The sequence below is a fragment of the Channa argus genome, chromosome 19 (assembly GCF_033026475.1).
Source record: "Channa argus isolate prfri chromosome 19, Channa argus male v1.0, whole genome shotgun sequence".
In the NCBI taxonomy this organism is placed as follows: Eukaryota; Metazoa; Chordata; class Actinopteri; order Anabantiformes; family Channidae; genus Channa; species Channa argus.
The window spans coordinates 5,482,719-5,771,076 of NC_090215.1; positions in this window are offsets into that span (position 1 = coordinate 5,482,719).

The following is a 288,358-nucleotide window of genomic DNA, read 5'->3' on the forward strand; positions in this document are numbered from 1 at the left end:
TATTTCCGTGCTGAACTGAGTTGTTCTGGGTCAATTATGAAGGCAAACCCACTTTCCCTTCAGTATTTTGCTGCAATTGGCAGAAACAAGCATATTTGCTCATTCGTCCTGAAAATGCTTTTAAGCGCATAAAAACTTACATTCTTGATTTCTGGCTAAATAAAAGCTGTTGCAATGATATTTCCGTGCTGAACTGAGTTGTTCTGGGTCAAGTATGAAGGCAAACCCACTTTCCCTTCAGTATTTTGCTGCAATTGGCAGAAACAAGCATATTTGCTCATTCGTCCTGAAAATGCTTTTAAGCGCATAAAAACTTACACTCTTGATTTCTGGCTAAATAAAAGCTGTTGCAATGATATTTCCATGCTGAACTGAGTTGTTCTGGGTCAAATATGAAGGCAAACCCACTTTCCCTTCAGTATTTTGCTGCACTTGGCAGAAACAAGCATATTTGTTCATTCGGCCTGAAAATGCTTTTAAGCGCATAAAAACTTACACTCTTGATTTCTGGCTAAATAAAAGCTGTTGCATTGATATTTCCATGCTGAACTGAGTTGTTCTGGGTCAAATATGAAGGCAAACCCACTTTCCCTTCAGTATATTGCTGCACTTGGCAGAAACAAGCATCTTTGTTCATTCGGCCTGAAAATGCTTTTAAGCGCATAAAATCTTACACTCTTGATTTCTGGCTAAATAAAAGCTGTTGCAATGATATTTCCATGCTGAACTGAGTTGTTCTGGGTCAAATATGAAGGCAAACCCACTTTCCCTTCAGTATTTTGCTGCAATTGGCAGAAACAAGCATATTTGCTCATTCGGCCTGAAAATGCTTTTAAGCGCATAAAAACTTAAACTCTTGATTTCTGGCTAAATAAAAGCTGTTGCAATGATATTTCCATGCTGAACTGAGTTCTTCTGGGTCAAATATGAAGGCAAACCCACTTTCCCTTCAGTATTTTGTTGCAATTGGCAGAAACAAGCATATTTGCTCATTCGGCCTGAAAATGCTTTTAAGCGCATAAAAACTTACACTCTTGATTTCTGGCTAAATAAAAGCTGTTGCAATGATATTTCCATGCTGAACTGAGTTGTTCTGGGTCAAATATGAAGGCAAACCCACTTTCCCTTCAGTATTTTGCTGCAATTGGCAGAAACAAGCATATTTGCTCATTCTGCCTGAAAATGCTTTTAAGCGCATAAAAACTTACACTCTTGATTTCTGGCTAAATAAAAGCTGTTGCAATAATATTTCCATGCTGAACTGAGTTGTTCTGGGTCAAATATGAAGGCAAACCCACTTTCCCTTCAGTATTTTGCTGCAATTGGCAGAAACAAGCATATTTGTTCATTCGGCCTGAAAATGCTTTTAAGCGCATAAAAACTTACATTCTTGATTTCTGGCTAAATAAAAGCTGTTGCAATGATATTTCCATGCTGAACTGAGTTGTTCTGAGTCAAATATGAAGGCAAACCCACTTTCCCTTCAGTATTTTGCTGCAATTGGCAGAAACAATCATATTTGCTCATTCGGCCTGAAAATGCTTTTAAGCGCATAAAAACTTACATTCTTGATTTCTGGCTAAATAAAAGCTGTTGCAATGATATTTCCATGCTGAACTGAGTTGTTCTGGGTCAAATATGAAGGCAAACCCACTTTCCCTTCAGTATTTTGCTGCAATTGGCAGAAACAAGCATATTTGCTCATTCGGCCTGAAAATGCTTTTAAGCGCATAAAAACTTACACTCTTGATTTCTGGCTAAATAAAAGCTGTTGCAATGATATTTCCATGCTGAACTGAGTTGTTCTGGGTCAAATATGAAGGCAAACCCACTTTCCCTTCAGTATTTTGCTGCAATTGGCAGAAACAAGCATATTTGCTCATTCGGCCTGAAAATGCTTTTAAGCGCATAAAAACTTACACTCTTGATTTCTGGCTAAATAAAAGCTGTTGCAATGATATTTCCATGCTGAACTGAGTTGTTCTGGGTCAAATGTGAAGGCGAACCCACTTTCCCTTCAGTATTTTGCTGCAATTGGCAGAAACAAGCATATTTGCTCATTCGGCCTGAAAATGCTTTTAAGCGCATAAAAACTTACACTCTTGATTTCTGGCTAAATAAAAGCTGTTGCAATGATATTTCCATGCTGAACTGAGTTGTTCTGGGTCAAATGTGAAGGCGAACCCACTTTCCCTTCAGTATTTTGCTGCAATTGGCAGAAACAAGCATATTTGCTCATTCGGCCTGAAAATGCTTTTAAGCGCATAAAAACTTACACTCTTGATTTCTGGCTAAATAAAAGCTGTTGCAATGATATTTCCATGCTGAACTGAGTTGTTCTGGGTCAAATATGAAGGCAAACCCACTTTCCCTTCAGTATTTTGCTGCAATTGGCAGAAACAAGCATATTTGCTCATTCGGCCTGAAAATGCTTTTAAGCGCATAAAAACTTACACTCTTGATTTCTGGCTAAATAAAAGCTGTTGCAATGATATTTCCATGCTGAACTGAGTTGTTCTGGGTCAAATATGAAGGCAAACCCACTTTCCCTTCAGTATTTTGCTGCAATTGGCAGAAACAAGCATATTTGCTCATTCGGCCTGAAAATGCTTTTAAGCGCATAAAAACTTACACTCTTGATTTCTGGCTAAATAAAAGCTGTTGCAATGATATTTCCATGCTGAACTGAGTTGTTCTGGGTCAAATATGAAGGCAAACCCACTTTCCCTTCAGTATTTTGCTGCAATTGGCAGAAACAAGCATATTTGCTCATTCGGCCTGAAAATGCTTTTAAGCGCATAAAAACTTACACTCTTGATTTCTGGCTAAATAAAAGCTGTTCCAATGATATTTCCATGCTGAACTGAGTTGTTCTGGGTCAAATGTGAAGGCAAACCCACTTTCCCTTCAGTATTTTGCTGCAATTGGCAGAAACAAGCATATTTGCTCATTCGGCCTGAAAATGCTTTTAAGCGCATAAAAACTTACACTCTTGATTTCTGGCTAAATAAAAGCTGTTGCAATGATATTTCCATGCTGAACTGAGTTGTTCTGGGTCAAATATGAAGGCAAACCCACTTTCCCTTCAGTATTTTGCTGCAATTGGCAGAAACAAGCATATTTGCTCATTCGGCCTGAAAATGCTTTTAAGCGCATAAAAACTTACACTCTTGATTTCTGGCTAAATAAAAGCTGTTGCAATGATATTTCCATGCTGAACTGAGTTGTTCTGGGTCAAATATGAAGGCAAACCCACTTTCCCTTCAGTATTTTGCTGCAATTGGGAGAAACAAGCATATTTGCTCATTCGGCCTGAAAATACTTTTAAGCGCATAAAAACTTACACTCTTGATTTCTGGCTAAATAAAAGCTGTTGCAATGATATTTCCATGCTGAACTGAGTTGTTCTGGGTCAAATATGAAGGCAAACCCACTTTCCCTTCAGTATTTTGCTGCAATTGGCAGAAATCAGCTCATTTGGCCTGAAAATGCTTTTAAGCGCATAAAAACTTACATTCTTGATTTCTGGCTAAATAAAAGCTGTTGCAATGATATTTCCATGCTGAACTGAGTTGTTCTGGGTCAATTATGAAGGCAAACCCACTTTCCCTTCAGTATTTTGCTGCAATTGGCAGAAACAAGCATATTTGCTCATTCGGCCTGAAAATGCTTTTAAGCGCAAAAAAACTTACATTCTTGATTTCTGGCTAAATAAAAGCTGTTGCAATGATATTTCCGTGCTGAACTGAGTTGTTCTGGGTCAATTATGAAGGCAAACCCACTTTCCCTTCAGTATTTTGCTGCAATTGGCAGAAACAAGCATATTTGCTCATTTGGCCTGAAAATGCTTTTAAGCGCATAAAAACTTACATTCTTGATTTCTGGCTAAATAAAAGCTGTTGCAATGATATTTCCGTGCTGAACTGAGTTGTTCTGGGTCAAGTATGAAGGCAAACCCACTTTCCCTTCAGTATTTTGCTGCAATTGGCAGAAACAAGCATATTTGCTCATTCGACCTGAAAATGCTTTTAAGCGCATAAAAACTTACACTCTTGATTTCTGGCTAAATAAAAGCTGTTGCAATGATATTTCCATGCTGAACTGAGTTGTTCTGGGTCAAATATGAAGGCAAACCCACTTTCCCTTCAGTATTTTGCTGCACTTGGCAGAAACAAGCATATTTGTTCATTCGGCCTGAAAATGCTTTTAGGCGCATAAAAACTTACACTCTTGATTTCTGGCTAAATAAAAGCTGTTGCAATAATATTTCCATGCTGAACTGAGTTGTTCTGGGTCAAATATGAAGGCAAACCCACTTTCCCTTCAGTATTTTGCTGCAATTGGCAGAAACAAGCATATTTGTTCATTCGGCCTGAAAATGCTTTTAAGCGCATAAAAACTTACATTCTTGATTTCTGGCTAAATAAAAGCTGTTGCAATGATATTTCCATGCTGAACTGAGTTGTTCTGAGTCAAATATGAAGGCAAACCCACTTTCCCTTCAGTATTTTGCTGCAATTGGCAGAAACAATCATATTTGCTCATTCGGCCTGAAAATGCTTTTAAGCGCATAAAAACTTACATTCTTGATTTCTGGCTAAATAAAAGCTGTTGCAATGATATTTCCATGCTGAACTGAGTTGTTCTGGGTCAAATATGAAGGCAAACCCACTTTCCCTTCAGTATTTTGCTGCAATTGGCAGAAACAAGCATATTTGCTCATTCGGCCTGAAAATGCTTTTAAGCGCATACAAACTTACACTCTTGATTTCTGGCTAAATAAAAGCTGTTGCAATGATATTTCCATGCTGAACTGAGTTGTTCTGGGTCAAATATGAAGGCAAACCCACTTTCCCTTCAGTATTTTGCTGCAATTGGCAGAAACAAGCATATTTGCTCATTCGGCCTGAAAATGCTTTTAAGCGCATAAAAACTTACACTCTTGATTTCTGGCTAAATAAAAGCTGTTGCAATGATATTTCCATGCTGAACTGAGTTGTTCTGGGTCAAATGTGAAGGCGAACCCACTTTCCCTTCAGTATTTTGCTGCAATTGGCAGAAACAAGCATATTTGCTCATTCGGCCTGAAAATGCTTTTAAGCGCATAAAAACTTACACTCTTGATTTCTGGCTAAATAAAAGCTGTTGCAATGATATTTCCATGCTGAACTGAGTTGTTCTGGGTCAAATGTGAAGGCGAACCCACTTTCCCTTCAGTATTTTGCTGCAATTGGCAGAAACAAGCATATTTGCTCATTCGGCCTGAAAATGCTTTTAAGCGCATAAAAACTTACACTCTTGATTTCTGGCTAAATAAAAGCTGTTGCAATGATATTTCCATGCTGAACTGAGTTGTTCTGGGTCAAATATGAAGGCAAACCCACTTTCCCTTCAGTATTTTGCTGCAATTGGCAGAAACAAGCATATTTGCTCATTCGGCCTGAAAATGCTTTTAAGCGCATAAAAACTTACACTCTGGATTTCTGGCTAAATAAAAGCTGTTGCAATGATATTTCCATGCTGAACTGAGTTGTTCTGGGTCAAATATGAAGGCAAACCCACTTTCCCTTCAGTATTTTGCTGCAATTGGCAGAAACAAGCATATTTGCTCATTCGGCCTGAAAATGCTTTTAAGCGCATAAAAACTTACACTCTTGATTTCTGGCTAAATAAAAGCTGTTGCAATGATATTTCCATGCTGAACTGAGTTGTTCTGGGTCAAATATGAAGGCAAACCCACTTTCCCTTCAGTATTTTGCTGCAATTGGCAGAAACAAGCATATTTGCTCATTCGGCCTGAAAATGCTTTTAAGCGCATAAAAACTTACACTCTTGATTTCTGGCTAAATAAAAGCTGTTGCAATGATATTTCCATGCTGAACTGAGTTGTTCTGGGTCAAATGTGAAGGCAAACCCACTTTCCCTTCAGTATTTTGCTGCAATTGGCAGAAACAAGCATATTTGCTCATTCGGCCTGAAAATGCTTTTAAGCGCATAAAAACTTACACTCTTGATTTCTGGCTAAATAAAAGCTGTTGCAATGATATTTCCATGCTGAACTGAGTTGTTCTGGGTCAAATATGAAGGCAAACCCACTTTCCCTTCAGTATTTTGCTGCAATTGGCAGAAACAAGCATATTTGCTCATTCGGCCTGAAAATGCTTTTAAGCGCATAAAAACTTACACTCTTGATTTCTGGCTAAATAAAAGCTGTTGCAATGATATTTCCATGCTGAACTGAGTTGTTCTGGGTCAAATATGAAGGCAAACCCACTTTCCCTTCAGTATTTTGCTGCAATTGGCAGAAACAAGCATATTTGCTCATTCGGCCTGAAAATGCTTTTAAGCGCATAAAAACTTACACTCTTGATTTCTGGCTAAATAAAAGCTGTTGCAATGATATTTCCATGCTGAACTGAGTTGTTCTGGGTCAAATATGAAGGCAAACCCACTTTCCCTTCAGTATTTTGCTGCAATTGGCAGAAACAAGCATATTTGCTCATTCGGCCTGAAAATGCTTTTAAGCGCATAAAAACTTACACTCTTGATTTCTGGCTAAATAAAAGCTGTTGCAATGATATTTCCATGCTGAACTGAGTTGTTCTGGGTCAAATGTGAAGGCAAACCCACTTTCCCTTCAGTATTTTGCTGCAATTGGCAGAAACAAGCATATTTGCTCATTCGGCCTGAAAATGCTTTTAAGCGCATAAAAACTTACACTCTTGATTTCTGGCTAAATAAAAGCTGTTGCAATGATATTTCCATGCTGAACTGAGTTGTTCTGGGTCAAATATGAAGGCAAACCCACTTTCCCTTCAGTATTTTGCTGCAATTGGCAGAAACAAGCATATTTGCTCATTCGGCCTGAAAATGCTTTTAAGCGCATAAAAACTTACACTCTTGATTTCTGGCTAAATAAAAGCTGTTGCAATGATATTTCCATGCTGAACTGAGTTGTTCTGGGTCAAATATGAAGGCAAACCCACTTTCCCTTCAGTATTTTGCTGCAATTGGGAGAAACAAGCATATTTGCTCATTCGGCCTGAAAATACTTTTAAGCGCATAAAAACTTACACTCTTGATTTCTGGCTAAATAAAAGCTGTTGCAATGATATTTCCATGCTGAACTGAGTTGTTCTGGGTCAAATATGAAGGCAAACCCACTTTCCCTTCAGTATTTTGCTGCAATTGGCAGAAATCAGCTCATTTGGCCTGAAAATGCTTTTAAGCGCATAAAAACTTACATTCTTGATTTCTGGCTAAATAAAAGCTGTTGCAATGATATTTCCATGCTGAACTGAGTTGTTCTGGGTCAATTATGAAGGCAAACCCACTTTCCCTTCAGTATTTTGCTGCAATTGGCAGAAACAAGCATATTTGCTCATTCGGCCTGAAAATGCTTTTAAGCGCATAAAAACTTACATTCTTGATTTCTGGCTAAATAAAAGCTGTTGCAATGATATTTCCGTGCTGAACTGAGTTGTTCTGGGTCAATTATGAAGGCAAACCCACTTTCCCTTCAGTATTTTGCTGCAATTGGCAGAAACAAGCATATTTGCTCATTCGTCCTGAAAATGCTTTTAAGCGCATAAAAACTTACATTCTTGATTTCTGGCTAAATAAAAGCTGTTGCAATGATATTTCCGTGCTGAACTGAGTTGTTCTGGGTCAAGTATGAAGGCAAACCCACTTTCCCTTCAGTATTTTGCTGCAATTGGCAGAAACAAGCATATTTGCTCATTCGTCCTGAAAATGCTTTTAAGCGCATAAAAACTTACACTCTTGATTTCTGGCTAAATAAAAGCTGTTGCAATGATATTTCCATGCTGAACTGAGTTGTTCTGGGTCAAATATGAAGGCAAACCCACTTTCCCTTCAGTATTTTGCTGCACTTGGCAGAAACAAGCATATTTGTTCATTCGGCCTGAAAATGCTTTTAAGCGCATAAAAACTTACACTCTTGATTTCTGGCTAAATAAAAGCTGTTGCATTGATATTTCCATGCTGAACTGAGTTGTTCTGGGTCAAATATGAAGGCAAACCCACTTTCCCTTCAGTATATTGCTGCACTTGGCAGAAACAAGCATCTTTGTTCATTCGGCCTGAAAATGCTTTTAAGCGCATAAAATCTTACACTCTTGATTTCTGGCTAAATAAAAGCTGTTGCAATGATATTTCCATGCTGAACTGAGTTGTTCTGGGTCAAATATGAAGGCAAACCCACTTTCCCTTCAGTATTTTGCTGCAATTGGCAGAAACAAGCATATTTGCTCATTCGGCCTGAAAATGCTTTTAAGCGCATAAAAACTTAAACTCTTGATTTCTGGCTAAATAAAAGCTGTTGCAATGATATTTCCATGCTGAACTGAGTTCTTCTGGGTCAAATATGAAGGCAAACCCACTTTCCCTTCAGTATTTTGTTGCAATTGGCAGAAACAAGCATATTTGCTCATTCGGCCTGAAAATGCTTTTAAGCGCATAAAAACTTACACTCTTGATTTCTGGCTAAATAAAAGCTGTTGCAATGATATTTCCATGCTGAACTGAGTTGTTCTGGGTCAAATATGAAGGCAAACCCACTTTCCCTTCAGTATTTTGCTGCAATTGGCAGAAACAAGCATATTTGCTCATTCTGCCTGAAAATGCTTTTAAGCGCATAAAAACTTACACTCTTGATTTCTGGCTAAATAAAAGCTGTTGCAATAATATTTCCATGCTGAACTGAGTTGTTCTGGGTCAAATATGAAGGCAAACCCACTTTCCCTTCAGTATTTTGCTGCAATTGGCAGAAACAAGCATATTTGTTCATTCGGCCTGAAAATGCTTTTAAGCGCATAAAAACTTACATTCTTGATTTCTGGCTAAATAAAAGCTGTTGCAATGATATTTCCATGCTGAACTGAGTTGTTCTGAGTCAAATATGAAGGCAAACCCACTTTCCCTTCAGTATTTTGCTGCAATTGGCAGAAACAATCATATTTGCTCATTCGGCCTGAAAATGCTTTTAAGCGCATAAAAACTTACATTCTTGATTTCTGGCTAAATAAAAGCTGTTGCAATGATATTTCCATGCTGAACTGAGTTGTTCTGGGTCAAATATGAAGGCAAACCCACTTTCCCTTCAGTATTTTGCTGCAATTGGCAGAAACAAGCATATTTGCTCATTCGGCCTGAAAATGCTTTTAAGCGCATAAAAACTTACACTCTTGATTTCTGGCTAAATAAAAGCTGTTGCAATGATATTTCCATGCTGAACTGAGTTGTTCTGGGTCAAATATGAAGGCAAACCCACTTTCCCTTCAGTATTTTGCTGCAATTGGCAGAAACAAGCATATTTGCTCATTCGGCCTGAAAATGCTTTTAAGCGCATAAAAACTTACACTCTTGATTTCTGGCTAAATAAAAGCTGTTGCAATGATATTTCCATGCTGAACTGAGTTGTTCTGGGTCAAATGTGAAGGCGAACCCACTTTCCCTTCAGTATTTTGCTGCAATTGGCAGAAACAAGCATATTTGCTCATTCGGCCTGAAAATGCTTTTAAGCGCATAAAAACTTACACTCTTGATTTCTGGCTAAATAAAAGCTGTTGCAATGATATTTCCATGCTGAACTGAGTTGTTCTGGGTCAAATGTGAAGGCGAACCCACTTTCCCTTCAGTATTTTGCTGCAATTGGCAGAAACAAGCATATTTGCTCATTCGGCCTGAAAATGCTTTTAAGCGCATAAAAACTTACACTCTTGATTTCTGGCTAAATAAAAGCTGTTGCAATGATATTTCCATGCTGAACTGAGTTGTTCTGGGTCAAATATGAAGGCAAACCCACTTTCCCTTCAGTATTTTGCTGCAATTGGCAGAAACAAGCATATTTGCTCATTCGGCCTGAAAATGCTTTTAAGCGCATAAAAACTTACACTCTTGATTTCTGGCTAAATAAAAGCTGTTGCAATGATATTTCCATGCTGAACTGAGTTGTTCTGGGTCAAATATGAAGGCAAACCCACTTTCCCTTCAGTATTTTGCTGCAATTGGCAGAAACAAGCATATTTGCTCATTCGGCCTGAAAATGCTTTTAAGCGCATAAAAACTTACACTCTTGATTTCTGGCTAAATAAAAGCTGTTGCAATGATATTTCCATGCTGAACTGAGTTGTTCTGGGTCAAATATGAAGGCAAACCCACTTTCCCTTCAGTATTTTGCTGCAATTGGCAGAAACAAGCATATTTGCTCATTCGGCCTGAAAATGCTTTTAAGCGCATAAAAACTTACACTCTTGATTTCTGGCTAAATAAAAGCTGTTCCAATGATATTTCCATGCTGAACTGAGTTGTTCTGGGTCAAATGTGAAGGCAAACCCACTTTCCCTTCAGTATTTTGCTGCAATTGGCAGAAACAAGCATATTTGCTCATTCGGCCTGAAAATGCTTTTAAGCGCATAAAAACTTACACTCTTGATTTCTGGCTAAATAAAAGCTGTTGCAATGATATTTCCATGCTGAACTGAGTTGTTCTGGGTCAAATATGAAGGCAAACCCACTTTCCCTTCAGTATTTTGCTGCAATTGGCAGAAACAAGCATATTTGCTCATTCGGCCTGAAAATGCTTTTAAGCGCATAAAAACTTACACTCTTGATTTCTGGCTAAATAAAAGCTGTTGCAATGATATTTCCATGCTGAACTGAGTTGTTCTGGGTCAAATATGAAGGCAAACCCACTTTCCCTTCAGTATTTTGCTGCAATTGGGAGAAACAAGCATATTTGCTCATTCGGCCTGAAAATACTTTTAAGCGCATAAAAACTTACACTCTTGATTTCTGGCTAAATAAAAGCTGTTGCAATGATATTTCCATGCTGAACTGAGTTGTTCTGGGTCAAATATGAAGGCAAACCCACTTTCCCTTCAGTATTTTGCTGCAATTGGCAGAAATCAGCTCATTTGGCCTGAAAATGCTTTTAAGCGCATAAAAACTTACATTCTTGATTTCTGGCTAAATAAAAGCTGTTGCAATGATATTTCCATGCTGAACTGAGTTGTTCTGGGTCAATTATGAAGGCAAACCCACTTTCCCTTCAGTATTTTGCTGCAATTGGCAGAAACAAGCATATTTGCTCATTCGGCCTGAAAATGCTTTTAAGCGCAAAAAAACTTACATTCTTGATTTCTGGCTAAATAAAAGCTGTTGCAATGATATTTCCGTGCTGAACTGAGTTGTTCTGGGTCAATTATGAAGGCAAACCCACTTTCCCTTCAGTATTTTGCTGCAATTGGCAGAAACAAGCATATTTGCTCATTTGGCCTGAAAATGCTTTTAAGCGCATAAAAACTTACATTCTTGATTTCTGGCTAAATAAAAGCTGTTGCAATGATATTTCCGTGCTGAACTGAGTTGTTCTGGGTCAAGTATGAAGGCAAACCCACTTTCCCTTCAGTATTTTGCTGCAATTGGCAGAAACAAGCATATTTGCTCATTCGACCTGAAAATGCTTTTAAGCGCATAAAAACTTACACTCTTGATTTCTGGCTAAATAAAAGCTGTTGCAATGATATTTCCATGCTGAACTGAGTTGTTCTGGGTCAAATATGAAGGCAAACCCACTTTCCCTTCAGTATTTTGCTGCACTTGGCAGAAACAAGCATATTTGTTCATTCGGCCTGAAAATGCTTTTAGGCGCATAAAAACTTACACTCTTGATTTCTGGCTAAATAAAAGCTGTTGCATTGATATTTCCATGCTGAACTGAGTTGTTCTGGGTCAAATATGAAGGCAAACCCACTTTCCCTTCAGTATTTTGCTGCACTTGGCAGAAACAAGCATCTTTGTTCATTCGGCCTGAAAATGCTTTTAAGCGCATAAAATCTTACACTCTTGATTTCTGGCTAAATAAAAGCTGTTGCAATGATATTTCCATGCTGAACTGAGTTGTTCTGGGTCAAATATGAAGGCAAACCCACTTTCCCTTCAGTATTTTGCTGCAATTGGCAGAAACAAGCATATTTGCTCATTCGGCCTGAAAATGCTTTTAAGCGCATAAAAACTTACACTCTTGATTTCTGGCTAAATAAAAGCTGTTGCAATGATATTTCCATGCTGAACTGAGTTGTTCTGGGTCAAATATGAAGGCAAACCCACTTTCCCTTCAGTATTTTGCTGCAATTGGCAGAAACAAGCATATTTGCTCATTCGGCCTGAAAATGCTTTTAAGCGCATAAAAACTTACACTCTTGATTTCTGGCTAAATAAAAGCTGTTGCAATGATATTTCCATGCTGAACTGAGTTGTTCTGGGTCAAATATGAAGGCAAACCAACTTTCCCTTCAGTATTTTGCTGCAATTGGCAGAAACAAGCATATTTGCTCATTCGGCCTGAAAATGCTTTTAAGCGCATAAAAACTTACACTCTTTATTTCTGGCTAAATAAAAGCTGTTGCAATGATATTTCCATGCTGAACTGAGTTGTTCTGGGTCAAATATGAAGGCAAACCCACTTTCCCTTCAGTATTTTGCTGCAATTGGCAGAAACAAGCATATTTGCTCATTCGGCCTGAAAATGCTTTTAAGCGCATAAAAACTTACACTCTTGATTTCTGGCTAAATAAAAGCTGTTGCAATGATATTTCCATGCTGAACTGAGTTGTTCTGGGTCAAATATGAAGGCAAACCCACTTTCCCTTCAGTATTTTGCTGCAATTGGCAGAAACCAGCTCATTTGGCCTGAAAATGCTTTTAAGCGCATAAAAACTTACATTCTTGATTTCTGGCTAAATAAAAGCTGTTGCAATGATATTTCCATGCTGAACTGAGTTGTTCTGGGTCAAATTTGAAGGCAAACCCACTTTCCCTTCAGTATTTTGCTGCACTTGGCAGAAACAAGCATATTTGCTCATTCGGCCTGAAAATGCTTTTAAGCGCATAAAAACTTACACTCTTGATTTCCGGCTTAATAAAAGCTGTTGCAATGATATTTCCATGCTGAACTGAGTTGTTCTGGGTCAAATATGAAGGCAAACCCACTTTCCCTTCAGTATTTTGCTGCAATTGGCAGAAACAAGCATATTTGCTCATTCGGCCTGAAAATGCTTTTAAGCGCATAAAAACTTACACTCTTGATTTCTGGCTAAATAAAAGCTGTTACAATGATATTTCCATGCTGAACTGAGTTGTTCTGGGTCAAATATGAAGGCAAACCCACTTTCCCTTCAGTATTTTGCTGCAATTGGCAGAAACAAGCATATTTGCTCATTCGGCCTGAAAATGCTTTTAAGCGCATAAAAACTTACACTCTTGATTTCTGGCTAAATAAAAGCTGTTGCAATGATATTTCCATGCTGAACTGAGTTGTTCTGGGTCAAATATGAAGGCAAACCCACTTTCCCTTCAGTATTTTGCTGCAATTGGCAGAAACAAGCATATTTGCTCATTCGGCCTGAAAATGCTTTTAAGCGCATAAAAACTTACACTCTTGATTTCTGGCTAAATAAAAGCTGTTGCAATGATATTTACATGCTGAACTGAGTTGTTCTGGGTCAAATGTGAAGGCGAACCCACTTTCCCTTCAGTATTTTGCTGCAATTGGCAGAAACAAGCATATTTGCTCATTCGGCCTGAAAATGCTTTTAAGCGCATAAAAACTTACACTCTTGATTTCTGGCTAAATAAAAGCTGTTGCAATGATATTTCCATGCTGAACTGAGTTGTTCTGGGTCAAATATGAAGGCGAACCCACTTTCCCTTCAGTATTTTGCTGCAATTGGCAGAAACAAGCATATTTGCTCATTCGGCCTGAAAATGCTTTTAAGCGCATAAAAACTTACACTCTTGATTTCTGGCTAAATAAAAGCTGTTGCAATGATATTTCCATGCTGAACTGAGTTGTTCTGGGTCAAATATGAAGGCAAACCCACTTTCCCTTCAGTATTTTGCTGCAATTGGCAAAAACAAGCATATTTGCTCATTCGGCCTGAAAATGCTTTTAAGCGCATAAAAACTTACACTCTTGATTTCTGGCTAAATAAAAGCTGTTGCAATGATATTTCCATGCTGAACTGAGTTCTTCTGGGTCAAATATGAAGGCAAACCCACTTTCCCTTCAGTATTTTGTTGCAATTGGCAGAAACAAGCATATTTGCTCATTCGGCCTGAAAATGCTTTTAAGCGCATAAAAACTTACACTCTTGATTTCTGGCTAAAAAAAAGCTGTTGCAATGATATTTCCATGCTGAACTGAGTTGTTCTGGGTCAAATATGAAGGCAAACCCACTTTCCCTTCAGTATTTTGCTGCAATTGGCAGAAACAAGCACATTTGCTCATTCGGCCTGAAAATGCTTTTAAGCGCATAAAAACTTACACTCTTGATTTCTGGCTAAATAAAAGCTGTTGCAATGATATTTCCATGCTGAACTGAGTTGTTCTGGGTCAAATATGAAGGCAAACCCACTTTCCCTTCAGTATTTTGCTGCAATTGGCAGAAACAAGCATATTTGCTCATTCGGCCTGAAAATGCTTTTAAGCGCATAAAAACTTACACTCTTGATTTCTGGCTAAATAAAAGCTGTTGCAATGTTATTTCTATGCTGAACTGAGTTGTTCTGGGTCAAATATGAAGGCAAACCCACTTTCCCTTCAGTATTTTGCTGCAATTGGCAGAAACAAGCATATTTGCTCATTCGGCCTGAAAATGCTTTTAAGCGCATAAAAACTTACACTCTTGATTTCTGGCTAAATAAAAGCTGTTGCAATGATATTTCCATGCTGAACTGAGTTGTTCTGGGTCAAATATGAAGGCAAACCCACTTTCCCTTCAGTATTTTGCTGCAATTGGCAGAAATCAGCTCATTTGGCCTGAAAATGCTTTTAAGCGCATAAAAACTTACACTCTTGATTTCTGGCTAAATAAAAGCTGTTGCAATGATATTTCCATGCTGAACTGAGTTGTTCTGGGTCAAATATGAAGGCAAACCAACTTTCCCTTCAGTATTTTGCTGCAATTGGCAGAAACAAGCATATTTGCTCATTCGGCCTGAAAATGCTTTTAAGCGCATAAAAACTTACACTCTTGATTTCTGGCTAAATAAAAGCTGTTGCAATGATATTTCCATGCTGAACTGAGTTTTTCTGGGTCAAATATGAAGGCAAACCAACTTTCCCTTCAGTATTTTGCTGCAATTGGCAGAAATCAGCTCATTTGGCCTGAAAATGCTTTTAAGCGCATAAAAACTTACACTCTTGATTTCTGGCTAAATAAAAGCTGTTGCAATGATATTTCCATGCTGAACTGAGTTATTCTGGGTCAAATATGAAGGCAAACCCACTTTCCCTTCAGTATTTTGCTGCAATTGGCAGAAATCAGCTCATTTGGCCTGAAAATGCTTTTAAGCGCATAAAAACTTACATTCTTGATTTCTGGCTAAATAAAAGCTGTTGCAATGATATTTCCATGCTGAACTGAGTTGTTCTGGGTCAAATATGAAGGCAAACCCACTTTCCCTTCAGTATTTTGCTGCAATTGGCAGAAACAAGCATATTTGCTCATTCGGCCTGAAAATGCTTTTAAGCGCATAAAAACTTACACTCTTGATTTCTGGCTAAATAAAAGCTGTTGCAATGATATTTCCATGCTGAACTGAGTTGTTCTGGGTCAAATATGAAGGCAAACCCACTTTCCCTTCAGTATTTTGCTGCAATTGGCAGAAACAAGCATATTTGCTCATTCGGCCTGAAAATGCTTTTAAGCGCATAAAAACTTACACTCTTGATTTCTGGCTAAATAAAAGCTGTTGCAATGATATTTCCATGCTGAACTGAGTTGTTCTGGGTCAAATATGAAGGCAAACCCACTTTCCCTTCAGTATTTTGCTGCAATTGGCAGAAACAAGCATATTTGCTCATTCGGCCTGAAAATGCTTTTAAGCGCATAAAAACGTACACTCTTGATTTCTGGCTAAATAAAAGCTGTTGCAATGATATTTCCATGCTGAACTGAGTTGTTCTGGGTCAAATATGAAGGCAAACCCACTTTCCCTTCAGTATTTTGCTGCACTTGGCAGAAACAAGCATATTTGCTCATTCGGCCTGAAAATGCTTTTAAACGCATAAAAACTTAAATTCTTGATTTCTGGCTAAATAAAAGCTGTTGCAATGATATTTCCATGCTGAACTGAGTTGTTCTGGGTCAAATATGAAGGCAAACCCACTTTCCCTTCAGTATTTTGCTGCAATTGGCAGAAATCAGCTCATTTGGCCTGAAAATGCTTTTAAGCGCATACAAACTTAAATTCTTGATTTCTGGCTAAATAAAAGCTGTTGCAATGATATTTCCATGCTGAACTGAGTTGTTCTGGGTCAACTATGAAGGCAAACCCACTTTCCCTTCAGTATTTTGCTGCAATTGGCAGAAATCAGCTCATTTGGCCTGAAAATGCTTTTAAGCGCATACAAACTTAAATTCTTGATTTCTGGCTAAATAAAAGCTGTTGCAATGATATTTCCATGCTGAACTGAGTTGTTCTGGGTCAACTATGAAGGCAAACCCACTTTCCCTTCAGTATTTTGCTGCAATTGGCAGAAACAAGCATATTTGCTCATTCGGCCTGAAAATGCTTTTAAGCGCATAAAAACTTACACTCTTGATTTCTGGCTAAATAAAAGCTGTTGCAATGATATTTCCATGCTGAACTGAGTTGTTCTGGGTCAAATATGAAGGCAAACCCACTTTCCCTTCAGTATTTTGCTGCACTTGGCAGAAACAAGCATATTTGCTCATTCGGCCTGAAAATGCTTTTAAGCGCATAAAAACTTACACTCTTGATTTCTGGCTAAATAAAAGCTGTTGCAATGATATTTCCATGCTGAACTGAGTTGTTCTGGGTCAAATATGAAGGCAAACCCACTTTCCCTTCAGTATTTTGCTGCAGTTGGCAGAAACAAGCATATTTGCTCATTCGGCCTGAAAATGCTTTTAAGTGCATAAAAACTTACACTCTTGATTTCTGGCTAAATAAAAGCTGTTGCAATGATATTTCCATGCTGAACTGAGTTGTTCTGGGTCAAATATGAAGGCAAACCCACTTTCCCTTCAGTATTTTGCTGCAATTGGCAGAAATCAGCTCATGTGGCCTGAAAATGCTTTTAAGCGCATAAAAACTTACATTCTTGATTTCTGGCTAAATAAAAGCTGTTGCAATGATATTTCCATGCTGAACTGAGTTGTTCTGGGTCAACTATGAAGGCAAACCCACTTTCCCTTCAGTATTTTGCTGCAATTGGCAGAAACAAGCATATTTGCTCATTCGGCCTGAAAATGCTTTTAAGCGCATAAAAACTTACACTCTTGATTTCTGGCTAAATAAAAGCTGTTGCAATGATATTTCCATGCTGAACTGAGTTGTTCTGGGTCAAATATGAAGGCAAACCCACTTTCCCTTCAGTATTTTGCTGCAATTGGCAGAAACAAGCATATTTGCTCATTCGGCCTGAAAATGCTTTTAAGCGCATAAAAACTTACACTCTTGATTTCTGGCTAAATAAAAGCTGTTGCAATGTTATTTCTATGCTGAACTGAGTTGTTCTGGGTCAAATATGAAGGCAAACCCACTTTCCCTTCAGTATTTTGCTGCAATTGGCAGAAACAAGCATATTTGCTCATTCGGCCTGAAAATGCTTTTAAGCGCATAAAAACTTACACTCTTGATTTCTGGCTAAATAAAAGCTGTTGCAATGATATTTCCATGCTGAACTGAGTTGTTCTGGGTCAAATATGAAGGCAAACCCACTTTCCCTTCAGTATTTTGCTGCAATTGGCAGAAATCAGCTCATTTGGCCTGAAAATGCTTTTAAGCGCATAAAAACTTACACTCTTGATTTCTGGCTAAATAAAAGCTGTTGCAATGATATTTCCATGCTGAACTGAGTTGTTCTGGGTCAAATATGAAGGCAAACCAACTTTCCCTTCAGTATTTTGCTGCAATTGGCAGAAACAAGCATATTTGCTCATTCGGCCTGAAAATGCTTTTAAGCGCATAAAAACTTACACTCTTGATTTCTGGCTAAATAAAAGCTGTTGCAATGATATTTCCATGCTGAACTGAGTTTTTCTGGGTCAAATATGAAGGCAAACCAACTTTCCCTTCAGTATTTTGCTGCAATTGGCAGAAATCAGCTCATTTGGCCTGAAAATGCTTTTAAGCGCATAAAAACTTACACTCTTGATTTCTGGCTAAATAAAAGCTGTTGCAATGATATTTCCATGCTGAACTGAGTTATTCTGGGTCAAATATGAAGGCAAACCCACTTTCCCTTCAGTATTTTGCTGCAATTGGCAGAAATCAGCTCATTTGGCCTGAAAATGCTTTTAAGCGCATAAAAACTTACATTCTTGATTTCTGGCTAAATAAAAGCTGTTGCAATGATATTTCCATGCTGAACTGAGTTGTTCTGGGTCAAATATGAAGGCAAACCCACTTTCCCTTCAGTATTTTGCTGCAATTGGCAGAAACAAGCATATTTGCTCATTCGGCCTGAAAATGCTTTTAAGCGCATAAAAACTTACACTCTTGATTTCTGGCTAAATAAAAGCTGTTGCAATGATATTTCCATGCTGAACTGAGTTGTTCTGGGTCAAATATGAAGGCAAACCCACTTTCCCTTCAGTATTTTGCTGCAATTGGCAGAAACAAGCATATTTGCTCATTCGGCCTGAAAATGCTTTTAAGCGCATAAAAACTTACACTCTTGATTTCTGGCTAAATAAAAGCTGTTGCAATGATATTTCCATGCTGAACTGAGTTGTTCTGGGTCAAATATGAAGGCAAACCCACTTTCCCTTCAGTATTTTGCTGCAATTGGCAGAAACAAGCATATTTGCTCATTCGGCCTGAAAATGCTTTTAAGCGCATAAAAACGTACACTCTTGATTTCTGGCTAAATAAAAGCTGTTGCAATGATATTTCCATGCTGAACTGAGTTGTTCTGGGTCAAATATGAAGGCAAACCCACTTTCCCTTCAGTATTTTGCTGCACTTGGCAGAAACAAGCATATTTGCTCATTCGGCCTGAAAATGCTTTTAAACGCATAAAAACTTAAATTCTTGATTTCTGGCTAAATAAAAGCTGTTGCAATGATATTTCCATGCTGAACTGAGTTGTTCTGGGTCAAATATGAAGGCAAACCCACTTTCCCTTCAGTATTTTGCTGCAATTGGCAGAAATCAGCTCATTTGGCCTGAAAATGCTTTTAAGCGCATACAAACTTAAATTCTTGATTTCTGGCTAAATAAAAGCTGTTGCAATGATATTTCCATGCTGAACTGAGTTGTTCTGGGTCAACTATGAAGGCAAACCCACTTTCCCTTCAGTATTTTGCTGCAATTGGCAGAAATCAGCTCATTTGGCCTGAAAATGCTTTTAAGCGCATACAAACTTAAATTCTTGATTTCTGGCTAAATAAAAGCTGTTGCAATGATATTTCCATGCTGAACTGAGTTGTTCTGGGTCAACTATGAAGGCAAACCCACTTTCCCTTCAGTATTTTGCTGCAATTGGCAGAAACAAGCATATTTGCTCATTCGGCCTGAAAATGCTTTTAAGCGCATAAAAACTTACACTCTTGATTTCTGGCTAAATAAAAGCTGTTGCAATGATATTTCCATGCTGAACTGAGTTGTTCTGGGTCAAATATGAAGGCAAACCCACTTTCCCTTCAGTATTTTGCTGCACTTGGCAGAAACAAGCATATTTGCTCATTCGGCCTGAAAATGCTTTTAAGCGCATAAAAACTTACACTCTTGATTTCTGGCTAAATAAAAGCTGTTGCAATGATATTTCCATGCTGAACTGAGTTGTTCTGGGTCAAATATGAAGGCAAACCCACTTTCCCTTCAGTATTTTGCTGCAGTTGGCAGAAACAAGCATATTTGCTCATTCGGCCTGAAAATGCTTTTAAGTGCATAAAAACTTACACTCTTGATTTCTGGCTAAATAAAAGCTGTTGCAATGATATTTCCATGCTGAACTGAGTTGTTCTGGGTCAAATATGAAGGCAAACCCACTTTCCCTTCAGTATTTTGCTGCAATTGGCAGAAATCAGCTCATGTGGCCTGAAAATGCTTTTAAGCGCATAAAAACTTACATTCTTGATTTCTGGCTAAATAAAAGCTGTTGCAATGATATTTCCATGCTGAACTGAGTTGTTCTGGGTCAACTATGAAGGCAAACCCACTTTCCCTTCAGTATTTTGCTGCAATTGGCAGAAACAAGCATATTTGCTCATTCGGCCTGAAAATGCTTTTAAGCGCATAAAAACTTACACTCTTGATTTCTGGCTAAATAAAAGCTGTTGCAATGATATTTCCATGCTGAACTGAGTTGTTCTGGGTCAAATATGAAGGCAAACCCACTTTCCCTTCAGTATTTTGCTGCAATTGGCAGAAACAAGCATATTTGCTCATTCGGCCTGAAAATGCTTTTAAGCGCATAAAAACTTACACTCTTGATTTCTGGCTAAATAAAAGCTGTTGCAATGATATTTCCATGCTGAACTGAGTTGTTCTGCGTCAAATATGAAGGCAAACCCACTTTCCCTTCAGTATTTTGCTGCAATTGGCAGAAACAAGCATATTTGCTCATTCGGCCTGAAAATGCTTTTAAGCGCATAAAAACTTACACTCTTGATTTCTGGCTAAATAAAAGCTGTTGCAATGATATTTCCATGCTGAACTGAGTTGTTCTGGGTCAAATATGAAGGCAAACCCACTTTCCCTTCAGTATTTTGCTGCAATTGGCAGAAACAAGCATATTTGCTCATTCGGCCTGAAAATGCTTTTAAGCGCATAAAAAATTACACTCTTGATTTCTGGCTAAATAAAAGCTGTTGCAATGATATGTCCATGCTGAACTGAGTTGTTCTGGGTCAAATATGAAGGCAAACCCACTTTCCCTTCAGTATTTTGCTGCAATTGGCAGAAATCAGCTCATTTGGCCTGAAAATGCTTTTAAGCGCATAAAAACTTACATTCTTGATTTCTGGCTAAATAAAAGCTGTTGCAATGATATTTCCATGCTGAACTGAGTTGTTCTGGGTCAAATATGAAGGCAAACCCACTTTCCCTTCAGTATTTTGCTGCAATTGGCAGAAACAAGCATATTTGCTCATTCGGCCTGAAAATGCTTTTAAGCGCATAAAAACTTACACTCTTGATTTCTGGCTAAATAAAAGCTGTTGCAATGATATTTCCATGCTGAACTGAGTTGTTCTGGGTCAAATATGAAGGCAAACCCACTTTCCCTTCAGTATTTTGCTGCAATTGGCAGAAATCAGCTCATTTGGCCTGAAAATGCTTTTAAGCGCATAAAAACTTACAGTCTTGATTTCTGGCTAAATAAAAGCTGTTGCAAAGATATTTCCATGCTGAACTGAGTTGTTCTGGGTCAAATATGAAGGCAAGCCCACTTTCCCTTCAGTATTTTGCTGCAATTGGCAGAAATCAGCTCTTTTGGCCTGAAAATGCTTTTAAGCGCATAAAAACTTACATTCTTGATTTCTGGCTAAATAAAAGCTGTTGCAATGATATTTCCATGCTGAACTGAGTTGTTCTGGGTCAAATATGAAGGCAAACCCACTTTCCCTTCAGAATTTTGCTGCACTTGGCAGAAACAAGCATATTTGCTCATTCGGCCTGAAAATGCTTTTAAGCGCATAAAAACTTACACTCTTGATTTCTGGCTAAATAAAAGCTGTTGCAATGATATTTCCATGCTGAACTGAGTTGTTCTGGGTCAAATATGAAGGCAAACCCACTTTCCCTTCAGTATTTTGCTGCAATTGGCAGAAATCAGCTCTTTTGGCCTGAAAATGCTTTTAAGCGCATAAAAACTTACATTCTTGATTTCTGGCTAAATAAAAGCTGTTGCAATGATATTTCCATGCTGAACTGAGTTGTTCTGGGTCAAATATGAAGGCAAACCCACTTTCCCTTCAGTATTTTGCTGCAATTGGCAGAAACAAGCATATTTGCTCATTCGGCCTGAAAATGCTTTTAAGCGCATAAAAACTTACACTCTTGATTTCTGTCTAAATAAAAGCTGTTGCAATGATATTTCCATGCTGAACTGAGTTGTTCTGGGTCAAATATGAAGGCAAACCCACTTTCCCTTCAGAATTTTGCTGCACTTGGCAGAAACAAGCATATTTGCTCATTCGGCCTGAAAATGCTTTTAAGCGCATAAAAACTTACACTCTTGATTTCTGGCTAAATAAAAGCTGTTGCAATGATATTTCCATGCTGAACTGAGTTGTTCTGGGTCAAATATGAAGGCAAACCCACTTTCCCTTCAGTATTTTGCTGCAGTTGGCAGAAACAAGCATATTTGCTCATTCGGCCTGAAAATGCTTTTAAGTGCATAAAAACTTACACTCTTGATTTCTGGCTAAATAAAAGCTGTTGCAATGATATTTCCATGCTGAACTGAGTTGTTCTGGGTCAAATATGAAGGCAAACCCACTTTCCCTTCAGTATTTTGCTGCAATTGGCAGAAATCAGCTCATTTGGCCTGAAAATGCTTTTAAGCGCATAAAAACTTACAGTCTTGATTTCTGGCTAAATAAAAGCTGTTGCAAAGATATTTCCATGCTGAACTGAGTTGTTCTGGGTCAAATATGAAGGCAAGCCCACTTTCCCTTCAGTATTTTGCTGCAATTGGCAGAAACAAGCATATTTGCTCATTCGGCCTGAAAATGCTTTTAAGCGCATAAAAACTTACACTCTTGATTTCTGGCTAAATAAAAGCTGTTGCAATGATATTTCCATGCTGAACTGAGTTGTTCTGGGTCAAATATGAAGGCAAACCCACTTTCCCTTCAGTATTTTGCTGCAATTGGCAGAAATCAGCTCTTTTGGCCTGAAAATGCTTTTAAGCGCATACAAACTTACATTCTTGATTTCTGGCTAAATAAAAGCTGTTGCAATGATATTTCCATGCTGAACTGAGTTGTTCTGGGTCAAATATGAAGGCAAACCCACTTTCCCTTCAGTATTTTGCTGCACTTGGCAGAAACAAGCATATTTGCTCATTCGGCCTGAAAATGCTTTTAAGCGCATAAAAACTTACACTCTTGATTTCTGGATTAATAAAAGCTGTTGCAATGATATTTCCATGCTGAACTGAGTTGTTCTGGGTCAAATATGAAGGCAAACCCACTTTCCCTTCAGTATTTTGCTGCAATTGGCAGAAACAAGCATATTTGCACATTCGGCCTGAAAATGCTTTTAAGCGCATAAAAACTTACACTCTTGATTTCTGGCTAAATAAAAGCTGTTGCAATGATATTTCCATGCTGAACTGAGTTGTTCTGGTTCAAATATGAAGGCAAACCCACTTTCCCTTCAGTATTTTGCTGCAATTGGCTGAAACAAGCATATTTGCTCATTCGGCCTGAAAATGCTTTTAAGCGCATAAAAACTTACACTCTTGATTTCTGGCTAAATAAAAGCTGTTGCAATGATATTTCCATGCTGAACTGAGTTGTTCTGGGTCAAATATGAAGGCAAGCCCACTTTCCCTTCAGTATTTTGCTGCAATTGGCAGAAACAAGCATATTTGCTCATTCGGCCTGAAAATGCTTTTAAGCGCATAAAAACTTACACTCTTGATTTCTGGCTAAATAAAAGCTGTTGCAATGATATGTCCATGCTGAACTGAGTTGTTCTGGGTCAAATATGAAGGCAAACCCACTTTCCCTTCAGTATTTTGCTGCAATTGGCAGAAATCAGCTCATTTGGCCTGAAAATGCTTTTAAGCGCATAAAAACTTACAGTCATGATTTCTGGCTAAATAAAAGCTGTTGCAAAGATATTTCCATGCTGAACTGAGTTGTTCTGGGTCAAATATGAAGGCAAGCCCACTTTCCCTTCAGTATTTTGCTGCAATTGGCAGAAACAAGCATATTTGCTCATTCGGCCTGAAAATGCTTTTAAGCGTATAAAAACTTACACTCTTGATTTCTGGCTAAATAAAAGCTGTTGCAATGATATTTCCATGCTGAACTGAGTTGTTCTGGTTCAAATATGAAGGCAAACCCACTTTCCCTTCAGTATTTTGCTGCAATTGGCTGAAACAAGCATATTTGCTCATTCGGCCTGAAAATGCTTTTAAGCGCATAAAAACTTACACTCTTGATTTCTGGCTAAATAAAAGCTGTTGCAATGATATTTCCATGCTGAACTGAGTTGTTCTGGGTCAAATATGAAGGCAAGCCCACTTTCCCTTCAGTATTTTGCTGCAATTGGCAGAAACAAGCATATTTGCTCATTCGGCCTGAAAATGCTTTTAAGCGCATAAAAACTTACACTCTTGATTTCTGTGTAAATAAAAGCTGTTGCAATGATATTTCCATGCTGAACTGAGTTGTTCTGGGTAAAATATGAAGGCAAACCCACTTTCCCTTCAGAATTTTGCTGCACTTGGCAGAAACAAGCATATTTGCTCATTCGGCCTGAAAATGCTTTTAAGCGCATAAAAACTTACACTCTTGATTTCTGGCTAAATAAAAGCTGTTGCAAAGATATTTCCATGCTGAACTGAGTTGTTCTGGGTCAAATATGAAGGCAAACCCACTTTCCCTTCAGTATTTTACTGCACTTGGCAGAAACAAGCATATTTGCTCATTCGGCCTGAAAATGCTTTTAAGCGCATAAAAACTTACACTCTTGATTTCTGGCTTAATAAAAGCTGTTGCAATGATATTTCCATGCTGAACTGAGTTGTTCTGGGTCAAATATGAAGGCAAACCCACTTTCCCTTCAGTATTTTGCTGCAATTGGCAGAAACAAGCATATTTGCTCATTCGGCCTGAAAATGCTTTTAAGCGCATAAAAACTTACATTCTTGATTTCTGGCTAAATAAAAACTGTTGCAATGATATTTCCATGCTGAACTGAGTTGTTCTGGGTCAAATATGAAGGCAAACCCACTTTCCCTTCAGTATTTTGCTGCAATTGGCAGAAACAAGCATATTTGCACATTCGGCCTGAAAATGCTTTTAAGCGCATAAAAACTTACACTCTTGATTTCTGGCTAAATAAAAGCTGTTGCAATGATATTTCCATGCTGAACTGAGTTGTTCTGGTTCAAATATGAAGGCAAACCCACTTTCCCTTCAGTATTTTGCTGCAATTGGCTGAAACAAGCATATTTGCTCATTCGGCCTGAAAATGCTTTTAAGCGCATAAAAACTTACACTCTTGATTTCTGGCTAAATAAAAGCTGTTGCAATGATATTTCCATGCTGAACTGAGTTGTTCTGGGTCAAATATGAAGGCAAACCCACTTTCCCTTCAGTAATTTGCTGCAATTGGCAGAAACAAGCATATTTGCTCATTCGGCCTGAAAATGCTTTTAAGCGCATAAAAACTTACACTCTTGATTTCTGGCTAAATAAAAGCTGTTGCAATGATATTTCCATGCTGAATTGAGTTGTTCTGGGTCAAATATGAAGGCAAACCCACTTTCCCTTCAGTATTTTGCTGCAATTGGCAGAAACAAGCATATTTGCTCATTCGGCCTGAAAATGCTTTTAAGCGCATAAAAACTTACACTCTTGATTTCTGGCTAAATAAAAGCTGTTGCAATGATATTTCCATGCTGAACTGAGTTGTTCTGGGTCAAATCTGAAGGCAAACCCACTTTCCCTTCAGTATTTTGCTGCAATTGGCAGAAATCAGCTCATTTGGCCTGAAAATGCTTTTAAGCGCATAAAAACTTATACTCTTGATTTCTGGCTAAATAAAAGCTGTTGCAATGATATTTCCATGCTGAACTGAGTTGTTCTGGGTCAAATATGAAGGCAAACCTACTTTCCCTTCAGTATTTTGCTGCAATTGGCAGAAACAAGCATATTTGCTCATTCGGCCTGAAAATGCTTTTAAGCGCATAAAAACTTACACTCTTGATTTCTGGCTAAATAAAAGCTGTTGCAATGATATTTCCATGCTGAACTGAGTTGTTCTGGGTCAAATATGAAGGCAAACCCACTTTCCCTTCAGTATTTTGCTGCAATTGGCAGAAACAAGCATATTTGCTCATTCGGCCTGAAAATGCTTTTAAGCGCATAAAAACTTACACTCTTGATTTCTGGCTAAATAAAAGCTGTTGCAATGATATTTCCATGCTGAACTGAGTTGTTCTGGGTCAAATATGAAGGCAAACCCACTTTCCCTTCAGTATTTTGCTGCAATTGGCAGAAATCAGCTCATTTGGCCTGAAAATGCTTTTAAGCGCATAAAAACTTACATTCTTGATTTCTGGCTAAATAAAAGCTGTTGCAATGATATTTCCATGCTGAACTGAGTTGTTCTGGGTCAAATATGAAGGCAAACCCACTTTCCCTTCAGTATTTTACTGCACTTGGCAGAAACAAGCATATTTGCTCATTCGGCCTGAAAATGCTTTTAAGCGCATAAAAACTTACACTCTTGATTTCTGGCTTAATAAAAGCTGTTGCAATGATATTTCCATGCTGAACTGAGTTGTTCTGGGTCAAATATGAAGGCAAACCCACTTTCCCTTCAGTATTTTGCTGCAATTGGCAGAAACAAGCATATTTGCTCATTCGGCCTGAAAATGCTTTTAAGCGCATAAAAACTTACACTCTTGATTTCTGGCTAAATAAAAGCTGTTGCAATGATATTTCCATGCTGAACTGAGTTGTTCTGGGTCAAATATGAAGGCAAACCCACTTTCCCTTCAGTATTTTGCTGCAATTGGCAGAAATCAGCTCATTTGGCCTGAAAATGCTTTTAAGCGCATAAAAACTTACAGTCTTGATTTCTGGCTAAATAAAAGCTGTTGCAAAGATATTTCCATGCTGAACTGAGTTGTTCTGGGTCAAATATGAAGGCAAGCCCACTTTCCCTTCAGTATTTTGCTGCAATTGGCAGAAATCAGCTCTTTTGGCCTGAAAATGCTTTTAAGCGCATAAAAACTTACATTCTTGATTTCTGGCTAAATAAAAGCTGTTGCAATGATATTTCCATGCTGAACTGAGTTGTTCTGGGTCAAATATGAAGGCAAACCCACTTTCCCTTCAGAATTTTGCTGCACTTGGCAGAAACAAGCATATTTGCTCATTCGGCCTGAAAATGCTTTTAAGCGCATAAAAACTTACACTCTTGATTTCTGGCTAAATAAAAGCTGTTGCAATGATATTTCCATGCTGAACTGAGTTGTTCTGGGTCAAATATGAAGGCAAACCCACTTTCCCTTCAGTATTTTGCTGCAATTGGCAGAAACAAGCATATTTGCGCATTCGGCCTCAAAATGCTTTTAAGTGCATAAAAACTTACACTCTTGATTTCTGGCTAAATAAAAGCTGTTGCAAAGATATTTCCATGCTGAACTGAGTTGTTCTGGGTCAAATATGAAGGCAAGCCCACTTTCCCTTCAGTATTTTGCTGCAATTGGCAGAAATCAGCTCTTTTGGCCTGAAAATGCTTTTAAGCGCATAAAAACTTACATTCTTGATTTCTGGCTAAATAAAAGCTGTTGCAATGATATTTCCATGCTGAACTGAGTTGTTCTGGGTCAAATATGAAGGCAAACCCACTTTCCCTTCAGTATTTTGCTGCAATTGGCAGAAACAAGCATATTTGCTCATTCGGCCTGAAAATGCTTTTAAGCGCATAAAAACTTACACTCTTGATTTCTGTCTAAATAAAAGCTGTTGCAATGATATTTCCATGCTGAACTGAGTTGTTCTGGGTCAAATATGAAGGCAAACCCACTTTCCCTTCAGAATTTTGCTGCACTTGGCAGAAACAAGCATATTTGCTCATTCGGCCTGAAAATGCTTTTAAGCGCATAAAAACTTACACTCTTGATTTCTGGCTAAATAAAAGCTGTTGCAATGATATTTCCATGCTGAACTGAGTTGTTCTGGGTCAAATATGAAGGCAAACCCACTTTCCCTTCAGTATTTTGCTGCAGTTGGCAGAAACAAGCATATTTGCTCATTCGGCCTGAAAATGCTTTTAAGTGCATAAAAACTTACACTCTTGATTTCTGGCTAAATAAAAGCTGTTGCAATGATATTTCCATGCTGAACTGAGTTGTTCTGGGTCAAATATGAAGGCAAACCCACTTTCCCTTCAGTATTTTGCTGCAATTGGCAGAAATCAGCTCATTTGGCCTGAAAATGCTTTTAAGCGCATAAAAACTTACAGTCTTGATTTCTGGCTAAATAAAAGCTGTTGCAAAGATATTTCCATGCTGAACTGAGTTGTTCTGGGTCAAATATGAAGGCAAGCCCACTTTCCCTTCAGTATTTTGCTGCAATTGGCAGAAACAAGCATATTTGCTCATTCGGCCTGAAAATGCTTTTAAGCGCATAAAAACTTACACTCTTGATTTCTGGCTAAATAAAAGCTGTTGCAATGATATTTCCATGCTGAACTGAGTTGTTCTGGGTCAAATATGAAGGCAAACCCACTTTCCCTTCAGTATTTTGCTGCAATTGGCAGAAATCAGCTCTTTTGGCCTGAAAATGCTTTTAAGCGCATAAAAACTTACATTCTTGATTTCTGGCTAAATAAAAGCTGTTGCAATGATATTTCCATGCTGAACTGAGTTGTTCTGGGTCAAATATGAAGGCAAACCCACTTTCCCTTCAGTATTTTGCTGCACTTGGCAGAAACAAGCATATTTGCTCATTCGGCCTGAAAATGCTTTTAAGCGCATAAAAACTTACACTCTTGATTTCTGGATTAATAAAAGCTGTTGCAATGATATTTCCATGCTGAACTGAGTTGTTCTGGGTCAAATATGAAGGCAAACCCACTTTCCCTTCAGTATTTTGCTGCAATTGGCAGAAACAAGCATATTTGCACATTCGGCCTGAAAATGCTTTTAAGCGCATAAAAACTTACACTCTTGATTTCTGGCTAAATAAAAGCTGTTGCAATGATATTTCCATGCTGAACTGAGTTGTTCTGGTTCAAATATGAAGGCAAACCCACTTTCCCTTCAGTATTTTGCTGCAATTGGCTGAAACAAGCATATTTGCTCATTCGGCCTGAAAATGCTTTTAAGCGCATAAAAACTTACACTCTTGATTTCTGGCTAAATAAAAGCTGTTGCAATGATATTTCCATGCTGAACTGAGTTGTTCTGGGTCAAATATGAAGGCAAGCCCACTTTCCCTTCAGTATTTTGCTGCAATTGGCAGAAACAAGCATATTTGCTCATTCGGCCTGAAAATGCTTTTAAGCGCATAAAAACTTACACTCTTGATTTCTGGCTAAATAAAAGCTGTTGCAATGATATGTCCATGCTGAACTGAGTTGTTCTGGGTCAAATATGAAGGCAAACCCACTTTCCCTTCAGTATTTTGCTGCAATTGGCAGAAATCAGCTCATTTGGCCTGAAAATGCTTTTAAGCGCATAAAAACTTACAGTCATGATTTCTGGCTAAATAAAAGCTGTTGCAAAGATATTTCCATGCTGAACTGAGTTGTTCTGGGTCAAATATGAAGGCAAGCCCACTTTCCCTTCAGTATTTTGCTGCAATTGGCAGAAACAAGCATATTTGCTCATTCGGCCTGAAAATGCTTTTAAGCGTATAAAAACTTACACTCTTGATTTCTGGCTAAATAAAAGCTGTTGCAATGATATTTCCATGCTGAACTGAGTTGTTCTGGTTCAAATATGAAGGCAAACCCACTTTCCCTTCAGTATTTTGCTGCAATTGGCTGAAACAAGCATATTTGCTCATTCGGCCTGAAAATGCTTTTAAGCGCATAAAAACTTACACTCTTGATTTCTGGCTAAATAAAAGCTGTTGCAATGATATTTCCATGCTGAACTGAGTTGTTCTGGGTCAAATATGAAGGCAAGCCCACTTTCCCTTCAGTATTTTGCTGCAATTGGCAGAAACAAGCATATTTGCGCATTCGGCCTCAAAATGCTTTTAAGTGCATAAAAACTTACACTCTTGATTTCTGGCTAAATAAAAGCTGTTGCAATGATATTTCCATGCTGAACTGAGTTGTTCTGGGTCAAATGTGAAGGCAAACCCACTTTCCCTTCAGTATTTTGCTGCAATTGGCAGAAATCAGCTCTTTTGGCCTGAAAATGCTTTTAAGCGCATAAAACTTACATTCTTGATTTCTGGCTAAATAAAAGCTGTTGCAATGATATTTCCATGCTGAACTGAGTTGTTCTGGGTCAAATATGAAGGCAAACCCACTTTCCCTTCAGTATTTTGCTGCAATTGGCAGAAACAAGCATATTTGCTCATTCGGCCTGAAAATGCTTTTAAGCGCATAAAAACTTACACTCTTGATTTCTGTGTAAATAAAAGCTGTTGCAATGATATTTCCATGCTGAACTGAGTTGTTCTGGGTAAAATATGAAGGCAAACCCACTTTCCCTTCAGAATTTTGCTGCACTTGGCAGAAACAAGCATATTTGCTCATTCGGCCTGAAAATGCTTTTAAGCGCATAAAAACTTACACTCTTGATTTCTGGCTAAATAAAAGCTGTTGCAAAGATATTTCCATGCTGAACTGAGTTGTTCTGGGTCAAATATGAAGGCAAACCCACTTTCCCTTCAGTATTTTACTGCACTTGGCAGAAACAAGCATATTTGCTCATTCGGCCTGAAAATGCTTTTAAGCGCATAAAAACTTACACTCTTGATTTCTGGCTTAATAAAAGCTGTTGCAATGATATTTCCATGCTGAACTGAGTTGTTCTGGGTCAAATATGAAGGCAAACCCACTTTCCCTTCAGTATTTTGCTGCAATTGGCAGAAACAAGCATATTTGCTCATTCGGCCTGAAAATGCTTTTAAGCGCATAAAAACTTACATTCTTGATTTCTGGCTAAATAAAAACTGTTGCAATGATATTTCCATGCTGAACTGAGTTGTTCTGGGTCAAATATGAAGGCAAACCCACTTTCCCTTCAGTATTTTGCTGCAATTGGCAGAAACAAGCATATTTGCACATTCGGCCTGAAAATGCTTTTAAGCGCATAAAAACTTACACTCTTGATTTCTGGCTAAATAAAAGCTGTTGCAATGATATTTCCATGCTGAACTGAGTTGTTCTGGTTCAAATATGAAGGCAAACCCACTTTCCCTTCAGTATTTTGCTGCAATTGGCTGAAACAAGCATATTTGCTCATTCGGCCTGAAAATGCTTTTAAGCGCATAAAAACTTACACTCTTGATTTCTGGCTAAATAAAAGCTGTTGCAATGATATTTCCATGCTGAACTGAGTTGTTCTGGGTCAAATATGAAGGCAAACCCACTTTCCCTTCAGTAATTTGCTGCAATTGGCAGAAACAAGCATATTTGCTCATTCGGCCTGAAAATGCTTTTAAGCGCATAAAAACTTACACTCTTGATTTCTGGCTAAATAAAAGCTGTTGCAATGATATTTCCATGCTGAATTGAGTTGTTCTGGGTCAAATATGAAGGCAAACCCACTTTCCCTTCAGTATTTTGCTGCAATTGGCAGAAACAAGCATATTTGCTCATTCGGCCTGAAAATGCTTTTAAGCGCATAAAAACTTACACTCTTGATTTCTGGCTAAATAAAAGCTGTTGCAATGATATTTCCATGCTGAACTGAGTTGTTCTGGGTCAAATCTGAAGGCAAACCCACTTTCCCTTCAGTATTTTGCTGCAATTGGCAGAAATCAGCTCATTTGGCCTGAAAATGCTTTTAAGCGCATAAAAACTTATACTCTTGATTTCTGGCTAAATAAAAGCTGTTGCAATGATATTTCCATGCTGAACTGAGTTGTTCTGGGTCAAATATGAAGGCAAACCTACTTTCCCTTCAGTATTTTGCTGCAATTGGCAGAAACAAGCATATTTGCTCATTCGGCCTGAAAATGCTTTTAAGCGCATAAAAACTTACACTCTTGATTTCTGGCTAAATAAAAGCTGTTGCAATGATATTTCCATGCTGAACTGAGTTGTTCTGGTTCAAATATGAAGGCAAACCCACTTTCCCTTCAGTATTTTGCTGCAATTGGCTGAAACAAGCATATTTGCTCATTCGGCCTGAAAATGCTTTTAAGCGCATAAAAACTTACACTCTTGATTTCTGGCTAAATAAAAGCTGTTGCAATGATATTTCCATGCTGAACTGAGTTGTTCTGGGTCAAATATGAAGGCAAACCCACTTTCCCTTCAGTAATTTGCTGCAATTGGCAGAAACAAGCATATTTGCTCATTCGGCCTGAAAATGCTTTTAAGCGCATAAAAACTTACACTCTTGATTTCTGGCTAAATAAAAGCTGTTGCAATGATATTTCCATGCTGAATTGAGTTGTTCTGGGTCAAATATGAAGGCAAACCCACTTTCCCTTCAGTATTTTGCTGCAATTGGCAGAAACAAGCATATTTGCTCATTCGGCCTGAAAATGCTTTTAAGCGCATAAAAACTTACACTCTTGATTTCTGGCTAAATAAAAGCTGTTGCAATGATATTTCCATGCTGAACTGAGTTGTTCTGGGTCAAATCTGAAGGCAAACCCACTTTCCCTTCAGTATTTTGCTGCAATTGGCAGAAATCAGCTCATTTGGCCTGAAAATGCTTTTAAGCGCATAAAAACTTATACTCTTGATTTCTGGCTAAATAAAAGCTGTTGCAATGATATTTCCATGCTGAACTGAGTTGTTCTGGGTCAAATATGAAGGCAAACCTACTTTCCCTTCAGTATTTTGCTGCAATTGGCAGAAACAAGCATATTTGCTCATTCGGCCTGAAAATGCTTTTAAGCGCATAAAAACTTACACTCTTGATTTCTGGCTAAATAAAAGCTGTTGCAATGATATTTCCATGCTGAACTGAGTTGTTCTGGGTCAAATATGAAGGCAAACCCACTTTCCCTTCAGTATTTTGCTGCAATTGGCAGAAACAAGCATATTTGCTCATTCGGCCTGAAAATGCTTTTAAGCGCATAAAAACTTACACTCTTGATTTCTGGCTAAATAAAAGCTGTTGCAATGATATTTCCATGCTGAACTGAGTTGTTCTGGGTCAAATATGAAGGCAAACCCACTTTCCCTTCAGTATTTTGCTGCAATTGGCAGAAACAAGCATATTTGCTCATTCGGCCTGAAAATGCTTTTAAGCGCATAAAAACTTACACTCTTGATTTCTGGCTAAATAAACGCTGTTGCAATGATATTTCCATGCTGAACTGAGTTGTTCTGGTTCAAATATGAAGGCAAACCCACTTTCCCTTCAGTATTTTGCTGCAATTGGCAGAAACAAGCATATTTGCTCATTCGGCCTGAAAATGTTTTTAAGCGCATAAAAACTTACATTCTTGATTTCTGGCTAAATAAAAGCTGTTGCAATGATATTTCCATGCTGAACTGAGTTGTTCTGGGTCAAATATGAAGGCAAACCCACTTTCCCTTCAGTATTTTGCTGCACTTGGCAGAAACAAGCATATTTGCTCATTCGGCCTGAAAATGCTTTTAAACGCATAAAAACTTAAATTCTTGATTTCTGGCTAAATAAAAGCTGTTGCAATGATATTTCCATGCTGAACTGAGTTGTTCTGGGTCAAATATGAAGGCAAACCCACTTTCCCTTCAGTATTTTGCTGCAATTGGCAGAAACAAGCATATTTGCTCATTCGGACTGAAAATGCTTTTAAGCGCATAAAAACTTACACTCTTGATTTCTGGCTAAATAAAAGCTGTTGCAATGATATTTCCATGCTGAACTGAGTTGTTCTGGGTCAAATATGAAGGCAAACCCACTTTCCCTTCAGTATTTTGCTGCAATTGGCAGAAACAAGCATATTTGCTCATTCGGCCTGAAAATGCTTTTAAGCGCATAAAAACTTACACTCTTGATTTCTGGCTAAATAAAAGCTGTTGCAATGATATTTCCATGCTGAACTGAGTTCTTCTGGGTCAAATATGAAGGCAAACCCACTTTCCCTTCAGTATTTTGCTGCAGTTGGCAGAAACAAGCATATTTGCTCATTCGGCCTGAAAATGCTTTTAAGTGCATAAAAACTTACACTCTTGATTTCTGGCTAAATAAAAGCTGTTGCAATGATATTTCCATGCTGAACTGAGTTGTTCTGGGTCAAATATGAAGGCAAACCCACTTTCCCTTCAGTATTTTGCTGCAATTGGCAGAAATCAGCTCATTTGGCCTGAAAATGCTTTTAAGCGCATAAAAACTTACAGTCTTGATTTCTGGCTAAATAAAAGCTGTTGCAAAGATATTTCCATGCTGAACTGAGTTGTTCTGGGTCAAATATGAAGGCAAGCCCACTTTCCCTTCAGTATTTTGCTGCAATTGGCAGAAACAAGCATATTTGCTCATTCGGCCTGAAAATGCTTTTAAGCGCATAAAAACTTACACTCTTGATTTCTGGCTAAATAAAAGCTGTTGCAATGATATTTCCATGCTGAACTGAGTTGTTCTGGGTCAAATATGAAGGCAAACCCACTTTCCCTTCAGTATTTTGCTGCAATTGGCAGAAATCAGCTCTTTTGGCCTGAAAATGCTTTTAAGCGCATAAAAACTTACATTCTTGATTTCTGGCTAAATAAAAGCTGTTGCAATGATATTTCCATGCTGAACTGAGTTGTTCTGGGTCAAATATGAAGGCAAACCCACTTTCCCTTCAGTATTTTGCTGCACTTGGCAGAAACAAGCATATTTGCTCATTCGGCCTGAAAATGCTTTTAAGCGCATAAAAACTTACACTCTTGATTTCTGGATTAATAAAAGCTGTTGCAATGATATTTCCATGCTGAACTGAGTTGTTCTGGGTCAAATATGAAGGCAAACCCACTTTCCCTTCAGTATTTTGCTGCAATTGGCAGAAACAAGCATATTTGCACATTCGGCCTGAAAATGCTTTTAAGCGCATAAAAACTTACACTCTTGATTTCTGGCTAAATAAAAGCTGTTGCAATGATATTTCCATGCTGAACTGAGTTGTTCTGGTTCAAATATGAAGGCAAACCCACTTTCCCTTCAGTATTTTGCTGCAATTGGCTGAAACAAGCATATTTGCTCATTCGGCCTGAAAATGCTTTTAAGCGCATAAAAACTTACACTCTTGATTTCTGGCTAAATAAAAGCTGTTGCAATGATATTTCCATGCTGAACTGAGTTGTTCTGGGTCAAATATGAAGGCAAGCCCACTTTCCCTTCAGTATTTTGCTGCAATTGGCAGAAACAAGCATATTTGCTCATTCGGCCTGAAAATGCTTTTAAGCGCATAAAAACTTACACTCTTGATTTCTGGCTAAATAAAAGCTGTTGCAATGATATGTCCATGCTGAACTGAGTTGTTCTGGGTCAAATATGAAGGCAAACCCACTTTCCCTTCAGTATTTTGCTGCAATTGGCAGAAATCAGCTCATTTGGCCTGAAAATGCTTTTAAGCGCATAAAAACTTACAGTCATGATTTCTGGCTAAATAAAAGCTGTTGCAAAGATATTTCCATGCTGAACTGAGTTGTTCTGGGTCAAATATGAAGGCAAGCCCACTTTCCCTTCAGTATTTTGCTGCAATTGGCAGAAACAAGCATATTTGCTCATTCGGCCTGAAAATGCTTTTAAGCGTATAAAAACTTACACTCTTGATTTCTGGCTAAATAAAAGCTGTTGCAATGATATTTCCATGCTGAACTGAGTTGTTCTGGTTCAAATATGAAGGCAAACCCACTTTCCCTTCAGTATTTTGCTGCAATTGGCTGAAACAAGCATATTTGCTCATTCGGCCTGAAAATGCTTTTAAGCGCATAAAAACTTACACTCTTGATTTCTGGCTAAATAAAAGCTGTTGCAATGATATTTCCATGCTGAACTGAGTTGTTCTGGGTCAAATATGAAGGCAAGCCCACTTTCCCTTCAGTATTTTGCTGCAATTGGCAGAAACAAGCATATTTGCGCATTCGGCCTCAAAATGCTTTTAAGTGCATAAAAACTTACACTCTTGATTTCTGGCTAAATAAAAGCTGTTGCAATGATATTTCCATGCTGAACTGAGTTGTTCTGGGTCAAATGTGAAGGCAAACCCACTTTCCCTTCAGTATTTTGCTGCAATTGGCAGAAATCAGCTCTTTTGGCCTGAAAATGCTTTTAAGCGCATAAAACTTACATTCTTGATTTCTGGCTAAATAAAAGCTGTTGCAATGATATTTCCATGCTGAACTGAGTTGTTCTGGGTCAAATATGAAGGCAAACCCACTTTCCCTTCAGTATTTTGCTGCAATTGGCAGAAACAAGCATATTTGCTCATTCGGCCTGAAAATGCTTTTAAGCGCATAAAAACTTACACTCTTGATTTCTGTGTAAATAAAAGCTGTTGCAATGATATTTCCATGCTGAACTGAGTTGTTCTGGGTAAAATATGAAGGCAAACCCACTTTCCCTTCAGAATTTTGCTGCACTTGGCAGAAACAAGCATATTTGCTCATTCGGCCTGAAAATGCTTTTAAGCGCATAAAAACTTACACTCTTGATTTCTGGCTAAATAAAAGCTGTTGCAAAGATATTTCCATGCTGAACTGAGTTGTTCTGGGTCAAATATGAAGGCAAACCCACTTTCCCTTCAGTATTTTGCTGCAATTGGCAGAAACAAGCATATTTGCTCATTCGGCCTGAAAATGCTTTTAAGCGCATAAAAACTTACATTCTTGATTTCTGGCTAAATAAAAACTGTTGCAATGATATTTCCATGCTGAACTGAGTTGTTCTGGGTCAAATATGAAGGCAAACCCACTTTCCCTTCAGTATTTTGCTGCAATTGGCAGAAACAAGCATATTTGCACATTCGGCCTGAAAATGCTTTTAAGCGCATAAAAACTTACACTCTTGATTTCTGGCTAAATAAAAGCTGTTGCAATGATATTTCCATGCTGAACTGAGTTGTTCTGGTTCAAATATGAAGGCAAACCCACTTTCCCTTCAGTATTTTGCTGCAATTGGCTGAAACAAGCATATTTGCTCATTCGGCCTGAAAATGCTTTTAAGCGCATAAAAACTTACACTCTTGATTTCTGGCTAAATAAAAGCTGTTGCAATGATATTTCCATGCTGAACTGAGTTGTTCTGGGTCAAATATGAAGGCAAACCCACTTTCCCTTCAGTAATTTGCTGCAATTGGCAGAAACAAGCATATTTGCTCATTCGGCCTGAAAATGCTTTTAAGCGCATAAAAACTTACACTCTTGATTTCTGGCTAAATAAAAGCTGTTGCAATGATATTTCCATGCTGAATTGAGTTGTTCTGGGTCAAATATGAAGGCAAACCCACTTTCCCTTCAGTATTTTGCTGCAATTGGCAGAAACAAGCATATTTGCTCATTCGGCCTGAAAATGCTTTTAAGCGCATAAAAACTTACACTCTTGATTTCTGGCTAAATAAAAGCTGTTGCAATGATATTTCCATGCTGAACTGAGTTGTTCTGGGTCAAATCTGAAGGCAAACCCACTTTCCCTTCAGTATTTTGCTGCAATTGGCAGAAATCAGCTCATTTGGCCTGAAAATGCTTTTAAGCGCATAAAAACTTATACTCTTGATTTCTGGCTAAATAAAAGCTGTTGCAATGATATTTCCATGCTGAACTGAGTTGTTCTGGGTCAAATATGAAGGCAAACCTACTTTCCCTTCAGTATTTTGCTGCAATTGGCAGAAACAAGCATATTTGCTCATTCGGCCTGAAAATGCTTTTAAGCGCATAAAAACTTACACTCTTGATTTCTGGCTAAATAAAAGCTGTTGCAATGATATTTCCATGCTGAACTGAGTTGTTCTGGTTCAAATATGAAGGCAAACCCACTTTCCCTTCAGTATTTTGCTGCAATTGGCTGAAACAAGCATATTTGCTCATTCGGCCTGAAAATGCTTTTAAGCGCATAAAAACTTACACTCTTGATTTCTGGCTAAATAAAAGCTGTTGCAATGATATTTCCATGCTGAACTGAGTTGTTCTGGGTCAAATATGAAGGCAAACCCACTTTCCCTTCAGTATTTTGCTGCAATTGGCAGAAACAAGCATATTTGCTCATTCGGCCTGAAAATGCTTTTAAGCGCATAAAAACTTACACTCTTGATTTCTGGCTAAATAAAAGCTGTTGCAATGATATTTCCATGCTGAACTGAGTCGTTCTGGGTCAAATCTGAAGGCAAACCCACTTTCCCTTCAGTATTTTGCTGCAATTGGCAGAAATCAGCTCATTTGGCCTGAAAATGCTTTTAAGCGCATAAAAACTTATACTCTTGATTTCTGGCTAAATAAAAGCTGTTGCAATGATATTTCCATGCTGAACTGAGTTGTTCTGGGTCAAATATGAAGGCAAACCTACTTTCCCTTCAGTATTTTGCTGCAATTGGCAGAAACAAGCATATTTGCTCATTCGGCCTGAAAATGCTTTTAAGCGCATAAAAACTTACACTCTTGATTTCTGGCTAAATAAAAGCTGTTGCAATGATATTTCCATGCTGAACTGAGTTGTTCTGGGTCAAATATGAAGGCAAACCCACTTTCCCTTCAGTATTTTGCTGCAATTGGCAGAAACAAGCATATTTGCTCATTCGGCCTGAAAATGCTTTTAAGCGCATAAAAACTTACACTCTTGATTTCTGGCTAAATAAAAGCTGTTGCAATGATATTTCCATGCTGAACTGAGTTGTTCTGGGTCAAATATGAAGGCAAACCCACTTTCCCTTCAGTATTTTGCTGCAATTGGCAGAAACAAGCATATTTGCTCATTCGGCCTGAAAATGCTTTTAAGCGCATAAAAACTTACACTCTTGATTTCTGGCTAAATAAACGCTGTTGCAATGATATTTCCATGCTGAACTGAGTTGTTCTGGTTCAAATATGAAGGCAAACCCACTTTCCCTTCAGTATTTTGCTGCAATTGGCAGAAACAAGCATATTTGCTCATTCGGCCTGAAAATGTTTTTAAGCGCATAAAAACTTACATTCTTGATTTCTGGCTAAATAAAAGCTGTTGCAATGATATTTCCATGCTGAACTGAGTTGTTCTGGGTCAAATATGAAGGCAAACCCACTTTCCCTTCAGTATTTTGCTGCACTTGGCAGAAACAAGCATATTTGCTCATTCGGCCTGAAAATGCTTTTAAACGCATAAAAACTTAAATTCTTGATTTCTGGCTAAATAAAAGCTGTTGCAATGATATTTCCATGCTGAACTGAGTTGTTCTGGGTCAAATATGAAGGCAAACCCACTTTCCCTTCAGTATTTTGCTGCAATTGGCAGAAACAAGCATATTTGCTCATTCGGACTGAAAATGCTTTTAAGCGCATAAAAACTTACACTCTTGATTTCTGGCTAAATAAAAGCTGTTGCAATGATATTTCCATGCTGAACTGAGTTGTTCTGGGTCAAATATGAAGGCAAACCCACTTTCCCTTCAGTATTTTGCTGCAATTGGCAGAAACAAGCATATTTGCTCATTCGGCCTGAAAATGCTTTTAAGCGCATAAAAACTTACACTCTTGATTTCTGGCTAAATAAAAGCCTTTGCAATGATATTTCCATGCTGAACTGAGTTCTTCTGGGTCAAATATGAAGGCAAACCCACTTTCCCTTCAGTATTTTGCTGCAATTGGCAGAAACAAGCATATTTGCTCATTCGGCCTGAAAATGCTTTTAAGCGCATAAAAACTTACACTCTTGATTTCTGGCTAAATAAAAGCTGTTGCAATGATATTTCCATGCTGAACTGAGTTGTTCTGGGTCAAATATGAAGGCAAACCTACTTTCCCTTCAGTATTTTGCTGCAATTGGCAGAAACAAGCATATTTGCTCATTCGGCCTGAAAATGCTTTTAAGCGCATAAAAACTTACACTCTTGATTTCTGGCTAAATAAAAGCTGTTGCAATGATATTTCCATGCTGAACTGAGTTGTTCTGGGTCAAATATGAAGGCAAACCCACTTTCCCTTCAGTATTTTGCTGCAATTGGCAGAAACAAGCATATTTGCTCATTCGGCCTGAAAATGCTTTTAAGCGCATAAAAACTTACACTCTTGATTTCTGGCTAAATAAAAGCTGTTGCAATGATATTTCCATGCTGAACTGAGTTGTTCTGGGTCAAATATGAAGGCAAACCCACTTTCCCTTCAGTATTTTGCTGCAATTGGCAGAAACAAGCATATTTGCTCATTCGGACTGAAAATGCTTTTAAGCGCATAAAAACTTACACTCTTGATTTCTGGCTAAATAAAAGCTGTTTCAATGATATTTCCATGCTGAACTGAGTTGTTCTGGTTCAAATATGAAGGCAAACCCCCTTTCCCTTCAGTATTTTGCTGCACTTGGCAGAAACAAGCATATTTGCTCATTCGGCCTGAAAATGCTTTTAAGCGCATAAAAACTTACACTCTTGATTTCTGGCTAAATAAAAGCTGTTGCAATGATATTTCCATGCTGAACTGAGTTGTTCTGGGTCAAATATGAAGGCAAACCCACTTTCCCTTCAGTATTTTGCTGCAATTGGCAGAAACAAGCATATTTGCTCATTCGGCCTGAAAATGCTTTTAAGCGCATAAAAACTTACACTCTTGATTTCTGGCTAAATAAAAGCTGTTGCAATGATATTTCCATGCTGAACTGAGTTGTTCTGGGTCAAATGTGAAGGCGAACCCACTTTCCCTTCAGTATTTTGCTGCAATTGGCAGAAACAAGCATATTTGCTCATTCGGCCTGAAAATGCTTTTAAGCGCATAAAAACTTACACTCTTGATTTCTGGCTAAATAAAAGCTGTTGCAATGATATTTCCATGCTGAACTGAGTTGTTCTGGGTCAAATATGAAGGCAAACCCACTTTCCCTTCAGTATTTTGCTGCAATTGGCAAAAACAAGCATATTTGCTCATTCGGCCTGAAAATGCTTTTAAGCGCATAAAAACTTACACTCTTGATTTCTGGCTAAATAAAAGCTGTTGCAATGATATTTCCATGCTGAACTGAGTTCTTCTGGGTCAAATATGAAGGCAAACCCACTTTCCCTTCAGTATTTTGTTGCAATTGGCAGAAACAAGCATATTTGCTCATTCGGCCTGAAAATGCTTTTAAGCGCATAAAAACTTACACTCTTGATTTCTGGCTAAAAAAAAGCTGTTGCAATGATATTTCCATGCTGAACTGAGTTGTTCTGGGTCAAATATGAAGGCAAACCCACTTTCCCTTCAGTATTTTGCTGCAATTGGCAGAAACAAGCACATTTGCTCATTCGGCCTGAAAATGCTTTTAAGCGCATAAAAACTTACACTCGTGATTTCTGGCTAAATAAAAGCTGTTGCAATGATATTTCCATGCTGAACTGAGTTGTTCTGGGTCAAATATGAAGGCAAACCAACTTTCCCTTCAGTATTTTGCTGCAATTGGCAGAAACAAGCATATTTGCTCATTCGGCCTGAAAATGCTTTTAAGCGCATAAAAACTTACACTCTTGATTTCTGGCTAAATAAAAGCTGTTGCAATGATATTTCCATGCTGAACTGAGTTGTTCTGGGTCAAATATGAAGGCAAACCAACTTTCCCTTCAGTATTTTGCTGCAATTGGCAGAAATCAGCTCATTTGGCCTGAAAATGCTTTTAAGCGCATAAAAACTTACACTCTTGATTTCTGGCTAAATAAAAGCTGTTGCAATGATATTTCCATGCTGAACTGAGTTGTTCTGGGTCAAATATGAAGGCAAACCCACTTTCCCTTCAGTATTTTGCTGCAATTGGCAGAAATCAGCTCATTTGGCCTGAAAATGCTTTTAAGCGCATAAAAACTTACACTCTTGATTTCTGTGTAAATAAAAGCTGTTGCAATGATATTTCCATGCTGAACTGAGTTGTTCTGGGTCAAATATGAAGGCAAACCCACTTTCCCTTCAGAATTTTGCTGCACTTGGCAGAAACAAGCATATTTGCTCATTCGGCCTGAAAATGCTTTTAAGCGCATAAAAACTTACACTCTTGATTTCTGGCTAAATAAAAGCTGTTGCAAAGATATTTCCATGCTGAACTGAGTTGTTCTGGGTCAAATATGAAGGCAAACCCACTTTCCCTTCAGTATTTTACTGCACTTGGCAGAAACAAGCATATTTGCTCATTCGGCCTGAAAATGCTTTTAAGCGCATAAAAACTTACACTCTTGATTTCTGGCTTAATAAAAGCTGTTGCAATGATATTTCCATGCTGAACTGAGTTGTTCTGGGTCAAATATGAAGGCAAACCCACTTTCCCTTCAGTATTTTGCTGCAATTGGCAGAAACAAGCATATTTGCTCATTCGGCCTGAAAATGCTTTTAAGCGCATAAAAACTTACATTCTTGATTTCTGGCTAAATAAAAACTGTTGCAATGATATTTCCATGCTGAACTGAGTTGTTCTGGGTCAAATATGAAGGCAAACCCACTTTCCCTTCAGTATTTTGCTGCAATTGGCAGAAACAAGCATATTTGCACATTCGGCCTGAAAATGCTTTTAAGCGCATAAAAACTTACACTCTTGATTTCTGGCTAAATAAAAGCTGTTGCAATGATATTTCCATGCTGAACTGAGTTGTTCTGGTTCAAATATGAAGGCAAACCCACTTTCCCTTCAGTATTTTGCTGCAATTGGCTGAAACAAGCATATTTGCTCATTCGGCCTGAAAATGCTTTTAAGCGCATAAAAACTTACACTCTTGATTTCTGGCTAAATAAAAGCTGTTGCAATGATATTTCCATGCTGAACTGAGTTGTTCTGGGTCAAATATGAAGGCAAACCCACTTTCCCTTCAGTAATTTGCTGCAATTGGCAGAAACAAGCATATTTGCTCATTCGGCCTGAAAATGCTTTTAAGCGCATAAAAACTTACACTCTTGATTTCTGGCTAAATAAAAGCTGTTGCAATGATATTTCCATGCTGAATTGAGTTGTTCTGGGTCAAATATGAAGGCAAACCCACTTTCCCTTCAGTATTTTGCTGCAATTGGCAGAAACAAGCATATTTGCTCATTCGGCCTGAAAATGCTTTTAAGCGCATAAAAACTTACACTCTTGATTTCTGGCTAAATAAAAGCTGTTGCAATGATATTTCCATGCTGAACTGAGTTGTTCTGGGTCAAATCTGAAGGCAAACCCACTTTCCCTTCAGTATTTTGCTGCAATTGGCAGAAATCAGCTCATTTGGCCTGAAAATGCTTTTAAGCGCATAAAAACTTATACTCTTGATTTCTGGCTAAATAAAAGCTGTTGCAATGATATTTCCATGCTGAACTGAGTTGTTCTGGGTCAAATATGAAGGCAAACCTACTTTCCCTTCAGTATTTTGCTGCAATTGGCAGAAACAAGCATATTTGCTCATTCGGCCTGAAAATGCTTTTAAGCGCATAAAAACTTACACTCTTGATTTCTGGCTAAATAAAAGCTGTTGCAATGATATTTCCATGCTGAACTGAGTTGTTCTGGGTCAAATATGAAGGCAAACCCACTTTCCCTTCAGTATTTTGCTGCAATTGGCAGAAACAAGCATATTTGCTCATTCGGCCTGAAAATGCTTTTAAGCGCATAAAAACTTACACTCTTGATTTCTGGCTAAATAAAAGCTGTTGCAATGATATTTCCATGCTGAACTGAGTTGTTCTGGGTCAAATATGAAGGCAAACCCACTTTCCCTTCAGTATTTTGCTGCAATTGGCAGAAACAAGCATATTTGCTCATTCGGCCTGAAAATGCTTTTAAGCGCATAAAAACTTACACTCTTGATTTCTGGCTAAATAAAAGCTGTTGCAATGATATTTCCATGCTGAACTGAGTTGTTCTGGTTCAAATATGAAGGCAAACCCACTTTCCCTTCAGTATTTTGCTGCAATTGGCAGAAACAAGCATATTTGCTCATTCGGCCTGAAAATGCTTTTAAGCGCATAAAAACTTACATTCTTGATTTCTGGCTAAATAAAAGCTGTTGCAATGATATTTCCATGCTGAACTGAGTTGTTCTGGGTCAAATATGAAGGCAAACCTACTTTCCCTTCAGTATTTTGCTGCAATTGGCAGAAACAAGCATATTTGCTCATTCGGCCTGAAAATGCTTTTAAGCGCATAAAAACTTACACTCTTGATTTCTGGCTAAATAAAAGCTGTTGCAATGATATTTCCATGCTGAACTGAGTTGTTCTGGGTCAAATATGAAGGCAAACCCACTTTCCCTTCAGTATTTTGCTGCAATTGGCAGAAACAAGCATATTTGCTCATTCGGCCTGAAAATGCTTTTAAGCGCATAAAAACTTACACTCTTGATTTCTGGCTAAATAAAAGCTGTTGCAATGATATTTCCATGCTGAACTGAGTTGTTCTGGGTCAAATATGAAGGCAAACCCACTTTCCCTTCAGTATTTTGCTGCAATTGGCAGAAACAAGCATATTTGCTCATTCGGACTGAAAATGCTTTTAAGCGCATAAAAACTTACACTCTTGATTTCTGGCTAAATAAAAGCTGTTTCAATGATATTTCCATGCTGAACTGAGTTGTTCTGGTTTAAATATGAAGGCAAACCCCCTTTCCCTTCAGTATTTTGCTGCACTTGGCAGAAACAAGCATATTTGCTCATTCGGCCTGAAAATGCTTTTAAGCGCATAAAAACTTACACTCTTGATTTCTGGCTAAATAAAAGCTGTTGCAATGATATTTCCATGCTGAACTGAGTTGTTCTGGGTCAAATATGAAGGCAAACCCACTTTCCCTTCAGTATTTTGCTGCAATTGGCAGAAACAAGCATATTTGCTCATTCGGCCTGAAAATGCTTTTAAGCGCATAAAAACTTACACTCTTGATTTCTGGCTAAATAAAAGCTGTTGCAATGATATTTCCATGCTGAACTGAGTTGTTCTGGGTCAAATGTGAAGGCGAACCCACTTTCCCTTCAGTATTTTGCTGCAATTGGCAGAAACAAGCATATTTGCTCATTCGGCCTGAAAATGCTTTTAAGCGCATAAAAACTTACACTCTTGATTTCTGGCTAAATAAAAGCTGTTGCAATGATATTTCCATGCTGAACTGAGTTGTTCTGGGTCAAATATGAAGGCAAACCCACTTTCCCTTCAGTATTTTGCTGCAATTGGCAAAAACAAGCATATTTGCTCATTCGGCCTGAAAATGCTTTTAAGCGCATAAAAACTTACACTCTTGATTTCTGGCTAAATAAAAGCTGTTGCAATGATATTTCCATGCTGAACTGAGTTCTTCTGGGTCAAATATGAAGGCAAACCCACTTTCCCTTCAGTATTTTGTTGCAATTGGCAGAAACAAGCATATTTGCTCATTCGGCCTGAAAATGCTTTTAAGCGCATAAAAACTTACACTCTTGATTTCTGGCTAAAAAAAAGCTGTTGCAATGATATTTCCATGCTGAACTGAGTTGTTCTGGGTCAAATATGAAGGCAAACCCACTTTCCCTTCAGTATTTTGCTGCAATTGGCAGAAACAAGCACATTTGCTCATTCGGCCTGAAAATGCTTTTAAGCGCATAAAAACTTACACTCGTGATTTCTGGCTAAATAAAAGCTGTTGCAATGATATTTCCATGCTGAACTGAGTTGTTCTGGGTCAAATATGAAGGCAAACCAACTTTCCCTTCAGTATTTTGCTGCAATTGGCAGAAACAAGCATATTTGCTCATTCGGCCTGAAAATGCTTTTAAGCGCATAAAAACTTACACTCTTGATTTCTGGCTAAATAAAAGCTGTTGCAATGATATTTCCATGCTGAACTGAGTTGTTCTGGGTCAAATATGAAGGCAAACCAACTTTCCCTTCAGTATTTTGCTGCAATTGGCAGAAATCAGCTCATTTGGCCTGAAAATGCTTTTAAGCGCATAAAAACTTACACTCTTGATTTCTGGCTAAATAAAAGCTGTTGCAATGATATTTCCATGCTGAACTGAGTTGTTCTGGGTCAAATATGAAGGCAAACCCACTTTCCCTTCAGTATTTTGCTGCAATTGGCAGAAATCAGCTCATTTGGCCTGAAAATGCTTTTAAGCGCATAAAAACTTACATTCTTGATTTCTGGCTAAATAAAAGCTGTTGCAATGATATTTCCATGCTGAACTGAGTTGTTCTGGGTCAAATATGAAGGCAAACCCACTTTCCCTTCAGTATTTTGCTGCAATTGGCAGAAACAAGCATATTTGCTCATTCGGCCTGAAAATGCTTTTAAGCGCATAAAAACTTACACTCTTGATTTCTGGCTAAATAAAAGCTGTTGCAATGATATTTCCATGCTGAACTGAGTTGTTCTGGGTCAAATATGAAGGCAAACCCACTTTCCCTTCAGTATTTTGCTGCAATTGGCAGAAACAAGCATATTTGCTCATTCGGCCTGAAAATGCTTTTAAGCGCATAAAAACTTACACTCTTGATTTCTGGCTAAATAAAAGCTGTTGCAATGATATTTCCATGCTGAACTGAGTTGTTCTGGGTCAAATATGAAGGCAAACCCACTTTCCCTTCAGTATTTTGCTGCAATTGGCAGAAACAAGCATATTTGCTCATTCGGCCTGAAAATGCTTTTAAGCGCATAAAAACGTACACTCTTGATTTCTGGCTAAATAAAAGCTGTTGCAATGATATTTCCATGCTGAACTGAGTTGTTCTGGGTCAAATATGAAGGCAAACCCACTTTCCCTTCAGTATTTTGCTGCACTTGGCAGAAACAAGCATATTTGCTCATTCGGCCTGAAAATGCTTTTAAACGCATAAAAACTTAAATTCTTGATTTCTGGCTAAATAAAAGCTGTTGCAATGATATTTCCATGCTGAACTGAGTTGTTCTGGGTCAAATATGAAGGCAAACCCACTTTCCCTTCAGTATTTTGCTGCAATTGGCAGAAATCAGCTCATTTGGCCTGAAAATGCTTTTAAGCGCATACAAACTTAAATTCTTGATTTCTGGCTAAATAAAAGCTGTTGCAATGATATTTCCATGCTGAACTGAGTTGTTCTGGGTCAACTATGAAGGCAAACCCACTTTCCCTTCAGTATTTTGCTGCAATTGGCAGAAATCAGCTCATTTGGCCTGAAAATGCTTTTAAGCGCATACAAACTTAAATTCTTGATTTCTGGCTAAATAAAAGCTGTTGCAATGATAATTCCATGCTGAACTGAGTTGTTCTGGGTCAACTATGAAGGCAAACCCACTTTCCCTTCAGTATTTTGCTGCAATTGGCAGAAACAAGCATATTTGCTCATTCGGCCTGAAAATGCTTTTAAGCGTATAAAAACTTACACTCTTGATTTCTGGCTAAATAAAAGCTGTTGCAATGATATTTCCATGCTGAACTGAGTTGTTCTGGGTCAAATATGAAGGCAAACCCACTTTCCCTTCAGTATTTTGCTGCACTTGGCAGAAACAAGCATATTTGCTCATTCGGCCTGAAAATGCTTTTAAGCGCATAAAAACTTACACTCTTGATTTCTGGCTAAATAAAAGCTGTTGCAATGATATTTCCATGCTGAACTGAGTTGTTCTGGGTCAAATATGAAGGCAAACCCACTTTCCTTTCAGTATTTTGCTGCAATTGGCAGAAATCAGCTCATGTGGCCTGAAAATGCTTTTAAGCGCATAAAAACTTACATTCTTGATTTCTGGCTAAATAAAAGCTGTTGCAATGATATTTCCATGCTGAACTGAGTTGTTCTGGGTCAACTATGAAGGCAAACCCACTTTCCCTTCAGTATTTTGCTGCAATTGGCAGAAACAAGCATATTTGCTCATTCGGCCTGAAAATGCTTTTAAGCGCATAAAAACTTACACTCTTGATTTCTGGCTAAATAAAAGCTGTTGCAATGATATTTCCATGCTGAACTGAGTTGTTCTGGGTCAAATATGAAGGCAAACCCACTTTCCCTTCAGTATTTTGCTGCAATTGGCAGAAACAAGCATATTTGCTCATTCGGCCTGAAAATGCTTTTAAGCGCATAAAAACTTACACTCTTGATTTCTGGCTAAATAAAAGCTGTTGCAATGATATTTCCATGCTGAACTGAGTTGTTCTGGGTCAAATATGAAGGCAAACCCACTTTCCCTTCAGTATTTTGCTGCAATTGGCAGAAACAAGCATATTTGCTCATTCGGCCTGAAAATGCTTTTAAGCGCATAAAAACTTACACTCTTGATTTCTGGCTAAATAAAAGCTGTTGCAATGATATTTCCATGCTGAACTGAGTTGTTCTGGGTCAACTATGAAGGCAAACCCACTTTCCCTTCAGTATTTTGCTGCAATTGGCAGAAACAAGCATATTTGCTCATTCGGCCTGAAAATTCTTTTAAGCGCATAAAAACTTACACTCTTGATTTCTGGCTAAATAAAAGCTGTTGCAATGATATTTCCATGCTGAACTGAGTTGTTCTGCGTCAAATATGAAGGCAAACCCACTTTCCCTTCAGTATTTTGCTGCAATTGGCAGAAACAAGCATATTTGCTCATTCGGCCTGAAAATGCTTTTAAGCGCATAAAAACTTACACTCTTGATTTCTGGCTAAATAAAAGCTGTTGCAATGATATTTCCATGCTGAACTGAGTTGTTCTGGGTCAAATATGAAGGCAAACCCACTTTCCCTTCAGTATTTTGCTGCAATTGGCAGAAATCAGCTCATTTGGCCTGAAAATGCTTTTAAGCGCATAAAAACTTACATTCTTGATTTCTGGCTAAATAAAAGCTGTTGCAATGATATTTCCATGCTGAACTGAGTTGTTCTGGGTCAAATATGAAGGCAAACCCACTTTCCCTTCAGTATTTTGCTGCAATTGGCAGAAACAAGCATATTTGCTCATTCGGCCTGAAAATGCTTTTAAGCGCATAAAAACTTACACTCTTGATTTCTGGCTAAATAAAAGCTGTTGCAATGATATTTCCATGCTGAACTGAGTTGTTCTGGGTCAAATATGAAGGCAAACCCACTTTCCCTTCAGAATTTTGCTGCACTTGGCAGAAACAAGCATATTTGCTCATTCTGCCTGAAAATGCTTTTAAGCGCATAAAAACTTACACTCTTGATTTCTGGCTAAATAAAAGCTGTTGCAATGATATTTCCATGCTGAACTGAGTTGTTCTGGGTCAAATATGAAGGCAAACCCACTTTCCCTTCAGTATTTTGCTGCAGTTGGCAGAAACAAGCATATTTGCTCATTCGGCCTGAAAATGCTTTTAAGTGCATAAAAACTTACACTCTTGATTTCTGGCTAAATAAAAGCTGTTGCAATGATATTTCCATGCTGAACTGAGTTGTTCTGGGTCAAATATGAAGGCAAACCCACTTTCCCTTCAGTATTTTGCTGCAATTGGCAGAAATCAGCTCTTTTGGCCTGAAAATGCTTTTAAGCGCATAAAAACTTACATTCTTGATTTCTGGCTAAATAAAAGCTGTTGCAATGATATTTCCATGCTGAACTGAGTTGTTCTGGGTCAAATATGAAGGCAAACCCACTTTCCCTTCAGTATTTTGCTGCAATTGGCAGAAACAAGCATATTTGCTCATTCGGCCTGAAAATGCTTTTAAGCGCATAAAAACTTACACTCTTGATTTCTGTCTAAATAAAAGCTGTTGCAATGATATTTCCATGCTGAACTGAGTTGTTCTGGGTCAAATATGAAGGCAAACCCACTTTCCCTTCAGAATTTTGCTGCACTTGGCAGAAACAAGCATATTTGCTCATTCTGCCTGAAAATGCTTTTAAGCGCATAAAAACTTACACTCTTGATTTCTGGCTAAATAAAAGCTGTTGCAATGATATTTCCATGCTGAACTGAGTTGTTCTGGGTCAAATATGAAGGCAAACCCACTTTCCCTTCAGTATTTTGCTGCAGTTGGCAGAAACAAGCATATTTGCTCATTCGGCCTGAAAATGCTTTTAAGTGCATAAAAACTTACACTCTTGATTTCTGGCTAAATAAAAGCTGTTGCAATGATATTTCCATGCTGAACTGAGTTGTTCTGGGTCAAATATGAAGGCAAACCCACTTTCCCTTCAGTATTTTGCTGCAATTGGCAGAAATCAGCTCATTTGGCCTGAAAATGCTTTTAAGCGCATAAAAACTTACAGTCTTGATTTCTGGCTAAATAAAAGCTGTTGCAAAGATATTTCCATGCTGAACTGAGTTGTTCTGGGTCAAATATGAAGGCAAGCCCACTTTCCCTTCAGTATTTTGCTGCAATTGGCAGAAACAAGCATATTTGCTCATTCGGCCTGAAAATGCTTTTAAGCGCATAAAAACTTACACTCTTGATTTCTGGCTAAATAAAAGCTGTTGCAATGATATTTCCATGCTGAACTGAGTTGTTCTGGGTCAAATATGAAGGCAAACCCACTTTCCCTTCAGTATTTTGCTGCAATTGGCAGAAATCAGCTCTTTTGGCCTGAAAATGCTTTTAAGCGCATAAAAACTTACATTCTTGATTTCTGGCTAAATAAAAGCTGTTGCAATGATATTTCCATGCTGAACTGAGTTGTTCTGGGTCAAATATGAAGGCAAACCCACTTTCCCTTCAGTATTTTGCTGCACTTGGCAGAAACAAGCATATTTGCTCATTCGGCCTGAAAATGCTTTTAAGCGCATAAAAACTTACACTCTTGATTTCTGGATTAATAAAAGCTGTTGCAATGATATTTCCATGCTGAACTGAGTTGTTCTGGGTCAAATATGAAGGCAAACCCACTTTCCCTTCAGTATTTTGCTGCAATTGGCAGAAACAAGCATATTTGCACATTCGGCCTGAAAATGCTTTTAAGCGCATAAAAACTTACACTCTTGATTTCTGGCTAAATAAAAGCTGTTGCAATGATATTTCCATGCTGAACTGAGTTGTTCTGGTTCAAATATGAAGGCAAACCCACTTTCCCTTCAGTATTTTGCTGCAATTGGCAGAAACAAGCATATTTGCTCATTCGGCCTGAAAATGCTTTTAAGCGCATAAAAACTTACACTCTTGATTTCTGGCTAAATAAAAGCTGTTGCAATGATATGTCCATGCTGAACTGAGTTGTTCTGGGTCAAATATGAAGGCAAACCCACTTTCCCTTCAGTATTTTGCTGCAATTGGCAGAAATCAGCTCATTTGGCCTGAAAATGCTTTTAAGCGCATAAAAACTTACAGTCATGATTTCTGGCTAAATAAAAGCTGTTGCAAAGATATTTCCATGCTGAACTCAGTTGTTCTGGGTCAAATATGAAGGCAAGCCCACTTTCCCTTCAGTATTTTGCTGCAATTGGCAGAAACAAGCATATTTGCTCATTCGGCCTGAAAATGCTTTTAAGCGTATAAAAACTTACACTCTTGATTTCTGGCTAAATAAAAGCTGTTGCAATGATATTTCCATGCTGAACTGAGTTGTTCTGGTTCAAATATGAAGGCAAACCCACTTTCCCTTCAGTATTTTGCTGCAATTGGCTGAAACAAGCATATTTGCTCATTCGGCCTGAAAATGCTTTTAAGCGCATAAAAACTTACACTCTTGATTTCTGGCTAAATAAAAGCTGTTGCAATGATATTTCCATGCTGAACTGAGTTGTTCTGGGTCAAATATGAAGGCAAACCCACTTTCCCTTCAGTATTTTGCTGCAATTGGCAGAAATCAGCTCTTTTGGCCTGAAAATGCTTTTAAGCGCATAAAACTTACATTCTTGATTTCTGGCTAAATAAAAGCTGTTGCAATGATATTTCCATGCTGAACTGAGTTGTTCTGGGTCAAATATGAAGGCAAACCCACTTTCCCTTCAGTATTTTGCTGCAATTGGCAGATACAAGCATATTTGCTCATTCGGCCTGAAAATGCTTTTAAGCGCATAAAAACTTACACTCTTGATTTCTGGCTAAATAAAAGCTGTTGCAATGATATTTCCATGCTGAACTGAGTTGTTCTGGGTCAAATATGAAGGCAAACCCACTTTCCCTTCAGAATTTTGCTGCACTTGGCAGAAACAAGCATATTTGCTCATTCGGCCTGAAAATGCTTTTAAGCGCATAAAAACTTACACTCTTGATTTCTGGCTAAATAAAAGCTGTTGCAAAGATATTTCCATGCTGAACTGAGTTGTTCTGGGTCAAATATGAAGGCAAACCCACTTTCCCTTCAGTATTTTACTGCACTTGGCAGAAACAAGCATATTTGCTCATTCGGCCTGAAAATGCTTTTAAGCGCATAAAAACTTACACTCTTGATTTCTGGCTTAATAAAAGCTGTTGCAATGATATTTCCATGCTGAACTGAGTTGTTCTGGGTCAAATATGAAGGCAAACCCACTTTCCCTTCAGTATTTTGCTGCAATTGGCAGAAACAAGCATATTTGCACATTCGGCCTGAAAATGCTTTTAAGTGCATAAAAACTTACACTCTTGATTTCTGGCTAAATAAAAGCTGTTGCAATGATATTTCCATGCTGAACTGAGTTGTTCTGGTTCAAATATGAAGGCAAACCCACTTTCCCTTCAGTATTTTGCTGCAATTGGCTGAAACAAGCATATTTGCTCATTCGGCCTGAAAATGCTTTTAAGCGCATAAAAACTTACACTCTTGATTTCTGGCTAAATAAAAGCTGTTGCAATGATATTTCCATGCTGAACTGAGTTGTTCTGGGTCAAATATGAAGGCAAACCCACTTTCCCTTCAGTAATTTGCTGCAATTGGCAGAAACAAGCATATTTGCTCATTCGGCCTGAAAATGCTTTTAAGCGCATAAAAACTTACACTCTTGATTTCTGGCTAAATAAAAGCTGTTGCAATGATATTTCCATGCTGAATTGAGTTGTTCTGGGTCAAATATGAAGGCAAACCCACTTTCCCTTCAGTATTTTGCTGCAATTGGCAGAAACAAGCATATTTGCTCATTCGGCCTGAAAATGCTTTTAAGCGCATAAAAACTTACACTCTTGATTTCTGGCTAAATAAAAGCTGTTGCAATGATATTTCCATGCTGAACTGAGTTGTTCTGGGTCAAATCTGAAGGCAAACCCACTTTCCCTTCAGTATTTTGCTGCAATTGGCAGAAATCAGCTCATTTGGCCTGAAAATGCTTTTAAGCGCATAAAAACTTATACTCTTGATTTCTGGCTAAATAAAAGCTGTTGCAATGATATTTCCATGCTGAACTGAGTTGTTCTGGGTCAAATATGAAGGCAAACCTACTTTCCCTTCAGTATTTTGCTGCAATTGGCAGAAACAAGCATATTTGCTCATTCGGCCTGAAAATGCTTTTAAGCGCATAAACACTTACACTCTTGATTTCTGGCTAAATAAAAGCTGTTGCAATGATATTTCCATGCTGAACTGAGTTGTTCTGGGTCAAATATGAAGGCAAACCCACTTTCCCTTCAGTATTTTGCTGCAATTGGCAGAAACAAGCATATTTGCTCATTCGGCCTGAAAATGCTTTTAAGCGCATAAAAACTTACACTCTTGATTTCTGGCTAAATAAAAGCTGTTGCAATGATATTTCCATGCTGAACTGAGTTGTTCTGGGTCAAATATGAAGGCAAACCCACTTTCCCTTCAGTATTTTGCTGCAATTGGCAGAAACAAGCATATTTGCTCATTCGGCCTGAAAATGCTTTTAAGCGCATAAAAACTTACACTCTTGATTTCTGGCTAAATAAAAGCTGTTGCAATGATATTTCCATGCTGAACTGAGTTGTTCTGGTTCAAATATGAAGGCAAACCCACTTTCCCTTCAGTATTTTGCTGCAATTGGCAGAAACAAGCATATTTGCTCATTCGGCCTGAAAATGCTTTTAAGCGCATAAAAACGTACACTCTTGATTTCTGGCTAAATAAAAGCTGTTGCAATGATATTTCCATGCTGAACTGAGTTGTTCTGGGTCAAATATGAAGGCAAACCCACTTTCCCTTCAGTATTTTGCTGCAGTTGGCAGAAACAAGCATATTTGCTCATTCGGCCTGAAAATGCTTTTAAACGCATAAAAACTTAAATTCTTGATTTCTGGCTAAATAAAAGCTGTTGCAATGATATTTCCATGCTGAACTGAGTTGTTCTGGGTCAAATATGAAGGCAAACCCACTTTCCCTTCAGTATTTTGCTGCAATTGGCAGAAACAAGCATATTTGCTCATTCGGCCTGAAAATGCTTTTAAGCGCATAAAAACTTACACTCTTGATTTCTGGCTAAATAAAAGCTGTTGCAATGATATTTCCATGCTGAACTGAGTTGTTCTGGGTCAAATATGAAGGCAAACCCACTTTCCCTTCAGTATTTTGCTGCAATTGGCAGAAACAAGCATATTTGCTCATTCGGCCTGAAAATGCTTTTAAGCGCATAAAAACTTACACTCTTGATTTCTGGCTAAATAAACGCTGTTGCAATGATATTTCCATGCTGAACTGAGTTGTTCTGGTTCAAATATGAAGGCAAACCCACTTTCCCTTCAGTATTTTGCTGCAATTGGCAGAAACAAGCATATTTGCTCATTCGGCCTGAAAATGTTTTTAAGCGCATAAAAACTTACATTCTTGATTTCTGGCTAAATAAAAGCTGTTGCAATGATATTTCCATGCTGAACTGAGTTGTTCTGGGTCAAATATGAAGGCAAACCCACTTTCCCTTCAGTATTTTGCTGCACTTGGCAGAAACAAGCATATTTGCTCATTCGGCCTGAAAATGCTTTTAAACGCATAAAAACTTAAATTCTTGATTTCTGGCTAAATAAAAGCTGTTGCAATGATATTTCCATGCTGAACTGAGTTGTTCTGGGTCAAATATGAAGGCAAACCCACTTTCCCTTCAGTATTTTGCTGCAATTGGCAGAAACAAGCATATTTGCTCATTCGGACTGAAAATGCTTTTAAGCGCATAAAAACTTACACTCTTGATTTCTGGCTAAATAAAAGCTGTTGCAATGATATTTCCATGCTGAACTGAGTTGTTCTGGGTCAAATATGAAGGCAAACCCACTTTCCCTTCAGTATTTTGCTGCAATTGGCAGAAACAAGCATATTTGCTCATTCGGCCTGAAAATGCTTTTAAGCGCATAAAAACTTACACTCTTGATTTCTGGCTAAATAAAAGCCTTTGCAATGATATTTCCATGCTGAACTGAGTTCTTCTGGGTCAAATATGAAGGCAAACCCACTTTCCCTTCAGTATTTTGCTGCAATTGGCAGAAACAAGCATATTTGCTCATTCGGCCTGAAAATGCTTTTAAGCGCATAAAAACTTACACTCTTGATTTCTGGCTAAATAAAAGCTGTTGCAATGATATTTCCATGCTGAACTGAGTTGTTCTGGGTCAAATATGAAGGCAAACCTACTTTCCCTTCAGTATTTTGCTGCAATTGGCAGAAACAAGCATATTTGCTCATTCGGCCTGAAAATGCTTTTAAGCGCATAAAAACTTACACTCTTGATTTCTGGCTAAATAAAAGCTGTTGCAATGATATTTCCATGCTGAACTGAGTTGTTCTGGGTCAAATATGAAGGCAAACCCACTTTCCCTTCAGTATTTTGCTGCAATTGGCAGAAACAAGCATATTTGCTCATTCGGCCTGAAAATGCTTTTAAGCGCATAAAAACTTACACTCTTGATTTCTGGCTAAATAAAAGCTGTTGCAATGATATTTCCATGCTGAACTGAGTTGTTCTGGGTCAAATATGAAGGCAAACCCACTTTCCCTTCAGTATTTTGCTGCAATTGGCAGAAACAAGCATATTTGCTCATTCGGACTGAAAATGCTTTTAAGCGCATAAAAACTTACACTCTTGATTTCTGGCTAAATAAAAGCTGTTTCAATGATATTTCCATGCTGAACTGAGTTGTTCTGGTTCAAATATGAAGGCAAACCCCCTTTCCCTTCAGTATTTTGCTGCACTTGGCAGAAACAAGCATATTTGCTCATTCGGCCTGAAAATGCTTTTAAGCGCATAAAAACTTACACTCTTGATTTCTGGCTAAATAAAAGCTGTTGCAATGATATTTCCATGCTGAACTGAGTTGTTCTGGGTCAAATATGAAGGCAAACCCACTTTCCCTTCAGTATTTTGCTGCAATTGGCAGAAACAAGCATATTTGCTCATTCGGCCTGAAAATGCTTTTAAGCGCATAAAAACTTACACTCTTGATTTCTGGCTAAATAAAAGCTGTTGCAATGATATTTCCATGCTGAACTGAGTTGTTCTGGGTCAAATGTGAAGGCGAACCCACTTTCCCTTCAGTATTTTGCTGCAATTGGCAGAAACAAGCATATTTGCTCATTCGGCCTGAAAATGCTTTTAAGCGCATAAAAACTTACACTCTTGATTTCTGGCTAAATAAAAGCTGTTGCAATGATATTTCCATGCTGAACTGAGTTGTTCTGGGTCAAATATGAAGGCAAACCCACTTTCCCTTCAGTATTTTGCTGCAATTGGCAAAAACAAGCATATTTGCTCATTCGGCCTGAAAATGCTTTTAAGCGCATAAAAACTTACACTCTTGATTTCTGGCTAAATAAAAGCTGTTGCAATGATATTTCCATGCTGAACTGAGTTCTTCTGGGTCAAATATGAAGGCAAACCCACTTTCCCTTCAGTATTTTGTTGCAATTGGCAGAAACAAGCATATTTGCTCATTCGGCCTGAAAATGCTTTTAAGCGCATAAAAACTTACACTCTTGATTTCTGGCTAAAAAAAAGCTGTTGCAATGATATTTCCATGCTGAACTGAGTTGTTCTGGGTCAAATATGAAGGCAAACCCACTTTCCCTTCAGTATTTTGCTGCAATTGGCAGAAACAAGCACATTTGCTCATTCGGCCTGAAAATGCTTTTAAGCGCATAAAAACTTACACTCGTGATTTCTGGCTAAATAAAAGCTGTTGCAATGATATTTCCATGCTGAACTGAGTTGTTCTGGGTCAAATATGAAGGCAAACCAACTTTCCCTTCAGTATTTTGCTGCAATTGGCAGAAACAAGCATATTTGCTCATTCGGCCTGAAAATGCTTTTAAGCGCATAAAAACTTACACTCTTGATTTCTGGCTAAATAAAAGCTGTTGCAATGATATTTCCATGCTGAACTGAGTTGTTCTGGGTCAAATATGAAGGCAAACCAACTTTCCCTTCAGTATTTTGCTGCAATTGGCAGAAATCAGCTCATTTGGCCTGAAAATGCTTTTAAGCGCATAAAAACTTACACTCTTGATTTCTGGCTAAATAAAAGCTGTTGCAATGATATTTCCATGCTGAACTGAGTTGTTCTGGGTCAAATATGAAGGCAAACCCACTTTCCCTTCAGTATTTTGCTGCAATTGGCAGAAATCAGCTCATTTGGCCTGAAAATGCTTTTAAGCGCATAAAAACTTACACTCTTGATTTCTGTGTAAATAAAAGCTGTTGCAATGATATTTCCATGCTGAACTGAGTTGTTCTGGGTAAAATATGAAGGCAAACCCACTTTCCCTTCAGAATTTTGCTGCACTTGGCAGAAACAAGCATATTTGCTCATTCGGCCTGAAAATGCTTTTAAGCGCATAAAAACTTACACTCTTGATTTCTGGCTAAATAAAAGCTGTTGCAAAGATATTTCCATGCTGAACTGAGTTGTTCTGGGTCAAATATGAAGGCAAACCCACTTTCCCTTCAGTATTTTACTGCACTTGGCAGAAACAAGCATATTTGCTCATTCGGCCTGAAAATGCTTTTAAGCGCATAAAAACTTACACTCTTGATTTCTGGCTTAATAAAAGCTGTTGCAATGATATTTCCATGCTGAACTGAGTTGTTCTGGGTCAAATATGAAGGCAAACCCACTTTCCCTTCAGTATTTTGCTGCAATTGGCAGAAACAAGCATATTTGCTCATTCGGCCTGAAAATGCTTTTAAGCGCATAAAAACTTACATTCTTGATTTCTGGCTAAATAAAAACTGTTGCAATGATATTTCCATGCTGAACTGAGTTGTTCTGGGTCAAATATGAAGGCAAACCCACTTTCCCTTCAGTATTTTGCTGCAATTGGCAGAAACAAGCATATTTGCACATTCGGCCTGAAAATGCTTTTAAGCGCATAAAAACTTACACTCTTGATTTCTGGCTAAATAAAAGCTGTTGCAATGATATTTCCATGCTGAACTGAGTTGTTCTGGTTCAAATATGAAGGCAAACCCACTTTCCCTTCAGTATTTTGCTGCAATTGGCTGAAACAAGCATATTTGCTCATTCGGCCTGAAAATGCTTTTAAGCGCATAAAAACTTACACTCTTGATTTCTGGCTAAATAAAAGCTGTTGCAATGATATTTCCATGCTGAACTGAGTTGTTCTGGGTCAAATATGAAGGCAAACCCACTTTCCCTTCAGTAATTTGCTGCAATTGGCAGAAACAAGCATATTTGCTCATTCGGCCTGAAAATGCTTTTAAGCGCATAAAAACTTACACTCTTGATTTCTGGCTAAATAAAAGCTGTTGCAATGATATTTCCATGCTGAATTGAGTTGTTCTGGGTCAAATATGAAGGCAAACCCACTTTCCCTTCAGTATTTTGCTGCAATTGGCAGAAACAAGCATATTTGCTCATTCGGCCTGAAAATGCTTTTAAGCGCATAAAAACTTACACTCTTGATTTCTGGCTAAATAAAAGCTGTTGCAATGATATTTCCATGCTGAACTGAGTTGTTCTGGGTCAAATCTGAAGGCAAACCCACTTTCCCTTCAGTATTTTGCTGCAATTGGCAGAAATCAGCTCATTTGGCCTGAAAATGCTTTTAAGCGCATAAAAACTTATACTCTTGATTTCTGGCTAAATAAAAGCTGTTGCAATGATATTTCCATGCTGAACTGAGTTGTTCTGGGTCAAATATGAAGGCAAACCTACTTTCCCTTCAGTATTTTGCTGCAATTGGCAGAAACAAGCATATTTGCTCATTCGGCCTGAAAATGCTTTTAAGCGCATAAAAACTTACACTCTTGATTTCTGGCTAAATAAAAGCTGTTGCAATGATATTTCCATGCTGAACTGAGTTGTTCTGGGTCAAATATGAAGGCAAACCCACTTTCCCTTCAGTATTTTGCTGCAATTGGCAGAAACAAGCATATTTGCTCATTCGGCCTGAAAATGCTTTTAAGCGCATAAAAACTTACACTCTTGATTTCTGGCTAAATAAAAGCTGTTGCAATGATATTTCCATGCTGAACTGAGTTGTTCTGGGTCAAATATGAAGGCAAACCCACTTTCCCTTCAGTATTTTGCTGCAATTGGCAGAAACAAGCATATTTGCTCATTCGGCCTGAAAATGCTTTTAAGCGCATAAAAACTTACACTCTTGATTTCTGGCTAAATAAAAGCTGTTGCAATGATATTTCCATGCTGAACTGAGTTGTTCTGGTTCAAATATGAAGGCAAACCCACTTTCCCTTCAGTATTTTGCTGCAATTGGCAGAAACAAGCATATTTGCTCATTCGGCCTGAAAATGCTTTTAAGCGCATAAAAACTTACATTCTTGATTTCTGGCTAAATAAAAGCTGTTGCAATGATATTTCCATGCTGAACTGAGTTGTTCTGGGTCAAATATGAAGGCAAACCTACTTTCCCTTCAGTATTTTGCTGCAATTGGCAGAAACAAGCATATTTGCTCATTCGGCCTGAAAATGCTTTTAAGCGCATAAAAACTTACACTCTTGATTTCTGGCTAAATAAAAGCTGTTGCAATGATATTTCCATGCTGAACTGAGTTGTTCTGGGTCAAATATGAAGGCAAACCCACTTTCCCTTCAGTATTTTGCTGCAATTGGCAGAAACAAGCATATTTGCTCATTCGGCCTGAAAATGCTTTTAAGCGCATAAAAACTTACACTCTTGATTTCTGGCTAAATAAAAGCTGTTGCAATGATATTTCCATGCTGAACTGAGTTGTTCTGGGTCAAATATGAAGGCAAACCCACTTTCCCTTCAGTATTTTGCTGCAATTGGCAGAAACAAGCATATTTGCTCATTCGGACTGAAAATGCTTTTAAGCGCATAAAAACTTACACTCTTGATTTCTGGCTAAATAAAAGCTGTTTCAATGATATTTCCATGCTGAACTGAGTTGTTCTGGTTCAAATATGAAGGCAAACCCCCTTTCCCTTCAGTATTTTGCTGCACTTGGCAGAAACAAGCATATTTGCTCATTCGGCCTGAAAATGCTTTTAAGCGCATAAAAACTTACACTCTTGATTTCTGGCTAAATAAAAGCTGTTGCAATGATATTTCCATGCTGAACTGAGTTGTTCTGGGTCAAATATGAAGGCAAACCCACTTTCCCTTCAGTATTTTGCTGCAATTGGCAGAAACAAGCATATTTGCTCATTCGGCCTGAAAATGCTTTTAAGCGCATAAAAACTTACACTCTTGATTTCTGGCTAAATAAAAGCTGTTGCAATGATATTTCCATGCTGAACTGAGTTGTTCTGGGTCAAATGTGAAGGCGAACCCACTTTCCCTTCAGTATTTTGCTGCAATTGGCAGAAACAAGCATATTTGCTCATTCGGCCTGAAAATGCTTTTAAGCGCATAAAAACTTACACTCTTGATTTCTGGCTAAATAAAAGCTGTTGCAATGATATTTCCATGCTGAACTGAGTTGTTCTGGGTCAAATATGAAGGCAAACCCACTTTCCCTTCAGTATTTTGCTGCAATTGGCAAAAACAAGCATATTTGCTCATTCGGCCTGAAAATGCTTTTAAGCGCATAAAAACTTACACTCTTGATTTCTGGCTAAATAAAAGCTGTTGCAATGATATTTCCATGCTGAACTGAGTTCTTCTGGGTCAAATATGAAGGCAAACCCACTTTCCCTTCAGTATTTTGTTGCAATTGGCAGAAACAAGCATATTTGCTCATTCGGCCTGAAAATGCTTTTAAGCGCATAAAAACTTACACTCTTGATTTCTGGCTAAAAAAAAGCTGTTGCAATGATATTTCCATGCTGAACTGAGTTGTTCTGGGTCAAATATGAAGGCAAACCCACTTTCCCTTCAGTATTTTGCTGCAATTGGCAGAAACAAGCACATTTGCTCATTCGGCCTGAAAATGCTTTTAAGCGCATAAAAACTTACACTCGTGATTTCTGGCTAAATAAAAGCTGTTGCAATGATATTTCCATGCTGAACTGAGTTGTTCTGGGTCAAATATGAAGGCAAACCAACTTTCCCTTCAGTATTTTGCTGCAATTGGCAGAAACAAGCATATTTGCTCATTCGGCCTGAAAATGCTTTTAAGCGCATAAAAACTTACACTCTTGATTTCTGGCTAAATAAAAGCTGTTGCAATGATATTTCCATGCTGAACTGAGTTGTTCTGGGTCAAATATGAAGGCAAACCAACTTTCCCTTCAGTATTTTGCTGCAATTGGCAGAAATCAGCTCATTTGGCCTGAAAATGCTTTTAAGCGCATAAAAACTTACACTCTTGATTTCTGGCTAAATAAAAGCTGTTGCAATGATATTTCCATGCTGAACTGAGTTGTTCTGGGTCAAATATGAAGGCAAACCCACTTTCCCTTCAGTATTTTGCTGCAATTGGCAGAAATCAGCTCATTTGGCCTGAAAATGCTTTTAAGCGCATAAAAACTTACATTCTTGATTTCTGGCTAAATAAAAGCTGTTGCAATGATATTTCCATGCTGAACTGAGTTGTTCTGGGTCAAATATGAAGGCAAACCCACTTTCCCTTCAGTATTTTGCTGCAATTGGCAGAAACAAGCATATTTGCTCATTCGGCCTGAAAATGCTTTTAAGCGCATAAAAACTTACACTCTTGATTTCTGGCTAAATAAAAGCTGTTGCAATGATATTTCCATGCTGAACTGAGTTGTTCTGGGTCAAATATGAAGGCAAACCCACTTTCCCTTCAGTATTTTGCTGCAATTGGCAGAAACAAGCATATTTGCTCATTCGGCCTGAAAATGCTTTTAAGCGCATAAAAACTTACACTCTTGATTTCTGGCTAAATAAAAGCTGTTGCAATGATATTTCCATGCTGAACTGAGTTGTTCTGGGTCAAATATGAAGGCAAACCCACTTTCCCTTCAGTATTTTGCTGCAATTGGCAGAAACAAGCATATTTGCTCATTCGGCCTGAAAATGCTTTTAAGCGCATAAAAACGTACACTCTTGATTTCTGGCTAAATAAAAGCTGTTGCAATGATATTTCCATGCTGAACTGAGTTGTTCTGGGTCAAATATGAAGGCAAACCCACTTTCCCTTCAGTATTTTGCTGCACTTGGCAGAAACAAGCATATTTGCTCATTCGGCCTGAAAATGCTTTTAAACGCATAAAAACTTAAATTCTTGATTTCTGGCTAAATAAAAGCTGTTGCAATGATATTTCCATGCTGAACTGAGTTGTTCTGGGTCAAATATGAAGGCAAACCCACTTTCCCTTCAGTATTTTGCTGCAATTGGCAGAAATCAGCTCATTTGGCCTGAAAATGCTTTTAAGCGCATACAAACTTAAATTCTTGATTTCTGGCTAAATAAAAGCTGTTGCAATGATATTTCCATGCTGAACTGAGTTGTTCTGGGTCAACTATGAAGGCAAACCCACTTTCCCTTCAGTATTTTGCTGCAATTGGCAGAAATCAGCTCATTTGGCCTGAAAATGCTTTTAAGCGCATACAAACTTAAATTCTTGATTTCTGGCTAAATAAAAGCTGTTGCAATGATAATTCCATGCTGAACTGAATTGTTCTGGGTCAACTATGAAGGCAAACCCACTTTCCCTTCAGTATTTTGCTGCAATTGGCAGAAACAAGCATATTTGCTCATTCGGCCTGAAAATGCTTTTAAGCGCATAAAAACTTACACTCTTGATTTCTGGCTAAATAAAAGCTGTTGCAATGATATTTCCATGCTGAACTGAGTTGTTCTGGGTCAAATATGAAGGCAAACCCACTTTCCCTTCAGTATTTTGCTGCACTTGGCAGAAACAAGCATATTTGCTCATTCGGCCTGAAAATGCTTTTAAGTGCATAAAAACTTACACTCTTGATTTCTGGCTAAATAAAAGCTGTTGCAATGATATTTCCATGCTGAACTGAGTTGTTCTGGGTCAAATATGAAGGCAAACCCACTTTCCTTTCAGTATTTTGCTGCAATTGGCAGAAATCAGCTCATGTGGCCTGAAAATGCTTTTAAGCGCATAAAAACTTACATTCTTGATTTCTGGCTAAATAAAAGCTGTTGCAATGATATTTCCATGCTGAACTGAGTTGTTCTGGGTCAACTATGAAGGCAAACCCACTTTCCCTTCAGTATTTTGCTGCAATTGGCAGAAACAAGCATATTTGCTCATTCGGCCTGAAAATGCTTTTAAGCGCATAAAAACTTACACTCTTGATTTCTGGCTAAATAAAAGCTGTTGCAATGATATTTCCATGCTGAACTGAGTTGTTCTGGGTCAAATATGAAGGCAAACCCACTTTCCCTTCAGTATTTTGCTGCAATTGGCAGAAACAAGCATATTTGCTCATTCGGCCTGAAAATGCTTTTAAGCGCATAAAAACTTACACTCTTGATTTCTGGCTAAATAAAAGCTGTTGCAATGATATTTCCATGCTGAACTGAGTTGTTCTGGGTCAAATATGAAGGCAAACCCACTTTCCCTTCAGTATTTTGCTGCAATTGGCAGAAACAAGCATATTTGCTCATTCGGCCTGAAAATGCTTTTAAGCGCATAAAAACTTACACTCTTGATTTCTGGCTAAATAAAAGCTGTTGCAATGATATTTCCATGCTGAACTGAGTTGTTCTGGGTCAACTATGAAGGCAAACCCACTTTCCCTTCAGTATTTTGCTGCAATTGGCAGAAACAAGCATATTTGCTCATTCGGCCTGAAAATTCTTTTAAGCGCATAAAAACTTACACTCTTGATTTCTGGCTAAATAAAAGCTGTTGCAATGATATTTCCATGCTGAACTGAGTTGTTCTGCGTCAAATATGAAGGCAAACCCACTTTCCCTTCAGTATTTTGCTGCAATTGGCAGAAACAAGCATATTTGCTCATTCGGCCTGAAAATGCTTTTAAGCGCATAAAAACTTACACTCTTGATTTCTGGCTAAATAAAAGCTGTTGCAATGATATTTCCATGCTGAACTGAGTTGTTCTGGGTCAAATATGAAGGCAAACCCACTTTCCCTTCAGTATTTTGCTGCAATTGGCAGAAATCAGCTCATTTGGCCTGAAAATGCTTTTAAGCGCATAAAAACTTACATTCTTGATTTCTGGCTAAATAAAAGCTGTTGCAATGATATTTCCATGCTGAACTGAGTTGTTCTGGGTCAAATATGAAGGCAAACCCACTTTCCCTTCAGTATTTTGCTGCAATTGGCAGAAACAAGCATATTTGCTCATTCGGCCTGAAAATGCTTTTAAGCGCATAAAAACTTACACTCTTGATTTCTGGCTAAATAAAAGCTGTTGCAATGATATTTCCATGCTGAACTGAGTTGTTCTGGGTCAAATATGAAGGCAAACCCACTTTCCCTTCAGAATTTTGCTGCACTTGGCAGAAACAAGCATATTTGCTCATTCTGCCTGAAAATGCTTTTAAGCGCATAAAAACTTACACTCTTGATTTCTGGCTAAATAAAAGCTGTTGCAATGATATTTCCATGCTGAACTGAGTTGTTCTGGGTCAAATATGAAGGCAAACCCACTTTCCCTTCAGTATTTTGCTGCAGTTGGCAGAAACAAGCATATTTGCTCATTCGGCCTGAAAATGCTTTTAAGTGCATAAAAACTTACACTCTTGATTTCTGGCTAAATAAAAGCTGTTGCAATGATATTTCCATGCTGAACTGAGTTGTTCTGGGTCAAATATGAAGGCAAACCCACTTTCCCTTCAGTATTTTGCTGCAATTGGCAGAAATCAGCTCTTTTGGCCTGAAAATGCTTTTAAGCGCATAAAAACTTACATTCTTGATTTCTGGCTAAATAAAAGCTGTTGCAATGATATTTCCATGCTGAACTGAGTTGTTCTGGGTCAAATATGAAGGCAAACCCACTTTCCCTTCAGTATTTTGCTGCAATTGGCAGAAACAAGCATATTTGCTCATTCGGCCTGAAAATGCTTTTAAGCGCATAAAAACTTACACTCTTGATTTCTGTCTAAATAAAAGCTGTTGCAATGATATTTCCATGCTGAACTGAGTTGTTCTGGGTCAAATATGAAGGCAAACCCACTTTCCCTTCAGAATTTTGCTGCACTTGGCAGAAACAAGCATATTTGCTCATTCTGCCTGAAAATGCTTTTAAGCGCATAAAAACTTACACTCTTGATTTCTGGCTAAATAAAAGCTGTTGCAATGATATTTCCATGCTGAACTGAGTTGTTCTGGGTCAAATATGAAGGCAAACCCACTTTCCCTTCAGTATTTTGCTGCAGTTGGCAGAAACAAGCATATTTGCTCATTCGGCCTGAAAATGCTTTTAAGTGCATAAAAACTTACACTCTTGATTACTGGCTAAATAAAAGCTGTTGCAATGATATTTCCATGCTGAACTGAGTTGTTCTGGGTCAAATATGAAGGCAAACCCACTTTCCCTTCAGTATTTTGCTGCAATTGGCAGAAATCAGCTCATTTGGCCTGAAAATGCTTTTAAGCGCATAAAAACTTACAGTCTTGATTTCTGGCTAAATAAAAGCTGTTGCAAAGATATTTCCATGCTGAACTGAGTTGTTCTGGGTCAAATATGAAGGCAAGCCCACTTTCCCTTCAGTATTTTGCTGCAATTGGCAGAAACAAGCATATTTGCTCATTCGGCCTGAAAATGCTTTTAAGCGCATAAAAACTTACACTCTTGATTTCTGGCTAAATAAAAGCTGTTGCAATGATATTTCCATGCTGAACTGAGTTGTTCTGGGTCAAATATGAAGGCAAACCCACTTTCCCTTCAGTATTTTGCTGCAATTGGCAGAAATCAGCTCTTTTGGCCTGAAAATGCTTTTAAGCGCATAAAAACTTACATTCTTGATTTCTGGCTAAATAAAAGCTGTTGCAATGATATTTCCATGCTGAACTGAGTTGTTCTGGGTCAAATATGAAGGCAAACCCACTTTCCCTTCAGTATTTTGCTGCACTTGGCAGAAACAAGCATATTTGCTCATTCGGCCTGAAAATGCTTTTAAGCGCATAAAAACTTACACTCTTGATTTCTGGATTAATAAAAGCTGTTGCAATGATATTTCCATGCTGAACTGAGTTGTTCTGGGTCAAATATGAAGGCAAACCCACTTTCCCTTCAGTATTTTGCTGCAATTGGCAGAAACAAGCATATTTGCACATTCGGCCTGAAAATGCTTTTAAGCGCATAAAAACTTACACTCTTGATTTCTGGCTAAATAAAAGCTGTTGCAATGATATTTCCATGCTGAACTGAGTTGTTCTGGTTCAAATATGAAGGCAAACCCACTTTCCCTTCAGTATTTTGCTGCAATTGGCAGAAACAAGCATATTTGCTCATTCGGCCTGAAAATGCTTTTAAGCGCATAAAAACTTACACTCTTGATTTCTGGCTAAATAAAAGCTGTTGCAATGATATGTCCATGCTGAACTGAGTTGTTCTGGGTCAAATATGAAGGCAAACCCACTTTCCCTTCAGTATTTTGCTGCAATTGGCAGAAATCAGCTCATTTGGCCTGAAAATGCTTTTAAGCGCATAAAAACTTACAGTCATGATTTCTGGCTAAATAAAAGCTGTTGCAAAGATATTTCCATGCTGAACTCAGTTGTTCTGGGTCAAATATGAAGGCAAGCCCACTTTCCCTTCAGTATTTTGCTGCAATTGGCAGAAACAAGCATATTTGCTCATTCGGCCTGAAAATGCTTTTAAGCGTATAAAAACTTACACTCTTGATTTCTGGCTAAATAAAAGCTGTTGCAATGATATTTCCATGCTGAACTGAGTTGTTCTGGTTCAAATATGAAGGCAAACCCACTTTCCCTTCAGTATTTTGCTGCAATTGGCTGAAACAAGCATATTTGCTCATTCGGCCTGAAAATGCTTTTAAGCGCATAAAAACTTACACTCTTGATTTCTGGCTAAATAAAAGCTGTTGCAATGATATTTCCATGCTGAACTGAGTTGTTCTGGGTCAAATATGAAGGCAAACCCACTTTCCCTTCAGTATTTTGCTGCAATTGGCAGAAATCAGCTCTTTTGGCCTGAAAATGCTTTTAAGCGCATAAAACTTACATTCTTGATTTCTGGCTAAATAAAAGCTGTTGCAATGATATTTCCATGCTGAACTGAGTTGTTCTGGGTCAAATATGAAGGCAAACCCACTTTCCCTTCAGTATTTTGCTGCAATTGGCAGAAACAAGCATATTTGCTCATTCGGCCTGAAAATGCTTTTAAGCGCATAAAAACTTACACTCTTGATTTCTGTGTAAATAAAAGCTGTTGCAATGATATTTCCATGCTGAACTGAGTTGTTCTGGGTAAAATATGAAGGCAAACCCACTTTCCCTTCAGAATTTTGCTGCACTTGGCAGAAACAAGCATATTTGCTCATTCGGCCTGAAAATGCTTTTAAGCGCATAAAAACTTACACTCTTGATTTCTGGCTAAATAAAAGCTGTTGCAAAGATATTTCCATGCTGAACTGAGTTGTTCTGGGTCAAATATGAAGGCAAACCCACTTTCCCTTCAGTATTTTACTGCACTTGGCAGAAACAAGCATATTTGCTCATTCGGCCTGAAAATGCTTTTAAGCGCATAAAAACTTACACTCTTGATTTCTGGCTAAATAAAAGCTGTTGCAATGATATTTCCATGCTGAACTGAGTTGTTCTGGTTCAAATATGAAGGCAAACCCACTTTCCCTTCAGTATTTTGCTGCAATTGGCTGAAACAAGCATATTTGCTCATTCGGCCTGAAAATGCTTTTAAGCGCATAAAAACTTACACTCTTGATTTCTGGCTAAATAAAAGCTGTTGCAATGATATTTCCATGCTGAACTGAGTTGTTCTGGGTCAAATATGAAGGCAAACCCACTTTCCCTTCAGTAATTTGCTGCAATTGGCAGAAACAAGCATATTTGCTCATTCGGCCTGAAAATGCTTTTAAGCGCATAAAAACTTACACTCTTGATTTCTGGCTAAATAAAAGCTGTTGCAATGATATTTCCATGCTGAATTGAGTTGTTCTGGGTCAAATATGAAGGCAAACCCACTTTCCCTTCAGTATTTTGCTGCAATTGGCAGAAACAAGCATATTTGCTCATTCGGCCTGAAAATGCTTTTAAGCGCATAAAAACTTACACTCTTGATTTCTGGCTAAATAAAAGCTGTTGCAATGATATTTCCATGCTGAACTGAGTTGTTCTGGGTCAAATCTGAAGGCAAACCCACTTTCCCTTCAGTATTTTGCTGCAATTGGCAGAAATCAGCTCATTTGGCCTGAAAATGCTTTTAAGCGCATAAAAACTTATACTCTTGATTTCTGGCTAAATAAAAGCTGTTGCAATGATATTTCCATGCTGAACTGAGTTGTTCTGGGTCAAATATGAAGGCAAACCTACTTTCCCTTCAGTATTTTGCTGCAATTGGCAGAAACAAGCATATTTGCTCATTCGGCCTGAAAATGCTTTTAAGCGCATAAACACTTACACTCTTGATTTCTGGCTAAATAAAAGCTGTTGCAATGATATTTCCATGCTGAACTGAGTTGTTCTGGGTCAAATATGAAGGCAAACCCACTTTCCCTTCAGTATTTTGCTGCAATTGGCAGAAACAAGCATATTTGCTCATTCGGCCTGAAAATGCTTTTAAGCGCATAAAAACTTACACTCTTGATTTCTGGCTAAATAAAAGCTGTTGCAATGATATTTCCATGCTGAACTGAGTTGTTCTGGGTCAAATATGAAGGCAAACCCACTTTCCCTTCAGTATTTTGCTGCAATTGGCAGAAACAAGCATATTTGCTCATTCGGCCTGAAAATGCTTTTAAGCGCATAAAAACTTACACTCTTGATTTCTGGCTAAATAAAAGCTGTTGCAATGATATTTCCATGCTGAACTGAGTTGTTCTGGTTCAAATATGAAGGCAAACCCACTTTCCCTTCAGTATTTTGCTGCAATTGGCAGAAACAAGCATATTTGCTCATTCGGCCTGAAAATGCTTTTAAGCGCATAAAAACGTACACTCTTGATTTCTGGCTAAATAAAAGCTGTTGCAATGATATTTCCATGCTGAACTGAGTTGTTCTGGGTCAAATATGAAGGCAAACCCACTTTCCCTTCAGTATTTTGCTGCAGTTGGCAGAAACAAGCATATTTGCTCATTCGGCCTGAAAATGCTTTTAAACGCATAAAAACTTAAATTCTTGATTTCTGGCTAAATAAAAGCTGTTGCAATGATATTTCCATGCTGAACTGAGTTGTTCTGGGTCAAATATGAAGGCAAACCCACTTTCCCTTCAGTATTTTGCTGCAATTGGCAGAAACAAGCATATTTGCTCATTCGGACTGAAAATGCTTTTAAGCGCATAAAAACTTACACTCTTGATTTCTGGCTAAATAAAAGCTGTTGCAATGATATTTCCATGCTGAACTGAGTTGTTCTGGGTCAAATATGAAGGCAAACCCACTTTCCCTTCAGTATTTTGCTGCAATTGGCAGAAACAAGCATATTTGCTCATTCGGCCTGAAAATGCTTTTAAGCGCAAAAAAACTTACACTCTTGATTTCTGGCTAAATAAAAGCTGTTGCAATGATATTTCCATGCTGAACTGAGTTGTTCTGGGTCAAATCTGAAGGCAAACCCACTTTCCCTTCAGTATTTTGCTGCAATTGGCAGAAACAAGCATATTTGCTCATTCGGCCTGAAAATGCTTTTAAGCGCATAAAAACTTACACTCTTGATTTCTGGCTAAATAAAAGCCTTTGCAATGATATTTCCATGCTGAACTGAGTTGTTCTGGGTCAAATATGAAGGCAAACCCACTTTCCCTTCAGTATTTTGCTGCAATTGGCAGATACAAGCATATTTGCTCATTCGGCCTGAAAATGCTTTTAAGCGCATAAAAACTTACACTCTTGATTTCTGGCTAAATAAAAGCTGTTGCAATGATATTTCCATGCTGAACTGAGTTGTTCTGGGTCAAATATGAAGGCAAACCCACTTTCCCTTCAGTATTTTGCTGCAATTGGCAGAAACAAGCATATTTGCTCATTCGGCCTGAAAATGCTTTTAAGCGCATAAAAACTTACACTCTTGATTTCTGGCTAAATAAAAGCTGTTGCAATGATATTTCCATGCTGAACTGAGTTGTTCTGGGTCAAATATGAAGGCAAACCCACTTTCCCTTCAGTATTTTGCTGCAATTGGCAGAAACAAGCATATTTGCTCATTCGGACTGAAAATGCTTTTAAGCGCATAAAAACTTACACTCTTGATTTCTGGCTAAATAAAAGCTGTTTCAATGATATTTCCATGCTGAACTGAGTTGTTCTGGTTCAAATATGAAGGCAAACCCCCTTTCCCTTCAGTATTTTGCTGCACTTGGCAGAAACAAGCATATTTGCTCATTCGGCCTGAAAATGCTTTTAAGCGCATAAAAACTTACACTCTTGATTTCTGGCTAAATAAAAGCTGTTGCAATGATATTTCCATGCTGAACTGAGTTGTTCTGGGTCAAATATGAAGGCAAACCCACTTTCCCTTCAGTATTTTGCTGCAATTGGCAGAAACAAGCATATTTGCTCATTCGGCCTGAAAATGCTTTTAAGCGCATAAAAACTTACACTCTTGATTTCTGGCTAAATAAAAGCTGTTGCAATGATATTTCCATGCTGAACTGAGTTGTTCTGGGTCAAATCTGAAGGCAAACCCACTTTCCCTTCAGTATTTTGCTGCAATTGGCAGAAATCAGCTCATTTGGCCTGAAAATGCTTTTAAGCGCATAAAAACTTATACTCTTGATTTCTGGCTAAATAAAAGCTGTTGCAATGATATTTCCATGCTGAACTGAGTTGTTCTGGGTCAAATATGAAGGCAAACCCACTTTCCCTTCAGTATTTTGCTGCAATTGGCAGAAACAAGCGTATTTGCTCATTCGGCCTGAAAATGCTTTTAAGCGCATAAAAACTTACACTCTTGATTTCTGGCTAAATAAAAGCTGTTGCAATGATATTTCCATGCTGAACTGAGTTGTTCTGGGTCAAATATGAAGGCAAACCCACTTTCCCTTCAGTATTTTGCTGCAATTGGCAGAAATCAGCTCATTTGGCCTGAAAATGCTTTTAAGCGCATAAAAACTTACATTCTTGATTTCTGGCTAAATAAAAGCTGTTGCAATGATATTTCCATGCTGAACTGAGTTGTTCTGGGTCAAATATGAAGGCAAACCCACTTTCCCTTCAGTATTTTGCTGCAATTGGCAGAAACAAGCATATTTGCTCATTCGGCCTGAAAATGCTTTTAAGCGCATAAAAACTTACACTCTTGATTTCTGGCTAAATAAAAGCTGTTGCAATGATATTTCCATGCTGAACTGAGTTGTTCTGGGTCAAATATGAAGGCAAACCCACTTTCCCTTCAGTATTTTGCTGCAATTGGCAGAAACAAGCATATTTGCTCATTCGGCCTGAAAATGCCTTTAAGCGCATAAAAACTTACACTCTTGATTTCTGGCTAAATAAAAGCTGTTGCAACGATATTTCCATGCTGAACTGAGTTGTTCTGGGTCAAATATGAAGGCAAACCCACTTTCCCTTCAGTATTTTGCTGCAATTGGCAGAAACAAGCATATTTGCTCATTCGGCCTGAAAATGCTTTTAAGCGCATAAAAACGTACACTCTTGATTTCTGGCTAAATAAAAGCTGTTGCAATGATATTTCCATGCTGAACTCAGTTGTTCTGGGTCAAATATGAAGGCAAACCCACTTTCCCTTCAGTATTTTGCTGCACTTGGCAGAAACAAGCATATTTGCTCATTCTGCCTGAAAATGCTTTTAAACGCATAAAAACTTAAATTCTTGATTTCTGGCTAAATAAAAGCTGTTGCAATGATATTTCCATGCTGAACTGAGTTGTTCTGGGTCAAATATGAAGGCAAACCCACTTTCCCTTCAGTATTTTGCTGCAATTGGCAGAAATCAGCTCATTTGGCCTGAAAATGCTTTTAAGCGCATACAAACTTAAATTCTTGATTTCTGGCTAAATAAAAGCTGTTGCAATGATATTTCCATGCTGAACTGAGTTGTTCTGGGTCAACTATGAAGGCAAACCCACTTTCCCTTCAGTATTTTGCTGCAATTGGCAGAAATCAGCTCATTTGGCCTGAAAATGCTTTTAAGCGCATACAAACTTAAATTCTTGATTTCTGGCTAAATAAAAGCTGTTTCAATGATATTTCCATGCTGAACTGAGTTGTTCTGGGTCAACTATGAAGGCAAACCCACTTTCCCTTCAGTATTTTGCTGCAATTGGCAGAAACAAGCATATTTGCTCATTCGGCCTGAAAATGCTTTTAAGCGCATAAAAACTTACACTCTTGATTTCTGGCTAAATAAAAGCTGTTGCAATGATATTTCCATGCTGAACTGAGTTGTTCTGGGTCAAATATGAAGGCAAACCCACTTTCCCTTCAGTATTTTGCTGCACTTGGCAGAAACAAGCATATTTGCTCATTCGGCCTGAAAATGCTTTTAAGCGCATAAAAACTTACACTCTTGATTTCTGGCTAAATAAAAGCTGTTGCAATGATATTTCCATGCTGAACTGAGTTGTTCTGGGTCAAATATGAAGGCAAACCCACTTTCCCTTCAGTATTTTGCTGCAATTGGCAGAAATCAGCTCATGTGGCCTGAAAATGCTTTTAAGCGCATAAAAACTTACATTCTTGATTTCTGGCTAAATAAAAGCTGTTGCAATGATATTTCCATGCTGAACTGAGTTGTTCTGGGTCAAATATGAAGGCAAACCCACTTTCCCTTCAGTATTTTGCTGCAATTGGCAGAAACAAGCATATTTGCTCATTCGGCCTGAAAATGCTTTTAAGCGAATAAAAACTTACAGTCTTGATTTCTGGCTAAATAAAAGCTGTTGCAATGATATTTCCATGCTGAACTGAGTTGTTCTGCGTCAAATATGAAGGCAAACCCACTTTCCCTTCAGTATTTTGCTGCAATTGGCAGAAACAAGCATATTTGCTCATTCGGCCTGAAAATGCTTTTAAGCGCATAAAAACTTACACTCTTGATTTCTGGCTAAATAAAAGCTGTTGCAATGATATTTCCATGCTGAACTGAGTTGTTCTGGGTCAAATATGAAGGCAAACCCACTTTCCCTTCAGTATTTTGCTGCAATTGGCAGAAATCAGCTCATTTGGCCTGAAAATGCTTTTAAGCGCATAAAAACTTACACTCTTGATTTCTGGCTAAATAAAAGCTGTTGCAATGATATTTCCATGCTGAACTGAGTTGTTCTGGGTCAAATATGAAGGCAAACCCACTTTCCCTTCAGTATTTTGCTGCAATTGGCTGAAACAAGCATATTTGCTCATTCGGCCTGAAAATGCTTTTAAGCGCATAAAAACTTACACTCTTGATTTCTGGCTAAATAAAAGCTGTTGCAATGATATTTCCATGCTGAACTGAGTTGTTCTGGGTCAAATATGAAGGCAAACCCACTTTCCCTTCAGTATTTTGCTGCAATTGGCAGAAATCAGCTCATTTGGCCTGAAAATGCTTTTAAGCGCATAAAAACTTACATTCTTGATTTCTGGCTAAATAAAAGCTGTTGCAATGATATTTCCATGCTGAACTGAGTTGTTCTGGGTCAAATATGAAGGCAAACCCACTTTCCCTTCAGTATTTTGCTGCAATTGGCAGAAATCAGCTCATTTGGCCTGAAAATGCTTTTAAGCGCATAAAAACTTACAGTCTTGATTTCTGGCTAAATAAAAGCTGTTGCAAAGATATTTCCATGCTGAACTGAGTTGTTCTGGGTCAAATATGAAGGCAAGCCCACTTTCCCTTCAGTATTTTGCTGCAATTGGCAGAAACAAGCATATTTGCTCATTCGGCCTGAAAATGCTTTTAAGCGCATAAAAACTTACACTCTTGATTTCTGGCTAAATAAAAGCTGTTGCAATGATATTTCCATGCTGAACTGAGTTGTTCTGGGTCAAATATGAAGGCAAACCCACTTTCCCTTCAGTATTTTGCTGCAATTGGCAGAAATCAGCTCATTTGGCCTGAAAATGCTTTTAAGTGCATAAAAACTTACATTCTTGATTTCTGGCTAAATAAAAGCTGTTGCAATGATATTTCCATGCTGAACTGAGTTGTTCTGGGTCAAATATGAAGGCAAACCCACTTTCCCTTCAGTATTTTGCTGCAATTGGCAGAAACAAGCATATTTGCTCATTTGGCCTGAAAATGCTTTTAAGCGCATAAAAACGTACACTCTTGATTTCTGGCTAAATAAAAGCTGTTGCAATGATATTTCCATGCTGAACTGAGTTGTTCTGGGTCAAATATGAAGGCAAACCCACTTTCCCTTCAGTATTTTGCTGCACTTGGCAGAAACAAGCATATTTGCTCATTCGGCCTGAAAATGCTTTTAAACGCATAAAAACTTAAATTCTTGATTTCTGGCTAAATAAAAGCTGTTGCAATGATATTTCCATGCTGAACTGAGTTGTTCTGGGTCAAATATGAAGGCAAACCCACTTTCCCTTCAGTATTTTGCTGCAATTGGCAGAAATCAGCTCATTTGGCCTGAAAATGCTTTTAAGCGCATAAAAACTTACACTCTTGATTTCTGGCTAAATAAAAGCTGTTGCAATGATATTTCCATGCTGAACTGAGTTGTTCTGGGTCAAATCTGAAGGCAAACCCACTTTCCCTTCAGTATTTTGCTGCAATTGGCAGAAACAAGCATATTTGCTCATTCGGCCTGAAAATGCTTTTAAGCGCATAAAAACTTACACTCTTGATTTCTGGCTAAATAAAAGCCTTTGCAATGATATTTCCATGCTGAACTGAGTTGTTCTGGGTCAAATATGAAGGAAAACCAACTTTCCCTTCAGTATTTTGCTGCAATTGGCAGAAACAAGCATATTTGCTCATTCGGCCTGAAAATGCTTTTAAGCGCATAAAAACTTACACTCTTGATTTCTGGCTAAATAAAAGCTGTTGCAATGATATTTCCATGCTGAACTGAGTTGTTCTGGGTCAAATATGAAGGCAAACCCACTTTCCCTTCAGTATTTTGCTGCAATTGGCAGAAATCAGCTCATTTGGCCTGAAAATGCTTTTAAGCGCATAAAAACTTACACTCTTGATTTCTGGCTAAATAAAAGCTGTTGCAATGATATTTCCATGCTGAACTGAGTTGTTCTGGGTCAAATATGAAGGCAAACCCACTTTCCCTTCAGTATTTTGCTGCAATTGGCAGAAACAAGAATATTTGCTCATTTGGCCTGAAAATGCTTTTAAGCGCATAAAAACTTACACTCTTGATTTCTGGCTAAATAAAAGCTGTTGCAATGATATTTCCATGCTGAACTGAGTTGTTCTGGGTCAAATATGAAGGCAAACCCACTTTCCCTTCAGTATTTTGCTGCAATTGGCAGAAATCAGCTCATTTGGCCTGAAAATGCTTTTAAGCGCATAAAAACTTACACTCTTGATTTCTGGCTAAATAAAAGCTGTTGCAATGATATTTCCATGCTGAACTGAGTTGTTCTGGGTCAAATATGAAGGCAAACCCACTTTCCCTTCAGTATTTTGCTGCACTTGGCAGAAACAAGCATATTTGCTCATTCGGCCTGAAAATGCTTTTAAGCGCATAAAAACTTACATTCTTGATTTCTGGCTAAATAAAAGCTGTTGCAATGATATTTCCATGCTGAACTGAGTTGTTCTGGGTCAAATATGAAGGCAAACCCACTTTCCCTTCAGTATTTTGCTGCAATTGGCAGAAACAAGCATATTTGCTCATTCGGCCTGAAAATGCTTTTAAGCGCTTAAAAACTTACACTCTTTATTTCTGTCTAAATAAAAGCTGTTGCAATGATATTTCCATGCTGAACTGAGTTGTTCTGGGTCAAATATGAAGGCAAACCCACTTTCCCTTCAGTATTTTGCTGCACTTGGCAGAAACAAGCATATTTGCTCATTCGGCCTGAAAATGCTTTTAAGCGCATAAAAACTTACACTCTTGATTTCTGGCTAAATAAAAGCTGTTGCAATGATATTTCCATGCTGAACTGAGTTGTTCTGGGTCAAATATGAAGGCAAACCCACTTTCCCTTCAGTATTTTGCTGCAATTGGCAGAAACAAGCATATTTGCTCATTCGGCCTGAAAATGCTTTTAAGTGCATAAAAACTTACACTCTTGATTTCTGGCTAAATAAAAGCTGTTGCAATGATATTTCCATGCTGAACTGAGTTGTTCTGGGTCAAATATGAAGGCAAACCCACTTTCCCTTTAGTATTTTGCTGCAATTGGCAGAAATCAGCTCATTTGGCCTGAAAATGCTTTTAAGCGCATAAAAACTTACAGTCTTGATTTCTGGCTAAATAAAAGCTGTTGCAAAGATATTTCCATGCTGAACTGAGTTGTTCTGGGTCAAATATGAAGGCAAGCCCACTTTCCCTTCAGTATTTTGCTGCAATTGGCAGAAACAAGCATATTTGCTCATTCGGCCTGAAAATGCTTTTAAGCGCATAAAAACTTACACTCTTGATTTCTGGCTAAATAAAAGCTGTTGCAATGATATGTCCATGCTGAACTGAGTTGTTCTGGGTCAAATATGAAGGCAAACCCACTTTCCCTTCAGTATTTTGCTGCAATTGGCAGAAATCAGCTCATTTGGCCTGAAAATGCTTTTAAGCGCATAAAAACTTACACTCTTGATTTCTGGCTAAATAAAAGCTGTTGCAATGATATTTCCATGCTGAACTGAGTTGTTCTGGGTCAAATATGAAGGCAAACCCACTTTCCCTTCAGAATTTTGCTGCACTTGGCAGAAACAAGCATATTTGCTCATTCGGCCTGAAAATGCTTTTAAGCGCATAAAAACTTACACTCTTGATTTCTGGCTAAATAAAAGCTGTTGCAATGATATTTCCATGCTGAACTGAGTTGTTCTGGGTCAAATATGAAGGCAAACCCACTTTCCCTTCAGTATTTTGCTGCAATTGGCAGAAACAAGCATATTTGCGCATTCGGCCTCAAAATGCTTTTAAGCGCATAAAAACTTACACTCTTGATTTCTGGCTAAATAAAAGCTGTTGCAATGATATTTCCATGCTGAACTGAGTTGTTCTGGTTCAAATATGAAGGCAAACCCCCTTTCCCTTCAGTATTTTGCTGCACTTGGCAGAAACAAGCATATTTGCTCATTCGGCCTGAAAATGCTTTTAAGCGCATAAAAACTTACACTCTTGATTTCTGGTTAAATAAAAGCTGTTGCAATGATATTTCCATGCTGAACTGAGTTGTTCTGGGTCAAATATGAAGGCAAACCCACTTTCCCTTCAGTATTTTGCTGCAATTGGCAGAAACAAGCATATTTGCTCATTCGGCCTGAAAATGCTTTTAAGCGCATAAAAACTTACACTCTTGATTTCTGGCTAAATAAAAGCTGTTGCAATGATATTTCCATGCTGAACTGAGTTGTTCTGGGTCAAATCTGAAGGCAAACCCACTTTCCCTTCAGTATTTTGCTGCAATTGGCAGAAATCAGCTCATTTGGCCTGAAAATGCTTTTAAGCGCATAAAAACTTATACTCTTGATTTCTGGCTAAATAAAAGCTGTTGCAATGATATTTCCATGCTGAACTGAGTTGTTCTGGGTCAAATATGAAGGCAAACCTACTTTCCCTTCAGTATTTTGCTGCACTTGGCAGAAACAAGCATATTTGCTCATTCGGCCTGAAAATGCTTTTAAGCGCATAAAAACTTAGACTCTTGATTTCTGGCTAAATAAAAGCTGTTGCAATGATATTTCCATGCTGAACTGAGTTGTTCTGGGTCAAATATGAAGGCAAACCCACTTTCCCTTCAGTATTTTGCTGCAATTGGCAGAAACAAGCATATTTGCTCATTCGGCCTGAAAATGCTTTTAAGCGCATAAAAACTTACACTCTTGATTTCTGGCTAAATAAAAGCCTTTGCAATGATATTTCCATGCTGAACTGAGTTCTTCTGGGTCAAATATGAAGGCAAACCCACTTTCCCTTCAGTATTTTGCTGCAATTGGCAGAAATCAGCTCATTTGGCCTGAAAATGCTTTTAAGCGCATAAAAACTTACATTCTTGATTTCTGGCTAAATAAAAGCTGTTGCAATGATATTTCCATGCTGAACTGAGTTGTTCTGGGTCAAATATGAAGGCAAACCCACTTTCCCTTTAGTATTTTGCTGCAATTGGCAGAAATCAGCTCATTTGGCCTGAAAATGCTTTTAAGCGCATAAAAACTTACAGTCTTGATTTCTGGCTAAATAAAAGCTGTTGCAAAGATATTTCCATGCTGAACTGAGTTGTTCTGGGTCAAATATGAAGGCAAACCCACTTTCCCTTCAGTATTTTGCTGCACTTGGCAGAAACAAGCATATTTGCTCATTCGGCCTGAAAATGCTTTTAAGCGCATAAAAACTTACACTCTTGATTTCTGGCTAAAGAAAAGCTGTTGCAATGATATTTCCATGCTGAACTGAGTTGTTCTGGGTCAAATATGAAGGCAAACCCACTTTCCCTTCAGTATTTTGCTGCACTTGGCAGAAACAAGCATATTTGCTCATTCGGCCTGAAAATGCTTTTAAGCGCATAAAAACTTACACTCTTGATTTCTGGCTAAATAAAAGCTGTTGCAATGATATTTCCATGCTGAACTGAGTTGTTCTGGGTCAAATATGAAGGCAAACCCACTTTCCCTTCAGTATTTTGCTGCAATTGGCAGAAATCAGCTCATTTGGCCTGAAAATGCTTTTAAGCGCATATAAACTTACATTCTTGATTTCTGGCTAAATAAAAGCTGTTGCAATGATATTTCCATGCTGAACTGAGTTGTTCTGGGTCAACTATGAAGGCAAACCCACTTTCCCTTCAGTATTTTGCTGCAATTGGCAGAAACAAGCATATTTGCTCATTCGGCCTGAAAATGCTTTTAAGCGCATAAAAACTTACACTCTTGATTTCTGGCTAAATAAAAGCTGTTGCAATGATATTTCCATGCTGAACTGAGTTGTTCTGGGTCAAATATGAAGGCAAACCCACTTTCCCTTCAGTATTTTGCTGCACTTGGCAGAAACAAGCATATTTGCTCATTCGGCCTGAAAATGCTTTTAAGCGCATAAAAACTTACACTCTTGATTTCTGGCTAAATAAAAGCTGTTGCAATGATATTTCCATGCTGAACTGAGTTGTTCTGGGTCAAATATGAAGGCAAACCCACTTTCCCTTCAGTATTTTGCTGCAATTGGCAGAAACAAGGATATTTGCTCATTCGGCCTGAAAATGCTTTTAAGCGCATAAAAACTTACACTCTTGATTTCTGGCTAAATAAAAGCTGTTGCAATGATATTTCCATGCTGAACTGAGTTGTTCTGGGTCAAATATGAAGGCAAACCCACTTTCCCTTCAGTATTTTGCTGCAATTGGCAGAAATCAGCTCATTTGGCCTGAAAATGCTTTTAAGCGCATAAAAACTTACACTCTTGATTTCTGGCTAAATAAAAGCTGTTGCAATGATATTTCCATGCTGAACTGAGTTGTTCTGGGTCAAATATGAAGGCAAACCCACTTTCCCTTCAGTATTTTGCTGCAATTGGCAGAAACAAGAATATTTGCTCATTCGGCCTGAAAATGCTTTTAGGCGCATAAAAACTTACACTCTTGATTTCTGGCTAAATAAAAGCTGTTGCAATGATATTTCCATGCTGAACTGAGTTGTTCTGGGTCAAATATGAAGGCAAACCCACTTTCCCTTCAGTATTTTGCTGCAATTGGCAGAAATCAGCTCATTTGGCCTGAAAATGCTTTTAAGCGCATAAAAACTTACACTCTTGATTTCTGGCTAAATAAAAGCTGTTGCAATGATATTTCCATGCTGAACTGAGTTGTTCTGGGTCAAATATGAAGGCAAACCCACTTTCCCTTCAGTATTTTGCTGCACTTGGCAGAAACAAGCATATTTGCTCATTCGGCCTGAAAATGCTTTTAAGCGCATAAAAACTTACACTCTTTATTTCTGTCTAAATAAAAGCTGTTGCAATGATATTTCCATGCTGAACTGAGTTGTTCTGGGTCAAATATGAAGGCAAACCCACTTTCCCTTCAGAATTTTGCTGCACTTGGCAGAAACAAGCATATTTGCTCATTCGGCCTGAAAATGCTTTTAAGCGCATAAAATCTTACACTCTTGATTTCTGGCTAAATAAAAGCTGTTGCAATGATATTTCCATGCTGAACTGAGTTGTTCTGGGTCAAATATGAAGGCAAACCCACTTTCCCTTCAGTATTTTGCTGCAATTGGCAGAAACAAGCATATTTGCTCATTCGGCCTGAAAATGCTTTTAAGTGCATAAAAACTTACACTCTTGATTTCTGGCTAAATAAAAGCTGTTGCAATGATATGTCCATGCTGAACTGAGTTGTTCTGGGTCAAATATGAAGGCAAACCCACTTTCCCTTCAGTATTTTGCTGCAATTGGCAGAAATCAGCTCATTTGGCCTGAAAATGCTTTTAAGCGCATAAAAACTTACATTCTTGATTTCTGGCTAAATAAAAGCTGTTGCAATGATATTTCCATGCTGAACTGAGTTGTTCTGGGTCAAATATGAAGGCAAACCCACTTTCCCTTCAGTATTTTGCTGCAATTGGCAGAAACAAGCATATTTGCTCATTCGGCCTGAAAATGCTTTTAAGCGCATAAAAACTTACACTCTTGATTTCTGTCTAAATAAAAGCTGTTGCAATGATATTTCCATGCTGAACTGAGTTGTTCTGGGTCAAATATGAAGGCAAACCCACTTTCCCTTCAGAATTTTGCTGCACTTGGCAGAAACAAGCATATTTGCTCATTCGGCCTGAAAATGCTTTTAAGCGCATAAAAACTTACACTCTTGATTTCTGGCTAAATAAAAGCTGTTGCAATGATATTTCCATGCTGAACTGAGTTGTTCTGGGTCAAATATGAAGGCAAACCCACTTTCCCTTCAGTATTTTTGCTGCAATTGGCAGAAATCAGCTCATTTGGCCTGAAAATGCTTTTAAGCGCATAAAAACTTACAGTCTTGATTTCTGGCTAAATAAAAGCTGTTGCAAAGATATTTCCATGCTGAACTGAGTTGTTCTGGGTCAAATATGAAGGCAAGCCCACTTTCCCTTCAGTATTTTGCTGCAATTGGCAGAAATCAGCTCTTTTGGCCTGAAAATGCTTTTAAGCGCATAAAAACTTACATTCTTGATTTCTGGCTAAATAAAAGCTGTTGCAATGATATTTCCATGCTGAACTGAGTTGTTCTGGGTCAAATATGAAGGCAAACCCACTTTCCCTTCAGAATTTTGCTGCACTTGGCAGAAACAAGCATATTTGCTCATTCGGCCTGAAAATGCTTTTAAGCGCATAAAAACTTACACTCTTGATTTCTGGCTAAATAAAAGCTGTTGTAATGATATTTCCATGCTGAACTGAGTTGTTCTGGGTCAAATATGAAGGCAAACCCACTTTCCCTTCAGTATTTTGCTGCAATTGGCAGAAACAAGCATATTTGCGCATTCGGCCTCAAAATGCTTTTAAGTGCATAAAAACTTACACTCTTGATTTCTGGCTAAATAAAAGCTGTTGCAATGATATTTCCATGCTGAACTGAGTTGTTCTGGGTCAAATATGGAGGCAAACCCACTTTCCCTTCAGTATTTTGCTGCAATTGGCAGAAATCAGCTCATTTGGCCTGAAAATGCTTTTAAGCGCATAAAAACTTACAGTCTTGATTTCTGGCTAAATAAAAGCTGTTGCAAAGATATTTCCATGCTGAACTGAGTTGTTCTGGGTCAAATATGAAGGCAAGCCCACTTTCCCTTCAGTATTTTGCTGCAATTGGCAGAAATCAGCTCTTTTGGCCTGAAAATGCTTTTAAGCGCATAAAAACTTACATTCTTGATTTCTGGCTAAATAAAAGCTGTTGCAATGATATTTCCATGCTGAACTGAGTTTTTCTGGGTCAAATATGAAGGCAAACCCACTTTCCCTTCAGTATTTTGCTGCAATTGGCAGAAACAAGCATATTTGCTCATTCAGCCTGAAAATGCTTTTAAGCGCATAAAAACTTACACTCTTGATTTCTGTCTAAATAAAAGCTGTTGCAATGATATTTCCATGCTGAACTGAGTTGTTCTGGGTCAAATATGAAGGCAAACCCACTTTCCCTTCAGAATTTTGCTGCACTTGGCAGAAACAAGCATATTTGCTCATTCGGCCTGAAAATGCTTTTAAGCGCATAAAAACTTACACTCTTGATTTCTGGCTAAATAAAAGCTGTTGCAATGATATTTCCATGCTGAACTGAGTTGTTCTGGGTCAAATATGAAGGCAAACCCACTTTCCCTTCAGTATTTTGCTGCAGTTGGCAGAAACAAGCATATTTGCTCATTCGGCCTGAAAATGCTTTTAAGTGCATAAAAACTTACACTCTTGATTTCTGGCTAAATAAAAGCTGTTGCAATGATATTTCCATGCTGAACTGAGTTGTTCTGGGTCAAATATGAAGGCAAACCCACTTTCCCTTCAGTATTTTGCTGCAATTGGCAGAAATCAGCTCATTTGGCCTGAAAATGCTTTTAAGCGCATAAAAACTTACAGTCTTGATTTCTGGCTAAATAAAAGCTGTTGCAAAGATATTTCCATGCTGAACTGAGTTGTTCTGGGTCAAATATGAAGGCAAGCCCACTTTCCCTTCAGTATTTTGCTGCAATTGGCAGAAACAAGCATATTTGCTCATTCGGCCTGAAAATGCTTTTAAGCGCATAAAAACTTACACTCTTGATTTCTGGCTAAATAAAAGCTGTTGCAATGATATTTCCATGCTGAACTGAGTTGTTCTGGGTCAAATATGAAGGCAAACCCACTTTCCCTTCAGTATTTTGCTGCAATTGGCAGAAATCAGCTCATTCGGCCTGAAAATGCTTTTAAGCGCATAAAAACTTACATTCTTGATTTCTGGCTAAATAAAAGCTGTTGCAATGATATTTCCATGCTGAACTGAGTTGTTCTGGGTCAAATATGAAGGCAAACCCACTTTCCCTTCAGTATTTTGCTGCACTTGGCAGAAACAAGCATATTTGCTCATTCGGCCTGAAAATGCTTTTAAGCGCATAAAAACTTACACTCTTGATTTCTGGCTTAATAAAAGCTGTTGCAATGATATTTCCATGCTGAACTGAGTTGTTCTGGGTCAAATATGAAGGCAAACCCACTTTCCCTTCAGTATTTTGCTGCAATTGGCAGAAACAAGCATATTTGCACAGTCGGCCTGAAAATGCTTTTAAGCGCATAAAAACTTACACTCTTGATTTCTGGCTAAATAAAAGCTGTTGCAATGATATTTACATGCTGAACTGAGTTGTTCTGGTTCAAATATGAAGGCAAACCCACTTTCCCTTCAGTATTTTGCTGCAATTGGCAGAAACAAGCATATTTGCTCATTCGGCCTGAAAATGCTTTTAAGCGCATAAAAACTTACACTCTTGATTTCTGGCTAAATAAAAGCTGTTGCAATGATATTTCCATGCTGAACTGAGTTGTTCTGGGTCAAATATGAAGGCAAACCCACTTTCCCTTCAGTATTTTGCTGCAATTGGCAGAAACAAGCATATTTGCTCATTCGGCCTGAAAATGCTTTTAAGCGCATAAAAACTTACACTCTTGATTTCTGGCTAAATAAAAGCTGTTGCAATGATATGTCCATGCTGAACTGAGTTGTTCTGGGTCAAATATGAAGGCAAACCCACTTTCCCTTCAGTATTTTGCTGCAATTGGCAGAAATCAGCTCATTTGGCCTGAAAATGCTTTTAAGCGCATAAAAACTTACAGTCATGATTTCTGGCTAAATAAAAGCTGTTGCAAAGATATTTCCATGCTGAACTGAGTTGTTCTGGGTCAAATATGAAGGCAAGCCCACTTTCCCTTCAGTATTTTGCTGCAATTGGCAGAAACAAGCATATTTGCTGATTCGGCCTGAAAATGCTTTTAAGCGTATAAAAACTTACACTCTTGATTTCTGGCTAAATAAAAGCTGTTGCAATGATATTTCCATGCTGAACTGAGTTGTTCTGGTTCAAATATGAAGGCAAACCCACTTTCCCTTCAGTATTTTGCTGCAATTGGCTGAAACAAGCATATTTGCTCATTCGGCCTGAAAATGCTTTTAAGCGCATAAAAACTTACACTCTTGATTTCTGGCTAAATAAAAGCTGTTGCAATGATATTTCCATGCTGAACTGAGTTGTTCTGGGTCAAATATGAAGGCAAGCCCACTTTCCCTTCAGTATTTTGCTGCAATTGGCAGAAACAAGCATATTTGCTCATTCGGCATGAAAATGCTTTTAAGCGCATAAAAAATTACACTCTTGATTTCTGGCTAAATAAAAGCTGTTGCAATGATATGTCCATGCTGAACTGAGTTGTTCTGGGTCAAATATGAAGGCAAACCCACTTTCCCTTCAGTATTTTGCTGCAATTGGCAGAAATCAGCTCATTTGGCCTGAAAATGCTTTTAAGCGCATAAAAACTTACAGTCTTGATTTCTGGCTAAATAAAAGCTGTTGCAAAGATATTTCCATGCTGAACTGAGTTGTTCTGGGTCAAATATGAAGGCAAGCCCACTTTCCCTTCAGTATTTTGCTGCAATTGGCAGAAATCAGCTCTTTTGGCCTGAAAATGCTTTTAAGCGCATAAAAACTTACATTCTTAATTTCTGGCTAAATAAAAGCTGTTGCAATGATATTTCCATGCTGAACTGAGTTGTTCTGGGTCAAATATGAAGGCAAACCCACTTTCCCTTCAGAATTTTGCTGCACTTGGCAGAAACAAGCATATTTGCTCATTCGGCCTGAAAATGCTTTTAAGCGCATAAAAACTTACACTCTTGATTTCTGGCTAAATAAAAGCTGTTGCAATGATATTTCCATGCTGAACTGAGTTGTTCTGGGTCAAATATGAAGGCAAACCCACTTTCCCTTCAGTATTTTGCTGCAATTGGCAGAAACAAGCATATTTGCGCATTCGGCCTCAAAATGCTTTTAAGTGCATAAAAACTTACACTCTTGATTTCTGGCTAAATAAAAGCTGTTGCAATGATATTTCCATGCTGAACTGAGTTGTTCTGGGTCAAATATGAAGGCAAACCCACTTTCCCTTCAGAATTTTGCTGCACTTGGCAGAAACAAGCATATTTGCTCATTCGGCCTGAAAATGCTTTTAAGCGCATAAAAACTTACACTCTTGATTTCTGGCTAAATAAAAGCTGTTGCAATGATATTTCCATGCTGAACTGAGTTGTTCTGGGTCAAATATGAAGGCAAACCCACTTTCCCTTCAGTATTTTGCTGCAATTGGCAGAAACAAGCATATTTGCGCATTCGGCCTCAAAATGCTTTTAAGTGCATAAAAACTTACACTCTTGATTTCTGGCTAAATAAAAGCTGTTGCAATGATATTTCCATGCTGAACTGAGTTGTTCTGGGTCAAATATGAAGGCAAGCCCACTTTCCCTTCAGTATTTTGCTGCAATTGGCAGAAATCAGCTCTTTTGGCCTGAAAATGCTTTTAAGCGCATAAAAACTTACATTCTTGATTTCTGGCTAAATAAAAGCTGTTGCAATGATATTTCCATGCTGAACTGAGTTGTTCTGGGTCAAATATGAAGGCAAACCCACTTTCCCTTCAGTATTTTGCTGCAATTGGCAGAAATCAGATCATTCGGCCTGAAAATGCTTTTAAGCGCATAAAAACTTACATTCTTGATTTCTGGCTAAATAAAAGCTGTTGCAATGATATTTCCATGCTGAACTGAGTTGTTCTGGGTCAAATATGAAGGCAAACCCACTTTCCCTTCAGTATTTTGCTGCACTTGGCAGAAACAAGCATATTTGCTCATTCGGCCTGAAAATGCTTTTAAGCGCATAAAAACTTACACTCTTGATTTCTGGATTAATAAAAGCTGTTGCAATGATATGTCCATGCTGAACTGAGTTGTTCTGGGTCAAATATGAAGGCAAACCCACTTTCCCTTCAGTATTTTGCTGCAATTGGCAGAAATCAGCTCATTTGGCCTGAAAATGCTTTTAAGCGCATAAAAACTTACAGTCATGATTTCTGGCTAAATAAAAGCTGTTGCAAAGATATTTCCATGCTGAACTGAGTTGTTCTGGGTCAAATATGAAGGCAAGCCCACTTTCCCTTCAGTATTTTGCTGCAATTGGCAGAAACAAGCATATTTGCTCATTCGGCCTGAAAATGCTTTTAAGCGTATAAAAACTTACACTCTTGATTTCTGGCTAAATAAAAGCTGTTGCAATGATATTTCCATGCTGAACTGAGTTGTTCTGGTTCAAATATGAAGGCAAACCCACTTTCCCTTCAGTATTTTGCTGCAATTGGCTGAAACAAGCATATTTGCTCATTCGGCCTGAAAATGCTTTTAAGCGCATAAAAACTTACACTCTTGATTTCTGGCTAAATAAAAGCTGTTGCAATGATATTTCCATGCTGAACTGAGTTGTTCTGGGTCAAATATGAAGGCAAGCCCACTTTCCCTTCAGTATTTTGCTGCAATTGGCAGAAACAAGCATATTTGCGCATTCGGCCTCAAAATGCTTTTAAGTGCATAAAAACTTACACTCTTGATTTCTGGCTAAATAAAAGCTGTTGCAATGATATTTCCATGCTGAACTGAGTTGTTCTGGGTCAAATATGAAGGCAAACCCACTTTCCCTTCAGTATTTTGCTGCAATTGGCAGAAATCAGCTCTTTTGGCCTGAAAATGCTTTTAAGCGCATAAAAACTTACATTCTTGATTTCTGGCTAAATAAAAGCTGTTGCAATGATATTTCCATGCTGAACTGAGTTGTTCTGGGTCAAATATGAAGGCAAACCCACTTTCCCTTCAGTATTTTGCTGCAATTGGCAGAAACAAGCATATTTGCTCATTCGGCCTGAAAATGCTTTTAAGCGCATAAAAACTTACACTCTTGATTTCTGTGTAAATAAAAGCTGTTGCAATAATATTTCCATGCTGAACTGAGTTGTTCTGGGTAAAATATGAAGGCAAACCCACTTTCCCTTCAGAATTTTGCTGCACTTGGCAGAAACAAGCATATTTGCTCATTCGGCCTGAAAATGCTTTTAAGCGCATAAAAACTTACACTCTTGATTTCTGGCTAAATAAAAGCTGTTGCAATGATATTTCCATGCTGAACTGAGTTGTTCTGGGTCAAATATGAAGGCAAACCCACTTTCCCTTCAGTATTTTGCTGCAGTTGGCAGAAACAAGCATATTTGCTCATTCGGCCTGAAAATGCTTTTAAGTGCATAAAAACTTACACTCTTGATTTCTGGCTAAATAAAAGCTGTTGCAATGATATTTCCATGCTGAACTGAGTTGTTCTGGGTCAAATATGAAGGCAAACCCACTTTCCCTTCAGTATTTTGCTGCACTTGGCAGAAACAAGCATATTTGCTCATTCGGCCTGAAAATGCTTTTAAGCGCATAAAAACTTACACTCTTGATTTCTGGCTTAATAAAAGCTGTTGCAATGATATTTCCATGCTGAACTGAGTTGTTCTGGGTCAAATATGAAGGCAAACCCACTTTCCCTTCAGTATTTTGCTGCAATTGGCAGAAACAAGCATATTTGCTCATTCGGCCTGAAAATGCTTTTAAGCGCATAAAAACTTACACTCTTGATTTCTGGCTAAATAAAAGCTGTTGCAATGATATGTCCATGCTGAACTGAGTTGTTCTGGGTCAAATATGAAGGCAAACCCACTTTCCCTTCAGTATTTTGCTGCAATTGGCAGAAATCAGCTCATTTGGCCTGAAAATGCTTTTAAGCGCATAAAAACTTACAGTCATGATTTCTGGCTAAATAAAAGCTGTTGCAAAGATATTTCCATGCTGAACTGAGTTGTTCTGGGTCAAATATGAAGGCAAGCCCACTTTCCCTTCAGTATTTTGCTGCAATTGGCAGAAACAAGCATATTTGCTGATTCGGCCTGAAAATGCTTTTAAGCGTATAAAAACTTACACTCTTGATTTCTGGCTAAATAAAAGCTGTTGCAATGATATTTCCATGCTGAACTGAGTTGTTCTGGTTCAAATATGAAGGCAAACCCACTTTCCCTTCAGTATTTTGCTGCAATTGGCTGAAACAAGCATATTTGCTCATTCGGCCTGAAAATGCTTTTAAGCGCATAAAAACTTACACTCTTGATTTCTGGCTAAATAAAAGCTGTTGCAATGATATTTCCATGCTGAACTGAGTTGTTCTGGGTCAAATATGAAGGCAAGCCCACTTTCCCTTCAGTATTTTGCTGCAATTGGCAGAAACAAGCATATTTGCTCATTCGGCATGAAAATGCTTTTAAGCGCATAAAAAATTACACTCTTGATTTCTGGCTAAATAAAAGCTGTTGCAATGATATGTCCATGCTGAACTGAGTTGTTCTGGGTCAAATATGAAGGCAAACCCACTTTCCCTTCAGTATTTTGCTGCAATTGGCAGAAATCAGCTCATTTGGCCTGAAAATGCTTTTAAGCGCATAAAAACTTACATTCTTGATTTCTGGCTAAATAAAAGCTGTTGCAATGATATTTCCATGCTGAACTGAGTTGTTCTGGGTCAAATATGAAGGCAAACCCACTTTCCCTTCAGTATTTTGCTGCAATTGGCAGAAACAAGCATATTTGCTCATTCGGCCTGAAAATGCTTTTAAGCGCATAAAAACTTACACTCTTGATTTCTGTCTAAATAAAAGCTGTTGCAATGATATTTCCATGCTGAACTGAGTTGTTCTGGGTCAAATATGAAGGCAAACCCACTTTCCCTTCAGAATTTTGCTGCACTTGGCAGAAACAAGCATATTTGCTCATTCGGCCTGAAAATGCTTTTAAGCGCATAAAAACTTACACTCTTGATTTCTGGCTAAATAAAAGCTGTTGCAATGATATTTCCATGCTGAACTGAGTTGTTCTGGGTCAAATATGAAGGCAAACCCACTTTCCCTTCAGTATTTTGCTGCAATTGGCAGAAATCAGCTCATTTGGCCTGAAAATGCTTTTAAGCGCATAAAAACTTACAGTCTTGATTTCTGGCTAAATAAAAGCTGTTGCAAAGATATTTCCATGCTGAACTGAGTTGTTCTGGGTCAAATATGAAGGCAAGCCCACTTTCCCTTCAGTATTTTGCTGCAATTGGCAGAAATCAGCTCTTTTGGCCTGAAAATGCTTTTAAGCGCATAAAAACTTACATTCTTAATTTCTGGCTAAATAAAAGCTGTTGCAATGATATTTCCATGCTGAACTGAGTTGTTCTGGGTCAAATATGAAGGCAAACCCACTTTCCCTTCAGAATTTTGCTGCACTTGGCAGAAACAAGCATATTTGCTCATTCGGCCTGAAAATGCTTTTAAGCGCATAAAAACTTACACTCTTGATTTCTGGCTAAATAAAAGCTGTTGCAATGATATTTCCATGCTGAACTGAGTTGTTCTGGGTCAAATATGAAGGCAAACCCACTTTCCCTTCAGTATTTTGCTGCAATTGGCAGAAACAAGCATATTTGCGCATTCGGCCTCAAAATGCTTTTAAGTGCATAAAAACTTACACTCTTGATTTCTGGCTAAATAAAAGCTGTTGCAATGATATTTCCATGCTGAACTGAGTTGTTCTGGGTCAAATATGGAGGCAAACCCACTTTCCCTTCAGTATTTTGCTGCAATTGGCAGAAATCAGCTCATTTGGCCTGAAAATGCTTTTAAGCGCATAAAAACTTACAGTCTTGATTTCTGGCTAAATAAAAGCTGTTGCAAAGATATTTCCATGCTGAACTGAGTTGTTCTGGGTCAAATATGAAGGCAAGCCCACTTTCCCTTCAGTATTTTGCTGCAATTGGCAGAAATCAGCTCTTTTGGCCTGAAAATGCTTTTAAGCGCATAAAAACTTACATTCTTGATTTCTGGCTAAATAAAAGCTGTTGCAATGATATTTCCATGCTGAACTGAGTTGTTCTGGGTCAAATATGAAGGCAAACCCACTTTCCCTTCAGTATTTTGCTGCAATTGGCAGAAACAAGCATATTTGCTCATTCGGCCTGAAAATGCTTTTAAGCGCATAAAAACTTACACTCTTGATTTCTGTCTAAATAAAAGCTGTTGCAATGATATTTCCATGCTGAACTGAGTTGTTCTGGGTCAAATATGAAGGCAAACCCACTTTCCCTTCAGAATTTTGCTGCACTTGGCAGAAACAAGCATATTTGCTCATTCGGCCTGAAAATGCTTTTAAGCGCATAAAAACTTACACTCTTGATTTCTGGCTAAATAAAAGCTGTTGCAATGATATTTCCATGCTGAACTGAGTTGTTCTGGGTCAAATATGAAGGCAAACCCACTTTCCCTTCAGTATTTTGCTGCAGTTGGCAGAAACAAGCATATTTGCTCATTCGGCCTGAAAATGCTTTTAAGTGCATAAAAACTTACACTCTTGATTTCTGGCTAAATAAAAGCTGTTGCAATGATATTTCCATGCTGAACTGAGTTGTTCTGGGTCAAATATGAAGGCAAACCCACTTTCCCTTCAGTATTTTGCTGCAATTGGCAGAAATCAGCTCATTTGGCCTGAAAATGCTTTTAAGCGCATAAAAACTTACAGTCTTGATTTCTGGCTAAATAAAAGCTGTTGCAAAGATATTTCCATGCTGAACTGAGTTGTTCTGGGTCAAATATGAAGGCAAGCCCACTTTCCCTTCAGTATTTTGCTGCAATTGGCAGAAACAAGCATATTTGCTCATTCGGCCTGAAAATGCTTTTAAGCGCATAAAAACTTACACTCTTGATTTCTGGCTAAATAAAAGCTGTTGCAATGATATTTCCATGCTGAACTGAGTTGTTCTGGGTCAAATATGAAGGCAAACCCACTTTCCCTTCAGTATTTTGCTGCAATTGGCAGAAATCAGATCATTCGGCCTGAAAATGCTTTTAAGCGCATAAAAACTTACATTCTTGATTTCTGGCTAAATAAAAGCTGTTGCAATGATATTTCCATGCTGAACTGAGTTGTTCTGGGTCAAATATGAAGGCAAACCCACTTTCCCTTCAGTATTTTGCTGCACTTGGCAGAAACAAGCATATTTGCTCATTCGGCCTGAAAATGCTTTTAAGCGCATAAAAACTTACACTCTTGATTTCTGGATTAATAAAAGCTGTTGCAATGATATGTCCATGCTGAACTGAGTTGTTCTGGGTCAAATATGAAGGCAAACCCACTTTCCCTTCAGTATTTTGCTGCAATTGGCAGAAATCAGCTCATTTGGCCTGAAAATGCTTTTAAGCGCATAAAAACTTACAGTCATGATTTCTGGCTAAATAAAAGCTGTTGCAAAGATATTTCCATGCTGAACTGAGTTGTTCTGGGTCAAATATGAAGGCAAGCCCACTTTCCCTTCAGTATTTTGCTGCAATTGGCAGAAACAAGCATATTTGCTCATTCGGCCTGAAAATGCTTTTAAGCGTATAAAAACTTACACTCTTGATTTCTGGCTAAATAAAAGCTGTTGCAATGATATTTCCATGCTGAACTGAGTTGTTCTGGTTCAAATATGAAGGCAAACCCACTTTCCCTTCAGTATTTTGCTGCAATTGGCTGAAACAAGCATATTTGCTCATTCGGCCTGAAAATGCTTTTAAGCGCATAAAAACTTACACTCTTGATTTCTGGCTAAATAAAAGCTGTTGCAATGATATTTCCATGCTGAACTGAGTTGTTCTGGGTCAAATATGAAGGCAAGCCCACTTTCCCTTCAGTATTTTGCTGCAATTGGCAGAAACAAGCATATTTGCGCATTCGGCCTCAAAATGCTTTTAAGTGCATAAAAACTTACACTCTTGATTTCTGGCTAAATAAAAGCTGTTGCAATGATATTTCCATGCTGAACTGAGTTGTTCTGGGTCAAATATGAAGGCAAACCCACTTTCCCTTCAGTATTTTGCTGCAATTGGCAGAAATCAGCTCTTTTGGCCTGAAAATGCTTTTAAGCGCATAAAAACTTACATTCTTGATTTCTGGCTAAATAAAAGCTGTTGCAATGATATTTCCATGCTGAACTGAGTTGTTCTGGGTCAAATATGAAGGCAAACCCACTTTCCCTTCAGTATTTTGCTGCAATTGGCAGAAACAAGCATATTTGCTCATTCGGCCTGAAAATGCTTTTAAGCGCATAAAAACTTACACTCTTGATTTCTGTGTAAATAAAAGCTGTTGCAATGATATTTCCATGCTGAACTGAGTTGTTCTGGGTAAAATATGAAGGCAAACCCACTTTCCCTTCAGAATTTTGCTGCACTTGGCAGAAACAAGCATATTTGCTCATTCGGCCTGAAAATGCTTTTAAGCGCATAAAAACTTACACTCTTGATTTCTGGCTAAATAAAAGCTGTTGCAATGATATTTCCATGCTGAACTGAGTTGCTCTGGGTCAAATATGAAGGCAAACCCACTTTCCCTTCAGTATTTTGCTGCAGTTGGCAGAAACAAGCATATTTGCTCATTCGGCCTGAAAATGCTTTTAAGTGCATAAAAACTTACACTCTTGATTTCTGGCTAAATAAAAGCTGTTGCAATGATATTTCCATGCTGAACTGAGTTGTTCTGGGTCAAATATGAAGGCAAACCCACTTTCCCTTCAGTATTTTGCTGCAATTGGCAGAAATCAGCTCATTTGGCCTGAAAATGCTTTTAAGCGCATAAAAACTTACAGTCTTGATTTCTGGCTAAATAAAAGTGTTGCAAAGATATTTCCATGCTGAACTGAGTTGTTCTGGGTCAAATATGAAGGCAAACCCACTTTCCCTTCAGTATTTTGCTGCACTTGGCAGAAACAAGCATATTTGCTCATTCGGCCTGAAAATGCTTTTAAGCGCATAAAAACTTACACTCTTGATTTCTGGCTTAATAAAAGCTGTTGCAATGATATTTCCATGCTGAACTGAGTTGTTCTGGGTCAAATATGAAGGCAAACCCACTTTCCCTTCAGTATTTTGCTGCAATTGGCAGAAACAAGCATATTTGCACATTCGGCCTGAAAATGCTTTTAAGCGCATAAAAACTTACACTCTTGATTTCTGGCTAAATAAAAGCTGTTGCAATGATATTTCCATGCTGAACTGAGTTGTTCTGGTTCAAATATGAAGGCAAACCCACTTTCCCTTCAGTATTTTGCTGCAATTGGCTGAAACAAGCATATTTGCTCATTCGGCCTGAAAATGCTTTTAAGCGCATAAAAACTTACACTCTTGATTTCTGGCTAAATAAAAGCTGTTGCAATGATATTTCCATGCTGAACTGAGTTGTTCTGGGTCAAATATGAAGGCAAACCCACTTTCCCTTCAGTATTTTGCTGCAATTGGCAGAAACAAGCATATTTGCTCATTCGGCCTGAAAATGCTTTTAAGCGCATAAAAACTTACACTCTTGATTTCTGGCTAAATAAAAGCTGTTGCAATGATATTTCCATGCTGAACTGAGTTGTTCTGGGTCAAATATGAAGGCAAACCCACTTTCCCTTCAGTATTTTGCTGCAATTGGCAGAAACAAGCATATTTGCTCATTCGGCCTGAAAATGCTTTTAAGCGCATAAAAACTTACACTCTTGATTTCTGGCTAAATAAAAGCTGTTGCAATGATATTTCCATGCTGAATTGAGTTGTTCTGGGTCAAATATGAAGGCAAACCCACTTTCCCTTCAGTATTTTGCTGCAATTGGCAGAAACAAGCATATTTGCTCATTCGGCCTGAAAATGCTTTTAAGCGCATAAAAACTTACACTCTTGATTTCTGGCTAAATAAAAGCTGTTGCAATGATATTTCCATGCTGAACTGAGTTGTTCTGGGTCAAATATGAAGGCAAACCCACTTTCCCTTCAGTATTTTGCTGCAATTGGCAGAAACAAGCATATTTGCTCATTCGGCCTGAAAATGCTTTTAAGCGCATAAAAACTTACACTCTTGATTTCTGGCTAAATAAAAGCTGTTGAAATGATATTTCCATGCTGAACTGAGTTGTTCTGGGTCAAATATGAAGGCAAACCCACTTTCCCTTCAGTATTTTGCTGCAATTGGCAGAAATCAGCTCATTTGTCCTGAAAATGCTTTTAAGCGCATAAAAACTTATACTCTTGATTTCTGGCTAAATAAAAGCTGTTGCAATGATATTTCCATGCTGAACTGAGTTGTTCTGGGTCAAATATGAAGGCAAACCTACTTTCCCTTCAGTATTTTGCTGCAATTGGCAGAAACAAGCATATTTGCTCATTCGGCCTGAAAATGCTTTTAAGCGCATAAAAACTTACACTCTTGATTTCTGGCTAAATAAAAGCTGTTGCAATGATATTTCCATGCTGAACTGAGTTGTTCTGGGTCAAATATGAAGGCAAACCCACTTTCCCTTCAGTATTTTGCTGCAATTGGCAGAAACAAGCGTATTTGCTCATTCGGCCTGAAAATGCTTTTAAGCGCATAAAAACTTACACTCTTGATTTCTGGCTAAATAAAAGCTGTTGCAATGATATTTCCATGCTGAACTGAGTTGTTCTGGGTCAAATATGAAGGCAAACCCACTTTCCATTCAGTATTTTGCTGCAATTGGCAGAAACAAGCATATTTGCTCATTCGGCCTGAAAATGCTTTTAAGCGCATAAAAACTTACACTCTTGATTTCTGGCTAAATAAAAGCTGTTGCAATGATATTTCCATGCTGAACTGAGTTGTTCTGGGTCAAATATGAAGGCAAACCCACTTTCCCTTCAGTATTTTGCTGCAATTGGCAGAAATCAGCTCATTCGGCCTGAAAATGCTTTTAAGCGCATAAAAACGTACATTCTTGATTTCTGGCTAAATAAAAGCTGTTGCAATGATATTTCCATGCTGAACTGAGTTGTTCTGGGTCAAATATGAAGGCAAACCCACTTTCCCTTCAGTATTTTGCTGCAATTGGCAGAAACAAGCATATTTGCTCATTCGTCCTGAAAATGCTTTTAAGCGCATAAAAACTTACATTCTTGATTTCTGGCTAAATAAAAGCTGTTGCAATGATATTTCCGTGCTGAACTGAGTTGTTCTGGGTCAAGTATGAAGGCAAACCCACTTTCCCTTCAGTATTTTGCTGCAATTGGCAGAAACAAGCATATTTGCTCATTCGTCCTGAAAATGCTTTTAAGCGCATAAAAACTTACACTCTTGATTTCTGGCTAAATAAAAGCTGTTGCAATGATATTTCCATGCTGAACTGAGTTGTTCTGGGTCAAATATGAAGGCAAACCCACTTTCCCTTCAGTATTTTGCTGCACTTGGCAGAAACAAGCATATTTGCTCATTCGGCCTGAAAATGCTTTTAGGCGCATAAAAACTTACACTCTTGATTTCTGGCTAAATAAAAGCTGTTGCATTGATATTTCCATGCTGAACTGAGTTGTTCTGGGTCAAATATGAAGGCAAACCCACTTTCCCTTCAGTATTTTGCTGCAATTGGCAGAAACAAGCATATTTGCTAATTCGGCCTGAAAATGCTTTTAAGCGCATACAAACCTAAACTGTTGATTTCTGGCTAAATAAAAGCTGTTGCAATGATATTTCCATGCTGAACTGAGTTGTTCTGGGTCAAATATGAAGGCAAACCCACTTTCCCTTCAGTATTTTGCTGCAATTGGCAGAAACAAGCATATTTGCTCATTTGGCCTGAAAATGCTTTTAAGCGCATAAAAATTTACACTCTTGATTTCTGGCTAAATAAAAGCTGTTGCAATGATATTTCCATGCTGAACTGAGTTCTTCTGGGTCAAATATGAAGGCAAACCCACTTTCCCTTCAGTATTTTGTTGCAATTGGCAGAAACAAGCATATTTGCTCATTCGGCCTGAAAATGCTTTTATGCGCATAAAAACTTACACTCTTGATTTCTGGCTAAATAAAAGCTGTTGCAATGATATTTCCATGCTGAACTGAGTTGTTCTGGGTCAAATATGAAGGCAAACCCACTTTCCCTTCAGTATTTTGCTGCAATTGGCAGAAACAAGCACATTTGCTCATTCGGCCTGAAAATGCTTTTAAGCGCATAAAAACTTACACTCTTGATTTCTGGCTAAATAAAAGCTGTTGCAATGATATTTCCATGCTGAACTGAGTTGTTCTGGGTCAAATATGAAGGCAAACCCACTTTCCCTTCAGTATTTTGCTCCAATTGGCAGAAACAAGCATATTTGCTCATTCGGCCTGAAAATGCTTTTAAGCGCATAAAAACTTACACTCTTGATTTCTGGCTAAATAAAAGCTGTTGCAATGATATTTCCATGCTGAACTGAGTTGTTCTGGGTCAAATATGAAGGCAAACCCACTTTCCCTTCAGTATTTTGCTGCAATTGGCAGAAACAAGCATATTTGCTCATTCGGCCTGAAAATGCTTTTAAGCGCATAAAAACTTACACTCTTGATTTCTGGCTAAATAAAAGCTGTTGCAATGATATTTCCATGCTGAACTGAGTTGTTCTGGGTCAAATATGAAGGCAAACCAACTTTCCCTTCAGTATTTTGCTGCAATTGGCAGAAACAAGCATATTTGCTCATTCGGCCTGAAAATGCTTTTAAGCGCATAAAAACTTACACTCTTGATTTCTGGCTAAATAAAAGCTGTTGCAATGATATTTCCATGCTGAACTGAGTTGTTCTGGGTCAAATATGAAGGCAAACCAACTTTCCCTTCAGTATTTTGCTGCAATTGGCAGAAATCAGCTCATTTGGCCTGAAAATGCTTTTAAGCGCATAAAAACTTACACTCTTGATTTCTGGCTAAATAAAAGCTGTTGCAATGATATTTCCATGCTGAACTGAGTTGTTCTGGGTCAAATATGAAGGCAAACCCACTTTCCCTTCAGTATTTTGCTGCAATTGGCAGAAATCAGCTCATTTGGCCTGAAAATGCTTTTAAGCGCATAAAAACTTACATTCTTGATTTCTGGCTAAATAAAAGCTGTTGCAATGATATTTCCATGCTGAACTGAGTTGTTCTGGGTCAAATATGAAGGCAAACCCACTTTCCCTTCAGTATTTTGCTGCACTTGGCAGAAACAAGCATATTTGCTCATTCGGCCTGAAAATGCTTTTAAGCGCATAAAAACTTACACTCTTGATTTCCGGCTTAATAAAAGCTGTTGCAATGATATTTCCATGCTGAACTGAGTTGTTCTGGGTCAAATATGAAGGCAAACCCACTTTCCCTTCAGTATTTTGCTGCAATTGGCAGAAACAAGCATATTTGCTCATTCGGCCTGAAAATGCTTTTAAGCGCATAAAAACTTACACTCTTGATTTCTGGCTAAATAAAAGCTGTTGCAATGATATTTCCATGCTGAACTGAGTTGTTCTGGGTCAAATATGAAGGCAAACCCACTTTCCCTTCAGTATTTTGCTGCAATTGGCAGAAACAAGCATATTTGCTCATTCGGCCTGAAAATGCTTTTAAGCGCATAAAAACTTACACTCTTGATTTCTGGCTAAATAAAAGCTGTTGCAATGATATTTCCATGCTGAACTGAGTTGTTCTGGGTCAAATATGAAGGCAAACCCACTTTCCCTTCAGTATTTTGCTGCAATTGGCAGAAACAAGCATATTTGCTCATTCGGCCTGAAAATGCTTTTAGGCGCATAAAAACTTACACTCTTGATTTCTGGCTAAATAAAAGCTGTTGCAATGATATTTCCATGCTGAACTGAGTTGTTCTGGGTCAAATGTGAAGGCGAACCCAATTTCCCTTCAGTATTTTGCTGCAATTGGCAGAAACAAGCATATTTGCTCATTCGGCCTGAAAATGCTTTTAAGCGCATAAAAACTTACACTCTTGATTTCTGGCTAAATAAAAGCTGTTGCAATGATATTTCCATGCTGAACTGAGTTGTTCTGGGTCAAATGTGAAGGCGAACCCACTTTCCCTTCAGTATTTTGCTGCAATTGGCAGAAACAAGCATATTTGCTCATTCGGCCTGAAAATGCTTTTAAGCGCATAAAAACTTACACTCTTGATTTCTGGCTAAATAAAAGCTGTTGCAATGATATTTCCATGCTGAACTGAGTTGTTCTGGGTCAAATATGAAGGCAAACCCACTTTCCCTTCAGTATTTTGCTGCAATTGGCAGAAACAAGCATATTTGCTCATTCGGCCTGAAAATGCTTTTAAGCGCATAAAAACTTACACTCTTGATTTCTGGCTAAATAAAAGCTGTTGCAATGATATTTCCATGCTGAACTGAGTTGTTCTGGGTCAAATATGAAGGCAAACCCACTTTCCCTTCAGTATTTTGCTGCAATTGGCAGAAACAAGCATATTTGCTCATTCGGCCTGAAAATGCTTTTAAGCGCATAAAAACTTACACTCTTGATTTCTGGCTAAATAAAAGCTGTTGCATTGATATTTCCATGCTGAACTGAGTTGTTCTGGGTCAAATATGAAGGCAAACCCACTTTCCCTTCAGTATTTTGCTGCACTTGGCAGAAACAAGCATCTTTGTTCATTCGGCCTGAAAATGCTTTTAAGCGCATAAAATCTTACACTCTTGATTTCTGGCTAAATAAAAGCTGTTGCAATGATATTTCCATGCTGAACTGAGTTGTTCTGGGTCAAATATGAAGGCAAACCCACTTTCCCTTCAGTATTTTGCTGCAATTGGCAGAAACAAGCATATTTGCTCATTTGGCCTGAAAATGCTTTTAAGCGCATAAAAATTTACACTCTTGATTTCTGGCTAAATAAAAGCTGTTGCAATGATATTTCCATGCTGAACTGAGTTGTTCTGGGTCAAATATGAAGGCAAACCCACTTTCCCTTCAGTATTTTGCTGCAATTGGCAGAAACAAGCACATTTGCTCATTCGGCCTGAAAATGCTTTTAAGCGCATAAAAACTTACACTCTTGATTTCTGGCTAAAAAAAAGCTGTTGCAATGATATTTCCATGCTGAACTGAGTTGTTCTGGGTCAAATATGAAGGCAAACCCACTTTCCCTTCAGTATTTTGCTGCAATTGGCAGAAACAAGCACATTTGCTCATTCGGCCTGAAAATGCTTTTAAGCGCATAAAAACTTACACTCTTGATTTCTGGCTAAATAAAAGCTGTTGCAATGATATTTCCATGCTGAACTGAGTTGTTCTGGGTCAAATATGAAGGCAAACCCACTTTCCCTTCAGTATTTTGCTGCAATTGGCAGAAACAAGCATATTTGCTCATTCGGCCTGAAAATGCTTTTAAGCGCATAAAAACTTACACTCTTGATTTCTGGCTAAATAAAAGCTGTTGCAATGTTATTTCCATGCTGAACTGAGTTGTTCTGGGTCAAATATGAAGGCAAACCCACTTTCCCTTCAGTATTTTGCTGCAATTGGCAGAAATCAGCTCATTCGGCCTGAAAATGCTTTTAAGCGCATAAAAACTTACACTCTTGATTTCTGGCTAAATAAAAGCTGTTGCAATGATATTTCCATGCTGAACTGAGTTGTTCTGGGTCAAATATGAAGGCAAACCCACTTTCCCTTCAGTATTTTGCTGCAATTGGCAGAAATCAGCTCATTTGGCCTGAAAATGCTTTTAAGCGCATAAAAACTTACATTCTTGATTTCTGGCTAAATAAAAGCTGTTGCAATGATATTTCCATGCTGAACTGAGTTGTTCTGGGTCAAATATGAAGGCAAACCCACTTTCCCTTCAGTATTTTGCTGCAATTGGCAGAAACAAGCATATTTGCTCATTCGGCGTGAAAATGCTTTTAAGCGCATAAAAACTTACACTCTTGATTTCTGGCTAAATAAAAGCTGTTGCAATGATATTTCCATGCTGAACTGAGTTGTTCTGGGTCAAATATGAAGGCAAACCCACTTTCCCTTCAGTATTTTGCTGCAATTGGCAGAAACAAGCATATTTGCTCATTCGGCCTGAAAATGCTTTTAAGCGCATAAAAACTTACACTCTTGATTTCTGGCTAAATAAAAGCTGTTGCAATGATATTTCCATGCTGAACTGAGTTGTTCTCGGTCAAATATGAAGACAAACCCACTTTCCCTTCAGTATTTTGCTGCAATTGGCAGAAATCAGCTCATTCGGCCTGAAAATGCTTTTAAGCGCATAAAAACTTACACTCTTGATTTCTGGCTAAATAAAAGCTGTTGCAATGTTATTTCCATGCTGAACTGAGTTGTTCTGGGTCAAATATGAAGGCGAACCCACTTTCCCTTCAGTATTTTGCTGCAATTGGCAGAAACAAGCATATTTGCTCATTCGCCCTGAAAATGCTTTTAAGCGCATAAAAACTTACACTCTTGATTTCTGGCTAAATAAAAGCTGTTGCAATGATATTTCCATGCTGAACTGAGTTGTTCTGGGTCAAATGTGAAGGCGAACCCACTTTCCCTTCAGTATTTTGCTGCAATTGGCAGAAACAAGCATATTTGCTCATTCGGCCTGAAAATGCTTTTAAGCGCATAAAAACTTACACTCTTGATTTCTGGCTAAATAAAAGCTGTTGCAATGATATTTCCATGCTGAACTGAGTTGTTCTGGGTCAAATATGAAGGCAAACCCACTTTCCCTTCAGTATTTTGCTTCAATTGGGAGAAACAAGCATATTTGCTCATTCGGCCTGAAAATGCTTTTAAGCGCATAAAAACTTACACTCTTGATTTCTGGCTAAATAAAAGCTGTTGCAATGATATTTCCATGCTGAACTGAGTTGTTCTGGGTCAAATATGAAGGCAAACCCACTTTCCCTTCAGTATTTTGCTGCAATTGGCAGAAACAAGCATATTTGCTCATTCGGCCTGAAAATGCTTTTAAGCGCATAAAAACTTACACTCTTGATTTCTGGCTAAATAAAAGCTGTTGCAATGATATTTCCATGCTGAACTGAGTTGTTCTGGGTCAAATATGAAGGCAAACCCACTTTCCCTTCAGTATTTTGCTGCAATTGGCAGAAATCAGCTCATTTGGCCTGAAAATGCTTTTAAGCGCATAAAAACTTACATTCTTGATTTCTGGCTAAATAAAAGCTGTTGCAATGATATTTCCATGCTGAACTGAGTTGTTCTGGGTCAAATATGAAGGCAAACCCACTTTCCCTTCAGTATTTTGCTGCAATTGGCAGAAACAAGCATATTTGCTCATTCGGCCTGAAAATGCTTTTAAGCGCATAAAAACTTACATTCTTGATTTCTGGCTAAATAAAAGCTGTTGCAATGATATTTCCATGCTGAACTGAGTTGTTCTGGGTCAAATATGAAGGCAAACCCACTTTCCCTTCAGTATTTTGCTGCAATTGGCAGAAACAAGCATATTTGCTCATTCGGCCTGAAAATGCTTTTAAGCGCATAAAAACTTACACTCTTGATTTCTGGCTAAATAAAAGCTGTTGCAATGATATTTCCATGCTGAACTGAGTTGTTCTGGGTCAAATATGAAGGCAAACCCACTTTCCCTTCAGTATTTTGCTGCAATTGGCAGAAACAAGCATATTTGCTCATTCGGCCTGAAAATGCTTTTAAGCGCATAAAAACTTACACTCTTGATTTCTGGCTAAATAAAAGCTGTTGCATTGATATTTCCATGCTGAACTGAGTTGTTCTGGGTCAAATATGAAGGCAAACCCACTTTCCCTTCAGTATTTTGCTGCACTTGGCAGAAACAAGCATCTTTGTTCATTCGGCCTGAAAATGCTTTTAAGCGCATAAAATCTTACACTCTTGATTTCTGGCTAAATAAAAGCTGTTGCAATGATATTTCCATGCTGAACTGAGTTGTTCTGGGTCAAATATGAAGGCAAACCCACTTTCCCTTCAGTATTTTGCTGCAATTGGCAGAAATCAGCTCATTTGGCCTGAAAATGCTTTTAAGCGCATAAAAACTTACATTCTTGATTTCTGGCTAAATAAAAGCTGTTGCAATGATATTTCCATGCTGAACTGAGTTGTTCTGGGTCAAATATGAAGGCAAACCCACTTTCCCTTCAGTATTTTGCTGCAATTGGCAGAAATCAGCTCATTTGGCCTGAAAATGCTTTTAAGCGCATAAAAACTTACATTCTTGATTTCTGGCTAAATAAAAGCTGTTGCAATGATATTTCCATGTTGAACTGAGTTGTTCTGGGTCAAATATGAAGGCAAACCCACTTTCCCTTCAGTATTTTGTGGCAATTGGCAGAAACAAGCATATTTGCTCATTCGGCCTGAAAATGCTTTTAAGCGCATAAAAACTTACACTCTTGATTTCTGGCTAAAAAAAAGCTGTTGCAATGATATTTCCATGCTGAACTGAGTTGTTCTGGGTCAAATATGAAGGCAAACCCACTTTCCCTTCAGTATTTTGCAGCAATTGGCAGAAACAAGCACATTTGCTCATTCGGCCTGAAAATGCTTTTAAGCGCATAAAAACTTACACTCTTGATTTCTGGCTAAATAAAAGCTGTTGCAATGATATTTCCATGCTGAACTGAGTTGTTCTGGGTCAAATATGAAGGCAAACCCACTTTCCCTTCAGTATTTTGCTGCAATTGGCAGAAACAGCATATTTGCTCATTCGGCCTGAAAATGCTTTTAAGCGCATAAAAACTTACATTCTTGATTTCTGGCTAAATAAAAGCTGTTGCAATGATATTTCCATGCTGAACTGAGTTGTTCTGGGTCAAATATGAAGGCAAACCCACTTTCCCTTCAGTATTTTGCTGCAATTGGCAGAAACAAGCATATTTGCTCATTCGGCCTGAAAATGCTTTTAAGCGCATAAAAACTTACACTCTTGATTTCTGGCTAAATAAAAGCTGTTGCAATGATATTTCCATGCTGAACTGAGTTCTTCTGGGTCAAATATGAAGGCAAACCCACTTTCCCTTCAGTATTTTGCTGCAATTGGCAGAAATCAGCTCATTTGGCCTGAAAATGCTTTTAAGCGCATAAAAACTTACATTCTTGATTTCTGGCTAAATAAAAGCTGTTGCAATGATATTTCCATGCTGAACTGAGTTGTTCTGGGTCAAATATGAAGGCAAACCCACTTTCCCTTCAGTATTTTGCTGCAATTGGCAGAAACAAGCATATTTGCTCATTTGGCCTGAAAATGCTTTTAAGCGCATAAAAATTTACACTCTTGATTTCTGGCTAAATAAAAGCTGTTGCAATGATATTTCCATGCTGAACTGAGTTGTTCTGGGTCAAATATGAAGGCAAACCCACTTTCCCTTCAGTATTTTGCTGCAATTGGCAGAAACAAGCACATTTGCTCATTCGGCCTGAAAATGCTTTTAAGCGCATAAAAACTTACACTCTTGATTTCTGGCTAAATAAAAGCTGTTGCAATGATATTTCCATGCTGAACTGAGTTGTTCTGGGTCAAATATGAAGGCAAACCCACTTTCCCTTCAGTATTTTGCTGCAATTGGCAGAAACAAGCATATTTGCTCATTCGGCCTGAAAATGCTTTTAAGCGCATAAAAACTTACATTCTTGATTTCTGGCTAAATAAAAGCTGTTGCAATGATATTTCCATGCTGAACTGAGTTGTTCTGGGTCAAATATGAAGGCAAACCCACTTTCCCTTCAGTATTTTGCTGCAATTGGCAGAAACAAGCATATTTGCTCATTCGGCCTGAAAATGCTTTTAAGCGCATAAAAACTTACATTCTTGATTTCTGGCTAAATAAAAGCTGTTGCAATGATATTTCCATGCTGAACTGAGTTGTTCTGGGTCAAATATGAAGGCAAACCCACTTTCCCTTCAGTATTTTGCTGCAATTGGCAGAAACAAGCATATTTGCTCATTCGGCCTGAAAATGCTTTTAAGCGCATAAAAACTTACACTCTTGATTTCTGGCTAAATAAAAGCTGTTGCAATGATATTTCCATGCTGAACTGAGTTGTTCTGGGTCAAATATGAAGGCAAACCCACTTTCCCTTCAGTATTTTGCTGCAATTGGCAGAAACAAGCACATTTGCTCATTCGGCCTGAAAATGCTTTTAAGCGCATAAAAACTTACACTCTTGATTTCTGGCTAAATAAAAGCTGTTGCAATGATATTTCCATGCTGAACTGAGTTGTTCTGGGTCAAATATGAAGGCAAACCCACTTTCCCTTCAGTATTTTGCTGCAATTGGCAGAAACAAGCATATTTGCTCATTCGGCCTGAAAATGCTTTTAAGCGCATAAAAACTTACACTCTTGATTTCTGGCTAAATAAAAGCTGTTGCAATGATATTTCCATGCTGAACTGAGTTGTTCTGGGTCAAATATGAAGGCAAACCCACTTTCCCTTCAGTATTTTGCTGCAATTGGCAGAAACAAGCATATTTGCTCATTCGGCCTGAAAATGCTTTTAAGCGCATAAAAACTTACACTCTTGATTTCTGGCTAAATAAAAGCTGTTGCAATGATATTTCCATGCTGAACTGAGTTGTTCTGGGTCAAATATGAAGGCAAACCAACTTTCCCTTCAGTATTTTGCTGCAATTGGCAGAAACAAGCATATTTGCTCATTCGGCCTGAAAATGCTTTTAAGCGCATAAAAACTTACACTCTTGATTTCTGGCTAAATAAAAGCTGTTGCAATGATATTTCCATGCTGAACTGAGTTGTTCTGGGTCAAATATGAAGGCAAACCCACTTTCCCTTCAGTATTTTGCTGCAATTGGCAGAAATCAGCTCATTTGGCCTGAAAATGCTTTTAAGCGCATAAAAACTTACATTCTTGATTTCTGGCTAAATAAAAGCTGTTGCAATGATATTTCCATGCTGAACTGAGTTGTTCTGGGTCAAATATGAAGGCAAACCCACTTTCCCTTCAGTATTTTGCTGCACTTGGCAGAAACAAGCATATTTGCTCATTCGGCCTGAAAATGCTTTTAAGCGCATAAAAACTTACACTCTTGATTTCCGGCTTAATAAAAGCTGTTGCAATGATATTTCCATGCTGAACTGAGTTGTTCTGGGTCAAATATGAAGGCAAACCCACTTTCCCTTCAGTATTTTGCTGCAATTGGCAGAAACAAGCATATTTGCTCATTCGGCCTGAAAATGCTTTTAAGCGCATAAAAACTTACACTCTTGATTTCTGGCTAAATAAAAGCTGTTGCAATGATATTTCCATGCTGAACTGAGTTGTTCTGGGTCAAATATGAAGGCAAACCCACTTTCCCTTCAGTATTTTGCTGCAATTGGCAGAAACAAGCATATTTGCTCATTCGGCCTGAAAATGCTTTTAAGCGCATAAAAACTTACACTCTTGATTTCTGGCTAAATAAAAGCTGTTGCAATGATATTTCCATGCTGAACTGAGTTGTTCTGGGTCAAATATGAAGGCAAACCCACTTTCCCTTCAGTATTTTGCTGCAATTGGCAGAAACAAGCATATTTGCTCATTCGGCCTGAAAATGCTTTTAAGCGCATAAAAACTTACACTCTTGATTTCTGGCTAAATAAAAGCTGTTGCAATGATATTTCCATGCTGAACTGAGTTGTTCTGGGTCAAATATGAAGGCAAACCAACTTTCCCTTCAGTATTTTGCTGCAATTGGCAGAAATCAGCTCATTTGGCCTGAAAATGCTTTTAAGCGCATAAAAACTTACACTCTTGATTTCTGGCTAAATAAAAGCTGTTGCAATGATATTTCCATGCTGAACTGAGTTGTTCTGGGTCAAATATGAAGGCAAACCCACTTTCCCTTCAGTATTTTGCTGCAATTGGCAGAAATCAGCTCATTTGGCCTGAAAATGCTTTTAAGCGCATAAAAACTTACATTCTTGATTTCTGGCTAAATAAAAGCTGTTGCAATGATATTTCCATGCTGAACTGAGTTGTTCTGGGTCAAATATGAAGGCAAACCCACTTTCCCTTCAGTATTTTGCTGCACTTGGCAGAAACAAGCATATTTGCTCATTCGGCCTGAAAATGCTTTTAAGCGCATAAAAACTTACACTCTTGATTTCCGGCTTAATAAAAGCTGTTGCAATGATATTTCCATGCTGAACTGAGTTGTTCTGGGTCAAATATGAAGGCAAACCCACTTTCCCTTCAGTATTTTGCTGCAATTGGCAGAAACAAGCATATTTGCTCATTCGGCCTGAAAATGCTTTTAAGCGCATAAAAACTTACACTCTTGATTTCTGGCTAAATAAAAGCTGTTGCAATGATATTTCCATGCTGAACTGAGTTGTTCTGGGTCAAATATGAAGGCAAACCCACTTTCCCTTCAGTATTTTGCTGCAATTGGCAGAAACAAGCATATTTGCTCATTCGGCCTGAAAATGCTTTTAAGCGCATAAAAACTTACACTCTTGATTTCTGGCTAAATAAAAGCTGTTGCAATGATATTTCCATGCTGAACTGAGTTGTTCTGGGTCAAATATGAAGGCAAACCCACTTTCCCTTCAGTATTTTGCTGCAATTGGCAGAAACAAGCATATTTGCTCATTCGGCCTGAAAATGCTTTTAAGCGCATAAAAACTTACAAACTTGATTTCTGGCTAAATAAAAGCTGTTGCAATGATATTTCCATGCTGAACTGAGTTGTTCTGGGTCAAATGTGAAGGCGAACCCACTTTCCCTTCAGTATTTTGCTGCAATTGGCAGAAACAAGCATATTTGCTCATTCGGCCTGAAAATGCTTTTAAGCGCATAAAAACTTACACTCTTGATTTCTGGCTAAATAAAAGCTGTTGCAATGATATTTCCATGCTGAACTGAGTTGTTCTGGGTCAAATATGAAGGCAAACCCACTTTCCCTTCAGTATTTTGCTGCAATTGGCAGAAACAAGCATATTTGCTCATTCGGCCTGAAAATGCTTTTAAGCGCATAAAAACTTACATTCTTGATTTCTGGCTAAATAAAAGCTGTTGCAATGATATTTCCATGCTGAACTGAGTTGTTCTGGGTCAAATATGAAGGCAAACCCACTTTCCCTTCAGTATTTTGCTGCAATTGGCAGAAACAAGCATATTTGCTCATTCGGCCTGAAAATGCTTTTAAGCGCATAAAAACTTACACTCTTGATTTCTGGCTAAATAAAAGCTGTTGCAATGATATTTCCATGCTGAACTGAGTTGTTCTGGGTCAAATATGAAGGCAAACCCACTTTCCCTTCAGTATTTTGCTGCAATTGGCAGAAACAAGCATATTTGCTCATTCGGCCTGAAAATGCTTTTAAGCGCATAAAAACTTACACTCTTGATTTCTGGCTAAATAAAAGCTGTTGCAATGATATTTCCATGCTGAACTGAGTTGTTCTGGGTCAAATATGAAGGCAAACCCACTTTCCCTTCAGTATTTTGCTGCAATTGGCAGAAACAAGCATATTTGCTCATTCGGCCTGAAAATGCTTTTAAGCGCATAAAAACTTACACTCTTGATTTCTGGCTAAATAAAAGCTGTTGCAATGATATTTCCATGCTGAACTGAGTTGTTCTGGGTCAAATATGAAGGCAAACCCACTTTCCCTTCAGTATTTTGCTGCAATTGGCAGAAACAAGCATATTTGCTCATTCGGCCTGAAAATGCTTTTAAGCGCATAAAAACTTACACTCTTGATTTCTGGCTAAATAAAAGCTGTTGCAATGATATTTCCATGCTGAACTGAGTTGTTCTGGGTCAAATGTGAAGGCGAACCCACTTTCCCTTCAGTATTTTGCTGCAATTGGCAGAAACAAGCATATTTGCTCATTCGGCCTGAAAATGCTTTTAAGCGCATAAAAACTTACACTCTTGATTTCTGGCTAAATAAAAGCTGTTGCAATGATATTTCCATGCTGAACTGAGTTGTTCTGGGTCAAATGTGAAGGCGAACCCACTTTCCCTTCAGTATTTTGCTGCAATTGGCAGAAACAAGCATATTTGCTCATTCGGCCTGAAAATGCTTTTAAGCGCATAAAAACTTACACTCTTGATTTCTGGCTAAATAAAAGCTGTTGCAATGATATTTCCATGCTGAACTGAGTTGTTCTGGGTCAAATATGAAGGCAAACCCACTTTCCCTTCAGTATTTTGCTGCAATTGGCAGAAACAAGCATATTTGCTCATTCGGCCTGAAAATGCTTTTAAGCGCATAAAAACTTACATTCTTGATTTCTGGCTAAATAAAAGCTGTTGCAATGATATTTCCATGCTGAACTGAGTTGTTCTGGGTCAAATATGAAGGCAAACCCACTTTCCCTTCAGTATTTTGCTGCAATTGGCAGAAACAAGCATATTTGCTCATTCGGCCTGAAAATGCTTTTAAGCGCATAAAAACTTACATTCTTGATTTCTGGCTAAATAAAAGCTGTTGCAATGATATTTCCATGCTGAACTGAGTTGTTCTGGGTCAAATATGAAGGCAAACCCACTTTCCCTTCAGTATTTTGCTGCAATTGGCAGAAACAAGCATATTTGCTCATTCGGCCTGAAAATGCTTTTAAGCGCATAAAAACTTACATTCTTGATTTCTGGCTAAATAAAAGCTGTTGCAATGATATTTCCATGCTGAACTGAGTTGTTCTGGGTCAAATATGAAGGCAAACCCACTTTCCCTTCAGTATTTTGCTGCAATTGGCAGAAACAAGCATATTTGCTCATTCGGCCTGAAAATGCTTTTAAGCGCATAAAAACTTACACTCTTGATTTCTGGCTAAATAAAAGCTGTTGCATTGATATTTCCATGCTGAACTGAGTTGTTCTGGGTCAAATATGAAGGCAAACCCACTTTCCCTTCAGTATTTTGCTGCACTTGGCAGAAACAAGCATCTTTGTTCATTCGGCCTGAAAATGCTTTTAAGCGCATAAAATCTTACACTCTTGATTTCTGGCTAAATAAAAGCTGTTGCAATGATATTTCCATGCTGAACTGAGTTCTTCTGGGTCAAATATGAAGGCAAACCCACTTTCCCTTCAGTAATTTGTTGCAATTGGCAGAAACAAGCATATTTGCTCATTCGGCCTGAAAATGCTTTTAAGCGCATAAAAACTTACACTCTTGATTTCTGGCTAAAAAAAAGCTGTTGCAATGATATTTCCATGCTGAACTGAGTTGTTCTGGGTCAAATATGAAGGCAAACCCACTTTCCCTTCAGTATTTTGCTGCAATTGGCAGAAACAAGCACATTTGCTCATTCGGCCTGAAAATGCTTTTAAGCGCATAAAAACTTACACTCTTGATTTCTGGCTAAAAAAAAGCTGTTGCAATGATATTTCCATGCTGAACTGAGTTGTTCTGGGTCAAATATGAAGGCAAACCCACTTTCCCTTCAGTATTTTGCTGCAATTGGCAGAAACAAGCACATTTGCTCATTCGGCCTGAAAATGCTTTTAAGCGCATAAAAACTTACACTCTTGATTTCTGGCTAAAAAAAAGCTGTTGCAATGATATTTCCATGCTGAACTGAGTTGTTCTGGGTCAAATATGAAGGCAAACCCACTTTCCCTTCAGTATTTTGCTGCAATTGGCAGAAATCAGCTCATTCGGCCTGAAAATGCTTTTAAGCGCATAAAAACTTACACTCTTGATTTCTGGCTAAATAAAAGCTGTTGCAATGATATTTCCATGCTGAACTGAGTTGTTCTGGGTCAAATATGAAGGCAAACCCACTTTCCCTTCAGTATTTTGCTGCAATTGGCAGAAATCAGCTCATTTGGCCTGAAAATGCTTTTAAGCGCATAAAAACTTACATTCTTGATTTCTGGCTAAATAAAAGCTGTTGCAATGATATTTCCATGCTGAACTGAGTTGTTCTGGGTCAAATATGAAGGCAAACCCACTTTCCCTTCAGTATTTTGCTGCAATTGGCAGAAACAAGCATATTTGCTCATTCGGCGTGAAAATGCTTTTAAGCGCATAAAAACTTACACTCTTGATTTCTGGCTAAATAAAAGCTGTTGCAATGATATTTCCATGCTGAACTGAGTTGTTCTGGGTCAAATATGAAGGCAAACCCACTTTCCCTTCAGTATTTTGCTGCAATTGGCAGAAATCAGCTCATTCGGCCTGAAAATGCTTTTAAGCGCATAAAAACTTACACTCTTGATTTCTGGCTAAATAAAAGCTGTTGCAATGATATTTCCATGCTGAACTGAGTTGTTCTGGGTCAAATATGAAGGCAAACCCACTTTCCCTTCAGTATTTTGCTGCAATTGGCAGAAATCAGCTCATTTGGCCTGAAAATGCTTTTAAGCGCATAAAAACTTACATTCTTGATTTCTGGCTAAATAAAAGCTGTTGCAATGATATTTCCATGCTGAACTGAGTTGTTCTGGGTCAAATATGAAGGCAAACCCACTTTCCCTTCAGTATTTTGCTGCAATTGGCAGAAACAAGCATATTTGCTCATTCGGCGTGAAAATGCTTTTAAGCGCATAAAAACTTACACTCTTGATTTCTGGCTAAATAAAAGCTGTTGCAATGATATTTCCATGCTGAACTGAGTTGTTCTGGGTCAAATATGAAGGCAAACCCACTTTCCCTTCAGTATTTTGCTGCAATTGGCAGAAACAAGCATATTTGCTCATTCGGCCTGAAAATGCTTTTAAGCGCATAAAAACTTACACTCTTGATTTCTGGCTAAATAAAAGCTGTTGCAATGATATTTCCATGCTGAACTGAGTTGTTCTGGGTCAAATATGAAGGCGAACCCACTTTCCCTTCAGTATTTTGCTGCAATTGGCAGAAACAAGCATATTTGCTCATTCGCCCTGAAAATGCTTTTAAGCGCATAAAAACTTACACTCTTGATTTCTGGCTAAATAAAAGCTGTTGCAATGATATTTCAATGCTGAACTGAGTTGTTCTGGGTCAAATGTGAAGGCGAACCCACTTTCCCTTCAGTATTTTGCTGCAATTGGCAGAAACAAGCATATTTGCTCATTCGGCCTGAAAATGCTTTTAAGCGCATAAAAACTTACACTCTTGATTTCTGGCTAAATAAAAGCTGTTGCAATGATATTTCCATGCTGAACTGAGTTGTTCTGGGTCAAATATGAAGGCAAACCCACTTTCCCTTCAGTATTTTGCTTCAATTGGGAGAAACAAGCATATTTGCTCATTCGGCCTGAAAATGCTTTTAAGCGCATAAAAACTTACACTCTTGATTTCTGGCTAAATAAAAGCTGTTGCAATGATATTTCCATGCTGAACTGAGTTGTTCTGGGTCAAATATGAAGGCAAACCCACTTTCCCTTCAGTATTTTGCTGCAATTGGCAGAAACAAGCATATTTGCTCATTCGGCCTGAAAATGCTTTTAAGCGCATAAAAACTTACACTCTTGATTTCTGGCTAAATAAAAGCTGTTGCAATGATATTTCCATGCTGAACTGAGTTGTTCTGGGTCAAATATGAAGGCAAACCCACTTTCCCTTCAGTATTTTGCTGCAATTGGCAGAAATCAGCTCATTTGGCCTGAAAATGCTTTTAAGCGCATAAAAACTTACATTCTTGATTTCTGGCTAAATAAAAGCTGTTGCAATGATATTTCCATGCTGAACTGAGTTGTTCTGGGTCAAATATGAAGGCAAACCCACTTTCCCTTCAGTATTTTGCTGCAATTGGCAGAAACAAGCATATTTGCTCATTCGGCCTGAAAATGCTTTTAAGCGCATAAAAACTTACATTCTTGATTTCTGGCTAAATAAAAGCTGTTGCAATGATATTTCCATGCTGAACTGAGTTGTTCTGGGTCAAATATGAAGGCAAACCCACTTTCCCTTCAGTATTTTGCTGCAATTGGCAGAAACAAGCATATTTGCTCATTCGGCCTGAAAATGCTTTTAAGCGCATAAAAACTTACACTCTTGATTTCTGGCTAAATAAAAGCTGTTGCAATGATATTTCCATGCTGAACTGAGTTGTTCTGGGTCAAATATGAAGGCAAACCCACTTTCCCTTCAGTATTTTGCTGCAATTGGCAGAAACAAGCATATTTGCTCATTCGGCCTGAAAATGCTTTTAGGCGCATAAAAACTTACACTCTTGATTTCTGGCTAAATAAAAGCTGTTGCATTGATATTTCCATGCTGAACTGAGTTGTTCTGGGTCAAATATGAAGGCAAACCCACTTTCCCTTCAGTATTTTGCTGCACTTGGCAGAAACAAGCATCTTTGTTCATTCGGCCTGAAAATGCTTTTAAGCGCATAAAATCTTACACTCTTGATTTCTGGCTAAATAAAAGCTGTTGCAATGATATTTCCATGCTGAACTGAGTTGTTCTGGGTCAAATATGAAGGCAAACCCACTTTCCCTTCAGTATTTTGCAGCAATTGGCAGAAACAAGCACATTTGCTCATTCGGCCTGAAAATGCTTTTAAGCGCATAAAAACTTACACTCTTGATTTCTGGCTAAATAAAAGCTGTTGCAATGATATTTCCATACTGAACTGAGTTGTTCTGGGTCAAATATGAAGGCAAACCCACTTTCCCTTCAGTATTTTGCTGCAATTGGCAGAAACAAGCATATTTGCTCATTCGGCCTGAAAATGCTTTTAAGCGCATAAAAACTTACATTCTTGATTTCTGGCTAAATAAAAGCTGTTGCAATGATATTTCCATGCTGAACTGAGTTGTTCTGGGTCAAATATGAAGGCAAACCCACTTTCCCTTCAGTATTTTGCTGCAATTGGCAGAAACAGCATATTTGCTCATTCGGCCTGAAAATGCTTTTAAGCGCATAAAAACTTACATTCTTGATTTCTGGCTAAATAAAAGCTGTTGCAATGATATTTGCATGCTGAACTGAGTTGTTCTGGGTCAAATATGAAGGCAAACCCACTTTCCCTTCAGTATTTTGCTGCAATTGGCAGAAACAAGCATATTTGCTCATTCGGCCTGAAAATGCTTTTAAGCGCATAAAAACTTACACTCTTGATTTCTGGCTAAATAAAAGCTGTTGCAATGATATTTCCATGCTGAACTGAGTTCTTCTGGGTCAAATATGAAGGCAAACCCACTTTCCCTTCAGTATTTTGCTGCAATTGGCAGAAATCAGCTCATTTGGCCTGAAAATGCTTTTAAGCGCATAAAAACTTACATTCTTGATTTCTGGCTAAATAAAAGCTGTTGCAATGATATTTCCATGCTGAACTGAGTTGTTCTGGGTCAAATATGAAGGCAAACCCACTTTCCCTTCAGTATTTTGCTGCAATTGGCAGAAACAAGCATATTTGCTCATTTGGCCTGAAAATGCTTTTAAGCGCATAAAAATTTACACTCTTGATTTCTGGCTAAATAAAAGCTGTTGCAATGATATTTCCATGCTGAACTGAGTTGTTCTGGGTCAAATATGAAGGCAAACCCACTTTCCCTTCAGTATTTTGCTGCAATTGGCAGAAACAAGCACATTTGCTCATTCGGCCTGAAAATGCTTTTAAGCGCATAAAAACTTACACTCTTGATTTCTGGCTAAATAAAAGCTGTTGCAATGATATTTCCATGCTGAACTGAGTTGTTCTGGGTCAAATATGAAGGCAAACCCACTTTCCCTTCAGTATTTTGCTGCAATTGGCAGAAACAAGCATATTTGCTCATTCGGCCTGAAAATGCTTTTAAGCGCATAAAAACTTACATTCTTGATTTCTGGCTAAATAAAAGCTGTTGCAATGATATTTCCATGCTGAACTGAGTTGTTCTGGGTCAAATATGAAGGCAAACCCACTTTCCCTTCAGTATTTTGCTGCAATTGGCAGAAACAAGCATATTTGCTCATTCGGCCTGAAAATGCTTTTAAGCGCATAAAAACTTACATTCTTGATTTCTGGCTAAATAAAAGCTGTTGCAATGATATTTCCATGCTGAACTGAGTTGTTCTGGGTCAAATATGAAGGCAAACCCACTTTCCCTTCAGTATTTTGCTGCAATTGGCAGAAACAAGCATATTTGCTCATTCGGCCTGAAAATGCTTTTAAGCGCATAAAAACTTACACTCTTGATTTCTGGCTAAATAAAAGCTGTTGCAATGATATTTCCATGCTGAACTGAGTTCTTCTGGGTCAAATATGAAGGCAAACCCACTTTCCCTTCAGTATTTTGCTGCAATTGGCAGAAATCAGCTCATTTGGCCTGAAAATGCTTTTAAGCGCATAAAAACTTACATTCTTGATTTCTGGCTAAATAAAAGCTGTTGCAATGATATTTCCATGCTGAACTGAGTTGTTCTGGGTCAAATATGAAGGCAAACCCACTTTCCCTTCAGTATTTTGCTGCAATTGGCAGAAACAAGCATATTTGCTCATTTGGCCTGAAAATGCTTTTAAGCGCATAAAAATTTACACTCTTGATTTCTGGCTAAATAAAAGCTGTTGCAATGATATTTCCATGCTGAACTGAGTTCTTCTGGGTCAAATATGAAGGCAAACCCACTTTCCCTTCAGTATTTTGTTGCAATTGGCAGAAACAAGCATATTTGCTCATTCGGCCTGAAAATGCTTTTAAGCGCATAAAAACTTACACTCTTGATTTCTGGCTAAAAAAAAGCTGTTGCAATGATATTTCCATGCTGAACTGAGTTGTTCTGGGTCAAATATGAAGGCAAACCCACTTTCCCTTCAGTATTTTGCTGCAATTGGCAGAAACAAGCACATTTGCTCATTCGGCCTGAAAATGCTTTTAAGCGCATAAAAACTTACACTCTTGATTTCTGGCTAAATAAAAGCTGTTGCAATGATATTTACATGCTGAACTGAGTTGTTCTGGGTCAAATATGAAGGCAAACCCACTTTCCCTTCAGTATTTTGCTGCAATTGGCAGAAACAAGCATATTTGCTCATTCGGCCTGAAAATGCTTTTAAGCGCATAAAAACTTACATTCTTGATTTCTGGCTAAATAAAAGCTGTTGCAATGATATTTCCATGCTGAACTGAGTTGTTCTGGGTCAAATATGAAAGCAAACCCACTTTCCCTTCAGTATTTTGCTGCAATTGGCAGAAACAAGCATATTTGCTCATTCGGCCTGAAAATGCTTTTAAGCGCATAAAAACTTACATTCTTGATTTCTGGCTAAATAAAAGCTGTTGCAATGATATTTCCATGCTGAACTGAGTTGTTCTGGGTCAAATATGAAGGCAAACCCACTTTCCCTTCAGTATTTTGCTGCAATTGGCAGAAACAAGCATATTTGCTCATTCGGCCTGAAAATGCTTTTAAGCGCATAAAAACTTACACTCTTGATTTCTGGCTAAATAAAAGCTGTTGCAATGATATTTCCATGCTGAACTGAGTTCTTCTGGGTCAAATATGAAGGCAAACCCACTTTCCCTTCAGTATTTTGCTGCAATTGGCAGAAATCAGCTCATTTGGCCTGAAAATGCTTTTAAGCGCATAAAAACTTACATTCTTGATTTCTGGCTAAATAAAAGCTGTTGCAATGATATTTCCATGCTGAACTGAGTTGTTCTGGGTCAAATATGAAGGCAAACCCACTTTCCCTTCAGTATTTTGCTGCAATTGGCAGAAACAAGCATATTTGCTCATTCGGCCTGAAAATGCTTTTAAGCGCATAAAAACTTACATTCTTGATTTCTGGCTAAATAAAAGCTGTTGCAATGATATTTCCATGCTGAACTGAGTTGTTCTGGGTCAAATATGAAGGCAAACCCACTTTCCCTTCAGTATTTTGCTGCAATTGGCAGAAACAAGCATATTTGCTCATTCGGCCTGAAAATGCTTTTAAGCGCATAAAAACTTACATTCTTGATTTCTGGCTAAATAAAAGCTGTTGCAATGATATTTCCATGCTGAACTGAGTTGTTCTGGGTCAAATATGAAGGCAAACCCACTTTCCCTTCAGTATTTTGCTGCAATTGGCAGAAACAAGCATATTTGCTCATTCGGCCTGAAAATGCTTTTAAGCGCATAAAAACTTACACTCTTGATTTCTGGCTAAATAAAAGCTGTTGCAATGATATTTCCATGCTGAACTGAGTTGTTCTGGGTCAAATATGAAGGCAAACCCACTTTCCCTTCAGTATTTTGCTGCAATTGGCAGAAATCAGCTCATTTGGCCTGAAAATGCTTTTAAGCGCATAAAAACTTACATTCTTGATTTCTGGCTAAATAAAAGCTGTTGCAATGATATTTCCATGCTGAACTGAGTTGTTCTGGGTCAAATATGAAGGCAAACCCACTTTCCCTTCAGTATTTTGCTGCAATTGGCAGAAACAAGCATATTTGCTCATTCGGCCTGAAAATGCTTTTAAGAGCATAAAAACTTACACTCTTGATTTCTGGCTAAATAAAAGCTGTTGCAATGATATTTCCATGCTGAACTGAGTTGTTCTGGGTCAAATATGAAGGCAAACCCACTTTCCCTTCAGTATTTTGCTGCAATTGGCAGAAACAAGCATATTTGCTCATTCGGCCTGAAAATGCTTTTAAGCGCATAAAAACTTACACTCTTGATTTCTGGCTAAATAAAAGCTGTTGCAATAATATTTCCATGCTGAACTGAGTTGTTCTGGGTCAAATATGAAGGCAAACCCACTTTCCCTTCAGTATTTTGCTGCAATTGGCAGAAACAAGCATATTTGCTCATTCGGCCTGAAAATGCTTTTAAGCGCATAAAAACTTACACTCTTGATTTCTGGCTAAATAAAAGCTGTTGCAATGATATTTCCATGCTGAACTGAGTTGTTCTGGGTCAAATATGAAGGCAAACCAGCTTTCCCTTCAGTATTTTGCTGCAATTGACAGAAACAAGCATATTTGCTCATTCGGCCTGAAAATGCTTTTAAGCGCAAAAAAACTTACACTCTGGATTTCTGGCTAAATAAAAGCTGTTGCAATGTTATTTCCATGCTGAACTGAGTTGTTCTGGGTCAAATATGAAGGCAAACCCACTTTCCCTTCAGTATTTTGCTGCAATTGGCAGAAACAAGCATATTTGCTCATTCGGCCTGAAAATGCTTTTAAGCGCATAAAAACTTACATTCTTGATTTCTGGCTAAATAAAAGCTGTTGCAATGATATTTCCATGCTGAACTGAGTTGTTCTGGGTCAAATATGAAGGCAAAAACCCACTTTCCCTTCAGTATTTTGCTGCAATTGGCAGAAACAAGCATATTTGCTCATTCGGCCTGAAAATGCTTTTAAGCGCATAAAAACTTACACTCTTGATTTCTGGCTAAATAAAAGCTGTTGCAATGATATTTCCATGCTGAACTGAGTTGTTCTGGGTCAAATATGAAGGCAAACCCACTTTCCCTTCAGTATTTTGCTGCAATTGGCAGAAACAAGCATATTTGCTCATTTGGCCTGAAAATGCTTTTAAGCGCATAAAAACTTACACGCTTGATTTCTGGCTAAATAAAAGCTGTTGCAATGATATTTCCATGCTGAACTGAGTTGTTCTGGGTCAAATATGAAGGCAAACCCACTTTCCCTTCAGTATTTTGCTGCAATTGGCAGAAACAAGCATATTTGCTCATTCGGCCTGAAAATGCTTTTAAGCGCATAAAAACTTACACTCTTGATTTCTGGCTAAATAAAAGCTGTTGCAATGATATTTCCATGCTGAACTGAGTTGTTCTGGGTCAAATATGAAGGCAAACCCACTTTCCCTTCAGTATTTTGCTGCAATTGGCAAAAATCAGCTCATTTGGCCTGAAAATGCTTTTAAGCGCATAAAAACTTACATTCTTGATTTCTGGCTAAATAAAAGCTGTTGCAATGATATTTCCATGCTGAACTGAGTTGTTCTGGGTCAAATATGAAGGCAAACCCACTTTCCCTTCAGTATTTTGCTGCAATTGGCAGAAACAAGCATATTTGCTCATTCGGCCTGAAAATGCTTTTAAGCGCATAAAAACATACATTCTTGATTTCTGGCTAAATAAAAGCTGTTGCAATGATATTTCCATGCTGAACTGAGTTGTTCTGGGTCAAATATGAAGGCAAACCCACTTTCCCTTCAGTATTTTGCTGCAATTGGCAGAAATCAGCTCATTTGGCCTGAAAATGCTTTTAAGCGCATAAAAACTTACATTCTTGATTTCTGGCTAAATAAAAGCTGTTGCAATGATATTTCCATGCTGAACTGAGTTGTTCTGGGTCAAATATGAAGGCAAACCCACTTTCCCTTCAGTATTTTGCTGCAATTGGCAGAAACAAGCATATTTGCTCATTCGGCCCGAAAATGCTTTTAAGCGCATAAAAACTTACACTCTTGATTTCTGGCTAAATAAAAGCTGTTGCAATGATATTTCCATGCTGAACTGAGTTGTTCTGGGTCAAATATGAAGGCAAACCCACTTTCCCTTCAGTATTTTGCTGCAATTGGCAGAAATCAGCTCATTTGGCCTGAAAATGCTTTTAAGCGCATAAAAACTTACATTCTTGATTTCTGGCTAAATAAAAGCTGTTGCAATGATATTTCCATGCTGAACTGAGTTGTTCTGGGTCAAATATGAAGGCAAACCCACTTTCCCTTCAGTATTTTGCTGCATTTGGCAGAAACAAGCATATTTGCTCATTCGGCCTGAAAATGCTTTTAAGCGCATAAAAACTTACACTCTTGAATTCTGGCTAAATAAAAGCTGTTGCAATGATATTTCCATGCTGAACTGAGTTGTTCTGGGTCAAATATGAAGGCAAACCCACTTTCCCTTCAGTATTTTGCTGCAATTGGCAGAAACAAGCATATTTGCTCATTCGGCCTGAAAATGCTTTTAAGCGCATAAAAACTTACACTCTTGATTTCTGGCTAAATAAAAGCTGTTGCAATGATATTTCCATGCTGAACTGAGTTGTTCTGGGTCAAATATGAAGGCGAACCCACTTTCCCTTCAGTATTTTGCTGCAATTGGCAGAAACAAGCATATTTGCTCATTCGGCCTGAAAATGCTTTTAAGCGCATAAAAACTTACACTCTTGATTTCTGGCTAAATAAAAGCTGTTGCAATGATATTTCCATGCTGAACTGAGTTGTTCTGGGTCAAATATGAAGGCAAACCCACTTTCCCTTCAGTATTTTGCTGCAATTGGCAGAAACAAGCATATTTGCTCATTCGGCCTGAAAATGCTTTTAAGCGCATAAAAACTTACACTCTTGATTTCTGGCTAAATAAAAGCTGTTGCAATGATATTTCCATGCTGAACTGAGTTGTTCTGGGTCAAATATGAAGGCAAACCCACTTTCCCTTCAGTATTTTGCTGCAATTGGCAGAAACAAGCATATTTGCTCATTCGGCCTGAAAATGCTTTTAAGCGCATAAAAACTTACACTCTTGATTTCTGGCTAAATAAAAGCTGTTGCAATGATATTTCCATGCTGAACTGAGTTGTTCTGGGTCAAATATGAAGGCAAACCCACTTTCCCTTCAGTATTTTGCTGCAATTGGCAGAAATCAGCTCATTTGGCCTGAAAATACTTTTAAGCGCATAAAAACTTACATTCTTGATTTCTGGCTAAATAAAAGCTGTTGCAATGATATTTCCATGCTGAACTGAGTTGTTCTGGGTCAAATATGAAGGCAAACCCACTTTCCCTTCAGTATTTTGCTGCAATTGGCAGAAACAAGCATATTTGCTCATTCGGCCTGAAAATGCTTTTAAGCGCATAAAAACTTACACTCTTGATTTCTGGCTAAATAAAAGCTGTTGCAATGATATTTCCATGCTGAACTGAGTTGTTCTGGGTCAAATGTGAAGGCGAACCCACTTTCCCTTCAGTATTTTGCTGCAATTGGCAGAAACAAGCATATTTGCTCATTCGGCCTGAAAATGCTTTTAAGCGCATAAAAACTTACATTCTTGATTTCTGGCTAAATAAAAGCTGTTGCAATGATATTTCCATGCTGAACTGAGTTGTTCTGGGTCAAATATGAAGGCAAACCCACTTTCCCTTCAGTATTTTGCTGCAATTGGCAGAAACAAACATATTTGCTCATTCGGCCTGAAAATGCTTTTAAGCGCATAAAAACTTACACTCTTGATTTCTGGCTAAATAAAAGCTGTTGCAATGATATTTCCATGCTGAACTGAGTTGTTCTGGGTCAAATATGAAGGCAAACCCACTTTCCCTTCAGTATTTTGCTGCAATTGGCAGAAATCAGCTCATTTGGCCTGAAAATGCTTTTAAGCGCATAAAAACTTACATTCTTGTTTTCTGGCTAAATAAAAGCTGTTGCAATGATATTTCCATGCTGAACTGAGTTGTTCTGGGTCAAATATGAAGGCAAACCCACTTTCCCTTCAGTATTTTGCTGCAATTGGCAGAAATCAGCTCATTTGGCCTGAAAATGCTTTTAAGCGCATAAAAACTTACATTCTTGATTTCTGGCTAAATAAAAGCTGTTGCAATGATATTTCCATGCTGAACTGAGTTGTTCTGGGTCAAATATGAAGGCAAACCCACTTTCCCTTCAGTATTTTGCTGCAATTGGCAGAAATCAGCTCATTTGGCCTGAAAATGCTTTTAAGCGCATAAAAACTTACATTCTTGTTTTCTGGCTAAATAAAAGCTGTTGCAATGATATTTCCATGCTGAACTGAGTTGTTCTGGGTCAAATATGAAGGCAAACCCACTTTCCCTTCAGTATTTTGCTGCAATTGGCAGAAACAAGCATATTTGCTCATTCGGCCTGAAAATGCTTTTAAGCGCATAAAAACTTACACTCTTGATTTCTGGCTAAATAAAAGCTGTTGCAATGATATTTCCATGCTGAACTGAGTTGTTCTGGGTCAAATATGAAGGCAAACCCACTTTCCCTTCAGTATTTTGCTGCAATTGGCAGAAATCAGCTCATTTGGCCTGAAAATGCTTTTAAGCGCATAAAAACTTACATTCTTGATTTCTGGCTAAATAAAAGCTGTTGCAATGATATTTCCATGCTGAACTGAGTTGTTCTGGGTCAAATATGAAGGCAAACCCACTTTCCCTTCAGTATTTTGCTGCAATTGGCAGAAATCAGCTCATTTGGCCTGAAAATGCTTTTAAGCGCATAAAAACTTACATTCTTGATTTCTGGCTAAATAAAAGCTGTTGCAATGATATTTCCATGCTGAACTGAGTTGTTCTGGGTCAAATATGAAGGCAAACCCACTTTCCCTTCAGTATTTTGCTGCAATTGGCAGAAACAAGCATATTTGCTCATTCGGCCTGAAAATGCTTTTAAGCGCATAAAAACTTACACTCTTGATTTCTGGCTAAATAAAAGCTGTTGCAATGATATTTCCATGCTGAACTGAGTTGTTCTGGGTCAAATATGAAGGCAAACCCACTTTCCCTTCAGTATTTTGCTGCAATTGGCAGAAACAAGCATATTTGCTCATTCGGCCTGAAAATGCTTTTAAGCGCATAAAAACTTACACTCTTGATTTCTGGCTAAATAAAAGCTGTTGCAATGATATTTCCATGCTGAACTGAGTTGTTCTGGGTCAAATATGAAGGCAAACCCACTTTCCCTTCAGTATTTTGCTGCAATTGGCAGAAACAAGCATATTTGCTCATTCGGCCTGAAAATGCTTTTAAGCGCATAAAAACTTAAACTCTTAATTTCTGGCTAAATAAAAGCTGTTGCAATGATATTTCCATGCTGAACTGAGTTGTTCTGGGTCAAATATGAAGGCAAACCCACTTTCCCTTCAGTATTTTGCTGCAATTGGCAGAAACAAGCATATTTGCTCATTCGGCCTGAAAATGCTTTTAAGCGCATAAAAACTTACATTCTTGATTTCTGGCTAAATAAAAGCTGTTGCAATGATATTTCCATGCTGAACTGAGTTGTTCTGGGTCAAATATGAAGGCAAACCCACTTTCCCTTCAGTATTTTGCTGCAATTGGCAGAAACAAGCATATTTGCTCATTCGGCCTGAAAATGCTTTTAAGCGCATAAAAACTTACACTCTTGATTTCTGGCTAAATAAAAGCTGTTGCAATGATATTTCCATGCTGAACTGAGTTGTTCTGGGTCAAATATGAAGGCAAACCCACTTTCCCTTCAGTATTTTGCTGCAATTGGCAGAAATCAGCTCATTTGGCCTGAAAATGCTTTTAAGCGCATAAAAACTTACATTCTTGATTTCTGGCTAAATAAAAGCTGTTGCAATGATATTTCCATGCTGAACTGAGTTGTTCTGGGTCAAATATGAAGGCAAACCCACTTTCCCTTCAGTATTTTGCTGCAATTGGCAGAAATCAGCTCATTTGGCCTGAAAATGCTTTTAAGCGCATAAAAACTTACATTCTTGATTTCTGGCTAAATAAAAGCTGTTGCAATGATATTTCCATGCTGAACTGAGTTGTTCTGGGTCAAATATGAAGGCAAACCCACTTTCCCTTCAGTATTTTGCTGCAATTGGCAGAAATCAGCTCATTTGGCCTGAAAATGCTTTTAAGCGCATAAAAACTTACATTCTTGATTTCTGGCTAAATAAAAGCTGTTGCAATGATATTTCCATGCTGAACTGAGTTGTTCTGGGTCAAATATGAAGGCAAACCCACTTTCCCTTCAGTATTTTGCTGCAATTGGCAGAAACAAGCATATTTGCTCATTCGGCCTGAAAATGCTTTTAAGCGCATAAAAACTTACACTCTTGATTTCTGGCTAAATAAAAGCTGTTGCAATGATATTTCCATGCTGAACTGAGTTGTTCTGGGTCAAATATGAAGGCAAACCCCCTTTCCCTTCAGTATTTTGCTGCAATTGGCAGAAACAAGCATAGTTGCTCATTTGGCCTGAAAATGCTTTTAAGCGCATAAAAACTTACATTCTTGATTTCTGGCTAAATAAAAGCTGTTGCAATGATATTTCCATGCTGAACTGAGTTGTTCTGGGTCAAATATGAAGGCAAACCCACTTTCCCTTCAGTATTTTGCTGCAATTGGCAGAAACAAGCATATTTGCTCATTCGGCCTGAAAATGCTTTTAAGCGCATAAAAACTTACACTCTTGATTTCTGGCTAAATAAAAGCTGTTGCAATGATATTTCCATGCTGAACTGAGTTGTTCTGGGTCAAATATGAAGGCAAACCCACTTTCCCTTCAGTATTTTGCTGCAATTGGCAGAAATCAGCTCATTTGGCCTGAAAATGCTTTTAAGCGCATAAAAACTTACATTCTTGATTTCTGGCTAAATAAAAGCTGTTGCAATGATATTTCCATGCTGAACTGAGTTGTTCTGGGTCAAATATGAAGGCAAACCCACTTTCCCTTCAGTATTTTGCTGCAATTGGCAGAAACAAGCATATTTGCTCATTCGGCCTGAAAATGCTTTTAAGCGCATAAAAACTTACACTCTTGATTTCTGGCTAAATAAAAGCTGTTGCAATGATATTTCCATGCTGAACTGAGTTGTTCTGGGTCAAATATGAAGGCAAACCCACTTTCCCTTCAGTATTTTGCTGCAATTGGCAGAAACAAGCATATTTGCTCATTCGGCCTGAAAATGCTTTTAAGCGCATAAAAACTTACACTCTTGATTTCTGGCTAAATAAAAGCTGTTGCAATGATATTTCCATGCTGAACTGAGTTGTTCTGGGTCAAATATGAAGGCAAACCCACTTTCCCTTCAGTATTTTGCTGCAATTGGCAGAAACAAGCATATTTGCTCATTCGGCCTGAAAATGCTTTTAAGCGCATAAAAACTTAAACTCTTAATTTCTGGCTAAATAAAAGCTGTTGCAATGATATTTCCATGCTGAACTGAGTTGTTCTGGGTCAAATATGAAGGCAAACCCACTTTCCCTTCAGTATTTTGCTGCAATTGGCAGAAACAAGCATATTTGCTCATTCGGCCTGAAAATGCTTTTAAGCGCATAAAAACTTACACTCTTGATTTCTGGCTAAATAAAAGCTGTTGCAATGATATTTCCATGCTGAACTGAGTTGTTCTGGGTCAAATGTGAAGGCGAACCCACTTTCCCTTCAGTATTTTGCTGCAATTGGCAGAAACAAGCATATTTGCTCATTCGGCCTGAAAATGCTTTTAAGCGCATAAAAACTTACACTCTTGATTTCTGGCTAAATAAAAGCTGTTGCAATGATATTTCCATGCTGAACTGAGTTGTTCTGGGTCAAATATGAAGGCAAACCCACTTTCCCTTCAGTATTTTGCTGCAATTGGCAGAAACAAGCATATTTGCTCATTCGGCCTGAAAATGCTTTTAAGCGCATAAAAACTTACACTCTTGATTTCTGGCTAAATAAAAGCTGTTGCAATGATATTTCCATGCTGAACTGAGTTGTTCTGGGTCAAATATGAAGGCAAACCCACTTTCCCTTCAGTATTTTGCTGCAATTGGCAGAAACAAGCATATTTGCTCATTCGGCCTGAAAATGCTTTTAAGCGCATAAAAACTTACACTCTTGATTTCTGGCTAAATAAAAGCTGTTGCAATGATATTTCCATGCTGAACTGAGTTGTTCTGGGTCAAATATGAAGGCAAACCCACTTTCCCTTCAGTATTTTGCTGCAATTGGCAGAAACAAGCATATTTGCTCATTCGGCCTGAAAATGCTTTTAAGCGCATAAAAACTTACACTCTTGATTTCTGGCTAAATAAAAGCTGTTGCAATGACATTGCCATGCTGAACTGAGTTGTTCTGGGTCAAATATGAAGGCAAACCCACTTTCCCTTCAGTATTTTGCTGCAATTGGCAGAAATCAGCTCATTTGGCCTGAAAATGCTTTTAAGCATATAAAAACTTTCACTCTTGATTTGTGGCTGAATAAAAGCTGTTGCAATGATATTTCCATGCTGAACTGAGTTGTTCTGGGTCAAATATGAAGGCAAACCCACTTTCCCTTCAGTATTTTGCTGCAATTGGCAGAAACAAGCATATTTGCTCATTCGGCCTGAAAATGCTTTTAAGCGCATAAAAACTTACACTCTTGATTTCTGGCTAAATAAAAGCTGTTGCAATGATATTTCCATGCTGAACTGAGTTGTTCTGGGTCAAATATGAAGGCAAACCCACTTTCCCTTCAGTATTTTGCTGCAATTGGCAGAAACAAGCATATTTGCTCATTCGGCCTGAAAATGCTTTTAAGCGCATAAAAACTTACACTCTTGATTTCTGGCTAAATAAAAGCTGTTGCAATGATATTTCCATGCTGAACTGAGTTGTTCTGGGTCAAATATGAAGGCAAACCCACTTTCCCTTCAGTATTTTGCTGCAATTGGCAGAAACAAGCATATTTGCTCATTCGGCCTGAAAATGCTTTTAAGCGCATAAAAACTTAAACTCTTAATTTCTGGCTAAATAAAAGCTGTTGCAATGATATTTCCATGCTGAACTGAGTTGTTCTGGGTCAAATATGAAGGCAAACCCACTTTCCCTTCAGTATTTTGCTGCAATTGGCAGAAACAAGCATATTTGCTCATTCGGCCTGAAAATGCTTTTAAGCGCATAAAAACTTACATTCTTGATTTCTGGCTAAATAAAAGCTGTTGCAATGATATTTCCATGCTGAACTGAGTTGTTCTGGGTCAAATATGAAGGCAAACCCACTTTCCCTTCAGTATTTTGCTGCAATTGGCAGAAACAAGCATATTTGCTCATTCGGCCTGAAAATGCTTTTAAGCGCATAAAAACTTACACTCTTGATTTCTGGCTAAATAAAAGCTGTTGCAATGATATTTCCATGCTGAACTGAGTTGTTCTGGGTCAAATATGAAGGCAAACCCACTTTCCCTTCAGTATTTTGCTGCAATTGGCAGAAACAAGCATATTTGCTCATTCGGCCTGAAAATGCTTTTAAGCGCATAAAAACTTACACTCTTGATTTCTGGCTAAATAAAAGCTGTTGCAATGATATTTCCATGCTGAACTGAGTTGTTCTGGGTCAAATATGAAGGCAAACCCACTTTCCCTTCAGTATTTTGCTGCAATTGGCAGAAACAAGCATATTTGCTCATTCGGCCTGAAAATGCTTTTAAGCGCATAAAAACTTAAACTCTTAATTTCTGGCTAAATAAAAGCTGTTGCAATGATATTTCCATGCTGAACTGAGTTGTTCTGGGTCAAATATGAAGGCAAACCCACTTTCCCTTCAGTATTTTGCTGCAATTGGCAGAAACAAGCATATTTGCTCATTCGGCCTGAAAATGCTTTTAAGCGCATAAAAACTTACATTCTTGATTTCTGGCTAAATAAAAGCTGTTGCAATGATATTTCCATGCTGAACTGAGTTGTTCTGGGTCAAATATGAAGGCAAACCCACTTTCCCTTCAGTATTTTGCTGCAATTGGCAGAAATCAGCTCATTTGGCCTGAAAATGCTTTTAAGCGCATAAAAACTTACATTCTTGATTTCTGGCTAAATAAAAGCTGTTGCAATGATATTTCCATGCTGAACTGAGTTGTTCTGGGTCAAATATGAAGGCAAACCCACTTTCCCTTCAGTATTTTGCTGCAATTGGCAGAAATCAGCTCATTTGGCCTGAAAATGCTTTTAAGCGCATAAAAACTTACATTCTTGATTTCTGGCTAAATAAAAGCTGTTGCAATGATATTTCCATGCTGAACTGAGTTGTTCTGGGTCAAATATGAAGGCAAACCCACTTTCCCTTCAGTATTTTGCTGCAATTGGCAGAAATCAGCTCATTTGGCCTGAAAATGCTTTTAAGCGCATAAAAACTTACATTCTTGATTTCTGGCTAAATAAAAGCTGTTGCAATGATATTTCCATGCTGAACTGAGTTGTTCTGGGTCAAATATGAAGGCAAACCCACTTTCCCTTCAGTATTTTGCTGCAATTGGCAGAAACAAGCATATTTGCTCATTCGGCCTGAAAATGCTTTTAAGCGCATAAAAACTTACACTCTTGATTTCTGGCTAAATAAAAGCTGTTGCAATGATATTTCCATGCTGAACTGAGTTGTTCTGGGTCAAATATGAAGGCAAACCCCCTTTCCCTTCAGTATTTTGCTGCAATTGGCAGAAACAAGCATATTTGCTCATTTGGCCTGAAAATGCTTTTAAGCGCATAAAAACTTACATTCTTGATTTCTGGCTAAATAAAAGCTGTTGCAATGATATTTCCATGCTGAACTGAGTTGTTCTGGGTCAAATATGAAGGCAAACCCACTTTCCCTTCAGTATTTTGCTGCAATTGGCAGAAACAAGCATATTTGCTCATTCGGCCTGAAAATGCTTTTAAGCGCATAAAAACTTACACTCTTGATTTCTGGCTAAATAAAAGCTGTTGCAATGATATTTCCATGCTGAACTGAGTTGTTCTGGGTCAAATATGAAGGCAAACCCACTTTCCCTTCAGTATTTTGCTGCAATTGGCAGAAACAAGCATATTTGCTCATTCGGCCTGAAAATGCTTTTAAGCGCATAAAAACTTACACTCTTGATTTCTGGCTAAATAAAAGCTGTTGCAATGATATTTCCATGCTGAACTGAGTTGTTCTGGGTCAAATATGAAGGCAAACCCACTTTCCCTTCAGTATTTTGCTGCAATTGGCAGAAATCAGCTCATTTGGCCTGAAAATGCTTTTAAGCGCATAAAAACTTACACTCTTGATTTCTGGCTAAATAAAAGCTGTTGCAATGATATTTCCATGCTGAACTGAGTTGTTCTGGGTCAAATATGAAGGCAAACCCACTTTCCCTTCAGTATTTTGCTGCAATTGGCAGAAACAAGCATATTTGCTCATTCGGCCTGAAAATGCTTTTAAGCGCATAAAAACTTACACTCTTGATTTCTGGCTAAATAAAAGCTGTTGCAATGATATTTCCATGCTGAACTGAGTTGTTCTGGGTCAAATATGAAGGCAAACCCACTTTCCCTTCAGTATTTTGCTGCAATTGGCAGAAACAAGCATATTTGCTTATTCGGCCTGAAAATGCTTTTAAGCGCATAAAAACTTACACTCTTGATTTCTGGCTAAATAAAAGCTGTTGCAATGATATTTCCATGCTGAACTGAGTTGTTCTGGGTCAAATATGAAGGCAAACCCACTTTCCCTTCAGTATTTTGCTGCAATTGGCAGAAACAAGCATATTTGCTCATTCGGCCTGAAAATGCTTTTAAGCGCATAAAAACTTACACTCTTGATTTCTGGCTAAATAAAAGCTGTTGCAATGATATTTCCATGCTGAACTGAGTTGTTCTGGGTCAAATATGAAGGCAAACCCACTTTCCCTTCAGTATTTTGCTGCAATTGGCAGAAACAAGCATATTTGCTCATTCGGCCTGAAAATGCTTTTAAGCGCATAAAAACTTAAACTCTTAATTTCTGGCTAAATAAAAGCTGTTGCAATGATATTTCCATGCTGAACTGAGTTGTTCTGGGTCAAATATGAAGGCAAACCCACTTTCCCTTCAGTATTTTGCTGCAATTGGCAGAAACAAGCATATTTGCTCATTCGGCCTGAAAATGCTTTTAAGCGCATAAAAACTTACACTCTTGATTTCTGGCTAAATAAAAGCTGTTGCAATGATATTTCCATGCTGAACTGAGTTGTTCTGGGTCAAATGTGAAGGCGAACCCACTTTCCCTTCAGTATTTTGCTGCAATTGGCAGAAACAAGCATATTTGCTCATTCGGCCTGAAAATGCTTTTAAGCGCATAAAAACTTACACTCTTGATTTCTGGCTAAATAAAAGCTGTTGCAATGATATTTCCATGCTGAACTGAGTTGTTCTGGGTCAAATATGAAGGCAAACCCACTTTCCCTTCAGTATTTTGCTGCAATTGGCAGAAACAAGCATATTTGCTCATTCGGCCTGAAAATGCTTTTAAGCGCATAAAAACTTACACTCTTGATTTCTGGCTAAATAAAAGCTGTTGCAATGATATTTCCATGCTGAACTGAGTTGTTCTGGGTCAAATATGAAGGCAAACCCACTTTCCCTTCAGTATTTTGCTGCAATTGGCAGAAACAAGCATATTTGCTCATTCGGCCTGAAAATGCTTTTAAGCGCATAAAAACTTACACTCTTGATTTCTGGCTAAATAAAAGCTGTTGCAATGACATTGCCATGCTGAACTGAGTTGTTCTGGGTCAAATATGAAGGCAAACCCACTTTCCCTTCAGTATTTTGCTGCAATTGGCAGAAATCAGCTCATTTGGCCTGAAAATGCTTTTAAGCATATAAAAACTTTCACTCTTGATTTGTGGCTGAATAAAAGCTGTTGCAATGATATTTCCATGCTGAACTGAGTTGTTCTGGGTCAAATATGAAGGCAAACCCACTTTCCCTTCAGTATTTTGCTGCAATTGGCAGAAACAAGCATATTTGCTCATTCGGCCTGAAAATGCTTTTAAGCGCATAAAAACTTACACTCTTGATTTCTGGCTAAATAAAAGCTGTTGCAATGATATTTCCATGCTGAACTGAGTTGTTCTGGGTCAAATATGAAGGCAAACCCACTTTCCCTTCAGTATTTTGCTGCAATTGGCAGAAACAAGCATATTTGCTCATTCGGCCTGAAAATGCTTTTAAGCGCATAAAAACGTACACTCTTGATTTCTGGCGAAATAAAAGCTGTTGCAATGATATTTCCATGCTGAACTGAGTTGTTCTGGGTCAAATATGAAGGCAAACCCACTTTCCCTTCAGTATTTTGCTGCAATTGGCAGAAACAAGCATATTTGCTCATTTGGGCTGAAAATGCTTTTAAGCGCATAAAAACTTACACTCTTGATTTCTGGATAAATAAAAGCTGTTGCAATGATATTTCCATGCTGAACTGAGTTGTTCTGGGTCAAATATGAAGGCAAACCCACTTTCCCTTCAGTATTTTGCTGCAATTGGCAGAAACAAGCATATTTGCTCATTCGGCCTGAAAATGCTTTTAAGCGCATAAAAACTTACACTCTTGATTTCTGGCTAAATAAAAGCTGTTGCAATGATATTTCCATGCTGAACTGAGTTGTTCTGGGTCAAATATGAAGGCAAACCCACTTTCCTTTCAGTATTTTGCTGCAATTGGCAGAAATCAGCTCATTTGGCCTGAAAATGCTTTTAAGCGTATAAAAACTTTCACTCTTGATTTGTGGCTGAATAAAAGCTGTTGCAATGATATTTCCATGCTGAACTGAGTTGTTCTGGGTCAACTATGAAGGCAAACCCACTTTCCCTTCAGTATTTTGCTGCAATTGGCAGAAACAAGCATATTTGCTCATTCGGCCTGAAAATGCTTTTAAGCGCATAAAAACTTACACTCTTGATTTCTGGCTAAATAAAAGCTTTTGCAATGATATTTCCATGCTGAACTGAGTTTTTCTGGGTCAAATATGAAGGCAAACCCACTTTCCCTTCAGTATTTTGCTGCAATTGGCAGAAACAAGCATATTTGCTCATTCGGCCTGAAAATGCTTTTAAGCGCATAAAAACTTACACTCTTGATTTCTGGCTAAATAAAAGCTGTTGCAATGATATTTCCATGCTGAACTGAGTTGTTCTGGGTCAACTATGAAGGCAAACCCACTTTCCTTTCAGTATTTTGCTGCAATTGGCAGAAATCAGCTCATTTGGCCTGAAAATGCTTTTAAGCGTATAAAAACTTTCACTCTTGATTTGTGGCTGAATAAAAGCTGTTGCAATGATATTTCCATGCTGAACTGAGTTGTTCTGGGTCAAATATGAAGGCAAACCCACTTTCCCTTCAGTATTTTGCTGCAATTGGCAGAAACAAGCATATTTGCTCATTCGGCCTGAAAATGCTTTTAAGCGCATAAAAACTTACACTCTTGATTTCTGGCTAAATAAAAGCTGTTGCAATGACATTGCCATGCTGAACTGAGTTGTTCTGGGTCAAATAAGAAGGCAAACCCACTTTCACTTCAGTATTTTGCTGCAATTGGCAGAAACAAGCATATTTGCTCATTCGGCCTGAAAATGCTTTTAAGCGCATAAAAACGTACACTCTTGATTTCTGGCGAAATAAAAGCTGTTGCAATGATATTTCCATGCTGAACTGAGTTGTTCTGGGTCAAATATGAAGGCAAACCCACTTTCCCTTCAGTATTTTGCTGCAATTGGCAGAAACAAGCATATTTGCTCATTTGGGCTGAAAATGCTTTTAAGCGCATAAAAACTTACACTCTTGATTTCTGGATAAATAAAAGCTGTTGCAATGATATTTCCATGCTGAACTGAGTTGTTCTGGGTCAAATATGAAGGCAAACCCACTTTCCATTCAGTATTTTGCTGCAATTGGCAGAAACAAGCATATTTGCTCATTCGGCCTGAAAATGCTTTTAAGCGCATAAAAACTTACACTCTTGATTTCTGGGTAAATAAAAGCTGTTGCAATGATATTTCCATGCTGAACTGAGTTGTTCTGGGTCAACTATGAAGGCAAACCCACTTTCCTTTCAGTATTTTGCTGCAATTGGCAGAAATCAGCTCATTTGGCCTGAAAATGCTTTTAAGCATATAAAAACTTTCACTCTTGATTTGTGGCTGAATAAAAGCTGTTGCAATGATATTTCCATGCTGAACTGAGTTGTTCTGGGTCAAATATGAAGGCAAACCCACTTTCCCTTCAGTATTTTGCTGCAATTGGCAGAAATCAGCTCATTTGGCCTGAAAATACTTTTAAGTGCATAAAAACTTACACTCTTGATTTCTGGCTAAATAAAAGCTGTTGCAATGACATTGCCATGCTGAACTGAGTTGTTCTGGGTCAAATAAGAAGGCAAACCCACTTTCACTTCAGTATTTTGCTGCAATTGGCAGAAACAAGCATATTTGCTCATTCGGCCTGAAAATGCTTTTAAGCGCATAAAAACGTACACTCTTGATTTCTGGCGAAATAAAAGCTGTTGCAATGATATTTCCATGCTGAACTGAGTTGTTCTGGGTCAAATATGAAGGCAAACCCACTTTCCCTTCAGTATTTTGCTGCAATTGGCAGAAACAAGCATATTTGCTCATTTGGGCTGAAAATGCTTTTAAGCGCATAAAAACTTACACTCTTGATTTCTGGATAAATAAAAGCTGTTGCAATGATATTTCCATGCTGAACTGAGTTGTTCTGGGTCAAATATGAAGGCAAACCCACTTTCCATTCAGTATTTTGCTGCAATTGGCAGAAACAAGCATATTTGCTCATTCGGCCTGAAAATGCTTTTAAGCGCATAAAAACTTACACTCTTGATTTCTGGGTAAATAAAAGCTGTTGCAATGATATTTCCATGCTGAACTGAGTTGTTCTGGGTCAACTATGAAGGCAAACCCACTTTCCTTTCAGTATTTTGCTGCAATTGGCAGAAATCAGCTCATTTGGCCTGAAAATGCTTTTAAGCATATAAAAACTTTCACTCTTGATTTGTGGCTGAATAAAAGCTGTTGCAATGATATTTCCATGCTGAACTGAGTTGTTCTGGGTCAAATATGAAGGCAAACCCACTTTCCCTTCAGTATTTTGCTGCAATTGGCAGAAATCAGCTCATTTGGCCTGAAAATACTTTTAAGCGCATAAAAACTTACACTCTTGATTTCTGGCTAAATAAAAGCTGTTGCAATGATATTTCCATGCTGAACTGAGTTGTTCTGGGTCAAATATGAAGGCAAACCCACTTTCCCTTCAGTATTTTGCTGCAATTGGCAGAAACAAGCATATTTGCTCATTTGGCCTGAAAATGCTTTGAATCGCATAAAAACCTACACTCTTGATTTCTGGCTAAATAAAAGCTGTTGCAATGATATTTCCATGCTGAACTGAGTTGTTCTGGGTCAAATATGAAGGCAAACCCACTTTCCCTTCAGTATTTTGCTGCAATTGGCAGAAACAAGCATATTTGCTCATTTGGCCTGAAAATGCTTTTAAGCGCATAAAAATTTACACTCTTGATTTCTGGCTAAATAAAAGCTGTTGCAATGATATTTCCATGCTGAACTGAGTTGTTCTGGGTCAAATAAGGAGGCAAACCCACTTTCCCTTCAGTATTTTGCTGCAATTGGCAGAAACAAGCATATTTGCTCATTCGGCCTGAAAATGCTTTTAAACGCATAAAAACGTACACTCTTGATTTCTGGCTAAATAAAAGCTTTTGCAATGATATTTCCATGCTGAACTGAGTTGTTCTGGGTCAAATAAGAAGGCAAACCCACTTTCCCTTCAGTATTTTGCTGCAATTGGCAGAAACAAGCATATTTGCTCATTCGGCCTGAAAATGCTTTTAAGCGCATAAAAACTTACACTCTTGATTTCTGGGTAAATAAAAGCTGTTGCAATGATATTTCCATGCTGAGCTGAGTTGTTCTGCTTCAAATATGAAGGCAAACCCACTTTCTATTCAGTATTTTGCTGCAATTGGCAGAAATCAGCTCATTTGGCCTGAAAATGCTTTGAAGCGCATAAAAACTTACACTCTTGATTTCTGGCTAAATAAAAGCTGTTGCAATGATATTTCCATGCTGAACTGAGTTGTTCTGGGTCAACTATGAAGGCAAACCCACTTTCCCTTCAGTATTTTGCTGCAATTGGCAGAAACAAGCATATTTGCTCATTTGGCCTGAAAATGCTTTTAAGCGCATAAAAACTTACACTCTTGATTTCTGGCTAAATAAAAGCTGTTGCAATGATATTTCAATGTTGAACTGAGTTGTTCTGGGTCAAATATGAAGGCAAACCCACTTTCCTTTCAGTATTTTGCTGCAATTGGCAGAAACAAGCATATTTCCTCATTCGGCCTGAAAATGCTTTTAAGCGCATAAAAACTTACACTCTTGATTTCTGGCTAAATAAAAGCTGTTGCAATGACATTGCCATGCTGAACTGAGTTGTTCTGGGTCAAATAAGAAGGCAAACCCACTTTCCCTTCAGTATTTTGCTGCAATTGGCAGAAATCAGCTCATTTGGCCTGAAAATGCTTTTAAGCGCATAAAAACTTACACTCTTGATTTCTGGCTAAATAAAAGCTGTTGCAATGATATTTCCATGCTGAACTGAGTTGTTCAGGGTCAACTATGAAGGCAAACCCACTTTCCCTTCAGTATTTTGCTGCAATTGGCAGAAACAAGCATATTTGCTCATTTGGCCTGAAAATGCTTTTAAGCGCATAAAAACTTACACTCTTGATTTCTGGCTAAATAAAAGCTGTTGCAATGATATTTCCATGCTGAACTGAGTTGTTCTGGGTCAAATATGAAGGCAAACCCACTTTCCATTCAGTATTTTGCTGCAATTGGCAGAAATCAGCTCATTTGGCCTGAAAATGCTTTTAAGCGCATAAAAACTTACACTCTTGATTTCTGGCTAAATAAAAGCTGTTGCAATGATATTTCCATGCTGAACTGAGTTGTTCTGGGTCAAATATGAAGGCAAACCCACTTTCCCTTCAGTATTTTGCTGCAATTAGCAGAAACAAGCATATTTGCTCATTTGGCCTGAAAATGCTTTTAAGCGCATAAAAACTTACATTCTTGATTTCTGGCTAAATAAAAGCTGTTACAATGATATTTCCATGCTGAACTGAGTTGTTCTGGGTCAAATATGAAGGCAAACCCACTTTCCCTTCAGTATTTTGCTGCAATTAGCAGAAACAAGCATATTTGCTCATTTGGCCTGAAAATGCTTTTAAGCGCATAAAAACTTACACTCTTGATTTCTGGCTAAATAAAAGCTGTTGCAATGATATTTCCATGCTGAACTGAGTTGTTCTGGGTCAAATATGAAGGCAAACCCACTTTCCCTTCAGTATTTTGATGCAATTGGCAGAAATCAGCTCATTTGGCCTGAAAATGCTTTTAAGCGCATAAAAACTTACATTCTTGACTTGTGGCTAAATAAAAGCTGTTGCAATGATATTTCCATGCTGAACTGAGTTGTTCTGGGTCAAATATGAAGGCAAACCCACTTTCCCTTCAGTATTTTGCTGCAATTGGCAGAAACAAGCATATTTGCTCATTTGGCCTGAAAATGCTTTTAAGCGCATAAAAACTTACACTCTTGATTTCTTGCTAAATAAAAGCTGTTGCAATGACATTTCCATGTTGAACTGAGTTGGTCTGGGTCAAATATGAAGGCAAACCCACTTTCCCTTCAGTATTTTGCTGCAATTGGCAGAAATCAGCATATTTGCTCATTCGGCCTGAAAATGCTTTTAAGCGCATAAAAACTTACACTCTTGATTTCTGGCGAAATAAAAGCTGTTGCAATGATATTTCCATGCTGAACTGAGTTGTTCTGGGTCAAATATGAAGGCAAACCCACTTTCCCTTCACTATTTTGCTGCAATTGGCAGAAACAAGCATATTTGCTCATTCGGCGTGAAAATGCTTTTAAGCACATAAAAACTTACACTCTTGATTTGTGGCTAAATAAAAGCTGTTGCAATGATATTTCCATGCTGAACTGAGTTGTTCTGGGTCAAATATGAAGGCAAACCCACTTTCCCTTCAGTATTTTGCTGCAATTGGCAGAAATCAGCTCATTCGGCCTGAAAATGCTTTTAAGCGCATAAAAACTTACACTCTTGATTTCTGGCTAAATAAAAGCTGTTGCAATGATATTTCCATGCTGAACTGAGTTGTTCTGGGTCAACTATGAAGGCAAACCCACTTTCCCTTCAGTATTTTGCTGCAATTGGCAGAAACAAGCATATTTGCTCATTCGGCCTGAAAATTCTTTTAAGCGCATAAAAACTTTTAATCTTGATTTCTAGCTAAATAAAACTGTTGCAATGATATTTCCATGCTGAACTGAGTTGTTCTGGGTCAAATATGAAGGCAAACCCACTTTCCCTTCAGTATTTTGCTGCAATTGGCAGAAATCAGCTCATTTGGCCTGAAAATGCTTTTAAGCGCATAAAAACTTACACTCTTGATTTCTGGCTAAATAAAAGCTGTTGCAATGATGTTTCCATGCTGAACTGAGTTGTTCTGGGTCAAATATGAAGGCAAACCCACTTTCCCTTCAGTATTTTGCTGCAATTGGCAGAAATCAGCTCATTTGGCCTGAAAATGCTTTTAAGAGCATAAAAACTTACACTCTTGATTCCTGGCTAAATAAAAGCTGTTGCAATGATACTTCCATGCTGAACTGAGTTGTTCTGGGTCAAATATGAATGCAAACCCACTTTCCCTTCAGTATTTTGCTGCAATTGGCAGAAACAAGCATATTTGCTCATTTGGCCTGAAAATGCTTTTAAGCGCATAAAAACTTACACTCTTGATTTCTGGCTAAATAAAAGCTGTTGCAATGATATTTCCATGCTGAACTGAGTTTTTGTAGGTCAAATATGAAGGCAAACCCACTTTCCCTTCAGTATTTTGCTGCAATTAGCAGAAACAAGCATATTTGCTCATTTGGCCTGAAAATGCTTTTAAGCGCATAAAAACTTACACTCTTGATTTCTGGCTAAATAAAAGCTGTTGCAATGATATTTCCATGCTGAACTGAGTTGTTCTGGGTCAAATATGAAGGCAAACCCACTTTCCCTTCAGTATTTTGATGCAATTGGCAGAAATCAGCTCATTTGGCCTGAAAATGCTTTTAAGCGCATAAAAACTTACACTCTTGATTTCTGGCTAAATAAAAGCTGTTGCAATGATATTTCCATGCTGAACTGAGTTGTTCTGGGTCAAATATGAAGGCAAACCCACTTTCCCTTCAGTATTTTGCTGCAATTGGCAGAAACAAGCATATTTGCTCATTCGGCCTGAAAATGCTTTTAAGCGCATAAAAACTTACACTCTTGATTTCTGGCTAAATAAAAGCTGTTGCAATGATATTTCCATGCTGAACTGAGTTGTTCTGGGTCAAATATGAAGGCAAACCCACTTTCCCTTCAGTATTTTGCTGCAATTGGCAGAAACAAGCATATTTGCTCATTCGGCCTGAAAATGCTTTTAAGCGCATAAAAACTTACATTCTTGATTTCTGGCTAAATAAAAGCTGTTGCAATGATATTTCCATGCTGAACTGAGTTGTTCTGGGTCAAATATGAAGGCAAACCCACTTTCCCTTCAGTATTTTGCTGCAATTGGCAGAAACAAGCATATTTGCTCATTCGGCCTGAAAATGCTTTTAAGCGCATAAAAACTTACACTCTTGATTTCTGGCTAAATAAAAGCTGTTGCAATGATATTTCCATGCTGAACTGAGTTGTTCTGGGTCAAATATGAAGGCAAACCCACTTTCCCTTCAGTATTTTGCTGCAATTGGCAGAAATCAGCTCATTTGGCCTGAAAATGCTTTTAAGCGCATAAAAACTTACATTCTTGATTTCTGGCTAAATAAAAGCTGTTGCAATGATATTTCCACGCTGAACTGAGTTGTTCTGGGTCAAATATGAAGGCAAACCCACTTTCCCTTCAGTATTTTGCTGCAATTGGCAGAAACAAGCATATTTGCTCATTCCGCCTGAAAATGCTTTTAAGCGCATAAAAACTTACACTCTTGATTTCTGGCTAAATAAAAGCTGTTGCAATGATATTTCCATGCTGAACTGAGTTTTTGTAGGTCAAATATGAAGGCAAACCCACTTTCCCTTCAGTATTTTGCTGCAATTAGCAGAAACAAGCATATTTGCTCATTTGGCCTGAAAATGCTTTTAAGCGCATAAAAACTTACACTCTTGATTTCTGGCTAAATAAAAGCTGTTGCAATGATATTTCCATGCTGAACTGAGTTGTTCTGGGTCAAATATGAAGGCAAACCCACTTTCCCTTCAGTATTTTGATGCAATTGGCAGAAATCAGCTCATTTGGCCTGAAAATGCTTTTAAGCGCATAAAAACTTACACTCTTGATTTCTGGCTAAATAAAAGCTGTTGCAATGATATTTCCATGCTGAACTGAGTTGTTCTGGGTCAAATATGAAGGCAAACCCACTTTCCCTTCAGTATTTTGCTGCAATTGGCAGAAACAAGCATATTTGCTCATTCGGCCTGAAAATGCTTTTAAGCGCATAAAAACTTACACTCTTGATTTCTGGCTAAATAAAAGCTGTTGCAATGATATTTCCATGCTGAACTGAGTTGTTCTGGGTCAAATATGAAGGCAAACCCACTTTCCCTTCAGTATTTTGCTGCAATTGGCAGAAACAAGCATATTTGCTCATTCGGCCTGAAAATGCTTTTAAGCGCATAAAAACTTACATTCTTGATTTCTGGCTAAATAAAAGCTGTTGCAATGATATTTCCATGCTGAACTGAGTTGTTCTGGGTCAAATATGAAGGCAAACCCACTTTCCCTTCAGTATTTTGCTGCAATTGGCAGAAACAAGCATATTTGCTCATTCGGCCTGAAAATGCTTTTAAGCGCATAAAAACTTACACTCTTGATTTCTGGCTAAATAAAAGCTGTTGCAATGATATTTCCATGCTGAACTGAGTTGTTCTGGGTCAAATATGAAGGCAAACCCACTTTCCCTTCAGTATTTTGCTGCAATTGGCAGAAATCAGCTCATTTGGCCTGAAAATGCTTTTAAGCGCATAAAAACTTACATTCTTGATTTCTGGCTAAATAAAAGCTGTTGCAATGATATTTCCACGCTGAACTGAGTTGTTCTGGGTCAAATATGAAGGCAAACCCACTTTCCCTTCAGTATTTTGCTGCAATTGGCAGAAACAAGCATATTTGCTCATTCCGCCTGAAAATGCTTTTAAGCGCATAAAAACTTACACTCTTGATTTCTGGCTAAATAAAAGCTGTTGCAATGATATTTCCATGCTGAACTGAGTTGTTCTGGGTCAAATATGAAGGCAAACCCACTTTCCCTTCAGTATTTTGCTGCAATTGGCAGAAACAAGCATATTTGCTCATTCCGCCTGAAAATGCTTTTAAGCGCATAAAAACTTACACTCTTGATTTCTGGCTAAATAAAAGCTGTTGCAATGATATTTCAATGTTGAACTGAGTTGTTCTGGGTCAAATAAGAAGGCAAACCCACTTTCCCTTCAGTATTTTGCTGCAATTGGTAGAAATCAGCTCATTTGGCCTGAAAATGCTTTTAAGCGCATAAAAACTTACACTCTTGATTTCTGGCTAAATAAAAGCTGTTGCAATGATATTTCCATGCTGAACTGAGTTGTTCTGGGTCAACTATGAAGGCAAACCCACTTTCCCTTCAGTATTTTGCTGCAATTGGCAGAAACAAGCATATTTGCTCATTTGGCCTGAAAATGCTTTTAAGCGCATAAAAACTTACACTCTTGATTTCTGGCTAAATAAAAGCTGTTGCAATGATGTTTCCATGCTGAACTGAGTTGTTCTGGGTCAAATATGAAGGCAAACCCACTTTCCATTCAGTATTTTGCTGCAATTGGCAGAAACAAGCATATTTGCTCATTTGGCCTGAAAATGCTTTTAAGCGCATAAAAACTTACACTGTTGATTTCTGGCTAAATAAAAGCTGTTGCAATGATATTTCCATGCTGAACTGAGTTGTTCTGGGTCAAATATGAAGGCAAACCCACTTTCCATTCAGTATTTTGCTGCAATTGGCAGAAATCAGCTCATTTGGCCTGAAAATGCTTTTAAGCGCATAAAAACTTACACTCTTGATTTCTGGCTAAATAAAAGCTGTTGCAATGATATTTCCATGCTGAACTGAGTTGTTCTGGGTCAAATATGAAGGCAAACCCACTTTCCCTTCAGTATTTTGCTGCAATTAGCAGAAACAAGCATATTTGCTCATTTGGCCTGAAAATGCTTTTAAGCGCATAAAAACTTACATTCTTGATTTCTGGCTAAATAAAAGCTGTTACAATGATATTTCCATGCTGAACTGAGTTGTTCTGGGTCAAATATGAAGGCAAACCCACTTTCCCTTCAGTATTTTGCTGCAATTAGCAGAAACAAGCATATTTGCTCATTTGGCCTGAAAATGCTTTTAAGCGCATAAAAACTTACACTCTTGATTTCTGGCTAAATAAAAGCTGTTGCAATGATATTTCCATGCTGAACTGAGTTGTTCTGGGTCAAATATGAAGGCAAACCCACTTTCCCTTCAGTATTTTGATGCAATTGGCAGAAATCAGCTCATTTGGCCTGAAAATGCTTTTAAGCGCATAAAAACTTACATTCTTGACTTGTGGCTAAATAAAAGCTGTTGCAATGATATTTCCATGCTGAACTGAGTTGTTCTGGGTCAAATATGAAGGCAAACCCACTTTCCCTTCAGTATTTTGCTGCAATTGGCAGAAACAAGCATATTTGCTCATTTGGCCTGAAAATGCTTTTAAGCGCATAAAAACTTACACTCTTGATTTCTGGCTAAATAAAAGCTGTTGCAATGACATTTCCATGTTGAACTGAGTTGGTCTGGGTCAAATATGAAGGCAAACCCACTTTCCCTTCAGTATTTTGCTGCAATTGGCAGAAATCAGCATATTTGCTCATTCGGCCTGAAAATGCTTTTAAGCGCATAAAAACTTACACTCTTGATTTCTGGCGAAATAAAAGCTGTTGCAATGATATTTCCATGCTGAACTGAGTTGTTCTGGGTCAAATATGAAGGCAAACCCACTTTCCCTTCACTATTTTGCTGCAATTGGCAGAAACAAGCATATTTGCTCATTCGGCGTGAAAATGCTTTTAAGCACATAAAAACTTACACTCTTGATTTGTGGCTAAATAAAAGCTGTTGCAATGATATTTCCATGCTGAACTGAGTTGTTCTGGGTCAAATATGAAGGCAAACCCACTTTCCCTTCAGTATTTTGCTGCAATTGGCAGAAATCAGCTCATTCGGCCTGAAAATGCTTTTAAGCGCATAAAAACTTACACTCTTGATTTCTGGCTAAATAAAAGCTGTTGCAATGATATTTCCATGCTGAACTGAGTTGTTCTGGGTCAACTATGAAGGCAAACCCACTTTCCCTTCAGTATTTTGCTGCAATTGGCAGAAACAAGCATATTTGCTCATTCGGCCTGAAAATTCTTTTAAGCGCATAAAAACTTTTAATCTTGATTTCTAGCTAAATAAAACTGTTGCAATGATATTTCCATGCTGAACTGAGTTGTTCTGGGTCAAATATGAAGGCAAACCCACTTTCCCTTCAGTATTTTGCTGCAATTGGCAGAAATCAGCTCATTTGGCCTGAAAATGCTTTTAAGCGCATAAAAACTTACATTCTTGATTTCTGGCTAAATAAAAGCTGTTGCAATGATATTTCCATGCTGAACTGAGTTGTTCTGGGTCAAATATGAAGGCAAACCCACTTTCCCTTCAGTATTTTGCTGCAATTGGCAGAAATCAGCTCATTCGGCCTGAAAATGCTTTTAAGCGCATAAAAACTTACACTCTTGATTTCTGGCTAAATAAAAGCTGTTGCAATGATATTTCCATGCTGAACTGAGTTGTTCTGGGTCAAATATGAAGGCAAACCCACTTTCCCTTCAGTATTTTGCTGCAATTGGCAGAAATCAGCTCATTTGGCCTGAAAATGCTTTTAAGCGCATAAAAACTTACACTCTTGATTTCTGGCTAAATAAAAGCTGTTGCAATGATGTTTCCATGCTGAACTGAGTTGTTCTGGGTCAAATATGAAGGCAAACCCACTTTCCCTTCAGTATTTTGCTGCAATTGGCAGAAATCAGCTCATTTGGCCTGAAAATGCTTTTAAGAGCATAAAAACTTACACTCTTGATTCCTGGCTAAATAAAAGCTGTTGCAATGATACTTCCATGCTGAACTGAGTTGTTCTGGGTCAAATATGAATGCAAACCCACTTTCCCTTCAGTATTTTGCTGCAATTGGCAGAAACAAGCATATTTGCTCATTTGGCCTGAAAATGCTTTTAAGCGCATAAAAACTTACACTCTTGATTTCTGGCTAAATAAAAGCTGTTGCAATGATATTTCCATGCTGAACTGAGTTTTTGTAGGTCAAATATGAAGGCAAACCCACTTTCCCTTCAGTATTTTGCTGCAATTAGCAGAAACAAGCATATTTGCTCATTTGGCCTGAAAATGCTTTTAAGCGCATAAAAACTTACACTCTTGATTTCTGGCTAAATAAAAGCTGTTGCAATGATATTTCCATGCTGAACTGAGTTGTTCTGGGTCAAATATGAAGGCAAACCCACTTTCCCTTCAGTATTTTGATGCAATTGGCAGAAATCAGCTCATTTGGCCTGAAAATGCTTTTAAGCGCATAAAAACTTACACTCTTGATTTCTGGCTAAATAAAAGCTGTTGCAATGATATTTCCATGCTGAACTGAGTTGTTCTGGGTCAAATATGAAGGCAAACCCACTTTCCCTTCAGTATTTTGCTGCAATTGGCAGAAACAAGCATATTTGCTCATTCGGCCTGAAAATGCTTTTAAGCGCATAAAAACTTACACTCTTGATTTCTGGCTAAATAAAAGCTGTTGCAATGATATTTCCATGCTGAACTGAGTTGTTCTGGGTCAAATATGAAGGCAAACCCACTTTCCCTTCAGTATTTTGCTGCAATTGGCAGAAACAAGCATATTTGCTCATTCGGCCTGAAAATGCTTTTAAGCGCATAAAAACTTACATTCTTGATTTCTGGCTAAATAAAAGCTGTTGCAATGATATTTCCATGCTGAACTGAGTTGTTCTGGGTCAAATATGAAGGCAAACCCACTTTCCCTTCAGTATTTTGCTGCAATTGGCAGAAACAAGCATATTTGCTCATTCGGCCTGAAAATGCTTTTAAGCGCATAAAAACTTACACTCTTGATTTCTGGCTAAATAAAAGCTGTTGCAATGATATTTCCATGCTGAACTGAGTTGTTCTGGGTCAAATATGAAGGCAAACCCACTTTCCCTTCAGTATTTTGCTGCAATTGGCAGAAATCAGCTCATTTGGCCTGAAAATGCTTTTAAGCGCATAAAAACTTACATTCTTGATTTCTGGCTAAATAAAAGCTGTTGCAATGATATTTCCATGCTGAACTGAGTTGTTCTGGGTCAAATATGAAGGCAAACCCACTTTCCCTTCAGTATTTTGCTGCAATTGGCAGAAATCAGCTCATTTGGCCTGAAAATGCTTTTAAGCGCATAAAAACTTACATTCTTGATTTCTGGCTAAATAAAAGCTGTTGCAATGATATTTCCATGCTGAACTGAGTTGTTCTGGGTCAAATATGAAGGCAAACCCACTTTCCCTTCAGTATTTTGCTGCAATTGGCAGAAACAAGCATATTTGCTCATTCGGCCTGAAAATGCTTTTAAGCGCATAAAAACTTACACTCTTGATTTCTGGCTAAATAAAAGCTGTTGCAATGATATTTCCATGCTGAACTGAGTTGTTCTGGGTCAAATATGAAGGCAAACCCACTTTCCCTTCAGTATTTTGCTGCAATTGGCAGAAACAAGCATATTTGCTCATTCGGCCTGAAAATGCTTTTAAGCGCATAAAAACTTACACTCTTGATTTCTGGCTAAATAAAAGCTGTTGCAATGATATTTCCATGCTGAACTGAGTTGTTCTGGGTCAAATATGAAGGCAAACCCACTTTCCCTTCAGTATTTTGCTGCAATTGGCAGAAACAAGCATATTTGCTCATTCGGCCTGAAAATGCTTTTAAGCGCATAAAAACTTAAACTCTTAATTTCTGGCTAAATAAAAGCTGTTGCAATGATATTTCCATGCTGAACTGAGTTGTTCTGGGTCAAATATGAAGGCAAACCCACTTTCCCTTCAGTATTTTGCTGCAATTGGCAGAAATCAGCTCATTTGGCCTGAAAATACTTTTAAGCGCATAAAAACTTACATTCTTGATTTCTGGCTAAATAAAAGCTGTTGCAATGATATTTCCATGCTGAACTGAGTTGTTCTGGGTCAAATATGAAGGCAAACCCACTTTCCCTTCAGTATTTTGCTGCAATTGGCAGAAACAAGCATATTTGCTCATTCGGCCTGAAAATGCTTTTAAGCGCATAAAAACTTACATTCTTGATTTCTGGCTAAATAAAAGCTGTTGCAATGATATTTCCACGCTGAACTGAGTTGTTCTGGGTCAAATATGAAGGCAAACCCACTTTCCCTTCAGTATTTTGCTGCAATTGGCAGAAACAAGCATATTTGCTCATTCGGCCTGAAAATGCTTTTAAGCGCATAAAAACTTACACTCTTGATTTCTGGCTAAATAAAAGCTGTTGCAATGATATTTCCATGCTGAACTGAGTTGTTCTGGGTCAAATATGAAGGCAAACCCACTTTCCCTTCAGTATTTTGCTGCAATTGGCAGAAACAAGCATATTTGTTCATTCGGCCTGAAAATGCTTTTAAGCGCATAAAAACTTACATTCTTGATTTCTGGCTAAATAAAAGCTGTTGCAATGATATTTCCATGCTGAACTGAGTTGTTCTGGGTCAAATATGAAGGCAAACCCACTTTCCCTTCAGTATTTTGCTGCAATTGGCAGAAACAAGCATATTTGCTCATTCGGCCTGAAAATGCTTTTAAGCGCATAAAAACTTACACTCTCGATTTCTGGCTAAATAAAAGCTGTTGCAATGATATTTCCATGCTGAACTGAGTTGTTCTGGGTCAAATATGAAGGCAAACCCACTTTCCCTTCAGTATTTTGCTGCAATTGGCAGAAATCAGCTCATTTGGCCTGAAAATGCTTTTAAGCGCGTAAAAACTTACATTCTTGATTTCTGGCTAAATAAAAGCTGTTGCAATGATATTTCCATGCTGAACTGAGTTGTTCTGGGTCAAATATGAAGGCAAACCCACTTTCCCTTCAGTATTTTGCTGCAATTGGCAGAAATCAGCTCATTTGGCCTGAAAATGCTTTTAAGCGCATAAAAACTTACATTCTTGATTTCTGGCTAAATAAAAGCTGTTGCAATGATATTTCCATGCTGAACTGAGTTGTTCTGGGTCAAATATGAAGGCAAACCCACTTTCCCTTCAGTATTTTGCTGCAATTGGCAGAAATCAGCTCATTTGGCCTGAAAATGCTTTTAAGCGCATAAAAACTTACACTCTTGATTTCTGGCTAAATAAAAGCTGTTGCAATGATTGTTCCATGCTGAACTGAGTTGTTCTGGGTCAAATATGAAGGCAAACCCACTTTCCCTTCAGTATTTTGCTGCAATTGGCAGAAACAAGCATATTTGCTCATTCGGCCTGAAAATGCTTTTAAGCGCATAAAAACTTACATTCTTGATTTCTGGCTAAATAAAAGCTGTTGCAATGATATTTCCATGCTGAACTGAGTTGTTCTGGGTCAAATATGAAGGCAAACCCACTTTCCCTTCAGTATTTTGCTGCAATTGGCAGAAACAAGCATATTTGCTCATTCGGCCTGAAAATGCTTTTAAGCGCATAAAAACTTACACTCTTGATTTCTGGCTAAATAAAAGCTGTTGCAATGATATTTCCATGCTGAACTGAGTTGTTCTGGGTCAAATATGAAGGCAAACCCACTTTCCCTTCAGTATTTTGCTGCAATTGGCAGAAATCAGCTCATTTGGCCTGAAAATGCTTTTAAGCGCATAAAAACTTACATTCTTGATTTCTGGCTAAATAAAAGCTGTTGCAATGATATTTCCATGCTGAACTGAGTTGTTCTGGGTCAAATATGAAGGCAAACCCACTTTCCCTTCAGTATTTTGCTGCAATTGGCAGAAATCAGCTCATTTGGCCTGAAAATGCTTTTAAGCGCATAAAAACTTACACTCTTGATTTCTGGCTAAATAAAAGCTGTTGCAATGATATTTCCATGCTGAACTGAGTTGTTCTGGGTCAAATATGAAGGCAAACCCACTTTCCCTTCAGTATTTTGCTGCAATTGGCAGAAACAAGCATATTTGCTCATTCGGCCTGAAAATGCTTTTAAGCGCATAAAAACTTACATTCTTGATTTCTGGCTAAATAAAAGCTGTTGCAATGATATTTCCATGCTGAACTGAGTTGTTCTGGGTCAAATATGAAGGCAAACCCACTTTCCCTTCAGTATTTTGCTGCAATTGGCAGAAACAAGCATATTTGCTCATTCGGCCTGAAAATGCTTTTAAGCGCATAAAAACTTACACTCTTGATTTCTGGCTAAATAAAAGCTGTTGCAATGATATTTCCATGCTGAACTGAGTTGTTCTGGGTCAAATATGAAGGCAAACCCACTTTCCCTTCAGTATTTTGCTGCAATTGGCAGAAACAAGCATATTTGCTCATTCGGCCTGAAAATGCTTTTAAGCGCATAAAAACTTACACTCTTGATTTCTGGCTAAATAAAAGCTGTTGCAATGATATTTCCATGCTGAACTGAGTTGTTCTGGGTCAAATGTGAAGGCGAACCCACTTTCCCTTCAGTATTTTGCTGCAATTGGCAGAAACAAGCATATTTGCTCATTCGGCCTGAAAATGCTTTTAAGCGCATAAAAACTTACACTCTTGATTTCTGGCTAAATAAAAGCTGTTGCAATGATATTTCCATGCTGAACTGAGTTGTTCTGGGTCAAATATGAAGGCAAACCCACTTTCCCTTCAGTATTTTGCTGCAATTGGCAGAAACAAGCATATTTGCTCATTCGGCCTGAAAATGCTTTTAAGCGCATAAAAACTTACACTCTTGATTTTTGGCTAAATAAAAGCTGTTGCAATGATATTTCCATGCTGAACTGAGTTGTTCTGGGTCAAATATGAAGGCAAACCCACTTTCCCTTCAGTATTTTGCTGCAATTGGCAGAAACAAGCATATTTGCTCATTCGGCCTGAAAATGCTTTTAAGCGCATAAAAACTTACACTCTTGATTTCTGGCTAAATAAAAGCTGTTGCAATGATATTTCCATGCTGAACTGAGTTGTTCTGGGTCAAATATGAAGGCAAACCCACTTTCCCTTCAGTATTTTGCTGCAATTGGCAGAAACAAGCATATTTGCTCATTCGGCCTGAAAATGCTTTTAAGCGCATAAAAACTTACACTCTTGATTTCTGGCTAAATAAAAGCTGTTGCAATGATATTTCCATGCTGAACTGAGTTGTTCTGGGTCAAATATGAAGGCAAACCCACTTTCCCTTCAGTATTTTGCTGCAATTGGCAGAAACAAGCATATTTGCTCATTTGGCCTGAAAATGCTTTTAAGCGCATAAAAACTTACATTCTTGATTTCTGGCTAAATAAAAGCTGTTGCAATGATATTTCCATGCTGAACTGAGTTGTTCTGGGTCAAATATGAAGGCAAACCCACTTTCCCTTCAGTATTTTGCTGCAATTGGCAGAAACAAGCATATTTGCTCATTCGGCCTGAAAATGCTTTTAAGCGCATAAAAACTTACACTCTTGATTTCTGGCTAAATAAAAGCTGTTGCAATGATATTTCCATGCTGAACTGAGTTGTTCTGGGTCAAATATGAAGGCAAACCCACTTTCCCTTCAGTATTTTGCTGCAATTGGCAGAAACAAGCATATTTGCTCATTCGGCCTGAAAATGCTTTTAAGCGCATAAAAACTTACACTCTTGATTTCTGGCTAAATAAAAGCTGTTGCAATGATATTTCCATGCTGAACTGCGTTGTTCTGGGTCAAATATGAAGGCAAACCCACTTTCCCTTCAGTATTTTGCTGCAATTGGCAGAAACAAGCATATTTGCTCATTCGGCCTGAAAATGCTTTTAAGCGCATAAAAACTTACACTCTGGATTTCTGGCTAAATAAAAGCTGTTGCAATGTTATTTCCATGCTGAACTGAGTTGTTCTGGGTCAAATATGAAGGCAAACCCACTTTCCCTTCAGTATTTTGCTGCAATTGGCAGAAACAAGCATATTTGCTCATTCGGCCTGAAAATGCTTTTAAGCGCATAAAAACTTACATTCTTGATTTCTGGCTAAATAAAAGCTGTTGCAATGATATTTCCATGCTGAACTGAGTTGTTCTGGGTCAAATATGAAGGCAAACCCACTTTCCCTTCAGTATTTTGCTGCAATTGGCAGAAACAAGCATATTTGCTCATTCGGCCTGAAAATGCTTTTAAGCGCATAAAAACTTACACTCTTGATTTCTGGCTAAATGAAAGCTGTTGCAATGATATTTCCATGCTGAACTGAGTTGTTCTGGGTCAAATATGAAGGCAAACCCACTTTCCCTTCAGTATTTTGCTGCAATTGGCAGAAACAAGCATATTTGCTCATTTGGCCTGAAAATGCTTTTAAGCGCATAAAAACTTACACGCTTGATTTCTGGCTAAATAAAAGCTGTTGCAATGATATTTCCATGCTGAACTGAGTTGTTCTGGGTCAAATATGAAGGCAAACCCACTTTCCCTTCAGTATTTTGCTGCAATTGGCAGAAACAAGCATATTTGCTCATTCGGCCTGAAAATGCTTTTAAGCGCATAAAAACTTACACTCTTGATTTCTGGCTAAATAAAAGCTGTTGCAATGATATTTCCATGCTGAACTGAGTTGTTCTGGGTCAAATATGAAGGCAAACCCACTTCCCCTTCAGTATTTTGCTGCAATTGGCAGAAATCAGCTCATTTGGCCTGAAAATGCTTTTAAGCGCATAAAAACTTACATTCTTGATTTCTGGCTAAATAAAAGCTGTTGCAATGATATTTCCATGCTGAACTGAGTTGTTCTGGGTCAAATATGAAGGCAAACCCACTTTCCCTTCAGTATTTTGCTGCAATTGGCAGAAATCAGCTCATTTGGCCTGAAAATGCTTTTAAGCGCATAAAAACTTACATTCTTGATTTCTGGCTAAATAAAAGCTGTTGCAATGATATTTCCATGCTGAACTGAGTTGTTCTGGGTCAAATATGAAGGCAAACCCACTTTCCCTTCAGTATTTTGCTGCAATTGGCAGAAATCAGCTCATTTGGCCTGAAAATGCTTTTAAGCGCATAAAAACTTACATTCTTGATTTCTGGCTAAATAAAAGCTGTTGCAATGATATTTCCATGTTGAACTGAGTTGTTCTGGGTCAAATATGAAGGCAAACCCACTTTCCCTTCAGTATTTTGCTGCAATTGGCAGAAACAAGCATATTTGCTCATTCGGCCTGAAAATGCTTTTAAGCGCATAAAAACTTACACTCTTGATTTCTGGCTAAATAAAAGCTGTTGCAATGATATTTCCATGCTGAACTGAGTTGTTCTGGGTCAAATATGAAGGCAAACCCACTTTCCCTTCAGTATTTTGCTGCAATTGGCAGAAACAAGCATATTTGCTCATTCGGCCTGAAAATGCTTTTAAGCGCATAAAAACTTACATTCTTGATTTCTGGCTAAATAAAAGCTGTTGCAATGATATTTCCATGCTGAACTGAGTTGTTCTGGGTCAAATATGAAGGCAAACCCACTTTCCCTTCAGTATTTTGCTGCAATTGGCAGAAACAAGCATATTTGCACATTCGGCCTGAAAATGCTTTTAAGCGCATAAAAACTTACACTCTTGATTTCTGGCTAAATAAAAGCTGTTGCAATGATATTTCCATGCTGAACTGAGTTGTTCTGGGTCAAATATGAAGGCAAACCCACTTTCCCTTCAGTATTTTGCTGCAATTGGCAGAAATCAGCTCATTTGGCCTGAAAATGCTTTTAAGCGCATAAAAACTTACATTCTTGATTTCTGGCTAAATAAAAGCTGTTGCAATGATATTTCCACGCTGAACTGAGTTGTTCTGGGTCAAATATGAAGGCAAACCCACTTTCCCTTCAGTATTTTGCTGCAATTGGCAGAAACAAGCATATTTGCTCATTCCGCCTGAAAATGCTTTTAAGCGCATAAAAACTTACATTCTTGATTTCTGGCTAAATAAAAGCTGTTGCAATGATATTTCCATGCTGAACTGAGTTGTTCTGGGTCAAATATGAAGGAAAACCCACTTTCCCTTCAGTATTTTGCTGCAATTGGCAGAAACAAGCATATTTGCTCATTCGGCCTGAAAATGCTTTTAAGCGCATAAAAACTTACATTCTTGATTTCTGGCTAAATAAAAGCTGTTGCAATGATATTTCCATGCTGAACTGAGTTGTTCTGGGTCAAATATGAAGGCAAACCCACTTTCCCTTCAGTATTTTGCTGCAATTGGCAGAAACAAGCATATTTGCTCATTCGGCCTGAAAATGCTTTTAAGCGCATAAAAACTTACACTCTTGATTTCTGGCTAAATAAAAGCTGTTGCAATGTTATTTCCATGCTGAACTGAGTTGTTCTGGGTCAAATATGAAGGCAAACCCACTTTCCCTTCAGTATTTTGCTGCAATTGGCAGAAACAAGCATATTTGCTCATTCGGCCTGAAAATGCTTTTAAGCGCATAAAAACTTACACTCTTGATTTCTGGCTAAATAAAAGCTGTTGCAATGATATTTCCATGCTGAACTGAGTTGGTCTGGGTCAAATATGAAGGCAAACCAACTTTCCCTTCAGTATTTTGCTGCAATTGGCAGAAACAAGCATATTTGCTCATTCGGCCTGAAAATGCTTTTAAGCGCATAAAAACTTACACTCTTGATTTCTGGCTAAATAAAAGCTCTTGCAATGATATTTCCATGCTGAACTGAGTTGTTCTGGGTCAAATATGAAGGCAAACCCACTTTCCCTTCAGTATTTTGCTGCAATTGGCAGAAATCAGCTCATTTGGCCTGAAAATGCTTTTAAGCGCATAAAAACTCACATTCTTGATTTCTGGCTAAATAAAAGCTGTTGCAATGATATTTCCATGCTGAACTGAGTTGTTCTGGGTCAAATATGAAGGCAAACCCACTTTCCCTTCAGTATTTTGCTGCAATTGGCAGAAACAAGCATATTTGCTCATTCGGCCTGAAAATGCTTTTAAGCGCATAAAAACTTACACTCTTGATTTCTGGCTAAATAAAAGCTGTTGCAATGATATTTCCATGCTGAACTGAGTTGTTCTGGGTCAAATATGAAGGCAAACCCACTTTCCCTTCAGTATTTTGCTGCAATTGGCAGAAACAAGCATATTTGCTCATTCGGCCTGAAAATGCTTTTAAGCGCATAAAAACTTACACTCTTGATTTCTGGCTAAATAAAAGCTGTTGCAATGATATTTCCATGCTGAACTGAGTTGTTCTGGGTCAAATATGAAGGCAAACCCACTTTCCCTTCAGTATTTTGCTGCAATTGGCAGAAACAAGCATATTTGCTCATTCGGCCTGAAAATGCTTTTAAGCGCATAAAAACTTACACTATTGTTTTCTGGCTAAATAAAAGCTGTTGCAATGATATTTCCATGCTGAACTGAGTTGTTCTGGGTCAAATGTGAAGGCGAACCCACTTTCCCTTCAGTATTTTGCTGCAATTGGCAGAAACAAGCATATTTGCTCATTCGGCCTGAAAATGCTTTTAAGCGCATAAAAACTTACACTTTTGATTTCTGGCTAAATAAAAGCTGTTGCAATGATATTTCCATGCTGAACTGAGTTGTTCTGGGTCAAATATGAAGGCAAACCCACTTTCCCTTCAGTATTTTGCTGCAATTGGCAGAAACAAGCATATTTGCTCATTCGGCCTGAAAATGCTTTTAAGCGCATAAAAACTTACATTCTTGATTTCTGGCTAAATAAAAGCTGTTGCAATGATATTTCCATGCTGAACTGAGTTGTTCTGGGTCAAATATGAAGGCAAACCCACTTTCCCTTCAGTATTTTGCTGCAAATGGCAGAAACAAGCATATTTGCTCGTTCGGCCTGAAAATGCTTTTAAGCGCATAAAAACTTACACTCTTGATTTCTGGCTAAATAAAAGCTGTTGCAATGATATTTCCATGCTGAACTGAGTTCTTCTGGGTCAAATATGAAGGCAAACCCACTTTCCCTTCAGTATTTTGTTGCAATTGGCAGAAACAAGCATATTTGCTCATTCGGCCTGAAAATGCTTTTAAGCGCATAAAAACTTACACTCTTGATTTCTGGCTAAAAAAAAGCTGTTGCAATGATATTTCCATGCTGAACTGAGTTGTTCTGGGTCAAATATGAAGGCAAACCCACTTTCCCTTCAGTATTTTGCTGCAATTGGCAGAAACAAGCACATTTGCTCATTCGGCCTGAAAATGCTTTTAAGCGCATAAAAACTTACACTCTTGATTTCTGGCTAAATAAAAGCTGTTGCAATGATATTTCCATGCTGAACTGAGTTGTTCTGGGTCAAATATGAAGGCAAACCCACTTTCCCTTCAGTATTTTGCTGCAATTGGCAGAAACAAGCATATTTGCTCATTCGGCCTGAAAATGCTTTTAAGAGCATAAAAACTTACACTCTTGATTTCTGGCTAAATAAAAGCTGTTGCAATGTTATTTCCATGCTGAACTGAGTTGTTCTGGGTCAAATATGAAGGCAAACCCACTTTCCCTTCAGTATTTTGCTGCAATTGGCAGAAACAATCATATTTGCTCATTCGGCTTGAAAATGCTTTTAAGCGCATAAAAACTTACATTCTTGATTTCTGGCTAAATAAAAGCTGTTGCAATGATATTTCCATGCTGAACTGAGTTGTTCTGGGTCAAATATGAAGGCAAACCCACTTTCCCTTCAGTATTTTTCTGCAATTGGCAGAAACAAGCATATTTGCTCATTCGGCCTGAAAATGCTTTTAAGCGCATAAAAACTTACATTCTTGATTTCTGGCTAAATAAAAGCTGTTGCAATGATATTTCCATGCTGAACTGAGTTGTTCTGGGTCAAATATGAAGGCAAACCCACTTTCCCTTCAGTATTTTGCTGCAATTGGCAGAAACAAGCAGATTTGCTCATTCGGCCTGAAAATGCTTTTAAGCGCATAAAAACTTACACTCTTGATTTCTGGCTAAATAAAAGCTGTTGCAATGATATTTCCATGCTGAACTGAGTTGTTCTGGGTCAAATATGAAGGCAAACCCACTTTCCCTTCAGTATTTTGCTGCAATTGGCAGAAATCAGCTCATTTGGCCTGAAAATGCTTTTAAGCGCATAAAAACTTACATTCTTGATTTCTGGCTAAATAAAAGCTGTTGCAATGATATTTCCATGCTGAACTGAGTTGTTCTGGGTCAAATATGAAGGCAAACCCACTTTCCCTTCAGTATTTTGCTGCAATTGGCAGAAACAAGCATATTTGCTCATTCGGCCTGAAAATGCTTTTAAGAGCATAAAAACTTACACTCTTGATTTCTGGCTAAATAAAAGCTGTTGCAATGATATTTCCATGCTGAACTGAGTTGTTCTGGGTCAAATATGAAGGCAAACCCACTTTCCCTTCAGTATTTTGCTGCAATTGGCAGAAACAAGCATATTTGCTCATTCGGCCTGAAAATGCTTTTAAGCGCATAAAAACTTACACTCTTGATTTCTGGCTAAATAAAAGCTGTTGCAATGATATTTCCATGCTGAACTGAGTTGTTCTGGGTCAAATATGAAGGCAAACCCACTTTCCCTTCAGTATTTTGCTGCAATTGGCAGAAACAAGCATATTTGCTCATTCGGCCTGAAAATGCTTTTAAGCGCATAAAAACTTACACTCTGGATTTCTGGCTAAATAAAAGCTGTTGCAATGTTATTTCCATGCTGAACTGAGTTGTTCTGGGTCAAATATGAAGGCAAACCCACTTTCCCTTCAGTATTTTGCTGCAATTGGCAGAAACAAGCATATTTGCTCATTCGGCCTGAAAATGCTTTTAAGCGCATAAAAACTTACATTCTTGATTTCTGGCTAAATAAAAGCTGTTGCAATGATATTTCCATGCTGAACTGAGTTGTTCTGGGTCAAATATGAAGGCAAACCCACTTTCCCTTCAGTATTTTGCTGCAATTGGCAGAAACAAGCATATTTGCTCATTCGGCCTGAAAATGCTTTTAAGCGCATAAAAACTTACACTCTTGATTTCTGGCTAAATAAAAGCTGTTGCAATGATATTTCCATGCTGAACTGAGTTGTTCTGGGTCAAATATGAAGGCAAACCCACTTTCCCTTCAGTATTTTGCTGCAATTGGCAGAAACAAGCATATTTGCTCATTTGGCCTGAAAATGCTTTTAAGCGCATAAAAACTTACACGCTTGATTTCTGGCTAAATAAAAGCTGTTGCAATGATATTTCCATGCTGAACTGAGTTGTTCTGGTTCAAATATGAAGGCAAACCCACTTTCCCTTCAGTATTTTGCTGCAATTGGCAGAAACAAGCATATTTGCTCATTCGGCCTGAAAATGCTTTTAAGCGCATAAAAACTTACACTCTTGATTTCTGGCTAAATAAAAGCTGTTGCAATGATATTTCCATGCTGAACTGAGTTGTTCTGGGTCAAATATGAAGGCAAACCCACTTCCCCTTCAGTATTTTGCTGCAATTGGCAGAAATCAGCTCATTTGGCCTGAAAATGCTTTTAAGCGCATAAAAACTTACATTCTTGATTTCTGGCTAAATAAAAGCTGTTGCAATGATATTTCCATGCTGAACTGAGTTGTTCTGGGTCAAATATGAAGGCAAACCCACTTTCCCTTCAGTATTTTGCTGCAATTGGCAGAAATCAGCTCATTTGGCCTGAAAATGCTTTTAAGCGCATAAAAACTTACATTCTTGATTTCTGGCTAAATAAAAGCTGTTGCAATGATATTTCCATGCTGAACTGAGTTGTTCTGGGTCAAATATGAAGGCAAACCCACTTTCCCTTCAGTATTTTGCTGCAATTGGCAGAAACAAGCATATTTGCTCATTCGGCCTGAAAATGCTTTTAAGCGCATAAAAACTTACACTCTTGATTTCTGGCTAAATAAAAGCTGTTGCAATGATATTTCCATGCTGAACTGAGTTGTTCTGGGTCAAATATGAAGGCAAACCCACTTTCCCTTCAGTATTTTGCTGCAATTGGCAGAAATCAGCTCATTTTGCCTGAAAATGCTTTTAAGCGCATAAAAACTTACATTCTTGATTTCTGGCTAAATAAGAGCTGTTGCAATGATATTTCCATGCTGAACTGAGTTGTTCTGGGTCAAATATGAAGGCAAACCCACTTTCCCTTCAGTATTTTGCTGCAATTGGCAGAAACAAGCATATTTGCTCATTCGGCCTGAAAATGCTTTTAAGCGCATAAAAACTTACACTCTTGATTTCTGGCTAAATAAAAGCTGTTGCAATGATATTTCCATGCTGAACTGAGTTGTTCTGGGTCAAATATGAAGGCAAACCCACTTTCCCTTCAGTATTTTGCTGCAATTGGCAGAAACAAGCATATTTGCTCATTCGGCCTGAAAATGCTTTTAAGCGCATAAAAACTTACACTCTTGATTTCTGGCGAAAATAAAAGCTGTTGCAATGATATTTCCATGCTGAACTGAGTTGTTCTGGGTCAAATATGAAGGCAAACCCACTTTCCCTTCAGTATTTTGCTGCAATTGGCAGAAACAAGCATATTTGCTCATTCGGCCTGAAAATGCTTTTAAGCGCATAAAAACTTACACTCTTGATTTCTGGCTAAATAAAAGCCTTTGCAATGATATTTCCATGCTGAACTGAGTTGTTCTGGGTCAAATATGAAGGAAAACCCACTTTCCCTTCAGTATTTTGCTGCAATTGGCAGAAACAAGCATATTTGCTCATTCGGCCTGAAAATGCTTTTAAGCGCATACAAACTTACACTCTTGATTTCTGGCTAAATAAAAGCTGTTGCAATGATATTTCCATGCTGAATTGAGTTGTTCTGGGTCAAATATGAAGGCAAACCCACTTTCCCTTCAGTATTTTGCTGCAATTGGCATAAATCAGCTCATTTGGCCTGAAAATGCTTTTAAGCGCATAAAAACTTACATTCTTGATTTCTGGCTAAATAAGAGCTGTTGCAATGATATTTCCATGCTGAACTGAGTTGTTCTGGGTCAAATATGAAGGCAAACCCACTTTCCCTTCAGTATTTTGCTGCACTTGGCAGAAACAAGCATATTTGCTCATTCGGCCTGAAAATGCTTTTAAGCGCATAAAAACTTACACTCTTGATTTCTGGCTAAATAAAAGCTGTTGCAATGATATTTCCATGCTGAACTGAGTTGTTCTGGGTCAAATATGAAGGCAAACCCACTTTCCCTTCAGTATTTTGTTGCAATTGGCAGAAACAAGCATATTTGCTCATTCGGCCTGAAAATGCTTTTAAGCGCATAAAAACTTACACTCTTGATTTCTGGCTAAATAAAAGCTGTTGCAATGATATTTCCATGCTGAACTGAGTTGTTCTGGGTCAAATATGAAGGCAAACCCACTTTCCCTTCAGTATTTTGCTGCACTTGGCAGAAACAAGCATATTTGCTCATTCGGCCTGAAAATGCTTTTAAGCCCATAAAAACTTACACTCTTGATTTCTGGCTAAAAAAAAGCTGTTGCAATGATATTGCCATGCTGAACTGAGTTGTTCTGGGTCAAATAAGAAGGCAAACCCACTTTCCCTTCAGTATTATGCTGCAATTGGCAGAAACAAGCATATTTGCTCATTCGGCCTGAAATTGCTTTTAAGCGCATAAAAACTTACACTCTTTATTTCTGGCTAAATGAAAGCTGTTGCAATGATATTTCCATGCTGAACTGAGTTGTTCTGGGTCAAATATGAAGGCAAACCCACTTTCCCTTTAGTATTTTGCTGCAATAGGCAGAAACAAGCATATTTGCTCATTCGGCCTGAAAATGCTTTTAAGAGCATAAAAACTTACACTCTTGATTTCTGGTTAAATAAAAGTTGTTGCAATGATAATTCCATGCTGAACTGAGTTGTTCTGGGTCAAATATGAAGGCAAACCCACTTTCCCTTCAGTATTTTGCTGCAATTGGCAGAAACAAGCATATTTGCTCATTTGAACTGAAAATGCTTTTAAGCGCATAAAAACTTACACTCTTGATTTCTGGCTAAATAAAAGCTGTTGCAATGATATTTCCATGCTGAACTGAGTTGTTCTGGGTCAAATATGAAGGCAAACCCACTTTCCCTTCAGTATTTTGCTGCAATTGGCAGAAACAAGCATATTTGCTCATTCGGCCTGAAAATGCTTTTAAGCGCATAAAAACTTACATTCTTGATTTCTGGCTAAATAAAAGCTGTTGCAATGATATTTCCATGCTGAACTGAGTTGTTCTGGGTCAAATATGAAGGCAAACCCACTTTCCCTTCAGTATTTTGCTGCAATTGGCAGAAACAAGCATATTTGCTCATTCGGCCTGAAAATGCTTTTAAGCGCATAAAAACTTACATTCTTGATTTCTGGCTAAATAAAAGCTGTTGCAATGATATTTCCATGCTGAACTGAGTTGTTCTGGGTCAAATATGAAGGCAAACCCACTTTCCCTTCAGTATTCTGCTGCTATTAACCGAAATCAGCTCATTTGGCCTGAAAATGCTTTTAAGCGCATAAAAACTTACACTCTTGATTTCTGGCTAAATAAAAGCTGTTGCAATGATATTTCCATGCTGAACTGAGTTGTTCTGGGTCAAATATGAAGGCAAACCCACTTTCCCTTCAGTATTTTGCTGCAATTGGCAGAAACAAGCATATTTGCTCATTCGGCCTGAAAATGCTTTTAAGCGCATAAAAACTTACATTCTTGATTTCTGGCTAAATAAAAGCTGTTGCAATGATATTTCCATGCTGAACTGAGTTGTTCTGGGTCAAATATGAAGGCAAACCCACTTTCCCTTCAGTATTTTGCTGCAATTGGCAGAAACAAGCATATTTGCTCATTCGGCCTGAAAATGCTTTTAAGCGCATAAAAACTTACATTCTTGATTTCTGGCTAAATAAAAGCTGTTGCAATGATATTTCCATGCTGAACTGAGTTGTTCTGGGTCAAATATGAAGGCAAACCCACTTTCCCTTCAGTATTCTGCTGCTATTAACCGAAATCAGCTCATTTGGCCTGAAAATGCTTTTAAGCGCATAAAAACTTACACTCTTGATTTCTGGGTAAATAAAAGCTGTTGCAATGATATTTCCATGCTGAACTGAGTTGTTCTGGGTCAAATAAGAAGGCAAACCCACTTTCCCTTCAGTATTTTGCTGCAATTGGCAGAAACAAGCATATTTGCTCATTCGGCCTGAAAATGCTTTTAAGCGCACAAAAACTTACACTCTTGATTTCTGGCTAAATAAAAGGCGTTGCAATGATATTTCCATGCTGAACTGAGTTGTTCTGGGTCAAATGTGAAGGCAAACCCACTTTCCCTTCAGTATTTTGCTGCAATTGGCAGAAACAAGCATATTTGCACATTTGGCCTGAAAATGCTTTTAAGAGCATAAAAACTTACACTCTTGATTCCTGGCTAAATAAAAGCTGTTGCAATGATACTTCCATGATGAACTGAGTTGTTCTGGGTCAAATATGAAGGCAAACCCACTTTCCCTTCAGTATTTTGCTGCAATTGGCAAAAACAAGCATATTTGCTCATTCGGGCCTGAAACTGCTTTTAAGAGAATAAAAACTTACACTCTTGATTTCTGGTTAAATAAAAGCTGTTGCAATGATATTTCCATGCTGAACTGAGTTGTTCTGGGTCAAATATGAAGGCAAACCCACTTTCCCTTCAGTATTTTGCTGCAATTGGCAGAAACAAGCATATTTGCTCATTCGGCCTAAAAATGCTTTTAAGCGCATAAAAACTTACACTCTTGATTTCTGGCTAAATAAAAGCTGTTGCAATGATATTTCCATGCTGAACTGAGTTGTTCTGGGTCAAATATGAAGGCAAACCCACTTTCCTTTCAGTATTTTGCTGCAATTGGCAGAAATCAGCTCATTCGGCCTGAAAATGCTTTTAAGAGCATAAAAACTTACACTCTTGATTTCTGGTTAAATAAAAGCTGTTGCAATGATATTTCCATGCTGAACTGAGTTGTTCTGGGTCAAATATGAAGGCAAACCCACTTTCCCTTCAGTATTTTGCTGCAATTGGCAGAAACAAGCATATTTGCTCATTCGGCCTGAAAATGCTTTTAAGCGCATAAAAACTTACACTCTTGATTTCTGGTTAAATAAAAGCTGTTGCAATGATATTTCCATGCTGAACTGAGTTGTTCTGGGTCAAATATGAAGGCAAACCCACTTTCCTTTCAGTATTTGGCTGCAATTGGCAGAAATCAGCTCATTCGGCCTGAAAATGCTTTTAAGAGCATAAAAACTTACACTCTTGATTTCTGGTTAAATAAAAGCTGTTGCAATGATATTTCCATGCTGAACTGAGTTGTTCTGGGTCAAATAAGAAGGCAAACCCACTTTCCCTTCAGTATTTTGCTGCAATTGGCAGAAACAAGCATATTTGCTCATTCGGCCTGAAAATGCTTTTAAGCGCATAAAAACTTACATTCTTGATTTCTGGCTAAATAAAAGCTGTTGCAATGATATTTCCATGCTGAACTGAGTTGTTCTGGGTCAAATATGAAGGCAAACCCACTTTCCCTTCAGTATTCTGCTGCTATTAACCGAAATCAGCTCATTTGGCCTGAAAATGCTTTTAAGCGCATAAAAACTTACACTCTTGATTTCTGGCTAAATAAAAGCTGTTGCAATGATATTTCCATGCTGAACTGAGTTGTTCTGGGTCAAATATGAAGGCAAACCCACTTTCCCTTCAGTATTTTGCTGCAATTGGCAGAAACAAGCATATTTGCTCATTCGGCCTGAAAATGCTTTTAAGCGCATAAAAACTTACATTCTTGATTTCTGGCTAAATAAAAGCTGTTGCAATGATATTTCCATGCTGAACTGAGTTGTTCTGGGTCAAATATGAAGGCAAACCCACTTTCCCTTCAGTATTTTGCTGCAATTGGCAGAAACAAGCATATTTGCTCATTCGGCCTGAAAATGCTTTTAAGCGCATAAAAACTTACATTCTTGATTTCTGGCTAAATAAAAGCTGTTGCAATGATATTTCCATGCTGAACTGAGTTGTTCTGGGTCAAATATGAAGGCAAACCCACTTTCCCTTCAGTATTCTGCTGCTATTAACCGCAATCAGCTCATTTGGCCTGAAAATGCTTTTAAGCGCATAAAAACTTACACTCTTGATTTCTGGGTAAATAAAAGCTGTTGCAATGATATTTCCATGCTGAACTGAGTTGTTCTGGGTCAAATAAGAAGGCAAACCCACTTTCCCTTCAGTATTTTGCTGCAATTGGCAGAAACAAGCATATTTGCTCATTCGGCCTGAAAATGCTTTTAAGAGCACAAAAACTTACACTCTTGATTTCTGGCTAAATAAAAGGCGTTGCAATGATATTTCCATGCTGAACTGAGTTGTTCTGGGTCAAATGTGAAGGCAAACCCACTTTCCCTTCAGTATTTTGCTGCAATTGGCAGAAACAAGCATATTTGCTCATTTGGCCTGAAAATGCTTTTAAGAGAATAAAAACTTACACTCTTGATTTCTGGTTAAATAAAAGCTGTTGAAATGATATTTCCATGCTGAACTGAGTTGTTCTGGGTCAAATAAGAAGGCAAACCCACTTTCCCTTCAGTATTTTGCTGCAATTGGCAGAAACAAGCATATTTGCTCCTTCGGCCTGAAAATGCTTTTAAGCGCATAAAAACTTACACTCTTGATTTCTGGCTAAATAAAAGCTGTTGCAATGATATTTCCATGCTGAACTGAGTTGTTCTGGGTCAAATATGAAGGCAAACCCACTTTCCCTTCAGTATTTTGCTGCAATTGGCAGAAATCAGCTCATTTGGCCTGAAAATGCTTTTAAGCGCATAAAACCTTACACTCTTGATTTCTGGCTAAATAAAAGCTGTTGCAATGATATTTCCATGCTGAACTGAGTTCTTCTGGGTCAAATAAGAAGGCAAACCCACTTTCCCTTCAGTATTTTGCTGCAATTGGCAGAAACAAGCATATTTGCTCATTCGGCCTGAAACTGCTTTTAAGAGAATAAAAACTTACACTCTTGATTTCTGGTTAAATAAAAGCTGTTGCAATGATATTTCCATGCTGAACTGAGTTGTTCTGGGTCAAATATGAAGGCAAACCCACTTTCCCTTCAGTATTTTGCTGCAATTGCCAGAAACAAGCATATTTGCTCATTCGGCCTGAAAATGCTTTTAAGCGCATAAAAACTTACACTCTTGATTTCTGGCTAAATAAAAGCTGTTGCAATGATATTTCCATGCTGAACTGAGTTGTTCTGGGTCAAATATGAAGGCAAACCCACTTTCCCTTCAGTATTTTGCTGCAATTGGCAGAAATCAGCTCATTCGGCCTGAAAATGCTTTTAAGAGCATAAAAACTTACACTCTTGATTTCTGGTTAAATAAAAGCTGTTGCAATGATATTTCCATGCTGAACTGAGTTGTTCTGGGTCAAATAAGAAGGCAAACCCACTTTCCCTTCAGTATTTTGCTGCAATTGGCAGAAACAAGCATATTTGCTCATTCGGCCTGAAAATGCTTTTAAGCGCATAAAAACTTACACTCTTGATTTCTGGCTAAATAAAAGCTGTTGCAATGATATTTCCATGCTGAACTGAGTTGTTCTGGGTCAAATATGAAGGCAAACCCACTTTCCTTTCAGTATTTGGCTGCAATTGGCAGAAATCAGCTCATTCGGCCTGAAAATGCTTTTAAGAGCATAAAAACTTACACTCTTGATTTCTGGTTAAATAAAAGCTGTTGCAATGATATTTCCATGCTGAACTGAGTTGTTCTGGGTCAAATAAGAAGGCAAACCCACTTTCCCTTCAGTATTTTGCTGCAATTGGCAGAAACAAGCATATTTGCTCATTCGGCCTGAAAATGCTTTTAAGCGCATAAAAACTTACACTCTTGATTTCTGGCTAAATAAAAGCTGTTGCAATGATATTTCCATGCTGAACTCAGTTGTTCTGGGTCAAATATGAAGGCAAACCCACTTTCCTTTCAGTATTTTGCTGCAATTGGCAGAAATCAGCTCATTCGGCCTGAAAATGCTTTTAAGAGCATAAAAACTTACACTCTTGATTTCTGGTTAAATAAAAGCTGTTGCAATGATATTTCCATGCTGAACTGAGTTGTTCTGGGTCAAATAAGAAGGCAAACCCACTTTCCCTTCAGTATTTTGCTGCAATTGGCAGAAACAAGCATATTTGCTCATTCGGCCTGAAAATGCTTTTAAGCGCACAAAAACTTACACTCTTGATTTCTGGCTAAATAAAAGGCGTTGCAATGATATTTCCATGCTGAACTGAGTTGTTCTGGGTCAAATATGAAGGCAAACCCACTTTCCCTTCAGTATTCTGCTGCTATTAACCGAAATCAGCTCATTTGGCCTGAAAATGCTTTTAAGCGCATAAAAACTTACACTCTTGATTTCTGGCTAAATAAAAGCTGTTGCAATGATATTTCCATGCTGAACTGAGTTGTTCTGGGTCAAATATGAAGGCAAACCCACTTTCCCTTCAGTATTTTGCTGCAATTGGCAGAAACAAGCATATTTGCTCATTCGGCCTGAAAATGCTTTTAAGCGCATAAAAACTTACATTCTTGATTTCTGGCTAAATAAAAGCTGTTGCAATGATATTTCCATGCTGAACTGAGTTGTTCTGGGTCAAATATGAAGGCAAACCCACTTTCCCTTCAGTATTTTGCTGCAATTGGCAGAAACAAGCATATTTGCTCATTCGGCCTGAAAATGCTTTTAAGCGCATAAAAACTTACATTCTTGATTTCTGGCTAAATAAAAGCTGTTGCAATGATATTTCCATGCTGAACTGAGTTGTTCTGGGTCAAATATGAAGGCAAACCCACTTTCCCTTCAGTATTCTGCTGCTATTAACCGAAATCAGCTCATTTGGCCTGAAAATGCTTTTAAGCGCATAAAAACTTACACTCTTGATTTCTGGGTAAATAAAAGCTGTTGCAATGATATTTCCATGCTGAACTGAGTTGTTCTGGGTCAAATAAGAAGGCAAACCCACTTTCCCTTCAGTATTTTGCTGCAATTGGCAGAAACAAGCATATTTGCTCATTCGGCCTGAAAATGCTTTTAAGCGCACAAAAACTTACACTCTTGATTTCTGGCTAAATAAAAGGCGTTGCAATGATATTTCCATGCTGAACTGAGTTGTTCTGGGTCAAATGTGAAGGCAAACCCACTTTCCCTTCAGTATTTTGCTGCAATTGGCAGAAACAAGCATATTTGCACATTTGGCCTGAAAATGCTTTTAAGAGCATAAAAACTTACACTCTTGATTCCTGGCTAAATAAAAGCTGTTGCAATGATACTTCCATGATGAACTGAGTTGTTCTGGGTCAAATATGAAGGCAAACCCACTTTCCCTTCAGTATTTTGCTGCAATTGGCAAAAACAAGCATATTTGCTCATTCGGGCCTGAAACTGCTTTTAAGAGAATAAAAACTTACACTCTTGATTTCTGGTTAAATAAAAGCTGTTGCAATGATATTTCCATGCTGAACTGAGTTGTTCTGGGTCAAATATGAAGGCAAACCCACTTTCCCTTCAGTATTTTGCTGCAATTGGCAGAAACAAGCATATTTGCTCATTCGGCCTAAAAATGCTTTTAAGCGCATAAAAACTTACACTCTTGATTTCTGGCTAAATAAAAGCTGTTGCAATGATATTTCCATGCTGAACTGAGTTGTTCTGGGTCAAATATGAAGGCAAACCCACTTTCCTTTCAGTATTTTGCTGCAATTGGCAGAAATCAGCTCATTCGGCCTGAAAATGCTTTTAAGAGCATAAAAACTTACACTCTTGATTTCTGGTTAAATAAAAGCTGTTGCAATGATATTTCCATGCTGAACTGAGTTGTTCTGGGTCAAATATGAAGGCAAACCCACTTTCCCTTCAGTATTTTGCTGCAATTGGCAGAAACAAGCATATTTGCTCATTCGGCCTGAAAATGCTTTTAAGCGCATAAAAACTTACACTCTTGATTTCTGGTTAAATAAAAGCTGTTGCAATGATATTTCCATGCTGAACTGAGTTGTTCTGGGTCAAATATGAAGGCAAACCCACTTTCCTTTCAGTATTTGGCTGCAATTGGCAGAAATCAGCTCATTCGGCCTGAAAATGCTTTTAAGAGCATAAAAACTTACACTCTTGATTTCTGGTTAAATAAAAGCTGTTGCAATGATATTTCCATGCTGAACTGAGTTGTTCTGGGTCAAATAAGAAGGCAAACCCACTTTCCCTTCAGTATTTTGCTGCAATTGGCAGAAACAAGCATATTTGCTCATTCGGCCTGAAAATGCTTTTAAGCGCATAAAAACTTACATTCTTGATTTCTGGCTAAATAAAAGCTGTTGCAATGATATTTCCATGCTGAACTGAGTTGTTCTGGGTCAAATATGAAGGCAAACCCACTTTCCCTTCAGTATTCTGCTGCTATTAACCGAAATCAGCTCATTTGGCCTGAAAATGCTTTTAAGCGCATAAAAACTTACACTCTTGATTTCTGGCTAAATAAAAGCTGTTGCAATGATATTTCCATGCTGAACTGAGTTGTTCTGGGTCAAATATGAAGGCAAACCCACTTTCCCTTCAGTATTTTGCTGCAATTGGCAGAAACAAGCATATTTGCTCATTCGGCCTGAAAATGCTTTTAAGCGCATAAAAACTTACATTCTTGATTTCTGGCTAAATAAAAGCTGTTGCAATGATATTTCCATGCTGAACTGAGTTGTTCTGGGTCAAATATGAAGGCAAACCCACTTTCCCTTCAGTATTTTGCTGCAATTGGCAGAAACAAGCATATTTGCTCATTCGGCCTGAAAATGCTTTTAAGCGCATAAAAACTTACATTCTTGATTTCTGGCTAAATAAAAGCTGTTGCAATGATATTTCCATGCTGAACTGAGTTGTTCTGGGTCAAATATGAAGGCAAACCCACTTTCCCTTCAGTATTCTGCTGCTATTAACCGCAATCAGCTCATTTGGCCTGAAAATGCTTTTAAGCGCATAAAAACTTACACTCTTGATTTCTGGGTAAATAAAAGCTGTTGCAATGATATTTCCATGCTGAACTGAGTTGTTCTGGGTCAAATAAGAAGGCAAACCCACTTTCCCTTCAGTATTTTGCTGCAATTGGCAGAAACAAGCATATTTGCTCATTCGGCCTGAAAATGCTTTTAAGAGCACAAAAACTTACACTCTTGATTTCTGGCTAAATAAAAGGCGTTGCAATGATATTTCCATGCTGAACTGAGTTGTTCTGGGTCAAATGTGAAGGCAAACCCACTTTCCCTTCAGTATTTTGCTGCAATTGGCAGAAACAAGCATATTTGCTCATTTGGCCTGAAAATGCTTTTAAGAGAATAAAAACTTACACTCTTGATTTCTGGTTAAATAAAAGCTGTTGAAATGATATTTCCATGCTGAACTGAGTTGTTCTGGGTCAAATAAGAAGGCAAACCCACTTTCCCTTCAGTATTTTGCTGCAATTGGCAGAAACAAGCATATTTGCTCCTTCGGCCTGAAAATGCTTTTAAGCGCATAAAAACTTACACTCTTGATTTCTGGCTAAATAAAAGCTGTTGCAATGATATTTCCATGCTGAACTGAGTTGTTCTGGGTCAAATATGAAGGCAAACCCACTTTCCCTTCAGTATTTTGCTGCAATTGGCAGAAATCAGCTCATTTGGCCTGAAAATGCTTTTAAGCGCATAAAACCTTACACTCTTGATTTCTGGCTAAATAAAAGCTGTTGCAATGATATTTCCATGCTGAACTGAGTTCTTCTGGGTCAAATAAGAAGGCAAACCCACTTTCCCTTCAGTATTTTGCTGCAATTGGCAGAAACAAGCATATTTGCTCATTCGGCCTGAAACTGCTTTTAAGAGAATAAAAACTTACACTCTTGATTTCTGGTTAAATAAAAGCTGTTGCAATGATATTTCCATGCTGAACTGAGTTGTTCTGGGTCAAATATGAAGGCAAACCCACTTTCCCTTCAGTATTTTGCTGCAATTGCCAGAAACAAGCATATTTGCTCATTCGGCCTGAAAATGCTTTTAAGCGCATAAAAACTTACACTCTTGATTTCTGGCTAAATAAAAGCTGTTGCAATGATATTTCCATGCTGAACTGAGTTGTTCTGGGTCAAATATGAAGGCAAACCCACTTTCCCTTCAGTATTTTGCTGCAATTGGCAGAAATCAGCTCATTCGGCCTGAAAATGCTTTTAAGAGCATAAAAACTTACACTCTTGATTTCTGGTTAAATAAAAGCTGTTGCAATGATATTTCCATGCTGAACTGAGTTGTTCTGGGTCAAATAAGAAGGCAAACCCACTTTCCCTTCAGTATTTTGCTGCAATTGGCAGAAACAAGCATATTTGCTCATTCGGCCTGAAAATGCTTTTAAGCGCATAAAAACTTACACTCTTGATTTCTGGCTAAATAAAAGCTGTTGCAATGATATTTCCATGCTGAACTGAGTTGTTCTGGGTCAAATATGAAGGCAAACCCACTTTCCTTTCAGTATTTGGCTGCAATTGGCAGAAATCAGCTCATTCGGCCTGAAAATGCTTTTAAGAGCATAAAAACTTACACTCTTGATTTCTGGTTAAATAAAAGCTGTTGCAATGATATTTCCATGCTGAACTGAGTTGTTCTGGGTCAAATAAGAAGGCAAACCCACTTTCCCTTCAGTATTTTGCTGCAATTGGCAGAAACAAGCATATTTGCTCATTCGGCCTGAAAATGCTTTTAAGCGCATAAAAACTTACACTCTTGATTTCTGGCTAAATAAAAGCTGTTGCAATGATATTTCCATGCTGAACTCAGTTGTTCTGGGTCAAATATGAAGGCAAACCCACTTTCCTTTCAGTATTTTGCTGCAATTGGCAGAAATCAGCTCATTCGGCCTGAAAATGCTTTTAAGAGCATAAAAACTTACACTCTTGATTTCTGGTTAAATAAAAGCTGTTGCAATGATATTTCCATGCTGAACTGAGTTGTTCTGGGTCAAATAAGAAGGCAAACCCACTTTCCCTTCAGTATTTTGCTGCAATTGGCAGAAACAAGCATATTTGCTCATTCGGCCTGAAAATGCTTTTAAGCGCACAAAAACTTACACTCTTGATTTCTGGCTAAATAAAAGGCGTTGCAATGATATTTCCATGCTGAACTGAGTTGTTCTGGGTCAAATATGAAGGCAAACCCACTTTCCCTTCAGTATTTTGCTGCAATTGGCAGAAACAAGCATATTTGCTCATTCGGCCTGAAAATGCTTTTAAGAGAATAAAAACTTACACTCTTGATTTATGGTTAAATAAAAGCTGTTGAAATGATATTTCCATGCTGAACTGAGTTGTTCTGGGTCAAATAAGAAGGCAAACCCACTTTCCCTTCAGTATTTTGCTGCAATTGGCAGAAACAAGCATATTTGCTCATTTGGCCTGAAAATGCTTTTAAGCGCATAAAAACTTACACTCTTGATTTCTGGCTAAATAAAAGCTGTTGCAATGATATTTCCATGCTGAACTGAGTTGTTCTGGGTCAAATATGAAGGCAAACCCACTTTCCTTTCAGTATTTTGCTGCAATTGGCAGAAATCAGCTCATTCGGCCTGAAAATGCTTTTAAGAGCATAAAAACTTACACTCTTGATTTCTGGTTAAATAAAAGCTGTTGCAATGATATTTCCATGCTGAACTGAGTTGTTCTGGGTCAAATAAGAAGGCAAACCCACTTTCCCTTCAGTATTTTGCTGCAATTGGCAGAAACAAGCTTATTTTCTCATTCGGCCTGAAAATGCTTTTAAGAGAATAAAAACTTACACTCTTGATTTCTGGTTAAATAAAAGCTGTTGCAATGATATTTCCATGCTGAACTGAGTTGTTCTGGGTCAAATATGAAGGCAAACCCACTTTCCTTTCAGTATTTGGCTGCAATTGGCAGAAATCAGCTCATTCGGCCTGAAAATGCTTTTAAGAGCATAAAAACTTACACTCTTGATTTCTGGTTAAATAAAAGCTGTTGCAATGATATTTCCATGCTGAACTGAGTTGTTCTGGGTCAAATAAGAAGACAAACCCACTTTCCCTTCAGTATTTTGCTGCATTTGGCAGAAACAAGCATATTTGCTCATTCGGCCTGAAAATGCTTTTAAGCGCATAAAAACTTACACTCTTGATTTCTGGCTAAATAAAAGCTGTTGCAATGATATTTCCATGCTGAACTGAGTTGTTCTGGGTCAAATGTGAAGGCGAACCCACTTTCCCTTCAGTATTTTGCTGCAATTGGCAGAAACAAGCATATTTGCTCATTCGGCCTGAAAATGCTTTTAAGCGCATAAAAACTTACACTCTTGATTTCTGGCTAAATAAAAGCTGTTGCAATGATATTTCCATGCTGAACTCAGTTGTTCTGGGCCAAATATGAAGGCAAACCCACTTTCCTTTCAGTATTTTGCTGCAATTGGCAGAAACAAGCATATTTGCTCATTCGGCCTGAAAATGCTTTTAAGAGAATAAAAACTTACACTCTTGATTTCTGGTTAAATAAAAGCTGTTGCAATGATATTTCCATGCTGAACTGAGTTGTTCTGGGTCAAATATGAAGGCAAACCTACTTTCCCTTCAGTATTTTGCTGCAATTGGCAGAAACAAGCATATTTGCTCATTCGGCCTGAAAATGCTTTTAAGCGCATAAAAACTTACACTCTTGATTTCTGGCTAAATAAAAGCTGTTGCAATGATATTTCCATGCTGAACTGAGTTGTTCTGGGTCAAATATGAAGGCAAACCCACTTTCCTTTCAGTATTTGGCTGCAATTGGCAGAAATCAGCTCATTCGGCCTGAAAATGCTTTTAAGAGCATAAAAACTTACACTCTTGATTTCTGGTTAAATAAAAGCTGTTGCAATGATATTTCCATGCTGAACTGAGTTGTTCTGGGTCAAATAAGAAGGCAAACCCACTATCCCTTCAGTATTTTGCTGCAATTGGCAGAAACAAGCATATTTGCTCATTCGGCCTGAAAATGCTTTTAAGAGAATAAAAACTTACACTCTTGATTTCTGGTTAAATAAAAGCTGTTGCAATGATATTTCCATGCTGAACTGAGTTGTTCTGGGTCAAATGTAAAGGCGAACCCACTTTCCCTTCAGTATTTTGCTGCAATTGGCAGAAACAAGCATATTTGCTCATTCGGCCTGAAAATGCTTTTAAGCGCATAAAAACTTACACTCTTGATTTCTGGCTAAATAAAAGCTGTTGCAATGATATTTCCATGCTGAACTGAGTTGTTCTGGGTCAAATATGAAGGCAAACCCACTTTCCCTTCAGTATTTTGCTGCAATTGGCAGAAACAAGCATATTTGCTCATTCGGCCTGAAAATGCTTTTAAGCGCATAAAAACTTACACTCTTGATTTCTGGCTAAATAAAAGCTGTTGCAATGATATTTCCATGCTGAACTGAGTTGTTCTGGGTCAACTATGAAGGCAAACCCACTTTCCTTTCAGTATTTTGCTGCAATTGGCAGAAATCAGCTCATTTGGCCTGAAAATGCTTTTAAGCGTATAAAAACTTTCACTCTTGATTTGTGGCTGAATAAAAGCTGTTGCAATGATATTTCCATGCTGAACTGAGTTGTTCTGGGTCAAATATGAAGGCAAACCCACTTTCCCTTCAGTATTTTGCTGCAATTGGCAGAAACAAGCATATTTGCTCATTCGGCCTGAAAATGCTTTTAAGCGCATAAAAACTTACACTCTTGATTTCTGGCTAAATAAAAGCTGTTGCAATGACATTGCCAAGCTGAACTGAGTTGTTCTGGGTCAAATAAAAAGGCAAACCCACTTTCCCTTCAGTATTTTGCTGCAATTGGCAGAAACAAGCATATTTGCCCATTCGACCTGAAAATGCTTTTAAGCGCATAAAAACGTACACTCTTGATTTCTGGCGAAATAAAAGCTGTTGCAATGATATTTCCATGCTGAACTGAGTTGTTCTGGGTCAAATATGAAGGCAAACCCACTTTCCCTTCAGTATTTTGCTGCAATTGGCAGAAATCAGCTCATTTGGCCTGAAAATGCTTTTAAGCGCATAAAAACTTACACTCTTGATTTCTGGCTAAATAAAAGCTGTTGCAATGATATTTCCATGCTGAACTGAGTTGTTCTGGGTCAAATATGAAGGCAAACCCACTTTCCCTTCAGTATTTTGCTGCAATTGGCAGAAACAAGCATATTTGCTCATTCGGCCTGAAAATGCTTTTAAGCGCATAAAAACTTACACTCTTGATTTCTGGGTAAATAAAATCTGTTGCAATGATATTTCCATGCTGAACTGAGTTGTTCTGCGTCAAATATGAAGGCAAACCCACTTTCCCTTCAGTATTTTGCTGCAATTGGCAGAAACAAGCATATTTGCTCATTCGGCCTGAAAATGCTTTTAAGCGCATAAAAATTTACACTCTTGATTTCTGGCTAAATAAAAGCTATTGCAATGATATTTCCATGCTGAACTGAGTTGTTCTGGGTCAACTATATGGCAAACCCACTTTCCTTTCAGTATTTTGCTGCAATTGGCAGAAATCAGCTCATTCGGCCTGAAAATGCTTTTAAGAGCATAAAAACTTACACTCTTGATTTCTGGTTAAATAAAAGCTGTTGCAATGATATATCCATGCTGAACTGAGTTGTTCTGGGTCAAATATGAAGGCAAACCCACTTTCCCTTCAGTATTTTGCTGCAATTGGCAGAAACAAGCATATTTGCTCATTCGGCCTGAAAATGCTTTTAAGTGCACAAAAACTTACACTCTTGATTTCTGGTTAAATAAAAGCTGTTGCAATGATATATCCATGCTGAACTGAGTTGTTCTGGGTCAAATAAGAAGGCAAACCCACTTTCCCTTCAGTATTTTGCTGCAATTGGCAGAAACAAGCATATTTGCTCATTCGGCCTGAAAATGCTTTTAAGAGAATAAAAACTTACACTCTTGATTTCTGGTTAAATAAAAGCTGTTGAAATGATATTTCCATGCTGAACTGAGTTGTTCTGGGTCAAATAAGAAGGCAAACCCACTTTCCCTTCAGTATTTTGCTGCAATTGGCAGAAACAAGCATATTTGCTCATTTGGCCTGAAAATGCTTTTAAGCGCATAAAATCTTACACTCTTGATTTCTGGCTAAATAAAAGCTGTTGCAATGATATTTCCATGCTGAACTGAGTAGTTCTGAGTCAAATATGAAGGCAAACCCACTTTCTCTTCAGTATTTTGCTGCAATTGGCAGAAATCAGCTCATTTGGCCTGAAAATGCTTTTAAGCGTATAAAAACTTACACTCTTGATTTCTGGCTAAATAAAAGCTGTTGTAATGATATTTCCATGCTGAACTGAGTTGTTCTGGGTCAAATATGAAGGCAAACCCACTTTCCCTTCAGTATTTTGCTGCAATTGGCAGAAACAAGCATATTTGCTCATTCGGCCTGAAAATGCTTTTAAGCGCATAAAAACTTACACTCTTGATTTCTGGCTAAATAAAAGGCGTTGCAATGATATTTCCATGCTGAACTGAGTTGTTCTGGGTCAAATATGAAGGCAAACCCACTTTCCCTTCAGTATTTTGCTGCAATTGGCAGAAACAAGCATATTTGCTCATTCGGCCTGAAAATGCTTTTAAGAGAATAAAAAGTTACACTCTTGATTTCTGGTTAAATAAAAGCTGTTGCAATGATATTTCCATGCTGAACTGAGTTGTTCTGGGTCAAAAAAGAAGGCAAACCCACTTTTCCTTCAGTATTTTGCTGCAATTGACAGAAACAAGCATATTTGCTCATTCGGCCTGAAAATGCTTTTAAGCGCATAAAAACTTACACTCTTGATTTCTGGCTAAATAAAAGCTGTTGCAATGATATTTCCATGCTGAACTGAGTTGTTCTGGGTCCAATATGAAGGCAAACCCACTTTCCCTTCAGTATTTTGCTGCAATTGGCAGAAACAAGCATATTTGCTCATTCGGCCTGAAAATGCTTTTAAGAGAATAAAAAGTTACACTCTTGATTTCTGGTTAAATAAAAGCTGTTGCAATGATATTTCCATGCTGAACTGAGTTTTTCTGGGTCAAAAAAGAAGGCAAACCCACTTTCCCTTCAGTATTTTGCTGCAATTGGCAGAAACAAGCATATTTGCTCATTCGGCCTGAAAATGCTTTTAAGAGAATAAAAACTTACACTCTTGATTTCTGGTTAAATAAAAGCTGTTGCAATGATATTTCCATGCTGAACTGAGTTGTTCTGGGTCAAATAAGAAGGCAAACCCACTATCCCTTCAGTATTTTGCTGCAATTGGCAGAAACAAGCATATTTGCTCATTCGGCCTGAAAATGCTTTTAAGAGAATAAAAACTTACACTCTTGATTTCTGGTTAAATAAAAGCTGTTGCAATGATATTTCCATGCTGAACTGAGTTGTTCTGGGTCAAATGTAAAGGCGAACCCACTTTCCCTTCAGTATTTTGCTGCAATTGGCAGAAACAAGCATATTTGCTCATTCGGCCTGAAAATGCTTTTAAGAGAATAAAAACTTACACTCTTGATTTCTGGTTAAATAAAAGCTGTTGCAATGATATTTCCATGCTGAACTGAGTTGTTCTGGGTCAACTATGAAGGCAAACCCACTTTCCTTTCAGTATTTTGCTGCAATTGGCAGAAATCAGCTCATTTGGCCTGAAAATGCTTTTAAGCGTATAAAAACTTTCACTCTTGATTTGTGGCTGAATAAAAGCTGTTGCAATGATATTTCCATGCTGAACTGAGTTGTTCTGGGTCAAATATGAAGGCAAACCCACTTTCCCTTCAGTATTTTGCTGCAATTGGCAGAAACAAGCATATTTGCTCATTCGGCCTGAAAATGCTTTTAAGCGCATAAAAACTTACACTTTTGATTTCTGGCTAAATAAAAGCTGTTGCAATGACATTGCCAAGCTGAACTGAGTTGTTCTGGGTCAAATAAAAAGGCAAACCCACTTTCCCTTCAGTATTTTGCTGCAATTGGCAGAAACAAGCATATTTGCCCATTCGACCTGAAAATGCTTTTAAGCGCATAAAAACGTACACTCTTGATTTCTGGCGAAATAAAAGCTGTTGCAATGATATTTCCATGCTGAACTGAGTTGTTCTGGGTCAAATATGAAGGCAAACCCACTTTCCCTTCAGTATTTTGCTGCAATTGGCAGAAATCAGCTCATTTGGCCTGAAAATGCTTTTAAGCGCATAAAAACTTACACTCTTGATTTCTGGCTAAATAAAAGCTGTTGCAATGATATTTCCATGCTGAACTGAGTTGTTCTGGGTCAAATATGAAGGCAAACCCACTTTCCCTTCAGTATTTTGCTGCAATTGGCAGAAACAAGCATATTTGCTCATTCGGCCTGAAAATGCTTTTAAGCGCATAAAAACTTACACTCTTGATTTCTGGGTAAATAAAATCTGTTGCAATGATATTTCCATGCTGAACTGAGTTGTTCTGCGTCAAATATGAAGGCAAACCCACTTTCCCTTCAGTATTTTGCTGCAATTGGCAGAAACAAGCATATTTGCTCATTCGGCCTGAAAATGCTTTTAAGCGCATAAAAATTTACACTCTTGATTTCTGGCTAAATAAAAGCTATTGCAATGATATTTCCATGCTGAACTGAGTTGTTCTGGGTCAACTATATGGCAAACCCACTTTCCTTTCAGTATTTTGCTGCAATTGGCAGAAATCAGCTCATTCGGCCTGAAAATGCTTTTAAGAGCATAAAAACTTACACTCTTGATTTCTGGTTAAATAAAAGCTGTTGCAATGATATATCCATGCTGAACTGAGTTGTTCTGTGTCAAATATGAAGGCAAACCCACTTTCCCTTCAGTATTTTGCTGCAATTGGCAGAAACAAGCATATTTGCTCATTCGGCCTGAAAATGCTTTTAAGTGCACAAAAACTTACACTCTTGATTTCTGGTTAAATAAAAGCTGTTGCAATGATATATCCATGCTGAACTGAGTTGTTCTGGGTCAAATAAGAAGGCAAACCCACTTTCCCTTCAGTATTTTGCTGCAATTGGCAGAAACAAGCATATTTGCTCATTCGGCCTGAAAATGCTTTTAAGAGAATAAAAACTTACACTCTTGATTTCTGGTTAAATAAAAGCTGTTGAAATGATATTTCCATGCTGAACTGAGTTGTTCTGGGTCAAATAAGAAGGCAAACCCACTTTCCCTTCAGTATTTTGCTGCAATTGGCAGAAACAAGCATATTTGCTCATTTGGCCTGAAAATGCTTTTAAGCGCATAAAATCTTACACTCTTGATTTCTGGCTAAATAAAAGCTGTTGCAATGATATTTCCATGCTGAACTGAGTTGTTCTGGGTCAAATATGAAGGCAAACCCACTTTCCCTTCAGTATTTTGCTGCAATTGGCAGAAACAAGCATATTTGCTCATTTGGGCTGAAAATGCTTTTAAGCGTATAAAAACTTACACTCTTGATTTCTGGCTAAATAAAAGCTGTTGTAATGATATTTCCATGCTGAACTGAGTTGTTCTGGGTCAAATATGAAGGCAAACCCACTTTCCCTTCAGTATTTTGCTGCAATTGGCAGAAACAAGCATATTTGCTCATTCGGCCTGAAAATGCTTTTAAGCGCATAAAAACTTACACTCTTGATTTCTGGGTAAATAAAATCTGTTGCAATGATATTTCCATGCTGAACTGAGTTGTTCTGCGTCAAATATGAAGGCAAACCCACTTTCCCTTCAGTATTTTGCTGCAATTGGCAGAAACAAGCATATTTGCTCATTCGGCCTGAAAATGCTTTTAAGCGCATAAAAATTTACACTCTTGATTTCTGGCTAAATAAAAGCTATTGCAATGATATTTCCATGCTGAACTGAGTTGTTCTGGGTCAACTATATGGCAAACCCACTTTCCTTTCAGTATTTTGCTGCAATTGGCAGAAATCAGCTCATTCGGCCTGAAAATGCTTTTAAGAGCATAAAAACTTACACTCTTGATTTCTGGTTAAATAAAAGCTGTTGCAATGATATATCCATGCTGAACTGAGTTGTTCTGGGTCAAATATGAAGGCAAACCCACTTTCCCTTCAGTATTTTGCTGCAATTGGCAGAAACAAGCATATTTGCTCATTCGGCCTGAAAATGCTTTTAAGTGCACAAAAACTTACACTCTTGATTTCTGGTTAAATAAAAGCTGTTGCAATGATATATCCATGCTGAACTGAGTTGTTCTGGGTCAAATAAGAAGGCAAACCCACTTTCCCTTCAGTATTTTGCTGCAATTGGCAGAAACAAGCATATTTGCTCATTCGGCCTGAAAATGCTTTTAAGAGAATAAAAACTTACACTCTTGATTTCTGGTTAAATAAAAGCTGTTGAAATGATATTTCCATGCTGAACTGAGTTGTTCTGGGTCAAATAAGAAGGCAAACCCACTTTCCCTTCAGTATTTTGCTGCAATTGGCAGAAACAAGCATATTTGCTCATTTGGCCTGAAAATGCTTTTAAGCGCATAAAATCTTACACTCTTGATTTCTGGCTAAATAAAAGCTGTTGCAATGATATTTCCATGCTGAACTGAGTAGTTCTGAGTCAAATATGAAGGCAAACCCACTTTCTCTTCAGTATTTTGCTGCAATTGGCAGAAATCAGCTCATTTGGCCTGAAAATGCTTTTAAGCGTATAAAAACTTACACTCTTGATTTCTGGCTAAATAAAAGCTGTTGTAATGATATTTCCATGCTGAACTGAGTTGTTCTGGGTCAAATAAGAAGGCAAACCCACTTTCCCTTCAGTATTTTGCTGCAATTGGCAGAAACAAGCATATTTGCTCATTCGGCCTGAAAATGCTTTTAAGCGCATAAAAACTTACACTCTTGATTTCTGGCTAAATAAAAGGCGTTGCAATGATATTTCCATGCTGAACTGAGTTGTTCTGGGTCAAATATGAAGGCAAACCCACTTTCCCTTCAGTATTTTGCTGCAATTGGCAGAAACAAGCATATTTGCTCATTCGGCCTGAAAATGCTTTTAAGAGAATAAAAAGTTACACTCTTGATTTCTGGTTAAATAAAAGCTGTTGCAATGATATTTCCATGCTGAACTGAGTTGTTCTGGGTCAAAAAAGAAGGCAAACCCACTTTTCCTTCAGTATTTTGCTGCAATTGACAGAAACAAGCATATTTGCTCATTCGGCCTGAAAATGCTTTTAAGCGCATAAAAACTTACACTCTTGATTTCTGGCTAAATAAAAGCTGTTGCAATGATATTTCCATGCTGAACTGAGTTGTTCTGGGTCCAATATGAAGGCAAACCCACTTTCCCTTCAGTATTTTGCTGCAATTGGCAGAAACAAGCATATTTGCTCATTCGGCCTGAAAATGCTTTTAAGAGAATAAAAAGTTACACTCTTGATTTCTGGTTAAATAAAAGCTGTTGCAATGATATTTCCATGCTGAACTGAGTTTTTCTGGGTCAAAAAAGAAGGCAAACCCACTTTCCCTTCAGTATTTTGCTGCACTTGGCAGAAACAAGCATATTTGCTCATTCGGCCTGAAAATGCTTTTAAGAGAATAAAAACTTACACTCTTGATTTCTGGTTAAATAAAAGCTGTTGCAATGATATTTCCATGCTGAACTGAGTTGTTCTGGGTCAAATAAGAAGGCAAACCCACTATCCCTTCAGTATTTTGCTGCAATTGGCAGAAACAAGCATATTTGCTCATTCGGCCTGAAAATGCTTTTAAGAGAATAAAAACTTACACTCTTGATTTCTGGTTAAATAAAAGCTGTTGCAATGATATTTCCATGCTGAACTGAGTTGTTCTGGGTCAAATGTAAAGGCGAACCCACTTTCCCTTCAGTATTTTGCTGCAATTGGCAGAAACAAGCATATTTGCTCATTCGGCCTGAAAATGCTTTTAAGAGAATAAAAACTTACACTCTTGATTTCTGGTTAAATAAAAGCTGTTGCAATGATATTTCCATGCTGAACTGAGTTGTTCTGGGTCAACTATGAAGGCAAACCCACTTTCCTTTCAGTATTTTGCTGCAATTGGCAGAAATCAGCTCATTTGGCCTGAAAATGCTTTTAAGCGTATAAAAACTTTCACTCTTGATTTGTGGCTGAATAAAAGCTGTTGCAATGATATTTCCATGCTGAACTGAGTTGTTCTGGGTCAAATATGAAGGCAAACCCACTTTCCCTTCAGTATTTTGCTGCAATTGGCAGAAACAAGCATATTTGCTCATTCGGCCTGAAAATGCTTTTAAGCGCATAAAAACTTACACTTTTGATTTCTGGCTAAATAAAAGCTGTTGCAATGACATTGCCAAGCTGAACTGAGTTGTTCTGGGTCAAATAAAAAGGCAAACCCACTTTCCCTTCAGTATTTTGCTGCAATTGGCAGAAACAAGCATATTTGCCCATTCGACCTGAAAATGCTTTTAAGCGCATAAAAACGTACACTCTTGATTTCTGGCGAAATAAAAGCTGTTGCAATGATATTTCCATGCTGAACTGAGTTGTTCTGGGTCAAATATGAAGGCAAACCCACTTTCCCTTCAGTATTTTGCTGCAATTGGCAGAAATCAGCTCATTTGGCCTGAAAATGCTTTTAAGCGCATAAAAACTTACACTCTTGATTTCTGGCTAAATAAAAGCTGTTGCAATGATATTTCCATGCTGAACTGAGTTGTTCTGGGTCAAATATGAAGGCAAACCCACTTTCCCTTCAGTATTTTGCTGCAATTGGCAGAAACAAGCATATTTGCTCATTCGGCCTGAAAATGCTTTTAAGCGCATAAAAACTTACACTCTTGATTTCTGGGTAAATAAAATCTGTTGCAATGATATTTCCATGCTGAACTGAGTTGTTCTGCGTCAAATATGAAGGCAAACCCACTTTCCCTTCAGTATTTTGCTGCAATTGGCAGAAACAAGCATATTTGCTCATTCGGCCTGAAAATGCTTTTAAGCGCATAAAAATTTACACTCTTGATTTCTGGCTAAATAAAAGCTATTGCAATGATATTTCCATGCTGAACTGAGTTGTTCTGGGTCAACTATATGGCAAACCCACTTTCCTTTCAGTATTTTGCTGCAATTGGCAGAAATCAGCTCATTCGGCCTGAAAATGCTTTTAAGAGCATAAAAACTTACACTCTTGATTTCTGGTTAAATAAAAGCTGTTGCAATGATATATCCATGCTGAACTGAGTTGTTCTGTGTCAAATATGAAGGCAAACCCACTTTCCCTTCAGTATTTTGCTGCAATTGGCAGAAACAAGCATATTTGCTCATTCGGCCTGAAAATGCTTTTAAGTGCACAAAAACTTACACTCTTGATTTCTGGTTAAATAAAAGCTGTTGCAATGATATATCCATGCTGAACTGAGTTGTTCTGGGTCAAATAAGAAGGCAAACCCACTTTCCCTTCAGTATTTTGCTGCAATTGGCAGAAACAAGCATATTTGCTCATTCGGCCTGAAAATGCTTTTAAGAGAATAAAAACTTACACTCTTGATTTCTGGTTAAATAAAAGCTGTTGAAATGATATTTCCATGCTGAACTGAGTTGTTCTGGGTCAAATAAGAAGGCAAACCCACTTTCCCTTCAGTATTTTGCTGCAATTGGCAGAAACAAGCATATTTGCTCATTTGGCCTGAAAATGCTTTTAAGCGCATAAAATCTTACACTCTTGATTTCTGGCTAAATAAAAGCTGTTGCAATGATATTTCCATGCTGAACTGAGTAGTTCTGGGTCAAATATGAAGGCAAACCCACTTTCCCTTCAGTATTTTGCTGCAATTGGCAGAAATCAGCTCATTTGGCCTGAAAATGCTTTTAAGCGTATAAAAACTTACACTCTTGATTTCTGGCTAAATAAAAGCTGTTGTAATGATATTTCCATGCTGAACTGAGTTGTTCTGGGTCAAATATGAAGGCAAACCCACTTTCCCTTCAGTATTTTGCTGCAATTGGCAGAAACAAGCATATTTGCTCATTCGGCCTGAAAATGCTTTTAAGCGCATAAAAACTTACACTCTTGATTTCTGGCTAAATAAAAGGCGTTGCAATGATATTTCCATGCTGAACTGAGTTGTTCTGGGTCAAATATGAAGGCAAACCCACTTTCCCTTCAGTATTTTGCTGCAATTGGCAGAAACAAGCATATTTGCTCATTCGGCCTGAAAATGCTTTTAAGAGAATAAAAAGTTACACTCTTGATTTCTGGTTAAATAAAAGCTGTTGCAATGATATTTCCATGCTGAACTGAGTTGTTCTGGGTCAAAAAAGAAGGCAAACCCACTTTTCCTTCAGTATTTTGCTGCAATTGACAGAAACAAGCATATTTGCTCATTCGGCCTGAAAATGCTTTTAAGCGCATAAAAACTTACACTCTTGATTTCTGGCTAAATAAAAGCTGTTGCAATGATATTTCCATGCTGAACTGAGTTGTTCTGGGTCCAATATGAAGGCAAACCCACTTTCCCTTCAGTATTTTGCTGCAATTGGCAGAAACAAGCATATTTGCTCATTCGGCCTGAAAATGCTTTTAAGAGAATAAAAAGTTACACTCTTGATTTCTGGTTAAATAAAAGCTGTTGCAATGATATTTCCATGCTGAACTGAGTTTTTCTGGGTCAAAAAAGAAGGCAAACCCACTTTCCCTTCAGTATTTTGCTGCAATTGGCAGAAACAAGCATATTTGCTCATTCGGCCTGAAAATGCTTTTAAGCGCATAAAAACTTACACTCTTGATTTCTGGGTAAATAAAATCTGTTGCAATGATATTTCCATGCTGAACTGAGTTGTTCTGGGTCAAATATGAAGGCAAACCCACTTTCCCTTCAGTATTTTGCTGCAATTGGCAGAAACAAGCATATTTGCTCATTCTGCCTGAAAATGCTTTTAAGCGCATAAAAACTTACACTCTTGATTTCTGGCTAAATAAAAGCTGTTGCAATGATATTTCCATGCTGAACTGAGTTGTTCTGGGTCAACTATGAAGGCAAACCCACTTTCCCTTCAGTATTTTGCTGCAATTGGCAGAAACAAGCATATTTGCTCATTCGGCCTGAAAATGCTTTTAAGCGCATAAAAACTTACACTCTTGATTTCTGGCTAAATAAAAGCTGTTGCAATGATAATTCCATGCTGAACTCAGTTGTTCTGGGTCAAATATGAAGGCAAACCCACTTTCCTTTCAGTATTTTGCTGCAATTGGCAGAAATCAGCTCATTCGGCCTGAAAATGCTTTTAAGAGCATAAAAACTTACACTCTTGATTTCTGGCTAAATAAAAGCTGTTGCAATGATATATCCATGCTGAACTGAGTTGTTCTGGGTCAAATATGAAGGCAAACCCACTTTCCCTTCAGTATTTTGCTGCAATTGGCAGAAACAAGCATATTTGCTCATTCGGCCTGAAAATGCTTTTAAGCGCACAAAACCTTACACTCTTGATTTCTGGCTAAATAAAAGGCGTTGCAATGATATTTCCATGCTGAACTGAGTTGTTATGGGTCAAATATGAAGGCAAACCCACTTTCCCTTCAGTATTTTGCTGCAATTGGCAGAAACAAGCATATTTGCTCATTCGGCCTGAAAATGCTTTTAAGAGAATAAAAACTTACACTCTTGATTTCTGGTTAAATAAAAGCTGTTGAAATGATATTTCCATGCTGAACTGAGTTGTTCTGGGTCAAATAAGAAGGCAAACCCACTTTCCCTTCAGTATTTTGCTGCAATTGGCAGAAACAAGCATATTTGCTCATTCGGCCTGAAAATGCTTTTAAGCGCATAAAAACTTACACTCTTGATTTCTGGCTAAATAAAAGCTGTTGCAATGATATTTCCATGCTGAACTGAGTTGTTCTGGGTCAAATATGAAGGCAAACCCACTTTCCTTTCAGTATTTGGCTGCAATTGGCAGAAATCAGCTCATTCGGCCTGAAAATGCTTTTAAGAGCATAAAAACTTACACTCTTGATTTCTGGTTAAATAAAAGCTGTTGCAATGATATTTCCATGCTGAACTGAGTTGTTCTGGGTCAAATAAGAAGGCAAACCCACTATCCCTTCAGTATTTTGCTGCAATTGGCAGAAACAAGCATATTTGCTCATTCGGCCTGAAAATGCTTTTAAGAGAATAAAAACTTACACTCTTGATTTCTGGTTAAATAAAAGCTGTTGCAATGATATTTCCATGCTGAACTGAGTTGTTCTGGGTCAAATATGAAGACAAACCCACTTTCCCTTCAGTATTTTGCTGCAATTGGCAGAAACAAGCATATTTGCTCATTCGGCCTGAAAATGCTTTTAAGCGCATAAAAACTTACACTCTTGATTTCTGGCTAAATAAAAGCTGTTGCAATGATATTTCCATGCTGAACTCAGTTGTTCTGGGTCAAATATGAAGGCAAACCCACTTTCCTTTCAGTATTTTGCTGCAATTGGCAGAAATCAGCTCATTCGGCCTGAAAATGCTTTTAAGAGCATAAAAACTTACACTCTTGATTTCTGGTTAAATAAAAGCTGTTGCAATGATATTTCCATGCTGAACTGAGTTGTTCTGGGTTAAATAAGAAGGCAAACCCACTTTCCCTTCAGTATTTTGCTGCAATTGGCAGAAACAAGCATATTTGCTCATTCGGCCTGAAAATGCTTTTAAGCGCACAAAAACTTACACTCTTGATTTCTGGCTAAATAAAAGGCGTTGCAATGATATTTCCATGCTGAACTGAGTTGTTCTGGGTCAAATATGAAGGCAAACCCACTTTCCCTTCAGTATTTTGCTGCAATTGGCAGAAACAAGCATATTTGCTCATTCGGCCTGAAAATGCTTTTAAGAGAATAAAAACTTACACTCTTGATTTCTGGTTAAATAAAAGCTGTTGAAATGATATTTCCATGCTGAACTGAGTTGTTCTGGGTCAAATAAGAAGGCAAACCCACTTTCCCTTCAGTATTTTGCTGCAATTGGCAGAAACAAGCATATTTGCTCATTTGGCCTGAAAATGCTTTTAAGCGCATAAAAACTTACACTCTTGATTTCTGGCTAAATAAAAGCTGTTGCAATGATATTTCCATGCTGAACTGAGTTGTTCTGGGTCAAATATGAAGGCAAACCCACTTTCCTTTCAGTATTTTGCTGCAATTGGCAGAAATCAGCTCATTCGGCCTGAAAATGCTTTTAAGAGCATAAAAACTTACACTCTTGATTTCTGGTTAAATAAAAGCTGTTGCAATGATATTTCCATGCTGAACTGAGTTGTTCTGGGTCAAATAAGAAGGCAAACCCACTTTCCCTTCAGTATTTTGCTGCAATTGGCAGAAACAAGCTTATTTTCTCATTCGGCCTGAAAATGCTTTTAAGAGAATAAAAACTTACACTCTTGATTTCTGGTTAAATAAAAGCTGTTGCAATGATATTTCCATGCTGAACTGAGTTGTTCTGGGTCAAATATGAAGGCAAACCCACTTTCCTTTCAGTATTTGGCTGCAATTGGCAGAAATCAGCTCATTCGGCCTGAAAATGCTTTTAAGAGCATAAAAACTTACACTCTTGATTTCTGGTTAAATAAAAGCTGTTGCAATGATATTTCCATGCTGAACTGAGTTGTTCTGGGTCAAATAAGAAGGCAAACCCACTATCCCTTCAGTATTTTGCTGCAATTGGCAGAAACAAGCATATTTGCTCATTCGGCCTGAAAATGCTTTTAAGAGAATAAAAACTTACACTCTTGATTTCTGGTTAAATAAAAGCTGTTGCAATGATATTTCCATGCTAAACTGAGTTGTTCTGGGTCAAATATGAAGACAAACCCACTTTCCCTTCAGTATTTTGCTGCATTTGGCAGAAACAAGCATATTTGCTCATTCGGCCTGAAAATGCTTTTAAGCGCATAAAAACTTACACTCTTGATTTCTGGCTAAATAAAAGCTGTTGCAATGATATTTCCATGCTGAACTCAGTTGTTCTGGGTCAAATATGAAGGCAAACCCACTTTCCTTTCAGTATTTTGCTGCAATTGGCAGAAATCAGCTCATTCGGCCTGAAAATGCTTTTAAGAGCATAAAAACTTACACTCTTGATTTCTGGTTAAATAAAAGCTGTTGCAATGATATTTCCATGCTGAACTGAGTTGTTCTGGGTCAAATAAGAAGGCAAACCCACTTTCCCTTCAGTATTTTGCTGCAATTGGCAGAAACAAGCATATTTGCTCATTCGGCCTGAAAATGCTTTTAAGAGAATAAAAACTTACACTCTTGATTTCTGGTTAAATAAAAGCTGTTGCAATGATATTTCCATGCTGAACTGAGTTGTTCTGGGTCAAATGTGAAGGCGAACCCACTTTCCCTTCAGTATTTTGCTGCAATTGGCAGAAACAAGCATATTTGCTCATTCCGCCTGAAAATGCTTTTAAGCGCATAAAAACTTACACTCTTGATTTCTGGCTAAATAAAAGCTGTTGCAATGATATTTCCATGCTGAACTCAGTTGTTCTGGGCCAAATATGAAGGCAAACCCACTTTCCTTTCAGTATTTTGCTGCAATTGGCAGAAACAAGCATATTTGCTCATTCGGCCTGAAAATGCTTTTAAGAGAATAAAAACTTACACTCTTGATTTCTGGTTAAATAAAAGCTGTTGCAATGATATTTCCATGCTGAACTGAGTTGTTCTGGGTCAAATATGAAGGCAAACCTACTTTCCCTTCAGTATTTTGCTGCAATTGGCAGAAACAAGCATATTTGCTCATTCGGCCTGAAAATGCTTTTAAGCGCATAAAAACTTACACTCTTGATTTCTGGCTAAATAAAAGCTGTTGCAATGATATTTCCATGCTGAACTGAGTTGTTCTGGGTCAAATATGAAGGCAAACCCACTTTCCTTTCAGTATTTGGCTGCAATTGGCAGAAATCAGCTCATTCGGCCTGAAAATGCTTTTAAGAGCATAAAAACTTACACTCTTGATTTCTGGTTAAATAAAAGCTGTTGCAATGATATTTCCATGCTGAACTGAGTTGTTCTGGGTCAAATAAGAAGGCAAACCCACTATCCCTTCAGTATTTTGCTGCAATTGGCAGAAACAAGCATATTTGCTCATTCGGCCTGAAAATGCTTTTAAGAGAATAAAAACTTACACTCTTGATTTCTGGTTAAATAAAAGCTGTTGCAATGATATTTCCATGCTGAACTGAGTTGTTCTGGGTCAAATGTAAAGGCGAACCCACTTTCCCTTCAGTATTTTGCTGCAATTGGCAGAAACAAGCATATTTGCTCATTCGGCCTGAAAATGCTTTTAAGCGCATAAAAACTTACACTCTTGATTTCTGGCTAAATAAAAGCTGTTGCAATGATATTTCCATGCTGAACTGAGTTGTTCTGGGTCAAATATGAAGGCAAACCCACTTTCCCTTCAGTATTTTGCTGCAATTGGCAGAAACAAGCATATTTGCTCATTCGGCCTGAAAATGCTTTTAAGCGCATAAAAACTTACACTCTTGATTTCTGGCTAAATAAAAGCTGTTGCAATGATATTTCCATGCTGAACTGAGTTGTTCTGGGTCAACTATGAAGGCAAACCCACTTTCCTTTCAGTATTTTGCTGCAATTGGCAGAAATCAGCTCATTTGGCCTGAAAATGCTTTTAAGCGTATAAAAACTTTCACTCTTGATTTGTGGCTGAATAAAAGCTGTTGCAATGATATTTCCATGCTGAACTGAGTTGTTCTGGGTCAACTATGAAGGCAAACCCACTTTCCCTTCAGTATTTTGCTGCAATTGGCAGAAACAAGCATATTTGCTCATTCGGCCTGAAAATGCTTTTAAGCGCATAAAAACTTACACTCTTGATTTCTGGCTAAATAAAAGCTGTTGCAATGACATTGCCAAGCTGAACTGAGTTGTTCTGGGTCAAATAAAAAGGCAAACCCACTTTCCCTTCAGTATTTTGCTGCAATTGGCAGAAACAAGCATATTTGCCCATTCGACCTGAAAATGCTTTTAAGCGCATAAAAACGTACACTCTTGATTTCTGGCGAAATAAAAGCTGTTGCAATGATATTTCCATGCTGAACTGAGTTGTTCTGGGTCAAATATGAAGGCAAACCCACTTTCCCTTCAGTATTTTGCTGCAATTGGCAGAAATCAGCTCATTTGGCCTGAAAATGCTTTTAAGCGCATAAAAACTTACACTCTTGATTTCTGGCTAAATAAAAGCTGTTGCAATGATATTTCCATGCTGAACTGAGTTGTTCTGGGTCAAATATGAAGGCAAACCCACTTTCCCTTCAGTATTTTGCTGCAATTGGCAGAAACAAGCATATTTGCTCATTCGGCCTGAAAATGCTTTTAAGCGCATAAAAACTTACACTCTTGATTTCTGGGTAAATAAAATCTGTTGCAATGATATTTCCATGCTGAACTGAGTTGTTCTGCGTCAAATATGAAGGCAAACCCACTTTCCCTTCAGTATTTTGCTGCAATTGGCAGAAACAAGCATATTTGCTCATTCGGCCTGAAAATGCTTTTAAGCGCATAAAAATTTACACTCTTGATTTCTGGCTAAATAAAAGCTATTGCAATGATATTTCCATGCTGAACTGAGTTGTTCTGGGTCAACTATATGGCAAACCCACTTTCCTTTCAGTATTTTGCTGCAATTGGCAGAAATCAGCTCATTCGGCCTGAAAATGCTTTTAAGAGCATAAAAACTTACACTCTTGATTTCTGGTTAAATAAAAGCTGTTGCAATGATATATCCATGCTGAACTGAGTTGTTCTGGGTCAAATATGAAGGCAAACCCACTTTCCCTTCAGTATTTTGCTGCAATTGGCAGAAACAAGCATATTTGCTCATTCGGCCTGAAAATGCTTTTAAGTGCACAAAAACTTACACTCTTGATTTCTGGTTAAATAAAAGCTGTTGCAATGATATATCCATGCTGAACTGAGTTGTTCTGGGTCAAATAAGAAGGCAAACCCACTTTCCCTTCAGTATTTTGCTGCAATTGGCAGAAACAAGCATATTTGCTCATTCGGCCTGAAAATGCTTTTAAGAGAATAAAAACTTACACTCTTGATTTCTGGTTAAATAAAAGCTGTTGAAATGATATTTCCATGCTGAACTGAGTTGTTCTGGGTCAAATAAGAAGGCAAACCCACTTTCCCTTCAGTATTTTGCTGCAATTGGCAGAAACAAGCATATTTGCTCATTTGGCCTGAAAATGCTTTTAAGCGCATAAAATCTTACACTCTTGATTTCTGGCTAAATAAAAGCTGTTGCAATGATATTTCCATGCTGAACTGAGTAGTTCTGGGTCAAATATGAAGGCAAACCCACTTTCCCTTCAGTATTTTGCTGCAATTGGCAGAAATCAGCTCATTTGGCCTGAAAATGCTTTTAAGCGTATAAAAACTTACACTCTTGATTTCTGGCTAAATAAAAGCTGTTGTAATGATATTTCCATGCTGAACTGAGTTGTTCTGGGTCAAATATGAAGGCAAACCCACTTTCCCTTCAGTATTTTGCTGCAATTGGCAGAAACAAGCATATTTGCTCATTCGGCCTGAAAATGCTTTTAAGCGCATAAAAACTTACACTCTTGATTTCTGGCTAAATAAAAGGCGTTGCAATGATATTTCCATGCTGAACTGAGTTGTTCTGGGTCAAATATGAAGGCAAACCCACTTTCCCTTCAGTATTTTGCTGCAATTGGCAGAAACAAGCATATTTGCTCATTCGGCCTGAAAATGCTTTTAAGAGAATAAAAAGTTACACTCTTGATTTCTGGTTAAATAAAAGCTGTTGCAATGATATTTCCATGCTGAACTGAGTTGTTCTGGGTCAAAAAAGAAGGCAAACCCACTTTTCCTTCAGTATTTTGCTGCAATTGACAGAAACAAGCATATTTGCTCATTCGGCCTGAAAATGCTTTTAAGCGCATAAAAACTTACACTCTTGATTTCTGGCTAAATAAAAGCTGTTGCAATGATATTTCCATGCTGAACTGAGTTGTTCTGGGTCCAATATGAAGGCAAACCCACTTTCCCTTCAGTATTTTGCTGCAATTGGCAGAAACAAGCATATTTGCTCATTCGGCCTGAAAATGCTTTTAAGAGAATAAAAAGTTACACTCTTGATTTCTGGTTAAATAAAAGCTGTTGCAATGATATTTCCATGCTGAACTGAGTTTTTCTGGGTCAAAAAAGAAGGCAAACCCACTTTCCCTTCAGTATTTTGCTGCAATTGGCAGAAACAAGCATATTTGGCCTGAAAATGCTTTTAAGCGTATAAAAACTTTCACTCTTGATTTGTGGCTGAATAAAAGCTGTTGTAATGATATTTCAATGCTGAACTGAGTTGTTCTGGGTCAAATATGAAGGCAAACCCACTTTCCCTTCAGTATATTGCTGCAATTGGCAGAAACAAGCATATTTGCTCATTCGGCCTGAAAATGCTTTTAAGCGCATAAAAACTTACACTCTTGATTTCTGGCTAAATAAAAGGCGTTGCAATGATATTTCCATGCTGAACTGAGTTGTTCTGGGTCAAATATGAAGGCAAACCCACTTTCCCTTCAGTATTTTGCTGCAATTGGCAGAAACAAGCATATTTGCTCATTCGGCCTGAAAATGCTTTTAAGCGCATAAAAACTTACACTCTTGATTTCTGGCTAAATAAAAGCTGTTGCAATGATATTTCCATGCTGAACTGAGTTGTTCTGGGTCAAATATGAAGGCAAGCCCACTTTCCCTTCAGTATTTTGCTGCAATTGGCAGAAACAAGCATATTTGCGCATTCGGCCTCAAAATGCTTTTAAGCGCATAAAAACTTACACTCTTGATTTCTGGCTAAATAAAAGCTGTTGCAATGATATTTCCATGCTGAACTGAGTTGTTCTGGGTCAAATATGAAGGCAAACCCACTTTCCCTTCAGTATTTTGCTGCAATTGGCAGAAACAAGCATATTTGCTCATTTGGCCTGAAAATGCTTTTAAGCGTATAAAAACTTACACTCTTGATTTCTGGCTAAATAAAAGCTGTTGCAATGATATATCCATGCTGAACTGAGTTGTTCTGGGTCAAATATGAAGGCAAACCCACTTTCCCTTCAGTATTTGGCTGCAATTGGCAGAAATCAGCTCATTCGGCCTGAAAATGCTTTTAAGAGCATAAAAACTTACACTCTTGATTTCTGGTTAAATAAAAGCTGTTGCAATGATATTTCCATGCTGAACTGAGTTGTTCTGGGTCAAATAAGAAGGCAAACCCACTATCCCTTCAGTATTTTGCTGCAATTGGCAGAAACAAGCATATTTGCTCATTCGCCCTGAAAATGCTTTTAAGAGAATAAAAACTTACACTCTTGATTTCTGGTTAAATAAAAGCTGTTGCAATGATATTTCCATGCTGAACTGAGTTGTTCTGGGTCAAATGTAAAGGCGAACCCACTTTCCCTTCAGTATTTTGCTGCAATTGGCAGAAACAAGCATATTTGCTCATTCGGCCTGAAAATGCTTTTAAGCGCATAAAAACTTACACTCTTGATTTCTGGCTAAATAAAAGCTGTTGCAATGATATTTCCATGCTGAACTGAGTTGTTCTGGGTCAAATATGAAGGCAAACCCACTTTCCCTTCAGTATTTTGCTGCAATTGGCAGAAACAAGCATATTTGCTCATTCGGCCTGAAAATGCTTTTAAGCGCATAAAAACTTACACTCTTGATTTCTGGCTAAATAAAAGCTGTTGCAATGATATTTCCATGCTGAACTGAGTTGTTCTGGGTCAACTATGAAGGCAAACCCACTTTCCTTTCAGTATTTTGCTGCAATTGGCAGAAATCAGCTCATTTGGCCTGAAAATGCTTTTAAGCGTATAAAAACTTTCACTCTTGATTTGTGGCTGAATAAAAGCTGTTGCAATGATATTTCCATGCTGAACTGAGTTGTTCTGGGTCAAATATGAAGGCAAACCCACTTTCCCTTCAGTATTTTGCTGCAATTGGCAGAAACAAGCATATTTGCTCATTCGGCCTGAAAATGCTTTTAAGCGCATAAAAACTTACACGCTTGATTTCTGGCTAAATAAAAGCTGTTGCAATGACATTGCCAAGCTGAACTGAGTTGTTCTGGGTCAAATAAAAAGGCAAACCCACTTTCCCTTCAGTATTTTGCTGCAATTGGCAGAAACAAGCATATTTGCCCATTCGACCTGAAAATGCTTTTAAGCGCATAAAAACGTACACTCTTGATTTCTGGCGAAATAAAAGCTGTTGCAATGATATTTCCATGCTGAACTGAGTTGTTCTGGGTCAAATATGAAGGCAAACCCACTTTCCCTTCAGTATTTTGCTGCAATTGGCAGAAATCAGCTCATTTGGCCTGAAAATGCTTTTAAGCGCATAAAAACTTACACTCTTGATTTCTGGCTAAATAAAAGCTGTTGCAATGATATTTCCATGCTGAACTGAGTTGTTCTGGGTCAAATATGAAGGCAAACCCACTTTCCCTTCAGTATTTTGCTGCAATTGGCAGAAACAAGCATATTTGCTCATTCGGCCTGAAAATGCTTTTAAGCGCATAAAAACTTACACTCTTGATTTCTGGGTAAATAAAATCTGTTGCAATGATATTTCCATGCTGAACTGAGTTGTTCTGCGTCAAATATGAAGGCAAACCCACTTTCCCTTCAGTATTTTGCTGCAATTGGCAGAAACAAGCATATTTGCTCATTCGGCCTGAAAATGCTTTTAAGCGCATAAAAATTTACACTCTTGATTTCTGGCTAAATAAAAGCTATTGCAATGATATTTCCATGCTGAACTGAGTTGTTCTGGGTCAACTATATGGCAAACCCACTTTCCTTTCAGTATTTTGCTGCAATTGGCAGAAATCAGCTCATTCGGCCTGAAAATGCTTTTAAGAGCATAAAAACTTACACTCTTGATTTCTGGTTAAATAAAAGCTGTTGCAATGATATATCCATGCTGAACTGAGTTGTTCTGGGTCAAATATGAAGGCAAACCCACTTTCCCTTCAGTATTTTGCTGCAATTGGCAGAAACAAGCATATTTGCTCATTCGGCCTGAAAATGCTTTTAAGTGCACAAAAACTTACACTCTTGATTTCTGGTTAAATAAAAGCTGTTGCAATGATATATCCATGCTGAACTGAGTTGTTCTGGGTCAAATAAGAAGGCAAACCCACTTTCCCTTCAGTATTTTGCTGCAATTGGCAGAAACAAGCATATTTGCTCATTCGGCCTGAAAATGCTTTTAAGAGAATAAAAACTTACACTCTTGATTTCTGGTTAAATAAAAGCTGTTGAAATGATATTTCCATGCTGAACTGAGTTGTTCTGGGTCAAATAAGAAGGCAAACCCACTTTCCCTTCAGTATTTTGCTGCAATTGGCAGAAACAAGCATATTTGCTCATTTGGCCTGAAAATGCTTTTAAGCGCATAAAATCTTACACTCTTGATTTCTGGCTAAATAAAAGCTGTTGCAATGATATTTCCATGCTGAACTGAGTAGTTCTGGGTCAAATATGAAGGCAAACCCACTTTCCCTTCAGTATTTTGCTGCAATTGGCAGAAATCAGCTCATTTGGCCTGAAAATGCTTTTAAGCGTATAAAAACTTACACTCTTGATTTCTGGCTAAATAAAAGCTGTTGTAATGATATTTCCATGCTGAACTGAGTTGTTCTGGGTCAAATATGAAGGCAAACCCACTTTCCCTTCAGTATTTTGCTGCAATTGGCAGAAACAAGCATATTTGCTCATTCGGCCTGAAAATGCTTTTAAGCGCATAAAAACTTACACTCTTGATTTCTGGCTAAATAAAAGGCGTTGCAATGATATTTCCATGCTGAACTGAGTTGTTCTGGGTCAAATATGAAGGCAAACCCACTTTCCCTTCAGTATTTTGCTGCAATTGGCAGAAACAAGCATATTTGCTCATTCGGCCTGAAAATGCTTTTAAGAGAATAAAAAGTTACACTCTTGATTTCTGGTTAAATAAAAGCTGTTGCAATGATATTTCCATGCTGAACTGAGTTGTTCTGGGTCAAAAAAGAAGGCAAACCCACTTTTCCTTCAGTATTTTGCTGCAATTGACAGAAACAAGCATATTTGCTCATTCGGCCTGAAAATGCTTTTAAGCGCATAAAAACTTACACTCTTGATTTCTGGCTAAATAAAAGCTGTTGCAATGATATTTCCATGCTGAACTGAGTTGTTCTGGGTCCAATATGAAGGCAAACCCACTTTCCCTTCAGTATTTTGCTGCAATTGGCAGAAACAAGCATATTTGCTCATTCGGCCTGAAAATGCTTTTAAGAGAATAAAAAGTTACACTCTTGATTTCTGGTTAAATAAAAGCTGTTGCAATGATATTTCCATGCTGAACTGAGTTTTTCTGGGTCAAAAAAGAAGGCAAACCCACTTTCCCTTCAGTATTTTGCTGCAATTGGCAGAAACAAGCATATTTGCTCATTCGGCCTGAAAATGCTTTTAAGCGCATAAAAACTTACACTCTTGATTTCTGGGTAAATAAAATCTGTTGCAATGATATTTCCATGCTGAACTGAGTTGTTCTGGGTCAAATATGAAGGCAAACCCACTTTCCCTTCAGTATTTTGCTGCAATTGGCAGAAACAAGCATATTTGGCCTGAAAATGCTTTTAAGCGTATAAAAACTTTCACTCTTGATTTGTGGCTGAATAAAAGCTGTTGTAATGATATTTCCATGCTGAACTGAGTTGTTCTGGGTCAAATATGAAGGCAAACCCACTTTCCCTTCAGTATATTGCTGCAATTGGCAGAAACAAGCATATTTGCTCATTCGGCCTGAAAATGCTTTTAAGCGCATAAAAACTTACACTCTTGATTTCTGGCTAAATAAAAGGCGTTGCAATGATATTTCCATGCTGAACTGAGTTGTTCTGGGTCAAATATGAAGGCAAACCCACTTTCCCTTCAGTATTTTGCTGCAATTGGCAGAAACAAGCATATTTGCTCATTCGGCCTGAAAATGCTTTTAAGCGCATAAAAACTTACACTCTTGATTTCTGGCTAAATAAAAGCTGTTGCAATGATATTTCCATGCTGAACTGAGTTGTTCTGGGTCAAATATGAAGGCAAGCCCACTTTCCCTTCAGTATTTTGCTGCAATTGGCAGAAACAAGCATATTTGCGCATTCGGCCTCAAAATGCTTTTAAGTGCATAAAAACTTACACTCTTGATTTCTGGCTAAATAAAAGCTGTTGCAATGATATTTCCATGCTGAACTGAGTTGTTCTGGGTCAAATATGAAGGCAAACCCACTTTCCCTTCAGTATTTTGCTGCAATTGGCAGAAACAAGCATATTTGCTCATTTGGCCTGAAAATGCTTTTAAGCGTATAAAAACTTACACTCTTGATTTCTGGCTAAATAAAAGCTGTTGCAATGATATTTCCATGCTGAACTCAGTTGTTCTGGGTCAAATATGAAGGCAAACCCACTTTCCTTTCAGTATTTTGCTGCAATTGGCAGAAATCAGCTCATTCGGCCTGAAAATGCTTTTAAGAGCATAAAAACTTACACTCTTGATTTCTGGCTAAATAAAAGCTGTTGCAATGATATATCCATGCTGAACTGAGTTGTTCTGGGTCAAATATGAAGGCAAACCCACTTTCCCTTCAGTATTTTGCTGCAATTGGCAGAAACAAGCATATTTGCTCATTCGGCCTGAAAATGCTTTTAAGCGCACAAAACCTTACACTCTTGATTTCTGGCTAAATAAAAGGCGTTGCAATGATATTTCCATGCTGAACTGAGTTGTTATGGGTCAAATATGAAGGCAAACCCACTTTCCCTTCAGTATTTTGCTGCAATTGGCAGAAACAAGCATATTTGCTCATTCGGCCTGAAAATGCTTTTAAGAGAATAAAAACTTACACTCTTGATTTCTGGTTAAATAAAAGCTGTTGAAATGATATTTCCATGCTGAACTGAGTTGTTCTGGGTCAAATAAGAAGGCAAACCCACTTTCCCTTCAGTATTTTGCTGCAATTGGCAGAAACAAGCATATTTGGCCTGAAAATGCTTTTAAGCGTATAAAAACTTTCACTCTTGATTTGTGGCTGAATAAAAGCTGTTGTAATGATATTTCCATGCTGAACTGAGTTGTTCTGGGTCAAATATGAAGGCAAACCCACTTTCCCTTCAGTATATTGCTGCAATTGGCAGAAACAAGCATATTTGCTCATTCGGCCTGAAAATGCTTTTAAGCGCATAAAAACTTACACTCTTGATTTCTGGCTAAATAAAAGGCGTTGCAATGATATTTCCATGCTGAACTGAGTTGTTCTGGGTCAAATATGAAGGCAAACCCACTTTCCCTTCAGTATTTTGCTGCAATTGGCAGAAACAAGCATATTTGCTCATTCGGCCTGAAAATGCTTTTAAGCGCATAAAAACTTACACTCTTGATTTCTGGCTAAAAAAAAGCTGTTGCAATGATATTTCCATGCTGAACTGAGTTGTTCTGGGTCAAATATGAAGGCAAACCCACTTTCCCTTCAGTATTTTGCTGCAATTGGCAGAAATCAGCTCATTTGGCCTGAAAATGCTTTTAAGCGCATAAAAACGTACACTCTTGATTTCTGGCAAAATAAAAGCTGTTGCAATGATATTTCCATGCTGAACTGAGTTGTTCTGGGTCAACTATGAAGGCAAACCCACTTTCCTTTCAGTATTTTGCTGCAATTGGCAGAAATCAGCATATTTGCTCATTCGGCCTGAAAATGCTTTTAAGCGCATAAAAACTTACAATCTTGATTTCTGGCTAAATAAAAGCTGTTGCAATGATATTTCCATGCTGAACTGAGTTGTTCTGGGTCAAATATGAAGGCAAACCCACTTTCCCTTCAGTATTTTGCTGCAATTGGCAGAAACAAGCATATTTGCTCATTCGGCCTGAAAATGCTTTTAAGAGAATAAAAAGTTACACTCTTGATTTTTGTTTAAATAAAAGCTGTTGCAATGATATTTCCATGCTGAACTGAGTTGTTCTGGGTCAAAAAAGAAGGCAAACCCACTTTCCCTTCAGTATTTTGCTGCAATTGGCAGAAATCAGCTCATTTGGCCTGAAAATGCTTTTAAGCGCATAAAAACTTAAACTATTGATTTCTGGCTAAATAAAAGCTGTTGCAATGATATTTCCATGCTGAACTGAGTTGTTCTGGGTCAAATAAGAAGGCAAACCCACTTTCCCTTCAGTATTTTGCTGCAATTGGCAGAAACAAGCATATTTGCTCATTCGGCCTGAAAATGCTTTTAAGCGCATAAAAACTTACACTCTTGATTTCTGGGTAAATAAAATCTGTTGCAATGATATTTCCATGCTGAACTGAGTTGTTCTGGGTCAAATATGAAGGCAAACCCACTTTCCCTTCAGTATTTTGCTGCAATTGGCAGAAACAAGCATATTTGCTCATTCGGCCTGAAAATACTTTTAAGCGCATAAAAACTTACACTCTTGATTTCTGGCTAAATAAAAGCTGTTGCAATGATATTTCCATGCTGAACTGAGTTGTTCTGGGTCAACTATGAAGGCAAACCCACTTTCCTTTCAGTATTTTGCTGCAATTGGCAGAAATCAGCTCATTTGGCCTGAAAATGCTTTTAAGCGTATAAAAACTTTCACTCTTGATTTGTGGCTGAATAAAAGCTGTTGCAATGATATTTCCATGCTGAACTGAGTTGTTCTGGGTCAAATATGAAGGCAAACCCACTTTCCCTTCAGTATTTTGCTGCAATTGGCAGAAACAAGCATATTTGCTCATTCGGCCTGAAAATGCTTTTAAGCGCATAAAAACTTACACTCTTGATTTCTGGCTAAATAAAAGCTGTTGCAATGATATTTCCATGCTGAACTGAGTTGTTCTGGGTCAAATATGAAGGCAAACCCACTTTCCCTTCAGTATTTTGCTGCAATTGGCAGAAATCAGCTCATTTGGCCTGAAAATGCTTTTAAGCGCATAAAAACTTACACTCTTGATTTCTGGCTAAATAAAATTTGTTGCAATGATATTTCCATGCTGAACTGAGTTGTTCTGGGTCAAATATGAAGGCAAACCCACTTTCCTTTCAGTATATTGCTCCAATTGGCAGAAACAAGCATATTTGCTCATTCGGCCTGAAAATGCTTTTAAGCGCATAAAAACGTACACTCTTGATTTCTGGCTAAATAAAAGCTGTTGCAATGATAATTCCATGCTGAACTGAGTTGTTCTGGGTCAAATATGAAGGCAAACCCACTTTCCCTTCAGTGTTTTGCTGCAATTGGCAGAAACAAGCATATTTGCTCATTTGGCCTGAAAATGCTTTTAAGCGCATTAAAACTTACACTCTTGATTTCTGGCTAAATAAAAGCTGTTGCAATGATGTTTCAATGCTGTACTGAGTTGTTCTGGGTCAAATAAGAAGGCAAACCTACTTTCCCTTCAGTATTTTGCTGCAATTGGCAGAAACAAGCATATTTGCTCATTTGGCCAGAAAATGCTTTTAAGCGCATAAAAACTTACACTCTTGATTTCTGGCTAAATAAAAGCTGTTGCAATGATATTGCCATGCTGAACTGAGCTGTTCTGGGTCAAATAAGAAGGCAAACCCACTTTCCCTTCAGTATTATGCTGCAATTGGCAGAAACAAGCATATTTGCTCATTCGGCCTGAAAATGCTTTTAAGCGCATAAAAACTTACACTCTTGATTTCTGGCTAAATAAAAGCTGTTGCAATGATATTGCCATGCTGAACTGAGCTGTTCTGGGTCAAATAAGAAGGCAAACCCACTTTCCCTTCAGTATTTTGCTGCAATTGGAAGAAATCAACTCATTTGGCCTGAAAATGCTTTTAAGCGCATACAAACTTACATTCTTGATTTCTGGCTAAATAAAAGCTGTTGCAATGATATTTCCATGCTGAACTGAGTTGTTCTGGGTCAAATATGAAGGCAAACCCACTTTCCCTTCAGTATTTTGCTGCAATTGGCAGAAAAAAGCATATTTGCTCATTCGGCCTGAAAATGCTTTTAAGAGCATAAAAACTTACACGCTTGCTTTCTGGTTAAATAAAAGCTGTTGCAATGATATTTCCATGCTGAACTGAGTTGTTCTGGGTCAAATAAGAAGGCAAACCCACTTTCCCTTCAGTATTTTGCTGCAATTGGCAGAAAAAAGCATATTTGCTCATTCGGCCTGAAAATGCTTGCAAGCGCATAAAAACTTTCACTCTTGATTTGTGGCTGAATAAAAGCTGTTGCAATGATATTTCCATGCTGAACTGAGTTGTTCTGGGTCAACTATGAAGGCAAACCCACTTTCCCTTCAGTATTTTGCTGCAATTGGCAGAAACAAGCATATTTGCTCATTCGGCCTGAAAATGCTTTTAAGCGCATAAAAACTTACACTCTTGATTTCTGGCTAAATAAAAGCTGTTGCAATGACATTGCCATGCTGAACTGAGTTGTTCTGGGTCAAATAAGAAGGCAAACCCACTTTCCCTTCAGTATTTTGCTGCAATTGGCAGAAACAAGCATATTTGCTCATTCGGCCTGAAAATGCTTGCAAGCGCATAAAAACTTACACTCTTGATTTCTGGCTAAATAAAAGCTGTTGCAATGATATTGCCATGCTGAACTGAGCTGTTCTGGGTCAAATAAGAAGGCAAACCCACTTTCCTTTCAGTATTTTGCTGCAATTGGCAGAAATCAGCTCATTTGGCCTGAAAATGCTTTTAAGCGTATAAAAACTTTCACTCTTGATTTGTGGCTGAATAAAAGCTGTTGCAATGATATTTCCATGCTGAACTGAGTTGTTCTGGGTCAACTATGAAGGCAAACCCACTTTCCCTTCAGTATTTTGCTGCAATTGGCAGAAACAAGCATATTTGCTCATTCGGCCTGAAAATGCTTTTAAGCGCATAAAAACTTACACTCTTGATTTCTGGCTAAATAAAAGCTGTTGCAATGACATTGCCATGCTGAACTGAGTTGTTCTTGGTCAAATAAGAAGGCAAACCCACTTTCCCTTCAGTATTTTGCTGCAATTGGCAGAAAAAAGCATATTTGCTCATTCGGCCTGAAAATGCTTTTAAGCGCATAAAAACTTACACTCTTGATTTCTGGCTAAATAAAAGCTTTTGCAATGATATTTCCATGCTGAACTGAGTTTTTCTGGGTCAAATATGAAGGCAAACCCACTTTCCCTTCAGTATTTTGCTGCAATTGGCAGAAACAAGCATATTTGTTCATTCGGCCTGAAAATGCTTTTAAGCGCATAAAAACTTACACTCTTGATTTCTGGCTAAATAAAAGCTGTTGCAATGATATTTCCATGCTGAACTGAGTTGTTCTGGGTCAACTATGAAGGCAAACCCACTTTCCTTTCAGTATTTTGCTGCAATTGGCAGAAATCAGCTCATTTGGCCTGAAAATGCTTTTAAGCGTATAAAAACTTTCACTCTTGATTTGTGGCTGAATAAAAGCTGTTGCAATGATATTTCCATGCTGAACTGAGTTGTTCTGGGTCAAATATGAAGGCAAACCCACTTTCCCTTCAGTATTTTGCTGCAATTGGCAGAAACAAGCATATTTGCTCATTCGGCCTGAAAATGCTTTTAAGCGCATAAAAACTTACACTCTTGATTTCTGGCTAAATAAAAGCTGTTGCAATGACATTGCCATGCTGAACTGAGTTGTTCTGGGTCAAATAAGAAGGCAAACCCACTTTCACTTCAGTATTTTGCTGCAATTGGCAGAAACAAGCATATTTGCTCATTCGGCCTGAAAATGCTTTTAAGCGCAAAAAAACGTACACTCTTGATTTCTGGCGAAATAAAAGCTGTTGCAATGATATTTCCATGCTGAACTGAGTTGTTCTGGGTCAAATATGAAGGCAAACCCACTTTCCCTTCAGTATTTTGCTGCAATTGGCAGAAACAAGCATATTTGCTCATTTGGGCTGAAAATGCTTTTAAGCGCATAAAAACTTACACTCTTGATTTCTGGATAAATAAAAGCTGTTGCAATGATATTTCCATGCTGAACTGAGTTGTTCTGGGTCAAATATGAAGGCAAACCCACTTTCCATTCAGTATTTTGCTGCAATTGGCAGAAACAAGCATATTTGCTCATTCGGCCTGAAAATGCTTTTAAGCGCATAAAAACTTACACTCTTGATTTCTGGGTAAATAAAAGCTGTTGCAATGATATTTCCATGCTGAACTGAGTTGTTCTGGGTCAACTATGAAGGCAAACCCACTTTCCTTTCAGTATTTTGCTGCAATTGGCAGAAATCAGCTCATTTGGCCTGAAAATGCTTTTAAGCATATAAAAACTTTCACTCTTGATTTGTGGCTGAATAAAAGCTGTTGCAATGATATTTCCATGCTGAACTGAGTTGTTCTGGGTCAAATATGAAGGCAAACCCACTTTCCCTTCAGTATTTTGCTGCAATTGGCAGAAACAAGCATATTTGCTCATTCGGCCTGAAAATGCTTTTAAGCGCATAAAAACTTACACTCTTGATTTCTGGCTAAATAAAAGCTGTTGCAATGATATTTCCATGCTGAACTGAGTTGTTCTGGGTCAAATATGAAGGCAAACCCACTTTCCCTTCAGTATTTTGCTGCAATTGGCAGAAACAAACATATTTGCTCATTCGGCCTGAAAATGCTTTTAAGCGCATAAAAACGTACACTCTTGATTTCTGGCGAAATAAAAGCTGTTGCAATGATATTTCCATGCTGAACTGAGTTGTTCTGGGTCAAATATGAAGGCAAACCCACTTTCCCTTCAGTATTTTGCTGCAATTGGCAGAAACAAGCATATTTGCTCATTTGGGCTGAAAATGCTTTTAAGCGCATAAAAACTTACACTCTTGATTTCTGGATAAATAAAAGCTGTTGCAATGATATTTCCATGCTGAACTGAGTTGTTCTGGGTCAAATATGAAGGCAAACCCACTTTCCCTTCAGTATTTTGCTGCAATTGGCAGAAACAAGCATATTTGCTCATTCGGCCTGAAAATGCTTTTAAGCGCATAAAAACTTACACTCTTGATTTCTGGCTAAATAAAAGCTGTTGCAATGATATTTCCATGCTGAACTGAGTTGGTCTGGGTCAAATATGAAGGCAAACCCACTTTCCTTTCAGTATTTTGCTGCAATTGGCAGAAATCAGCTCATTTGGCCTGAAAATGCTTTTAAGCGTATAAAAACTTTCACTCTTGATTTGTGGCTGAATAAAAGCTGTTGCAATGATATTTCCATGCTGAACTGAGTTGTTCTGGGTCAACTATGAAGGCAAACCCACTTTCCCTTCAGTATTTTGCTGCAATTGGCAGAAACAAGCATATTTGCTCATTCGGCCTGAAAATGCTTTTAAGCGCATAAAAACTTACACTCTTGATTTCTGGCTAAATAAAAGCTTTTGCAATGATATTTCCATGCTGAACTGAGTTTTTCTGGGTCAAATATGAAGGCAAACCCACTTTCCCTTCAGTATTTTGCTGCAATTGGCAGAAACAAGCATATTTGCTCATTCGGCCTGAAAATGCTTTTAAGCGCATAAAAACTTTCACTCTTGATTTGTGGCTGAATAAAAGCTGTTGCAATGATATTTCCATGCTGAACTGAGTTGTTCTGGGTCAAATATGAAGGCAAACCCACTTTCCCTTCAGTATTTTGCTGCAATTGGCAGAAACAAGCATATTTGCTCATTCGGCCTGAAAATGCTTTTAAGCGCATAAAAACTTACACTCTTGATTTCTGGCTAAATAAAAGCTGTTGCAATGACATTGCCATGCTGAACTGAGTTGTTCTGGGTCAAATAAGAAGGCAAACCCACTTTCACTTCAGTATTTTGCTGCAATTGGCAGAAACAAGCATATTTGCTCATTCGGCCTGAAAATGCTTTTAAGCGCATAAAAACGTACACTCTTGATTTCTGGCGAAATAAAAGCTGTTGCAATGATATTTCCATGCTGAACTGAGTTGTTCTGGGTCAAATATGAAGGCAAACCCACTTTCCCTTCAGTATTTTGCTGCAATTGGCAGAAACAAGCATATTTGCTCATTTGGGCTGAAAATGCTTTTAAGCGCATAAAAACTTACACTCTTGATTTCTGGATAAATAAAAGCTGTTGCAATGATATTTCCATGCTGAACTGAGTTGTTCTGGGTCAACTATGAAGGCAAACCCACTTTCCTTTCAGTATTTTGCTGCAATTGGCAGAAATCAGCTCATTTGGCCTGAAAATGCTTTTAAGCATATAAAAACTTTCACTCTTGATTTGTGGCTGAATAAAAGCTGTTGCAATGATATTTCCATGCTGAACTGAGTTGTTCTGGGTCAAATATGAAGGCAAACCCACTTTCCCTTCAGTATTTTGCTGCAATTGGCAGAAACAAGCATATTTGCTCATTCGGCCTGAAAATGCTTTTAAGCGCATAAAAACTTACACTCTTGATTTCTGGCTAAATAAAAGCTGTTGCAATGATATTTCCATGCTGAACTGAGTTGTTCTGGGTCAAATATGAAGGCAAACCCACTTTCCCTTCAGTATTTTGCTGCAATTGGCAGAAACAAACATATTTGCTCATTCGGCCTGAAAATGCTTTTAAGCGCATAAAAACGTACACTCTTGATTTCTGGCGAAATAAAAGCTGTTGCAATGATATTTCCATGCTGAACTGAGTTGTTCTGGGTCAAATATGAAGGCAAACCCACTTTCCCTTCAGTATTTTGCTGCAATTGGCAGAAACAAGCATATTTGCTCATTTGGGCTGAAAATGCTTTTAAGCGCATAAAAACTTACACTCTTGATTTCTGGATAAATAAAAGCTGTTGCAATGATATTTCCATGCTGAACTGAGTTGTTCTGGGTCAAATATGAAGGCAAACCCACTTTCCCTTCAGTATTTTGCTGCAATTGGCAGAAACAAGCATATTTGCTCATTCGGCCTGAAAATGCTTTTAAGCGCATAAAAACTTACACTCTTGATTTCTGGCTAAATAAAAGCTGTTGCAATGATATTTCCATGCTGAACTGAGTTGTTCTGGGTCAAATATGAAGGCAAACCCACTTTCCTTTCAGTATTTTGCTGCAATTGGCAGAAATCAGCTCATTTGGCCTGAAAATGCTTTTAAGCGTATAAAAACTTTCACTCTTGATGTGTGGCTGAATAAAAGCTGTTGCAATGATATTTCCATGCTGAACTGAGTTGTTCTGGGTCAAATATGAAGGCAAACCCACTTTCCCTTCAGTATTTTGCTGCAATTGGCAGAAACAAGCATATTTGCTCATTCGGCCTGAAAATGCTTTTAAGCGCATAAAAACTTACACTCTTGATTTCTGGCTAAATAAAAGCTGTTGCAATGACATTGCCATGCTGAACTGAGTTGTTCTGGGTCAAATAAGAAGGCAAACCCACTTTCACTTCAGTATTTTGCTGCAATTGGCAGAAACAAGCATATTTGCTCATTCGGCCTGAAAATGCTTTTAAGCGCATAAAAACGTACACTCTTGATTTCTGGCGAAATAAAAGCTGTTGCAATGATATTTCCATGCTGAACTGAGTTGTTCTGGGTCAAATATGAAGGCAAACCCACTTTCCCTTCAGTATTTTGCTGCAATTGGCAGAAACAAGCATATTTGCTCATTTGGGCTGAAAATGCTTTTAAGCGCATAAAAACTTACACTCTTGATTTCTGGATAAATAAAAGCTGTTGCAATGATATTTCCATGCTGAACTGAGTTGTTCTGGGTCAAATATGAAGGCAAACCCACTTTCCATTCAGTATTTTGCTGCAATTGGCAGAAACAAGCATATTTGCTCATTCGGCCTGAAAATGCTTTTAAGCGCATAAAAACTTACACTCTTGATTTCTGGGTAAATAAAAGCTGTTGCAATGATATTTCCATGCTGAACTGAGTTGTTCTGGGTCAACTATGAAGGCAAACCCACTTTCCTTTCAGTATTTTGCTGCAATTGGCAGAAATCAGCTCATTTGGCCTGAAAATGCTTTTAAGCATATAAAAACTTTCACTCTTGATTTATGGCTGAATAAAAGCTGTTGCAATGATATTTCCATGCTGAACTGAGTTGTTCTGGGTCAAATATGAAGGCAAACCCACTTTCCCTTCAGTATTTTGCTGCAATTGGCAGAAATCAGCTCATTTGGCCTGAAAATACTTTTAAGCGCATAAAAACTTACACTCTTGATTTCTGGCTAAATAAAAGCTGTTGCAATGATATTTCCATGCTGAACTGAGTTGTTCTGGGTCAAATATGAAGGCAAACCCACTTTCCCTTCAGTATTTTGCTGCAATTGGCAGAAACAAGCATATTTGCTCATTTGGCCTGAAAATGCTTTGAATCGCATAAAAACCTACACTCTTGATTTCTGGCTAAATAAAAGCTGTTGCAATGATATTTCCATGCTGAACTGAGTTGTTCTGGGTCAAATATGAAGGCAAACCCACTTTCCCTTCAGTATTTTGCTGCAATTGGCAGAAACAAGCATATTTGCTCATTTGGCCTGAAAATGCTTTTAAGCGCATAAAAACTTACACTCTTGATTTCTGGCTAAATAAAAGCTGTTGCAATGATATTTCCATGCTGAACTGAGTTGTTCTGGGTCAAATAAGGAGGCAAACCCACTTTCCCTTCAGTATTTTGCTGCAATTGGCAGAAACAAGCATATTTGCTCATTCGGCCTGAAAATGCTTTTAAACGCATAAAAACGTACACTCTTGATTTCTGGCTAAATAAAAGCTTTTGCAATGATATTTCCATGCTGAACTGAGTTGTTCTGGGTCAAATAAGAAGGCAAACCCACTTTCCCTTCAGTATTTTGCTGCAATTGGCAGAAACAAGCATATTTGCTCATTCGGCCTGAAAATGCTTTTAAGCGCATAAAAACTTACACTCTTGATTTCTGGGTAAATAAAAGCTGTTGCAATGATATTTCCATGCTGAGCTGAGTTGTTCTGGGTCAAATATGAAGGCAAACCCACTTTCTATTCAGTATTTTGCTGCAATTGGCAGAAATCAGCTCATTTGGCCTGAAAATGCTTTGAAGCGCATAAAAACTTACACTCTTGATTTCTGGCTAAATAAAAGCTGTTGCAATGATATTTCCATGCTGAACTGAGTTGTTCTGGGTCAACTATGAAGGCAAACCCACTTTCCCTTCAGTATTTTGCTGCAATTGGCAGAAACAAGCATATTTGCTCATTTGGCCTGAAAATGCTTTTAAGCGCATAAAAACTTACACTCTTGATTTCTGGCTAAATAAAAGCTGTTGCAATGATATTTCAATGTTGAACTGAGTTGTTCTGGGTCAAATATGAAGGCAAACCCACTTTCCTTTCAGTATTTTGCTGCAATTGGCAGAAACAAGCATATTTCCTCATTCGGCCTGAAAATGCTTTTAAGCGCATAAAAACTTACACTCTTGATTTCTGGCTAAATAAAAGCTGTTGCAATGACATTGCCATGCTGAACTGAGTTGTTCTGGGTCAAATAAGAAGGCAAACCCACTTTCCCTTCAGTATTTTGCTGCAATTGGCAGAAATCAGCTCATTTGGCCTGAAAATGCTTTTAAGCGCATAAAAACTTACACTCTTGATTTCTGGCTAAATAAAAGCTGTTGCAATGATATTTCCATGCTGAACTGAGTTGTTCTGGGTCAACTATGAAGGCAAACCCACTTTCCCTTCAGTATTTTGCTGCAATTGGCAGAAACAAGCATATTTGCTCATTTGGCCTGAAAATGCTTTTAAGCGCATAAAAACTTACACTCTTGATTTCTGGCTAAATAAAAGCTGTTGCAATGATGTTTCCATGCTGAACTGAGTTGTTCTGGGTCAAATATGAAGGCAAACCCACTTTCCATTCAGTATTTTGCTGCAATTGGCAGAAACAAGCATATTTGCTCATTTGGCCTGAAAATGCTTTTAAGCGCATAAAAACTTACACTGTTGATTTCTGGCTAAATAAAAGCTGTTGCAATGATATTTCCATGCTGAACTGAGTTGTTCTGGGTCAAATATGAAGGCAAACCCACTTTCCATTCAGTATTTTGCTGCAATTGGCAGAAATCAGCTCATTTGGCCTGAAAATGCTTTTAAGCGCATAAAAACTTACACTCTTGATTTCTGGCTAAATAAAAGCTGTTGCAATGATATTTCCATGCTGAACTGAGTTGTTCTGGGTCAAATAAGAAGGCAAACCCACTTTCCCTTCAGTATTTTGCTGCAATTAGCAGAAACAAGCATATTTGCTCATTTGGCCTGAAAATGCTTTTAAGCGCATAAAAACTTACATTCTTGATTTCTGGCTAAATAAAAGCTGTTACAATGATATTTCCATGCTGAACTGAGTTGTTCTGGGTCAAATATGAAGGCAAACCCACTTTCCCTTCAGTATTTTGCTGCAATTAGCAGAAACAAGCATATTTGCTCATTTGGCCTGAAAATGCTTTTAAGCGCATAAAAACTTACACTCTTGATTTCTGGCTAAATAAAAGCTGTTGCAATGATATTTCCATGCTGAACTGAGTTGTTCTGGGTCAAATATGAAGGCAAACCCACTTTCCCTTCAGTATTTTGATGCAATTGGCAGAAATCAGCTCATTTGGCCTGAAAATGCTTTTAAGCGCATAAAAACTTACATTCTTGACTTGTGGCTAAATAAAAGCTGTTGCAATGATATTTCCATGCTGAACTGAGTTGTTCTGGGTCAAATATGAAGGCAAACCCACTTTCCCTTCAGTATTTTGCTGCAATTGGCAGAAACAAGCATATTTGCTCATTTGGCCTGAAAATGCTTTTAAGCGCATAAAAACTTACACTCTTGATTTCTGGCTAAATAAAAGCTGTTGCAATGACATTTCCATGTTGAACTGAGTTGGTCTGGGTCAAATATGAAGGCAAACCCACTTTCCCTTCAGTATTTTGCTGCAATTGGCAGAAATCAGCATATTTGCTCATTCGGCCTGAAAATGCTTTTAAGCGCATAAAAACTTACACTCTTGATTTCTGGCGAAATAAAAGCTGTTGCAATGATATTTCCATGCTGAACTGAGTTGTTCTGGGTCAAATATGAAGGCAAACCCACTTTCCCTTCACTATTTTGCTGCAATTGGCAGAAACAAGCATATTTGCTCATTCGGCGTGAAAATGCTTTTAAGCACATAAAAACTTACACTCTTGATTTGTGGCTAAATAAAAGCTGTTGCAATGATATTTCCATGCTGAACTGAGTTGTTCTGGGTCAAATATGAAGGCAAACCCACTTTCCCTTCAGTATTTTGCTGCAATTGGCAGAAATCAGCTCATTCGGCCTGAAAATGCTTTTAAGCGCATAAAAACTTACACTCTTGATTTCTGGCTAAATAAAAGCTGTTGCAATGATATTTCCATGCTGAACTGAGTTGTTCTGGGTCAACTATGAAGGCAAACCCACTTTCCCTTCAGTATTTTGCTGCAATTGGCAGAAACAAGCATATTTGCTCATTCGGCCTGAAAATTCTTTTAAGCGCATAAAAACTTTTAATCTTGATTTCTAGCTAAATAAAACTGTTGCAATGATTTTTCCATGCTGAACTGAGTTGTTCTGGGTCAAATATGAAGGCAAACCCACTTTCCCTTCAGTATTTTGCTGCAATTGGCAGAAATCAGCTCATTTGGCCTGAAAATGCTTTTAAGCGCATAAAAACTTACACTCTTGATTTCTGGCTAAATAAAAGCTGTTGCAATGATGTTTCCATGCTGAACTGAGTTGTTCTGGGTCAAATATGAAGGCAAACCCACTTTCCCTTCAGTATTTTGCTGCAATTGGCAGAAATCAGCTCATTTGGCCTGAAAATGCTTTTAAGAGCATAAAAACTTACACTCTTGATTCCTGGCTAAATAAAAGCTGTTGCAATGATACTTCCATGCTGAACTGAGTTGTTCTGGGTCAAATATGAATGCAAACCCACTTTCCCTTCAGTATTTTGCTGCAATTGGCAGAAACAAGCATATTTGCTCATTTGGCCTGAAAATGCTTTTAAGCGCATAAAAACTTACACTCTTGATTTCTGGCTAAATAAAAGCTGTTGCAATGATATTTCCATGCTGAACTGAGTTTTTGTAGGTCAAATATGAAGGCAAACCCACTTTCCCTTCAGTATTTTGCTGCAATTAGCAGAAACAAGCATATTTGCTCATTTGGCCTGAAAATGCTTTTAAGCGCATAAAAACTTACACTCTTGATTTCTGGCTAAATAAAAGCTGTTGCAATGATATTTCCATGCTGAACTGAGTTGTTCTGGGTCAAATATGAAGGCAAACCCACTTTCCCTTCAGTATTTTGATGCAATTGGCAGAAATCAGCTCATTTGGCCTGAAAATGCTTTTAAGCGCATAAAAACTTACACTCTTGATTTCTGGCTAAATAAAAGCTGTTGCAATGATATTTCCATGCTGAACTGAGTTGTTCTGGGTCAAATATGAAGGCAAACCCACTTTCCCTTCAGTATTTTGCTGCAATTGGCAGAAACAAGCATATTTGCTCATTTGGCCTGAAAATGCTTTTAAGCGCATAAAAACTTACACTCTTGATTTCTGGCTAAATAAAAGCTGTTGCAATGACATTTCCATGTTGAACTGAGTTGGTCTGGGTCAAATATGAAGGCAAACCCACTTTCCCTTCAGTATTTTGCTGCAATTGGCAGAAATCAGCATATTTGCTCATTCGGCCTGAAAATGCTTTTAAGCGCATAAAAACTTACACTCTTGATTTCTGGCGAAATAAAAGCTGTTGCAATGATATTTCCATGCTGAACTGAGTTGTTCTGGGTCAAATATGAAGGCAAACCCACTTTCCCTTCAGTATTTTGCTGCAATTGGCAGAAATCAGCTCATTTGGCCTGAAAATGCTTTTAAGAGCATAAAAACTTACACTCTTGATTTCTGGCTAAATAAAAGCTGTTGCAATGATATTTCCATGCTGAACTGAGTTGTTCTGGGTCAAATATGAAGGCAAACCCACTTTCCCTTCATTTTTTTGCTGCAATTGGCAGAAATCAGCTCATTTGGCCTGAAAATGCTTTTAAGAGCATAAAAACTTACACTCTTGATTCCTGGCTAAATAAAAGCTGTTGCAATGATACTTCCATGATGAACTGAGTTGTTCTGGGTCAAATATGAAGGCAAACCCACTTTCCCTTCAGTATTTTGCTGCAATTGGCAGAAACAAGCATATTTGCTCATTTGGCCTGAAAATGCTTTTAAGCGCATAAAAACTTACACTCTTGATTTCTGGCTAAATAAAAGCTGTTGCAATGATATTTCCATGCTGAACTGAGTTGTTCTGGGTCAAATATGAAGGCAAACCCACTTTCCCTTCAGTATTTTGCTGCAATTGGCAGAAACAAGCATATTTGCTCATTTGGCCTGAAAATGCTTTTAAGCGCATAAAAACTTACACTCTTGATTTCTGGGTAAATAAAAGCTGTTGCAATGATATTTCCATGCTGAACTGAGTTGTTCTGGGTCAAATATGAAGGCAAACCCACTTTCCCTTCAGTATTTTGCTGCAATTGGCAGAAACAAGCATTTTTGCTCATTCGGCCTGAAAATGGTTTTAAGCGCATAAAAACTTACACTCTTCATTTCTGGCTAAATAAAAGCTGTTGCAATGATATTTCCATGCTGAACTGAGTTGTTCTGGGTCAACTATGAAGGCAAACCCACTTTCCCTTCAGTATTTTGCTGCAATTGGCAGAAACAAGCATATTTGCTCATTCGGCCTGAAAATTCTTTTAAGCGCATAAAAACTTTTAATCTTGATTTCTAGCTAAATAAAACTGTTGCAATGATTTTTCCATGCTGAACTGAGTTGTTCTGGGTCAAATATGAAGGCAAACCCACTTTCCCTTCAGTATTTTGCTGCAATTGGCAGAAATCAGCTCATTTGGCCTGAAAATGCTTTTAAGCGCATAAAAACTTACACTCTTGATTTCTGGCTAAATAAAAGCTGTTGCAATGATGTTTCCATGCTGAACTGAGTTGTTCTGGGTCAAATATGAAGGCAAACCCACTTTCCCTTCAGTATTTTGCTGCAATTGGCAGAAATCAGCTCATTTGGCCTGAAAATGCTTTTAAGAGCATAAAAACTTACACTCTTGATTCCTGGCTAAATAAAAGCTGTTGCAATGATACTTCCATGCTGAACTGAGTTGTTCTGGGTCAAATATGAATGCAAACCCACTTTCCCTTCAGTATTTTGCTGCAATTGGCAGAAACAAGCATATTTGCTCATTTGGCCTGAAAATGCTTTTAAGCGCATAAAAACTTACACTCTTGATTTCTGGCTAAATAAAAGCTGTTGCAATGATATTTCCATGCTGAACTGAGTTTTTGTAGGTCAAATATGAAGGCAAACCCACTTTCCCTTCAGTATTTTGCTGCAATTAGCAGAAACAAGCATATTTGCTCATTTGGCCTGAAAATGCTTTTAAGCGCATAAAAACTTACACTCTTGATTTCTGGCTAAATAAAAGCTGTTGCAATGATATTTCCATGCTGAACTGAGTTGTTCTGGGTCAAATATGAAGGCAAACCCACTTTCCCTTCAGTATTTTGATGCAATTGGCAGAAATCAGCTCATTTGGCCTGAAAATGCTTTTAAGCGCATAAAAACTTACACTCTTGATTTCTGGCTAAATAAAAGCTGTTGCAATGATATTTCCATGCTGAACTGAGTTGTTCTGGGTCAAATATGAAGGCAAACCCACTTTCCCTTCAGTATTTTGCTGCAATTGGCAGAAACAAGCATATTTGCTCATTTGGCCTGAAAATGCTTTTAAGCGCATAAAAACTTACACTCTTGATTTCTGGCTAAATAAAAGCTGTTGCAATGATATTTCCATGCTGAACTGAGTTGTTCTGGGTCAAATATGAAGGCAAACCCACTTTCCCTTCAGTATTTTGCTGCAATTGGCAGAAATCAGCTCATTTGGCCTGAAAATGCTTTTAAGAGCATAAAAACTTACACTCTTGATTTCTGGCTAAATAAAAGCTGTTGCAATGATATTTCCATGCTGAACTGAGTTGTTCTGGGTCAAATATGAAGGCAAACCCACTTTCCCTTCATTTTTTTGCTGCAATTGGCAGAAATCAGCTCATTTGGCCTGAAAATGCTTTTAAGAGCATAAAAACTTACACTCTTGATTCCTGGCTAAATAAAAGCTGTTGCAATGATACTTCCATGATGAACTGAGTTGTTCTGGGTCAAATATGAAGGCAAACCCACTTTCCCTTCAGTATTTTGCTGCAATTGGCAGAAACAAGCATATTTGCTCATTTGGCCTGAAAATGCTTTTAAGCGCATAAAAACTTACACTCTTGATTTCTGGCTAAATAAAAGCTGTTGCAATGATATTTCCATGCTGAACTGAGTTGTTCTGGGTCAAATATGAAGGCAAACCCACTTTCCCTTCAGTATTTTGCTGCAATTGGCAGAAACAAGCATATTTGCTCATTTGGCCTGAAAATGCTTTTAAGCGCATAAAAACTTACACTCTTGATTTCTGGGTAAATAAAAGCTGTTGCAATGATATTTCCATGCTGAACTGAGTTGTTCTGGGTCAAATATGAAGGCAAACCCACTTTCCCTTCAGTATTTTGCTGCAATTGGCAGAAACAAGCATTTTTGCTCATTCGGCCTGAAAATGGTTTTAAGCGCATAAAAACTTACACTCTTCATTTCTGGCTAAATAAAAGCTGTTGCAATGATATTTCCATGCTGAACTGAGTTGTTCTGGGTCAAATATGAAGGCAAACCCACTTTCCCTTCAGTATTTTGCTGCAATTGGCAGAAACAAGCATATTTGCTCATTTGGCCTGAAAATGCTTTTAAGCGCATAAAAACTTACACTCTTGATTTCTGGCGAAATAAAAGCTGTTGCAATGATATTTCCATGCTGAACTGAGTTGTTCTGGGTCAAATATGAAGGCAAACCCACTTTCTCTTCAGTATTTTGCTGCAATTGGCAGAAATCAGCTCATTTGGCCTGAAAATGCTTTTAAGCGCATAAAAACTTACACTCTTGATTTCTGGCTAAATAAAAGCTGTTGCAATGATATTTCCATGCTGAACTGAGTTGTTCTGGGTCAAATATGAAGGCAAACCCACTTTCCCTTCATTTTTTTGCTGCAATTGGCAGAAATCAGCTCATTTGGCCTGAAAATGCTTTTAAGAGCATAAAAACTTACACTCTTGATTCCTGGCTAAATAAAAGCTGTTGCAATGATACTTCCATGATGAACTGAGTTGTTCTGCGTCAAATATGAAGGCAAACCCACTTTCCCTTCAGTATTTTGCTGCAATTGGCAGAAACAAGCATATTTGCTCATTTGGCCTGAAAATGCTTTTAAGCGCATAAAAACTTACACTCTTGATTTCTGGCTAAATAAAAGCTGTTGCAATGATATTTCCATGCTGAACTGAGTTGTTCTGGGTCAAATATGAAGGCAAACCCACTTTCCCTTCAGTATTTTGCTGCAATTGGCAGAAACAAGCATATTTGCTCATTTGGCCTGAAAATGCTTTTAAGCGCATAAAAACTTACACTCTTGATTTCTGGGTAAATAAAAGCTGTTGCAATGATATTTCCATGCTGAACTGAGTTGTTCTGGGTCAAATATGAAGGCAAACCCACTTTCCCTTCAGTATTTTGCTGCAATTGGCAGAAACAAGCATTTTTGCTCATTCGGCCTGAAAATGGTTTTAAGCGCATAAAAACTTGCACTCTTGATTTCTGGCTAAATAAAAGCTGTTGCAATGATATTGCCATGCTGAACTGAGTTGTTCTGGGTCAAATATGAAGGCAAACCCACTTTCCTTTCAGTATTTTGCTGCAATTGGCAGAAATCAGCTCATTCGGCCTGAAAATGGTTTTAGGCGCATAAAAACTTACACTCTTGATTTCTGGCTAAATAAAAGCTGTTGCAATGATATTTCCATGCTGAACTGAGTTGTTCTGGGTCAAATATGAAGGCAAACAAACTTTCCCTTCAGTATTTTGCTGCAATTGGCAGAAACAAGCATATTTGCTCATTTGGCCTGAAAATGCTTTTAAGCGCATAAAAATTTACACTCTTGATTTCTGGCTAAATAAAAGCTGTTGCAATGATATTTCCATGCTGAACTGAGTTGTTCTGGGTCAAATATGAAGGCAAACCCACTTTCCCTTCAGTATTTTGCTGCAATTGGCAGAAACAAGCATATTTGCTCATTTGGCCTGAAAATGCTTTTAAGCGCATAAAAACTTACACTCTTGATTTCTGGCTAAATAAAAGCTGTTGCAATGATATTTCCATGCTGAACTGAGTTGTTCTGGGTCAAATATGAAGGCAAACCCATTTTCCCTTCAGTATTTTGCTGCAATTGGCAGAAACAAGCATATTTGCTCATTTGGCCTGAAAATGCTTTTAAGCGCATAAAAACTTACACTCTTGATTTGTGGCTAAATAAAAGCTGTTGCAATGATATTTCCATGCTGAACTGAGTTGTTCTGGGTCAAATATGAAGGCAAACCCACTTTCCCTTCAGTATTTTGCTGCAATTGGCAGAAACAAGCATATTTGCTCATTTGGCCTGAAAATGCTTTTAAGCGCATAAAAACTTACACTCTTGATTTCTGGCTAAATAAAAGCTGTTGCAATGATATTTCCATGCTGAACTGAGTTGTTCTGGGTCAAATATGAAGGCAAACCCACTTTCCCTTCAGTATTTTGCTGCAATTGGCAAAAATCAGCTCATTCGGCCTGAAAATGCTTATAAGCGCATAAAAACTTACACTCTTGATTTCTGGCTAAATAAAAGCTGTTGCAATGATATTGCCATGCTGAACTGAGTTGTTCTGGGTCAAATATGAAGGCAAACCCACTTTCCTTTCAGTATTTTGCTGCAATTGGCAGAAATCAGCTCATTCGGCCTGAAAATGGTTTTAGGCGCATAAAAACTTACACTCTTGATTTCTGGCTAAATAAAAGCTGTTGCAATGATATTTCCATGCTGAACTGAGTTGTTCTGGGTCAAATATGAAGGCAAACCCACTTTCCCTTCAGTATTTTGCTGCAATTGGCAGAAACAAGCATTTTTGCTCATTCGGCCTGAAAATGGTTTTAAGCGCATAAAAACTTGCACTCTTGATTTCTGGCTAAATAAAAGCTGTTGCAATGATATTGCCATGCTGAACTGAGTTGTTCTGGGTCAAATATGAAGGCAAACCCACTTTCCTTTCAGTATTTTGCTGCAATTGGCAGAAATCAGCTCATTCGGCCTGAAAATGGTTTTAGGCGCATAAAAACTTACACTCTTGATTTCTGGCTAAATAAAAGCTGTTGCAATGATATTTCCATGCTGAACTGAGTTGTTCTGGGTCAAATATGAAGGCAAACCCACTTTCCCTTCAGTATTTTGCTGCAATTGGCAGAAACAAGCATATTTGCTCATTTGGCCTGAAAATGCTTTTAAGCGCATAAAAACTTACACTCTTGATTTCTGGCTAAATAAAAGCTGTTGCAATGATATTTCCATGCTGAACTGAGTTGTTCTGGGTCAAATATGAAGGCAAACCCACTTTCCCTTCAGTATTTTGCTGCAATTGGCAGAAACAAGCATATTTGCTCATTTGGCCTGAAAATGCTTTTAAGCGCATAAAAACTTACACTCTTGATTTGTGGCTAAATAAAAGCTGTTGCAATGATATTTCCATGCTGAACTGAGTTGTTCTGGGTCAAATATGAAGGCAAACCCACTTTCCCTTCAGTATTTTGCTGCAATTGGCAGAAACAAGCATATTTGCTCATTTGGCCTGAAAATGCTTTTAAGCGCATAAAAACTTACACTCTTGATTTCTGGCTAAATAAAAGCTGTTGCAATGATATTTCCATGCTGAACTGAGTTGTTCTGGGTCAAATATGAAGGCAAACCCACTTTCCCTTCAGTATTTTGCTGCAATTGGCAGAAATCAGCTCATTCGGCCTGAAAATGCTTTTAAGCGCATAAAAACTTACACTCTTGATTTCTGGCTAAATAAAAGCTGTTGCAATGATATTTCCATGCTGAACTGAGTTGTTCTGGGTCAAATATGAAGGCAAACCCACTTTCCCTTCAGTATTCTGCTGCTATTAACCGAAATCAGCTCATTTGGCCTGAAAATGCTTTTAAGCGCATAAAAACTTACACTCTTGATTTCTGGCTAAATAAAAGCTGTTGCAATGATATTTCCATGCTGAACTGAGTTGTTCTGGGTCAAATATGAAGGCAAACCCACTTTCCCTTCAGTATTTTGCTGCAATTGGCAGAAACAAGCATATTTGCTCATTCGGCCTGAAAATGCTTTTAAGCGCATAAAAACTTACATTCTTGATTTCTGGCTAAATAAAAACTGTTGCAATGATATTTCCATGCTGAACTGAGTTGTTCTGGGTCAAATATGAAGGCAAACCCACTTTCCCTTCAGTATTTTGCTGCAATTGGCAGAAACAAGCATATTTGCTCATTCGGCCTGAAAATGCTTTTAAGCGCATAAAAACTTACATTCTTGATTTCTGGCTAAATAAAAGCTGTTGCAATGATATTTCCATGCTGAACTGAGTTGTTCTGGGTCAAATATGAAGGCAAACCCACTTTCCCTTCAGTATTCTGCTGCTATTAACCGAAATCAGCTCATTTGGCCTGAAAATGCTTTTAAGCGCATAAAAACTTACACTCTTGATTTCTGGGTAAATAAAAGCTGTTGCAATGATATTTCCATGCTGAACTGAGTTGTTCTGGGTCAAATAAGAAGGCAAACCCACTTTCCCTTCAGTATTTTGCTGCAATTGGCAGAAACAAGCATATTTGCTCATTCGGCCTGAAAATGCTTTTAAGCGCACAAAAACTTACACTCTTGATTTCTGGCTAAATAAAAGGCGTTGCAATGATATTTCCATGCTGAACTGAGTTGTTCTGGGTCAAATGTGAAGGCAAACCCACTTTCCCTTCAGTATTTTGCTGCAATTGGCAGAAACAAGCATATTTGCTCATTTGGCCTGAAAATGCTTTTAAGAGAATAAAAACTTACACTCTTGATTTCTGGTTAAATAAAAGCTGTTGAAATGATATTTCCATGCTGAACTGAGTTGTTCTGGGTCAAATAAGAAGGCAAACCCACTTTCCCTTCAGTATTTTGCTGCAATTGGCAGAAACAAGCATATTTGCTCATTCGGCCTGAAAATGCTTTTAAGCGCATAAAAACTTACACTCTTGATTTCTGGCTAAATAAAAGCTGTTGCAATGATATTTCCATGCTGAACTGAGTTGTTCTGGGTCAAATATGAAGGCAAACCCACTTTCCCTTCAGTATTTTGCTGCAATTGGCAAAAACAAGCATATTTGCTCATTCGGGCCTGAAACTGCTTTTAAGAGAATAAAAACTTACACTCTTGATTTCTGGTTAAATAAAAGCTGTTGCAATGATATTTCCATGCTGAACTGAGTTGTTCTGGGTCAAATATGAAGGCAAACCCACTTTCCTTTCAGTATTTTGCTGCAATTGGCAGAAATCAGCTCATTCGGCCTGAAAATGCTTTTAAGAGCATAAAAACTTACACTCTTGATTTCTGGTTAAATAAAAGCTGTTGCAATGATATTTCCATGCTGAACTGAGTTGTTCTGGGTCAAATATGAAGGCAAACCCACTTTCCCTTCAGTATTTTGCTGCAATTGGCAGAAACAAGCATATTTGCTCATTCGGCCTGAAAATGCTTTTAAGCGCATAAAAACTTACACTCTTGATTTCTGGTTAAATAAAAGCTGTTGCAATGATATTTCCATGCTGAACTGAGTTGTTCTGGGTCAAATATGAAGGCAAACCCACTTTCCTTTCAGTATTTGGCTGCAATTGGCAGAAATCAGCTCATTCGGCCTGAAAATGCTTTTAAGAGCATAAAAACTTACACTCTTGATTTCTGGTTAAATAAAAGCTGTTGCAATGATATTTCCATGCTGAACTGAGTTGTTCTGGGTCAAATAAGAAGGCAAACCCACTTTCCCTTCAGTATTTTGCTGCAATTGGCAGAAACAAGCATATTTGCTCATTCGGCCTGAAAATGCTTTTAAGCGCATAAAAACTTACACTCTTGATTTCTGGCTAAATAAAAGCTGTTGCAATGATATTGCCATGCTGAACTGAGTTGTTCTGGGTCAAATATGAAGGCAAACCCACTTTCCTTTCAGTATTTTGCTGCAATTGGCAGAAATCAGCTCATTCGGCCTGAAAATGGTTTTAGGCGCATAAAAACTTACACTCTTGATTTCTGGCTAAATAAAAGCTGTTGCAATGATATTTCCATGCTGAACTGAGTTGTTCTGGGTCAAATATGAAGGCAAACCCACTTTCCCTTCAGTATTTTGCTGCAATTGGCAGAAACAAGCATTTTTGCTCATTCGGCCTGAAAATGGTTTTAAGCGCATAAAAACTTGCACTCTTGATTTCTGGCTAAATAAAAGCTGTTGCAATGATATTGCCATGCTGAACTGAGTTGTTCTGGGTCAAATATGAAGGCAAACCCACTTTCCTTTCAGTATTTTGCTGCAATTGGCAGAAATCAGCTCATTCGGCCTGAAAATGGTTTTAGGCGCATAAAAACTTACACTCTTGATTTCTGGCTAAATAAAAGCTGTTGCAATGATATTTCCATGCTGAACTGAGTTGTTCTGGGTCAAATATGAAGGCAAACCCACTTTCCCTTCAGTATTTTGCTGCAATTGGCAGAAACAAGCATATTTGCTCATTTGGCCTGAAAATGCTTTTAAGCGCATAAAAACTTACACTCTTGATTTCTGGCTAAATAAAAGCTGTTGCAATGATATTTCCATGCTGAACTGAGTTGTTCTGGGTCAAATATGAAGGCAAACCCACTTTCCCTTCAGTATTTTGCTGCAATTGGCAGAAACAAGCATATTTGCTCATTTGGCCTGAAAATGCTTTTAAGCGCATAAAAACTTACACTCTTGATTTGTGGCTAAATAAAAGCTGTTGCAATGATATTTCCATGCTGAACTGAGTTGTTCTGGGTCAAATATGAAGGCAAACCCACTTTCCCTTCAGTATTTTGCTGCAATTGGCAGAAACAAGCATATTTGCTCATTTGGCCTGAAAATGCTTTTAAGCGCATAAAAACTTACACTCTTGATTTCTGGCTAAATAAAAGCTGTTGCAATGATATTTCCATGCTGAACTGAGTTGTTCTGGGTCAAATATGAAGGCAAACCCACTTTCCCTTCAGTATTTTGCTGCAATTGGCAGAAATCAGCTCATTCGGCCTGAAAATGCTTTTAAGCGCATAAAAACTTACACTCTTGATTTCTGGCTAAATAAAAGCTGTTGCAATGATATTTCCATGCTGAACTGAGTTGTTCTGGGTCAAATATGAAGGCAAACCCACTTTCCCTTCAGTATTCTGCTGCTATTAACCGAAATCAGCTCATTTGGCCTGAAAATGCTTTTAAGCGCATAAAAACTTACACTCTTGATTTCTGGCTAAATAAAAGCTGTTGCAATGATATTTCCATGCTGAACTGAGTTGTTCTGGGTCAAATATGAAGGCAAACCCACTTTCCCTTCAGTATTTTGCTGCAATTGGCAGAAACAAGCATATTTGCTCATTCGGCCTGAAAATGCTTTTAAGCGCATAAAAACTTACATTCTTGATTTCTGGCTAAATAAAAACTGTTGCAATGATATTTCCATGCTGAACTGAGTTGTTCTGGGTCAAATATGAAGGCAAACCCACTTTCCCTTCAGTATTTTGCTGCAATTGGCAGAAACAAGCATATTTGCTCATTCGGCCTGAAAATGCTTTTAAGCGCATAAAAACTTACATTCTTGATTTCTGGCTAAATAAAAGCTGTTGCAATGATATTTCCATGCTGAACTGAGTTGTTCTGGGTCAACTATGAAGGCAAACCCACTTTCCTTTCAGTATTTTGCTGCAATTGGCAGAAACAAGCATATTTGCTCATTCGGCCTGAAAATGCTTTTAAGCGCATAAAAACTTACACTCTTGATTTCTGGCTATATAAAGCTGTTGCAATGATATTTCCATGCTGAACTGAGTTGTTCTGGGTCAACTATGAAGGCAAACCCACTTTCCATTCAGTGTTTTGCTGCAATAGGCAGAAATCAGCTCATTTGGCCTGAAAATGCTTTTAAGCGAATAAAAACTTACACTTTTGATTTCTGGCTAAATAAAAGCTGTTGCAATGATATTTCCATGCTGAACTGAGTTGTTCTGGGTCAACTATGAAGGCAAACCCACTTTCCTTTCAGTATTTTGCTGCAATTGGCAGAAACAAGCATATTTGCTCATTCGGCCTGAAAATGCTTTTAAACGCATAAAAACTTACACTCTTGATTTCTGGCTAAATAAAAGCTGTTGCAATGATATTTCCATGCTGAACTGAGTTGTTCTGGGTCAACTATGAAGGCAAACCCACTTTCCTTTCAGTATTTTGCTGCAATTGGCAGAAACAAGCATATTTGCTCATTCGGTCTGAAAATGCTTTTAAGCGCATAAAAACTTACACTCTTGATTTCTGGCTAAATAAAAGCTGTTGCAATGATATTGCCATGCTGAACTGAGCTGTTCTGGGTCAAATAAGAAGGCAAACCCACTTTCCCTTCAGTATTTTGCTGCAATTGGAAGAAATCAACTCATTTGGCCTGAAAATGCTTTTAAGCGCATACAAACTTACATTCTTGATTTCTGGCTAAATAAAAGCTGTTGCAATGATATTTCCATGCTGAACTGAGTTGTTCTGGGTCAACTATGAAGGCAAACCCTCTTTCCTTTCAGTATTTTGCTGCAATTGGCAGAAACAAGCATATTTGCTCATTCGGCCTGAAAATGCTTTTAAGCGCATAAAAACGTACACTCTTGATTTCTGGCTAAATAAAAGCTGTTGCAATGATATTTCCATGCTGAACTGAGTTGTTCTGGGTCAACTATGAAGGCAAACCCACTTTCCTTTCAGTATTTTGCTGCAATTGGCAGAAACAAGCATATTTCCTCATTCGGCCTGAAAATGCTTTTAAGCGAATAAAAACTTACACTCTTGATTTCTGGCTAAATAAAAGCTGTTGCAATGATATTTCCATGCTGAACTGAGTTGTTCTGGGTCAACTATGAAGGCAAACCCACTTTCCTTTCAGTATTTTGCTGCAATTGGCAGAAACAAGCATATTTCCTCATTCGGCCTGAAAATGCTTTTAAGCGCATAAAAACTTACACTCTTGATTTCTGGCTAAATAAAAGCTGTTGCAATGATATTTCCATGCTGAACTGAGTTGTTCTGGGTCAACTATGAAGGCAAACCCACTTTCCTTTCAGTATTTTGCTGCAATAGGCAGAAACAAGCATATTTGCTCATTCGGCCTGAAAATGCTTTTAAGCGCATAAAAACTTACACTCTTGATTTCTGGCTAAATAAAAGCTGTTGCAATGATATTTCCATGCTGAACTGAGTTGTTCTGGGTCAACTATGAAGGCAAACCCACTTTCCTTTCAGTATTTTGCTGCAATTGGCAGAAACAAGCATATTTGCTCATTCGGCCTGAAAATGCTTTTAAGCGCATAAAAACTTACACTCTTGATTTCTGGCTAAATAAACGCTGTTGCAATGATATTTCCATGCTGAACTGAGTTGTTCTGGGTCAACTATGAAGGCAAACCCACTTTCCATTCAGTGTTTTGCTGCAATAGGCAGAAATCAGCTCATTTGGCCTGAAAATGCTTTTAAGCGCATAAAAACTTACACTTTTGATTTCTGGCTAAATAAAAGCTGTTGCAATGATATTTCCATGCTGAACTGAGTTGTTCTGGGTCAACTATGAAGGCAAACCCACTTTCCTTTCAGTATTTTGCTGCAATTGGCAGAAACAAGCATATTTGCTCATTCGGCCTGAAAATGCTTTTAAGCGCATAAAAACATACACTCTTGATTTCTGGCTAAATAAAAGCTGTTGCAATGATATTTCCATGCTGAACTGAGTTGTTCTGGGTCAACTATGAAGGCAAACCCACTTTCCTTTCAGTATTTTGCTGCAATTGGCAGAAACAAGCATATTTGCTCATTCGGCCTGAAAATACTTTTAAGCGCATAAAAACTTACACTCTTGATTTCTGGCTAAATAAAAGGCGTTGCAATGATATTTCCATGCTGAACTGAGTTGTTATGGGTCAAATATGAAGGCAAACCCACTTTCCCTTCAGTATTTTGCTGCAATTGGCAGAAACAAGCATATTTGGCCTGAAAATGCTTTTAAGCGTATAAAAACTTTCACTCTTGATTTGTGGCTGAATAAAAGCTGTTGTAATGATATTTCCATGCTGAACTGAGTTGTTCTGGGTCAAATATGAAGGCAAACCCACTTTCCCTTCAGTATATTGCTGCAATTGGCAGAAACAAGCATATTTGCTCATTCGGCCTGAAAATGCTTTTAAGCGCATAAAAACTTACACTCTTGATTTCTGGCTAAATAAAAGGCGTTGCAATGATATTTCCATGCTGAACTGAGTTGTTCTGGGTCAAATATGAAGGCAAACCCACTTTCCCTTCAGTATTTTGCTGCAATTGGCAGAAACAAGCATATTTGCTCATTCGGCCTGAAAATGCTTTTAAGCGCATAAAAACTTACACTCTTGATTTCTGGCTAAATAAAAGCTGTTGCAATGATATTTCCATGCTGAACTGAGTTGTTCTGGGTCAAATATGAAGGCAAACCCACTTTCCCTTCAGTATTTTGCTGCAATTGGCAGAAATCAGCTCATTTGGCCTGAAAATGCTTTTAAGCGCATAAAAACGTACACTCTTGATTTCTGGCTAAATAAAAGCTGTTGCAATGATATTTCCATGCTGAACTGAGTTGTTCTGGGTCAAATGAGAAGGCAAACCCACTTTCCCTTCAGTATTTTGCTGCAATTGGCAGAAACAAGCATATTTGCTCATTCGGCCTGAAAATGCTTTTAAGCGCATAAAAACTTACACTCTTGATTTCTGGGTAAATAAAATCTGTTGCAATGATATTTCCATGCTGAACTGAGTTGTTCTGGGTCAAATATGAAGGCAAACCCACTTTCCCTTCAGTATTTTGCTGCAATTGGCAGAAACAAGCATATTTGCTCATTCGGCCTGAAAATGCTTTTAAGCGCATAAAAACATACACTCTTGATTTCTGGCTAAATAAAAGCTGTTGCAATGATATTTCCATGCTGAACTGAGTTGTTCTGGGTCAACTATGAAGGCAAACCCACTTTCCTTTCAGTATTTTGCTGCAATTGGCAGAAATCAGCTCATTTGGCCTGAAAATGCTTTTAAGCGTATAAAAACTTTCACTCTTGATTTGTGGCTGAATAAAAGCTGTTGCAATGATATTTCCATGCTGAACTGAGTTGTTCTGGGTCAAATATGAAGGCAAACCCACTTTCCCTTCAGTATTTTGCTGCAATTGGCAGAAACAAGCATATTTGCTCATTCGGCCTGAAAATGCTTTTAAGCGCATAAAAACGTACACTCTTGATTTCTGGCAAAATAAAAGCTGTTGCAATGATATTTCCATGCTGAACTGAGTTGTTCTGGGTCAAATATGAAGGCAAACCCACTTTCCCTTCAGTATTTTGCTGCAATTGGCAGAAATCAGCTCATTTGGCCTGAAAATGCTTTTAAGCGCATAAAAACGTACACTCTTGATTTCTGGCAAAATAAAAGCTGTTGCAATGATATTTCCATGCTGAACTGAGTTGTTCTGGGTCAACTATGAAGGCAAACCCACTTTCCTTTCAGTATTTTGCTGCAATTGGCAGAAATCAGCATATTTGCTCATTCGGCCTGAAAATGCTTTTAAGCGCATAAAAACTTACAATCTTGATTTCTGGCTAAATAAAAGCTGTTGCAATGATATTTCCATGCTGAACTGAGTTGTTCTGGGTCAAATAAGAAGGCAAACCCACTTTCCCTTCAGTATTTTGCTGCAATTGGCAGAAACAAGCATATTTGCTCATTCGGCCTGAAAATGCTTTTAAGCGCATAAAAACTTACACTCTTGATTTCTGGGTAAATAAAATCTGTTGCAATGATATTTCCATGCTGAACTGAGTTGTTCTGGGTCAAATATGAAGGCAAACCCACTTTCCCTTCAGTATTTTGCTGCAATTGGCAGAAACAAGCATATTTGCTCATTCGGCCTGAAAATACTTTTAAGCGCATAAAAACTTACACTCTTGATTTCTGGCTAAATAAAAGCTGTTGCAATGATATTTCCATGCTGAACTGAGTTGTTCTGGGTCAACTATGAAGGCAAACCCACTTTCCTTTCAGTATTTTGCTGCAATTGGCAGAAATCAGCTCATTTGGCCTGAAAATGCTTTTAAGCGTATAAAAACTTTCACTCTTGATTTGTGGCTGAATAAAAGCTGTTGCAATGATATTTCCATGCTGAACTGAGTTGTTCTGGGTCAAATATGAAGGCAAACCCACTTTCCCTTCAGTATTTTGCTGCAATTGGCAGAAACAAGCATATTTGCTCATTCGGCCTGAAAATGCTTTTAAGCGCATAAAAACTTACACTCTTGATTTCTGGCTAAATAAAAGCTGTTGCAATGATATTTCCATGCTGAACTGAGTTGTTCTGGGTCAAATATGAAGGCAAACCCACTTTCCCTTCAGTATTTTGCTGCAATTGGCAGAAATCAGCTCATTTGGCCTGAAAATGCTTTTAAGCGCATAAAAACTTACACTCTTGATTTCTGGCTAAATAAAATTTGTTGCAATGATATTTCCATGCTGAACTGAGTTGTTCTGGGTCAAATATGAAGGCAAACCCACTTTCCTTTCAGTATATTGCTCCAATTGGCAGAAACAAGCATATTTGCTCATTCGGCCTGAAAATGCTTTTAAGCGCATAAAAACGTACACTCTTGATTTCTGGCTAAATAAAAGCTGTTGCAATGATAATTCCATGCTGAACTGAGTTGTTCTGGGTCAAATATGAAGGCAAACCCACTTTCCCTTCAGTGTTTTGCTGCAATTGGCAGAAACAAGCATATTTGCTCATTTGGCCTGAAAATGCTTTTAAGCGCATTAAAACTTACACTCTTGATTTCTGGCTAAATAAAAGCTGTTGCAATGATGTTTCAATGCTGTACTGAGTTGTTCTGGGTCAAATAAGAAGGCAAACCCACTTTCCCTTCAGTATTTTGCTGCAATTGGCAGAAACAAGCATATTTGCTCATTCGGCCTGAAAATGCTTTTAAGCGCATAAAAACTTACACTCTTGATTTCTGGCTAAATAAAAGCTGTTGCAATGATATTGCCATGCTGAACTGAGCTGTTCTGGGTCAAATAAGAAGGCAAACCCACTTTCCCTTCAGTATTATGCTGCAATTGGCAGAAACAAGCATATTTGCTCATTCGGCCTGAAAATGCTTTTAAGCGCATAAAAACTTACACTCTTGATTTCTGGCTAAATAAAAGCTGTTGCAATGATATTGCCATGCTGAACTGAGCTGTTCTGGGTCAAATAAGAAGGCAAACCCACTTTCCCTTCAGTATTTTGCTGCAATTGGAAGAAATCAACTCATTTGGCCTGAAAATGCTTTTAAGCGCATACAAACTTACATTCTTGATTTCTGGCTAAATAAAAGCTGTTGCAATGATATTTCCATGCTGAACTGAGTTGTTCTGGGTCAAATATGAAGGCAAACCCACTTTCCCTTCAGTATTTTGCTGCAATTGGCAGAAAAAAGCATATTTGCTCATTCGGCCTGAAAATGCTTTTAAGAGCATAAAAACTTACACGCTTGCTTTCTGGTTAAATAAAAGCTGTTGCAATGATATTTCCATGCTGAACTGAGTTGTTCTGGGTCAAATAAGAAGGCAAACCCACTTTCCCTTCAGTATTTTGCTGCAATTGGCAGAAAAAAGCATATTTGCTCATTCGGCCTGAAAATGCTTGCAAGCGCATAAAAACTTTCACTCTTGATTTGTGGCTGAATAAAAGCTGTTGCAATGATATTTCCATGCTGAACTGAGTTGTTCTGGGTCAACTATGAAGGCAAACCCACTTTCCCTTCAGTATTTTGCTGCAATTGGCAGAAACAAGCATATTTGCTCATTCGGCCTGAAAATGCTTGCAAGCGCATAAAAACTTACACTCTTGATTTCTGGCTAAATAAAAGCTGTTGCAATGATATTGCCATGCTGAACTGAGCTGTTCTGGGTCAAATAAGAAGGCAAACCCACTTTCCCTTCAGTATTATGCTGCAATTGGCAGAAACAAGCATATTTGCTCATTCGGCCTGAAATTGCTTTTAAGCGCATAAAAACTTACACTGTTTATTTCTGGCTAAATAAAAGCTGTTGCAATGATATTTCCATGCTGAACTGAGTTGGTCTGGGTCAAATAGGAAGGCAAACCCACTTTCCTTTCAGTATTTTGCTGCAATTGGCAGAAATCAGCTCATTTGGCCTGAAAATGCTTTTAAGCGTATAAAAACTTTCACTCTTGATTTGTGGCTGAATAAAAGCTGTTGCAATGATATTTCCATGCTGAACTGAGTTGTTCTGGGTCAACTATGAAGGCAAACCCACTTTCCCTTCAGTATTTTGCTGCAATTGGCAGAAACAAGCATATTTGCTCATTCGGCCTGAAAATGCTTTTAAGCGCATAAAAACTTACACTCTTGATTTCTGGCTAAATAAAAGCTGTTGCAATGACATTGCCATGCTGAACTGAGTTGTTCTTGGTCAAATAAGAAGGCAAACCCACTTTCCCTTCAGTATTTTGCTGCAATTGGCAGAAAAAAGCATATTTGCTCATTCGGCCTGAAAATGCTTTTAAGCGCATAAAAACTTACACTCTTGATTTCTGGCTAAATAAAAGCTTTTGCAATGATATTTCCATGCTGAACTGAGTTTTTCTGGGTCAAATATGAAGGCAAACCCACTTTCCCTTCAGTATTTTGCTGCAATTGGCAGAAACAAGCATATTTGTTCATTCGGCCTGAAAATGCTTTTAAGCGCATAAAAACTTACACTCTTGATTTCTGGCTAAATAAAAGCTGTTGCAATGATATTTCCATGCTGAACTGAGTTGTTCTGGGTCAACTATGAAGGCAAACCCACTTTCCTTTCAGTATTTTGCTGCAATTGGCAGAAATCAGCTCATTTGGCCTGAAAATGCTTTTAAGCGTATAAAAACTTTCACTCTTGATTTGTGGCTGAATAAAAGCTGTTGCAATGATATTTCCATGCTGAACTGAGTTGTTCTGGGTCAAATATGAAGGCAAACCCACTTTCCCTTCAGTATTTTGCTGCAATTGGCAGAAACAAGCATATTTGCTCATTCGGCCTGAAAATGCTTTTAAGCGCATAAAAACTTACACTCTTGATTTCTGGCTAAATAAAAGCTTTTGCAATGATATTTCCATGCTGAACTGAGTTTTTCTGGGTCAAATATGAAGGCAAACCCACTTTCCCTTCAGTATTTTGCTGCAATTGGCAGAAACAAGCATATTTGCTCATTCGGCCTGAAAATGCTTTTAAGCGCATAAAAACTTACACTCTTGATTTCTGGCTAAATAAAAGCTGTTGCAATGATATTTCCATGCTGAACTGAGTTGTTCTGGGTCAACTATGAAGGCAAACCCACTTTCCTTTCAGTATTTTGCTGCAATTGGCAGAAATCAGCTCATTTGGCCTGAAAATGCTTTTAAGCGTATAAAAACTTTCACTCTTGATTTGTGGCTGAATAAAAGCTGTTGCAATGATATTTCCATGCTGAACTGAGTTGTTCTGGGTCAAATATGAAGGCAAACCCACTTTCCCTTCAGTATTTTGCTGCAATTGGCAGAAACAAGCATATTTGCTCATTCGGCCTGAAAATGCTTTTAAGCGCATAAAAACTTACACTCTTGATTTCTGGCTAAATAAAAGCTGTTGCAATGACATTGCCATGCTGAACTGAGTTGTTCTGGGTCAAATAAGAAGGCAAACCCACTTTCACTTCAGTATTTTGCTGCAATTGGCAGAAACAAGCATATTTGCTCATTCGGCCTGAAAATGCTTTTAAGCGCATAAAAACGTACACTCTTGATTTCTGGCGAAATAAAAGCTGTTGCAATGATATTTCCATGCTGAACTGAGTTGTTCTGGGTCAAATATGAAGGCAAACCCACTTTCCCTTCAGTATTTTGCTGCAATTGGCAGAAATCAGCTCATTTGGCCTGAAAATGCTTTTAAGCATATAAAAACTTTCACTCTTGATTTGTGGCTGAATAAAAGCTGTTGCAATGATATTTCCATGCTGAACTGAGTTGTTCTGGGTCAAATATGAAGGCAAACCCACTTTCCCTTCAGTATTTTGCTGCAATTGGCAGAAATCAGCTCATTTGGCCTGAAAATACTTTTAAGCGCATAAAAACTTACACTCTTGATTTCTGGCTAAATAAAAGCTGTTGCAATGATATTTCCATGCTGAACTGAGTTGTTCTGGGTCAAATATGAAGGCAAACCCACTTTCCCTTCAGTATTTTGCTGCAATTGGCAGAAACAAGCATATTTGCTCATTTGGCCTGAAAATGCTTTGAATCGCATAAAAACCTACACTCTTGATTTCTGGCTAAATAAAAGCTGTTGCAATGATATTTCCATGCTGAACTGAGTTGTTCTGGGTCAAATATGAAGGCAAACCCACTTTCCCTTCAGTATTTTGCTGCAATTGGCAGAAACAAGCATATTTGCTCATTTGGCCTGAAAATGCTTTTAAGCGCATAAAAACTTACACTCTTGATTTCTGGCTAAATAAAAGCTGTTGCAATGATATTTCCATGCTGAACTGAGTTGTTCTGGGTCAAATAAGGAGGCAAACCCACTTTCCCTTCAGTATTTTGCTGCAATTGGCAGAAACAAGCATATTTGCTCATTCGGCCTGAAAATGCTTTTAAACGCATAAAAACGTACACTCTTGATTTCTGGCTAAATAAAAGCTTTTGCAATGATATTTCCATGCTGAACTGAGTTGTTCTGGGTCAAATAAGAAGGCAAACCCACTTTCCCTTCAGTATTTTGCTGCAATTGGCAGAAACAAGCATATTTGCTCATTCGGCCTGAAAATGCTTTTAAGCGCATAAAAACTTACACTCTTGATTTCTGGGTAAATAAAAGCTGTTGCAATGATATTTCCATGCTGAGCTGAGTTGTTCTGGGTCAAATATGAAGGCAAACCCACTTTCTATTCAGTATTTTGCTGCAATTGGCAGAAATCAGCTCATTTGGCCTGAAAATGCTTTGAAGCGCATAAAAACTTACACTCTTGATTTCTGGCTAAATAAAAGCTGTTGCAATGATATTTCCATGCTGAACTGAGTTGTTCTGGGTCAACTATGAAGGCAAACCCACTTTCCCTTCAGTATTTTGCTGCAATTGGCAGAAATAAGCATATTTGCTCATTTGGCCTGAAAATGCTTTTAAGCGCATAAAAACTTACACTCTTGATTTCTGGCTAAATAAAAGCTGTTGCAATGATATTTCAATGTTGAACTGAGTTGTTCTGGGTCAAATATGAAGGCAAACCCACTTTCCTTTCAGTATTTTGCTGCAATTGGCAGAAACAAGCATATTTCCTCATTCGGCCTGAAAATGCTTTTAAGCGCATAAAAACTTACACTCTTGATTTCTGGCTAAATAAAAGCTGTTGCAATGACATTGCCATGCTGAACTGAGTTGTTCTGGGTCAAATAAGAAGGCAAACCCACTTTCCCTTCAGTATTTTGCTGCAATTGGCAGAAATCAGCTCATTTGGCCTGAAAATGCTTTTAAGCGCATAAAAACTTACACTCTTTATTTCTGGCTAAATAAAAGCTGTTGCAATGATATTTCCATGCTGAACTGAGTTGTTCTGGGTCAACTATGAAGGCAAACCCACTTTCCCTTCAGTATTTTGCTGCAATTGGCAGAAACAAGCATATTTGCTCATTTGGCCTGAAAATGCTTTTAAGCGCATAAAAACTTACACTCTTGATTTCTGGCTAAATAAAAGCTGTTGCAATGATGTTTCCATGCTGAACTGAGTTGTTCTGGGTCAAATATGAAGGCAAACCCACTTTCCATTCAGTATTTTGCTGCAATTGGCAGAAACAAGCATATTTGCTCATTTGGCCTGAAAATGCTTTTAAGCGCATAAAAACTTACACTGTTGATTTCTGGCTAAATAAAAGCTGTTGCAATGATATTTCCATGCTGAACTGAGTTGTTCTGGGTCAAATATGAAGGCAAACCCACTTTCCATTCAGTATTTTGCTGCAATTGGCAGAAATCAGCTCATTTGGCCTGAAAATGCTTTTAAGCGCATAAAAACTTACACTCTTGATTTCTGGCTAAATAAAAGCTGTTGCAATGATATTTCCATGCTGAACTGAGTTGTTCTGGGTCAAATATGAAGGCAAACCCACTTTCCCTTCAGTATTTTGCTGCAATTAGCAGAAACAAGCATATTTGCTCATTTGGCCTGAAAATGCTTTTAAGCGCATAAAAACTTACATTCTTGATTTCTGGCTAAATAAAAGCTGTTACAATGATATTTCCATGCTGAACTGAGTTGTTCTGGGTCAAATATGAAGGCAAACCCACTTTCCCTTCAGTATTTTGCTGCAATTAGCAGAAACAAGCATATTTGCTCATTTGGCCTGAAAATGCTTTTAAGCGCATAAAAACGTACACTCTTGATTTCTGGCTAAATAAAAGCTGTTGCAATGATATTTCCATGCTGAACTGAGTTGTTCTGGGTCAAATATGAAGGCAAACCCACTTTCCCTTCAGTATTTTGATGCAATTGGCAGAAATCAGCTCATTTGGCCTGAAAATGCTTTTAAGCGCATAAAAACTTACATTCTTGACTTGTGGCTAAATAAAAGCTGTTGCAATGATATTTCCATGCTGAACTGAGTTGTTCTGGGTCAAATATGAAGGCAAACCCACTTTCCCTTCAGTATTTTGCTGCAATTGGCAGAAACAAGCATATTTGCTCATTTGGCCTAAAAATGCTTTTAAGCGCATAAAAACTTACACTCTTGATTTCTGGCTAAATAAAAGCTGTTGCAATGACATTTCCATGTTGAACTGAGTTGGTCTGGGTCAAATATGAAGGCAAACCCACTTTCCCTTCAGTATTTTGCTGCAATTGGCAGAAATCAGCATATTTGCTCATTCGGCCTGAAAATGCTTTTAAGCGCATAAAAACTTACACTCTTGATTTCTGGCGAAATAAAAGCTGTTGCAATGATATTTCCATGCTGAACTGAGTTGTTCTGGGTCAAATATGAAGGCAAACCCACTTTCCCTTCACTATTTTGCTGCAATTGGCAGAAACAAGCATATTTGCTCATTCGGCGTGAAAATGCTTTTAAGCACATAAAAACTTACACTCTTGATTTGTGGCTAAATAAAAGCTGTTGCAATGATATTTCCATGCTGAACTGAGTTGTTCTGGGTCAAATATGAAGGCAAACCCACTTTCCCTTCAGTATTTTGCTGCAATTGGCAGAAATCAGCTCATTCGGCCTGAAAATGCTTTTAAGCGCATAAAAACTTACACTCTTGATTTCTGGCTAAATAAAAGCTGTTGCAATGATATTTCCATGCTGAACTGAGTTGTTCTGGGTCAACTATGAAGGCAAACCCACTTTCCCTTCAGTATTTTGCTGCAATTGGCAGAAACAAGCATATTTGCTCATTCGGCCTGAAAATTCTTTTAAGCGCATAAAAACTTTTAATCTTGATTTCTAGCTAAATAAAACTGTTGCAATGATATTTCCATGCTGAACTGAGTTGTTCTGGGTCAAATATGAAGGCAAACCCACTTTCCCTTCAGTATTTTGCTGCAATTGGCAGAAATCAGCTCATTTGGCCTGAAAATGCTTTTAAGCGCATAAAAACTTACACTCTTGATTTCTGGCTAAATAAAAGCTGTTGCAATGATGTTTCCATGCTGAACTGAGTTGTTCTGGGTCAAATATGAAGGCAAACCCACTTTCCCTTCAGTATTTTGCTGCAATTGGCAGAAATCAGCTCATTTGGCCTGAAAATGCTTTTAAGAGCATAAAAACTTACACTTTTGATTCCTGGCTAAATAAAAGCTGTTGCAATGATACTTCCATGCTGAACTGAGTTGTTCTGGGTCAAATATGAATGCAAACCCACTTTCCCTTCAGTATTTTGCTGCAATTGGCAGAAACAAGCATATTTGCTCATTTGGCCTGAAAATGCTTTTAAGCGCATAAAAACTTACACTCTTGATTTCTGGCTAAATAAAAGCTGTTGCAATGATATTTCCATGCTGAACTGAGTTTTTGTAGGTCAAATATGAAGGCAAACCCACTTTCCCTTCAGTATTTTGCTGCAATTAGCAGAAACAAGCATATTTGCTCATTTGGCCTGAAAATGCTTTTAAGCGCATAAAAACTTACACTCTTGATTTCTGGCTAAATAAAAGCTGTTGCAATGATATTTCCATGCTGAACTGAGTTGTTCTGGGTCAAATATGAAGGCAAACCCACTTTCCCTTCAGTATTTTGATGCAATTGGCAGAAATCAGCTCATTTGGCCTGAAAATGCTTTTAAGCGCATAAAAACTTACACTCTTGATTTCTGGCTAAATAAAAGCTGTTGCAATGATATTTCCATGCTGAACTGAGTTGTTCTGGGTCAAATATGAAGGCAAACCCACTTTCCCTTCAGTATTTTGCTGCAATTGGCAGAAACAAGCATATTTGCTCATTTGGCCTGAAAATGCTTTTAAGCGCATAAAAACTTACACTCTTGATTTCTGGCTAAATAAAAGCTGTTGCAATGACATTTCCATGTTGAACTGAGTTGGTCTGGGTCAAATATGAAGGCAAACCCACTTTCCCTTCAGTATTTTGCTGCAATTGGCAGAAATCAGCATATTTGCTCATTCGGCCTGAAAATGCTTTTAAGCGCATAAAAACTTACACTCTTGATTTCTGGCTAAATAAAAGCTGTTGCAATGATATTTCCATGCTGAACTGAGTTGTTCTGGGTCAAATATGAAGGCAAACCCACTTTCCCTTCAGTATTTTGCTGCAATTGGCAGAAATCAGCTCATTTGGCCTGAAAATGCTTTTAAGAGCATAAAAACTTACACTCTTGATTTCTGGCTAAATAAAAGCTGTTGCAATGATATTTCCATGCTGAACTGAGTTGTTCTGGGTCAAATATGAAGGCAAACCCACTTTCCCTTCATTTTTTTGCTGCAATTGGCAGAAATCAGCTCATTTGGCCTGAAAATGCTTTTAAGAGCATAAAAACTTACACTCTTGATTCCTGGCTAAATAAAAGCTGTTGCAATGATACTTCCATGATGAACTGAGTTGTTCTGGGTCAAATATGAAGGCAAACCCACTTTCCCTTCAGTATTTTGCTGCAATTGGCAGAAACAAGCATATTTGCTCATTTGGCCTGAAAATGCTTTTAAGCGCATAAAAACTTACACTCTTGATTTCTGGCTAAATAAAAGCTGTTGCAATGATATTTCCATGCTGAACTGAGTTGTTCTGGTTCAAATATGAAGGCAAACCCACTTTCCCTTCAGTATTTTGCTGCAATTGGCAGAAACAAGCATATTTGCTCATTTGGCCTGAAAATGCTTTTAAGCGCATAAAAACTTACACTCTTGATTTCTGGGTAAATAAAAGCTGTTGCAATGATATTTCCATGCTGAACTGAGTTGTTCTGGGTCAAATATGAAGGCAAACCCACTTTCCCTTCAGTATTTTGCTGCAATTGGCAGAAACAAGCATTTTTGCTCATTCGGCCTGAAAATGGTTTTAAGCGCATAAAAACTTACACTCTTCATTTCTGGCTAAATAAAAGCTGTTGCAATGATATTTCCATGCTGAACTGAGTTGTTCTGGGTCAAATATGAAGGCAAACCCACTTTCCCTTCAGTATTTTGCTGCAATTGGCAGAAACAAGCATATTTGCTCATTTGGCCTGAAAATGCTTTTAAGCGCATAAAAACTTACACTCTTGATTTCTGGCTAAATAAAAGCTGTTGCAATGACATTTCCATGTTGAACTGAGTTGGTCTGGGTCAAATATGAAGGCAAACCCACTTTCCCTTCAGTATTTTGCTGCAATTGGCAGAAATCAGCATATTTGCTCATTCGGCCTGAAAATGCTTTTAAGCGCATAAAAACTTACACTCTTGATTTCTGGCGAAATAAAAGCTGTTGCAATGATATTTCCATGCTGAACTGAGTTGTTCTGGGTCAAATATGAAGGCAAACCCACTTTCTCTTCAGTATTTTGCTGCAATTGGCAGAAATCAGCTCATTTGGCCTGAAAATGCTTTTAAGCGCATAAAAACTTACACTCTTGATTTCTGGCTAAATAAAAGCTGTTGCAATGATATTTCCATGCTGAACTGAGTTGTTCTGGGTCAAATATGAAGGCAAACCCACTTTCCCTTCATTTTTTTGCTGCAATTGGCAGAAATCAGCTCATTTGGCCTGAAAATGCTTTTAAGAGCATAAAAACTTACACTCTTGATTCCTGGCTAAATAAAAGCTGTTGCAATGATACTTCCATGATGAACTGAGTTGTTCTGGGTCAAATATGAAGGCAAACCCACTTTCCCTTCAGTATTTTGCTGCAATTGGCAGAAACAAGCATATTTGCTCATTTGGCCTGAAAATGCTTTTAAGCGCATAAAAACTTACACTCTTGATTTCTGGCTAAATAAAAGCTGTTGCAATGATATTTCCATGCTGAACTGAGTTGTTCTGGGTCAAATATGAAGGCAAACCCACTTTCCCTTCAGTATTTTGCTGCAATTGGCAGAAACAAGCATATTTGCTCATTTGGCCTGAAAATGCTTTTAAGCGCATAAAAACTTACACTCTTGATTTGTGGCTAAATAAAAGCTGTTGCAATGATATTTCCATGCTGAACTGAGTTGTTCTGGGTCAAATATGAAGGCAAACCCACTTTCCCTTCAGTATTTTGCTGCAATTGGCAGAAACAAGCATTTTTGCTCATTCGGCCTGAAAATGGTTTTAAGCGCATAAAAACTTGCACTCTTGATTTCTGGCTAAATAAAAGCTGTTGCAATGATATTGCCATGCTGAACTGAGTTGTTCTGGGTCAAATATGAAGGCAAACCCACTTTCCTTTCAGTATTTTGCTGCAATTGGCAGAAATCAGCTCATTCGGCCTGAAAATGGTTTTAGGCGCATAAAAACTTACACTCTTGATTTCTGGCTAAATAAAAGCTGTTGCAATGATATTTCCATGCTGAACTGAGTTGTTCTGGGTCAAATATGAAGGCAAACAAACTTTCCCTTCAGTATTTTGCTGCAATTGGCAGAAACAAGCATATTTGCTCATTTGGCCTGAAAATGCTTTTAAGCGCATAAAACCTTACACTCTTGATTTCTGGCTAAATAAAAGCTGTTGCAATGATATTTCCATGCTGAACTGAGTTGTTCTGGGTCAAATATGAAGGCAAACCCACTTTCCCTTCAGTATTTTGCTGCAATTGGCAGAAACAAGCATATTTGCTCATTTGGCCTGAAAATGCTTTTAAGCGCATAAAAACTTACACTCTTGATTTGTGGCTAAATAAAAGCTGTTGCAATGATATTTCCATGCTGAACTGAGTTGTTCTGGGTCAAATATGAAGGCAAACCCACTTTCCCTTCATTTTTTTGCTGCAATTGGCAGAAATCAGCTCATTTGGCCTGAAAATGCTTTTAAGAGCATAAAAACTTACACTCTTGATTCCTGGCTAAATAAAAGCTGTTGCAATGATACTTCCATGATGAACTGAGTTGTTCTGGGTCAAATATGAAGGCAAACCCACTTTCCCTTCAGTATTTTGCTGCAATTGGCAGAAATCAGCTCATTCGGCCTAAAAATGGTTTTAGGCGCATAAAAACTTACACTCTTGATTTCTGGCTAAATAAAAGCTGTTGCAATGATATTTCCATGCTGAACTGAGTTGTTCTGGGTCAAATATGAAGGCAAACCCACTTTCCCTTCAGTATTTTGCTGCAATTGGCAGAAACAAGCATTTTTGCTCATTCGGCCTGAAAATGGTTTTAAGCGCATAAAAACTTGCACTCTTGATTTCTGGCTAAATAAAAGCTGTTGCAATGATATTGCCATGCTGAACTGAGTTGTTCTGGGTCAAATATGAAGGCAAACCCACTTTCCTTTCAGTATTTTGCTGCAATTGGCAGAAATCAGCTCATTCGGCCTGAAAATGGTTTTAGGCGCATAAAAACTTACACTCTTGATTTCTGGCTAAATAAAAGCTGTTGCAATGATATTTCCATGCTGAACTGAGTTGTTCTGGGTCAAATATGAAGGCAAACCCACTTTCCCTTCAGTATTTTGCTGCAATTGGCAGAAACAAGCATATTTGCTCATTTGGCCTGAAAATGCTTTTAAGCGCATAAAAACTTACACTCTTGATTTCTGGCTAAATAAAAGCTGTTGCAATGATATTTCCATGCTGAACTGAGTTGTTCTGGGTCAAATATGAAGGCAAACCCACTTTCCCTTCAGTATTTTGCTGCAATTGGCAGAAACAAGCATATTTGCTCATTTGGCCTGAAAATGCTTTTAAGCGCATAAAAACTTACACTCTTGATTTGTGGCTAAATAAAAGCTGTTGCAATGATATTTCCATGCTGAACTGAGTTGTTCTGGGTCAAATATGAAGGTAAACCCACTTTCCCTTCAGTATTTTGCTGCAATTGGCAGAAACAAGCATATTTGCTCATTTGGCCTGAAAATGCTTTTAAGCGCATAAAAACTTACACTCTTGATTTCTGGCTAAATAAAAGCTGTTGCAATGATATTTCCATGCTGAACTGAGTTGTTCTGGGTCAAATATGAAGGCAAACCCACTTTCCCTTCAGTATTTTGCTGCAATTGGCAGAAATCAGCTCATTCGGCCTGAAAATGCTTTTAAGCGCATAAAAACTTACACTCTTGATTTCTGGCTAAATAAAAGCTGTTGCAATGATATTTCCATGCTGAACTGAGTTGTTCTGGGTCAAATATGAAGGCAAACCCACTTTCCCTTCAGTATTCTGCTGCTATTAACCGAAATCAGCTCATTTGGCCTGAAAATGCTTTTAAGCGCATAAAAACTTACACTCTTGATTTCTGGCTAAATAAAAGCTGTTGCAATGATATTTCCATGCTGAACTGAGTTGTTCTGGGTCAAATATGAAGGCAAACCCACTTTCCCTTCAGTATTTTGCTGCAATTGGCAGAAACAAGCATATTTGCTCATTCGGCCTGAAAATGCTTTTAAGCGCATAAAAATTTACATTCTTGATTTCTGGCTAAATAAAAACTGTTGCAATGATATTTCCATGCTGAACTGAGTTGTTCTGGGTCAAATATGAAGGCAAACCCACTTTCCCTTCAGTATTTTGCTGCAATTGGCAGAAACAAGCATATTTGCTCATTCGGCCTGAAAATGCTTTTAAGCGCATAAAAACTTACATTCTTGATTTCTGGCTAAATAAAAGCTGTTGCAATGATATTTCCATGCTGAACTGAGTTGTTCTGGGTCAAATATGAAGGCAAACCCACTTTCCCTTCAGTATTCTGCTGCTATTAACCGAAATCAGCTCATTTGGCCTGAAAATGCTTTTAAGCGCATAAAAACTTACACTCTTGATTTCTGGGTAAATAAAAGCTGTTGCAATGATATTTCCATGCTGAACTGAGTTGTTCTGGGTCAAATAAGAAGGCAAACCCACTTTCCCTTCAGTATTTTGCTGCAATTGGCAGAAACAAGCATATTTGCTCATTCGGCCTGAAAATGCTTTTAAGCGCACAAAAACTTACACTCTTGATTTCTGGCTAAATAAAAGGCGTTGCAATGATATTTCCATGCTGAACTGAGTTGTTCTGGGTCAAATGTGAAGGCAAACCCACTTTCCCTTCAGTATTTTGCTGCAATTGGCAGAAACAAGCATATTTGCTCATTTGGCCTGAAAATGCTTTTAAGAGAATAAAAACTTACACTCTTGATTTCTGGTTAAATAAAAGCTGTTGAAATGATATTTCCATGCTGAACTGAGTTGTTCTGGGTCAAATAAGAAGGCAAACCCACTTTCCCTTCAGTATTTTGCTGCAATTGGCAGAAACAAGCATATTTGCTCATTCGGCCTGAAAATGCTTTTAAGCGCATAAAAACTTACACTCTTGATTTCTGGCTAAATAAAAGCTGTTGCAATGATATTTCCATGCTGAACTGAGTTGTTCTGGGTCAAATATGAAGGCAAACCCACTTTCCCTTCAGTATTTTGCTGCAATTGGCAAAAACAAGCATATTTGCTCATTCGGGCCTGAAACTGCTTTTAAGAGAATAAAAACTTACACTCTTGATTTCTGGTTAAATAAAAGCTGTTGCAATGATATTTCCATGCTGAACTGAGTTGTTCTGGGTCAAATATGAAGGCAAACCCACTTTCCCTTCAGTATTTTGCTGCAATTGGCAGAAACAAGCATATTTGCTCATTCGGCCTGAAAATGCTTTTAAGCGCATAAAAACTTACACTCTTGATTTCTGGCTAAATAAAAGCTGTTGCAATGATATTTCCATGCTGAACTGAGTTGTTCTGGGTCAAATATGAAGGCAAACCCACTTTCCTTTCAGTATTTTGCTGCAATTGGCAGAAATCAGCTCATTCGGCCTGAAAATGCTTTTAAGAGCATAAAAACTTACACTCTTGATTTCTGGTTAAATAAAAGCTGTTGCAATGATATTTCCATGCTGAACTGAGTTGTTCTGGGTCAAATATGAAGGCAAACCCACTTTCCCTTCAGTATTTTGCTGCAATTGGCAGAAACAAGCATATTTGCTCATTCGGCCTGAAAATGCTTTTAAGCGCATAAAAACTTACACTCTTGATTTCTGGTTAAATAAAAGCTGTTGCAATGATATTTCCATGCTGAACTGAGTTGTTCTGGGTCAAATATGAAGGCAAACCCACTTTCCTTTCAGTATTTGGCTGCAATTGGCAGAAATCAGCTCATTCGGCCTGAAAATGCTTTTAAGAGCATAAAAACTTACACTCTTGATTTCTGGTTAAATAAAAGCTGTTGCAATGATATTTCCATGCTGAACTGAGTTGTTCTGGGTCAAATAAGAAGGCAAACCCACTTTCCCTTCAGTATTTTGCTGCAATTGGCAGAAACAAGCATATTTGCTCATTCGGCCTGAAAATGCTTTTAAGCGCATAAAAACTTACACTCTTGATTTCTGGCTAAATAAAAGCTGTTGCAATGATATTGCCATGCTGAACTGAGTTGTTCTGGGTCAAATATGAAGGCAAACCCACTTTCCTTTCAGTATTTTGCTGCAATTGGCAGAAATCAGCTCATTCGGCCTGAAAATGGTTTTAGGCGCATAAAAACTTACACTCTTGATTTCTGGCTAAATAAAAGCTGTTGCAATGATATTTCCATGCTGAACTGAGTTGTTCTGGGTCAAATATGAAGGCAAACCCACTTTCCCTTCAGTATTTTGCTGCAATTGGCAGAAACAAGCATTTTTGCTCATTCGGCCTGAAAATGGTTTTAAGCGCATAAAAACTTGCACTCTTGATTTCTGGCTAAATAAAAGCTGTTGCAATGATATTGCCATGCTGAACTGAGTTGTTCTGGGTCAAATATGAAGGCAAACCCACTTTCCTTTCAGTATTTTGCTGCAATTGGCAGAAATCAGCTCATTCGGCCTGAAAATGGTTTTAGGCGCATAAAAACTTACACTCTTGATTTCTGGCTAAATAAAAGCTGTTGCAATGATATTTCCATGCTGAACTGAGTTGTTCTGGGTCAAATATGAAGGCAAACCCACTTTCCCTTCAGTATTTTGCTGCAATTGGCAGAAACAAGCATATTTGCTCATTTGGCCTGAAAATGCTTTTAAGCGCATAAAAACTTACACTCTTGATTTCTGGCTAAATAAAAGCTGTTGCAATGATATTTCCATGCTGAACTGAGTTGTTCTGGGTCAAATATGAAGGCAAACCCACTTTCCCTTCAGTATTTTGCTGCAATTGGCAGAAACAAGCATATTTGCTCATTTGGCCTGAAAATGCTTTTAAGCGCATAAAAACTTACACTCTTGATTTGTGGCTAAATAAAAGCTGTTGCAATGATATTTCCATGCTGAACTGAGTTGTTCTGGGTCAAATATGAAGGCAAACCCACTTTCCCTTCAGTATTTTGCTGCAATTGGCAGAAACAAGCATATTTGCTCATTTGGCCTGAAAATGCTTTTAAGCGCATAAAAACTTACACTCTTGATTTCTGGCTAAATAAAAGCTGTTGCAATGATATTTCCATGCTGAACTGAGTTGTTCTGGGTCAAATATGAAGGCAAACCCACTTTCCCTTCAGTATTTTGCTGCAATTGGCAGAAATCAGCTCATTCGGCCTGAAAATGCTTTTAAGCGCATAAAAACTTACACTCTTGATTTCTGGCTAAATAAAAGCTGTTGCAATGATATTTCCATGCTGAACTGAGTTGTTCTGGGTCAAATATGAAGGCAAACCCACTTTCCCTTCAGTATTCTGCTGCTATTAACCGAAATCAGCTCATTTGGCCTGAAAATGCTTTTAAGCGCATAAAAACTTACACTCTTGATTTCTGGCTAAATAAAAGCTGTTGCAATGATATTTCCATGCTGAACTGAGTTGTTCTGGGTCAAATATGAAGGCAAACCCACTTTCCCTTCAGTATTTTGCTGCAATTGGCAGAAACAAGCATATTTGCTCATTCGGCCTGAAAATGCTTTTAAGCGCATAAAAACTTACATTCTTGATTTCTGGCTAAATAAAAGCTGTTGCAATGATATTTCCATGCTGAACTGAGTTGTTCTGGGTCAAATATGAAGGCAAACCCACTTTCCCTTCAGTATTCTGCTGCTATTAACCGAAATCAGCTCATTTGGCCTGAAAATGCTTTTAAGCGCATAAAAACTTACACTCTTGATTTCTGGGTAAATAAAAGCTGTTGCAATGATATTTCCATGCTGAACTGAGTTGTTCTGGGTCAAATAAGAAGGCAAACCCACTTTCCCTTCAGTATTTTGCTGCAATTGGCAGAAACAAGCATATTTGCTCATTCGGCCTGAAAATGCTTTTAAGCGCACAAAAACTTACACTCTTGATTTCTGGCTAAATAAAAGGCGTTGCAATGATATTTCCATGCTGAACTGAGTTGTTCTGGGTCAAATGTGAAGGCAAACCCACTTTCCCTTCAGTATTTTGCTGCAATTGGCAGAAACAAGCATATTTGCTCATTTGGCCTGAAAATGCTTTTAAGAGAATAAAAACTTACACTCTTGATTTCTGGTTAAATAAAAGCTGTTGAAATGATATTTCCATGCTGAACTGAGTTGTTCTGGGTCAAATAAGAAGGCAAACCCACTTTCCCTTCAGTATTTTGCTGCAATTGGCAGAAACAAGCATATTTGCTCATTCGGCCTGAAAATGCTTTTAAGCGCATAAAAACTTACACTCTTGATTTCTGGCTAAATAAAAGCTGTTGCAATGATATTTCCATGCTGAACTGAGTTGTTCTGGGTCAAATATGAAGGCAAACCCACTTTCCCTTCAGTATTTTGCTGCAATTGGCAAAAACAAGCATATTTGCTCATTCGGGCCTGAAACTGCTTTTAAGAGAATAAAAACTTACACTCTTGATTTCTGGTTAAATAAAAGCTGTTGCAATGATATTTCCATGCTGAACTGAGTTGTTCTGGGTCAAATATGAAGGCAAACCCACTTTCCCTTCAGTATTTTGCTGCAATTGGCAGAAACAAGCATATTTGCTCATTCGGCCTGAAAATGCTTTTAAGCGCATAAAAACTTTCACTCTTGATTTCTGGCTAAATAAAAGCTGTTGCAATGATATTTCCATGCTGAACTGAGTTGTTCTGGGTCAAATATGAAGGCAAACCCACTTTCCTTTCAGTATTTTGCTGCAATTGGCAGAAATCAGCTCATTCGGCCTGAAAATGCTTTTAAGAGCATAAAAACTTACACTCTTGATTTCTGGTTAAATAAAAGCTGTTGCAATGATATTTCCATGCTGAACTGAGTTGTTCTGGGTCAAATATGAAGGCAAACCCACTTTCCCTTCAGTATTTTGCTGCAATTGGCAGAAACAAGCATATTTGCTCATTCGGCCTGAAAATGCTTTTAAGCGCATAAAAACTTACACTCTTGATTTCTGGTTAAATAAAAGCTGTTGCAATGATATTTCCATGCTGAACTGAGTTGTTCTGGGTCAAATATGAAGGCAAACCCACTTTCCTTTCAGTATTTGGCTGCAATTGGCAGAAATCAGCTCATTCGGCCTGAAAATGCTTTTAAGAGCATAAAAACTTACACTCTTGATTTCTGGTTAAATAAAAGCTGTTGCAATGATATTTCCATGCTGAACTGAGTTGTTCTGGGTCAAATAAGAAGGCAAACCCACTTTCCCTTCAGTATTTTGCTGCAATTGGCAGAAACAAGCATATTTGCTCATTCGGCCTGAAAATGCTTTTAAGCGCATAAAAACTTACATTCTTGATTTCTGGCTAAATAAAAGCTGTTGCAATGATATTTCCATGCTGAACTGAGTTGTTCTGGGTCAAATATGAAGGCAAACCCACTTTCCCTTCAGTATTTTGCTGCAATTGGCAGAAATCAGCTCATTTGGCCTGAAAATGCTTTTAAGCGCATAAAACCTTACACTCTTGATTTCTGGCTAAATAAAAGCTGTTGCAATGATATTTCCATGCTGAACTGAGTTCTTCTGGGTCAAATAAGAAGGCAAACCCACTTTCCCTTCAGTATTTTGCTGCAATTGGCAGAAACAAGCATATTTGCTCATTCGGCCTGAAACTGCTTTTAAGAGAATAAAAACTTACACTCTTGATTTCTGGTTAAATAAAAGCTGTTGCAATGATATTTCCATGCTGAACTGAGTTGTTCTGGGTCAAATATGAAGGCAAACCCACTTTCCCTTCAGTATTTTGCTGCAATTGGCAGAAACAAGCATATTTGCTCATTCGGCCTGAAAATGCTTTTAAGCGCATAAAAACTTACACTCTTGATTTCTGGCTAAATAAAAGCTGTTGCAATGATATTTCCATGCTGAACTGAGTTGTTCTGGGTCAAATATGAAGGCAAACCCACTTTCCCTTCAGTATTTTGCTGCAATTGGCAGAAATCAGCTCATTCGGCCTGAAAATGCTTTTAAGAGCATAAAAACTTACACTCTTGATTTCTGGTTAAATAAAAGCTGTTGCAATGATATTTCCATGCTGAACTGAGTTGTTCTGGGTCAAATAAGAAGGCAAACCCACTTTCCCTTCAGTATTTTGCTGCAATTGGCAGAAACAAGCATATTTGCTCATTCGGCCTGAAAATGCTTTTAAGAGAATAAAAACTTACACTCTTGATTTCTGGTTAAATAAAAGCTGTTGCAATGATATTTCCATGCTGAACTGAGTTGTTCTGGGTCAAATATAAACGCAAACCTACTTTCCCTTCAGTATTTTGCTGCAATTGGCAGAAACAAGCATATTTGCTCATTCGGCCTGAAAATGCTTTTAAGCGCATAAAAACTTACACTCTTGATTTCTGGCTAAATAAAAGCTGTTGCAATGATATTTCCATGCTGAACTGAGTTGTTTTGGGTCAAATATGAAGGCAAACCCACTTTCCTTTCAGTATTTGGCTGCAATTGGCAGAAATCAGCTCATTCGGCCTGAAAATGCTTTTAAGAGCATAAAAACTTACACTCTTGATTTCTGGTTAAATAAAAGCTGTTGCAATGATATTTCCATGCTGAACTGAGTTGTTCTGGGTCAAATATGAAGACAAACCCACTTTCCCTTCAGTATTTTGCTGCAATTGGCAGAAACAAGCATATTTGCTCATTCGGCCTGAAAATGCTTTTAAGAGAATAAAAACTTACACTCTTGATTTCTGGTTAAATAAAAGCTGTTGCAATGATATTTCCATGCTGAACTGAGTTGTTCTGGGTCAAATATGAAGACAAACCCACTTTCCCTTCAGTATTTTGCTGCAATTGGCAGAAACAAGCATATTTGCTCATTCGGCCTGAAAATGCTTTTAAGCGCATAAAAACTTACACTCTTGATTTCTGGCTAAATAAAAGCTGTTGCAATGATATTTCCATGCTGAACTCAGTTGTTCTGGGTCAAATATGAAGGCAAACCCACTTTCCTTTCAGTATTTTGCTGCAATTGGCAGAAATCAGCTCATTCGGCCTGAAAATGCTTTTAAGAGCATAAAAACTTACACTCTTGATTTCTGGTTAAATAAAAGCTGTTGCAATGATATTTCCATGCTGAACTGAGTTGTTCTGGGTCAAATAAGAAGGCAAACCCACTTTCCCTTCAGTATTTTGCTGCAATTGGCAGAAACAAGCATATTTGCTCATTCGGCCTGAAAATGCTTTTAAGCGCACAAAAACTTACACTCTTGATTTCTGGCTAAATAAAAGGCGTTGCAATGATATTTCCATGCTGAACTGAGTTGTTCTGGGTCAAATATGAAGGCAAACCCACTTTCCCTTCAGTATTTTGCTGCAATTGGCAGAAACAAGCATATTTGCTCATTCGGCCTGAAAATGCTTTTAAGAGAATAAAAACTTACACTCTTGATTTCTGGTTAAATAAAAGCTGTTGAAATGATATTTCCATGCTGAACTGAGTTGTTCTGGGTCAAATAAGAAGGCAAACCCACTTTCCCTTCAGTATTTTGCTGCAATTGGCAGAAACAAGCATATTTGCTCATTTGGCCTGAAAATGCTTTTAAGCGCATAAAAACTTACACTCTTGATTTCTGGCTAAATAAAAGCTGTTGCAATGATATTTCCATGCTGAACTGAGTTGTTCTGGGTCAAATATGAAGGCAAACCCACTTTCCTTTCAGTATTTTGCTGCAATTGGCAGAAATCAGCTCATTCGGCCTGAAAATGCTTTTAAGAGCATAAAAACTTACACTCTTGATTTCTGGTTAAATAAAAGCTGTTGCAATGATATTTCCATGCTGAACTGAGTTGTTCTGGGTCAAATAAGAAGGCAAACCCACTTTCCCTTCAGTATTTTGCTGCAATTGGCAGAAACAAGCTTATTTTCTCATTCGGCCTGAAAATGCTTTTAAGAGAATAAAAACTTACACTCTTGATTTCTGGTTAAATAAAAGCTGTTGCAATGATATTTCCATGCTGAACTGAGTTGTTCTGGGTCAAATATGAAGGCAAACCTACTTTCCCTTCAGTATTTTGCTGCAATTGGCAGAAACAAGCATATTTGCTCATTCGGCCTGAAAATGCTTTTAAGCGCATAAAAACTTACACTCTTGATTTCTGGCTAAATAAAAGCTGTTGCAATGATATTTCCATGCTGAACTGAGTTGTTCTGGGTCAAATATGAAGGCAAACCCACTTTCCTTTCAGTATTTGGCTGCAATTGGCAGAAATCAGCTCATTCGGCCAGAAAATGCTTTTAAGAGAATAAAAACTTACACTCTTGATTTCTGGTTAAATAAAAGCTGTTGCAATGATATTTCCATGCTGAACTGAGTTGTTCTGGGTCAAATATGAAGACAAACCCACTTTCCCTTCAGTATTTTGCTGCATTTGGCAGAAACAAGCATATTTGCTCATTCGGCCTGAAAATGCTTTTAAGCGCATAAAAACTTACACTCTTGATTTCTGGCTAAATAAAAGCTGTTGCAATGATATTTCCATGCTGAACTCAGTTGTTCTGGGTCAAATATGAAGGCAAACCCACTTTCCTTTCAGTATTTTGCTGCAATTGGCAGAAATCAGCTCATTCGGCCTGAAAATGCTTTTAAGAGCATAAAAACTTACACTCTTGATTTCTGGTTAAATAAAAGCTGTTGCAATGATATTTCCATGCTGAACTGAGTTGTTCTGGGTCAAATAAGAAGGCAAACCCACTTTCCCTTCAGTATTTTGCTGCAATTGGCAGAAACAAGCATATTTGCTCATTCGGCCTGAAAATGCTTTTAAGAGAATAAAAACTTACACTCTTGATTTCTGGTTAAATAAAAGCTGTTGCAATGATATTTCCATGCTGAACTGAGTTGTTCTGGGTCAAATATGAAGGCAAACCTACTTTCCCTTCAGTATTTTGCTGCAATTGGCAGAAACAAGCATATTTGCTCATTTGGCCTGAAAATGCTTTTAAGCGCATAAAAACTTACACTCTTGATTTCTGGCTAAATAAAAGCTGTTGCAATGATATTTCCATGCTGAACTGAGTTGTTCTGGGTCAAATATGAAGGCAAACCCACTTTCCTTTCAGTATTTGGCTGCAATTGGCAGAAATCAGCTCATTCGGCCTGAAAATGCTTTTAAGAGCATAAAAACTTACACTCTTGATTTCTGGTTAAATAAAAGCTGTTGCAATGATATTTCCATGCTGAACTGAGTTGTTCTGGGTCAAATAAGAAGGCAAACCCACTATCCCTTCAGTATTTTGCTGCAATTGGCAGAAACAAGCATATTTGCTCATTCGGCCTGAAAATGCTTTTAAGAGAAGAAAAACTTACACTCTTGATTTCTGGTTAAATAAAAGCTGTAGCAATGATATTTCCATGCTGAACTGAGTTGTTCTGGGTCAAATGTGAAGGCGAACCCACTTTCCCTTCAGTATTTTGCTGCAATTGGCAGAAACAAGCATATTTGCTCATTCGGCCTGAAAATGCTTTTAAGCGCATAAAAACTTACACTCTTGATTTCTGGCTAAATAAAAGCTGTTGCAATGATATTTCCATGCTGAACTCAGTTGTTCTGGGCCAAATATGAAGGCAAACCCACTTTCCTTTCAGTATTTTGCTGCAATTGGCAGAAACAAGCATATTTGCTCATTCGGCCTGAAAATGCTTTTAAGAGAATAAAAACTTACACTCTTGATTTCTGGTTAAATAAAAGCTGTTGCAATGATATTTCCATGCTGAACTGAGTTGTTCTGGGTCAAATATGAAGGCAAACCTACTTTCCCTTCAGTATTTTGCTGCAATTGGCAGAAACAAGCATATTTGCTCATTCGGCCTGAAAATGCTTTTAAGCGCATAAAAACTTACACTCTTGATTTCTGGCTAAATAAAAGCTGTTGCAATGATATTTCCATGCTGAACTGAGTTGTTCTGGGTCAAATATGAAGGCAAACCCACTTTCCTTTCAGTATTTGGCTGCAATTGGCAGAAATCAGCTCATTCGGCCTGAAAATGCTTTTAAGAGCATAAAAACTTACACTCTTGATTTCTGGTTAAATAAAAGCTGTTGCAATGATATTTCCATGCTGAACTGAGTTGTTCTGGGTCAAATAAGAAGGCAAACCCACTATCCCTTCAGTATTTTGCTGCAATTGGCAGAAACAAGCATATTTGCTCATTCGGCCTGAAAATGCTTTTAAGAGAAGAAAAACTTACACTCTTGATTTCTGGTTAAATAAAAGCTGTAGCAATGATATTTCCATGCTGAACTGAGTTGTTCTGGGTCAAATGTGAAGGCGAACCCACTTTCCCTTCAGTATTTTGCTGCAATTGGCAGAAACAAGCATATTTGCTCATTCGGCCTGAAAATGCTTTTAAGCGCATAAAAACTTACACTCTTGATTTCTGGCTAAATAAAAGCTGTTGCAATGATATTTCCATGCTGAACTCAGTTGTTCTGGGCCAAATATGAAGGCAAACCCACTTTCCTTTCAGTATTTTGCTGCAATTGGCAGAAACAAGCATATTTGCTCATTCGGCCTGAAAATGCTTTTAAGAGAATAAAAACTTACACTCTTGATTTCTGGTTAAATAAAAGCTGTTGCAATGATATTTCCATGCTGAACTGAGTTGTTCTGGGTCAAATATGAAGGCAAACCTACTTTCCCTTCAGTATTTTGCTGCAATTGGCAGAAACAAGCATATTTGCTCATTCGGCCTGAAAATGCTTTTAAGCGCATAAAAATTTACACTCTTGATTTCTGGCTAAATAAAAGCTGTTGCAATGATATTTCCATGCTGAACTGAGTTGTTCTGGGTCAAATATGAAGGCAAACCCACTTTCCTTTCAGTATTTGGCTGCAATTGGCAGAAATCAGCTCATTTGGCCTGAAAATGCTTTTAAGAGCATAAAAACTTACACTCTTGATTTCTGGTTAAATAAAAGCTGTTGCAATGATATTTCCATGCTGAACTGAGTTGTTCTGGGTCAAATAAGAAGGCAAACCCACTATCCCTTCAGTATTTTGCTGCAATTGGCAGAAACAAGCATATTTGCTCATTCGGCCTGAAAATGCTTTTAAGAGAATAAAAACTTACACTCTTGATTTCTGGTTAAATAAAAGCTGTTGCAATGATATTTCCATGCTGAACTGAGTTGTTCTGGGTCAAATGTGAAGGCGAACCCACTTTCCCTTCAGTATTTTGCTGCAATTGGCAGAAACAAGCATATTTGCTCATTCGGCCTGAAAATGCTTTTAAGCGCATAAAAACTTACACTCTTGATTTCTGGCTAAATAAAAGCTGTTGCAATGATATTTCCATGCTGAACTGAGTTGTTCTGGGTCAAATATGAAGGCAAACCCACTTTCCCTTCAGTATTTTGCTGCAATTGGCAGAAACAAGCATATTTGCTCATTCGGCCTGAAAATGCTTTTAAGCGCATAAAAACTTACACTCTTGATTTCTGGCTAAATAAAAGCTGTTGCAATGATATTTCCATGCTGAACTGAGTTGTTCTGGGTCAACTATGAAGGCAAACCCACTTTCCTTTCAGTATTTTGCTGCAATTGGCAGAAATCAGCTCATTTGGCCTGAAAATGCTTTTAAGCGTATAAAAACTTTCACTCTTGATTTGTGGCTGAATAAAAGCTGTTGCAATGATATTTCCATGCTGAACTGAGTTGTTCTGGGTCAAATATGAAGGCAAACCCACTTTCCCTTCAGTATTTTGCTGCAATTGGCAGAAACAAGCATATTTGCTCATTCTGCCTGAAAATGCTTTTAAGCGCATAAAAACTTACACTCTTGATTTCTGGCTAAATAAAAGCTGTTGCAATGATATTTCCATGCTGAACTGAGTTGTTCTGGGTCAAATAAGAAGGCAAACCCACTTTCCCTTCAGTATTTTGCTGCAATTGGCAGAAACAAGCATATTTGCTCATTCGGCCTGAAAATGCTTTTAAGCGCATAAAAACTTACACTCTTGATTTCTGGGTAAATAAAATCTGTTGCAATGATATTTCCATGCTGAATTGAGTTGTTCTGCGTCAAATATGAAGGCAAACCCACTTTCCCTTCAGTATTTTGCTGCAATTGGCAGAAACAAGCATATTTGCTCATTCGGCCTGAAAATGCTTTTAAGCGCATAAAAATTTACACTCTTGATTTCTGGCTAAATAAAAGCTATTGCAATGATATTTCCATGCTGAACTGAGTTGTTCTGGGTCAACTATATGGCAAACCCACTTTCCTTTCAGTATTTTGCTGCAATTGGCAGAAATCAGCTCATTCGGCCTGAAAATGCTTTTAAGAGCATAAAAACTTACACTCTTGATTTCTGGTTAAATAAAAGCTGTTGCAATGATATATCCATGCTGAACTGAGTTGTTCTGGGTCAAATATGAAGGCAAACCCACTTTCCCTTCAGTATTTTGCTGCAATTGGCAGAAACAAGCATATTTGCTCATTCGGCCTGAAAATGCTTTTAAGTGCACAAAAACTTACACTCTTGATTTCTGGTTAAATAAAAGCTGTTGCAATGATATATCCATTCTGAACTGAGTTGTTCTGGGTCAAATAAGAAGGCAAACCCACTTTCCCTTCAGTATTTTGCTGCAATTGGCAGAAACAAGCATATTTGCTCATTCGGCCTAAAAATGCTTTTAAGAGAATAAAAACTTACACTCTTGATTTCTGGTTAAATAAAAGCTGTTGAAATGATATTTCCATGCTGAACTGAGTTGTTCTGGGTCAAATATGAAGGCAAACCCACTTTCCCTTCAGTATTTTGCTGCAATTGGCAGAAACAAGCATATTTGCTCATTCGGCCTGAAAATGCTTTTAAGAGAATAAAAAGTTACACTCTTGATTTCTGGTTAAATAAAAGCTGTTGCAATGATATTTCCATGCTGAACTGAGTTGTTCTGGGTCAAAAAAGAAGGCAAACCCACTTTTCCTTCAGTATTTTGCTGCAATTGACAGAAACAAGCATATTTGCTCATTCGGCCTGAAAATGCTTTTAAGCGCATAAAAACTTACACTCTTGATTTCTGGCGAAAATAAAAGCTGTTGCAATGATATTTCCATGCTGAACTGAGTTGTTCTGGGTCCAATATGAAGGCAAACCCACTTTCCCTTCAGTATTTTGCTGCAATTGGCAGAAACAAGCATATTTGCTCATTCGGCCTGAAAATGCTTTTAAGCGCATAAAAACTTACACTCTTGATTTCTGGCTAAATAAAAGCTGTTGCAATGATATTTCCATGCTGAACTCAGTTGTTCTGGGCCAAATATGAAGGCAAACCCACTTTCCTTTCAGTATTTTGCTGCAATTGGCAGAAACAAGCATATTTGCTCATTCGGCCTGAAAATGCTTTTAAGAGAATAAAAACTTACACTCTTGATTTCTGGTTAAATAAAAGCTGTTGCAATGATATTTCCATGCTGAACTGAGTTGTTCTGGGTCAAATATGAAGGCAAACCTACTTTCCCTTCAGTATTTTGCTGCAATTGGCAGAAACAAGCATATTTGCTCATTCGGCCTGAAAATGCTTTTAAGCGCATAAAAACTTACACTCTTGATTTCTGGCTAAATAAAAGCTGTTGCAATGATATTTCCATGCTGAACTGAGTTGTTCTGGGTCAAATATGAAGGCAAACCCACTTTCCTTTCAGTATTTGGCTGCAATTGGCAGAAATCAGCTCATTCGGCCTGAAAATGCTTTTAAGAGCATAAAAACTTACACTCTTGATTTCTGGTTAAATAAAAGCTGTTGCAATGATATTTCCATGCTGAACTGAGTTGTTCTGGGTCAAATAAGAAGGCAAACCCACTATCCCTTCAGTATTTTGCTGCAATTGGCAGAAACAAGCATATTTGCTCATTCGGCCTGAAAATGCTTTTAAGAGAATAAAAACTTACACTCTTGATTTCTGGTTAAATAAAAGCTGTTGCAATGATATTTCCATGCTGAACTGAGTTGTTCTGGGTCAAATGTGAAGGCGAACCCACTTTCCCTTCAGTATTTTGCTGCAATTGGCAGAAATCAGCTCATTCGGCCTGAAAATGGTTTTAGGCGCATAAAAACTTACACTCTTGATTTCTGGCTAAATAAAAGCTGTTGCAATGATATTTCCATGCTGAACTGAGTTGTTCTGGGTCAAATATGAAGGCAAACCCACTTTCCTTTCAGTATTTTGCTGCAATTGGCAGAAATCAGCTCATTCGGCCTGAAAATGGTTTTAGGCGCATAAAAACTTACACTCTTGATTTCTGGCTAAATAAAAGCTGTTGCAATGATATTTCCATGCTGAACTGAGTTGTTCTGGGTCAAATATGAAGGCAAACCCACTTTCCCTTCAGTATTTTGCTGCAATTGGCAGAAACAAGCATATTTGCTCATTTGGCCTGAAAATGCTTTTAAGCGCATAAAAACTTACACTCTTGATTTCTGGCTAAATAAAAGCTGTTGCAATGATATTTCCATGCTGAACTGAGTTGTTCTGGGTCAAATATGAAGGCAAACCCACTTTCCCTTCAGTATTTTGCTGCAATTGGCAGAAACAAGCATATTTGCTCATTTGGCCTGAAAATGCTTTTAAGCGCATAAAAACTTACACTCTTGATTTGTGGCTAAATAAAAGCTGTTGCAATGATATTTCCATGCTGAACTGAGTTGTTCTGGGTCAAATATGAAGGCAAACCCACTTTCCCTTCAGTATTTTGCTGCAATTGGCAGAAACAAGCATATTTGCTCATTTGGCCTGAAAATGCTTTTAAGCGCATAAAAACTTACACTCTTGATTTCTGGCTAAATAAAAGCTGTTGCAATGATATTTCCATGCTGAACTGAGTTGTTCTGGGTCAAATATGAAGGCAAACCCACTTTCCCTTCAGTATTTTGCTGCAATTGGCAGAAATCAGCTCATTCGGCCTGAAAATGCTTTTAAGCGCATAAAAACTTACACTCTTGATTTCTGGCTAAATAAAAGCTATTGCAATGATATTTCCATGCTGAACTGAGTTGTTCTGGGTCAACTATGAAGGCAAACCCACTTTCCCTTCAGTATTTTGCTGCAATTGGCAGAAACAAGCATATTTCCTCATTTGGCCTGAAAATGCTTTTAAGCGCATAAAAACTTACACTCTTGATTTCTGGCTAAATAAAAGCTGTTGCAATGATATTTCCATGCTGAACTGAGTTGTTCTAGGTCAAATATGAAGGCAAACCCACTTTCCCTTCAGTATTTCGCTGCAATTGGCAGAAACAAGCATATTTGCTCATTTGGCCTGAAAATGCTTTTAAGCGCATAAAAACTTACACTCTTGATTTTTGGCTAAATAAAAGCTGTTGCAATGATATTTCCATGCTGAACTGAGTTGTTCTGGGTCAAATATGAAGGCAAACCCACTTTCCCTTCAGTATTTTGCTGCAATTGGCAGAAACAAGCATATTTGCTCATTCGGCCTGAAAATTCTTTTAAGCGCATAAAAACTTTTACTCTTGATTTCTAGCTAAATAAAACTGTTGCAATGATATTTCCATGCTGAACTGAGTTGTTCTGGGTCAAATATGAAGGCAAACCCACTTTCCCTTCAGTATTTTGCTGCAATTGGCAGAAATCAGCTCATTTGGCCTGAAAATGCTTTTAAGCGCATAAAAACTTACACTCTTGATTTCTGGCTAAATAAAAGTTGTTGCAATGATATTTCCATGCTGAACTGAGTTGTTCTGGGTCAAATATGAAGGCAAACCCACTTTCCCTTCATTTTTTTGCTGAAATTTGCCGAAATCAGCTCATTTGGCCTGAAAATGCTTTTACGAGCATAAAAACTTACACTCTTGATTCCTGGCTAAATAAAAGCTGTTGCAATGATACTTCCATGATGAACTGAGTTGTTCTGGGTCAAATATTAAGGCAAACCCACTTTCCCTTCAGTATTTTGCTGCAATTGGCAGAAACAAGCATATTTGCTCATTTGGCCTGAAAATGCTTTTAAGCGCATAAAAACTTACACTCTTGATTTCTGGCTAAATAAAAGCTGTTGCAATGATATTTCCATGCTGAACTGAGTTGTTCTGGGTCAAATATGAAAGCAAACCCACTTTCCCTTCAGTATTTTGCTGCAATTGGCAGAAACAAGCATATTTGCTCATTTGGCCTGAAAATGCTTTTAAGCGCATAAAAACTTACACTCTTGATTTCTGGCTAAATAAAAGCTGTTGCAATGATATTTCCATGCTGAACTGAGTTGTTCTGGGTCAAATATGAAGGCAAACCCACTTTCCCTTCAGTATTTTGCTGCAATTGGCAGAAATCAGCTCATTCGGCCTGAAAATGCTTTTAAGCGCATAAAAACTTACTATCTTGATTTCTGGCTAAATAAAAGCTGTTGCAATGATATTTCCATGCTGAACTGAGTTGTTCTGGGTCAAATATGAAGGCAAACCCACTTTCCCTTCAGTATTTTGCTGCAATTGGCAGAAATCAGCTCATTTGGCCTGAAAATGCTTTTAAGAGCATAAAAACTTACACTCTTGATTCCTGGCTAAATAAAAGCTGTTGCAATGACACTTCCATGCTGAACTGAGTTGTTCTGGGTCAAATATGAAGGCAAACCCACTTTCCCTTCAGTATTTTGCTGCAATTGGCAGAAACAAGCATATTTGCTCATTTGGCCTGAAAATGCTTTTAAGCGCATAAAAACTTACACTCTTGATTTCTGGCTAAATAAAAGCTGTTGCAATGATATTTCCATGCTGAACTGAGTTGTTCTGGGTCAAATATGAAGGCAAACCCTTTTTCCCTTCAGTATTTTGCTGCAATTGGCAGAAACAAGCATATTTGCTCATTCGGCCTGAAAAATGCTTTTAAGCGCATAAAAACTTACACTCTTGATTTCTGGCTAAATAAAAGCTGTTGCAATGATATTTCCATGCTGAACTGAGTTGTTCTGGGTCAAATATGAAGGCAAACCCACTTTCCCTTCAGTATTTTGCTGCAATTGGCAGAAACAAGCATATTTGCTCATTCGGCCTGAAAATGCTTTTAAGCGCATAAAAACTTACATTCTTGATTTCTGGCTAAATAAAATCTGTTGCAATGATATTTCCATGCTGAACTGAGTTGTTCTGGGTCAAATATGAAGGCAAACCCACTTTCCCTTCAGTATTTTGCTGCAATTGGCAGAAATCAGCTCATTTGGCCTGAAAATGCTTTTAAGAGCATAAAAACTTACAGTCTTGATTCCTGGGTAAATAAAAGCTGTTGCAATGATACTTCCATGCTGAACTGAGTTGTTCTGGGTCAAATATGAAGGCAAACCCACTTTCCCTTCAGTATTTTGCTGCAATTGGCAGAAACAAGCATATTTGCTCATTCGGCCTGAAAATGCTTTTAAGCGCATAAAAACTTACACTCTTGATTTCTGGCTAAATAAAAGCTGTTGCAATGATATTTCCATGCTGAACTGAGTTGTTCTGGGTCAAATATGAAGGCAAACCCTTTTTCCCTTCAGTATTTTGCTGCAATTGGCAGAAACAAGCATATTTGCTCATTTGGCCTGAAAATGCTTTTAAGCGCATAAAAACTTACACTCTTGATTTCTGGCTAAATAAAAGCTGTTGCAATGATATTTCCATGCTGAACTGAGTTGTTCTGGGTCAAATATGAAAGCAAACCCACTTTCCCTTCAGTATTTTGCTGCAATTGGCAGAAACAAGCATATTTGCTCATTTGGCCTGAAAATGCTTTTAAGCGCATAAAAACTTACACTCTTGATTTCTGGCTAAATAAAAGCTGTTGCAATGATATTTCCATGCTGAATTGAGTTCTTCTGGGTCAAATATGAAGGCAAACCCACTTTCCCTTCAGTATTTTGCTGCAATTGGCAGAAACAAGCATATTTGCTAATTTGGCCTGAAAATGCTTTTAAGCGCATAAAAACTTACACTCTTGATTTCTGGCTAAATAAAAGCTGTTGCAATGATATTTCCATGCTGAACTGAGTTGTTCTGGGTCAAATATGAAGGCAAACCCACTTTCCCTTCAGTATTTTGCTGCAATTGGCAGAAACAAGCATATTTGCTCATTTGGCCTGAAAATGCTTTTAAGCGCATAAAAACTTACACTCTTGATTTCTGGCTAAATAAAAGCTGTTGCAATGATATTTCCATGCTGAACTGAGTTGTTCTGGGTCAAATATGAAGGCAAACCCACTTTCCCTTCAGTATTTTGCTGCAATTGGCAGAAATCAGCTCATTCGGCCTGAAAATGCTTTTAAGCGCATAAAAACTTACACTCTTGATTTCTGGCTAAATAAAAGCTATTGCAATGATATTTCCATGCTGAACTGAGTTGTTCTGGGTCAACTATGAAGGCAAACCCACTTTCCCTTCAGTATTTTGCTGCAATTGGCAGAAACAAGCATATTTCCTCATTTGGCCTGAAAATGCTTTTAAGCGCATAAAAACTTACACTCTTGATTTCTGGCTAAATAAAAGCTGTTGCAATGATATTTCCATGCTGAACTGAGTTGTTCTAGGTCAAATATGAAGGCAAACCCACTTTCCCTTCAGTATTTCGCTGCAATTGGCAGAAACAAGCATATTTGCTCATTTGGCCTGAAAATGCTTTTAAGCGCATAAAAACTTACACTCTTGATTTTTGGCTAAATAAAAGCTGTTGCAATGATATTTCCATGCTGAACTGAGTTGTTCTGGGTCAAATATGAAGGCAAACCCACTTTCCCTTCAGTATTTTGCTGCAATTGGCAGAAACAAGCATATTTGCTCATTCGGCCTGAAAATTCTTTTAAGCGCATAAAAACTTTTACTCTTGATTTCTAGCTAAATAAAACTGTTGCAATGATATTTCCATGCTGAACTGAGTTGTTCTGGGTCAAATATGAAGGCAAACCCACTTTCCCTTCAGTATTTTGCTGCAATTGGCAGAAATCAGCTCATTTGGCCTGAAAATGCTTTTAAGCGCATAAAAACTTACACTCTTGATTTCTGGCTAAATAAAAGTTGTTGCAATGATATTTCCATGCTGAACTGAGTTGTTCTGGGTCAAATATGAAGGCAAACCCACTTTCCCTTCATTTTTTTGCTGAAATTGGCAGAAATCAGCTCATTTGGCCTGAAAATGCTTTTACGAGCATAAAAACTTACACTCTTGATTCCTGGCTAAATAAAAGCTGTTGCAATGATACTTCCATGATGAACTGAGTTGTTCTGGGTCAAATATTAAGGCAAACCCACTTTCCCTTCAGTATTTTGCTGCAATTGGCAGAAACAAGCATATTTGCTCATTTGGCCTGAAAATGCTTTTAAGCGCATAAAAACTTACACTCTTGATTTCTGGCTAAATAAAAGCTGTTGCAATGATATTTCCATGCTGAACTGAGTTGTTCTGGGTCAAATATGAAAGCAAACCCACTTTCCCTTCAGTATTTTGCTGCAATTGGCAGAAATCAGCTCATTCGGCCTGAAAATGCTTTTAAGCGCATAAAAACTTACTATCTTGATTTCTGGCTAAATAAAAGCTGTTGCAATGATATTTCCATGCTGAACTGAGTTGTTCTGGGTCAAATATGAAGGCAAACCCACTTTCCCTTCAGTATTTTGCTGCAATTGGCAGAAATCAGCTCATTTGGCCTGAAAATGCTTTTAAGAGCATAAAAACTTACACTCTTGATTCCTGGCTAAATAAAAGCTGTTGCAATGACACTTCCATGCTGAACTGAGTTGTTCTGGGTCAAATATGAAGGCAAACCCACTTTCCCTTCAGTATTTTGCTGCAATTGGCAGAAACAAGCATATTTGCTCATTTGGCCTGAAAATGCTTTTAAGCGCATAAAAACTTACACTCTTGATTTCTGGCTAAATAAAAGCTGTTGCAATGATATTTCCATGCTGAACTGAGTTGTTCTGGGTCAAATATGAAGGCAAACCCTTTTTCCCTTCAGTATTTTGCTGCAATTGGCAGAAACAAGCATATTTGCTCATTCGGCCTGAAAAATGCTTTTAAGCGCATAAAAACTTACACTCTTGATTTCTGGCTAAATAAAAGCTGTTGCAATGATATTTCCATGCTGAACTGAGTTGTTCTGGGTCAAATATGAAGGCAAACCCACTTTCCCTTCAGTATTTTGCTGCAATTGGCAGAAACAAGCATATTTGCTCATTCGGCCTGAAAATGCTTTTAAGCGCATAAAAACTTACATTCTTGATTTCTGGCTAAATAAAATCTGTTGCAATGATATTTCCATGCTGAACTGAGTTGTTCTGGGTCAAATATGAAGGCAAACCCACTTTCCCTTCAGTATTTTGCTGCAATTGGCAGAAATCAGCTCATTTGGCCTGAAAATGCTTTTAAGAGCATAAAAACTTACAGTCTTGATTCCTGGGTAAATAAAAGCTGTTGCAATGATACTTCCATGCTGAACTGAGTTGTTCTGGGTCAAATATGAAGGCAAACCCACTTTCCCTTCAGTATTTTGCTGCAATTGGCAGAAACAAGCATATTTGCTCATTCGGCCTGAAAATGCTTTTAAGCGCATAAAAACTTACACTCTTGATTTCTGGCTAAATAAAAGCTGTTGCAATGATATTTCCATGCTGAACTGAGTTGTTCTGGGTCAAATATGAAGGCAAACCCTTTTTCCCTTCAGTATTTTGCTGCAATTGGCAGAAACAAGCATATTTGCTCATTTGGCCTGAAAATGCTTTTAAGCGCATAAAAACTTACACTCTTGATTTCTGGCTAAATAAAAGCTGTTGCAATGATATTTCCATGCTGAACTGAGTTGTTCTGGGTCAAATATGAAAGCAAACCCACTTTCCCTTCAGTATTTTGCTGCAATTGGCAGAAACAAGCATATTTGCTCATTTGGCCTGAAAATGCTTTTAAGCGCATAAAAACTTACACTCTTGATTTCTGGCTAAATAAAAGCTGTTGCAATGATATTTCCATGCTGAATTGAGTTCTTCTGGGTCAAATATGAAGGCAAACCCACTTTCCCTTCAGTATTTTGCTGCAATTGGCAGAAACAAGCATATTTGCTAATTTGGCCTGAAAATGCTTTTAAGCGCATAAAAACTTACACTCTTGATTTCTGGCTAAATAAAAGCTGTTGCAATGATATTTCCATGCTGAACTGAGTTGTTCTAGGTCAAATATGAAGGCAAACCCACTTTCCCTTCAGTATTTTGCTGCAATTAGCAGAAACAAGCATATTTGCTCATTTGGCCTGAAAATGCTTTTAAGCGCATAAAAACTTACACTCTTGATTTCTGGCTAAATAAAAGCTGTTGCAATGATATTTCCATGCTGAACTGAGTTGTTCTGGGTCAAATATGAAGGCAAACCCACTTTCCCTTCAGTATTTTGATGCAATTGGCAGAAATCAGCTCATTTGGCCTGAAAATGCTTTTAAGCGCATAAAAACTTACACTCTTGATTTCTGGCTAAATAAAAGCTGTTGCAATGATATTTCCATGCTGAACTGAGTTGTTCTGGGTCAAATATGAAGGCAAACCCACTTTCCCTTCAGTATTTTGCTGCAATTGGCAGAAACAAGCATATTTGCTCATTTGGCCTGAAAATGCTTTTAAGCGCATAAAAACTTACACTCTTGATTTCTGGCTAAATAAAAGCTGTTGCAATGATATTTCCATGCTGAACTGAGTTGTTCTGGGTCAAATATGAAGGCAAACCCACTTTCCCTTCACTATTTTGCTGCAATTGGCAGAAACAAGCATATTTGCTCATTCGGCGTGAAAATGCTTTTAAGCACATAGAAACTTACACTCTTGATTTGTGGCTAAATAAAAGCTGTTGCAATGATATTTCCATGCTGAACTGAGTTGTTCTGGGTCAAATATGAAGGCAAACCCACTTTCCCTTCAGTATTTTGCTGCAATTGGCAGAAATCAGCTCATTTGGCCTGAAAATGCTTTTAAGCGCATAAAAACTTACACTCTTGATTTCTGGCTAAATAAAAGCTGTTGCAATGATATTTCCATGCTGAACTGAGTTGTTCTGGGTCAAATATGAAGGCAAACCCACTTTCCCTTCAGTATTTTGCTGCAATTGGCAGAAACAAGCATATTTGCTCATTTGGCCTGAAAATGCTTTTAAGCGCATAAAAACTTACACTCTTGATTTCTGGCTAAATAAAAGCTGTTGCAATGACATTTCGATGTTGAACTGAGTTGGTCTGGGTCAAATATGAAGGCAAACCCACTTTCCCTTCAGTATTTTGCTGCAATTGGCAGAAATCAGCATATTTGCTCATTCGGCCTGAAAATGCTTTTAAGCGCATAAAAACTTACATTCTTGATTTCTGGCTAAATAAAAGCTGTTGCAATGATATTTCCATGCTGAACTGAGTTGTTCTGGGTCAAATATGAAGGCAAACCCACTTTCCCTTCAGTATTTTGCTGCAATTGGCAGAAACAAGCATATTTGCTCATTTGGCCTGAAAATGCTTTTAAGCGCATAAAAACTTACACTCTTGATTTCTGGCTAAATAAAAGCTGTTGCAATGATATTTCCATGCTGAACTGACTTGTTCTAGGTCAGATATGAAGGCAAACCCACTTTCCCTTCAGTATTTTGCTGCAATTGGCAGAAACAAGCATATTTGCTCATTTGGCCTGAAAATGCTTTTAAGTGCATAAAAACTTACACTCTTGATTTCTGGCTAAATAAAAGCTGTTGCAATGATATTTCCATGCTGAACTGAGTTGTTCTGGGTCAAATATGAAGGCAAACCCACTTTCCCTTCACTATTTTGCTGCAATTGGCAGAAACAAGCATATTTGCTCATTCGGCGTGAAAATGCTTTTAAGCACATAGAAACTTACACTCTTGATTTGTGGCTAAATAAAAGCTGTTGCAATGATATTTCCATGCTGAACTGAGTTGTTCTGGGTCAAATATGAAGGCAAACCCACTTTCCCTTCAGTATTTTGCTGCAATTGGCAGAAATCAGCTCATTCGGTCTGAAAATGCTTTTAAGCGCATAAAAACTTACACTCTTGATTTCTGGCTAAATAAAAGCTGTTGCAATGATATTTCCATGCTGAACTGAGTTGTTCTGGGTCAACTATGAAGGCAAACCCACTTTCCCTTCAGTATTTTGCTGCAATTGGCAGAAACAAGCATATTTCCTCATTCGGCCTGAAAATGCTTTTAAGCGCATAAAAACGTACACTCTTGATTTCTGGCTAAATAAAAGCTGTTGCAATGATATTTCCATGCTGAACTGAGTTGTTCTAGGTCAAATATGAAGGCAAACCCACTTTCCCTTCAGTATTTCGCTGCAATTGGCAGAAACAAGCATATTTGCTCATTTGATCTGAAAATGCTTTTAAGCGCATAAAAACTTACACTCTTGATTTCTGGCTAAATAAAAGCTGTTGCAATGATATTTCCATGCTGAACTGAGTTGTTCTGGGTCAAATATGAAGGCAAACTCACTTTCCCTTCAGTATTTTGCTGCAATTGGCAGAAACAAGCATATTTGCTCATTCGGCCTGAAAATGCTTTTAAGCGCATAAAAACTTGCACTCTTGATTTCTGGCTAAATAAAAGCTGTTGCAATGATATTTCCATGCTGAACTGAGTTGTTCTGGGTCAAATATGAAGGCAAACCCACTTTCCCTTCAGTATTTTGCTGCAATTGGCAGAAACAAGCATTTTTGCTCATTCGGCCTGAAAATGCTTTTAAGCGCATAAAAACTTGCACTCTTGATTTCTGGCTAAATAAAAGCTGTTGCAATGATATTGCCATGCTGAACTGAGTTGTTCTGGGTCAAATAAGAAGGCAAACCCACTTTCCCTTGAGTATTTTGCTGCAATTTGCAGAAACAAGCATATTTGCTCATTCGGCCTGAAAATGCTTTTAAGCGCATAAAAACTTACACTCTTGATTTCTGGCTAAATAAAAGCTGTTGCAATGATATTTCCATGCTGAACTGAATTTTTCTGGGTCCAATAAGTAGGCAAACCCACTTTCCCTTCAGTATTTTGCTGCAATTGGCAGAAATCAGCTCATTTGGCCTGAAAATGCTTTTAAACGCATAAAAACTTACACTCTTGATTTCTGGCTAAATAAAAGCTGTTGCAATGATATTTCCATGCTGAACTGAGTTGTTCTAGGTCAGATATGAAGGCAAACCCACTTTCCCTTCAGTATTTTGCTGCAATTGGCAGAAACAAGCATATTTGCTCATTTGGCCTGAAAATGCTTTTAAGTGCATAAAAACTTACACTCTTGATTTCTGGCTAAATAAAAGCTGTTGCAATGATATTTCCATGCTGAACTGAGTTGTTCTGGGTCAAATATGAAGGCAAACCCACTTTCCCTTCACTATTTTGCTGCAATTGGCAGAAACAAGCATATTTGCTCATTCGGCGTGAAAATGCTTTTAAGCACATAGAAACTTACACTCTTGATTTGTGGCTAAATAAAAGCTGTTGCAATGATATTTCCATGCTGAACTGAGTTGTTCTGGGTCAAATATGAAGGCAAACCCACTTTCCCTTCAGTATTTTGCTGCAATTGGCAGAAATCAGCTCATTTGGCCTTAAAATGCTTTTAAGCGCATAAAAACTTACACTCTTGATTTCTGGCTAAATAAAAGCTGTTGCAATGATATTTCCATGCTGAACTGAGTTGTTCTGGGTCAAATATGAAGGCAAACCCACTTTCCCTTCAGTATTTTGCTGCAATTGGCAGAAACTAGCATATTTCCTCATTCGGCCTGAAAATGCTTTTAAGCGCATAAAAACGTACACTCTTGATTTCTGGCTAAATAAAAGCTGTTGCAATGATATTTCCATGCTGAACTGAGTTGTTCTAGGTCAAATATGAAGGCAAACCCACTTTCCCTTCAGTATTTTGCTGCAATTGGCAGAAACAAGCATATTTGCTCATTTGATCTGAAAATGCTTTTAAGCGCATAAAAACTTACACTCTTGATTTCTGGCTAAATAAAAGCTGTTGCAATGATATTTCCATGCTGAACTGAGTTGTTCTGGGTCAAATATGAAGGCAAACTCACTTTCCCTTCAGTATTTTGCTGCAATTGGCAGAAACAAGCATATTTGCTCATTCGGCATGAAAATGCTTTTAAGCACATAGAAACTTACACTCTTGATTTGTGGCTAAATAAAAGCTGTTGCAATGATATTTCCATGCTGAACTGAGTTGTTCTGGGTCAAATATGAAGGCAAACCCACTTTCCCTTCAGTATTTTGCTGCAATTGGCAGAAATCAGCTCATTCGGCCTGAAAATGCTTTTAAGCGCATAAAAACTTACACTCTTGATTTCTGGCTAAATAAAAGCTGTTGCAATGATATTTCCATGCTGAACTGAGTTGTTCTGGGTCAACTATGAAGGCAAACCCACTTTCCCTTCAGTATTTTGCTGCAATTGGCAGAAACAAGCATATTTCCTCATTCGGCCTGAAAATGCTTTTAAGCGCATAAAAACGTACACTCTTGATTTCTGGCTAAATAAAAGCTGTTGCAATGATATTTCCATGCTGAACTGAGTTGTTCTAGGTCAAATATGAAGGCAAACCCACTTTCCCTTCAGTATTTCGCTGCAATTGGCAGAAACAAGCATATTTGCTCATTTGATCTGAAAATGCTTTTAAGCGCATAAAAACTTACACTCTTGATTTCTGGCTAAATAAAAGCTGTTGCAATGATATTTCCATGCTGAACTGAGTTGTTCTGGGTCAAATAAGAAGGCAAACTCACTTTCCCTTCAGTATTTTGCTGCAATTGGCAGAAACAAGCATATTTGCTCATTCGGCCTGAAAATGCTTTTAAGCGCATAAAAACTTACACTCTTGATTTCTGGGTAAATAAAAGCTGTTGCAATGATATTTCCATGCTGAACTGAGTTGTTCTGAGTCAAATATGAAGGCAAACCCACTTTCCCTTCAGTATTTTGCTGCAATTGGCAGAAACAAGCATTTTTGCTCATTCGGCCTGAAAATGCTTTTAAGCGCATAAAAACTTGCACTCTTGATTTCTGGCTAAATAAAAGCTGTTGCAATGATATTGCCATGCTGAACTGAGTTGTTCTGGGTCAAATAAGAAGGCAAACCCACTTTCCCTTGAGTATTTTGCTGCAATTTGCAGAAACAAGCATATTTGCTCATTCGGCCTGAAAATGCTTTTAAGCGCATAAAAACTTACACTCTTGATTTCTGGCTAAATAAAAGCTGTTGCAATGATATTTCCATGCTGAACTGAGTTGTTCTGGGTCAACTATGAAGGCAAACCCACTTTCCCTTCAGTATTTTGCTGCAATTGGCAGAAACAAGCATATTTGCTCATTTGATCTGAAAATGCTTTTAAGCGCATAAAAACTTACACTCTTGATTTCTGGCTAAATAAAAGCTGTTGCAATGATATTTCCATGCTGAACTGAGTTGTTCTGGGTCAAATATGAAGGCAAACCCACTTTTCCTTCAGTATTTTGCTGCAATTGGCAGAAATCAGCTCATTTGGCCTGAAAATGCTTTTAAGCGCATAAAGACTTACACTCTTGATTTCTGGCTAAATAAAAGCTGTTGCAATGATATTTCCATGCTGAACTGAGTTGTTCTGGGTCAAATATGAAGGCAAACCCACTTTCCCTTCAGTATTTTGATGCAATTGGCAGAAATCAGCTCATTTGGTCTGAAAATGCTTTTAAGCGCATAAAAACTTACACTCTTGATTTCTGGCTAAATAAAAGCTGTTGCAATGATATTTCCATGCTGAACTGAGTTGTTCTGGGTCAAATATGAAGGCAAACCCACTTTCCCTTCAGTATTTTGCTGCAATTGGCAGAAATCAGCTCATTTGGCCTGAAAATGCTTTTATATGCATAAAAACTTACACTCTCGATTCCTGGCTAAATAAAAGCTGTTGCAATGATACTTCCATGCTGAACTGAGTTGTTCTGGGTCAAATATGAAGGCAAACCCACTTTCCCTTAAGTATTTTGCTGCAATTGGCAGAAACAAGCATATTTGCTCATTTGGCCTGAAAATGCTTTTAAGCGCATAAAAACTTACACTCTTGATTTCTGGCTAAATAAAAGCTGTTGCAATGATATTTCCATGCTGAACTAAGTTGTTCTGGGTCAAATATGAAGACAAACCCACTTTCCCTTCAGTATTTTGCTGCAATTGGCAGAAACAAGCATATTTGCTCATTCGGCCTGAAAATGCTTTTAAGCGCATAAAAACTTACACTCTTGATTTCTGGGTAAATAAAAGCTGTTGCAATGATATTTCCATGCTGAACTGAGTTGTTCTGGGTCAACTATGAAGGCAAACCCACTTTCCCTTCAGTATTTTGCTGCAATTGGCAGAAACAAGCATATTTCCTCATTCGGCCTGAAAATGCTTTTAAGCGCATAAAAACGTACACTCTTGATTTCTGGCTAAATAAAAGCTGTTGCAATGATATTTCCATGCTGAACTGAGTTGTTCTAGGTCAAATATGAAGGCAAACCCACTTTCCCTTCAGTATTTCGCTGCAATTGGCAGAAACAAGCATATTTGCTCATTTGATCTGAAAATGCTTTTAAGCGCATAAAAACTTACACTCTTGATTTCTGGCTAAATAAAAGCTGTTGCAATGATATTTCCATGCTGAACTGAGTTGTTCTGGGTCAAATAAGAAGGCAAACTCACTTTCCCTTCAGTATTTTGCTGCAATTGGCAGAAACAAGCATATTTGCTCATTCGGCCTGAAAATGCTTTTAAGCGCATAAAAACTTACACTCTTGATTTCTGGGTAAATAAAAGCTGTTGCAATGATATTTCCATGCTGAACTGAGTTGTTCTGAGTCAAATATGAAGGCAAACCCACTTTCCCTTCAGTATTTTGCTGCAATTGGCAGAAACAAGCATTTTTGCTCATTCGGCCTGAAAATGCTTTTAAGCGCATAAAAACTTGCACTCTTGATTTCTGGCTAAATAAAAGCTGTTGCAATGATATTGCCATGCTGAACTGAGTTGTTCTGGGTCAAATAAGAAGGCAAACCCACTTTCCCTTGAGTATTTTGCTGCAATTTGCAGAAACAAGCATATTTGCTCATTCGGCCTGAAAATGCTTTTAAGCGCATAAAAACTTACACTCTTGATTTCTGGCTAAATAAAAGCTGTTGCAATGATATTTCCATGCTGAACTGAGTTGTTCTGGGTCAACTATGAAGGCAAACCCACTTTCCCTTCAGTATTTTGCTGCAATTGGCAGAAACAAGCATATTTGCTCATTTGATCTGAAAATGCTTTTAAGCGCATAAAAACTTACACTCTTGATTTCTGGCTAAATAAAAGCTGTTGCAATGATATTTCCATGCTGAACTGAGTTGTTCTGGGTCAAATATGAAGGCAAACCCACTTTTCCTTCAGTATTTTGCTGCAATTGGCAGAAATCAGCTCATTTGGCCTGAAAATGCTTTTAAGCGCATAAAGACTTACACTCTTGATTTCTGGCTAAATAAAAGCTGTTGCAATGATATTTCCATGCTGAACTGAGTTGTTCTGGGTCAAATATGAAGGCAAACCCACTTTCCCTTCAGTATTTTGATGCAATTGGCAGAAATCAGCTCATTTGGTCTGAAAATGCTTTTAAGCGCATAAAAACTTACACTCTTGATTTCTGGCTAAATAAAAGCTGTTGCAATGATATTTCCATGCTGAACTGAGTTGTTCTGGGTCAAATATGAAGGCAAACCCACTTTCCCTTCAGTATTTTGCTGCAATTGGCAGAAATCAGCTCATTTGGCCTGAAAATGCTTTTATATGCATAAAAACTTACACTCTCGATTCCTGGCTAAATAAAAGCTGTTGCAATGATACTTCCATGCTGAACTGAGTTGTTCTGGGTCAAATATGAAGGCAAACCCACTTTCCCTTAAGTATTTTGCTGCAATTGGCAGAAACAAGCATATTTGCTCATTTGGCCTGAAAATGCTTTTAAGCGCATAAAAACTTACACTCTTGATTTCTGGCTAAATAAAAGCTGTTGCAATGATATTTCCATGCTGAACTAAGTTGTTCTGGGTCAAATATGAAGACAAACCCACTTTCCCTTCAGTATTTTGCTGCAATTGGCAGAAACAAGCATATTTGCTCATTCGGCCTGAAAATGCTTTTAAGCGCATAAAAACTTACACTCTTGATTTCTGGGTAAATAAAAGCTGTTGCAATGATATTTCCATGCTGAACTGAGTTGTTCTGGGTCAAATATGAAGGCAAACCCACTTTCCCTTCAGTATTTTGCTGCAATTGGCAGAAACAAGAATATTTGCTCATTCGGCCTGAAAATGCTTTTAAGCGCATAAAAACTTACACTCTTGATTTCTGGCTAAATAAAAGCTGTTGCAATGATATTTCCATGCTGAACTGAGTTGCTCTGGGTCAAATATGAAGGCAAACCCACTTTCTCTTCTGTATTTTGCTGCAATTGGTAGAAACAAGCATATTTGCTCATTTGGCCTGAAAATGCTTTTAAGCGCATAAAAACTTACACTCTTGATTTCTGGCTAAATAAAAGCTGTTGCAATGATATTTCCATGCTGAACTGAGTTGTTCTGGCTCAAATATGAAGGCAAACCCACTTCCCTTCAGTATTTTGCTGCAATTGGCAGAAACAAGCATATTTGCTCATTCGGCCTGAAAATGCTTTTAAGCGCATAAAAACTTACACTCTTGATTTGTGGCTAAATAAAAGCTGTTGCAATGATATTTCCATGCTGAACTGAGTTGTTCTGGGTCAAATATGAAGGCAAACCCACTTTCCCTTCAGTATTTTGCTGCAATTGGCAGAAACAAGCATATTTCCTCATTTGATCTGAAAATGCTTTTAAGCACATAAAAACTTACACTCTTGATTTCTGGCTAAATAAAAGCTGTTGCAATGATATTTCCATGCTGAACTGAGTTGTTCTGGGTCAAATATGAAGGCAAACTCACTTTCCCTTCAGTATTTTGCTGCAATTGGCAGAAACAAGCATATTTGCTCATTCGGCGTGAAAATGCTTTTAAGCACATAGAAACTTACACTCTTGATTTGTGGCTAAATAAAAGCTGTTGCAATGATATTTCCATGCTGAACTGAGTTGTTCTGGGTCAAATATGAAGGCAAACCCACTTTCCCTTCAGTATTTTGCTGCAATTGGCAGAAACAAGCATATTTCCTCATTTGATCTGAAAATGCTTTTAAGCACATAAAAACTTACACTCTTGATTTCTGGCTAAATAAAAGCTGTTGCAATGATATTTCCATGCTGAACTGAGTTGTTCTGGGTCAAATATGAAGGCAAACTCACTTTCCCTTCAGTATTTTGCTGCAATTGGCAGAAACAAGCATATTTGCTCATTCGGCCTGAAAATGCTTTTAAGCGCATAAAAACTTACACTCTTGATTTCTGGGTAAATAAAAGCTGTTGCAATGATATTTCCATGCTGAACTGAGTTGTTCTGAGTCAAATATGAAGGCAAACCCACTTTCCCTTCTGTATTTTGCTGCAATTGGCAGAAACAAGCATTTTTGCTCATTCGGCCTGAAAATGCTTTTAAGCGCATAAAAATTTGCACTCTTGATTTCTGGCTAAATAAAAGCTGTTGCAATGATATTGCCATGCTGAACTGAGTTGTTCTGGGTCAAATAAGAAGGCAAACCCACTTTCCCTTGAGTATTTTGCTGCAATTGGCAGAAACAAGCATATTTGCTCATTCGGCCTGAAAATGCTTTTAAGCGCATAAAAACTTACACTCTTGATTTCTGGCTAAATAAAAGCTGTTGCAATGATATTTCCATGCTGAACTGAATTTTTCTGGGTCCAATAAGAAGGCAAACCCACTTTCCCTTCAGTATTTTGCTGCAATTGGCAGAAACAAGCATATTTGCTCATTCGGCCTGAAAATGCTTTTAAGCGCATACAAACTTACACTCTTGATTTCTGGCTAAATAAAAGCTGTTGCAATGATATTTCCATGCTGAACTGAGTTGTTCTGGGTCAAATATGAAGGCAAACCCACTTTCCCTTCAGTATTTTGCTGCAATTGGCAGAAATCAGCTCATTTGGCCTGAAAATGCTTTTAAGCGCATAAAAACTTACACTCTTGATTTCTGGCTAAATAAAAGCTGTTGCAATGATATTTCCATGCTGAACTGAGTTGTTCTGGGTCAACTATGAAGGCAAACCCACTTTCCCTTCAGTATTTTGCTGCAATTGGCAGAAACAAGCATATTTGCTCATTCAGCCTGAAAATGCTTTTAAGCACATAAAAACTTACACTCTTGATTTCTGGCTAAATAAAAGCTGCTGCAATGATATTTCCATGCTGAACTGAGTTGTTCTGGGTCAAATATGAAGGCAAACCCACTTTTCCTTCAGTATTTTGCTGCAATTGGCAGAAATCAGCTCATTTGGCCTGAAAATGCTTTTAAGCGCATAAAAACTTACACTCTTGATTTCTGGCTAAATAAAAGCTGTTGCAATGATATTTCCATGCTGAACTGAGTTGTTCTGGGTCAAATATGAAGGCAAACCCACTTTCCCTTCAGTATTTTGATGCAATTGGCAGAAATCAGCTCATTTGGCCTGAAAATGCTTTTAAGCGCATAAAAACTTACACTCTTGATTTCTGGCTAAATAAAAGCTGTTGCAATGATATTTCCATGCTGAACTGAGTTGTTCTGTGTCAAATATGAAGGCAAACCCACTTTCCCTTCAGTATTTTGCTGCAATTGGCAGAAATCAGCTCATTTGGCCTGAAAATGCTTTTATGTGCATAAAAACTTACACTCTTGATTCCTGGCTAAATAAAAGTTGTTGCAATGATACTTCCATGCTGAACTGAGTTGTTCTGGGTCAAATATGAAGGCAAACCCACTTTCCCTTCAGTATTTTGCTGCAATTGGCAGAAACAAGCATATTTGCTCATTCGGCCTGAAAATGCTTTTAAGCGCATAAAAACTTACACTCTTGATTTCTGGCTAAATAAAAGCTGTTGCAATGATATTTCCATGCTGAACTGAGTTGTTCTGGGTCAAATATGAAGGCAAACCCACTTTCTCTTCAGTATTTTGCTGCAATTGGCAGAAACAAGCATATTTGCTCATTTGGCCTGAAAATGCTTTTAAGCGCATAAAAACTTACATTCTTGATTTCTGGCTAAATAAAAGCTGTTGCAATGATATTTCCATGCTGAAATGAGTTGTTCTGGGTCAAATATGAAGGCAAACCCACTTTCCCTTCAGTATTTTGCTGCAATTGGCAGAAACAAGCATATTTGCTCATTCGGCCTGAAAATGCTTTTAAGCGCATAAAAACTTACACTCTTGATTTCTGGCTAAATAAAAGCTGTTGCAATGATATTTCCATGCTGAACTGAGTTGTTCTTGGTCAAATATGAAGGCAAACCCACTTTCCCTTCAGTATTTTGCTGCAATTGGCAGAAACAAGCATTTTTGCTCATTTGGCCTGAAAATGCTTTTAAGCGCATAAAAACTTACACTCTTGATTTCTGGCTAAATAAAAGCTGTTGCAATGATATTTCCATGCTGAACTGAGTTGTTCTGGGTCAAATATGAAGGCAAACCCACTTTCCCTTCAGTATTTTGCTGCAATTGGCAGAAATCAGCTCATTCGGCCTGAAAATGCTTTTAAGCGCATAAAAACTTACACTCTTGATTTCTGGCTAAATAAAAGCTGTTGTAATGATATTTCCATGCTGAACTGAGTTGTTCTGGGTCAAATATGAAGGCAAACCCTTTTTCCCTTCAGTATTTTGCTGCAATTGGCAGAAACAAGCATATTTGCTCATTTGGCCTGAAAATGCTTTTAAGCGCATAAAAACTTACACTCTTGATTTCTGGCTAAATAAAAGCTGTTGCAATGATATTTCCATGCTGAACTGAGTTGTTCTGGGTCAAATATGAAAGCAAACCCACGTTCCCTTCAGTATTTTGCTGCAATTGGCAGAAACAAGCATATTTGCTCATTTGGCCTGAAAATGCTTTTAAGCGCATAAAAACTTACACTCTTGATTTCTGGCTAAATAAAAGCTGTTGCAATGATATTTCCATGCTGAACTGAGTTCTTCTGGGTCAAATATGAAGGCAAACCCACTTTCCCTTCAGTATTTTGCTGCAATTGGCAGAAACAAGCATATTTGCTCATTTGGCCTGAAAATGCTTTTAAGCGCATAAAAACTTACACTCTTGATTTCTGGCTAAATAAAAGCTGTTGCAATGATATTTCCATGCTGAACTGAGTTGTTCTGGGTCAAATATGAAGGCAAACCCACTTTCCCTTCAGTATTTTGCTGCAATTGGCAGAAACAAGCATATTTGCTCATTCGGCCTGAAAATGCTTTTAAGCGCATAAAAACTTTTACTCTTGATTTCTAGCTAAATAAAACTGTTGCAATGATATTTCCATGCTGAACTGAGTTGTTCTGGGTCAAATATGAAGGCAAACCCACTTTCCCTTCAGTATTTTGCTGCAATTGGCAGAAATCAGCTCATTTGGCCTGAAAATGCTTTTAAGCGCATAAAAACTTACACTCTTGATTTCTGGCTAAATAAAAGCTGTTGCAATGATATTTCCATGCTGAACTGAGTTGTTCTGGGTCAAATATGAAGGCAAACCCACTTTCCCTTCAGTATTTTGCTGCAATTGGCAGAAACAAGCATATTTGCTCATTTGGCCTGAAAATGCTTTTAAGCGCATAAAAACTTACACTCTTGATTTCTGGCTAAATAAAAGCTGTTGCAATGATATTTCCATGCTGAACTGAGTTGTTCTGGGTCAAATATGAAGGCAAACCCTTTTTCCCTTCAGTATTTTGCTGCAATTGGCAGAAACAAGCATATTTGCTCATTTGGCCTGAAAATGCTTTTAAGCGCATAAAAACTTACACTCTTGATTTCTGGCTAAATAAAAGCTGTTGCAATGATATTTCCATGCTGAACTGAGTTGTTCTGGGTCAAATATGAAGGCAAACCCACTTTCCCTTCAGTATTTTGCTGCAATTGGCAGAAACAAGCATATTTGCTCGTTTGGCCTGAAAATGCTTTTAAGCGCATAAAAACTTACACTTTTGATTTCTGGCTAAATAAAAGCTGTTGCAATGATATTTCCATGCTGAACTGAGTTGTTCTGGGTCAAATATGAAAGCAAACCCACTTTCCCTTCAGTATTTTGCTGCAATTGGCAGAAACAAGCATATTTGCTCATTTGGCCTGAAAATGCTTTTAAGCGCATAAAAACTTACACTCTTGATTTCTGGCTAAATAAAAGCTGTTGCAATGATATTTCCATGCTGAACAGAGTTCTTCTGGGTCAAATATGAAGGCAAACCCACTTTCCCTTCAGTATTTTGCTGCAATTGGCAGAAACAAGCATATTTGCTCATTTGGCCTGAAAATGCTTTTAAGCGCATAAAAACTTACACTCTTGATTTCTGGCTAAATAAAAGCTGTTGCAATGATATTTCCATGCTGAACTGAGTTGTTCTAGGTCAAATATGAAGGCAAACCCACTTTCCCTTCAGTATTTTGCTGCAATTAGCAGAAACAAGCATATTTGCTCATTTGGCCTGAAAATGCTTTTAAGCGCATAAAAACTTACACTCTTGATTTCTGGCTAAATAAAAGCTGTTGCAATGATATTTCCATGCTGAACTGAGTTGTTCTGTGTCAAATATGAAGGCAAACCCACTTTCCCTTCAGTATTTTGATGCAATTGGCAGAAATCAGCTCATTTGGCCTGAAAATGCTTTTAAGCGCATAAAAACTTACACTCTTGATTTCTGGCTAAATAAAAGCTGTTGCAATGATATTTCCATGCTGAACTGAGTTGTTCTGGGTCAAATATGAAGGCAAACCCACTTTCCCTTCAGTATTTTGCTGCAATTGGCAGAAACAAGCATATTTGCTCATTTGGCCTGAAAATGCTTTTAAGCGCATAAAAACGTACACTCTTGATTTCTGGCTAAATAAAAGCTGTTGCAATGATATTTCCATGCTGAACTGAGTTGTTCTAGGTCAAATATGAAGGCAAACCCACTTTCCCTTCAGTATTTCGCTGCAATTGGCAGAAACAAGCATATTTGCTCATTTGATCTGAAAATGCTTTTAAGCACGTAGAAACTTACACTCTTGATTTGTGGCTAAATAAAAGCTGTTGCAATGATATTTCCATGCTGAACTGAGTTGTTCTGGGTCAAATATGAAGGCAAACCCACTTTCCCTTCAGTATTTTGCTGCAATTGGCAGAAACAAGCATTTTTGCTCATTCGGCCTGAAAATGCTTTTAAGCGCATAAAAACTTGCACTCTTGATTTCTGGCTAAATAAAAGCTGTTGCAATGATATTGCCATGCTGAACTGAGTTGTTCTGGGTCAAATAAGAAGGCAAACCCACTTTCCCTTGAGTATTTTGCTGCAATTGGCAGAAACAAGCATATTTGCTCATTCGGCCTGAAAATGCTTTTAAGCGCATAAAAACCTACACTCTTGATTTCTGGCTAAATAAAAGCTGTTGCAATGATATTTCCATGCTGAACTGAATTTTTCTGGGTCAAATAAGAAGGCAAACCCACTTTCCCTTCAGTATTTTGCTGCAATTGGCAGAAACAAGCATATTTGCTCATTCGGCCTGAAAATGCTTTTAAGCGCATAAAAACTTACACTCTTGATTTCTGGCTAAATAAAAGCTGTTGCAATGATATTTCCATGCTGAACTGAGTTGTTCTGGGTCAAAAATGAAGGCAAACCCACTTTCCCTTCAGTATTTTGCTGCAATTGGCAGAAATCAGCTCATTTGGCCTGAAAATGCTTTTAAGCGCATAAAAACTTACACTCTTGATTTCTGGCTAAATAAAAGCTGTTGCAATGATATTTCCATGCTGAACTGAGTTGTTCTGGGTCAAATATGAAGGCAAACCCACTTTCCCTTCAGTATTTTGCTGCAATTGGCAGAAACAAGCATATTTGCTCATTTGGCCTGAAAATGCTTTTAAGCGCATAAAAACGTACACTCTTGATTTCTGGCTAAATAAAAGCTGTTGCAATGATATTTCCATGCTGAACTGAGTTGTTCTGGGTCAAATATGAAGGCAAACCCACTTTCCCTTCACTATTTTGCTGCAATTGGCAAAAACAAGCATATTTGCTCATTCGGCGTGAAAATGCTTTTAAGCACGTAGAAACTTACACTCTTGATTTGTGGCTAAATAAAAGCTGTTGCAATGATATTTCCATGCTGAACTGAGTTGTTCTGGGTCAAATATGAAGGCAAACCCACTTTCCCTTCAGTATTTTGCTGCAATTGGCAGAAACAAGCATATTTGCTCATTCAGCCTGAAAATGCTTTTAAGCACATAAAAACTTACACTCTTGATTTCTGGCTAAATGAAATCTGTTGCAATGATATTTCCATGCTGAACTGAGTTGTTCTGGGTCAAATATGAAGGCAAACCCACTTTTCCTTCAGTATTTTGCTGGAATTGGCAGAAATCAGCTCATTTGGCCTGAAAATGCTTTTAAGCGCATAAAAACTTACACTCTTGATTTCTGGCTAAATAAAAGCTGTTGCAATGATATTTCCATGCTGAACTGAGTTGTTCTGGGTCAAATATGAAGGCAAACCCACTTTCCCTTCAGTATTTTGCTGCAATTGGCAGAAACAAGCATATTTGCTCATTTGGCCTGAAAATGCTTTTAAGCGCATAAAAACGTACACTCTTGATTTCTGGCTAAATAAAAGCTGTTGCAATGATATTTCCATGCTGAACTGAGTTGTTCTGGGTCAACTATGAAGGCAAACCCACTTTCCCTTCAGTATTTCGCTGCAATTGGCAGAAACAAGCATATTTGCTCATTTGATCTGAAAATGCTTTTAAGCGCATAAAAACTTACACTCTTGATTTCTGGCTAAATAAAAGCTGTTGCAATGATATTTCCATGCTGAACTGAGTTGTTCTGGGTCAAATATGAAGGCAAACTCACTTTCCCTTCAGTATTTTGCTGCAATTGGCAGAAACAAGCATTTTTGCTCATTCGGCCTGAAAATGCTTTTAAGCGCATAAAAACTTGCACTCTTGATTTCTGGCTAAATAAAAGCTGTTGCAATGATATTGCCATGCTGAACTGAGTTGTTCTGGGTCAAATAAGAAGGCAAACCCACTTTCCCTTGAGTATTTTGCTGCAATTGGCAGAAACAAGCATATTTGCTCATTCGGCCTGAAAATGCTTTTAAGCGCATAAAAACCTACACTCTTGATTTCTGGCTAAATAAAAGCTGTTGCAATGATATTTCCATGCTGAACTGAATTTTTCTGGGTCAAATAAGAAGGCAAACCCACTTTCCCTTCAGTATTTTGCTGCAATTGGCAGAAACAAGCATATTTGCTCATTCGGCCTGAAAATGCTTTTAAGCGCATAAAAACTTACACTCTTGATTTCTGGCTAAATAAAAGCTGTTGCAATGATATTTCCATGCTGAACTGAGTTGTTCTGGGTCAAATATGAAGGCAAACCCACTTTCCCTTCAGTATTTTGCTGCAATTGGCAGAAATCAGCTCATTTGGCCTGAAAATGCTTTTAAGCGCATAAAAACTTACACTCTTGATTTCTGGCTAAATAAAAGCTGTTGCAATGATATTTCCATGCTGAACTGAGTTGTTCTGGGTCAAATATGAAGGCAAACCCACTTTCCCTTCAGTATTTTGCTGCAATTGGCAGAAATCAGCTCATTTGGCCTGAAAATGCTTTTAAGCGCATAAAAACTTACACTCTTGATTTCTGGCTAAATAAAAGCTGTTGCAATGATATTTCCATGCTGAACTGAGTTGTTCTGGGTCAAATATGAAGGCAAACCCACTTTCCCTTCAGTATTTTGCTGCAATTGGCAGAAACAAGCATATTTGCTCATTCGGCCTGAAAATTCTTTTAAGCGCATAAAAACTTACACTCTTGATTTCTGGCTAAATAAAAGCTGTTGCAATGATATTTCCATGCTGAACTGAGTTGTTCTGGGTCAAATATGAAGGCAAACCCACTTTCCCTTCAGTATTTTGCTGCAATTGGCAGAAACAAGCATATTTGCTCATTCGGCCTGAAAATTCTTTTAAGCGCATAAAAACTTACACTCTTGATTTGTGGCTAAATAAAAGCTGTTGCAATAATATTTCCATGCTGAACTGAGTTGTTCTTGGTCAAATATGAAGTCAAACCCACTTTCCCTTCAGTATTTTGCTGCAATTGGCAGAAACAAGCATATTTGCTCATTCGGCCTGAAAATGCTTTTAAGCGCATTAAAACTTACACTCTTGATTTCTGGCTAAATAAAAGCTGTTGCAATGATATTTCCATGCTGAACTGAGTTGTTCTGGGTCAAATATGAAGGCAAACCCACTTTCCCTTCAGTATTTTGCTGCAATTGGCAGAAACAAGCATTTTTGCTCATTCAGCCTGAAAATGCTTTTAAGCGCATAAAAACTTACATTCTTGATTTCTGGCTAAATAAAAGCTGTTGCAATGATATTTCCATGCTGAACTGAGTTGTTCTGGGTCAAATATGAAGGCAAACCCACTTTCCTTTCAGTATTTTGCTGCAATTGGTAGAAACAAGCATATTTGCTCATTTGGCCTGAAAATGCTTTTAAGCGCATAAAAACTTACATTCTTGATTTCTGGCTAAATAAAAGCTGTTGCAATGATATTTCCATGCTGAAATGAGTTGTTCTGGGTCAAATATGAAGGCAAACCCACTTTCCCTTCAGTATTTTGCTGCAATTGGCAGAAACAAGCATATTTGCTCATTCGGCCTGAAAATGCTTTTAAGCGCATAAAAACTTACACTCTTGATTTCTGGCTAAATAAAAGCTGTTGCAATGATATTTCCATGCTGAACTGAGTTGTTCTGGGTCAAATATGAAGGCTAACCCACTTTCCCTTCAGTATTTCGCTGCAATTGGCAGAAACAAGCATTTTTGCTCATTTGGCCTGAAAATGCTTTTAAGCGCATAAAAACTTACACTCTTGATTTCTAGCTAAATAAAAGCTGTTGCAATGATATTTCCATGCTGAACTGAGTTGTTCTGGGTCAAATATGAAGGCAAACCCACTTTCCCTTCAGTATTTTGCTGCAATTGGCAGAAATCAGCTCATTCGGCCTGAAAATGCTTTTAAGCGCATAAAAACTTACACTCTTGATTTCTGGCTAAATAAAAGCTGTTGCAATGATATTTCCATGCTGAACTGAGTTGTTCTGGGTCAAATATGAAGGCAAACCCACTTTCCCTTCAGTATTTTGCTGCAATTGGCAGAAACAAGCATATTTGCTCATTTGGCCTGAAAATGCTTTTAAGCGCATAAAAACTTACACTCTTGATTTCTGGCTAAATAAAAGCTGTTGCAATGATATTTCCATGCTGAACTGAGTTGTTCTGGGTCAAATATGAAGGCAAACCCACTTTCTCTTCTGTATTTTGCTGCAATTGGTAGAAACAAGCATATTTGCTCATTTGGCCTGAAAATGCTTTTAAGCGCATAAAAACTTACACTCTTGATTTCTGGCTAAATAAAAGCTGTTGCAATGATATTTCCATGCTGAACTGAGTTATTCTGGGTCAAATATGAAGGCAAACCCACTTCCCTTCAGTATTTTGCTGCAATTGGCAGAAACAAGCATATTTGCTCATTCGGCCTGAAAATGCTTTTAAGCGCATAAAAACTTACACTCTTGATTTCTGGCTAAATAAAAGCTGTTGCAATGATATTTCCATGCTGAACTGAGTTGTTCTGGGTCAAATATGAAGGCAAACCCACTTTCCCTTCAGTATTTTGCTGCAATTGGCAGAAACAAGCATATTTACTCATTCGGCCTGAAAATGCTTTTAAGCGCATAAAAACTTACACTCTTGATTTCTGGCTAAATAAAAGCTGTTGCAATGATATTTCCATGCTGAACTGAGTTGTTCTCGGTCAAATATGAAGACAAACCCACTTTCCCTTCAGTATTTTGCTGCAATTGGCAGAAATCAGCATATTTGCTCATTTGGCCTGAAAATGCTTTTAAGCGCATATAAACTTACACTCTTGATTTCTGGCTAAATAAAATCTGTTGCAATGATATTTCCATGCTGAACTGAGTTGTTCTAGGTCAAATATGAAGGCAAACCCACTTTCCCTTCAGTATTTTGCTGCAATTGGCAGAAATCAGCTCATTTGGCCTGAAAATGCTTTTAAGCGCATAAAAACTTACACTCTTGATTTCTGGCTAAATAAAAGCTGTTGCAATGATCTTTCCATGCTGAACTGAGTTGTTCTGGGTCAAATATGAAGGCAAACCCACTTTCCCTTCAGTATTTTGCTGCAATTGGCAGAAACAAGCATATTTGCTCATTCGGCCTGAAAATGCTTTTAAGCGCATAAAAACTTACAGTCTTGATTTGTGGCTAAATAAAAGCTGTTGCAATGATATTTCCATGCTGAACTGAGTTGTTCTGGGTCAAATATGAAGGCAAACCCACTTTCCCTTCAGTATTTTGCTGCAATTGGCAGAAACAAGCATATTTGCTCATTCGGCCTGAAAATGCTTTTAAGCGCATAAAAACTTACACTCTTGATTTCTGGCTAAATAAAAGCTGTTGCAAGGATATTTCCATGCTGAACTGAGTTGTTCTGGGTCAAATATGAAGGCAAACCCACTTTCCCTTCAGTATTTTGCTGCAATTGGCAGAAACAAGCATATTTGCTCATTCGGCCTGAAAATTCTTTTAAGCGCATAAAAACTTACACTCTTGATTTCTGGCAAAATAAAAGCTGTTGCAATGATATTTCCATGCTGAACTGAGTTGTTCTCGGTCAAATATGAAGACAAACCCACTTTCCCTTCAGTATTTTGCTGCAATTGGCAGAAATCAGCATATTTGCTCATTTGGCCTGAAAATGCTTTTAAGCACATAAAAACTTACACTCTTGATTTCTGGCTAAATAAAAGCTGTTGCAATAATATTTCCATGCTGAACTGAGTTGTTCTTGGTCAAATATGAAGTCAAACCCACTTTCCCTTCAGTATTTTGCTGCAATTGGCAGAAACAAGCATATTTGCTCATTCGGCCTGAAAATGCTTTTAAGCGCATAAAAACTTACACTCTTGATTTCTGGCTAAATAAAAGCTGTTGCAATGATATTTCCATGCTGAACTGAGTTGTTCTGGGTCAAATATGAAGGCAAACCCACTTTCCCTTCAGTATTGTGCTGCAATTGGCAGAAACAAGCATTTTTGCTCATTCAGCCTGAAAATGCTTTTAAGCGCATAAAAACTTACATTCTTGATTTCTGGCTAAATAAAAGCTGTTGCAATGATATTTCCATGCTGAACTGAGTTGTTCTGGGTCAAATATGAAGGCAAACCCACTTTCCCTTCATTTTTTTGCTGCAATTGGCAGAAATCAGCTCATTTGGCCTGAAAATGCTTTTAAGAGCATAAAAACTTACACTCTTGATTCCTGGCTAAATAAAAGCTGTTGCAATGATACTTCCATGATGAACTGAGTTGTTCTGGGTCAAATATGAAGGCAAACCCACTTTCCCTTCAGTATTTTGCTGCAATTGGCAGAAACAAGCATATTTGCTCATTTGGCCTGAAAATGCTTTTAAGCGCATAAAAACTTACACTCTTGATTTCTGGCTAAATAAAAGCTGTTGCAATGATATTTCCATGCTGAACTGAGTTGTTCTGGGTCAAATATGAAGGCAAACCCACTTTCCCTTCAGTATTTTGCTGCAATTGGCAGAAACAAGCATATTTGCTCATTTGGCCTGAAAATGCTTTTAAGCGCATAAAAACTTACACTCTTGATTTCTGGCTAAATAAAAGCTGTTGCAATGATATTTCCATGCTGAACTGAGTTGTTCTGGGTCAAATATGAAGGCAAACCCACTTTCCCTTCAGTATTTTGCTGCAATTGGCAGAAACAAGCATATTTACTCATTTGGCCTGAAAATGCTTTTAAGCGCATAAAAACTTACACTCTTGATTTCTGGCTAAATAAAAGCTGTTGCAATGATATTTCCATGCTGAACTGAGTTGTTCTGGGTCAAATATGAAGGCAAACCCACTTTCCCTTCAGTATTTTGCTGCAATTGGCAGAAACAAGCATATTTGCTCATTTGGCCTGAAAATGCTTTTAAGCGCATAAAAACTTACACTCTTGATTTCTGGATAAATAAAAGCTGTTGCAATGATATTTCCATGCTGAACTGAGTTGTTCTGGGTCAAATATGAAGGCAAACCCATTTTCCCTTCAGTATTTTGCTGCAATTGGCAGAAACAAGCATATTTGCTCATTTGGCCTGAAAATGCTTTTAAGCGCATAAAAACTTACACTCTTGATTTGTGGCTAAATAAAAGCTGTTGCAATGATATTTCCATGCTGAACTGAGTTGTTCTGGGTCAAATATGAAGGCAAACCCACTTTCCCTTCAGTATTTTGCTGCAATTGGCAGAAACAAGCATATTTGCTCATTTGGCCTGAAAATGCTTTTAAGCGCATAAAAACTTACACTCTTGATTTCTGGCTAAATAAAAGCTGTTGCAATGATATTTCCATGCTGAACTGAGTTGTTCTGGGTCAAATATGAAGGCAAACCAACTTTCCCTTCAGTATTTTGCTGCAATTGGCAAAAATCAGCTCATTCGGCCTGAAAATGCTTTTAAGCGCATAAAAACTTACACTCTTGATTTCTGGCTAAATAAAAGCTGTTGCAATGATATTGCCATGCTGAACTGAGTTGTTCTGGGTCAAATATGAAGGCAAACCCACTTTCCTTTCAGTATTTTGCTGCAATTGGCAGAAATCAGCTCATTCGGCCTGAAAATGGTTTTAGGCGCATAAAAACTTACACTCTTGATTTCTGGCTAAATAAAAGCTGTTGCAATGATATTTCCATGCTGAACTGAGTTGTTCTGGGTCAAATATGAAGGCAAACCCACTTTCCCTTCAGTATTTTGCTGCAATTGGCAGAAACAAGCATTTTTGCTCATTCGGCCTGAAAATGGTTTTAAGCGCATAAAAACTTGCACTCTTGATTTCTGGCTAAATAAAAGCTGTTGCAATGATATTGCCATGCTGAACTGAGTTGTTCTGGGTCAAATATGAAGGCAAACCCACTTTCCTTTCAGTATTTTGCTGCAATTGGCAGAAATCAGCTCATTCGGCCTGAAAATGGTTTTAGGCGCATAAAAACTTACACTCTTGATTTCTGGCTAAATAAAAGCTGTTGCAATGATATTTCCATGCTGAACTGAGTTGTTCTGGGTCAAATATGAAGGCAAACCCACTTTCCCTTCAGTATTTTGCTGCAATTGGCAGAAACAAGCATATTTGCTCATTTGGCCTGAAAATGCTTTTAAGCGCATAAAAACTTACACTCTTGATTTCTGGCTAAATAAAAGCTGTTGCAATGATATTTCCATGCTGAACTGAGTTGTTCTGGGTCAAATATGAAGGCAAACCCACTTTCCCTTCAGTATTTTGCTGCAATTGGCAGACACAAGCATATTTGCTCATTTGGCCTGAAAATGCTTTTAAGCGCATAAAAACTTACACTCTTGATTTCTGGCTAAATAAAAGCTGTTGCAATGATATTTCCATGCTGAACTGAGTTGTTCTGGGTCAAATATGAAGGCAAACCCACTTTCCCTTCAGTATTTTGCTGCAATTGGCAGAAACAAGCATATTTGCTCATTTGGCCTGAAAATGCTTTTAAGCGCATAAAAACTTACACTCTTGATTTCTGGCTAAATAAAAGCTGTTGCAATGATATTTCCATGCTGAACTGAGTTGTTCTGGGTCAAATATGAAGGCAAACCCACTTTCCCTTCAGTATTTTGCTGCAATTGGCAGAAATCAGCTCATTCGGCCTGAAAATGCTTTTAAGCGCATAAAAACTTACACTCTTGATTTCTGGCTAAATAAAAGCTGTTGCAATGATATTGCCATGCTGAACTGAGTTGTTCTGGGTCAAATATGAAGGCAAACCCACTTTCCTTTCAGTATTTTGCTGCAATTGGCAGAAATCAGCTCATTCGGCCTGAAAATGGTTTTAGGCGCATAAAAACTTACACTCTTGATTTCTGGCTAAATAAAAGCTGTTGCAATGATATTGCCATGCTGAACTGAGTTGTTCTGGGTCAAATATGAAGGCAAACCCACTTTCCCTTCAGTATTTTGCTGCAATTGGCAGAAACAAGCATATTTGCTCATTTGGCCTGAAAATGCTTTTAAGCGCATAAAAACTTACACTCTTGATTTCTGGCTAAATAAAAGCTGTTGCAATGATATTTCCATGCTGAACTGAGTTGTTCTGGGTCAAATATGAAGGCAAACCCATTTTCCCTTCAGTATTTTGCTGCAATTGGCAGAAACAAGCATATTTGCTCATTTGGCCTGAAAATGCTTTTAAGCGCATAAAAACTTACACTCTTGATTTGTGGCTAAATAAAAGCTGTTGCAATGATATTTCCATGCTGAACTGAGTTGTTCTGGGTCAAATATGAAGGCAAACCCACTTTCCCTTCAGTATTTTGCTGCAATTGGCAGAAACAAGCATATTTGCTCATTTGGCCTGAAAATGCTTTTAAGCGCATAAAAACTTACACTCTTGATTTCTGGCTAAATAAAAGCTGTTGCAATGATATTTCCATGCTGAACTGAGTTGTTCTGGGTCAAATATGAAGGCAAACCCACTTTCCCTTCAGTATTTTGCTGCAATTGGCAAAAATCAGCTCATTCGGCCTGAAAATGCTTTTAAGCGCATAAAAACTTACACTCTTGATTTCTGGCTAAATAAAAGCTGTTGCAATGATATTGCCATGCTGAACTGAGTTGTTCTGGGTCAAATATGAAGGCAAACCCACTTTCCTTTCAGTATTTTGCTGCAATTGGCAGAAATCAGCTCATTCGGCCTGAAAATGCTTTTAAGCGCATAAAAACTTACACTCTTGATTTGTGGCTAAATAAAAGCTGTTGCAATGATATTTCCATGCTGAACTGAGTTGTTCTGGGTCAAATATGAAGGCAAACCCACTTTCCCTTCAGTATTTTGCTGCAATTGGCAGAAACAAGCATATTTGCTCATTTGGCCTGAAAATGCTTTTAAGCGCATAAAAACTTACACTCTTGATTTCTGGCTAAATAAAAGCTGTTGCAATGATATTTCCATGCTGAACTGAGTTGTTCTGGGTCAAATATGAAGGCAAACCCACTTTCCTTTCAGTATTTTGCTGCAATTGGCAGAAATCAGCTCATTCGGCCTGAAAATGGTTTTAGGCGCATAAAAAATTACACTCTTGATTTCTGGCTAAATAAAAGCTGTTGCAATGATCTTTCCATACTGAACTGAGTTGTTCTGGGTCAAATATGAAGGCAAACCCACTTTCCCTTCAGTATTTTGCTGCAATTGGCAGAAACAAGCATGTTTGCTCATTCGGCCTGAAAATGCTTTTAAGCGCATAAAAACTTACAGTCTTGATTTGTGGCTAAATAAAAGCTGTTGCAATGATATTTCCATGCTGAACTGAGTTGTTCTGGGTCAAATATGAAGGCAAACCCACTTTCCCTTCAGTATTTTGCTGCAATTGGCAGAAACAAGCATATTTGCTCATTCGGCCTGAAAATGCTTTTAAGCGCATAAAAACTTACACTCTTGATTTCTGGCTAAATAAAAGCTGTTGCAAGGATATTTCCATGCTGAACTGAGTTGTTCTGGGTCAAATATGAAGGCAAACCCACTTTCCCTTCAGTATTTTGCTGCAATTGGCAGAAACAAGCATATTTGCTCATTCGGCCTGAAAATTCTTTTAAGCGCATAAAAACTTACACTCTTGATTTCTGGCAAAATAAAAGCTGTTGCAATGATATTTCCATGCTGAACTGAGTTGTTCTCGTTCAAATATGAAGACAAACCCACTTTCCCTTCAGTATTTTGCTGCAATTGGCAGAAATCAGCATATTTGCTCATTTGGCCTGAAAATGCTTTTAAGCACATAAAAACTTACACTCTTGATTTCTGGCTAAATAAAAGCTGTTGCAATAATATTTCCATGCTGAACTGAGTTGTTCTTGGTCAAATATGAAGTCAAACCCACTTTCCCTTCAGTATTTTGCTGCAATTGGCAGAAACAAGCATATTTGCTCATTCGGCCTGAAAATGCTTTTAAGCGCATAAAAACTTACACTCTTGATTTCTGGCTAAATAAAAGCTGTTGCAATGATATTTCCATGCTGAACTGAGTTGTTCTGGGTCAAATATGAAGGCAAACCCACTTTCCCTTCAGTATTGTGCTGCAATTGGCAGAAACAAGCATTTTTGCTCATTCAGCCTGAAAATGCTTTTAAGCGCATAAAAACTTACATTCTTGATTTCTGGCTAAATAAAAGCTGTTGCAATGATATTTCCATGCTGAACTGAGTTGTTCTGGGTCAAATATGAAGGCAAACCCACTTTCCCTTCATTTTTTTGCTGCAATTGGCAGAAATCAGCTCATTTGGCCTGAAAATGCTTTTAAGAGCATAAAAACTTACACTCTTGATTCCTGGCTAAATAAAAGCTGTTGCAATGATACTTCCATGATGAACTGAGTTGTTCTGGGTCAAATATGAAGGCAAACCCACTTTCCCTTCAGTATTTTGCTGCAATTGGCAGAAACAAGCATATTTGCTCATTTGGCCTGAAAATGCTTTTAAGCGCATAAAAACTTACACTCTTGATTTCTGGCTAAATAAAAGCTGTTGCAATGATATTTCCATGCTGAACTGAGTTGTTCTGGGTCAAATATGAAGGCAAACCCACTTTCCCTTCAGTATTTTGCTGCAATTGGCAGAAACAAGCATATTTGCTCATTTGGCCTGAAAATGCTTTTAAGCGCATAAAAACTTACACTCTTGATTTCTGGGTAAATAAAAGCTGTTGCAATGATATTTCCATGCTGAACTGAGTTGTTCTGGGTCAAATATGAAGGCAAACCCACTTTCCCTTCAGTATTTTGCTGCAATTGGCAGAAACAAGCATTTTTGCTCATTCGGCCTGAAAATGGTTTTAAGCGCATAAAAACTTGCACTCTTGATTTCTGGCTAAATAAAAGCTGTTGCAATGATATTGCCATGCTGAACTGAGTTGTTCTGGGTCAAATATGAAGGCAAACCCACTTTCCTTTCAGTATTTTGCTGCAATTGGCAGAAATCAGCTCATTCGGCCTGAAAATGGTTTTAGGCGCATAAAAACTTACACTCTTGATTTCTGGCTAAATAAAAGCTGTTGCAATGATATTTCCATGCTGAACTGAGTTGTTCTGGGTCAAATATGAAGGCAAACCCACTTTCCCTTCAGTATTTTGCTGCAATTGGCAGAAACAAGCATATTTGCTCATTTGGCCTGAAAATGCTTTTAAGCGCATAAAAACTTACACTCTTGATTTCTGGCTAAATAAAAGCTGTTGCAATGATATTTCCATGCTGAACTGAGTTGTTCTGGGTCAAATATGAAGGCAAACCCATTTTCCCTTCAGTATTTTGCTGCAATTGGCAGAAACAAGCATATTTGCTCATTTGGCCTGAAAATGCTTTTAAGCGCATAAAAACTTACACTCTTGATTTGTGGCTAAATAAAAGCTGTTGCAATGATATTTCCATGCTGAACTGAGTTGTTCTGGGTCAAATATGAAGGCAAACCCACTTTCCCTTCAGTATTTTGCTGCAATTGGCAGAAACAAGCATATTTGCTCATTTGGCCTGAAAATGCTTTTAAGCGCATAAAAACTTACACTCTTGATTTCTGGCTAAATAAAAGCTGTTGCAATGATATTTCCATGCTGAACTGAGTTGTTCTGGGTCAAATATGAAGGCAAACCCACTTTCCCTTCAGTATTTTGCTGCAATTGGCAAAAATCAGCTCATTCGGCCTGAAAATGCTTTTAAGCGCATAAAAACGTACACTCTTGATTTCTGGCTAAATAAAAGCTGTTGCAATGATATTGCCATGCTGAACTGAGTTGTTCTGGGTCAAATATGAAGGCAAACCCACTTTCCTTTCAGTATTTTGCTGCAATTGGCAGAAATCAGCTCATTCGGCCTGAAAATGGTTTTAGGCGCATAAAAACTTACACTCTTGATTTCTGGCTAAATAAAAGCTGTTGCAATGATATTTCCATGCTGAACTGAGTTGTTCTGGGTAAATATGAAGGCAAACCCACTTTCCCTTCAGTATTTTGCTGCAATTGGCAGAAACAAGCATTTTTGCTCATTCGGCCTGAAAATGGTTTTAAGCGCATAAAAACTTGCACTCTTGATTTCTGGCTAAATAAAAGCTGTTGCAATGATATTGCCATGCTGAACTGAGTTGTTCTGGGTCAAATATGAAGGCAAACCCACTTTCCTTTCAGTATTTTGCTGCAATTGGCAGAAATCAGCTCATTCGGCCTGAAAATGGTTTTAGGCGCATAAAAACTTACACTCTTGATTTCTGGCTAAATAAAAGCTGTTGCAATGATATTTCCATGCTGAACTGAGTTGTTCTGGGTCAAATATGAAGGCAAACCCACTTTCCCTTCAGTATTTTGCTGCAATTGGCAGAAACAAGCATATTTGCTCATTTGGCCTGAAAATGCTTTTAAGCGCATAAAAACTTACACTCTTGATTTCTGGCTAAATAAAAGCTGTTGCAATGATATTTCCATGCTGAACTGAGTTGTTCTGGGTCAAATATGAAGGCAAACCCACTTTCCCTTCAGTATTTTGCTGCAATTGGCAGAAACAAGCATATTTGCTCATTTGGCCTGAAAATGCTTTTAAGCGCATAAAAACTTACACTCTTGATTTCTGGCTAAATAAAAGCTGTTGCAATGATATTTCCATGCTGAACTGAGTTGTTCTGGGTCAAATATGAAGGCAAACCCACTTTCCCTTCAGTATTTTGCTGCAATTGGCAGAAACAAGCATATTTGCTCATTTGGCCTGAAAATGCTTTTAAGCGCATAAAAACTTACACTCTTGATTTCTGGCTAAATAAAAGCTGTTGCAATGATATTTCCATGCTGAACTGAGTTGTTCTGGGTCAAATATGAAGGCAAACCCACTTTCCCTTCAGTATTTTGCTGCAATTGGCAGAAATCAGCTCATTCGGCCTGAAAATGCTTTTAAGCGCATAAAAACTTACACTCTTGATTTCTGGCTAAATAAAAGCTGTTGCAATGATATTGCCATGCTGAACTGAGTTGTTCTGGGTCAAATATGAAGGCAAACCCACTTTCCTTTCAGTATTTTGCTGCAATTGGCAGAAATCAGCTCATTCGGCCTGAAAATGCTTTTAAGCGCATAAAAACTTACACTCTTGATTTGTGGCTAAATAAAAGCTGTTGCAATGATATTTCCATGCTGAACTGAGTTGTTCTGGGTCAAATATGAAGGCAAACCCACTTTCCCTTCAGTATTTTGCTGCAATTGGCAGAAACAAGCATATTTGCTCATTTGGCCTGAAAATGCTTTTAAGCGCATAAAAACTTACACTCTTGATTTCTGGCTAAATAAAAGCTGTTGCAATGATATTTCCATGCTGAACTGAGTTGTTCTGGGTCAAATATGAAGGCAAACCCACTTTCCCTTCAGTATTTTGCTGCAATTGGCAAAAATCAGCTCATTCGGCCTGAAAATGCTTTTAAGCGCATAAAAACTTACACTCTTGATTTCTGGCTAAATAAAAGCTGTTGCAATGATATTGCCATGCTGAACTGAGTTGTTCTGGGTCAAATATGAAGGCAAACCCACTTTCCTTTCAGTATTTTGCTGCAATTGGCAGAAATCAGCTCATTCGGCCTGAAAATGGTTTTAGGCGCATAAAAACTTACACTCTTGATTTCTGGCTAAATAAAAGCTGTTGCAATGATATTTCCATGCTGAACTGAGTTGTTCTGGGTCAAATATGAAGGCAAACCCACTTTCCCTTCAGTATTTTGCTGCAATTGGCAGAAACAAGCATTTTTGCTCATTCGGCCTGAAAATGGTTTTAAGCGCATAAAAACTTGCACTCTTGATTTCTGGCTAAATAAAAGCTGTTGCAATGATATTGCCATGCTGAACTGAGTTGTTCTGGGTCAAATATGAAGGCAAACCCACTTTCCTTTCAGTATTTTGCTGCAATTGGCAGAAATCAGCTCATTCGGCCTGAAAATGGTTTTAGGCGCATAAAAACTTACACTCTTGATTTCTGGCTAAATAAAAGCTGTTGCAATGATATTTCCATGCTGAACTGAGTTGTTCTGGGTCAAATATGAAGGCAAACCCACTTTCCCTTCAGTATTTTGCTGCAATTGGCAGAAACAAGCATATTTGCTCATTTGGCCTGAAAATGCTTTTAAGCGCATAAAAACTTACACTCTTGATTTCTGGCTAAATAAAAGCTGTTGCAATGATATTTCCATGCTGAACTGAGTTGTTCTGGGTCAAATATGAAGGCAAACCCACTTTCCCTTCAGTATTTTGCTGCAATTGGCAGAAACAAGCATATTTGCTCATTTGGCCTGAAAATGCTTTTAAGCGCATAAAAACTTACACTCTTGATTTCTGGCTAAATAAAAGCTGTTGCAATGATATTTCCATGCTGAACTGAGTTGTTCTGGGTCAAATATGAAGGCAAACCCACTTTCCCTTCAGTATTTTGCTGCAATTGGCAGAAACAAGCATATTTGCTCATTTGGCCTGAAAATGCTTTTAAGCGCATAAAAACTTACACTCTTGATTTCTGGCTAAATAAAAGCTGTTGCAATGATATTTCCATGCTGAACTGAGTTGTTCTGGGTCAAATATGAAGGCAAACCCACTTTCCCTTCAGTATTTTGCTGCAATTGGCAGAAATCAGCTCATTCGGCCTGAAAATGCTTTTAAGCGCATAAAAACTTACACTCTTGATTTCTGGCTAAATAAAAGCTATTGCAATGATATTTCCATGCTGAACTGAGTTGTTCTGGGTCAACTATGAAGGCAAACCCACTTTCCCTTCAGTATTTTGCTGCAATTGGCAGAAACAAGCATATTTCCTCATTTGGCCTGAAAATGCTTTTAAGCGCATAAAAACTTACACTCTTGATTTCTGGCTAAATAAAAGCTGTTGCAATGATATTTCCATGCTGAACTGAGTTGTTCTAGGTCAAATATGAAGGCAAACCCACTTTCCCTTCAGTATTTCGCTGCAATTGGCAGAAACAAGCATATTTGCTCATTTGGCCTGAAAATGCTTTTAAGCGCATAAAAACTTACACTCTTGATTTTTGGCTAAATAAAAGCTGTTGCAATGATATTTCCATGCTGAACTGAGTTGTTCTGGGTCAAATATGAAGGCAAACCCACTTTCCCTTCAGTATTTTGCTGCAATTGGCAGAAACAAGCATATTTGCTCATTCGGCCTGAAAATTCTTTTAAGCGCATAAAAACTTTTACTCTTGATTTCTAGCTAAATAAAACTGTTGCAATGATATTTCCATGCTGAACTGAGTTGTTCTGGGTCAAATATGAAGGCAAACCCACTTTCCCTTCAGTATTTTGCTGCAATTGGCAGAAATCAGCTCATTTGGCCTGAAAATGCTTTTAAGCGCATAAAAACTTACACTCTTGATTTCTGGCTAAATAAAAGCTGTTGCAATGATATTTCCATGCTGAACTGAGTTGTTCTGGGTCAAATATGAAGGCAAACCCACTTTCCCTTCATTTTTTTGCTGAAATTGGCAGAAATCAGCTCATTTGGCCTGAAAATGCTTTTAAGAGCATAAAAACTTACACTCTTGATTCCTGGCTAAATAAAAGCTGTTGCAATGATACTTCCATGATGAACTGAGTTGTTCTGGGTCAAATATTAAGGCAAACCCACTTTCCCTTCAGTATTTTGCTGCAATTGGCAGAAACAAGCATATTTGCTCATTTGGCCTGAAAATGCTTTTAAGCGCATAAAAACTTACACTCTTGATTTCTGGCTAAATAAAAGCTGTTGCAATGATATTTCCATGCTGAACTGAGTTGTTCTGGGTCAAATATGAAAGCAAACCCACTTTCCCTTCAGTATTTTGCTGCAATTGGCAGAAACAAGCATATTTGCTCATTTGGCCTGAAAATGCTTTTAAGCGCATAAAAACTTACACTCTTGATTTCTGGCTAAATAAAAGCTGTTGCAATGATATTTCCATGCTGAACTGAGTTGTTCTGGGTCAAATATGAAGGCAAACCCACTTTCCCTTCAGTATTTTGCTGCAATTGGCAGAAATCAGCTCATTCGGCCTGAAAATGCTTTTAAGCGCATAAAAACTTACTATCTTGATTTCTGGCTAAATAAAAGCTGTTGCAATGATATTTCCATGCTGAACTGAGTTGTTCTGGGTCAAATATGAAGGCAAACCCACTTTCCCTTCAGTATTTTGCTGCAATTGGCAGAAATCAGCTCATTTGGCCTGAAAATGCTTTTAAGAGCATAAAAACTTACACTCTTGATTCCTGGCTAAATAAAAGCTGTTGCAATGACACTTCCATGCTGAACTGAGTTGTTCTGGGTCAAATATGAAGGCAAACCCACTTTCCCTTCAGTATTTTGCTGCAATTGGCAGAAACAAGCATATTTGCTCATTTGGCCTGAAAATGCTTTTAAGCGCATAAAAACTTACACTCTTGATTTCTGGCTAAATAAAAGCTGTTGCAATGATATTTCCATGCTGAACTGAGTTGTTCTGGGTCAAATATGAAGGCAAACCCTTTTTCCCTTCAGTATTTTGCTGCAATTGGCAGAAACAAGCATATTTGCTCATTCGGCCTGAAAAATGCTTTTAAGCGCATAAAAACTTACACTCTTGATTTCTGGCTAAATAAAAGCTGTTGCAATGATATTTCCATGCTGAACTGAGTTGTTCTGGGTCAAATATGAAGGCAAACCCACTTTCCCTTCAGTATTTTGCTGCAATTGGCAGAAACAAGCATATTTGCTCATTCGGCCTGAAAATGCTTTTAAGCGCATAAAAACTTACATTCTTGATTTCTGGCTAAATAAAATCTGTTGCAATGATATTTCCATGCTGAACTGAGTTGTTCTGGGTCAAATATGAAGGCAAACCCACTTTCCCTTCAGTATTTTGCTGCAATTGGCAGAAATCAGCTCATTTGGCCTGAAAATGCTTTTAAGAGCATAAAAACTTACAGTCTTGATTCCTGGGTAAATAAAAGCTGTTGCAATGATACTTCCATGCTGAACTGAGTTGTTCTGGGTCAAATATGAAGGCAAACCCACTTTCCCTTCAGTATTTTGCTGCAATTGGCAGAAACAAGCATATTTGCTCATTCGGCCTGAAAATGCTTTTAAGCGCATAAAAACTTACACTCTTGATTTCTGGCTAAATAAAAGCTGTTGCAATGATATTTCCATGCTGAACTGAGTTGTTCTGGGTCAAATATGAAGGCAAACCCTTTTTCCCTTCAGTATTTTGCTGCAATTGGCAGAAACAAGCATATTTGCTCATTTGGCCTGAAAATGCTTTTAAGCGCATAAAAACTTACACTCTTGATTTCTGGCTAAATAAAAGCTGTTGCAATGATATTTCCATGCTGAACTGAGTTGTTCTGGGTCAAATATGAAAGCAAACCCACTTTCCCTTCAGTATTTTGCTGCAATTGGCAGAAACAAGCATATTTGCTCATTTGGCCTGAAAATGCTTTTAAGCGCATAAAAACTTACACTCTTGATTTCTGGCTAAATAAAAGCT